General features: G+C 46.3%; 8 protein-coding genes across 10 annotated transcripts in view; 2 read left to right on the top strand and 6 right to left on the bottom strand.

Annotated features, from left to right (window-relative positions):
• The window catches only part of LOC122920760 (CD59 glycoprotein-like), a 17678-nt gene extending 11872 nt beyond the window's left edge, over positions 1-5806 (bottom strand). The window contains exon 1 of the mRNA XM_044270476.1: positions 5731-5806. The gene's annotated coding sequence lies outside the window, so the exon portion shown is untranslated. The remainder of the gene's footprint in view (positions 1-5730) is intronic.
• Positions 5807-10911: 5105 nt separating this feature from the next.
• On the bottom strand, positions 10912-22905 carry LOC122921056. Its single transcript, XM_044270949.1, has 8 exons — positions 22635-22905; positions 18509-18647; positions 18165-18301; positions 17045-17183; positions 15495-15604; positions 13795-13827; positions 13524-13602; positions 10912-11694 (listed from the first exon to the last, which is right to left on the bottom strand). The coding sequence occupies exons 1-8, from the start codon at positions 22708-22710 to the stop codon at positions 11457-11459; spliced, it is 951 nt and encodes a 316-aa protein (XP_044126884.1). The 5' UTR covers positions 22711-22905; the 3' UTR covers positions 10912-11456.
• A 4661-nt stretch (positions 22906-27566) lies between these two features.
• Positions 27567-44339, bottom strand: FBXO3 (F-box protein 3). Of its 3 annotated transcripts, none has more exons than XM_044269975.1 (11): positions 44193-44339; positions 41267-41356; positions 40353-40516; positions 39875-39989; positions 39293-39497; positions 38480-38525; positions 36886-36970; positions 34457-34579; positions 33847-33962; positions 32774-32968; positions 27567-29960 (listed from the first exon to the last, which is right to left on the bottom strand). In XM_044269975.1, the coding sequence occupies exons 1-11, from the start codon at positions 44327-44329 to the stop codon at positions 29944-29946; spliced, it is 1293 nt and encodes a 430-aa protein (XP_044125910.1). In that variant the 5' UTR covers positions 44330-44339; the 3' UTR covers positions 27567-29943. The 3 variants fall into 3 exon arrangements, with proteins under 3 accessions (XP_044125910.1, XP_044125908.1, XP_044125909.1); XM_044269973.1 differs by having other exon boundaries at positions 32778-32968; XM_044269974.1 differs by lacking the exon at positions 44193-44339 and adding an exon at positions 42044-42152 and having other exon boundaries at positions 32778-32968.
• A 17907-nt stretch (positions 44340-62246) lies between these two features.
• Positions 62247-68802, bottom strand: LMO2 (LIM domain only 2). Its single transcript, XM_044269889.1, has 3 exons — positions 68498-68802; positions 65076-65291; positions 62247-63048 (listed from the first exon to the last, which is right to left on the bottom strand). Exons 1-3 carry the CDS (start codon positions 68536-68538, stop codon positions 62829-62831), a joined length of 477 nt encoding a protein of 158 aa, XP_044125824.1. The 5' UTR covers positions 68539-68802; the 3' UTR covers positions 62247-62828.
• Positions 68803-114147: 45345 nt separating this feature from the next.
• CAPRIN1 (cell cycle associated protein 1) lies at positions 114148-143251 on the top strand. The gene is made up of 19 exons (XM_044270307.1): positions 114148-114302; positions 116297-116437; positions 126191-126253; positions 127386-127472; positions 129332-129570; positions 131021-131103; positions 133044-133181; positions 134156-134211; positions 135112-135195; positions 135740-135898; positions 135984-136092; positions 136238-136290; positions 137271-137381; positions 137462-137611; positions 137706-137853; positions 137987-138181; positions 138607-138710; positions 140577-140640; positions 142458-143251. The coding sequence occupies exons 2-19, from the start codon at positions 116297-116299 to the stop codon at positions 142520-142522; spliced, it is 2049 nt and encodes a 682-aa protein (XP_044126242.1). The 5' UTR covers positions 114148-114302; the 3' UTR covers positions 142523-143251.
• Positions 143252-146753: 3502 nt separating this feature from the next.
• NAT10 (N-acetyltransferase 10) lies at positions 146754-166304 on the top strand. The gene is given in 30 exon segments (XM_044269815.1): positions 146754-146823; positions 148338-148456; positions 149132-149223; positions 149306-149333; positions 149335-149478; positions 149570-149692; positions 150225-150286; positions 152172-152286; positions 152396-152503; positions 153374-153507; positions 153611-153704; positions 154235-154333; positions 156763-156899; positions 156984-157108; positions 157910-158060; positions 159153-159249; positions 159347-159463; positions 159773-159874; positions 159966-160040; positions 161163-161279; positions 161355-161488; positions 161568-161616; positions 162249-162345; positions 162646-162756; positions 162848-163020; positions 163764-163883; positions 164698-164796; positions 164881-164954; positions 165044-165127; positions 165973-166304. Coding segments are annotated over 29 exon segments (3069 nt in total). The 5' UTR covers positions 146754-146823; positions 148338-148348; the 3' UTR covers positions 166073-166304.
• A 1502-nt stretch (positions 166305-167806) lies between these two features.
• ABTB2 (ankyrin repeat and BTB domain containing 2) lies at positions 167807-253913 on the bottom strand. Its single transcript, XM_044270192.1, has 17 exons — positions 252721-253913; positions 184541-184687; positions 183201-183414; positions 180603-180755; positions 180112-180277; positions 179839-179928; positions 177805-177906; positions 177358-177454; positions 176302-176437; positions 175625-175851; positions 175093-175271; positions 172807-172912; positions 172552-172654; positions 172147-172237; positions 170739-170807; positions 169300-169413; positions 167807-168372 (listed from the first exon to the last, which is right to left on the bottom strand). Exons 1-17 carry the CDS (start codon positions 253583-253585, stop codon positions 168175-168177), a joined length of 3057 nt encoding a protein of 1018 aa, XP_044126127.1. The 5' UTR covers positions 253586-253913; the 3' UTR covers positions 167807-168174.
• Positions 253914-259749: 5836 nt separating this feature from the next.
• TFIP11 (tuftelin interacting protein 11) lies at positions 259750-276304 on the bottom strand. Its single transcript, XM_044269940.1, is given in 16 exon segments — positions 259750-260354; positions 261427-261592; positions 262945-263087; positions 263657-263900; positions 265342-265510; positions 266698-266801; positions 269066-269569; positions 270790-270942; positions 271078-271158; positions 271160-271206; positions 272067-272072; positions 272572-272722; positions 273511-273565; positions 273567-273650; positions 274668-274873; positions 276206-276304. Coding segments are annotated over 15 exon segments (2457 nt in total). The 5' UTR covers positions 274868-274873; positions 276206-276304; the 3' UTR covers positions 259750-260004.
• Between the last annotated feature and the right edge of the window lie 12054 nt (positions 276305-288358).

The raw sequence follows: 288358 nt of genomic DNA, 5'->3' as shown, positions 1-288358 counted from the left end.
TTTGCAGATATAAGTTCTAAAGAAAAGAGTGTATACCCAGAAGACAAAGTTCATACACACTCTAGAAGAAAGTATTCAGCAGAATCAACAAGGTAATCTTGAAATGCCCTTACCCTTTAGAGAGCGACCTCGTCTGCCAAATAACAGAAATCTTGCCCTAGCAAGATTGAAATGTTTGAAGAAAAGGTTGGGAAAAGATCCCAAACTCAAGAATGATTATTTGAAATTCATGGAAGGCATCCTTGAAGAAGGACATGCAGAGAAAGTTAATAATCAGCCTAAAGAAGGAGAAGTGTGGTACATCCCACATCAAGGTGTCTACCACTCAAAGAAACCAGATAAGATTAGAGTAGTATTTGATTGCTCAGCAAAGTACAATGGTGTTGCATTGAATGATCATCTACCAAAAGGACCAGATCTTACAAACATTCTGCCTGGAGTACTCTGTAGATTCAGAAACTATCCCGTAGCGGTCATGTGTGATGTTGAAAAGATGTTCCACCAGTTTCATGTGAAGAATGAAGATAGAGACTTCCTGAGGTTTGTGTGGTGGGAAGATGGAGATACAGATACAGAGCCAGCAGAATACAGAATGAAAGTACACTTGTTTAGAGTAGCATCGTCTCCAGGTTGCGCCAGTTATGGTATGAAGTACCTGGCCAATCAAAATGAAAAGGATTGCCCATCAGCAGCAAATTTTCTGAAGAAAAACTTTTAGGTAGATGATGGTCTCATAAGTCTAGAGTCCACAGAATCTGCAATCAAACTAAAGAAAGCCAAGAGTTATGCGCAAGAGGAAACCTGCGCCTTCACAAATTCATCTCAAACAACAGAGAGGTACTGGAATCCATCAGTGACTCTGAACGTGCAGCAACAATGAAGAATGTAGATGTCAATTATGATCATCTTCCAGTTCAAAATGTACTCGGATTGGGATGATGTAGAGAATGACAAGTTCTTCTTTGAAGTATCTATTAAAGAGAAAGTTGCAACTAGACATACCATTCTTTCCTCAGTGTCTTCTACATTTGATCCTTTGGGATTCTTGGCCCCAGTAATCCTCAAAGCAAGAGAAATACTACAAGAATTATGCAGACAGAAGTTAGGATGGGATGAACCCATACCTGAAAATTTGAGGCCAGGGTGGGAGAGTTGGATAAGATACCTGCAAAACTTGAGAGAGGTTCGGATACCCAGATGTTTTGTACCTCATGATTTCGGAAAGTACAAGAAAACAGAACTTCATCACTTTTCAGATGCCAGTAGTTATGGTTATGGTCAGTGCTCCTACATCAGAGTGATAGGAGAAGAAAAGATATACTGTGCCCTGGTTATGGGAAAGGCCAGAATTGCACCCACCAGTATTCAGACAATACCAAGACTTGAACTGACAGCAGCTATTGTTTCAGCATCAGTAAGCAAGTTTCTGAGAGAAGAATTGGAATTAAAAATAGATTAAGAATATTTTTGGACAGACTCACAAGTTGTCCTAGGATACATAAACAACGAAGCTCGAAGATTCCATATCTTTGTCGCCAACAGAGTTGAGAAAATTCAGGAAATAACAAATCCAGAACATTGGCATCACATTAACACAAAGCATAACCCAGCAGATCATGCTTCAAGAGGCCTGAATGTAACAGAATTTAAAAATTCAAATTGGTTTACAGGCCCAGAGTTCCTTTGGGAAAAGGAGATCACGCCCAGTAAAGGTTACACAGAATTGTCTATGGGTGATCCAGAAGTAAAAGTTGTACAAACATTGAGCACTGCTGCCAAGTGTCAAGATGACATACCTGAAAGACTAGCCAGATGTTCAAAATGGAATACGGTCATAAATGTAGAAGCTCGAATTCAACTTTTGGCAAAGGGAATCAGAAAGAAGGAATTACTGGATGTAGAGGAAATAATGAAAGCTGAAGAAACAATCATAAGACTCATTCAACAGAGATTCTACAGTGAAGAGTTAAAGAGACTTAGTCAAGAACCTAAAAGGCTTCCAAACAACCACCCATTGTACAAGCTTAATCTTGTTCTGCAGGATGGTATACTGAAAGTGGGAGGGAGACTGGAAAATGCATCGTTACCTAGCAGAGTGAAGCATCCAGCAATTCTACCCAAAAACTCTACCTTCGCAATATTGATTATTGATCACTACCACAACAAAATCCTTGCATCAAGGAAGAAGCTTTACCCAAAACTGTTTGACAGAAGGTGGTTACTGGATTGTCAAAGGAAGCAAAGTATATGTGTAGTATGCAGAAAGGCACGTAGACCTACCGATGAACAAAGCATTGCAGATTTCCCGACAGATTGTGTAAACCCATCACTACTATTTCTTTATAGTGGAATGGAATGTTTTGGCCCATTCATCACCAAACAGAACCGCAAGGAGTACAAAAGATATGGACTAATATTTATATGTCTAAGCTCCAGAGCAATTCACCTGGAAATGTTAGAGGATATGTCAACTGACGCATTCATCAACGCCTTGAGCTGTTTCATAGCCATTAGAGGTACTGTCAGAGAGCTTAGATCTGAATGGGTTTCTGTCAGGAATTGGCCCAGAAGTTGATTGAGAGCATGCCCAGTCGAATTGCAGAGGTCCTGAAAAAGAAGGGCCAACCCTGCAAATACTGACTCTTTGCATAAATGTCATGTAATTGTCGATAAAAGCCTTTGAAACGTATGAAGTGCGTGTAATTATATTTCACTACATCACAGAAACAACTGAAACAAAGATCTAAAAGCAGTTTAGCAGCAAACTTTGTGAAAACTAATATTTGTGTCATTCTCAAAACTTTTGGCCACGACTGTATATTGTGTTCACAGAAGCAGAAAAGATAATATGCCTTTAAGATTCATTATATAATGTAAGGTAAGCTCAATGACACAGCATAAACAACAGAAAGCAGAGAGTTAAACTGTTGTTGCTGGGCAGGAGTCTTTACCAATCCTAGCCAGCCTCACACAGCCCAGGAATTTTGATCAATTACAGCCAGCCTCACACAAAGCTTGTGTGGGAAATTCCCTAGCAGGAGCTGCTGGAATCATTATTCACCAGAGGAGAGAAGCTGAACAGACATTCACTCCACTAAGAGCTGTGTTTTATGGAAGCAGAGAGGCCAAAATAGGTATTTTAAACAGTTATATAATGTTCCTACTGTTAATATAGTGATTAGAACTGTATACTGAACCAGTTATATATGTGTTTACTTACAGAACCACCAATTGCAAACTACAAAGTTCAAAATCCAAATTCAAATTCCATATTGCAATCCAAATTGCATACAACCATACCAGATCATACTCAACCAATCTGCAAATAGTTACTGCTAACTGCATACTGCAAATTGCGACCAAATTCAGAGAGATCATAAAGTGCTTAAATAACTTAAAGTGACAGTACAGATACTCAAGAGAGAAATATATCCACCATTTTATGTTGAATGACAAGATTGAACAGTTGAACCACCATCTTATGCATACCGCCATTTTGTGATATCTTTTCAACACGTGTTTTGTACATGGACTATCTGCTGCGGAGGCGGCAGTGTTGTATATGAAGAAAAGTTGAAGTTAATAAAGAAGTTATTTCAAGCATTTGGTGTGCTCTTTAAACCTACTGTTTCCATATAACTGCGCTATAGGAATTACAGAGTAAGGCCTCATGCACACAACCTTCCCGTTTTTTGCAGTCCGCAAATCGCGGATCAGCAAAAAAATGGAAGCCGCCCGTGTGCCTTCCGCAATTTACAGAACGGAACGGGCGACCCATTGTAGAAATGCCTAGTCTTGTCTGCAAAACGTTATATGTTATATTTTTTTTGCGGGGCCACGGAACGGAGCAACGGATGCGGACAGGACATTGAAGTGAACGGGGCCGTATCCGAGCCGCAAAAACTGCGGCTCGGATGCGGACCAAAACAACGGTCGTGTGCATGAGCCCTAATAGACAGTCTAGTTAGGCTAAAAGTCAGAGATATCAAAATTCTTCTAATGCCACAGCGCAAAAGGCACTTCATAGTGCGGCACCTGCCACACATATCCTAGCGATATGCCCCCATTGTCTGTGATGAGACAACCCCTTTAAGAACAGTTTAACAGAGGCTGATCGCATGTGATGTCTAGTGACTTCAGTGCATAACACGTGAGATCACACTGTGATCGTACATCATTTGTCAACATGGAGCCACATTTACACCCGACACCCCCATAGAATTGCAGTTTTTTTTTGTTTAGTTTTTTGTTTTTTTACAGAGCACGGAAACTAAACTGTGGATGCGGCTGAAAGCAGACGGCGCCATCCATTGTGTAGTGGTCTTGACGATGTACTGCAACTCTGCTCCCATTCAGGTGAGTTGGACCCCCAACCTTCTGATATTGCTAAGAAAAATGATGTTTTACTATATATGCAAATGAGACTCTAGGAGCAAAGGGGGCGTTGCCGTTACACCTAGAGGCTCTGCTCTCTCTGCAACTGCCACGCCCACTCCAGTTTGATTGGCAGGGTCAGGCAGTGTAAACATGATCATACCTGGCCCTATTAATCAAAGTGGAGAGGGGGGAGGCAGTTGCACAAAAACCAGAGGCAATGCCTACGCTGCTCCTAGAGGCTCATCTGCAACTCAATTTTTCTCAGCAATGCGGGCACATATGAACATGGGACTAACGCAGATGCCTTCAGCTGCCAAGCGCACATGTAACAGGTCAGCCAGTGTCATAGGTACAAAACTGCTGACAGATGCCCTTTAAAGGAAACCTGTAACGGCATTGACTGCCCAAGATGTCGATCAAGCCTAAATGGGAGAGGGGGGGGGGGTATTGCTGGCAAGATTGCAGGACACGCCTCAGTCACTTGATACTTTGGGAGTAATTTGTTAAAGCTTAGCAGTGCTATGTGGAAACAGTCAACAAGCAGCCTGATCCATTTTTATTCTTAGTGCTGTCTGGACTACCCAGGACAGCCTAGCGCATTAGAAACTGAACATCCAACTAGCATAGCCTAAGAGTGGCGCAGTTTCTGGAAAACAACTAGGGATGAGCGAATTGACTTCGGATGAATCATCCGAAGTCGATTCACATAAAACTTCGTTCTAATACTGCATTACAGTATTAGAATGTATTGTCTCCGATGAGCCGAAGTTATTGCTTCGCGCAATAACTTCATAAATTAATTAGTACTGTAAAAAACAATTTCCCGAACTCGGGTTCACTTCGGGAAATGTTTTTCTACAGTACTAATTAATTTATGAAGTTATTTCGCGAAGCAATAACTTCGGCTCATCGGAGCCAATAGATCCTAATACTGAAGTGTCATCCGAAGTCGATTCGCTCATCCCTAAAAACAACTGACGCTTTTATAAATCTCACTCACAGTGCTAGCACAAGAATGCGTATCATTTATGGGAAGAAAATGTCACTTCTGCAACCAAGATAAGACGCCGATCACATGAGGCTCAACGTACAGTGCATCGCAGCGTCCTGACAAACCCCATTAAAGGGTGCAGAGCCTATATGCATTACAACACTGCCAAACCACTCTGCAATCACAGTATATCCCAAGGCACAAGTTCATGCTTATTCCTACACCCTCCCAGTATAATCCCAGACAAGTATAGCCCTGTAGCCCACCCATCCCCCAGTGTGAACCCACTATAGCACTGCGACTGATCACACCGAGCACATGCATGCTGCAGGACCAGTATGTAGAGGAGACCGTCGCCTTACCTGCTGGGTCTGTATACTGCGTGCATGCAGCTGGAGCAGCAGTTCTCTATTCTGGACTAGTCCAGCCCCCCCTCCACCTCCCTCCATACTGTAGGAGGGGCTTCGGGTTAACCCCTTCACTGATAGACAGCAGCTAATCCAATTATCAACCTGCAGCCCTCCATCTGTTGCAAAACTACAACTCCCAGCATGCCCGGACAGCCTACAGCTATCAGCCCACAGCAGGGCATGATGGGAGTTGTAGTTTTGCGACAGCTGGAGGGCCGCAGGTTGAGCATCCTTTCTGTAGGCCAGAGATGCCCAACCTGCGGCCCTCCAGCTGTTGCAAAACTACAACTCCCAGCATGCCTGGACAGCCTACAGCAGGGCATTGTGGGAGTTGTAGTTTTACAACAGCTGGAGGACCGCAGGTTGAACATCCCTGCTGTAGGCTGTTCGGGCATGCTGGGAGTTGTAGTTTTGCAACAGCCGGAGTGCCGCAGGTTGAGCATGCCTGCATTATACCAACAGGGAAGAAAAACATTGCTTGTGTCGGTAAAATCCAATATTCAGTGAATTTGATCCTCAAAAGAAAAAATCCCACTCACGTGGTGAGACGACGACAGCCCTCCATAGAAATGAATGAGAGTCGGTGCACTTGGCAGCATTTGGGATCCTTTGGCTCTGTGCACATGGTGCATATTACGTGCAGAAAATCGTCAGCGTCATACAGTTCCAGCAAAGTGAATGAGATTTGCAGAATCGCATGTACACGGTGCGTGTTTTGTAAACGCGGACACTGATCTGTGCTGCGGCTTTTAGAGCACGTCCATTGTGCCCGGTGACAAGTTCTCTTGGGTCAGATGTCCAGCAGCGGGAAGATGATCTGGTGGAAGCCTTCTAAGGCGCAAAACCTGCGGCCATGAGGACATACAGACATGGAATGCACACGGAGTCATTTCAGTTTTTTTGCGGCCCCATTCATGTGAATAATTTCGCCTACGGGCCACACAAAAAAAACGGAATGGACACGGAAAAAAAAATACATTTGTGTGCATGAGCCCTTAGGTTAAGGGCTCACGCACACGGCCGTAGCTGTTTTGGTGGTCCGCAAAACACATACGCCCATGTGAATGTAGCCTAACTGACCGTGATGTGATCTCCCCCTTAGGGCTCATGCACACGAACATATTTTCTTTCTGTGTCTGTTCCGTTTTTGTTTTTTTTGCGGACCGTATGCGGAACCATTCATTTCAATGGATCCGCAAACAAAATGGAAGTTACTCCGTCTGCATTCCGTTTCCGTATGTCCATTCTGCAAAAAACTAGAAAATGTATTATTATTTTCCGCATTACGGACAAGGATAGGACTGTTCTATTAGGGGCCGGCTGTTCCGTTCCGCAAAATATGGAATGCACACGGCCGTCATCTGTATTTTTTGCGGACAGAAAAAAATACATACGTCGTGTGCATGAGGCCTTACTCCGGAGGACCTGACGTATCAATGCATTACCTGCGGCGCCCAAATCCACTGATCAAAACCTGCAACGTATACGGTACATCATGAGTGACCGTACCAGGAAACAATATGAAGGGTTAAAAGTCCATAGTCTTCCTCTGGTGGAGAAGTCCTGAGAATGTAGGGAAGTTTATTATCTCAGGCGCCCCTCCCTACCTGTTGACTCACTGACAACCAAGTGTTGATCTAGAGGAAGCAAAAACCATACCCCCTATGACGTACTTACCGACTGTCCTGGTGAGATAAAGGGGGTCATTTATCAAACTGGTGTAAAGTAGAACTGGCTTAGTTGCCCATAGCAACCAATCAGATTCCACCTTTCATTTTTGACAGCTCCTATGGAAAATGAAAGGTGAAATCTGATTGGTTGCTATGGGCAACTAAGCCAGTTCTACTTTACACCAGTTTGATGACCCCATTTTAGTCCTTCATGATAATAAGGCTATACTCTGGGATCCTCTATAAGTGCCAATGCCAGTCCAGTGCAGGTAAAGCTACTTTCATACAGTGTCAGGCATCATGCACATGACCATATGTTCGGTCGGCATCCGATGCGGACCCATTCATTTCAATGGGGCAGCATAATTTGCGCTGTCCACATTCGCATGTCCAGTCCTCGGCCCCACAAATAAGATAGAACATGTCCTATTTTTGTCTGTTCTTTAGGATAAGACATTTCTTCTGAAGTTTAAAAAAAAAATAGATGTATGCACACACCCGGGATCCACGGTATGCAGACTGCAACACAGATACAGTCGTGTGTATGAGGCCCAAAGAACATGGGGTTTTATATGTATTTTCCATTCCTTTTGTTGGTAAATTTCAGAAATAAAAGTAAGTAAAAAAGGCATTCATTCGTACAGTTTTGGAATGGCCCACCACCACCACTAGGGTTGTCACCTTTCCCAACAAAAAATACCGGCCATGTTAAGCCGCACCCCAAAGGTGGTGTGGTTGTTGGGGCGTGGCTTTACATGGGCGTTAAGTCGCTATGTTATAATGTGGCTCCCATTATTATTAGTGCCCCCCAGTAATATCAATGCCTCCATTAGTGCCCCCCAGAATTAATAATGCCCACGTTAGCGCTCCCCTCCAGAATTAATAATACCTCCATTAGTGCCGTCCAGAATTAATAATGCCCCCATTAGTGCCCCCCAGTAATAATAATGCCTCCATTAGTGCCCCCAGAATTAATGCCCCCATTGTGTCCCCAGTAATACTAATGCCCTAATTAGTGCCCCCCAGAATTAATAGTGCCCCCAGTAATAATAATGCCCCCCAGAATAAAAAATGTCCCCATTAGTGCCCCCTAATAATATTAATACACCCATTAGTGCCCCCCAGGATTAATAATTCCTCCATTAGTGCCCCCCAGAATTAATACTGCCCCCATTAGTTCCCCCAGGAATAGCAATGCCTCCATTAGTGCCCCCTAGAATAAGTAATGCCCCATTAGTCCCGCCCAGTAATAATAATGCCTCCATTAGTGCCCCCCAGAATTAGTAATGCCCCAATTAGTGCCCCCCAGTAATAATGCCTCCATTAGTGCCCCCCAGAATTAATAATATCTCCATTAATGCCGTTCAGAATTAATAATGACCCTATTAGTGTCCCCCAGTAATAATAGTGCCTCCATTAGTGCCCACCAGAATTAATGCCCCCCATTGTGCCCCAGTAATACTAATGCCCCAATTAGTGCCACCCAGAATTAATAGTGCCCCCATTAGTGCCCCAGTAATAATAATGCCCCCAGTTAGCGCTCCCCTCCAGAATTAATAATACCTCCATTAGTGCCGTCCAGAACTTAATAATGCCCCCATTAGTGCCCCCCAGTAATAATAATGCCTCCATTAGTGCCCCCAGAATTAATGCCCCCATTGTGTCCCCAGTAATACTAATGCCCTAATTAGTGCCCCCCAGAATTATACATGGGATCTTTATCACACAGTTTTTCAGACCCTGTTTGGTGGCAGACAGTATATGGGCACTGTATGGCGGTATGCTGTGCACGGCCTTTCCTGGGCGTACAGAGATCATAGCAAAAGGTTTGTCTTTGCAGGGGTCTTTCAGATAATGTTATACCGTATTGCTATGGTGAATACAGGCCATATATCCCAGTTTATTTGCACGCATCTATGGCCTGATCCCGTCTACTGTATCACCGCCATCCTAGATGCTCGCCTTATTGACCTAGGTCATCCTATCTCTACAAAATCAATGCAATGCAAAAGAGATCCATGCATAATCAGGCAGATAATATGTAAAGAACAGAACCAATGAAATAACACGGGGTAAAAAACACAAAAAATGCACCAGATTGTATAAATCCTATAAAAATACATTTTATTAGCACATAAAAAAAAAAAGAAATTAGACCCAAACATTTGTCACATCCCAAATCAGTTTCAAAGTAAGGCCTCATGCACACGACCGTATGTATTTTGCGGTCCACAAAAAATACGGATGACGTCCATGTACATTCCATATTTTGCGAAACAGCTGGACACTGATAGAACAGTCCTATCCTTGTCCTAAGCGGACAATAAAAGGACATGTTCTAGTTTTTGTCAAGTATGATAGGAAAAAAACGGACACGGGTGACAATCTTGTGTGCCTCCGTGTTTTTTCACTGACCCATTGACTTGAATGGGTCTGCGAACCGTTGTCCGTGAAAAAAATAGGACAGGTCATATTTTTTTCACGGACTGGAAACACGGATCACGGACGCGGATGACAAATGGTGCATTAGCGAAGTTTTCCACGGACCTATTGAAAGTCAATGGGTCCGCAGAAAATCACGGAAAACGGAACAACGGACACGGGACACAACAACGGTCGTGTGCATGAGGCCTAATCCTGAGAAATGCTTTTTTTTTTTTCTTATATGCAAATAAAGTGCACTGTGGGCGGGGCTTCTTCATTTGGTGCACCTGGCATCATCACTACCAGGTCTGAAATTTCAGGAAATTACAAAAAAAAAAGAGAGGCTGCAGGTGACGTTATGGTATAGCAGTAGTGCACCAAATGCAACTGCCCCGCCCACAGTGCACCAAAAAAACGCATTTGTAAAAAAGCATTTCTCAGGGGTGGGCGAGAAAGCTGCCGACCCTGCATGGAGGTATGCCTTTTTTTGCAAGTTGTAAAAGATCCTAATAATTAAAGGGACGGTGATGTGCACCCAGTATTTACAGGTAGAGATTTCAAACTATAGGGAGAACAAGGACAATGGAATCCCTCCAATGATTACTACTGCCATTATTATTGATTGACATAGCGCCATCATCTTCCATGGTGCTGTACATATTAATGATGACTCCTAACCTTTCTACACCCTCCATGTAATACCAATTCCAAATCATCTATTCTCATGACTCTATGTTGTGCCATTCCTCTATTATTCCTGCTGGAAGTTTATGAATGAATTGCTAGCAGTTTGCAATGAAGGTCCAGCTGGGTGTTACCAGGTAGGGGGGGGGGTAGCGCTGGCAGCGCTGGGTGGATAGTGTCAGACTGTGCAGGGACACACCGCAAACTGCTTACACCCAGCTGGACCTTCACTGCAAACTGCTGGCAATTAATTTATAAGTTCTAGTAGGGATAATAGAAGAACGGCACAACACAGAGTCATGACAATAGATGCTCCAGAATTATTACATGGGGAAGGCCAGTAGTTACTAAAACAGAACATGTCAGGAGAGGGGACGTGTATCTCATTTATCATTTTCTACGCCTGTTTTAGGCTTCGGAAATTATCTAAATCTACCCCAGCAAGGTAGCTGGTGTAGAGTTAGGCCGGCGGCGGATGCGCCTACGTTATGTTGAGGCTGGCACCTCTACATAACTTAGGCGCAACATGCGCCAGTGCAAGGGGTATTAGGACCAAGTGACCCCAATAATGCAGATGATATGATTGTAAAGGCAATCGCTACTTTTTCCTCAATGAGTTTAATATTGCAGTGGAAACAGTGACACCTACAGGCCATCTTATATACAACACCTTCCAATCAATACAATAGTAATATAATCGTTTATTTATTAAATGGAGGAACGGTCCCTACTTTGTCGTCAGTCCTGGACCATATGTCTTTCGTGAGTGATCGATATATTTGCACCCGTAATGCACAGACCTACTGTGCGTTGGTCGCAGAGGTTTTTATCGAGAGGTCATGTTTGAAGGCAGGTTAAATACCCAACCCCAATTCTTCACCATCACCCCACACGTTGTCCTCAAACTTCCCCGGTGGTGTCGAAAGCCATGTTACTGTAGTGGGTCTTGAAGTGGCTCATTTCTGGTCGGATCACAGAGGGACGCTTCTCTCTGACAATGCCGTTGTCGTACATTGCACCCCTGTTCGAATGACTAACGCGCCGGTAAACGCTGGTGGTATTCCAGGTGGGTGAAGGAGCTTGCTCGGGGTCTGGTGCGTGAGTGCGCGTCTCTCCCATGCAGCATATGAATTTATTCCTAGAAAAGTAGAAAAAAAAAACAGAACTATCTGAATACTGTAACTTTTTTCTTTCCCCCGAAACAGCGCCACCTTTGAGCTGTGTCTGGTAATGCAGCTTATTTATAGGGAGTGTGTCAGCAGTGCCTGCTGAATGTACCGTAATAAGGCCTTTCACTTAGCGATCCTTTGCTTCATTCTGGAGAAAAAGTCATTTTAATCCATATGTTAAGTGCAACGAGGGCGGGTCCAGGTCAGTTTGTGCATCCTTGCTCCTCCTTCCCCCTGTATCAGCCCCTCCCTCTCCTTCTTGATTGACAGGGCCAGGTGAGATGACTATGCAGGAATTAAGAAGGATAGGGAGGGGCTGGCAGAGGAGCAAACGGAAATAAGGGCACCCCGAGTGGCTTGGGCCCGGCCTCTGTGCACTTAACTGCTCAAGAATGAAGCAACGGATCGCCAAGTGAAAGGAATAATTACAATCATATGAGTTACCCCCACAAGGCAAGGCAAGTTTCTGGCTGATGACTCCCTTTATAGAGGACCCGTCCCCGCTCCTGACATGTCTGTTTCAGTAACTACTTGCACTCCCCATGTAATAACAGTTCTGGAGCATCTATTCTTGTGACTATGTTGTGCCATTCCTCTATTATTCCTTCTAGAAGTTATGAATCAATTACTAGCAATTTGCAGTGAAGGTCCAGCAGGGTGTTACCAGTTTGGGTGCGTCCCTGCACAGTCTGACACTGGCAGTGCTGATTGGATAATGTCAGACTGTGCAAGGACACGCCTCCAACTGGTAACACCCAGCTGGACCTACACTGCAAACCGCTAGCAATTCATTCATAACCTATAGCAGGAATAATAAAGGAATGGCACAACATTGAGCCATAAGAACAGATGCTCCAGAACTGTTATTACATGGGGAATACAAGTAGTTACTAAAACAGACACGTCAGGAGAGGGGACGGGTCCTTTTTCAAGTAACCGCATTACGAAGCACAACTTAGGGGCGACCACTGGCATCATTGCATCCTCCGGAGTACACATGCTGTTTGTGATATATCTGCTTATAAAAAAATATTCTAAAATCTGAGTTCTATTTGCTGCGCAGGCGAAAACGACCTATTGTTCCCCGTTATCAGCCATTTCAGCCTAAATGCAATGGGAAGGCAAACAATGATTACAGATTCCGTGCTGCGCCATTAGCAATGCACACGACACCGTCAAGGCTTTCTGGATCTTATGGCTACTAAACACGCAGTGTCAGGGCAGCCATAGAAATGAATGGATTTTTTGTGATTCAGGAGTTACCCCTGTGACCCCATTCATTTCTATGGCTGCCGTGACCAGGGGGGCACCATCAATGAGGCCAGGTGAGGCGACAGGCAGCACCAGGTAGGGGCAAGAGGGGGCAGTGGAAGGGCCATGGGTAGTGAGTCCATTCATTGTGGCAAAGGGGTTAGGTTAAGAAATTAGCATAAGGGGGGGGGGGAGGGTGTCGTTTAAGTTTTTGCCCTTAGGCAGCAGAAAGGCTAGGTGCACCCCTGGCCGAGCAACACAGTGATACTTGGGTGCTTGACACAAAACGAGGCCAAAATCGCAGCATAATACCCTAAGGCCGAATGCACACTGCCGAGAGCGGTCCGTGGTATCCCGGCCTGGATCCCTGCTGACAGCAGGAGCCCACGGCGTCATTGGTTGCTATGACACCGTGCGCTTCATGCCGCCGCTGCGGTACAGTAATACACTCGTATAGATCATAGGCATAGGATGCCAGGCCGGGATACCCGGACGGGCATTCGGCCCAATACTGGAGGGTGCAGGGCGGAGATTTTCTGCTACTCACCCTCTCATGAATACAGCGGCTGTCAATAAAATCAAAAAAATAAAGGCAATGATGGAACCGATAGAGATTATCTTCCAGGCTGTAGAATAACAAGAAACAGGCAGCGAAGAGTTAATCTAGTCAAGGGGATATGTACTGTATATGGATGCAGAAGACACGGGAGAAAGCTCAAAATCAGTTTAAAAAATGCGGTCAAGCGAAGTACGTGTATGCAAAATCCAGGAGTAGTCACAAAGAAATGGTACCAAAAGGGTTAACAATTGGGACTTACTTTGGGTATCCTTTACTATCAGGACATCAGACACTACAAGAGAAAGAAATAAAATACAAAAGTTACGCTAAGTACAACGCGTGTTGTCAGTTAACGGACTCTTCTATCAGGACAGAGATACACTTAGGGTACATGCACACAGCCGTGTGGTTTATGCGCATCTTCCAGCATCCGATCCAAAGTTTGCCCTGGGGCCCATAGAACTTTAGTTACGCCACTGGGCAGGACCTTCTATTCCGCAAAATGCAGGACACACACGGCCGGTATCCGTATTTTGCAGATCTGCAATTGCGGACGGCAAAAATGGCAACGGCCACATGCATCATGCAAACGATCGTGGTGTGTTTTGCAGTCCGCAAATTGCGGATCCGCAAAACACGGATGGCGTACGTGTGCGTTCCGCAATTTGTGGAACGGCGCGGACAGCCATTGATGTAACTGCCTATTCTTGTCCGCAAAACGGACAAGAATAGGACAAGTTATATTTTTTTTGCAGGGACACAGAACGGAGTGCTGTCCGCATCTTTTGGGGCCCATTGAAGTGAATGGGTCCGCATCCAAGACGCAAAAACTGCGGCTCGGATGCGGACCAAGAAAACTGTCGTGTGCATGAGGCCTACGGGTCCATTCACACGTCCGTTGTTTCTTTCCGGATCCGTTCCGTTTTTTGCAGAACAGATCAGGACCAGTTCTGTACCCATTCATTTTCAATGGGTCCTGAAAAAAATCGGACAGCGTTTCCGTTGTTCCGTTCCGCATGTCCGATAAAATATAAAACTTGTCCTATTATTTTCCGTAAAAAAATCGGTTCCTGGTACAATACAAAGTCAATGGATCCGAAAAAAACTGATGACATACGGAAACATTTTCAGGAACAACAGATCTGAAAAAAACGGACCAAAATTTGGGATATAAAAAAATACTGACGTGTAAATGGACCCTAACTCTGAGGATTTTCCCCACTAAAATCCACATGTAATACACTTCACGTGTATATACCCTATAAGGCATTCTGCCCCTGACTGCAATCGTCTTGCAGTCCACAAATTGCGGATCCACAAAATACGTATGCAGACCATGTGCATCCCGTAATCTTCACGGGACCTGCTGTCAAGAAGCCTATTCTTGTCCGCAAAACACACTAGAATAGGACAGGTTCTATCATTTGAGGCCCAGCCACACGGATGCGGACAGCACATGGATGCGGACAGCACACGGATGCGGACAGCATACGGATGCGGACAGCACACGGATGCGGACAGCACACGGATGAATAGGTCCTTGTGGAAAGATGCAGATCGGACAGAGACCAAAAATACAGTCATGTATGAGGCTGCAGGCCTCTTTCACACGAACGGTACGCATTGGCTCCGGATGCGTTCATTGAAACTCGCACCATTTTGCAAGCAAGTTCAATCAGTTTTGTCTGCGATTGCGTTTAGTGTTTTTGTTTTTCCACGAGGGTGCAATCATTTTTTGATGCGTTTTTTACGTAACCATCATTGAAAAACGCATTGCACCCGGACTGAATCCGGATTACAGTTCCATTCACCTCAATGGAGCTTGCAGAAATCCGTGCGCTTGCTGCCTCATTCAAATGAATGGAACCGATTTTCAGTTGCAGAATTTTCTGCCACAAAGTCTGCTGCGTGTCAGGGCGTCCTAAGGCTGAATGATTTCCATGTCTGGAAGATACTTACAGGCCGGGTTATAACAGAAGGCAGAAGCGCGGCCTAACGTATCATTACAGGTATCCGGTTCAAAGCTGCCATTGTTCATCTGTCCAACTCCCCAGTGATACCATGCGAGACTGATGGGAGCAAAAACACGGGTGATAACATACATTGTACTATTTGATACATAATCACACATTGTATGAAGCACAGTGTTAGGCCTCATGCACACGACCGTTGTTCTGGTCCACATCCGAGCCGCAGTTTTTGCGGCTCGGGTGCGGACCCATTCACTTCAATGGGGCTGCAAAAGATGGGGATAGCACTCCGTCTGCTGTCCGCATCCATTGCGCCGTTCCGTTGCAGCGCAATAAATATATAACGTCCTATTTAGGCATTTCTACAATGGGCTGCCTGTTCCATTACGCAAATTGCGGAAGGCACACGGGCGGCTTCCGTGTTTTTCAGATCCGCAATTTGCAGACTGCAAAAAACAGAACGGTCGTGTGCATGAGGCCCTACTATAACTAAAATAACAAGACACATGTGGATTTATGGCATAGTAATATAGCGTTATAATTATAATAATATTGTAACATTATTCAGGGTGTTCCAAAAGTATAGAGACGGCTGAATATGGTTGGGAATGGCGTCCTGTGTGTGGCACGCTGCTTAGGCCTCATGCACACAAATGTTATTTTTTTCAGTTACCGTTCCGTTTTTGCGGGTTATACATCCAGGCCCCTCTAGGACTCTTTTAGTGAGTTCCCCATCACCCCCTCCTCAGGCAGAGAGCTCCATAGTCTCACTGCTCTTACCGTAAAGAATCCTCTTCTATGTCTGTGTAGAAACATTCTTCCCTCCAGCTGTCGCAAAACTACAACTCCCAGCATGCCCTAATTGCTGTAGGCTGTCCAAGCATGCTGGGAGTTGTAGTTTTGCAACAGCTGGAGGGCCGCAGGTTGGGCATCCCTGCCCTAGATGCTGAGGATGTCCCCTCGTCACAGTCCATGGGGAGACATCTCGGTACTGACATATTTATACATAGGGGGCATTCACACGACCGTATCTATTTTGTGTTTTGCATATCTCCGATTCGCAAACCCCAGATACCGGCTGCGTCCACCCCACATTTTCCCCGCACTGTGTAACAAATGCCTTTTCCTGCAAATCGGACAAGAATAGGACATGTTCTACTTTTCTTGTGGGGCCGCCGAATGGACATACGGATGCGGACAGCCACGGTGTGCTGTCCGCATCTTTTGCAGCCCCATTAAAATGAAAGGATCCTCATCCGGTCCGCAAAAAAGCGGAATCGGACGTGAACCGAAAATATGGTGGTGTGAATGCACCCTAAGGCCTTGAAAAAGTTTTCAAACCCCTTAAACTTTTCCAGATGTTTTGACGTTACACTCACACACTTACATAACAAGCGAGCAGGCGGTAACAGTCGGTTGGCAACCACTACCGGCAGCCATTTTTAGTGCCCATAGGGGAGTGTGATCCTCACTGGCAGTCATGAATCAGGAAGATCAGGATGAACTGATCTTAATAATGCAGAGATCTGTAGGGCTTACCTTTGGTCTGCTATGGTGCTTGCATTCATTTCTATTTGCTCCTTTGTGGCTATGGTCAATCCATTCCCTTCGCAGGTATTGCTGGCGTTTTCATACGAAGGGACAAGACGTAGCGGTATAAGAAGCTCGTGCACAGCCCCTGAGAGCACAGAATGGCAGTACTTCATCAGTACATCATACATGACCTGCTCTGCTATGTGTGACTAGCTCATTATCAGCTCCTGGTACACATATGTAAAGTCTTGTCTACTTTATAGACCAGGGGTCAGCAACCATCGGCGCTCCAGCTGTTGTGAAACTACAACTCCCAGCATGCACACTTGCTAGGTTGTCCTTGTACCTCCCAAAGAAGTGAATGGAGCATGCTGGGAGTTGTAGTTTCAGAACAGCTGGAGTGCCGGAGGTTGCTGATCCGTGATCTGGGCACACTGCACCACTATTACAGTCCCTAGTGGTCCTTGGGCAAGGGGCGCCAACCCTGCTGATCTCGCTCCTATCCATTGCAGGATGTTCTGCTCAAGGCCCCATTCTCAACTTGCTTTGGGGTCCTCCATGAACCAGGAACACCCCTGCATTGCTGGACAAAGTGGTCAGATATTAGGGGGGCCCTGGGTACGTGTATCACAGAAGCAGTCTGGGGGGCACCTGGAATAAGGGCCAAGCACCCAAATATTCCTCTCCATGGTTTTAGAGGGTCAAGTAGATAGCCACCGGACCCTCTCCGACTGTTCCCCATCGTAGTTTCATACCCTTCTTCTACAACTGACCATCATTTTCTCTGCTGCACCTGAGAGCCATGCGGTTCTCACCAGTGAAAACTGTCAACCCGCTAGGGGTGCACCAACCACGAGGCGAGGTGAGGCGATTGCCTCAGGCAGCACCAGGTAGGGGCAAAAGGGGGGCAGCCGAAGGGGGATTATCTGTTTCTGCAGTATAGTACTGGGAAGCACAGTGGGCACAGTATGTGGCGCTGTCTTACCCTGCATGTCATGTACAGTAGGGCTGGAGGGAAGGGGTTGGGTTAGGAAATTGGCATTGGGGGTTCGGACCCGGATAGGAGAGGTGACAGATCTCTGATGGGCAGGCCTGCCAATTGAGATGTCTGCAGGTGCGAACTCACCTGAGGAGCCATTCACACAGAATGTGGATCTGATATTTGGACAGTCTCTCATCAAGATCCCAAGGTTGTAGTCAGAACAAGCTTCAAATGGCGTCAGACGCAGCATGACCACGCGCTTCTCCTCGATCCAGCCCCATCTGGGTGAACAAAACAACGCATCGCTATAAGTGGCCCCACAAGACCTTCCCCGCTATTCTCATTATAGTTTATTTATACAATTCCAGGAGGAATAGCAAAGGAACGGTCAAAATTCTCCCAAAATTTTTATATATATATTTTTTTTTATGCCGCAAATTTGGGGTTCAATATTTTGCAGGCTATATCACAGCGTCTGCCATACTTACTTGCATAACTCATAGCCATTTCTAAACGCAAAGGTGACATTCTCCAGTGTCGCCAATCTGCTGGAGTGCATGGCGCAGGCAACTTTGGCTCCGTCATAATCCACGGTGAGATTATTTGGCATGAAGACCCCCGAAATAACTGGTAGAGAAAAAAGAAGACCCTAATAAATTAATCTGATACATAAACAGATATTACTTAAAGGGGATGTCCACTTTTTATAATCCCTGCTGTCACCTGCAAGCGTTTAATTTCCCTGCAGCGCCTCCGCAGGAGAAGTGAAATATTGGGCTGTATAAGTAAAGCGTGGATGAGACAGGTAAGTGAGAGAGAGCCTTTTAGTGGGCGATCAGCTCCATAAATCAAAATGGCTGACTATTTTGCAGCTTCTTTTCCCAGTTAAGGAACAACAGCTCCGGAGCACAAACAGCTGCTCTAACAATTAAAATATTCAGCATACTAAGGCCTCATGCACACGATCGTATCCATTTTGTGGTCTGCAAATCGCGGATCTGCAAAATACGGAAGCAGCCCTTATTTTACTTGCAGGTTTATTGTCTTCAATGGGTTCATGGTGCGGACATATTCTATCTTTTTGAGGAACGGACATATGGATGATCCATGTGCTTTCTACATCCGTATGTCCGTTCTGCACAAAGAGCATGTCCTATACTTGTCCGACACAGACCGCCAAATGGATATGGTTCTGTGCATCATGAGCACTTGTACGTTTTATTATTTTGATGAAGAGGCTCTTTAGCACCTGTAGGAAGGCGCAAGGGTACGTCATTGACGGAAGGTTTGTGTCACCGAGATTCCTGGCCTCGGTGAGGTAAGAGCCGGTAATTTTAAGGGTCATCGGCAGTTAGTGCTGACTGACACTATTTGTTAGTTAGTATGGCTGTAGAGCTGATCCGGGCCGGCTCTTACTGGGAGCAGCCAAAGTGCAGGGTGGGTGGCTGCTCCCCACACTCCAGGCCGGGTTTTGGCTGGGATATAAAATCCCAGCCAGCAGTCTCAGCTGTGTGGACTATCCTCCACTTCACAGTGAAGCTGTGGTTTTGGGAGATCTCTGCGCTGAGGTCTGAAGGCCGCCGTACAGCCTGCAAGTGGACTTTCTGAGGCTGAGCATTCAGCCGGGTGTGAACTGACACCCAGGATACCAGGTGAATGTTATTTTTTTTTTTTTTTGTGTGTGAACAAGCACCAGGCCTGAAAAGGGACTGTTCTGTTATATTCTGGGTGTGAATAAACACTGAAGATTGACTTAAAACCTGGTCCATTGCCTCCGCTTACCTGCCTACCAGAGCGAATCCCCACAAACCACATATGGTGTTATCTGGTCTTGTAGTCACTTGAATTGTATAATCATGGTAACAGACTGCAATACCTGACATAATCTGTGGTCAAGAGTGGCGCTGTTTCTGGGGGAAAAGATCTAAATCAGCACTGTGGCCCCTTCATTCTCAGAATAAGTGAGGGCCCCGTTTTGGTATTTGTCATGGAGTCGCCATTGCTTTACTACTGACGTGTTGTCATGTGTTGGAAGCAGGAAACGTGAGCAAATGTAAGCATCTGGCTGGACAGCTGGGTCAGAGCCAGGGGCGCACACAGACCTCATAGGGCCCCATAGTAAAACTTAGTATGGGCCCCCTGCACCCAGTTTCTCAGTGTACGTGCATCAGTTACTCCCACGCAATGCAGAACATGCGCAACGCCACAGATTTCTGATTAATTAATATTTTTTTCTTTTTTATGTTTAATCATATTTTATTATTTTGAAAGAATAAAAGTACAATACAATACAGCAAAAGAGACGCCTACACACTAGGCGCTCTATATGAGGTCATAATAATTCTGAGTCAAGAAAGTACAACATGAGTTCACAGAGAAAATATATGACAAATCAGTCTTTTTTTTTTATTTTTTTAAATCAAGTGGAAGAAATTTTAGTTAAATATAAATTGTAATAAAAAATTTGCCTTTGGCCTCACCCACTTTATCCGACTTTTGTGTGCTTCAAATATATGTCGCTCATTCTGAACACAATATTTCTCAACGTATTCACACCAGAAAACCGGCAAAATACATTGATAAATCTCCTGCTTCTGTTCTATCACAAAGCTAGCTGCCTGCAGCCACCACTAGAGGGAGCTCTACCATACAACTACCATGGAAGCTGTAATAGTCTTTTTTGCTTTGAGCTCCCCCTAGTGGCCGCTGTGTTTTCAAGTGGGGGAGAGAAGAACAAGTTCCTTCCAGGCCCCATAGCAGTCGCATGGGTTACTTCTATTGCATGTACGCCAAAGCAGCAGGTCTTGTCAGGGTTCCTAGTACGTAGTAGCTAACACCTACCAAAAGTGGTCCAAGAAAAGACAACCGGTGACAAGATCATGGCTCCCAAGGCTCATTGTTGAGTGCGGGGCGAGGGAAGTGCTGACTAGCCCGTCTGGTCCAATCTCAGAAAAGAGCTAATGCAGCAGAAATTGCTGACAACGTTACTAAGGGTCCATTCACACGTCAGTATTTTTACCTTTCCAGATAAACGTTCCTGTTTTTTGCGGATCCGAAAATCTGGATGACATGAGGATGCTTTTAGCATGTCTTCCAGATTTTCGACGGATCCATTGACTAGAATGGGATGACGGAATGCAAAATCGGACAAATAGTAGGACAGGGTATATTTTTTTCCAGGATCCGAATAACGGAACCCACGGAACGGAATCACGAAATCGGAGAGCACCATGAGTGCTGTCCGATTATTTGCTGAATCCATTGAAAATGAATGGATCCGCATAACGTTCCGTTTTTAATCGGAACGGATGCGGAACACCAAAACGGACGTGTGAATGGACCCTTATAGAAAGGTGTCGGGAAACACAGGGCATCACAGCTGGCTATGTAGGAGGGTATGTAGCTGAAGACCGGTCACCGTGCACGTACTGACCCCTGACCACCGCCAACAATGGCCGGGTGAGCAACAGAACTGGACCATGAAGCAATGGAAGAAGGCGGTCTGGTCTGAAGAATCAAGTTACATCATCTGGACGGCCAGGTGGGTGTGCGCCATTTACCGGGGCCCATAACACTCTAGTTACGCCACTGACTGACGCCATGATTAGTTTTATCCAGTTGTCCTATTTTACAGGACTAAAATTAGCCAAACTATTTTTTTTCTATAGGGAGAGGCTACTGTGTGGATATAATAAAGGTCTGCAAGCAAAATTTTAAATAATGTATATTTTTTAACATCCTATTCTGCAAATAAATAATTGTAATGATTAAAACCGGAGTACCCCTTTAAGTCAGTAACTCGTTGATTAATTGCACTTACTGGTAGTGGACCTAACCAGAGTTGCACTACAGTCAGTGGGGCGGTTATTTTTATTTTTAAATTATTTACTTTTTTATTTTTTTTTGGCAAGCTGTTCTAAGACATGGAGATCTGCTAACACTACTATAGACACAAGCCCCAACAACACCGCCATGGACGGGGCGTTATACACGGCGTACCCTGGAAACGGCACTGAAATATACAACCTGGGCTATACCATTAAGGCCTCATGCACACGACCGTTGTTGTGTTGCGTTCCGCAAAATGGGGTTCCGTGATCCGTTTTTGTTTCCGTGTGTCTTCCTTTATTTTTTAAGTCAAGTTTGCCATGCAAATGATAGGAAAAAAACGGGCGCGGACACGGATGACAATCTTGTGTGCCTCCGCGTTTTTTCACGGACCCATTGACTTGAATGGGTCCGCAAACCGTTTTCTGTGAAAAAAATAGGACAGGTTATATTTTTTTGACCGACTGGAACCACGGATCACGGACGACAAACGGTGCATTAGCCGAGTTTTCAACAGACCCATTAAAAGTCAATGGGTCCGCAGAAAATCACGAAAAACGGAACAACGGACACGGAATGAAACAACGGTCGTGTGCATGAGGCCTAAAGCAGAGGCGGACCAATTGCAAAATCTATAACAGCGCCCCCTGTGGGCCATCTTAATACTGGCGTCCGATGCACCTGCGACCTCTGTACTCCATATAGCTCAGGCCCTTTCTTAAAACGACAGGGGCCAAAATGGGGTGAAAATAGGACAGTAGACGATCGCACATAAATGACACTTACCTTGTATAGGATCGGTAGAACATGAGATGCCAACGATAGAGAGGAGCAGAGAGAGGCGTAAGGTTTGGGGCATCATGCTGACTGTCTCCACTCACGGTCGCAGAGGTCTGCTTTCTGGAGGGACTGTGCCGAGCTTCTTCTGACTCTGGAGGGAGGATCTGGAGCCAAACCTTGTGACACAGACCGGCCTCCACCCCTGGGGCTACATTCAGGGCTGTGACGCGAGAACGCACCTGCAGCTGTGTCATAAGCCACATTCTTGCCCGTCACTGTATTATACCACCAAAGGCCCTTTACTATCATAGAGCCAAGCGGCGGGAATCCCTGCCATCAGCTTAAAGGGAATTCTGTGCTAATAAAGGAGGATCCCGTATTCAGGATCCTGATCTCTTGCTCAAAGAGCGTCTCTCGCTCTGGAGGACCTGTCCTGTCCTCCATTACACAGACAACCCATTGATTTCAATGGGCATGGTGTAATACTCAGTTTTCCCTGCGGTGGCGCTGCAGGGAAATGAAACACCTAGGTCTCTTTCACACGTGCGTGACGGATTAGGTCCGGACGTGTTCAGTGAAACTCGCACCATTTTGCAAGCAAGTTCATTCAGTTTTGTCTGTGATTGCGTTCAGTGGTTCTCTTTTTTTCCGCGTGGGTGCAATGCGTTTTGATGCGTTTTTCACGCACGTGATAAAAAACTGAAGGTTTACCAACAACATCTCTCAGCAACCATCAGTGAAAAACACATTGCACCCGCACCTGTTTCCGGATACAATGCGTTTTTCACTAAAGCCCCATTCACTTCTATGGGATCAGGGCTGCGTGAAAAACGCAGAATATAGAACAATTTTCACCCAATGCAGAACTGATGCGTGAAAAAAATTAAACGCTCATGTGCACAGACCTATTGAAATGAATGGGTCCGGATTCAGTGCGGGTGCAATGCGTTCACGTCACGCATTGCACCCGAGCGGAAAACTCGCTCGTGTGAAAGAGGCCTTAGTAAGCATGTGTTCTCAATGGGGGGGGGGGGGTAATTCAACATGCCTGATCCTTCCTTTCCCTAACATCATCCTACAGCAGGAATCAGCAACCTCCGGCACTCCAGCTGTAATGAAACTACAACTCCCAGAATGCTCCATTCACTTCTATAGGAGCTGCAAGAGCAGATGGGCCTGTGTGAATGCTGGGAGTTGTAGTTTCACAGCAGCTGGAGCGCCGTTGGTTGCTGACCCCTGTCCTACAGCATAGACCCATGAGATAGAAAGCCGGTCCCACCAAAATCAGCCAACTTTTCTCATATGGCTAGGATTATATCATGCTTTTAGGAAGCTTAGATCCTTGACTCATAGGATTCATCAGCCGGCAGGTATTTTAAGGCGGCCCTTGAAGTTCGTCCTACTGTCCTCCGCTTATACGAAAAGCTGCCCTTGACGCACGCGGTGCTTAGAAATCTCGGTGCAGCTCACATGTAACGTGTCCCACCAACACCCAGATCGCACAGCGAAGAGGATTGTTTTCATAGGCCCAAAAGAAATCAAAGAGCAGGAATCCGGAGGAACGAGTTCTCTACAATTTCTACTGAATCTTCAGCCTTTGGCAGCAGCCAAGCAAGGTGAACATGGCTGCTGCGCCTCACTTAAAGAGTAGGGATGAGCGAATCGACTTCAGATGAAACATCCGATGTCGATTTGTGTAAAACTTTGTTTCAATACTGCACGGAGCTAGCGCTGCGTACAGTATTAGAATGTATTGGCTCCGATGAGCCAAAGTTAGTACTCTCACGAGACTTCGCAAAGTACTAACTTTGGCTCATCGGAGCCAATACATTCTAATACTGTACGGAGCGCTCGCTCCGTGCAGTATTGAAACAAAGTTTTACGCGAATCTACTTCGGATGTTTCATCCGAAGTAGATTCGCTCATCCCTATTAAAGAGCACCTGTCACCTCTCCAGACATGTCTGGTTTAGTAACTACTTGCATTAATGCCCCATGTAATAACAATTCTGCAGCATCTGTTCTTATGACTCGGTGATGTACCATTCCTTTATTATTCCTGCTAGAAGTTATGAGTGAATTGCCAGCAGCTTGCAGTAAAGGTTCAGATGGGTGTTACCAGTTTGGGGGGGTTGTCCCTGCACAGTCTGACACACCCACTACTGGTAACACTCCACAGTACCTTTTCTGCAGACTGTTTATTTGTAAACTTCTAGCAGGAATAATACCGGCACAGCATAGAGTCATAAGTAGTGATGAGCGAACTTGTGTTTTAAGTTCGGCGTCTAAAGTTCGGATTCGGGTTAGCAGAGAATCCCGTTATGGATTTCGCTACTAAGGACCATAACGGAACGTCTTGTCGCGCGTTCCCGTACATAGACTTCAGCGGGAACGCGTGACAAGACGCCCCAAAGAAGCTCATGTACTTCTTGGGGCGTCGGGCGTTTTACAGCGTGATCGTACGCGCTGTTAAATGCTCAGGTGTGAACCCAGCCTTAGAATCCATATCGGGATTCTCCGCTAACCGGAACCCGAACTTTAGACGCCGAACTTAAAACACAAGTTCGCTCATCACTAGTCATAAGTATAAATGCTCCAGAATAGTAATTACATGGGGAATGCAAGTAGTTACTAAAACCGACATGTCAGGAGGGGTGAGAGGTCCTCTTTAAAGGGGTTGTCCCACAAAAAAATATTCTATATTTTTCAAATCAGCACCTGGATCTGAATACTTTTGTAATTGCTTGTAAATAAAAAAGTTATATTCAATGACATCTATGTTTAACGCCACCTGCTGTTTGCTCCTTTTTCTAATTTCTCTGGCCTGCTCACCGAGATGGAAGCACATGCTGAGTTCCATCCTTCAGCTGCAGCAGAAAGGACACGTCCCCTGAGGTGCCAGCTTGAAATAAGTCTAGGAGAGCAATGAATGGGGAGAGATCTCTGGATCCAGGTGAGGTACAGGGCTGGTTCTAGCTTTGTTAGAAAGTGGTTGACATGCACTCTGTGATGTCTGATTTTCATTTATTACATTATAATGTAAAAAAATTTAAATTACACATCATACAGTACATGACAACCACTTTCTAACTCCAATTCTTCAGGTAAATGTATTATAATCTGGCAGTTTAGGGGTCCTGTATGTTGCGGCTGGTGGCTAGTGGAACTGAGCACGTGCGTCCATCTCAGTCAGCAGGATGGAGAAATTAGAAAAAGAGCAAACATTAGATGGCGCTATAGAGATGGATTTCATTAAAGTATTCAGATCCAGGTGCTGGTATGAAAAGTAGAATATTTTTTGCGGGACAAACCCTCTAACATTGCTGTACCGTACAGACTGCGGTAATATTGGCGCGTGTGAAGTTCGCCTTGAGGGTAATGTATATATTCTTTAAATACTTCACGACGGCACCTTCTGCCCCCAGATTGGACCTGACGTACCGGGTGTCAAGTGTATGTCTCAAGTCTGCTTGAGTGAATACCGAAAAGAGCCAAGTATAATTAGATAAAAATGGTAAATCCGCCCCTATAATGCTGTATGGGGGTGTCCTTATAGCGGCCTCAGGCCTAGTGACCACTACTGGGGGGGGGCACTATGTTTAAAGTAGCCATTACTGGGGGCATTATATGTGAAGCGGGCATAAAAGGAGGCATTAAAGAGGACCTTTCTGCACTCCTGACATGCCCGTTTTAATAGCTTCATGCATTCCCCACGTAGGGCTATTTTCACATTTGCGGCAGAGGATTTCGGCAGGCAGTTCCGTCAAAACGTATGCAAACTGATGGCATTTGTCAGACGGATCAGGATCCTGATCCGTTTGACAAATGCATTGAACTGCCGGATCCTTCTCTCCGGAAAAACTGATCTAGCATTTATTTATTTTTCGCTCTGAGCATGCGCAGTCCGCAATGCCAGATCTGTTTTGCCGGAACCGGCATTAAGGCATGTCAATGGGAAAAAATGCCGGATCCAGCAAGTGTTCTGGATGGAGATAAAACCGCAGCATGCTGCGGTATTATCTCCATCCTGAAAAGGCAAAAAGACTGAACTGATGCATCCCAATTGGATTGCTCTCCATTCAGAATGCATGGGGATAAAACTGATCAGTTCTTTTCCAGTATTGAGCCCCTAGGACGGAACTCTATGCCGGAAAAGAGTAACGCTAGTGTGACAGTACCCTAATAACAAATCTGGAGCATCTATTCTTACGGCTCTATGTTGTGCCGTTCCTTTATTATTACTACTAGAAGTTATGAATGTATTGCTAGCAGCCTGCAGTAAGGGTACAGAGGGGAGGTAACAAGTTGTCCCACCTTGACTACTTTGCTGAGTGAGGAACAAGGTGAACAATTCCACCAAGACATTAAAACGATGGAAAGGAGATACCAGGGAAAATGGCGCATTACGATGATGGCAGACTACTGTTGGATGCTTCAGAGGGACATTCCAGATGCTACTCACAAGCGTAAATGAGCCTCACAGGGAAGAAGAATCGAGTTTAGTGTGTGTGGGTGAGCTCATTTCAGTTCAAAAAAGGATTTTCATTAAAAAATTTGTAATAAAACTTTAATAATAAGTCTATTTCCATTTATTTTGAGGTATTGCCTTATTTAACATAGTTACCTAAATTGTCAGGAAATGTGATGTCCTATGACAAAATGGAGGTCATTTTCGGATTCAGGAGAGTGATGTCACATGGCCTAGGGGCAGCTCAGTCGCATTCAAGTGAATGGGCTTGAGCTGCAATACCAAGCACAGCCACTATTCAATGGAGGGCGCTGTGCTTGGTAAGCTGCAGGCCGGCCGCCTCAACCTCTTCAAACAACTGATCAGCGGTGGTGCCAGGTGTCGGACCCCCACCCATCCCGATGACCTATCCAGAATCAGTATTTAATACTATGGCTGACACTATAAAATAGGATACTACAGACGGACACAGCGTTTTTAACCCCAATTCGCTGTTTATTTCCTTTTACCAAAATTATTATATCATACGCATCATAAAATTATACCATATAAATTATGTAAAGACGGGGAAACAAAGCGAGCGGGTCTAACCCGAATGAAAACTGCATGAGCCGACCGGTGCTGCTACAAGACACAGATTCCATAGCTAAATACATATATTAGGGGGGGACACTGCAGCGATGCACTGCCATGTCCTACCAACAGCAGAGCGGCCATTTTGAGGGCTGGACCATTCATTCCTGAGAGTGACGCTGATTCCGTTCACACAGAGTGGCTTTTGCAGAAGATCTATGGTCACATTATATATATATATATATATATATATATATATATATATATATATATATATATATATAGCGCCTCACTAGTCTACAGGCCAACAGTGGTATTGCAGTTTAGCCACAGATGTGAAAGGGGCTGAGCAGCCATACCGCACACAGCCTGTGGGCAGGTGTGGCGCTGTTCTTGAAAGAAAGCAATCATGTTCTTCTAATCAAGGACAACCCCTTTAAGTGTATTTGCTGCTTGAGATTTGGCGAAAGCTCTACGGCAGCAATAATGGTTCTCCCCCAGCAGTGATGTATCCCATCCCTCCCCAGGTGGGTATTCTTGCCATTCAGGAGTCCAGGAAAGCTGGGTGAAGACTGCAAGGCCTGGTCTTGGCTGTGATCAGCGACCACGACTATCCGATTTTCAAGTTGCCGCGACTGTGACCCCAGAACTTCTGGATTATTTGGCGATTCTGGGGTCACGGTCTCAAAACCATTCAGATCAACGGCAATCTCTGGTCACGTGATGTGTTGCGGACACAGCCTTACACAGTGCGCAATGGGCGTGTGTCAAAACCCAAAAATTGGGGTCTAAAAGGAGAAAAAGGGAACATTTACAGTCTCCTTTTTTTAATCCCGTCACTATAAATTAGTGGTCACCCAGCTTTCCTGAAATTAGGGATAACAGAAGATAGAAGACAATTAAATTGGGGGAGATTTCCCATGGCAACCAATCACAGTGCAGCCTTCATTTCTTCTAGAGCTCTTGAAAATTGAAAGCTGCGCTGTTGCTATTGGCAACAAACAGGTTTCCCTTTAGACTGTTTTCATATATCTGCCCCTGTCCTTGCTGCCCCCAGCAACCAATCACAGCACAGCTTTCATTTCTTCTAGGGCTCTCAACAACTGTAATCTGTGCTCTGATTGGTTGCTGTGGGCAACAAGCAGATTTTTTTCCCTTTAGTCAGTTTACATATGTCTGCCTCAGTTACGGTCCTTGTTGCCCACAGCAACAAATCACAGCGCAGCTTTCATTTTTCAACAGCACTGACAGAGATGCAAGCTGTGCTGTGATTGGTTGCTATGAAGACAGTCTCAAAATCTGAGATATGCGTCACATAATGGACGCCAGCATTGCCTGATGGACCCCATTGACATGTCATGGGGTTAGATCAGGTTCTGCTAAGGTGTCTACCATTTTGACAGGAAAAATAGTGCGCATTTGTGAACAGTCCTGATTTTGTCACTATAATTTCATGTTAAGGGTAAAAAGGAAGGGGGGGGGGGCCTATAGAAACCACACCCAGAAGTGGTCGTTTTGGGGCGCATCACAATTTTCACTTTTTAACTGTTGGCGCTGCATGAAAGGCTATTTTGTTCAGTCAAATGTGACAGAATCAGCGACAGAGCCTCAGACGCAGGTGTAATTACTGCCTTACATGGTCTCCCAATATCAGACAGTGGCCTTGTTGGACATCCCCTTTAAGAATTATGGCCTAGTCCACAAAATGGCTGCCTCCACAAACCCAAATGGCCATGCCGATACATAGGTCTTATCAAAGTCTCAGACCCAGCGTCCTGCACGCAAGATAAACTCCCCTGAATAATGAAAATTCTTAAAAAAAAAAAAATGAAAAATGCCCAGATACTCAGTCTCTTTCCGCTGAAGATTGCACCAACGCTGCGGTCGTCGTAAGATTTCTATGTAAATTATAAAAATAAGGACCGCTGTGAAGCCATGACTAACAGCTCAGGACAAGCCAATGGGAGCGCTGACGGCTTGCAACAGGCGGCAACCTCTCCCTTCGTGGCGGCAAGTGACAGATACACAAACAGGATGTCGCAGCGCGGATACAGGCAGCTGGCGGCAGGCAAGAAGCCCGGGCCAGCGCCAAGAGCAGAAGAATGCAAATAAAAAAGGATCCTGGCAGGACGACCCCGCTGGTCTTCTGCAGATGCAGGCGGTGGGCACTCAGGTGAAGCGTGGGCAATGGACAGGAGGATTCGGCATGTCCAGCACTCTCCTCCTCTCTTCATATTCATCCGTGTCTGTGGAGTCGTCGTCGTGTAGAAAGCAATCATTGCAGCTCTCTTCCTGTACGATAGACAATGCAGAAACAAGCCGTCAGGTGCTGCCCCCCATTCTTACAGGGCCTGTCCGTAATGGGGGGGGCATCACAAGTGGGTAATAAGGGGGAAGAAAGGGCAGCAGCCTGAGCCACAGGTGAGGCAGGAAGTCGGTTTCCGTCTACTTTTGGATACGGCCACACAGGATAGGTATGATGCTATATCACTGCGGATTTGCATGTGTTGTACAGTACCAGCAGAAAAGTGAGATTGTAGGAAATCTTATCCTCACGCTCAAAAAATATATAAAAATTTGCAGCGAAAATTGACCTGTGGTGAGGGGTTTAAATCCGCACCATGTCAATTTATGCTGCGGCTCTCCAGTGTGGATTTCATTATTTAAAATGGCTGGGCTGAAATCTGCTGCAAAATCCGCATGTAAGGCTACATGCACACAACAGTTTTTTTTTGTGGATCCATTGTAACAATGCCTAAAACGGACAAGAATAGGACACGTTGCATTTTTTTTGCTACGGAACGGATATACTGATGGAGTGCTGTCCGCATTTTTTGCGGACCCATTGAAATGAATAGGTCCGCATCCTATCCGCAAAAAAAAAAAAAAAACAACAACCAAAAAACGGAACGGACACGGAAACAAACAACGTTCGTGTGCATGTAGCCTAACACGTGTGGATTTTGCCGCAGAAAAGTGACAAATTCTGCAGTAGAACTTTTGTCCCAAATGGTCATACCATTAAAGGGGATGTCTCACTTCAGCATTTATGATGTAGAGAAAGTTAATACAAGGCACTTACTAATGTATTGTGATTCTCCATATTTCCTCCTCTGCTGGCTTTATTCCTTTCTCCATCACTACTCGTTTCCATGGTTACGACCACCCTGCAATGCAGCAGCGGTGGTCGTGCTTGCACACTATAGGAAAGAACATCGGCCTATGCTCACTCCCACAGAGAGGTTGGCATTTCATTTTTTTATAATGTGCAAGCACGACCACCAATGCTAGATTAGAGGGTGGTCGTAACCATAAAAACGAGCAGTGTATAATGTGATGGAAAAATTAATCAAGCCAGAATCAATTGTTTTAACTACCTACATGATAAATGCCTGGCTAAAGTGGTCTTCATGTTTATGACTGGCTTCTTGAAATTAAAGGGGTTGGCCACTATATAAGTACTTTCCACTATATAGTGGGAGGTAGGGGGTGAAAAAGAGTTTCCTAATATACTTTGTTTTCAAAAATCCGAATGCTATTGTTTTTTATAATGAGCCCTGCCACCTGAGCCCCGCTCTGCGTGCAGCCAGTTCGTCCATGGCTGCACGCGACATGGAGGAGCTTTAGAGAAAGCTCGTTCATGGCGTAATTCTAACTGCACATGCGCCGCTGCGCATGTGCAGTTAGAATTATGCCCAGTCTGCCCCTGCCCGATTCCGCCACGTCCATCTTGTGAAACCCCCAATGAACAACTGTTGTTGGAGAGGAAGTTGCCGCTAGACATCTCTGCAGCAGTGGAAAATGCAGTATTAAATTATATAGAGCAGCGGTCAGCAACCTTCGGCACTCCAGATGTGGTGAAACTACAACTTCCAGCATGCTCCATTCACTTCTATGGGAGTTCTGAAAACAGCTAAGCAAGTGTGCTTTTTGGGAGTCGTAGTTTCACCACAGCTGAGGTGCCAAAGTTTGCCGATCCCTGATATACAGGCTATTCAAAGGAATGACCATGGGGGCCAGGTCCACCAGAGTAGGAGCCACTTATTCTTGAGGTCCTCTGCTCTGGCCCAATTAGGGGTATACTGAGTCCACTACACACAAAGGTCCAGCTCTGGAGCTACTGCAGACCACCTGATCGGCAGAGGTGTGTGGGCTGGACTCCCATCGATCAGATGTTGATGGCCTATACTGAGGATAGACTATCAATATAAAGGGACTGAAAAACCCCTTTAAAAGGGGTTTGTTGAGATTTTGATACTGATGACCTATCCTTTGGATAGGTCATCAGTATCTGATCAGTGGGGGCCTGACACCCGGGACCCCCACCGATCAGCTGTTTGAGAGCACCACAGCTTTTCTTACGCCAGTGACGACACTTTTATCGGTCACATGGCCTAGGAGCAGCTCAGCCCTATTAAGGTAAAGGGGGCTGAGCGTGATACCAAGCTCCGCCGCTATACGATGTACCGCTCTGTGCTTGGTTAGCTGCGAGAAGGCAGCTGTGCTCACAGGAGTGCAGCTGAGCGGCAGGGATCCCAGGAGTCGGACACCCACCGATCAGATACAGATGACTTATTCAGGAGGATAGAACAAAACGATTGTGACCAGCGTCTTCTCTTTTGCAAGTTTGTTCCAGTCTACACATAAGACAAGGCAATGCTTCAGCTTATACCAAGCTTGAGAAAGGCTTGGTATAAGCCGAAACGTTGCCTTGTCTTATGTATAGACTGGAACAAACTTGCAAAAGAGAAGACGCTGGTCACAATCGTTTTGTTCTCTGCAGTTTGGAGCGGGGAAGAGCCTGACCACTGGTGACCATAAATTGTGCAGCCAGGAAAAAGCCCAACGATAAGTGGTCTCCTCCGACTGACAGGTTTCTCCTTATGACAGTACTTAGGTAGACACCCATCAATCAGTGGGAGTTGGCAGATCACTGGACTCCTTGCTGCTCAAATGTACAACAGGATCCCTTCAAAAGAGGACTTTTTGACTCCAGTCTCATTACCCAAACACTGAGAAACCTCTAAACGTCATCTGTCAGAGAAATGTTAGGAACACAAGCCTGGTGTCCACTACTGGCAGATGAGCAGGAGCCACAATGTTACCTACTGTAGCAACGTCAGACACTCGAAACGTGGGGCATTTCATGTGAAAGCGAGGGATGGTGACATTGAAGACCTCGTTCTTGTTGTCAAGCCGGTGGAATGTATAACTCCCCTCCATGTATCCCGAAGTTGTGGAGAATGTAGTGCAGCTGGTGTATTCGTACACTCTACCCGCCCTCAGCTGGGGGTAATCTCCTAAAAGAATAAAAGGAAGACATGAAGTGGACTGCACCGATGAAGCAGAGCTTAAAAGGGGTTGTCCCATCTGGACATTTATGACCCATCGATAGGTGCGGGTCCCACCTGTGGAACCTGCTCCTAGATCAAGAACAGGGGCCCGCTGTGAAAAGAGCATGCACGGCTTTCTCCTTTATGGGACCTTGCTCGGCTATTATCAGAAGAGCCATAGAGACAAATGAAAGGGTGGCCACATGTGCCTCTTCCTCTCCATTCACTGTTATAGGACTTATAGTCAGCTATTTCTGGAAGCCCCATAGCAGTGAATGGAGAGGATGCTGCATATGTTCAGCATTCTCTCCATTCACAGCAGGGTCCTGTTCGTGAGACAGAAGCCACCTCTGGACACTCCCATCGGACATTTGCGATCTATCGAAATGCCACAAATGTCCAGAAAGGACAAACCCATTTAAAGGGATCTTCCAGGAGTGTTGACATGCCTTCCACTGACATACCTGGCAAACGATTATAAAGAGATGAGCGGTGCTACACAGACAATTCTCACCCCCACCGCAGAAGCCGGCTGTCCATATTACTTCTGGAGCAAGTTCTCCTGGGCCAACCACTGACCGATTGGGATAAAGAAGATGCAATGTGGACTACACCTTATTTATACATCCCAGGGTCTGTGCATATCTGTAGGGATCCTGAATGCCGGGGCATCCACGGATCTGAACAAGGGGCCCACAGCTCTACTTAGCATTATACATGCTTTACCTTGACTTCAGTGGTTCTCAAAAAGAGAAAACAACACGGCTCGGAGATCTAGAACTAATAACTGGGGCTCCCGTTAGGAAATGAACGCCTGATACGATATGTGCATTCTCGTGACTTACCCACCACTCCCGGGCCTTGTACCTCCTCCACGTTTCCCTTTGCATTTGTGATTTTCCAGTAGCGGCTATCGAGCTGGCATGCTTTTTCTGGCAAAGCGTTTTTGGCCATCTCCATCCTAGGAAATAGGAGCAAAAAACTAATGAACCCCAAATGTGCCAGCTTCTGAGACTCCTTACAACCAACTGGGTACAGATCCTCTAAAAACACGGCATCCACTCTACCTGTATGGCCATCAGCCTCTAATGTTAGGATCACCACTGTATGTCTGTTTTCCATGAAGGAAGACCACCGAAAATGGATCGCTGTGCAGCATTCTGTCCAAAGCAGCTGGCCATGGACAGCGCTCCACATATGCTCATTTTGCATTACGTGGGCATGGCTGATAATTGGTGCCATATATGCTTGACAGACGAAAGATACAGAGGTTCAAACAGGTTAATATCCAACATGTCTGAACCTTTGCTTCTCCGATTATAGATTTGGGGGGGGGGGGACAAGACTCAGTCACACAAGACAGAATCTCATATTTCTTAATTTTGATAAAAGCATTTTACGCCATATACCAGGCCTATGGCCGTATACGTTGAGATTGGGCTGTGGAGTACTCACCTGATTCTGTAGGTGAAGAAGTAATGTGGAGGGTGGATGGAGCTCAACTCGGGCAGAAAGGAAGTGGAGACTGATGTGGTGACCTCATCAGTAATGGCCACACAGTCCTTGTCATGCTCATACCTGGTACAGAGAAGAGCTATTAGATAAGACCTAAGACATAGATGTCCAGAAGATATGACTATTACTACATCACATACATACATAGGCATTCCGTTTGTGAGATCCGTTCAGGGCTCTCACAAGTGGTTCCAAAACGGATCAGTTTTGCCCTAATGCATTCTGAATGGAAAAGGATCCGCTCAGAATGCATCAGTTTGCCTCTGTTTTGTCTCCATTCCGCTTTGGAGGCGGACACCAAAACGCCGCTTGCAGCGTTTTGGTGTCTGTCTGACGAAACTGAGCCAAATGGATCCGTCCCCACTGACTTACATTGTGTGTCAGAGCGGATCAGTTTTCAATGGCACAATAGAAAACGGATCTGTCCTCCATTGACTTTTAATGGTGTTCAAGAGGGATCCGTCTTGGCTATGTTAAAGATAATACAAACGGCTCCGTTCTGAACGGATGCAGACGGTTGTATTATCTGAACGGATCCGTCTGTGCAGACCCATGACGGAGTGTGAAAGTAGCCTTAGTCGTGACGGTGCTTGGACAATGCTGCAATGCCAGGGTCAGCCACTACTAAACATATGGCGCTGTGCAGAGTGTTGTAGACCATGGAGAGGACGTGGAGCTCCTATGAGCGCTATGGTGCCATCCAACAGCGGATCACTGCGAGTGGCGAGAGCCAGACCCCCAATAATGAAGTATTGATGGCCTATATCCTAAGGGCAGGTCATCAATTTGAAAAATCCAGATAATCCCTTTATAATCTTTGAGGTTTCCATCCTCACAGGGGTCAAGGATCGGACATCTGCCATTAGAGCAGGGGTAGGCAAACTCCAGCTGTTGTGAAACTACAACTCCCAGCATGCACACTTGCTCTGCTCTTCTAAGAACTCTCATAGAAATGAATGGAGCGTGCTGGGAACTGTAGTTTCACAACAGCTGTAGTGCCGAAGGTTGATGATCCCCGTATTAAAGAAAAAACTGCAATTTTTTTTAGATGAACCAGAGTATAAAGGGTTCTCTCCCCACATAAGCCCTGGAGGTAGCTTTGAGACATGCATGTCAGAACAGGGTCTATTGACCTCTAAACTGCCAAGTGAGGTGGCTGCTGTGTCCAAGCTGAGAGTAAAGGCTTAGGCCCCATGCACACGACCGTATCCGTTTTGCAGTCAAGTCACAAAATACAGATGTGGCCCGTGTGCCGTCCTCCTTTTATTTGCAGTCCCATTGTTTTCAATGATTCAATGGCCTGCATTTTGCGGACATATTCTATCTTTTTGTGCAACGGACATATGGATGCTGAAAGAACACAGATGATCCGAGTGCTTTCTGCATCCTTATGTCCGTTCTGAAAATAGAAAATGTCTCATACCTGTCCGCAAAATTTGTATTTTGTGGATCCGCAATTTGCTGATCGCAAAAGGGATACAGTTGTGTGAATCGGGCCAATGCAAATAACCATACTCTCGGTCCAGGGAACACGGACCATGTGCCGGCCACATCTTACAGACCGACGGCGGCCCCCCTGACCCAAACTGCCTGCATCATAGTGATTTGTGATGCAGTTAGTTCGGGTCAGAAGAGTTGCCGTCAGTCCTAGCCGTGTTTCCCGGACAGAGCACGGTCGTGTGCATAAGCCCTAAATGGAGAGCTGGCCGCAACTATAAGTGGTAAAACTTCGCAATATATTTGGCATTTCAGTTCTTCATCATTTTCACAATCCTTTGCTTGTTGTCAATGAATGGAAACCTTTTTTTTTTTGCACATCTAGAGGCTGAAATCCTGTCTTGATTATGTCTAACTGCCACCGATGCACAGCTCATTTGCTGCCAGTCCACGCAGCAGCCGCACAGGCAAGAACCACAGCAAACTGCTCCGGTTTGGCCATACAGCTCGTATAGGAAACATGCATTAAAATCAGGTTCTTCACCTGCACAAGCCATGCAACTCAAAGACGCATCTGGAAGTAGCCAGGCGACATTGGCATGGACGCTAACAGTACTCTAGGCCAGTGTTTCCCAACCAGTGTGCCTCCAGCTGGTGCAAAAGTACAACTCCCAGCATGCCTGCACAGCCAAAGGCTGTCCAGGCATGCTGGGAGTTGTAGTTTTGCAACAGCTGGAGGCACACTGGTTGGGAAACACTGCTCTAGGCACCTGCAGGAAATGATCAGGATTTTCAGCCTCTGGATGTACACAAGAACACATCCATTGGCTGACAGCAAGCAGAGGAAAAACACTAGTTAAAACACACACAGGCATGCAAACACCTGCACACACTTACACCTCTACAGTAGTGATGTGTTCAGTCCACGCTACCTGAAAATCTGGTCCCTGATGATGGGATAGTCACCTGAGACAACATGCTGCACATACGACGTAAACCACTGGGAGAAAGAGGTACCTGAGACAGAGGAAACACAAGAAAGTAAATGTGAGGGTCGGCACTAGAGATTTATGACCTTCTCAGGCAGCTGCTTATCTTCTGTGGGTACAAACGATTGGGCATGTTAAAATCCAATATGGCTGATCCCTCTTCCCCAATATCAGAGAAAGTGCTCATAACCATAAGACTTCTTTAAGTTCATCTCATGTGTATGGTCGGGTCGTCACAGATTTCAGAGGGATCTTCCAATATTCTAATGTCTATAGGGACTCAACGTATATATGGAAATAAAGGTCCCTTTACATGGGACAACGGAGCAGCAGATTGTCGGGAAGAAACGCTTCTTTACGGACAATCTGCTGCTCGCTGGTGGAGGAGATCGCTGCATTTACATGCAGAGTATGGGGAGGGGCGATCACTAATGCCATCGCTCTTCCCCATAAGGACCCGTTGTTTGCTCGCAGCAGAGCGTGATTACACAGCGCAATCTGCCGCCGGCAAACAACGATTTTTGTGTACGCACAATCGATCGGATTTACAGATGAACGAGCGTTTTTCTCATTCATCGGGAAATCAGTAATACATCTACAATGCCAGATAATCGCGAACTAGCACTCCTATGAACGCTCATTACCGATTAACTTTAGAATTCTCGGTCCGTGTAAACGGCCTTGAGTCTCTAATGGGCTGAATTTTTACCAGTCCCATCCCAGAGCCCCCTACAGATATCACAACATGAAGTTACGCAGAGCCAAAGCTATAAAGGTAATGGGAGGGTCAAGGCTGAACAACCTAAAGCTGGCCACACACATTAGGCTACTTTCACACTCGCGTTTGGTGCGGATCCGTTCAGATTATACAACCGTCTGCATCCGTTCAAAACGGATCCATTTGTATTATCTTTAACATAGCCAAGACGGATCAGTCTTGAATACCACTGAAAGTCAATAAGGGACGGATCCGTTTTCTATTGTGCCAGATTGTGTCATAGAAAACGGATCCGTCCCCATTGACTTACATTCTGTGTCAGAACGAATCCATTTGGCTCAGTTTCATCAGACAGACACCAAAATGCTGCAAGCAGTGTTTTGTTGTCCGCCTCCAAAGCAGAATGGAGACTAGACGGAACGGAGGCAAACTGAGGGATTCCGAGCGGATCCTTTTCCATTAGGGCAAAACTGATCCATTTTGGACCGCTTGTGAGAGCCCTGAACGGATCTCACAAACGGATACCAAAACGCCAGTGTAAAAGTAGCCTTAGACAAAAGTTGTCCGAACCCACTCATTTCGGTGGGACCAGCAGACTGTCTAATGTGTACAGGGGCCTCCCAATCCTGACGGCTGCAGATGTCTTGGGAGATGAGGATCTGGTGGCTAGATCTCAATTGCCCAATCCTTCTGGTGTCAGGAAGATAAGGAGCCTGGCACCAGCTTTCTCCCCGCCCTCCCGTCACATGCATGCTTGGCCACGTATACAGCCGACAGCTATCTAACGTGTATAGCCGGTCCTCCACTCACGGGTCCTACCTGTAATAAACATGTCCAGTGCAGCAGGGTTATGTGTTGTCTGGTCCTAAAACACAAACGAAAGACCTCGTTATCTAGGAGAAGCATCTGACGACTTTCCTAACACACGTCCCAATAAATATCACTTCTCCGAAATATATCCCCTGAGCGCTGTTCACCTGGGAAGGATCATATAGGAAGGGGCTTAGGAGGCGAGGGCCACACTAGTTTAAGAGAACCTAATTCACACATCGTTACCGTTAAGTGGACTTAGGTCGCCCCCTGGGGCATCGGCCCACCAGGAAATTTCCCTGTAGGGTCTATGGCCAATCCGCCCCTGCTTAAGGGGTTGTGCACTAATTTCCAGACCTCTCTTGGGACCCACAGTGGTGATCATTCCCGGCCATGGCTCGTTCACTCTCCGGCCTCTGCTGCTCATTTCGGGTCCCTCCACGTAAACCTCCAGTTTGATGCCGCGGCGAGCTGCTCCTCTTGTGTCACGTGTCCATTTGACATGACACAAGGGGGACAGCGGCCAGTGATTGGCTGCAGCGGCATCAAACAGGAAGTTTATATGGAGTGACCCAAGACATGCAGCAGAGGCCGCGGAGTGAAAGAATCAGGACCTAGTGTGGGATCAGGTAAGTATGATCACCAATGCGGGTCCTGCCAGGCTGAGTGGTCTAAGGTCTCTGGCATCAGTGAACTGCAACCTGTGGCTGTTGTGAAACTACAAGACTCAGCATGCCATAGGAGCTGCAACGCTCATAGCATGCTGGAACTTGTAGTCTCTTCACCATCCTTGCTGTACGAGGAGACATGACCAACCCTTACCGGACACTGATAGAATATCTCATTGCGACACCTCCCTTCAACGTCAGCCAGAGCCAAGTACTGACTGAGACCAGTGTGGATGCAGAAGGTGACTGGAAGGCACCGATTGAGCCCAATCCTGCGCTGGAAGCCGCCGGCTGCTGTGTCTACGTCCAGCAGGTTCTCAGACCGGTAGTGGTTGGATAACGCCATGCTGCCCATCAGCCTAAGGAGCAAAGACAATGGATGGGGTAGGAGACTTACGACTGCTCACACAACTGATTTGCGGTCCGCAAAATCGCAAAACATGGATCCCGGCTGTGTGCATGCTGCCATTTATCTTTTTTTTTTTTCACCAAAACTGTAGAAATTTCCTATCCTTGTCTGCAAAACGAACAAGAATAGGAAATGTTCTATCTTTTTTGCTGGCAGATGGAACGGACATACAGATGTGGACAACACATGGCGTGCTGTCTGTATCTTTTGCGGCCCCATTGAAATGAATGAGTCCGTATCCGATCCGCAAAAAAATGCGGACCCATTCATGTAGTGCGCATGAGGCCTAAATGACACCAGCGGGTGCCATTAAGTGTCAGGTCTTACCCAGGTAGCACAAGCTTCTGTCCATTGTGAATACGCAAGGAACAACGATAATCGTCAGGCAGCTTGGCGCCGATTCTTTCTTCTATGGCGTTAAGATCTTCCTCCTGCACGCCGGCTGCGTAAACCACAAGAACATCAGAGGCCAGCTTAAAGGGATGGTTCCTCCCCTCTGAATAATAGCAGGGAGGTCTCCATCTGCTACCTGATCATCTTGGGTTACAGCCACTATTCACATCCAGAGCTGCGTTCAGCATTCTGCCAGTTATAGCCTACTAAAACTTTGCTGATCAGTCTGGAAGAAGCATTCGCCGCTGTGGTGCAGTGAGGACGGAGGGTGGACACCAGGCGCTATACAACAGTCATTGACTTCCGCTGCACAGACTGTGCAGATTGATTACAGCAGAAGTCTGAATGCAGCTCTGGATGTGACTATAAAGTAAGATAATTTAACACATTACTAATGCCAGAAACTCATTACCTTTAAGAGAGGTGATCATTCTGGGGCAGTGTTCACCCAGATAAGCCTTCAGGGCATCCCAGGCCGCCTTCAGCTTGGCATAGTGATGGATATACCTTCCCAGATCCACGTAATAGTCCGTAAATGTCGCTTTCCAGCTGCGGTTCTTCTGGGCCTTCTTGTCTCTGGAAGCAGAAATTGGATGTGGTTGTTCAGACACATTCAACTGGACCGCGTGTGGCAGTTTCCAACCCCATTAACATTTTGACAAAGCTGAGGGTCTAAAATAGCAGCAAGGAGGAATCCTCACTGTACCAAACCATCGCAGACGCTCCACACTTGATGGTTCCTCGGTTCAGGATAGGTCATCACTATCTGATTGGTGAGGGTCCGACACCAGGGACCCCTGCTGATCAGCTGTTTGAGAAGGCAACGGCGCTCGCTGCAGCACTGCAGCTTTCCATAGGCCAGTGGCGTCACGTTCATTGATCATAAAGCCTAGGAACAGCGCAGCCCCATAGAGGTGAATAGGGCTGAGCGTTATACCAAGCATAGCCACTATACAATGTACGGCGCTGCGCTTGGCGAGCGCCTTCTCAAACAACTGATTGGCAGGCGTCCCGGGTGTCGGACCCCCACCGATCAGATACTGATGTCCTATCCTAAAGATAGGTCATCAGTATAAAAATCTCAGAAAACCCCTTTAAATCTTTGGGAAAACCCCTTTAATTTTCAGGACGCTGGTCCTCCACCACGAACATCTCACCAGGCGTGCGTTCCGAGTGTGCCGCTATGGGGAGAGGAGAAGAAGCCGCTAACAGATCCAGCATGCACAATCCCCAAGATCTGCCAATGGAGGAAGCCTCGGGGCGGCAGATTTGGATCATCTATAAATTATGGATAATGTATATGGGCCCCTTATTACAATCACTTACTCTGACACCAGCCAATAATTCCGACATGGCCACTTCCATAGAGGATCGTGGTTGCAGAGCTGGTTAAATCTTCTGTTGAGGAGACTGCAGCTGAAAAAATAAAAATAAAAAAATAAAATAAAACAAAATTCATTATAATAACAGGGAGGGTAGGAAGTAAAGGAGCTGCAGTACCCCAGTACGGCCACTACTCTGAATGGCGCTGTGCTTCAGGCTCTGTTTAAAGTGCTAGTTCTGGCACCTGCTAATGGTGATGGTGCGAGATTTTTCCCCGATTTTCCATCATGCACGGAGAGGGAGTCATATTATAAGGGCTAGTTCACACAAATGTTTTTTTTGCGTTCCGTATACGGAACCATTCATTTCAATGGCTCCGCCAAAAAACTGGAATGTACTCCATATGCATTACATTTCCGTATTTCTGTTTTTCCATTCCGTTCAAAGATAGAACATGTCCTATTATTGCCCGCAAATCACGTTCCGTGGCTCCATTCGAGTCAATGGGTCCGCAAAAAAAACAGAACACATACGGAATGTACTCATGTCTTCCATGTCCGTTCCGTTTTTGCGGAACCATCTTTTGAAAATTTTATGCCCAGCCCAATTTTTTATATGTAATTTCTGTATATGCCATATACGGAACCACTACTGGAAAAAAAAAAAGAAAAGAAAAAGGAAAAACGGATCCGGGAAAAACAGCCCGCAAAACACTGAAAAAGACATACGGTCGTGTGAACGAGCCCTAAATCGACAAGCTGCAGATTTTGCGTGCGGCACCTGAATGAGAGTTTGTAAAATCTCGCCGACTCTGCAGGTTCTGTCGCACTCATGGACTTTCCACTTGCAGTTCCGCCGTGTGTGAACAGACCCCCTCAGCATTTCCAAGAGCACGCAAGGTTTTAAACACCGGGAGGGCTAGAGACGGGGAGGGGCGCTGCGATAGACGGGGCTGTTTACTGCTTCCAGGATCTGTCTCCATGAGATACCGATCCCTGCAGGGGCCGCTCCGTGATAACGCCGTGGGTCACATGTTTATCTCCCTGCTTCACGTGCAGGTCACAGACGAGAGAACATGACCGCAGCGGCATTACGCAGCTCACAGAGGTGACAGTGAGAACAGCGCCACCCTCATCTATAGGCTGTGCCTGGTATTGCAGCTCAGCCCCATTTACTTGGCATAGTCACTGGTTTGGGAAACATCTCATCTCAGACAATCCCGTAACCAGAGGGATAAATGGGGACCCTCCTACTAGCCGGAGCGGACGGCTGCCTCCTGCATCGGCTCCGGTGGACGTGGCGCATCCACACATCTCACAGGGTGCACAGTTCACATGCGTCATTTCACCTTCTGCAGCGGCCGAGGTGCGCAGTATTACGAGGTTCTGCAGCGGCCGAGGTGCGCAGTATTACGAGGTTCTGCAGCGGCCGAGGTGCGCAGTATTACGAGGTTCTGCAGCGGCCGAGGTGCGCAGTATTACGAGGTTCTGCAGCGGCCGAGGTGCGCAGTATTACGAGGTTCTGCAGCAGCCGAGGTGCGCAGTATTACGAGGTTCTGCAGCAGCCGAGGTGCGTATTATTAGGAGGTTCTGCAGCGGCCGAGGTGCGTATTAGGCCTCATGCACACGACCGTTGTGTGCATCCGTGTCCGTTGTTCCGTTTTCCGTGATTTTCTGCGGACCCATTGACTTTCAATGGGTCCATTGAAAACTCGGAAAATGCACCGTTTGTCATCCGCGTCCGTGATTCCTGTCCGTCCAAAAAATAGGACCTGTCCTATTTTTTTGACGGACAATGGTTCGCAGACCCATTCAAGTCAAGGGTCCGTGAAAAAACACGGAGGCACACAAGATTGTCATCCGCGTCCGTGATCCGTGTCCGTTTTTTTCCTATCATTTTCAAGGCAAACTTGACTTCGATTTTTTTTTCCCTTTTCTGGTCTGGTGATCCTCCAAAAATCAAGGAAGACACACGGAAGAAAAAACAGACACGGATCACGGAACCCTGTTTTGCGGACCGTGAAAAAATACTGTCGTGTGCATGAGGCCTTATTACGAGGTTCTGCAGCGGCCGAGGGGCGTAGTATCACGAGGTTCTGCAGCGGCCGAGGGGCGTAGTATCACGAGGTTCTGCAGCGGCCGAGGTGCGTAGTATCACGAGGTTCTGCAGCGGCCGAGGTGCGTAGTATCACGAGGTTCTGCAGCGGCCGAGGTGCGTAGTATCACGAGGTTCTGCAGCGGCCGAGGTGCGTATTAAGAGGTTCTGCAGCAGCTGTGTCGTTATGGAAAGCACGATTTCTACGTCAGAAGAGATGCGACTAAACAATTCACAATGTCTTTGTCACGGTGATAAAACTGCACCGAAACCCACGTCTCGCTCTCGGGCCGCGTTCACATCTGCGTCGCGGCTTCCATCGCTTTTGCATCGCTATTCTTGCTGTCACAACGCCACAAGCCCAATTATAAGTCAACGGCGTCCATCAGGCTACACCTGGCTGGCACCAACACTGCGTCATGGCTTCCGTTAAGCGGAAAAACGGATGCAAATGTGAACAGAGCCATACAATGGAGCGTAATAAACGCGCCCCGATAAACCGGAGGGGACCGGGGCCGCTCTTCACACCACCCAGATGTAACGCTCTCCGTCAGATCCAATCGCCGGGTCCGGTGACATCACGGCGACCTTTCGAAAATATCAAAAGGTCACGACTGACCGCCATTCGCTGTCGCCATGTACGGTGGGTGACACGCTGTCGCCATGTACGGTGGGTGACACGCTGTCGCCATGTCACCTGCTTTATGGGGCCACATCTGTGATTACAGACCCTGAATACCCACAGCAGGAAAGGAGGTGGTGGGTGCAGGGGAGGGGCACCGGGGGGGGGGGGGGGGGGGGGACACAACAGGCAGCACAGGGGGCACACTGATACCTGAGCAGGTCCCGGAAGTCCAGGTAAGACAGGATCAGGAGCAGCGGATCGGACGGCAGCTCCGCCAGACCCAGCTCGTTGGTCCCCGCCATCTTGGAGGCGACCAGCTGAACAGGCGCGGCTCCTCCCCTTCCCATTGACAGACAACGCCCCCTCAAACCATGGCCACGCCCAATCCGGAAATCTCACTATGGCAAGCGCAACGAAGCCCCGCCTCTCACGCTGACAGACAGGAGAAATAACCCCTCCTCCTCCATGTACTAGATAGAACGCGCTCAGGTAACCACGCCCCTTCTAGGTTTTACGTCAAGTGAAACTCCACCCTTTCCCTGACAGACGATGCCCCTCACGCACTAAGGTCACACCCCCTAATCTGGAATGTGAGCTGAATCCCCTCCCCTTTCCACGCCCCTCTGAGGTTCTGAAGCTGAAAGATGGGCGGAATAGTGAGGGGGAGGGGCTGACCCTGATCCTCCCAACTCCTCCCCCCGCCACTAGGTCTCCTGTTATGGCACCTGTGGTTAGTGAAACTACAGCTCCCGGCATGCTCCATTCACAAACAGCAGCCTCCCTCCGGCTCCATGCAAAGGAGCATGGGAACTGTGGTCTTAGAGGCATAGCTTTCTTTTTTTTTTCTAGAATGAGAGCTAGTTTGCATAGCTTTTTCCCAGAGGCGCATGTCCTATAAGACTCCTCACCCCTCCTAGGCACTCTCTATAAGGAGTAATAGTAACCCCCCCTCCAAAAAATATAAAATAATAGTATTGCAGGTGATCTGGTGCTGTAGTTCCTCAGTGCTGCCACTAGATGTCAGTGTAGGAGCACTTGGCAGCCCCTGTATATAACAGAGCAGTGACCCCTATAGAAAGGTGAAGGGGCAGATGAGGCCTCTGGTTAATATCCAGCAGTATAAGTTATGGCTGTACGGGTAAAAAAAATCATGTCATATCCATTTTGGTGTCAGTTCAGGGTTGCCACCTTTCCCAACAAATAATACCGGCCAAGTTAAGCCACACCCCAAAGAGGGTGGTGTGTGGGCGTGGCTTAACACAGGGCGTATACTGTGGCTTACAAAAATATTAATGCCCCCATTAGTGCCCCCTAGTAATAATGCCCCCGTTAGTGCCCCCTAGTAATAAAGCCCCCATTAGTGCCCCCTAGTAATAATGCCCCCATTAGTTCCCCCTAGTAATAATGCCCCCATTAGTTCCCCCTAGTAATAATGCCCCCGTTAGTGCCCCCTAGTAATAATGCCCCCATTAGTTCCCCCTAGTAATAATGCCCCCATTAGTGCCCCCTAGTAATAATGCCCCTATTAGTGCTGCCCAGAATTAATAATGCCCCATTAGTGCCCCCAGTAATAATAATGCCTCTCTTAGTGCCCCCAGTAATAGTAATTCACCCATTAGTGCCACCCAGAATTAATAATGCCCCAAGTAGTCCCGCCAGTTCCGTTTTTTGCGTTCCGTATGCAGGGACCAGGAGCGGCGCCGAGAGCGGGGTAACTATATTACCGGTGACGGGCCCAGCACATGTGTTTTTTTTTTTCTTGAAATTGGATAACCCATTTAATGCCCACATTAGTGCCACCCAGAATTAATAATATCCCATTAGTGCCCCTAGTAATATTAATGCCCTATTAGTGCCACCCAGAATTAATAATGTCCCCATTAGTTCCCCCAGTAATAGTAATGCCCACATTAGTGCCCCCAGTAATATTAATGCCCCCATTAGTGCCCCCAGTAATAGTAATGACCCATTAGTGCCGCCCAGAATTAATAATGTCCCCATTAGTGCCCCCAGTAATATTAATTCCCCCATTAGTGCCACCCAGAATTATTAATGTCCCCATTAGTTCCCGCAGTAATATTAATGCCCCCATTAGTGCCCCCAGTAATAGTAATGCCCCATTAGTGCCACCCAGAATTAATAATGTCCCCATTAGTGCCCCCAGTAATATTAATGCCCCCATTAGTGCCCCCAGTAATATAAATGCCCCTATTAGTGCCCCCAGTAATAGTTAATGGCTGTACTAATGAGCGCTCCACTTAGTAACAGACAGTCCGCACAGGAAAATACCGGCAATTATTATAACAGGTAGAAAAAAATTACCCGCAGCGGCAGGGCCACTAACATACAATGAGTAAGCACAGCTAACGGCTTCTCTCAGCAATCTGAGCGGCGGTGGCACTACGCATGGCAGAACCCCAAAGCAGCCACATTATGGTGCCCGATTACTGCCACGTACCAAGTGGATCAAGTGAACTGAACTACAGCTGCGGCTTTTGGCTGCTGGAAGGATGGGGGGGGGGAAGGGGGGTTGGTGGCACATGGCAGCCACGTTCCACCCCCTATGTGTAAACCCACCGATCCAGCCTTCCTGAAGAGTCTCAAAAAAAAAAAAATTGTCCTAGCAGTACCATGACAGCACCGCTCCCGTAACTGGAGGCCGGGGGGACATTACCTAGAACCTAGCATGCCAGTTTCGATAGGAATAATCATTTTGATTAATACAGTTTAGTTTAGAAAACCCGTTCTCAATATCCTTCTGAGTGACTATGAGAGATCCCCCCTTCAGAGCGATTCCTAAGAGCGCGTCTCACTCTGGAGGACCCCGTACAATTTCAATGGACGCAATGTAATTCCTCCTTTTTCCTGTGGTGGCGCTGCAGGGAAATTGACCACTTGTTTACCAAGTTCATCTAAGGCTACTTTCACACTAGCGGCACGGACCTTTAGCAGGCTGTTCTGTCGGGTGAACAGCCTGTCGGATCCGTCCTGCCGCTAGTGAACGTGTGCCCCTGGACTGCCGCTCTGTCACCATTGACTATAATGGGGGCGGGGGCAGAGTTCCGGCGGAGTCACGGCAGCGCATGGCGAGAGGCTGCCGGGATAAAACTACAACATGTCCGACATTTATTCCGGCAGCCTCTCGCCGTGCGCTGCCGTGCCTCGTCAGGAACTCATTGCTGCAATTGTGCTAGGTTTATTTCAAGCTGGCAGCTCAGGGGAGGGGCATGTCCTTTCTCTGGGGGGGTGCCCTTTCTCTGGTGGGTGCCCTTTCTCTGGGGGCGTGTCCTTTCTCTAGGGGCGTGTGCCGTATGCTGCAGTTATTGGCAGTTGAAGGACGGAGCTGAGGATGTGCTTCTGTCTCAGTGAGCAGGACGGAGAAGCTAGAAAAAGAGCAAACAGCAGGTGGCGCTAGACAGATAGATTTCAGTTTATAACTCAGTGGCTATACTACATTTTTAATTACATGCAATTACAAAAGAATTCACATCCAAGTGCTGGTTCGAAAACTTTAGAACAGGGATCAGCAACCTTTGGCTCTCCAGCTGCTGTGAAACTACAACTCCCATTTATGCACACTTACTCCACTGATCTTGTAACTCCCATAGAAATGAAAGGAAGATTCTGGGAGTTATAGTTTCCAAACACCTGGAGTGCCGGAGGTTGCTGACCCCTGCTGAAGAATATTATTTGTGGGACAACCCCTTCAAATGCTTTGGCCATACCCAACGCAGTGGATTGTGGAAAAGCTGGGTGCCAACTGATATGTAAGGGGGTGAACCGTATACTCTCTACCAGGGAGCAGCAACCTTTGGCACTCCAGGTGTTGTGAAACTACAACTCCCAGCATCCTCTATTCTCTTCTATTGGATTTCTGAGAAGGGCTGAGCAGGTGTGCATGCTGGGAGTTGTAGTTTCACAACACTGGAGTGTGGAAAGTTGCTGATCCCTATTCCATTATCTGCAGTTTTTAGCCCCGGCCTTTGCTTTAATTATACCTCTTGATGGGCCACACAGACTGCTGCCTGCCGTATCTGCCTGCCGTATCTATCTGCCTGCCGTATCTATCTGCCTGCCGTATCTGCATGCCATATCTGCCTGCCGTATCTGCCTGCCTTATCTACCTGCCGTATCTGCCTGCCGTATCTATCTGCCTGCCGTATCTATCTGCCTGCTGTATCTGACTGCCGTATCTGCCTGCCGTATCTGCCTGCCGTATCTATCTGCCTGCCGTATCTGCCTGCCGTATCTATCTGCCTGCTGTATCTGCCTGCCGTATCTGCCTGCCGTATCTATCTGCCTGCCGTATCTGCCTGCCGTATCTATCTGCCTGCTGTATCTGCCTGCCGTATCTGCCTGCCGTATCTATCTGCCTGCCGTATCTGCCTGCCGTATCTATCTCTCTGCTGTATCTGCCTGCCGTATCTGCCTGCCGTATCTATCTGCCTGCTGTATCTGCCTGCCGTATCTGCCTGCTGTATCTGCCTGCCGTATCTGCCTGCCGTATCTATCTGCCTGCCGTATCTGCCTGCCGTATCTGCCTGCCGTATCTATCTGCCTGCCGTATCTGCATGCCATATCTGCCTGCCGTATCTGCCTGCCTGCTGTATCTGCCTGCCGTATCTGCCTGCCGTATCTATCTGCCTGCTGTATCTGCCTGCCGTATCTGCCTGCCGTATCTGCCTGCCGTATCTGCCTGCCGTATCTATCTGCCTGCCGTATCTATCTGCCTGCCGTATCTATCTGCCTGCCGTATCTGCCTGCCGTATCTATCTGCCTGCTGTATCTGCCTGCCGTATCTGCCTGCCGTATCTGCCTGCCGTATCTGCCTGCCGTATCTATCTGCCTGCTGTATCTGCCTGCTGTATCTGCCTGCCGTATCTGCCTGCTGTATCTATCTGTCTGCTGTATCTGCCTGCCGTATCTGCCTGCTGTATCTATCTGCCTGCTGTATCTGCCTGCTGTATCTGCCTGCTGTATCTATCTGCTGCCGGCTATCTATGTAAATGGCTGGGATTTGATGACTTTATCTTAGCTAAGGCTTTGATTATAAAGGGGCGATTCAGCCCCAGCAGACACATGGAGGGTCTTTCTGGCTGATAGCAGAGAGCAGTAGCTGACATTAAAGGGGTTGTCTCATCACAGACAATGGGAGCATATTGCTAGAAGATGCCCCCATTGTCTGATAGGTGGGGGTCCCAGCACTGAGACCCACACCTATATCGGAAACAGAGCCCCGCAAAGTGGTGGCTGGAGGAGGAGATATTCTTAATAAAAACCTGACCCCAAGAGCTCTGGACCTCTGACTGGGCCGAAGGTTCAACTTCAGCAAGACAATCACCCTAAGAACATAGCCAAGACAACACAGGGGCGGCTCAGGGACAACTCTGTGAATGTCTTTGAGTGGCCCGGCCAGAGCCCTGACTGAACCCAATCAAAAATCTCTGGAGAGACCTGAAAATGGCTGACCACCCATGTGCCCATCCAACCTGACAGAGACTGAGAGGACCTGCAGAGGAGGTCGGCAGAAAATCCCCAAAACCAGATGTGTAAACCTTGTAGCATCATCAGTGAGAAGACTGGAGGCTGGAATCACTGCCAAAGACATACATTTGTGTTCAGAATAATAGCAGTCAGACATCACTAACCTGATCAATCACTGTTTTTGGTAGAAATTATATTTCTACATGGCAAATAATTTACTAGCAGGTGTAGTAGAGTCAGAAATCCAACAGACCCAACAGTCATGACATGCATGCTGCTGATTCTGTGTAATTGAATCTCTAATTGAAAGGGGCATATTCAAAATAATAGCAGTGTGGAGTTCAATTAGTGAGGTCATTCATTCTTTGAAAAACAAGTGGCAATTATTGCCCTTAGTTAAGGAAGGAAGGCAGCACATGTTGTGCATGCTGGTTACAGTGCATCTCTCTCTGAAATGCTGAGGAAAATGGGTTGTTCCAGACATTGTTCAGAAGAACAGCGTACCTTGATTAAAAAGTTAATTGGAGAGGGGAAAACATATAAAGAAGTGCAGAAAATGATAGGCTGCTCAGCTAAAATGATCGCAAATGCTTTAAAATGGCAACCAAAACCTGAAAGACGTGGAAGAAAGCGAAAAACTACCATTCGAATGGATAGAAGAAAAGCCAAAATGGCAAGGACTCAGCCAACAATCAGCTCCAGGAAGATCAAAGAAGGTCTAAAGTTCCCTGTGAGACTGTTACAATTAGAAGACGCCTCTGTGAAGACGAGCTATCTGCAAGAAGAGGTTACAATTTACCAAAGAGCACATTGACTGGACTAAAGAGACATTCTGTGGACTGATGAAAGTAAGATTGTTCTTTTTGGGTCTAGTGGCCGGAGACAGTTTGTCAGACGACCCCCAAACACTGAATTCAGCCCCAGTGCACTGTGAAGACAGTGAAGCATGGTGGGCAAGCATCATGATATGGGGAGGTCTCTCATACTACGGTGTTGGGCCTATTCATCGCAGACCAGGGATCATGGATCAGTTTGAATACATCAGAAGACTTGAAGAGGTCATGCTGCCTTATGCTGAAGAGCAGGCATCCTCAAACTGCGGCCCTCCAGCTGTTGTAAAACTACAACTCCCACAATGCCCTGCTGTAGGCTGATACCTGTAAGCTGTTCGGGGATGCTGGGAGTTGTAGTTTTTCAACAGCTGGAGGGCCGCAGTTTGAGGATGCCTGCTGAAGAGGAAATGCCCAACGAAATGGGTGTTCCAACAAGACAACGACCCTAAACACACCGGTAAACGGGCAACATCTCGGTTCCAGACCAACAAGATTGACGTTATGGAGCGGCCGGCCCAATCCCCGGGTCTTAATCCAATAGAAAACTTTTGGGGTGACATCAAAAATGTCGTATCTGAGGCAAAACCAAGAAATAGAGAAGAACTGTGGAATGTGGTCCAATCATCCTGGGATGGATACCTGTTCACAGGGGCAGAAGGTGGTGACTCCGAGCAGCACAGACGTCCAGCAGTTCTCAGAGACAGCGGTTATACAACTAAATATTAGTGAAGTGATTCAAAGGAAAGAAACATCTTCAAACATTTTTCAGTTTATATAGTGAATGTTTGAGTCTGTAAAGAAGAATACAAACACTGCTATTTTTTTGAACCGTCTATTATTCACTTTTCTTCAGTTTTTTTAGGAACAACACAAATTTGATATATTTTTCTTCATGGTTTGATTTGGAATAGAATGTGTAGTGTTCCCAATGCATCTGTGTGTGTATGGAAAAAAAACTATTAGAAGGATTTTGAGCTTTATTCACTTTTTTAAACACACTGCTATTATTTTGAACACAACTGTATGTCCTGAGTAAAGGGGCTGAAGACTTATGTCCTGAGTAAAGGGGCTGAAGACTTATGTCCTGAGTAAAGGGGCTGAAGACTTATGTCCTGAGTAAAGGGGCTGAAGACTTATGTCCGGAGTAAAGGGGCTGAAGACTTATGTCCTGAGTAAAGGGGCTGAAGACTTATGTCCTGAGTAAAGGGGCTGAAGACTTATGTCAATGTGAGATTTTAGTTTTTTCTTTTCAATAAATTAGCAAAGATTTCTAACATTCTGTTCTCACATGCTCATTATAGAGGATTGGGCGCAGAATGATGGGAAAAACTGTAATTTGTAAAAAATGATTATACTGTAAGGCCACAACATAAAATGTGACAAAACTGAAGGGGTCTGAAGACTTTCCGAATGCACTCCGTGTCAGGCTAATGTTCACAATATATGTGTGTGCATTTTGGGGACTCTCATTGGATGTGATTGCACCTAACATCATGACAAGGCCTGTATATCCTGTTGGGGCAAAACCTAATTGTCCCCTTACTTCATAAGGTGCCCATATACTTATTTAGGAACCCTCCTGTCCTAAAATACTCTGTGCTGCTGGCCCACACACTACCCCATACTATCCTGCACCTATTCCACTCCTCACATTATGGCCCTGTCCTCACTGACATAACCTCAGGTCTCAGTCCTCCATAAGATCGGCACACTCCTGTCCAGAAATTCTCTGTCCCATTTGCTGCTTCTACCCAGTCCCCTCCTCACATTATGCCGCTGCTACATACAGCCCTGTCCTCAGCATAGCCCCATGAGTGAACAGGTCACTGTCCGCCATATTGTCAGCACATTCCTGCATCCGCCATGACTCCCCTGATCGTGTATCAGCACCAGATGAAGGCGGTGTATGATAAGCTCTGGGGCAGACAGAAGTCTCCTTTTGATGTCACCTCGTCACTATCTCTGGATGTCTTTGATGGGGGGGATGATACTAGCCTCCAGGCCATGATGGTGTCCGTGCATTCCTGTCACCATCTGAAGACTCCTATAGATTTCTATAGGGGATTACACAGTAAAAAGCATCAGTCACAAAGCTGAAAGGGGTCTCCCCCCATCTCGGTGGCGTACTGTACAGGTATTTGACCGCTGCAGACCCGCGAGCGATAAAGCCCAGGGGGAATCAGAGCAGTGCTGCAGTTACCAGTTCTGACCACTACACTATGGGTGGAGCTGTCTAGTTCTGGCGCCAGCTGATCCGCGGGATGCGGACACCTGCCAGTCTCCTATTATTGATCGCTCGGGAGACACGTCACCACCGAAGCCAGTCATTGGCTGCAGCAATGCTCCGGTTCTCCCCTCGCCTAAAGCCATTGACTGCCTGCACCAGTTATTTATTGTCTATGATTGGAGGACGGTAAAATTTTGCCAATTAGACAGCTGTTGGCTGAACATGCATACTCATCTGCTTGGCAGAGAGTGCATGTATTCTGAACGGGCAGTTAGAGTGGTGGGGTGTCCATGACAGAGGGTGATGCTTCTTTTTACTTTCCTAACCCACTGTGAGCTGCTGGACATTGGAGGAAGAACTCTGTGCACCTGTGCCTTCATCTTACTCTGCCAATTACTGTGTACATACATTACTTATCCTGTACTGATCCTGAGTTACATCCTGTATTGTACTCCAGAGCTGCACTCACTATTCTGCTGGTGGAGTCACTGTGTACATACATTACATTACTTATCCTGTACCGATCCTGAGTTACATCCTGTATTATACTCCAGAGCTGCACTCACTATTCTGCTGGTGAAGTCACTGTGTACATACATTACTTCTCCTGTACTGATCCTGAGTTACATCCTGTATTTCTTTTATTAAAATTTTAAAACAAACAGATAAATAAATATATAAAACAGAGACCAAACCAACCATACAGGACATGATGCTCCTCAGCGCGGCGCAGACAGCACCGGTCCAGCCCACTCGCCACAGAACACCAGCTATGTACAATATTTACAATATCTATGTACATGTACTAACCTTCCTGATCCGGTTGCACCTACCTACACTTAACAAATACAGAAGTTAAACTTACAAAAAGCCCACCCACCACCACCCCAATGCAACACACAATTTTTTTTTTTTATATATTATATTTTTTTTTTTTTTTTTTTTTTTTTTTTTTTTTTGGTCCCTGAGCTGGTCCCGCATCCCATGCCCCCAGTACATGATAACAGACGTCCATGAACCAGCCCAGGATTTTCTTATATGTCCCAAAGTCCCCAATGTTCCATGGAACCCTCCCCCCATTTACCCACCACCCAACCTAACACTACACCCGACAACTCAACCTATACAAATATACAAATATATATATAGACATAAAGACATATAAACTACATTACATAGTACATTACATAGTAGACCTTACCCTCACCACCCACCGTGAGGCTTTTCAGCCACACACAACCCATTAAAGCCCAAGTTTGGCGCCTGCAAGCCCTATGTCCTCATACAGCCACCAAAACAAAACAAAAATCTACAGTGTCAGCTTCAGCCCACCACCGGGAGGGGAGACAACAGGCTAGGGTACCCTAAAGGCAAAACCCCTCCAGAGGAGAGAGGCTCTACCCGCCCCCAACCTCTCGTACTCCAGAGAGCGCACCTTCACCAGGTCTCCGAGAATGTTCCTAACCACCTCATCCTCGGGGAGGATTTTGCGTTGCGTCGAAACTAAACACCGTGCATGCCACGTGTAGTACCTGACCACTGAGCTGACTAGGAATAAAGTGCAAAGGTCCCTACCACCCAGGTGTCTGAATGCTCCATAGGCCCATTCCGCATAGGAGAGAGTGACCAGCCTAGGCCAGCCAATGGAGGTCCCCACCCTGGTGTAAACCTCTGTGTTAAAGGGACAATGAAGCAGGAAGTGGTCCATGCTTTCCAGCACACCACCGCACTCCTCACGGGGACACCCCCTGTCCTCAGAGCTCCTACACTTCAGATTGTCCCTCACACACAGTTTCCCATGGAAGCAGCGCCAAGTCAAGTCAAAGAACTTCAAGGGGATCCTATTGGAATTTAAAAGCCGTAACCCAACCCTCAGATCCCGACCTGGGCAGTCCCTGAGGGCCAGAGGTTTCTGGAAATGGGTCAACAGAACCCTCTGGTCAAGGAGTCTCCTTGACTGAGTCCTGATTTCCCACATCCCCAGACCCCACCGACGTAATACCTTCAGAACCAGGGCAGCATAAGCCGGGAGATGCCCATGTGGTGTGCGGAGATCCTTCACTTGCCCCCCTGTCTCCCATTCCTGGAAGAAAGGCCGAAACCATCCCCGACAGGAGGCTACCCACAGAGGAGCCCTCTCTTGCCAGAGGTTCGAGAGATTAATCTTAATAAAGGTGTTCACCAGGAACACCACAGGGTTGACCATACCCAACCCTCCTAGTCTCCTCGTACGGTAAGTAACCTCCCTCTTGACAAGGTTCAGTCTGTTTCCCCATAACATCTGGAAGAACAGACTGTAGACCCGAGTCCAGAAAGGTTCCGGCAAGACGCACACACTGCCCAGATATAACAGCAAAGGGATCAGGTAGGTTTTGATAATGTTCACCCTTTCCCTGAGGGTTAAAGACCAACCCTTCCACTGGTCCACCTTCTGAGCGGCAATCTTAAGCCTGCTATCCCAATTTTGATGGGGGTAATCCCCCTGGCCAAATTCAATGCCGAGGACTTTTGTAGATTCCTGGGGCTCTGGAAGGGTGTCCGGGAGATCAAAACCAGGATCTCCACCTCCCAGCCAGAGACTCTCACACTTATCTCGGTTGATCTTGGACCCAGATGACTCTGAGTAGCGCTCTACCTCAGACAGTACCCACTCTGCCTCCCCTCTCGAAGACACAAAGATAGTTACGTCATCAGCATACGCCACCACCCTCAGTGTAGTCTCCGGAGCCGCCCGGTCCATCCCGATGCCCGCCAACGGCCCACGATCAACCCCTCTAAGGAAGGGATCGATCGCGAACACGTACAAAAGCGGGCTCAGAGGACAACCCTGGCGAACCCCAGATCCCACCCCAAAAGGACGCCCAATCCAACCATTCACAAGCGGGAAACTCTCTGCCCCTGCATACAAGGTCTTAAGCCAATCAACAAACCCCCCGGGCAGGCCATATCTCAGAAGGACAGACCAGAGGTACTCGTGGTTAACACGATCAAATGCTTTTGCCTGATCCAAGGACAGCATGTACCCCTTCCAGTGACCTGCCCTGCCCTGCTCCACGGCCTCCCGGACACTGAGCACAGCACTAAAAGTACTGTGGCCGGGAACAGAGCAATGCTGGGCCCCAGAAAGGAGCTGGGGTGCAAACTTCACCAGCCGATTAAATAGCACCTTTGCCAAAATCTTTCTGTCCACACCGAGGAGCGCTATGGGACGCCAATTCTCAATGTGGAAAGGATCTTTACCCTTTGACAGGATGATCAGGGCCGACCTCCTCATTGACTTTGGTAGAGTACCCGAGGAGAGACACTCATTTAATACCTCAGTCAAGAGGGGAACTAAGGTGTCCTTAAAGGTCTTGTAAAACTCAGATGTTAAGCCATCCGGACCAGGTGATTTTTTGGGAGCAAGCCCCTCAATCACCAGACTGACTTCCTCTTCACTGATCATTTCCGTCAAACCGTCGAGAGAGGGGTCTACCCCTGGTTCAGGGACAGTTTCAGTCAGGAAAGCCGATATCTTATCACGATCAAGATCCCTCCTTGCCATGAGATGTGAGTAAAAGGATCTGACAACCTCCAGGATCCCTGATCTGGACCTTCTCAGAGAACCCGTACTATCAATCAGTCCTGACACAATCTTACTACTCACTGACATCCTGCAGTTTTTGTAAGGGTCGGGCGAGCGGTATTTCCCGTAATCCCTCTCAAAAACCAAAGATGCGTGCCTATCGTACTGACACCTCATAAGCAAAGACTTCACTCTGGAGATCTCCTCACGGCTACCCCCAGTCGAGACAAGACGTTCGAGTTTCCTCCTCAGGCCCTGATACAGGCGATACTTACTCAGACTCCTGAGGCTCGAGAGCTGGCGGAAGAATCTCCCCACCCTTTCCTTGAAGATCTCCCACCACTCAGACTTACTGCCGCAGAGATCCAGCAATGGTACCTGGCTCTGAACGAAATCCTCAAAGGACTGTCTTATCTCCGCTTCTTCCAAGAGAGACGAATTGAGCCTCCAGTAGCCCCTTCCCATTCGGGGGGTCTCTGCAACATTCAGAGAAAACAAAATCATACAGTGGTCGGAGAACTCCACCTCCACAGCGGACACGGCTGAAGAGACGGCTTCCTCCTTTAAATAAAACCTGTCTATTCTAGACCTACAACTAGCCCTATGATAGGTGAACCCCGGGTGGCCTGGGGTGTGCCGGATGTGGACATCCACCAGACGAGCCTCACTAGCTATTTTATTAAGCGCAACGCTGTCGTAAGTCAGCTTGTCCCTGGAACCTCCCCTATCCTGGGGCCTCGTGACAGTATTGAAGTCCCCTCCAAAGACCACCTGCCGACTTGTAAAAAGATAGGGCTTGATCCTCATGAAGAGACACTTACGGTCCCACTTGGACTGGGGACCATAGATGTTAATTAGACGAAGTTCTTGTCCCCTCATGAGGACATCCAGGATCAGGCACCTCCCCATTTCTAATTCAATAACCCGTCGGCATTCTACCGGTGCAGTAAAAAGGACTGCCACCCCGCTATACGGCTCGGCCGCAAGAGACCAGTAGGAGGATCCGCGTCGCCACTCCCTTTTAGCTTTAAATACAGATGCCAAATCTGGCAGCCTGGTCTCCTGCAAAAACAAAATGTCAGCTTCAACCCGGCTGAAAAAATCAAAGGCCGCAAATCTAGCCGTATCTGACTTAATGCTGGCGACATTAATGGACGCCAGCGTCAACGGAGTGAGTGCCGCCATCATGGGTGATTGAATTAGATGGCTTTCTTTTCCCACTGCCCCTGCCCCCACCAACTTTTTCATCAGATGATGGCTTACCCCTCTTCAAACAAACAGATGTGTCCATTTCACCTCTGCCCTTGTGCTCTGACTCCAAGCCAGCCCCCACCCCTGAGGACATGTTTTCCCCAGTAGAAGGAGGCTCGGCGTCCCCCGCAGGCCCAGGTGTCACCGCGACTCCCGAAACCTCCCCACCGGCTCCCTCCCCTGAGGAGGGGGAGGTGTCACCAATGGCTTGGAACCGGTTTGAGAGACTAATCAGAGGGGGGTTGGTTGTACCTTCCTTTGGCATCTGGCGGGTGGGAGAAGATCTTAAATCTCCCTTTTTCCCTGTACGTTTATTACCCTGCTTTTGCCATCCCCCACTTCCCCCGTCATGGGGGGATAATGAGGAGATGGCACCTTCCTCTTCCTGGATCCTCCTAATTTCCTCATCCAGCTCACTGTCCCTTTGGGCCTCAGCAGTAGCAGCAGTCTCAGGGGTGAGATCAGGGGTCATCCCAGCTTCCCCAGTTGCCTGAGGTTCCCGGGATTCACCCATCTCCCTCTCCCTTCGGCGATTTTCCTGACGCCTCAGTTGGGCAGGCGTCTTTTGCTTACTTTTCTTCCCTGGCCCCTCTGTTCCTTCACTTCTGCCAGCCCCTGCCCCAGTAGAATTGGCCTCACGGCTTCCTCCCGCCGGGGCATTGACCGCATTGGCAAAGGAATGAGGGCAGCGACTGAATGGGTGACCTAAGTCACCACACAGGTGACACCTAATCTCTGCACATGATGCAGCGAGGTGGCCAATCTCCCCACACAGCGCGCACTTCTGTACAGTGCAGTTAGCACTGAAGTGTGTGGGGCTGCCGCATCTGTGACAGAGCTTCAGCTGACCCTGGTAGAAAATCTGGATGCGATCCCTTCCAAGGAAGGTGGCAGATGGTATGTGAGTAACTGTGTTTCCTAAAAGCCTAAGTTTTACCATGAACGTCCAGGCCCCAGACCAGATGCCATGTTCATCCCTGTTCTTCTTGGGAACCTCCACCACCTCCCCATATCGGCCGAGCCACGTCATGATGTCAATACACGAGAGTGACTCGTTACGGGTTAGAACGGTCACCCTCTTCACATTGTTCTGACGAGACACTGCCTGGACGGCAAAATCTCGCCAGCTGGGCTCGTCCTTTGCCATCTCATAGTTCGACCAGAAGAGCTCAAGTCCCTCCGGCCGAACAAAGCTGACATCGAACTCAGGGGTCCCATAGGGATGTATCAAGGCGTAGATGTCTGTCGCCTTGAAGCCCATCTTTAGAAGGAGCTCAACAACTTCTGATCTTGAAGGACATGTATCACTGCCCCTCCACCTCAGACGGACCACATTCCTACGGAGAGCACCCTGCCCAGCTGTCGGGAGGGACCACGTGGTCTCCCCGCTCCTTTGCTCTCGGAAGGCTGAGAGGCCATGCCTATCTATCCAAAAGGATAGATCAACCTCCCTCCCCTCTACATTGATTGTGCTCTCCCCTCTCTTTAGAGCCTCCAGAAGACGCCGCTGCAAAACGCCGTCCCCAGAGCCAGAGGACAAGGAGGGTCCCCTACTCACCCCGGCTGTGACAGTAGCAAAACTGCGCACAGGGGCTGCCACAGCCGGGGGGGCAACCGGACCAGGTTCCACACCCTCCCCACTTACCAAAGACCCTCCACCACCCACTTCCATATCTTCCATCCCCAAACCAGCCTTACTTACAACAGATTCTGCGACCTCCCTTCCTTCCCTCCTAACACCATTCACTCCACCATCCAAACCCCCAGACATATTTTTATTAAAAATAATTTTCTGCCCCCCACCTGCTCCCTCACTCATACTGGCTGAACCGGTGTGTTTTGGTGTAATTATTGGTACCTCAGCATCACTGGGCCCTGGGGTCGGAGCTGCCCCCAAAAGATAGGCCACAGCCCCAACCCCACTTTTATCATTGCCCTCCGCTTCCTCAGTACTACCATTTACAACTTTTGGGCGCCGCTGATCCATTACCGGGCGCCGCTGATCCAAACGCTGCTGATCTGTTCTTTCATGGCGCCGCTCATCTGGACCAGCAGCGCCAATACAAAACAAAGGCTTTGGCCTCAGTTCTTGACCTTCATTGGGAGGCGTAACCGTCATAGCTCCGACAGCTCCTTCATGCCTCTGCTGGCCCGAGGGAACAGCGTCATCAGCGGTTGGAGCCATCGGAGCTCCTGCAGCCATCTGTGGCGTGGAGCCACCCCCTCCTTCCCATCAGGGAGCAAACTCCAGCGCCAGAGATTTTTCTCTCATCCTCCGCAGTAACCTTCCTGTCCGGCTTTTCAGCCGGTGTCGCACCAGCTCCATCCCCGTTACTGCAAACAGAGACGGAGCTCACCACCATATCGGATACCTCGCTCTCCCCTCTCTCCTGCACCGAGTCCACTGCAGGACACGGGCTGGGCTGAGAAGAGGGGCTAATACAGTGAGCCGGCCCTGCGGTCGACCCGGGGGTCCCAGGGAGGGGGGTGTATACATATCTTACCTGCTCCTGGAGCTTGGTCTTCTTAGCCTTTTTCTTTCCTTCCCCAGGCGTCTCCGGTGGCAACTCATCACCAAAGCATAAGTCCTGGAAACGCACTGGGGACTCCAGGAGCTGGATCTCCTCCACTAGGGCCCCTCCCGGGCCGCAGGTCTCATACTCATCCCCCGAGCCGCAGCTGGGTGACCTTGCTATTTGGCGTGCAGGGGGCCCACTGTACGGAATCTGCTCCTGCAGGCTGCCAGGTGGATCTTGCTGGTCATCATCATCATCCTCCTCCTGCACGACTGGTTCCTTCTCCACCTGGCTGTCAGGCTGCTGCCCCATCTGCCCCTTCTCCTCCGCCATCTTCCGAAAACGTTCCTCGTTTAGGAGTTTTTCCTTAAACGGGCCGCTTTTATCTCGGAGTACAGTCCGCCTTTGCTCAATCTCGCCAATGTCAGCTTGTAGCTGCTTTATTTGGCTCTCCAGCCCCTGCTTCTTCCTCTTTGGGGCCACTCCAACACAAGACCTCAAGCCGCGCAGCTCCTCCCGGAGCCTCCTCAGGGTCTTAGTCGCGTCTTCGTACTCACGGAGGTGGCTCATGACCCGGGATCCGTAGGTGGAAATGGACTCCCGGGCCCTCAGTACGCCCCAGCCTTCCTCCTCAAGATCTGCTTCACCTCCGTGAACACTCGGCTTTTGCTGGGCCCCGGAAGGGCCACTCTCACCCATGCTGGCATTCGGGTCCTCCTTAGCGGATCCAGCCTTGCGGCTCTTCCTACTACCCTCAGACTCAGGGGAGACAGAAGCCACATTACTGCGACTCCTGCCAGATCTTCTTACCCCTGAGTCCTCCATGCAGGCCAAACGCTGGCTTCTCCTGTCCCCTGAAGGCCTGCCGCTGGGAACAGGAGCCTGGGGCTTGCTTCCCTCGCTCATGCCTGAGAACCCACTCTCCCCCTGGGGAGGAGAGAGCCGGCCTCAGGTGGATAGATTTTCCTCCAAACGCTCAGGAGCAGCAGCAGCAGCAGCAGCTACACACAGCCACAGGCGACCACACCCACAGGTAATCGCAGCTCAGGAACAGCTGGTCCAGAGCTGCACTCACTATTCTGCTGGTGCAGTCACTGTGTACATACATTACATTACTTATCCTGCACTGATCCTGAGTTACATCCTGTATTATACTCCAGAGCTGCACTCACTATTCTGCTGGTGCAGTCACTGTGTACATACATTACTTATCCTGTACTGATCCTGAGTTACATCCTGTATTATACTCCACAGCTGCACTCACTATTCTGCTGATGGAGTCACTGTGTACATACATTACATTGCTTATCCTGTACTGATCCTGAGTTACATCCTGTATTATACTCCAGAGCTGCACTCACTATTCTGCTAGTGCAATCACTGTGTACATATATACATCACTGATCCTGAGTTACATCCTGTATTATACTCCAGAGCTGCACTCACTATTCTGCTGGTGCAGTCACTGTGTACATACATTACATTACTGATCCTGAGGTACATCCTGTATTATACTCCAGAGATGCACTCACTATTCTGCTAGTGCAATCACTGTGTACATACATTACATCACTGATCCTGAGTTACATCTTGTATTATACTCCAGAGCTGCACTCACTATTCTGCTGGTGGAGTCACTGTGTACATACATTACATTAGTTATCCTGTACTGATCATGAGTTACATCCTGTATTATACTCCAGAGCTGCACTCACTATTCTGCTGGTGCAGTCACTGTGTACATACATTACATTAGTTATCCTGTACTGATCCGGAGTTACATCCTGTATTATACTCCAGAGCTGCACTCACTATTCTGCTGGTGGAGTCACTGTGTACATACATTACATTACTTATCCTGTACTGATCCTGAGTTACCTCCTGTATTATACTCCAGAGCTGCACTCACTATTCTGCTGGTGCAGTCACTGTGTACATACATTACATTACTTATCCTGTACTGATCCTGAGTTACCTCCTGTATTATACTCCAGAGCTGCACTCCCTATTATGCTGGTGCAGTCACGGTGTACATACATTACATTAGTTATCCTGTACTGATCCTGAGTTACATCCTGTATTATACCCCAGAGCTGCACTCACTATTATGCTGGTGCAGTCACGGTGTACATACATTACATTAGTTATCCTGTACTGATCCTGAGTTACATCCTGCATTATACTCCAGAGCTGCACTCACTATTCTGCTGGTGGCTGCATCACAGGAGTTCAACTGAATTAATCTGTAAGAAGCGTGTCTGCCAACAAGCTTGTCGACTGTGTCCAATGACAGCTAGCAGAATTATGAGTGAAGCTCTGGAGTAATAAAATAATATTATATGAAGCAAAATAAAATATAATGATAATAATAATAATTGTGTCCCCAGAGAAATGAAAACATGAACCTAACTTTATTTAATGCAATATATATGAGGATAGAGGCTTCCTTATACCCCTGAGCTTCAGAGGGCTCTCTAGGAACCATTCTACACAGGAAGAAGTATGTCAGTTACATTGACATAGTCTTTAACCTTTCCACAGTGGAAAAAAAATTGGAAATTAAGAACAAGACGCTTGTATTGCATAGATTATCCAGCATAGGTCAGTGGTATTGATACTTCCATTCACTGCCAAAAACTGCAGCGTACGTTTGCATCATGGTCACCGAACACGTTGCAGTAGTTTGTAGTCTTTTTGATTGTTATGTGTCTTGCAAAATGTTTTTTTCATAATCCATAGGAGGTAACCACTCAAATATTGTCCTCTTCTTCTCAATATAGAAGCACAATGGTGAGGACAGAGAACTGAATTGGAACCACCTTATGGTTCTTCTAGCAGAGACCACCTTGGATGTCCAACACGACGTGATGGATTTCTAGGACTCAGTGTCATAGAGTGAGGTTTATCTGGTGACCTCATGGAGCATATAACATATGAGAGAGACGTCCACCTGAGTAGACCCACGTGAGGCTACATCATCCCATTAAGTTTGGTCCATTCGTAGATGTCCTGCTCGCAAACAATGTCTGAGTTGATGAGCAGGTAGCGGTCACCAACGCAGAAGTGCTTCTGACAAGCCGCGCACTTGAAGCACTCCAGGTGGTAGACTTTGTCCTTCACCCGCATGGTCATTTCATAAGCCCGGATCCTCTTGTCACATGATGCACATAGACCGTCCTGACCGAAAAGCCTTTGGAAGAGAATCACAAAAAGGCATTGTTAGGTGGTACACCTGAAATGATAGGAGTCATAGTAATTGCTGGGGTAAGTTGCTGCCAGCCATATATTTCCCCTGCAGGCCACCATTCAAATGAAAGGCCTTTTATTTAATTCATGGACGGAATGGGTCAATCAGAGAGGAGGTAGCTTAGACTTACTGGAGCTCCTCTCTGGCCCACAGAGCTGGCTCACGAGCAGGGGACTCTTCTCTATGATGTCCATATGCCTTAATAGAGTATATAGACTGGGGTTTTCCTAGCGAATTAGTACATTTATAATACATAATGACGGACTGTGCAATCAAGGATGATGGACTACGCAGTGTAGGATGATGCACTGTACAATATAGAACAATGAATTGTACAATGTAGGATAATGGACCATGAGATGTAAATTGATGGACTATGTAATGTAGAACGATGGACTGTACAAGGTTAAATGATGGACTATGCAAAGTAGGATGCACTGTACAGTGTAAGATGATGGACTGTACAAAGTAGAACAATGGACTGTACGGGGTAGCATAATGGGCTGTGCAATGTAGGATGATGGACTGTGCAGTGTAGGATAATAGACAATAGAATGATGGACTGTACAGTGTGGGATGTTGAACTGTACAGCATAGGATGGTAGACGATAAAATGTAGAGTAAAGGACTGTACAGTGTAGGATGATGGACTGTGCAGTGTAGGTTGATAGACAGTAGGATAATGGACTGTACAAAGTAGAATGATAGTACATTCCATCATCCTACATTGTACTATGTAGAAGGGTGGACTGTACTATGTAGTATGACGGACTGTACTATGTAAGATGACGGACTGTACTATGTAGAAGAGTGGACTGTACTATCTAGGATAATGGACTGTACAATGTAGGATGACGGACTGTACAATGTAGAGGGGTGGACTGTACTATCTAGGATAATAGACTGTACAATGTAGGGTGACGGACTGTACAATGTAGGATGACGGACTGTACTATGTAGGGTGATGGACTGTACTATGTAGGATGAAGGACTGTACAATGTAGGGTGACGGACTGTACAATGTAGGATGACGGACTGTACAATGTAGGATGATGGACTGTACAATGTAGGATGACGGACTGTACAATGTAGGATGACGGACTGTACAATGTAGGAAAATGGACTGTACAATGTAGGGTGACGGACTGTACAATGTAGGATGACGGACTGTACAATGTAGGATGACAGACTGTACTATGTAGGGTGATGGACTGTACAATGTAGGATGACGGACTGTACAATGTAGGGTGATGGACTGTACAATGTAGGATGACGGACTGTACAATGTAGGATGATGGACTGTACAATGTAGGATGACGGACTGTACTATGTAGGGTGATGGACTGTACTATGTAGGATGAAGGACTGTACAATGTAATGTGATGGACTGTACAATGTAGGATGATGGACTGTACAATGTAGGATGATGGACTGTACAATGTAGGATGACGGACTGTACTATGTAGGATGACGGACTGTACTATGTAGGGTGATGGACTGTACAATGTAAAATGAAGGACTGTACAATGTAGGATGACGGACTGTACTATGTAGGATGATGGACTGTACAATGTAAAATGAAGGACTGTACAATGTAGGATGACAGACTGTACAATGTAGGATGATGGACTGTACAATGTAGGATGATGGACTGTACTATGTAGGATGACGGACTGTACTATGTAGGATGACGGACTGTACTATGTAGGGTGATGGACTGTACAATGTAGGATGACGGACTGTACAATGTAAATTGAAGGACTGTACATTGTAGGATGACGGACTGTACAATGTAGGATGATGGACTGTACAATGTATAATGAAGGACTGTACAATGTAGGATGAAGGACTGTACAATGTAAGATGATTGACTTTATTTTGTAGGATAATGAACACTGTATTAGGATGGACATTGGACTGTACAACATTCTATAATGATGGACTATTGAATATAAAATGTCGTCCTGTACCTTAGGTAATCTCTCCGGCACAGCTTGCGTCCTAATTTGTAGTAAAGTCTCCTCCCGACTTCTCCTAACCGGCACCCACACAGGTCACAGCTCAGACAGTCCTCGTGCCAGTACAGGTCGATGGCCTTTAGGAAGTAGCGATCCCCGATATTTTGCTGGCAGCCCCCACATGTCAAAAGTGAGGGTGGGATCTGCAGGACTTCATCCACTGGTTCACTGTAGGGAACAGATGTTCATATTGGTCACTGTGTAGTTATATTGTATAGTTGTCCTCCCTCGTCCTTCACATGATACCCATTATGTCATGGTGAGACCTCCATAGGGAGCCCTATATGTATCCAGTCTATGGAGCAGCATGATGGCCATTTGCACGTTCCCCCCTCCCCCCGCGCCCCTGTGAATCGGGTTTGGGGTAGCAGTCATGCAGGACCAGACTGTCATGTAGGCCCTTTGGGTGACGGTCACATTGTGCTGCCAGTTGTCTATCCCATCCTCTGATACCCACAGTGGCACTATACGGCAAAGCTATTTTCGAACTTAAAGGGCTAGTATGAGTCCCAAGCATGTAAGAAAGAGATCAGCAAGCGACATACAAGCATGTGGCATGCCGGAGTAACGCATGGCCTGATATCCTGATCCCAACACACAATAGAGCCATATAATCACATTGGCTAGGCTCCTGTTGACCAGACATTAGTTGCCTATCCCCCACTGACTATGCTAAAGAACCGTGAGAAGACCTATGGTACTTACAAAATGCAACTATCATTCAGATGTGGACCATCACAAGTAACTGTGTCTCAGGTTGGCCCCCAAGTGCTAATCTCAAGGACATCAATACTGGGGGAGCAGATGGTTTTACATGTACCCATGGAAGTGCCATACATTGGTTGTCCAAGGAAGGACAATCATTTTTTATTAGAAAGGTCCCCCAATGATCACAGAATGTCCTGCTGCTGGGCCCCCAGCAATCAGTTGTAAGGCGTTCAATTTCCTGCAGCACCCCCACAGGAGAAGTAAGGCATTACATGGTGTCCATTAAAATAAATGGGCTTCCTGTGTAATGCAGGACAGGCCAGGTCCTTCAGAGCGAGAGACACTCTTTGTAACTGCTCTGTTCTCTAGCTAAAGATGAGGGTCATGAAAGTAGGACCCCCTCTATTAACTCACAATTCCCTAATAGGTTTTGGAATAGGTTTTCTGATCCACCCCAACAATGGTGCAGTGGAGCACTCGCCGTTAGACCGGCAACCCCAGCCAGTCCTCGAAACTAAACCCTAGACTAACATGCAGCCTAAAGACCATCTAAGCTCCTTCTGATCCAGACAACCCTTTGCATTGAAATTATCACTTGTCCATGCAAAAATAGAAGTGTCTACCTTGAGTCACAGTCCCCAAGATTAGGACTTGGAGTATATTAGACTTAGACATTACCTATGGACTGTATGTATCCCCCTGGAGGACCCTTCATTTTTAGGTCTCAGGATTTAAAGGGGTTGTCCACTTTTTGCTATTGATGATGTATACTCAGGATAGGTCGCCAATATGAGATCGGCGGGGGTCTGACCCCTGGCACCCCCGCCGATCAGCTGTGAAGAGAAGGCAGCACTCATACGAGCGCTGCCTTCTCTGCTCTGTTTACCTGCTCGCCACAGCAATTGCAGGTGTACAAGTATGGTGGCCGCTTTGTAGTATTCACTTGAACAGACAGAGCCATCCCATAGAAGTGAATGGGGACACCATACTTGTAATTACACCTGTTCACCACTGGAATTGCTGCGGCAAGCAAGTAAACAGAGCAGAGAAGGCAGCGCTTGTATGAGCGCTGTGCTCTCTTGAAACAGCTGATTGGAGTCGGACCCCGCCGATCTGATATTGATGACCTATCATCAATAATAAAAAGCGGACAACCCCTTTAAGAGCATGGGGGGGGGGGGAGCAATTTTAGGATGTGTAATGCCAGAAAATCTACTAGTGGTAATGTGACCCATGATAAATGCACAGATATAAATCTGCATAGACACCAGTGGGAAAAGCGTTTCTCTGCAGACATTTCTCAAGGTGCTCAGCTTGTTAATGACTGTGGATGATGGGAGTAGAAACCTAAGGAGAGTACTACACACTCATTGTATGCTTACTGCAGGGCTGGGCAGATCCCAGGAGACGGGCGGGAACAAGACACAAAAACTCTCAGTCTACATTACGACATGTGTAAAGGTGTATTACATTTCAGGATGTGCAGATCTGGTTCTGACTGCATGCATCCTCTTGTCCTGCCTCAGTTATTCACACAGGAAATAAAAGCCATGGAAGCAACTGTGTCATAAATATAAAGTCCTGTTCTCTTCTATAAGTTGTAGATTCAACCACTGCCAATATACAGATGAAACTCGAAAAATTTGAATATTGTGCAAAAGTCCATTTATTTCAGTAATGCAGCTTAAAATTAGAATTTTGTGAAAAGGTTCAATATTCGAGGCTCAAAGTGTCAGACTCTAGTCAGCTAATTAATCCATATCCCCTGAGCAAAGGGGACCTGAGATTGTGACTTTGGGGTTTCATAAGCTGTAAGCCATAATCATCCAAATTATAACAAATAAAGGCTTGAAATATCTCACGTTGCCTGTAATGAGTCTCATATGTTAGTTTCACCTTTTAAGTTGCATTACTAAAATAAATGAACTTTCCACAATATTCAAATTTTCACCTATATGTCATAATAAAGGATGATAGCATCTATCTATCTATCTATCTATCTATCTATCTATCTATCTATCTATCTATCTCTTATCTATCTATCTATCTATCTATCTTTTCAATGGGCTTATTCCACACTCACCAATCAGTACTATTCCGCCTGATACTTTCTACAGCAACTTTTCGAAACAATGCAGGGTAATTGTATACACGCGCAGCAGAGCCGAGTTTGTTGTTTAACGCACTTTGTGTTAACCTTGTTTACCTGCCATTTTACATAAAGCTGCAGAAGCAGATCATGAAATGACGCAAAGATTGTGCCAAATGTTGAATATCTAAAAGCCCCATCTGTATGACCGTGTGCACACCCGTCAGGAAGCTGCGATACCATGTGGAAATACACCCCACTGACCGGGTGACCAGGGGATGGGTGCTGCTGGCACAGAATACATCTTACGTTGGATATTAAGGGGTGCAACAGTTGTGCCAGTTTTTTTGGTGAGCAGTCCCTCACCTGTGCGACCCCACGCTCATGCTGCCCAGTTATCCCCAGTTAATGTTCTGCAGCCCTAGTGCAAACCACTGCCCACCATCTTTCATTGTAGCAGCCATCTCCCTACACCCAAAGCTGTCACCTGTCCCAACTCTGCCCCCCCCCCCCCTTGTTGGACTACGCCTCCCCGCTGCCCCCGCCATGCGCCAGGCACCCCCCCGTGTATGCTTACTCTGCAGGGTCCAGGGTCTTCCTTTCTATGGCTGATGACATTTGCCTTCTCCTGTGTATTGTCCGCACAATGATCCGTCGTCTTCTTTGCAGCGAGCCACAATCAGCGATTCCACCGTCACAAGTCCGTGCACCAGAGACCCCCAATGACGGAGCTGTCCCCCCAACTCCCAGTGTCACTCAGTGCACATACCCGCTGCCCCTTCTCCATCACTGAGCAGCCACATCTGTATCCCCAGCAGCTGAATGAGTCCTGTTGCAAGAAGGGAAGGTCTGAGAGGGACGCCTGTGTCACTGTCACTTATATAGCGGATTGGTGTCCCCTTTGCAGCATTGCTGCCTTTAGCTCAGCCCCTTTGCTTTCATTTCCTCTTTCCTGATCACCATTCAAATACAATAGAAGGAAATGGCATTTAAAGGCACAGCTGCTCGCTTCTCTCCCTGTGTCTCCCTAACCAGCCCTCCAGGGCGCAGGCTTTACAGTGCTGTTATATGGCAGCTGTCCTATTCATTAACCCCCTGCGGGAGAGCAGTTTTGCATTGCACATAGCAGCACTGTGGATGGCTGGAGGTTAATTCTTCGTTGCTGGTAAATGGATTTATGGCAGTGTTTTAATTACACAACAAGTACGGTGATTCTATATATTACACCTAATTAAATTGCATGGAGCGAACAAAAAAAAGTGGTCTCCTAAAGCGACCCATTCTGGGCATGCTGCATGCACAGGCGCCGGCGTAAAACATTTTTGCAAAATGCTAGCAGATGGCAGTATGCGAGGCCACACAACCAGGAGGACAACCTGGAACTGCCGCCTGAAGCGTCCCTGCAGCAGCGTTACCTGCTGATGGTGCTGAAGCAACAATGCTGCGGACAGGACCGCCGCCGACCGATGCGGCCTGCAGTTAGGGGACGCAGCGCGCAAGATCGTGCAACTTTATTTTAATCATTGCTTGATTTTAGTGATGAAAGTTTTTTTTTCTTCTTTTTTTAAGAAAGAAGAAAATGAATTTTTTAAGAAATGATTTATGATTTTTTTGTGCATTTTAGGCTACTCTTTGGGGGGAAAAGTGGCTGAAATGTTCTAGTTATTGTAAATTGTAATATTGAGGGATTTTAAAAAGAAAAATTGAAATGATCTTCTCATAAAAGGCCAAATAATACCTCCACATAGTGCTCAATAGAGCTATTCAGTGCCTAAATAATTAATACAGTATTAAACCCAATTAATACTGCCATATAGGGAGTAATTTACTAATCTGAAATACGCCTTAATTAGGTGTGTTTCAGGTGCCTCTATCTTGCGCCGCTATCTGCGGCTTTTCCCCGCTCATGCCAGGTCTAAAATTGTGGGCTTGGCGGGCCAGTCTTATTCATCATTTTCTACGCCTGTCTTATATTTAGAAATGGCGCTGGATGCGCCGAAGTTATGGAGAGGCCGGCGCCTCTTCATAACTTCGGCAGAACCACCACCAGCTTAGGGCTTTATTACGACCGGCGTCTAAAACTGTGGTCTTAATAAATGTGCCCCATAGTGCTCACAAAATACAGCTATTCCAAGCCAAAATAATACCGCCATATAGTTTCCAAATAATACTGCTATTTTATGGCGAACTAATACCACCATACAGTATCTAGTTAAAGGGGTTGTCTGGGTTCAGAGCTGAACTCGGACATACCCTTATTTTCACCCAGGCACCCCCCCTGAGGCTAGCATCGGAGTATCCTATGCTCCGATGCGCTGCCTTGCCCTGCGCTAAATTGCGCAGGGCACGGGCTCTTTTGTTTTCAATAACACACTGCCGGGCGGAAACTTCCGCCCGGCAGTGTGTTCAGTGACGTCACTGGCTCTGATGGGCGGGCTTTAGCGCTGCCCTAGCCATTTTGCTGGCTAGGGCAGCGCTAAATCCCGCCCATTAGTGCCGGTGACGTCACCGGGGTTCCGATCTCCAAAAAATGCCTTTGCCCTGCTCGATTTAGCGCAGGGCAAAGGAGAGCATCGGAGCAGTTCATGTCAGGGGGGCTGCCGGGGGGAAAATGGAGGTATATCCGGGTTCAGCGCTGAACCCGGACAACCCTATTTAATACTGCCATATAGTGCCCACAAAATGGAGCTATTCAATGCTTAAATAACACCATCATACAGAATTTAAATAATGCTGCCATATAGTGCCCATAAAATACAGCTATTCAGTGCCCAAATAATACCGTCATACAGTTTCCAAAGGATTCTGCCATATAATGTTCACAAAATGCAGGTATTCTATCCTCAAATTATACTGCCATATAGCGGCCACAAAATACAGCTATTCTACGCCTCAATATTACCACCGCACAGTACCTTAATAATTCTGCTATATACTATAGTGCCTACGTAACCCTGCCATGTATTGCTGCACAGTCCATAGTGGAATGCTTTACTGCTCCGCTCTCAGGTCCATCCTGGGGGTCTCACTCTTGGTGTGAGGAGCTATGATGAAGCTTCTCTGATGCCACTTTACAGGGCGCTCTAGGCATGGGCCATAATTTAGGGGACATCACTGCAGAACGTGGTGAATAGGAGCGCACGTTATGAGGAACATGGAGGACTGGGGGGGGGGGGGGCACAACTAATCCAGGTGAAACTCAGTTGGCCTAAAATGTTTCTGTATTCTATTCATCCAGATGGTGACGACCTAGTCAGCGCAGGTGTCACGCGACAACCGTAGCTGCAGCCCAAGGCTACAACGACGATAGCTTCTGTTCTGCGCCCGCTGTGTGCCATAGGACAACCTTGTGTCACACGATCTGTGCAACGCAAAACACCTGCCGCTTTCCACAACTTTTGTAATATGAAACACCAGTCTTTGGCCCCATGGTGTATTCATTTTTATACTGATGATGTGTGATTATTATTTTTTTGCTTCTTGATATTTATGGTGATTTTGGTTTGTTTTGGATACGGCAGTGCTGCCATATACATGGACCCAAGTATGAATCCACCAGTTGCCATTTCAGGGGAAGAACAACGCGAGGTTATGAAGAACATTGCAGCAGATCGGATCCTCCACGTCACCAGAGGTCTGCAATTGACAAAATGAGGCGCAGAATAAACCATCTCCTGATCTTCACCAGTGACCCCTGCAGGAAAACTTTGAGCCCCAGCACCAAAAAGGGTTTGACTCGGTCGTCTGACCCGGAGCACTCAAAAGACTTTGAATAAGGTAAGATCCTTGTTACAGGGGTCATAACATGTAATGTGATTTATCACAGGAGCTCATAATGATAACAGCTCTGATGCTTGGAGACACTGGAGTGATGACAATGAATAGTTTAGGGTTTACGATTCCCCAGGAAGATGAGCAGATTACTGACCATTAGTGAAAAATAATCCAAATCCCCAATGAACACAACTATTGTAAAATTATAGCTGCCTACTCTGTGGGGGAGCTCCCATTGAACAAAATTTGCAAATTACCATATTTTTTGCTCCATAGGATGCACTGGACCATAAGACGCATTTAGGATTTAGATGAATAAAATAAGAAAATATATATATTTTTAATCAGATCAATCCCCCAATCTTCATCAGACCCCTAATCCTCATCAGACCTCTAAATCAGACCCCTAATCCTCATCAGACCGCATATCAGACCCCCAATCTTCATCAGACCTCAGATCAGACCCCCATTCTCATCAGACCTCAGATCAGACCCCCATTCTTATCAGACCTCAGATCAGACCCCCATTCTCATCAGACCTCAGATCAGATCTCCATTCTCAGAACTCAGATCAAACCCCAATTCCTCATTAGACCCCCAAATAAAAACCCTGTTCCTCATTAAACCTCAGATTAGACCCCATTCCTCATTAGACCTCAGATCAGACCTCCCATTCCTCATTAGACCTCAGATCAGACCCCCATCAGACCTTATATCAGACACCCCCTTGATTATTAGATATCATATCAGAGCCCTATTGATTATTAGACCTTATATGAGACCCCCATAAAGTTTAGACCACCAAAAACACAGGTTCATCAAGTTTAAAGGGAACCTGTCACCATGATTTTGCGCATAGAGCTGGGGACATGGGCTGCTAGATGGCCACTAGCACATCTGCAATACCCGGTCCCCATAGCTCTGTGTGCTTTTATTGTGTTAAAAAACAGTTTTGATCGATATGCAAATTACCTGATATGTGTCCTGTATCCGGAGATGAGTCAAGCGGAAAGGAGCCCAGCACCGCCCCGCGTCCTCCGAATCTCCTCCTTGCTGGCTGACTTCACAGAGCTGGAGCGCCGAAATCTCACGATGCGGGAGCTAGCGCATGCGTAGTTCGTTCCCTGTGCTGATGCCAGCACAGGGAATGAACATGATGCCGACACTGTGCACGCGCTAGCTCGCGCATCGCGAGATTTCGGCGCTCCAGCTCTGTGACGTCAGCCAGCAAGGAGGAGATTCAGAGGACGCGGGGCGGTGCTGGGCTCTTTTCCGCTTGACTCATCTCCGGATACAGGACTCATATCAGGTCATTTGCATATCGATCAAAACTGTTTTTTAACACAATAAAAGCACACAGAGCTATGGGGACTGGGTATTGCAGATGTGCTAGTGGCCATCTAGCAGCCCATGTCCCCAGCTCTATGCGCAAAATCCTGGTGACAGGTTCCCTTTAACCTTTCGATCAATTTTATATCAGTAAGGCTCCATTCACACGTCCGCAATTTGGTTCCGCATTTTGCGGAACGGAATTGCGGACCCATTTATTCCTATGGGGCAGCACGATGTGGGGCAGCACCACTGGACTTGACATTCAGCGGACTTACTGCAGGCAGATGTACTCACCGATAAAGTGAGCTTCCTGTTACATTATAAGCATATTTCGGGCTTGGTCTCTGCACTAGTCAATGCACTTAGCATTTACCATCAGTTCACGGAAAAATCAATCATACTCTATCACGGGCCATCATTTTCCTCCATTGCCCTGCGAAAGGGCAGTCCTTCGGCCATGGTTCCCTAGAGATTTCCTCCAATGGGGGATTTTTCCTCTCCTGAGTGCTGGAGGATGGCTCTTCATGAGTCCAGGGCCCATCATCATCATCGGGGCCACATTTAAGACTTGACTTCCAATGAGAACACCTATATTTGACACTAAAGAAGTCAGTGTATATTATGTAACATTGTGTCTGAGTCTCCTTATGGATCTTCACAGGATAGAATAGAGGAAAGGTGGTGAACCCCAGGGGTGTAGCTATAGGTGATGCAATATTGTAATTGTTACAATTCTGTAATGTACCTATCATAATTTTCAGAACTGTTTTGTAATGCACAATAATGGAAATGTCTGTAATTGACATTTGTGTAAAGGCAATGTAAATGTCATCATGCTTGGTCCTGTCAATCAGAACGCAGAGGGTGCAGCAGTTGCAGAGAGAGCAGAGCATCTAGGTGTAATGGTAACGCCCCCGTTGCTCTTAGAGGCTCTTTTGCATATAGTAAAACACCATTTTTCTCAGCAATGCGGGCACATATGAACACGGGACCAACACAGATGCCTTCAGCTGCCAAGCGCACATGTAACCGGTCAGCCAGTGTCATAGGTACAAAACTGCTGACAGATGCCCTTTAACATGTTGCGGACACTCCGCTGCAGTGAATGCTGATTGCAGTATACAAAGGGAGAAATTGAAGGGAACCATTGACACGATCAAGGTCCATTCCTGGTTCTGCAATGAATGGATGACCATAGGTCCTGCTGTTAGAGCATATGTAGCATGCATAGCTACTCTATTATATGCATATTTTCTTTGTAATATGAATGCTAACTAAAATGGCATCTCCCATGGGCAGAGGAAGGAAGTTTGACCATGATAGTGACACCAGTGATGAGCAGATCTCTTCCTGATTGCCGGGTATAGATCTGTATCTAAAACAGTGAGGTTTTCCCACCCATCAAATATACATCTGTGTCCTGGTTTCTGACACTAATTGTTTTCTTAACACATGAAGACTCTCTGGACCTACTTTATGAGCCATTGCTACTACTATCTTCACTCTATCCAAGCCATCCATGAACTCACTATGTTACTACCATGTGCACATGGACGGCCAAGAATCCAGTTGTCCACCATATAATACATTTCCCCAGATGAGATAGATGAACTGTCTCGTTGGCCGAGGCTTGCCCCCGACTGCTGGTCCTCTACCAAAGGGGAGAAAGCTAATGACAAAGAGTTAATTCATAATGGGGCTACAAAGACGGATGGCAGAATACAGGACTGGACTGATGGAAGGTCAGGTCCTTCAAATGAAGATTTCTGGTGCTCATCTGTGGTTACTCTCATACTGAGAACCAGGCTCAGACTGGCCCACAGGGGAACAGGTGAATCCCCTGGTGGGCCCCTGACAAAGGTGGACCCCCAGTTCCCCCAGCACAGCATCTCAACCAGAATATATCCATAGAAAATGGGGTAGATTAATAAACAGGCTATTTAATTTATTATTATAGATACATCAGATGGCTAAGATGGTTTCTAGGTACCCCAGGGACCTACCTTCTCGAAGTTGCTGCATGGACCCCCTTAATCAGTCATCTTGAGAGTCTTATTGCGGCCTGCCACTATGTGAGCAGGCAGTATTTACATGTAGCTTTACAGTGGGCCCCTAGAATTAATTTTACTGGTGGGCCCTAGGCACCCCAGTCCGCCACAGCTGAGAATAATGAGTAGTCATAATCTCTTTACCGTTAAATGAAAGAGAACCTGTATAGCGGCTGAGATCATTAGTGGGGTACAGTTCCTAAATTCCAAAATGGGTCTTCCACAGAGAACTCAAAACCAACTATAGAAGGACATATTAAGATCTCAGATTTTGGATTTGCCCGCAATGATGTGATAGACTGTGATGATACCACTCGCTGCGCCAAAAATGAGTGTTGACGAGTTTTACGTAGCAGCAGTAGACTGATTTGCCTTTGATGTGGTTGTAATGTATCATGGACCTTGTCGAGACCCAGGACTTGCTCTTCTTTCATTAAGCCATTTTTATTAAAGGGGTTGTCCCACAAAAAGTATTCTGCAGTTTTCAAACCAGCACCTGAATCCGAATACTTTTTGTATAGCCACTGAGTTATGCAATTGAATGTGTCTGTATAGTGCCACCTTCTGTTAGATTTTTTTCTTATTTCTTTGTCTACTTCGCTGAGGTGGTCGCATGCACTCAGTTCCATCCTTCCACTGCCTCCTGAGTTGTGAAAGGGAGAGAGATGCAGCAGGAAGGACAACCCCTATGAAATAGGATATATGGATATATGAAACTTTGGGGACCCTGTAAACGATACCGTGCTTTAGGACTTAGTAAGGTGCCATAGACATCACATCCCCTTCTGGGCTGCCCTATCAATGGACACACAAACAATCCATTGTCACTTATGGAACACTGTAACAGTCAATGTGAACCACAACATGGGCCCTGCCCCTCGCCCAGTTCTTGCCACAGATTTAAATGACCACCTAGTGGAGAATTGCTGGCCACAAGGACCCCTCCCCCTCACCCTCTTTCCCTATCCATCCCTCCCTACCCTTACTTTCTTATCTTATTTATTATTTCTGTGTTTACATATGTTTTTGGCTAATCTTATGTTCTGCATAACTGAATTCAACGATAGCGATCTGACTCTCACTCTCTATGTCAGAGAGAATGATAACATCTCTCATAGTGGGTCGGATGCATTACCTTTATTAGTATTTTCAATTTTGAGATATTTGTGAATTATAATGTATGTTGTTAATCCAATTTTGCTGATTAGTAAAAAGAAATTTGAAAGAAAGAGATTGTCATGTACTATATGAAGTCTGATTTTCATTTTTTACATTATCCATGGGATAGCTGCATGGGACTGAAACACTGGAGATTTGCCGGTGCATGGCCACTATACTTTATAGAGCTGTACTTTCCGCTCTATTCAAAGTAGCTGTTCTGGCAGAAGAGTCTACAGGGAACAGCTGATGGGCGGTGGTATGGGGTGTGGAACCAACATCAAACTGAAATTGATGACCTATCCAGAGGGAAAGTCATCAGTACATGGAGCCTGGAAAACCCCTATACTGATAGAGTCATAGAATATTTAGTGTTTTAAACTACACTTAAAGAGATTCTCTTGTCAAAAGCGCATCCCTTGATAATTAGCTGATCACCAACCTCTGCTGAGACCCCAGTGATCAACTATGATCGGGGATGAAACCTGGCAGTAAGTGTTCAGTTTCCCTGCAGCACCTCCGCAGGGGAAATTAAGCATTACAGAATGACCCTATCAAATCTATGGTTTGTGGGTGATGCAGGACAGGACTGGTCCTCTAGATCAAGAGATGTTTTTTGTAACCGTTCTCCACTTTAGCCGAGGATCCTGACCAGTGGAACCCCCCCCCCTTCCCGTTATGAAACTGGACGACCCCTTTAAAGCTACGGGTAAAGCAGTATTTCAATAATATCCTTGCGCCATCTGCTTTTCAGTATGCCTTTGGAAAGCCCCTTTCTGGTTGGGAAGATGATGAATAGGTGATCTCAATAACATATCTGCGCTCACTGTCAAAGATTTAAGTCACAATCGGCGCTCTTCGCCGGCTATCGCAGTGTCCGAGCCGAGCGGTCCAGGCATGGTTTTGTTTGGCAAATACAGGAAGCAGTTTACATGACTACGTCAGGCTCTGGTTCCGCTGTCTCTCTGAAATGGTATTATTTTAAGGGGATAATACGGATTACAAACTCTCCCAGAGGATGCACTTGCCTTTTATGGCTGACTCATTTCCTTTGCCTGCACAACTTCATTCTGATATGGCTCTCGAGAGCCGGCACACCCTGGACATCCTCGGGGGAATCTGCACTGAGAAAAAGGCTGAAAGGCTTTCACCGCCAAACCCGAAATCTCCGGGATCTGTAGAAGGGTTAATGCTAATAAAGTACTGTTTCTCCAAAAAATACAGATTTTAAAGGGGCTTTCCAGGACTTAGATAAGGAAGGCCTATCCTCAGCACCCCCGCGATTAGCTGTTTGGGCAGCTGCCAGCGCTGGAAACTATACAGTGGATGGAAGGCTTCATGCACTGTGCAGTTTCTGGCACCAGCGACCCTACTGCAGCTCAGCATCCATGCACTTCAATAGGAGCTGAGCTGCAGTACCCCAGTATGACCACCACCCAGTGGACGGAGCTTTCTGCTTCCACTTCTGTCTACTGCATAGTTTCCGACACCACTGATCAGTGAGGGTACCCTCGCCCATCTGATACTGTACACATAGATCTGTGAAAGCAGATCTATGTGTGTTTGTTTGCTTTTTTAACACTAAACTTTATTAACAACATCACCTAGAGACAGGCAGCTATTTACATCACCTAGAGACAGGTGGTCATGTTAATACACACAGTAGTGTCGTTATTGTAATAACCACAATAAAATAATCATTCTACCATAAATGTAAATGAAGACATACATAGAGGAAAGCATAAGCCCATACATAAGCATGAAGTGGTGCTCCCTTCTGGTGCAGCTTGACACCATCACATATCTAACCATCTGGGACGGTAGGACTTGAAGCCTGTTTGATCCATCTTCTTCTTCCAAGATTCTTAGGTTGATTCCTTACATCCTTTTTTTTGCTGACAGTGTAAGTCCCTACGGTGAGATAGTCCCTACACTGGTTCTCACTGCCCCCCAAAAATTGAAACATGTTGTTACCCTGGGGTGGGTGCCCTCAGCGCAGGAGCCCCATAGCCATTGGCATAGCTATAGGGAATGCACATGTAGAAGTTGCCCCTGGGCCATGGTGTCAGAGAGGGGCCAAAAAAACTCTACCGCATAAGAAGACACCAATATCATAAATGGCATGGTATGGTCAGTGGGAGCCCTGGTAGAGATTTTGTGTTAGGACCCAGGCCGTGTCCAGTTTTCCTTTGCATAGCAGCCGCATTTGCTGCCTCTGTGGTACATACTCACTAGTATGCACCCAAAAATAGCACATATAGACAGAATGGAGCACCCCGAAACAAAAACAAGACCCAATATATGTGGGTTAAAAGGTACCTAAACCTTCTCAGAGCTTTCTGCATGTTCGGCATGCATCGGCTCTGCTCTGCTTTTCCAGCATGCGGAGTACGAATCCATATCATGAATAAGAACTGAGTACAGTCCGAAACGTGTTGGCTGGTTTGGGGTGATGTCCTGCTGTGTGCCATTTTTGGACTTTTTAAAAAATAAATGGTTTTATTCAAGACCCGAGTGCCGGACCCATTAATTTGTTTCTACAGCGGATTTGCTTCTCCTAAGGATCTGTGCACCGGGGACTGGCAAAGGCAGCAAGCTGATTGCATTGACTTCTTTGTACCAATCCATAGAAAGTATACAGGATCCGTACTGTGCATGCTGGAAAGGCAGAGCAGAGCTAAAGGTGCAGAGCGCTCTGAGAAGTGCTACTGCTGCACCTGTCGTGCTTTCCGTAAAGGTTTAGGTACACTTTAATGTAAAAAAAAAAGTACATTTCGGAATTCCAAGAAAAAAAAAATGCCTCCGCCCAGTCGCTCGATGATGTTTATTTGTGTTCTTGTGCTCTTTTAGCTGTGAGTTGAGCGATTCCAGGTTCACATCACTGCTGTACAGCTGGGAAAACACAACCCAGCGCAGGCGAGATTCGAAATCCCCCCGGTGAACCATAGCTTTTCACACAGACGTGCTCTTCATGAGAATTTCCATTAAGGGCCCCTTTAATTTCCAGTAACAACTGCAGCAAGATAGGAGAACCTTGTAATCTCTCAACAACTTCCCTCGTCACATTATCTCTCTTCTCTGTCCTACGTTGTGGTCATAAGAATGTGTCTTACTTTGGCTGCACTGTATGGGATAAGGCAGTGGTCCCCAATCTTTTTTGCACCAAGGACCAGTTTCATGCAAGACAATTTTCCCGGGTGGTGGTGTTGGGGTCTGGGCCGGGGCTTAGGGGGTGGGCGGGGCTTAGGGGGGTGCTGGTCGGCGCTGACTGATTCACACGCATAACAAAACACAACGAGCATAGTAAAATATATAACACTATATAACTATTACATTTATTATTTAAATGTGACTCAAAACTGACTAGGGTCTTTGCTGCACTGGTCTCTGCTGCACTGGTCTCTGCTGCACTGGTCTCTGCTGCACTGGTCTCAGCTGCACTGGTCTCTGCGGCACTGATCTCTGCTGCACTGCTGATATTTTCAAGGTGACATGGAAGAGGAACAGGTCATTCTCCCGCTCACTCCCTCAGATACCATCTGAAACTGGATGCCGACAACCCCTCTCGAGCGTTATTTTTATTTTCATTGGTGGGGCAGTGAGACCTAACCAATCCCTGCCTCACTAGCCCTTTTCAAGCATTTTCATTGGTGGCAGTGGCTGGCCGGCATCACAGTTTGAAGAAAGGAACGCTCTCCTTCCTTACCGCTGTATGGCCGCACGCTGTGTGTGATGTGCGCCTGGTGCAGTGGCGTAACTAGAATTCTATGGGCCCCAGGGCAAACTTTGAAGTTGCCCCCCCCCGTGTCAATATTAACCAGGAGCACCGCCGTGCCCCTCATGTTGCCGACTGGGCACGGCGGTGCTCATGGCTATTACTGCCAAAGTTTTGTCAGTGGCCCCCTTTCTCACTATATTTCATTTTGCCCCCACTCCTATATATTTAATTTTTTGCCCCTATCTGTATATATTTCATTTTCATTTTGCCCCCTCATTATTTGCTGCCCCTGCCCTCATAGTGCCACTGATCTGAATTCAGAAAGGGGGGCCCGCGCCGGCCATATGAGGGCAGGGGCAGAAAATAATGAGGGGGCAAAATGAAAATCAAATATATAGAGGGGCAAAAAATGAAATATATAGAGAGTATGGGCAAAATGAAATACAGTGAGAGAGGGGGCCACTGACAAAACTTTGGCAATAATAGCCCGGCTATTATTGCCAAAGTTTTGTCAGAGGCCCCCTCTCTACCTATATTATATTTTGCCCTCCACTCTCTATATATTTCATTTTTTGCCCCTCCATATATTTCATTCTTATTTTGCCCCCTCATTATTTGCCGCCCCTGCCCTGCCCTCATATGGCCGGTGCAGGCCCCCCCTTTCTGAATTCAGACATTAGTGCCACTGATCATCATCCAATTTGTGGCTCGCGGTGCGTCTGTAATGACCGGCGTCACACACAGGGAGGAAAACAGGGAAAGCCCTGCCCAAGGGAGAGGGAAAGGTGGTGACCCCTAACTCACCTTGCGGCTGGCACCTGACTGCCCTGACATCCCTAGACGGGTTCCTCACCCGTGCGGCGATCACGTGCCTAAGCCCTGGCTTTCCCTGAAATGAGCCCTAGATAGTGAACGGGCCGGTGGGATCACTAGTCCGCACCACTGCACTAAGAGGGAAACACCAGGGAGAGGACAGACAAATACAAACAAACACAAACACCCAGGTGGGCGACCACAGCAGTCCACAAAGGTCCAACAGGGATCCGGAGGGTAACGTTCTGAAACAACCATCCGAGAACGCAGCAACACAGCTCCAGTGGGTCAGAATAGATGTCCAGGCAGGAAGCTCTATCTCTGGCAACCAGAGAAGTGTGAGAGGGGAATATAAGGAGGTTTGGGAGTGCTGGACAAGGAACAGCTGAGGAGAAGGAGCTACGGATCCCTGAGTGAGCCAAAAGGGTTTGCAAAGCAAACCCAGAAAGCTACCATAAGGAAAACAGCCCTATCTTAAATAGAGCGTGCAGCCAACCGCTGCGACTTCCTGACCCCGGGTATAACGGAGTCAGGCGTGGTTCTCGATACCCTCGTGACAGCGTCATTCTAGCAGTGATCCCGCGAGACCCGTCACAGGAGGTCACGGGTCTTGCGGGATTATGACAGGTTATGAAGCGCAGCGGCACTTAAAATATAGAGAGGGCTCGGCGGCCGCACTAAAAAAAAGCACTTCTTCGGCCGCAGGCCCTACCCCCCGCCGGCCCCTGGCCTGGCGTCTCCGCTCCTCTGTATTGCCGTGGCCCAGCAAACAATCTTCCAGGGCTCGGTCCTGGGCCGCGGCCCGGCAGTTGGGGACCGCTGGGATAAGGTAACCGCTGCCGCACCATACTGGGCAGCCAAAATTACTTAATACAAAGATAGGGCCCCCCTATTGACTTATAATGGGTGTACAACTATTAACCAGGTCATTTTGGAGTTGTAGTTGGCGTGTTGCACGACAAATTGTGAAATGCTTCTGTATGAATGTATGGAACAGCAAAAACAAAAAAATTAAATAAAAATAATGCACAAATATAACCCTGCTCTATCTCCTCCTTTGCTTTGAGACCATTTTGCCTCATATTACAACTACAAATAATATATATATATATATATATATATATATATATATATATATATATATCTTCTCTATTTGTACTAGAAGCTAAAACATGTATTATCACTGTCCTCCTGTGTCTAGTTGTAAGACAACTGGCTGTAACAGGAGCCTCCTCCTAAGCCCCGCCTCCTTGGTTAAGCCACACCCCTCAAGGGTTCACCAGATCAAAACAGAGCAGATCAGAAAAAATATACATTTAAAGGGTTTGTGCAGGACTTTCATGCTGATGGCCTATCCACAGGTCTGACACCCCGCACTGATCAGCTGTTCTGCAGTATCTCCGGTGCTGTACGTCGGCAGCAGAACTACACAGCTCCCTCCATTGTGTAGTGTATGGAGCGGGTTAGTGCAGTGCTGCTCCCAAGGCACGGCTGTCTCTGTGCTTTTTTACATTTGCCTTGTATCTTCCTCTCTAACGACTTACAGCATCATTATAGGGGTTCTCCGTCCATTTAACTTAATTACTAGTTTGTAATAACCTCTTTTACATAGTACTTACCCATCCCTCGCTCCCCCGATGCTGCCATCTCTGCTGCTCTTATGTGCGCTGCGGGCCCGCGGCTAGCTCAGTCTCTTCTGCCGAGGTCCCGACCGGATGTCACTTCTTCTTTTCCTGTTCATCTGTATTGACTATAATGCAGCTGAACAGAATAAGAAACGGCCACATTCGGTAGGGACCTCAGCAGAAGAGACCGCAACCTGCGCAAGCGCCGCGGAGGCGGTGGCATTGGGGGAGCGAGGGACGGGTAAGTACTATGTAAAATACCTATGTAAAATACAGGTGATTATAAACTACTAAATTAAGTTAAATGGCCGGAGAACCCCTTTAAAGTGATTGCTATTGCTCAAAGGTGAGACAGAAAAAACGAAGTACTCCGTCCAATTAACAGAGCTGGAAGAGTGATGCAGGATGCTGCACGGCCAATTTTCTCTAATTGACTAAAAGCAGAGGAAGATACAATTCCCTTATAAACTCTTCCCTAGGTGATGACACAGTTTAAGCAAACACATTAATTAGGCCCATGCAGGAGCAGAATCACATGAGCCGGGGACGTGGACCTCTGTGCGCCGCCGTTTCCTTGGCTGATACTAATTTTGCTGCATAGAAAACCTTAACGATGTAATATAACAACAGAATATGTAATGAGAGCTGCGCTGTGATTGGTTGCTGGGGGCCACAATGTAGCTGGCCAGCTAAGACCTGTCCTAGGTTGATAACATAGCTTATATGTTAATACAGCTAGACCTGCCAATAACCTTAATACAGTTCCTATGTTTGTGTGTTAAAGACAAAAGCAGAGTTATTTACAGTGACTTCATGTTTAGATGTCATGTAACTGTTATATATATTGTGTTCACAGAAGCAGAAAAGATAATATGCCTTTAAGATTCATTATATGGATGTAAGGTAAGCTCAATGACAGCAGAAACAACAGAAAGTATAGAGTTAAACTGTTGTTGCTGGGCAGGAGTCTAGACCAATCACAGCCAGCCTCACACAGCCCAGGAGTCTTGGCCAATCACACACAGCTTGTGGTGGAAATTCCCTAGCAGGAGATGCTAGAAATTATTATTTACCAGAGAGAGAAGCTAAACAGACATTCACTCCACTAAGAGCTGTGTTTTATGGAAGCAGAGAGGCCAAAATAGGTATTTGAAACAGTTATATAATGTTCCTACTGTTAATATAGTGATTAGAACTGTATACTGAACCAGTTATATGTGTGTTTACTTACAGTTCCACCAATTGCAAACTACAAATACCATACAAACAATTGCAACCATTCAAATTCCATATTGCAATCCAAATTGCATACAACCATACCAGATCATACTCAACCAATCTGCAAATAGTTACTGCTAACTGCAAATTGTGACCAAATTGAGCAAGTGAACTATTAGTTAGACCTCAGATATACCTCTCAGAGAGATCATAAAGGGCTTAAATAACTTAAAAGGAGAGTACAGATACTGAAGAGAGAAATATATCCACCATTTTATGTTGAATGACTGAACAGTTGAACCACCATCTTATGCATACCGCCATCTTGTGATACCTTTTCCACACGTGTTATGTACATGGACTATCTGCTGCGGAGGCGGCAGTGTTATATATGAAGAAAAGTTGAAGTTAATAACGAAGTTATTTCAAGCATTTGGTGTGCTCTCTAAACCTACTGCTTCCATAGAACGGCGCTAGAGGAATTACAGAGTAACAGACAGTCTGGTTAGACTAAAAGTCAGAGATATGAAAATTCTTCTAATGCCACAGCGCAAAAGGCACTTCATAGTGCTGCACCTGCCACACACAAAGACAGTCTTTCTTTTAGACGGTTTTCATCAAATTGACCCTGCAGTAGGATCAACTCTATTAAATGAGGCATACTCCCTGGTAGGGTTGATCCTGCTGATTAAAATGATACCTGTCTTGAGAAAAAAAATGACTTTTATTATTTGTGCAAATGAGGGCTTCAGTGCACCAAGGAGAGTGGCCAGCATTGGAACATTGAGGATCTGAGGTGCACTGAGGAGACAGGCCACACGCCTGGTGCACTAAGCCTTTGTTTGCCTAAAGAATAATAGTATTTTTTCTTAGAAATGCTGCCGCCGCAGAACGCACATTGCCGGTGTCCGTGTTTTGCGGATCCGTGGATCCGCAAAACACACACTGATGTGTGAATTGAGCCTTAGTGGGTAAGGGCATATGAACCTGCGAAATGCATAAGTTACAAATATTCTAAAATTTTCAGAGATTGTTCCTAATTTTAGAGACAGTCCCTGGTCAAAAGTGGTTGGGGAATATGTAAGCCCAACCCATAAGTGGGCATTCCTGGGGTGGAGCTTACAATGGATTTGGATAGTCTTCAGAACCTTTCACTTTTTTCACATTTTTTTCATGTTTGCTTCCTGTACTAAAATAAAAAAATACAAGTTTTCACTTCATTTTTCTGCGCTCAATACCTCATAATGAGAACAGAATGTTAGGAATCTTTTCTAATTTATTGAAAAGGAAAAACTCTAATCTCACATTTACATAAGTCTTCAGACCCTTTACTCGGGACATAAGTCTTCATCCCCTTTACTCAGGACATAAGTCATTAGACCCTTTACTCAGGACATAAGTCTTTAGCCCCTTTACTCAGGACATAAGTCTTTAGCCCCTTTACTCAGGACATAAGTCTTTTGCCCCTTCCCTTTACTCAGGACTTAGTTGAAGCCCCTTTGGCAGTGATTCCAGACCCCAGTCTTCTCACTGATGATGCCACAAGGTTTACACATCTGGATTTGGGGATTTCCTGCCGTTCTTCTCTGCAGATCCTTTCAAGATCTGTCAGGTTGGATGAGGACGACAGTGGACAGCCATTTTCAGGTATCTCCATAGATGTTCCATTGGGTTCAGAGCTCTGGCTGGGCCACTCAAGGACATTCACAGAGGTGTCCCTAAGCTGCTCCTGTGTTGTCTTGGCTGTGTGATTAGGGTCATTGTCCTGTTGGAAGGTGAACCTTTGGCCAAGTCTGTGCAGTTCTCATTAAGAATATCTCTGTACCTTTCAGCTTTCTCTCCACCCTGACCAGTCTCACTGTCCTCCAGACATGATGCTGCCACCTCCATGCTTCACTGAATGGTATTGGGCAGTTGATGAGAAGTGCCTGGTTTCCTCCAGACATGACGCTTAGAATTGAGGGCAAAAAGTTAAATCTTGGTTTCATCAGAGCAGAGATGAACTCCAGGTGGCTTTCATGTGTCTTTTACTGATGAGAGGCTTCTTTCTGGCCACTCTGCCATAAAGAGCAGATTGGTGGAGTCCTGCAGTGATGGTCGATGTTCATGAAGTTTCTCCCATCTGCACACAGGATTTTTGGAGCTCAGCCAGAGTGACCATTTGGGTTCTCAGTCACCTCTCTTAGGTGGAGTTCACACTTCTGTTATTTGGTTAGTTATTTCTATCAGTTATTGTGAGTCAAAACCAGGTGTGGGTCAAAAACGCAGAACAGGTTCAGATCTTTCCATCATACCTTATATCTGAGTAGGCTTCACTACAGGTTTTGGATCACAATAACTGAAGTGTGAACTCAAGGCCCTTCTCCTCTGATTGGGTCAAAAACGCAGAACAGGTTCAGATCTTTCCATTATACCTTATATCTGAGTAGGCTTCACTACAGGTTTTGGATCACAATAACTGAAGTGTGAACTCAAGGCCCTTCTCCTCTAATTACTTAGTTTGGTGGCGTGGCCATCTCTAGGAAGAGTCTGTTTTTTCCAAACTTCTTCCATTTAAGAATTATGGAGGCCACTGTGCTTTTGGGAATGTTCGGTGCAGTAGAAATGTTTTGTCCCCTTCTCCAGATCTTTTCCGCCCACAATCATGTCTTTGAGCTCTACAGACAGTTCTTTCCTTCTCATGGCTTAGTTTTTGCTCTGATATGCATTGTCAGCTGTGAGACCTTATATAGAAAGGGCTGTGTCTTTCCAAATCATGTCCTATCAACTGATTTTACCAAAGGTGAGTCCAGTTAAGGTGTAGAAACATCTCAGAGATGATGAAAAGAAATGGGAGGTCTCAGTGCTAAATGTCAAGTGTCATAGCAAAGGGTCTGAATACCTATGTCCATGTAAAATTTTTGTTTTTCCTTTTAGTAAATTTGCTAATATTTCTAAAATTCTGTTTTCACTTTCTCATTATGGGGAAATGAGTACAGACTGATGGGGAAAATTAGATTTTCTTTTAATTTTAGCAGCATAACAAAATGTGAAAAAAAGTGAAAGGATCTGAAGACTCTCCGAGTGCATTGTACGTGCCACAAATTTACCTCTTATGTAAAGGGCCTTCAGGCTTACTTTGACCTGCATGGAGTTGCTACCCCTTTAAGGGACCTTATTCTTGAAGACGGTGGCCCAGACCAACCACTGGAGCATGAATTGGAAATTGTGATATTTTTTGTAGCATTGCTTTCCTGCAGAAAAGGAGATACTTCAATAGTGAATGTAATAAATAAGAAATTGCTCCTAATACAATTCTGTAAGCCAGTATTTAAAGTGCCAGATCCTCATTTTAACATCTCATAAAACTATGCCGCAGCATGAGCCACGAGCCCCTTTTGTCTTTCGACCTGGTGACCCTTATCCTGGAGGTACAGCCACTTCTCTGAGACAAAGCAGGAAGCTGTAGAGATATCAAAACTTGAAAAGGAGCCAGAGAGTTATCATTAAACAACAGGCCGGGGACAGTCCATGCAGGAAGAGGATGCTGGGTAATCTTTAGTGCCCGCCAATTGGCCATTTATGTGATTAGGGTGAGAATAATGGAGCCAGTGAACCATGGAAGGTGTTGAGGGTCCAGTCCCTAGGGAAGCAGGCGCTGGCCTGAGCATTGCTGGGGTGCTGCTTCCTGCATGGCACGCTGCACCCTGAGTACAGGACGGGGTCTCTTTCACTTCTTCTTTTTAACTGCAGGAAGAAAGGTCTCTGACGTACATTTCCTTGTATCTAACATGTTAACCCATTCACCTGAAAGATGTGCCAGGCCAAAACCTGCCATTGGAGTCCATACAAGGGAAACCTTTCGGTCCTGGAACTGGTGGGGTATGCAGTAATTTATCATGGGGGGTATAGTCATACATGCATGTACAGTAAATACGTTTAAATACACATTGTGGGGACTCGCTCTGGTAGTCAGGGCCAGCGGACACAGTATAGAGGCAAAGACCAGTTTATAACTCAAAACTTCAGTGTTTATTCACACTTGTTGCAAGTACACAGTACGACAGTTCATTTATAGTATTGGTGTTAGTTCACACTCAGATAGCTCAAAAAACAAGACAGTCTTCTTTTGTCCTGGGTGTTAATCCACACCCGACCGGTGTAGCTCAGAACAGAGCAGTCCTCCCGGATTCAGGCCTCCAGCCTGGCACAAGGTTCAGATCCCGGTACAGAGATTGCCAGAGCTCCAATGTCATAGAGAGATAAATCCCCCCACCTGACACTGCTGGCTGTTTTTTGATAGGCCTGACAAAACCCGACCTGGAACGTGGGGAGTAGTCACCCACCCAGCACTTTGACTACTCCCAATAAGAGCCGTCCAGGATCAGCTATTTACAGCCATACTAAATAGCAAAGTGTCAAACAGCAACTGCTGCTGACACATGAAAACTGGCTCTTACTCCACCGAGGCCAGGACCCTCGGCGACACATACCTATCATACACGATGATTCCTTGTACCTTCTTACAACATACACAGACATACTAGTGAAGACACATATGTGAACACAGCCTAATGTAAAGCTAACAGCTCTTGCACATGTCGTTTCTTTTCTGTCCTACAAATCCAACATATAGTTGACATATACATTGATTTCTCGTCACTCGGTCTGGGCACCAGGGGCACATACCCAGGGTCTTTCCAGGACCAATTGGTCAGCGATCGCTGTTTTCAATTGAATCCTCTGCTTTAGGATGGAGATACAATTGCACTAGCAAATCCACAGATGGGACTACTACTACTCTATTACTGATTTACAACCACAACTCCCAATGTTTACATCCCCATCCACAGAACACTTAGCCTTTGACACATGTTCTGACCAGTAATGTCCCCATACCTCCCAAGTTTTGAGAAACTCACATAGGGACAACACCAGCGGCAAATTTTTGACACCAAGTCATGCCACTAACACCGCTTAATGCCTATCTATGTACTATGTACACACGATCCCGCCCAGCCCCCTTTGGGACCTCCCTTCCAGGAGGGATACCCCTTTAGTGCCTCAACAGCATCAAAATGTCCCCTTAGTGCCCCTCAGACACTAATGATGCACACTTAGTGCCCCTGACACAATATGATGTCCCCTTAGTGCCCCTGGGGAGATCTCTGGATCCATGTGAGGTTTAGGGCTGGTTCTAACTTTGTTAGAAAGAGATTGTCATATTTGATATGATGTCCGATTTTCATTTTGTACATTAATCATTGGAAAACCCTTTTAAGTGCTCCAACAGAGTACTCCCCACACAATATAATGCCCCCTAAGTGCCCCTATGCAGTATAAGGCCCCTTAAATCCCCCCCCCCCCCCCTACAAAATGATGCCTCCACAAGTGTCCCACACACACAGTATGATGTCTTCTTGGGTACCCCTTAAGTGCTCTCCACACAGTATAATGCCCCATGGGTGCCCCCCATAAAGTATGATACCCCCTTAAGTTCTCTCGTACACAGTAATGGCCTCTTATTTCCTCCAAATTGAATACCCACCTACCCCACGTTCCTACGATAAAAGTTGCAGAGCAGGTCTGCTCTGGTCTCCGGTATGTGGCTCGGCTCAGTTGTGAACCACCAGTAGCAGGGAAATAGTAGAGTAGGAAGCTAATGTCCAGAAGACGGAGATACAGATGAAGTTGGGACACTTGGCAGCCGTCCTGGGACCAGAGTACAGAGGCCAAAATTTGTCCTGCCAGATCCAGGACAGTTGTGAGCTATGCCCAACTATTGTGGCTGCACCAGTATCCCTGGCAAGGGCATATGTTAGGCAGCAAAGCAATTTCTTGAAGTTGATTTATTAGATGCACGAAAAATGGGCAAGCGTAAGGATATGAGTGACTCTGACAAGAGCCAAATGGTGATGGCGAGACGACTGGGTCCGAGCACCTCCAAAATTCCAGGTCTTGTAGAGCTTTCAGTACCTACCAAAAGTAGTCCAAGGAAGGCCAACGAGTGAATTACCTGCTGATATGTGTGGGGAGTGGACGTGAGCCAGTCTAGTCCGATCCAGGACACACAAAGCACCGTGGCTTGAGGTGTATGGGGCGGTATAGCTGTGTGGCACACCACACAGTATTAGGCAGGTGTTTTTAATGCTGATCTGTGTGTAGTGCTATTCTCTTATGTAGCATGCAGATTGATTGGCGCTATGTGGTACTTAGTGTTGACGCCCCCACCTTGTGCCATATAGTGCCATAAGGTTGCCTTTCCAATAGTTTTAGGTAAAAAAAATCTTCTCCGGGCTAGCTCATACCACAATCCTTTTTCCAAGCTCCCGAAAGTGTGAGTTTTGTGAGGCCGCCAGGACATTTTTTAATAGGATGGTTTACCTCACAAAAGAATTTTCAGTAAAAACAGGAAACAAGGCATCTATTACCCCGGTGTCGACTCCTCAACAAGGCCACATTTCAACATCGCATTTGTAATTTCCTGTCTGTCACTGGTGGGGGGCACTTAAAACGCTCACTTGCTATCGCTGCCTAATTGGGTGGGGGGGGGACTGTATGCATGGAACATTATGTAATATCCCCCTTCCTGAGTGTGGGGCGAGCGGGGTGTGAAGCTTTTAGGTGCTGGTGACTGATGTTTTCACGCAGAGAATATTATTTCTATGATACTGGAATCAAACATTCCTACGTTACATGAAGTTCATGACTTTATTACTTTGGGTTTTATCCTAGAAATCTGATACCCCTCCTCCTTTATATATGCCCCTGTAGAAAAGAATAGGTAGGAGGATCATCATCACTGGCGGGCTGGGCCTGGGGGCCAGGGTGGCATATGCCAGATTTTTAGGGTTGCCTTGGGCCAGGTCTGCTTGCCCCCCAGGCTACAATTTGCCAACCAGCCCCTGATCACCGAATATAATTGCATTTTATTTTTTATCATCGCTTCGGTGTGCCCCCCTAAAGATGGCCACACAGTTTTGCTCATTCTGCTGACAGCTGTTCCTCCTGAATCCATATACATGCACACTCTCAGCCAAGCATGCATGTGTTCTGAATGGGGAAAGGGGAGACACTGCCGGGCTCCTCTACTGGCAGATAATTTTCCCTGGGAACAAAAGGAAAAGGACACGCCCGATCCTTTTTTTCCTCTAACATCTGCCATCGGGGTAAAGTTGGGAAGCCACCATAGATACACCTTAGATGGTCAGCCTCAGGGGTCAGTCAACATTAATCTACTGTGTATTGCTCTGTTACAGGGCCTCTGTCAGCAGTTTTGTACCTATGATACTGGCTGAGCTGTTACATGTGCGCTTGGCAGCTGAAGGCATCTGTGTTGGTACCATGTTCATATGTGCCCGCATTGCTGAGAAAAATTATGTTTTACTATATGCAAATGAGCCTCTAGGAGCAACAGGGGCGTTACCATTACACCTAGAGGCTCTGCTTTCTCTGCAAATGCCGTGCCCTCTACTCTTTGATTAACAGGGCCAAGTGTGATATTTTTAAAAGTGCAGGGTGCGTGGCAGTTGCAGAGAGAGCAGAGCCTCCCGTTGCTCCTAGAGGCTCATTTGCATATAATAAAACATAATTTGTCTCAGCAATGCGGGCACATATGAACATGGGACCAACACAGATGCCTTCAGCTGCCAAGCGCACATGTAACAGGTCAGCCAGTGTCATAGGGACAAATCTGCTGACAGAGGCCCTGTAACAGAGCAATACACAGTAGATTAATGTTGACTGACGCCTGAGGCTGATTATCTTAGGTGTATGTATGATGGCTTCCCAACTTTAGGTACAAATCTGCTGACAGATGCCCTTTGAGTTTTTTAGGGTCCATGTTCTGTCAAGAACCCTTCATGGGTGGAACACTGACCAGACGTCATCAGGGACATGGACGTGTGAATGAGGCCTAACGTGTAACTGACGGCCATCTATTCCTTTTGGTTGGAGAAGTCATATGTCATTGTGATTTGGGGGGCAGTTTTAAGTCTTCATCTGAGACACAGTAGACCCTGTCTTGGTCACACAAGCCTAAAGGACACGTTTTACGCTATGGACCCGAACCCTATGATGCCATGGTTGGGCAGCCACACTCTTCTGTCATGTTGGCACTCGTGTATGAAGCCTGTCTCAGGTTATGTTACACAGCTGAGGCTTTGTATACACGTCTTCCATATATGTTCAGGATGTACAGGTGAAACTCGAAAAATTAGAATATCGTGCAAAAGTCCATTTATTTCAGTAATGCAACTTAAAATAAGAATATTGTAAAATGGTTCAATATTCTAGGCTCAAAGTGTCACCCTCTAGTCAGCTAATTAATCCATATCCCCTGAGCAAAGGGGACATCAAAACTGAGACTTTGGGGTTTTCATAAGCTGTAAGCCATAATCATCCAAATTATAACAAATAAAGGCTTGAAATATCTCGCTTTGCCTGTAATGAGTCTCATATATTAGTTTCACCTTTTAAGTTGCATTACTGAAATAAATGAACTTTGCATGATATTCTAATTTTTTAAGTTTCACCTGTATATGTCTGAATGAAGCCTGTGACAGACGCCAAATCTTGGCAACCATCACCCATAGGGTCCATAGTAAAAAATAAAGCATACCGCACAGTGTAGTGGCTCATACTGTCCTGATCGAGGCCAAAACAAGGACACACGTCAGGTACAAGGAGCCCTGTGAAAACATATGGTGTAAAGTAGAACTGGCTTAGTTGCCCATAGCAACCAATCAGATTCCACCTTTCATTTTTGACTGCTCCTTTGGAAAATGAAAGGTAGAGTCTGATTGGTTGCTATGGGCAACTAAGTCATTTCTAATTTACACCAGTTTGATAAATGACCCCAGTAGTGCACAAATCCAGCCTACACGTGGCCTAATTCCATTTCTGTATTGCCCTCCAGTCAGTTTGTGATGAGGGGGGTGAACGCTGTGCCCTCCGGTGCCAGTCTCGTCACCATTTCCTTGGCACCGTAGGCGCAGATCGGCTTCATGTTATTTTAAATTGCTCCCTTTCGCATTAGGCAACGTAAGCGGTGGATGAGTCAATGTAAAATGTTTTCCACTGCCGAGGATCAGGGAAGCCTGGATGGGAATCTTCACTAATTGTCCTTGCTCAAGATGATGAAAAAACCAGCTCATTAAAATGTAAACAAGGTCTACTGTGCAGGCGATGGCGGTGATTAGCACTGGCTCTGGTCTCAGCCCCTGTCATTAGGCTCCAGAGTAAACAAACAGCACTAATTGCTGAAAGAAAGTCAGTAGCAATGCACCCTGTATTAACCCTTACTCTGCTGGCCGACACTGCAAGGGGGTTTACAGGGGTTGTGCCAACATTTAAAGTTATCACCTGCTCTGACAGAGTGGCAGGTCGGGCATGCGCTGTGCTGCTCCATTCATTCTCTATGGGACTGTCAGAAATTGCTGAGCGCGGTACTCGGCTATCTCCTGCGGTCTCATACAGAATGAATGGAGTGGCAAGGTGCTCTGTCAGATTGGGGGAACGAGACCCCCGTTCTTGGGATTTGAACCCCCATTAGCTGTCGCTTGTCCTGTGGGCAGCACGGTGGCTCAGGACCACCAAGGACAACATCTGCATGGAGTCTGTATGTTCTCCCCGTGTTTGCGTGGGTTTCCTTCAGGTTCTCCGGTTTCTTCCCAAACCCCAAAGACATACTGATAGGGAACGTAGATTGTGAGCTCCACTGGAGACAGCAAGCAATGATAATGTCTGTAAAGCGCTGAGGAGAATATCAGCGCTATATAAAAAAGTAAAATAAATTAAAAAATAGGGAATAATTAAGAAATTTGGCATAAGTCGCACATGTAAAGCTAAATAGTCACTTTGGTGGTCATTTATTAAGGCCTCATGCACATGACCGTTGTTTTGGTCCGCATCCGAGCCGCAGTTTTTGCGGCTCGGATGCGGACCCGTTCACTTCAATGGGGCCGCAAAAGATGCGGACAGCACTCTGTGTGCTGTCCGCATCCGTTGCTCCGTTCCGTGGCCCCGCAAAAAAATATAACTTGTCCTATTCTTGTCCGCTTTGCAGGCAAGAATAGGAATTTCTACAATGGGCCGCTCGTTCCGTTCCGCAAATTGCGGAAGGCACACGGTCGTCGTCTGTTTTTTGCGGATCTGCGATTTGCGGACTGCAAAAAACAGAACGGTCGTGTGCATGAGGGCTAAGACCGGAGTTTTAGAAACAACTCAAGATTGTAACTGTTAAGGTTTACCGGCACAAAAATAACAAGCTACAAAAATGAAACCTGAAGATCTCACTGTCTACAAAGGACGAGCACGTCGTCCATAGTGTCTGTATGTTTCATGCCGCAAGACTGTGGAACAGCAGACAGGAGTGAGATATAGCTGGACTATTTATGACAGCTCTAGGATCTGAGCGAGTTTGTAGGAGATATCACAGGAAGCCATCTGCTCCACGCTTGGCCTATCAATATGTTATGTATGGCTGTGGACCACAGAAAGCCGGCCATTCACGTAACATGGCAGACAGGTGCACTAAGGTTCTGTTCAGCTGTTGGGGAAGGAGGGAGTTGTAGTCTATATTATATCACTACGATGCTGTGCCTCAAGCCTAAGTACATCTAGAGAAAGGTGACCAAGCCAATTCTGAACGTACCGAAATAATGAAGCGAAGCATGAATGTCCACCTACCATGTGGCATTTATAATACTGGTGTCTTCTTATGTGGCAGAGAGGCCTTTGGACCCCCTTAGGGCCCGAGTGTGGCTGTTCTGTACCCCATTTTGCTATGCCTGAGGGAAACTCCATCTTCTGTCTTGTCGTAGAGACAGGCATGAGCTGGCACCTCCATTTTTTCCCATAATAAAACTCCCATGGCTGTTGGTAATGGTGCTTGCTGGATTTCCCTAATTTGAACTTGGAAGTGCTATTGATCCCCAATATTGATAATGATGGCTTGTCCAGCCAGAACCATAGCAGTTTTACCATTTGACTTTGAGGGAATTTCGGAAGCCCCCACACTACTGTACTAATTTAACTAATGGTTGAGAGAGAGCTGTTGGGACCTATCTGACATGGCCCACTTTAAATAATTTACTTCCCATTTTCTATGCAGTTTATAAAAGTTGTTGCTTGCCGTTCTGGACTTTTGTTGGCTTAGTTGGGAAAAAAACTGTGATGGGACTAAACCTATACCATGCCCATTTCTTCCATAAATTTGGGTTGACCATGTTCAAGTCTGCTCTACAATTCCAACACTTTTTGTACATCCCTCCATTGGTTATTTGTACACTACTTGTATTTCCATTGTGTGGAACATCATTGTGGCACATGGTTATGAACTCAGTGCTGATGTCGGCCATAGAAAAACTAATTTGCGAAATGTTACTCAAACTGACCTCAGGATGCAGAACTTTCTAATGTCAGAGGTTAATGGAAGTCAAAGATCAAATTCAATGTAACGCCACTGGTGATTAACTCAAAGGAAGATCCTACAAGGAAAGAAAAGCAACTTCCTGACGTCTTCTTCCATCAGTTTTCTCCCTTTTAATAAATGACCTAGTCCTTTCCTGTTTTCTTTTGTAAGATAACCAAATTGTGGTTTAGTGGTTGGAAAGCCATTTACTACAGAGGTAGTAGTCGCACCCAAGTCCTGGTGTCTGAGGAGGACTGAAGGCTCATCTGCCACAATAGAAGAAGACAGTCTTATAAGGTGCAGAGTTTAAGGAATACATTTAATACATGCAAGGAAGTATAGACTGACACAGGAGGATTTCCATGTTGCAGTCACTAAAATAGTCAAGGATTGCTGGTGCTAGAGTTGATGTAGCAGTAGCGTAGTTATTAAATACGTTGTGAGTCTTCACCAGGAGATCAGTCAGGGTACAACAAGCCAGAAAACAACATGGAAGCCTAGTCAGGAACAGACCCAAGGGTCAAAGCCAGGAGAAGAACCACGGGTACCTGTCCATATAAAAGGGCTTTAGTCCTGTCCTTTCAACCCAAGGTTCTGGAGTCAAAACAGTGGTCTGATCTGTAGAAGTGCTCATCCTTGAACAGAGTTAGTTGTATATCGTGTAGGCAATGTTCACACATGGTGGTAATGCTTTCCACACTACAAATTCCCGGCTATTTACAGTACAGAACATTTAGATCCAGTTTTTCCATTTATGCATTTACACTAAGGCCGAGATAACTTGGGCTCAAGAGAAAATATGATAACCATCCTTCTGCTTTCTCGGAACCGAATGTGCTATTATATTCTCAGAACCTGACCCCCATAGAAGATCACCGGACCCTTTTGGTTGGTAGCTCAACCATGACAAAAGGCACTGGTCGTAGTTCTAATTAGTTCATTTTTGCCAGGAGAGCAGGCCAAGGATGATAAATTGCAGCAGACAGCCATATCCAATGATTCTCAGGGGGACAACTGGGGTGTGAGGTTTGAATTCGCCTGAGGACGACATCTACATGGAGTCTGCATGTTCTCACCATGTTTGGTGGGATTCCTACATGTTCTCCTGTTTCTTTCCACGCTCAGTGTCTGTACAATGTTCTAGAATATATTGGTTCTATATAAGTAATAGGAAAAAAATAATTCAGTAGATCCAACGAAGATGTTAATCTTAGTTCTTAGAAGTCCACCTCGTTACTTGCGAGTTAAAGTAGTAATTGGTAAGTGCCACATACTTGAATCTTTCTTTCTGCAGATAATTAACAGCTATGGTTTCATGTATGCGCCAAGCAGTTTGACATCTTATGCCTTCAACCAATTAACGTGCAATGTTGCATCTAATGAGCCAACTAATTACTATGCCGCACTGAACCTAATTAGCCAACATATTATAGAATAGCTCTAGGGCATGCACTGTAGGATGGCTCCAGAGCTCAGAGAAGGATGCAAGATGTGGAAAGAAGTATAATCAGTGTAAACAGGAGGAGATACTAACTGACAAAGCCAAAAACATGAATATCCTAGGGGTACTTTTTCAGACACACAATTCACATATAGACTATAAGATCAAAAGCATGTGGACACCAGACTATTACGCCTATAGGAACTTGCTGCACATCCAGATCCAAAACTATAGTCATTCATGTTGAGATGGGTCTTCACTCTTCTGGGAAGCCCTTCCACAACATTTGGAGTGTGTCTGCAGGAATTTGCTCACATTCAGCTAAAAGAAAATATTTCAGGTCAAGCAATGATGTTGGATGTAATTGGACTTTCCAATTCATCTCAGAGGTGTTTGATGGGGTTGAGGTCCGGGCTGGCCACTTGAGGTCTTCTACACAAAACCATGTCTGTTACGGTCAAACCCACTGCCGCTTCTGCTTCCAGGGTTAGTTTGAAACTGAGAAACAGCCCTAAACCACTATTTTCCAAACATTATTACTGGCGCCATGCAGTGAGCAGGACGTACCGTCCAATGAGATTAGATTTTTTCCAGATTTCTGGGAAGAACGTATGCAAATAAGGTCTTAGCAAGCTCTGCCTTTGATGCCACCAGATGTAAGGCAGTGTCACGCTCTATTGTGGGAGGGAAACCCCAAAACCGAACATTGGAGGGAAAGGGAAAAGGAAATAAGGCCTGAAAACTAGGGAAGGAAGATCGACACCTCCTAGTGAAAACCCTAATCAAAGCCCTGACTGACTACCAGTATGAACAGACAGCCCCTAGAGGTAGGTGAGTTAGGAATACCTAAAGTCCTATCTAACCCTAAAGGACCCTGGTACTAATGAGAGGAATGAGACATCCTGTTCCTCCAAAAAGAAGGATGAACGGGGGTCTACCTAAGGCCTAATACAAAACAAAAAAGAAATGCAACACACAGAAAGGCCAAAATACAAAGGGAAGGGTAACACTTAACTTCCAAGAAGCTATGGCAGCACCAGGAACTCATCCGAGATCCAAACACCAGCTAGCCACAGGTACAACTGAAGCTACACAGCATTGTGGGAGGGACAACTATAAATACGGAAAGTTAAAAGACCACAATAGCAACACCTGGAGGTTAAGGGTCTGGCCAGTAGCAGAAAAAATACAGACACCTATTGATCAACAAGGTAAACATGTCAAACCAAACCAGGTGTTGCCAGTCTCAAAGATCTCCCGACACTCACTGTCGCAGGGACGTCCGTATGTCTCAGTACGTCCGTGACAGGCAGCTATCCTATAAGTCAATGTTCGACCATTTTATATAGGCCTTGAGACACAAATTGGATAATAATTAAAAATGTTGTATAGAGGTGGCTCACTTCCTGAACAATGATTGAATGGGTGCACCCACAAGGAAGATTACACCCAATCTTCAAATGGAAAAAGGAATAAAAGGTTGTGTAGTGGGGCACACCTACACTTGGATACACATAGGAGATATACTAGAAAATTCAACCATATAGTATATAAATTATACCTTTAATTAAACAAATATTAAACAATCAGTCGCATGCTATAAATTCACATATAAAATAAATAAAATAGATAAAATGCACATTATAAACGGAATTGGGTCTTTCAACTATATAACCGCAATAAATTGCTCACACTAAATATAGAGTAAAATTCATAGAAAAAGTTCCAATGTGGTCGGATAGAGGTAAAATGTTTCTCGCTTATATTCAATATAATTGGAGTTCCAAAGTTTTTTACTTTCTATGCATAAATTGGTTAGATGCTGGTTTCACTACTCACGGTTATGCTGGGTGTATTGCGGTTAGCGTGGCGTCCCACGTGTATTCCGCTTGCAAACAGTGATGTAGCTTCCAAGGTAAAGTCCGGGGGATCCTCGGTCATCAATTGCAGGGGTGCCGAACTTAAAAAAAAATTTTTGCGTAAAGATTGCTGCCAGATACTGAGATCAAGCAGAGCAGGCAGCAGGATAGCTTTTACTTCGCCGAAGTAAAAGCTATCCTGCTGCCTGCTCTGCTTGATCTCAGTATCTGGCAGCAATCTTTACGCAAAATTTTTTTTTTAAGTTCGGCACCCCTGCAATTGATGACCGAGGATCCCCCGGACTTTACCTTGGAAGCTACATCACTGTTTGCAAGCGGAATACACGTGGGACGCCACGCTAACCGCAATACACCCAGCATAACCGTGAGTAGTGAAACCAGCATCTAACCAATTTATGCATAGAAAGTAAAAAACTTTGGAACTCCAATTATATTGAATATAAGCGAGAAACATTTTACCTCTATCCGACCACATTGGAACTTTTTCTATGAATTTTACTCTATATTTATAAATTACGGACTGTGCAATAGAGTTCAACCTTTCAGATTTGCTGTGTGAGCAATTTATTGCGGTTATATAGTTGAAAGACCCAATTCCGTTTATAATGTGCATTTTATCTATTTTATTTATTTTATATGTGAATTTATAGCATGCGACTGATTGTTTAATATTTGTTTAATTAAAGGTATAATTTATATACTATATGGTTGAATTTTCCAGTATATCTCCTATGTGTATCCAAGTGTAGGTGTGCCCCACTACACAACCTTTTATTGGATAATAATTAAGCCAGCATCTCATCTGCAGACAGCTGTTTTGGGGTCATTGTCCCTGATCAATGCAGAGCAGAGTACTGACTTTACTGGGTGAGAGACCTAGGTCAGGATTTTGGGGGAGGGTACTATATTCACAAACACAAACCTTAAAGAAGTATTCCGGTAATTTCAAGTTATCCTCTGTCCGCAGTATGGGGGGATAACTATTATATCAGTGGGAGTCCTACCATTGGGACCTCCAATGATCATGAGAAAGGGAACGGAGAGGTAGGTCGAGCATGCTCACTGCTACTCCATTCATCTGTATGACAAATAGCTGAGCACTGCATCTCCGACAGTCCCATAGAGATGAATGGAGGGGCAGTGCGCATGCTCAAACTCCTGCTCCATTCATTTTTCCTGCAGGGTACAGGACACTCACTCTCACAATTGTGGGGGTCCCTATCCTATCTTGAAATTACAGGAATACCCCTTTAGGGCTGGAGCTACATGGTGATTTTGGCTGCAATCACCACCACATGACTAAAGATCGCTGTGTAGCAGTGCAACCATTGAACTCAATGGGGTTGCAGAACTGCACTGTGACCCCAGAATTGCCCAAAAATGAGACCCCATTCAGTTTAATGGCTGCCGCTCAGTGCTGCACACAGTAATCCTTGGTAGCAGAACGGGTGTCTCAGCCATATGCTGCACAATCAGCCTGCAATGAAGCCCCCGGAGATCTTGTGCCCACTGATTATGCCAGCTGCTGTCTATTGACCATGGGTTGTGCAGACGGTTTGGCTCTACATGCCATCGGCTCTGTAAAATTAGGGTTGAGTCCAGCCATGTGACCTTGACACTTCTGCTCCCTGAGGTGCCAGTAGGTCAGCAGACAAGATAATGATGAGCAGACAGTGACTGCTCTGGACAGTATGATAAGTCCTTACGTCAGGGGTCTTTCTGTCTGGGGAAGGGTCTCTGGTGTCTGAGTCTACAAGACGTCAGATCGGGGAGGAGAGGTAATGGATTTATCTAAAACAGTCAGCAGAAAACATAAAAGACAGATACAAGTAATGGAACCTGCTACTGAGGCCACCATGCAGCCACAGGCAGGGGCGCGGGTATAAGAGGTGCCGAGGAAGCCGCCATACACACAAGATAATGATCGTCCGCACTATGGTCGGTCATTCATAGGGTCATTGGTACGAATAAGTGACTAAATACAAGGAGTCCGTTTAAAAATATGATCCCCTGCCCTGTGTTTTGTGCAAAGTGATAAATGATCTGCGAATACGCCATCTGCTCAGAGTTTCAGATTAAATTTGCCAACCTGGGCGATCGCATTTCCAAAATCTCAATTACTAAAATCGTCCATCTCATCAATGGGCACCTGCAGCAGTTGAACTCGAACCCCGATGCTTAAAGGGGTTGTCCAGGATTAGAAAAACATGTCTGCTTTTTCACAAAAACAGCACCGACCCTGTCCAGTCCGGTATAGCAGCTCAGTTCTATTGAAGTCAATGGGGTCGTGCTGCAATACTGCACACAACCTCTGGACAGGGGTGGTGCTGTTTTTTGGAAGAAAGCAGTCATTTTTTTCCAGTCCTGGACAAACCCTTTGAAGTCCCTCTACCTTATAGGACAGCATCAATATTAGAAATGGCACATGGGAGCCCTTTTACAGATTTTGCATCAGGACCCCAGTTGTGCTACATCTGACAGTAATATTCCATACGGCAGGCATGGCCAACCTGTGGCTCTCCAGCTGTTGTAGAACTACAACTCCCACAATGCCCTGCTGTAGGCTGATAGCTATAGACTGTCTGGGCATGATGGGAGTTGTAGTTCTGCGCAATGGGGCAAGTGGTTATGCCTTCACGCCCCCAAAAGCACACATATTCAGCTCTTATGTCTATAGGGGGAGGAGGGGTGTGCGGCTGCAGGACACTTGTAATGTCATTTAACACCATGGATGTGCAGCTGGCGATTACATTGACCACTTACTTTCCATGTTTATCTGGAGGTAGCCATTATATATTTTCCAAGAGGTAATTGTGCGGTTTACACCTCGTCTGCTTTTTTGGCTCCTGAATTTTCCAGTGAGACATGACCGTCATACTGGAACAGCAGTACTGGGCCTGTTGCCTGTAGCAACCAATCAGATTGCTTCTGTCATGTTCAAACCAACCTCTACAAAATGAGAGCTGGAATCTGATAGGCTGCTATAGGTTGCTATGGGCAACTGCTACATTTTATCTTTATTTGTAGAAGTTTTGATAACTTTCCCCCTATGTCCCCCATGCCGGAAGTATTTTGTGGATGACTCCATGCCACACACATCAGTTCCCAAGGTTCATACCACGTCTGCTGGACGTATGATGTAATTACCAACCTGGCAGCTGGTAAATTATGGACAAATAGACTGTAAAAATTAGAAAGCAAATAGACCCCGCTCCCAGGAGTGCCCCATACCGCATGGGACTGCCCATTTATTTGGAGGGGCTTGTGTAAGCCTGGGACAGCCCGAATTTGTAGGGACTGTTTCTGAAAATTAGGGGCTGTTGGTGTATGCCCTGTTAATCTGAAATAGTTTCGGCCAATCATATGCCAAATAGCGCTCCTGGCATACATTAGGATAATGAAAGTCTATGGCCAGACTGCATGACATGCCCTGTCTTATACATCAGGGAAATACCACTCCTGGCATACAATAGGATAATGAAAGTCTATGGCCAGACAGTGCATGACATGCCCTGTCTTATACATCAGGGAAATGCCACTCCTGGCATACATTACGATAATGAAAGTCTATGGGCAGACTGCATCACATTCCATCCCATCCCCCCAAAACGTGTTGTTAACCTTAAGGCTCATGCACACTACCGAATGTATTTTGCGGTCCGCAAAAAATACAGATGACATCCATGTGCATTCCGTAGTTCTGAATAGAACAGTCCTATCCTTGTCCGTAATGCGGACAATAATAAGACATGTTCTATTTTTTTGCGGAACGGAAATACGGAAACGGAATGCACATGGATTAACTTTGGTCTGCCAAAAAACCCGGAACGGACACGGAAAGAAAATACGTTCGTGTGCATGAGCCCTTAATTTCACTTTATTTACCATCTTTGTGCAAAAAGCACCGGGATTCCTGCTGCCTGGACCAAGACAAGAACGTGTCTTATCTGAGCCTATCATGCTGAACCCATGTGAAAGCTGTCAGCTCCCCGCCCTGCCAGGTTATCAGTGCACGGCAGACATGGGGCACGCCGCCTCTCCCAGCCCTGAAAACCTCTTAGAACAGGTCACAGAGGCTCGTCCTGCATTGTCTGACTGGGGCGGCTAATAGGACCCGGGGGGGGGGGGGGATTTATTACTGGTTTTCACCTGGGCCACATTAATAAATAGGGCTGGATTTACACCGTTTTTGCACCTGAGATAACCGGCGTTCTTGGTGTTGGCTAGCTGCTATGCTGCTATCTGCTGACCCTTCATGCATGTTCAGATGAGCCGCACGTGAATGGGGACATAAGATTAATTAACAGTTTATTCATACTTAATCTCCATTTCTTTAGAAACCCGCCAAAAAAATATCCAATTCCGTTTTGTGGGGAAAAAAAATAAAAAAACATTGGAAGGGAACCTGGAGCTGAGATACACACAAAGGTCAATTATACAACAGTCACAAATTTGTCCCTAATTGTTAGAGGCTGACCATGCAGATGGAGTCCATCCCTCTGGGAGGAAATGGACAGGCCCCGCCTACAAGTGGACATTCCCGGACAATCCCTTTAAATAAACTTTGTTAGCAAAAAAAAAACCTGACATTTTAAACCTGCTATTAAAGGGCTATTCTGGTTACATTAGGTTATCCCCTATTAACAGGACAGCAGTAAGACTCCCACCGATCACGAGAACGGAGGCCCCGTACCCCCTGCAGCCTTCTGAAACGAACGGAGAGGCCGGTCGCCCGTGCGTGCAGCCGCTCCATTCATCTCTATGGGAATTCCGGAGAGAGGGGAGCGCTCTCATTGTTTTAAATGACTGAAACAGTATCGAGGCCACGGTGGGTGCCACACTCTGATCAGCCTGCGCGCGGACCCGCGGCGGAAATCCGAGGCTCAGCTTCCGATTTCCACCACAAGTTACCCGGGCAAATCTTGCTGGATTTTTCCTCCTAGTACTTTGTCCCTATAAACATAGCCTTAGGGACTGTTCACACAGTGTCTTTTGCAGGCTGAATCTAAAGCGGATTCCATGTGAAAAAGGGACCGAGAGAACGCGCGGAAAACTCCTCCCATTGTTTTTAATAGGAGGCCGCAGTTTATGGCCAAGAACGGACATGTTCTTTCTTGAAGCGGTCATGGCAATGAACTGCAACTGCGTGAATGGCCCTGCAGCTTTCCACGGAAAACAATGGACGGCAGTTTCTACGCGGTTGCTTGTGGCCTTTTTGATCCAGAATCTGCCCCAAATTCTGTCTGCAAAAAAACACTAAAGGTCCATTCACACGTTCTCAAAATGGGTCCGCAATTTCGCGGAACAGGTGCGGACCCATTCATTTTCAATACCTTGTGCTGTCCGCATCCGCACTTCCGTTTCGCGGCCCCGCAAAAAAAAAAACATGTCCTATTCTTGTCCGCATCCACGGACAAGCAAAGGCATTTCTATTATAGTGCTGGCCATGTGCTGTCCGCAAAATGCAGAACGCACATGGGCGGTGTTTGTGTTTTGCGGATCTGCAATTTGCGGACCGCAAAACAGTTGCAGACGTGTGAACGGATCCACATGTGAAATAATTTTACGCACATATTTTGTGGCGGATTTGTCTATTGGGGAAAAAATAAGAAAAAATATAACGCCACATGTGAATCCCCCCTATATATAATACCGGAAGAAGCAGCCACTGTGCACGCCCATGCAGATCGTGGCGGTATTCTATTCGCTCGGTGTTAGTTGTTGATGGCCGCATGGTTTTCTGGGTTATTGCAAGGGCATTCGCAACAAGCAAGCGATTTATAACCAATTTATTATTAAAAATCAAAAACAGCTCCGGCCTGCGTGCTGAGGTGGAAACATGGCGGCTGCATCTACACCACCTGTCATCCGCCAAACTGTGGAGTAATTTATAAGCATCAGCCGCACTGTACATGTGCTAAAACTTCTGTTTATACAAAGGTAGTTGAAAAGCGCCACCTGGTGGAGGAGAGACTCTACTACAGCGAAAAGGAAATGTGCTCTGCACCAGAGTCCTGCCTGTCTATGTAAAAGTAAAGAGATCCTGAAGAAGACAGTGTTTTGTTTTGTTTTTTGCATCTAAACACTTTTTATATGATATAATTTTTTTTTCTAAACCTCTATATAATCAATCTTTCTTACAGTAGCTTCCCCAGATATTGTTTGTAAAGCCGAGGCTCCATTGTGACTTTTTTGTCTGAATACATCTAAAATGAAAAATAAAGCAACTTCGCAATAGATCTTAATTTAAAAAAAATCTATTGATTTGTTTCTACAGCTCGACAGAACTGTGTGTCTCCATGGTAACAGACAACAAATTATGCTTAGTCTAATTCTGTAGTCAGACTTTATACCATTTGTCCTTTACTTTATGCTAAGCTCAGGGGCGCACCACCAATGAGGCCAGGTGAGGCGATCGCCTCAGGCAGCACCAGGTAGGGGCAAGAAGGGGGCAGCGGAAGGGCCATGGGGAATGAGCGCTTTCATTGTGGCAAAGGGGTTAGGTTAAGAAATGGGCATGGGGGGGCAACATTTCAGTTTTCGCCTCGGGCAGCAGAAAGGTTAGGTGCACCCCTGGGTAAGCTACATTTTCACATCTGCGGCACGGAGATCCGGTAAAAAATGGCGAGAATCGGCTGGACACAAACCACAGCATGCAGCGGTTTGTGTCCGGCCAGTTCTCTGCATTTTTGCCGAAATGCGGGCAGATCTTTATCTGGACACCATTATACTTAGTAGGGCCGGTGGGTTGCCGAAATGCGGGCAGATCTTTGTCTGGACACCATTATACTTAATGCTGGTGGGCATTCCGGTTGCATCCAGCAGTGCCGGATCCGGGGAATTCCGGCAGGTTGTTCTGTGCCGGAACAGCCTGCCAGAATCGCTGCCGCAGATGTGAAATTAGCTTTAGCAAGATGTAGAAGACAGATAGAAGCTAGGGAATATGACTACAAGGCCAGACTACACAGAGCTTGTTTGTTGTCTGTTACCAGATGCAGAAACAAACGGTTAGAAATGTTTTAATGAAGGCCTAGTGGAAAGTTACTTCTCAATTTAGATGCATAAAAAAAAAAAAAGTTGGTCTTATCAGCACATGGTCTTTAAAGGGGTTATGCTCGTCTGTTTTCAGAACCCACATAGAAATGAATGGGGAGAGCACACATGCACGGCCACCTCTTCATTCGCAGTGGCTGTAGGACAGGTCAGGGGACCCTTGTTCTGGAGAAAAAGCTGGGACCCCCATCTATCAGACATTTATTCCGTGGACATGTCATAAATGTCTAAGATGGGAAAACCCGTTTTAAAGGGGATTTCCGGGACTGATGGGCTGACGTCAGGATAAATCGTCAAATCAATGGGGGTCGGACACCCAGCACCCCCACAGATCAGATGTTTCAGAGCAGCTGAACTATAGAGTGGATGGAAGGGTTTGTCCACTGTGTATTTTCTGGAGCTGGCAAACTGCAGTTCAGATCCCAGCTGCAGTAACCCAGTGCGGCCACTACTCAGTGGATGGCGCTGTCTGCTCCCCTGCTTCCAGCTCATGCTTGCAGCCAATCACGGCGTGCCTGGCACATACCACCCTGATGGAGGACTGCAGTTGTCGTGCTTCTCCCTGCAGATGTTCTAGGCTTATATAAGAAGAATGGCTCCTCTTATTAATTGCCATGATTGGGAGTTGATAATCTGGTGACTTATCCGCGTCTTCGTGTTACAACGGTGGCCCATGGCCACTGCTGTTCTGCTCACCCGCCTCCCCCTTTCTCCTCGGCAGGCCTGGATGCTGGGCCTTTAGCTCTGTCCCTCTACGCAAAGGTGTGCTATCATTTGTTTGTCTGCCTGTGTACCGACTTTGGCCAGATTCCCAGAATTGACCCTTCTCTCCCTGCCCTGACCTTCATATTGATTATTTGCTGCCTGCCCTGACCTTGGGCTGTTTATTGGATTGCACGCACTGAGCCTGCCCTGACCTCAGCCGGTATATGGGATACATTAGACCCAGTTTCCCACTGCTGGAGGGCAGGTGTATTTTTTTTTTAGTTCTTTGGCATGCGAGTGCGAGAGTCAATGTGGGGGGCTACTGGTGCTAAGAGGAGAACCCCAAACCTCACAGGACAGTATGAAGAGGCGGCGGGTCATCACACTGTACCATGAAAATCTCAAGCTATCTCACAAGCACATAACCCATATTGCCTACTGTCTCCGGCCTGTATCTAACATGGAGGTGACACATATTGACTACTGTCTCCGGCCTGTATATAACATGGAGGTGACACATATTGCCTACTGTCTCCGGCCTGTATCTAACATGGAGGTGACACATATTGACTACTGTCTCCGGCCTGTATCTAACATGGAGGTGACACATATTGCCTACTGTCTCCGGCCTGTATCTAACATGGAGGTGACACATATTGCCTACTGTCTCCGGCCTGTATCTAACATGCAGGTGACGCATATTGCCTACGGTCTCCGGCCTGTATCTAACATGCAGGTGACGCATATTGACTACTGTCTCCGGCCTGTATCTAACATGGAGGTGACACATATTGCCTACTGTCTCTGGCCTGTATCTAACATGGAGGTGACACATATTGACTACTGTCTCCGGCCTGTATCTAACATGGAGGTGACACATATTGCCTACTGTCTCCTGCCTGTATCTAACATGGAGGTGACACATATTGCCTACTGTCTCCGGCCTGTATCTTACATGCAGGTGACACATATTGCATACTGTCTCCGGCCTGTATATAACATTGAGGTGACACATATTGCCTACTGTCTCCGGCCTGTATCTAACATGGAGGTGACACATATTGCCTACTGTCTCCGGCCTGTATATAACATTGAGGTGACACATATTGCCTACTGTCTCCGGCCTGTATATAACATGGAGGTGACACATATTGCCTACTGTCTCCGGCCTGTATATAACATTGAGGTGACACATATTGCCTACTGTCTCCGGCCTGTATCTAACATGGAGGTGACACATATTGCCTACTGTCTCCAGCCTGTATCTAACATGGAGGTGACACTATATATCCTACTGTCTCCGGCCTGTATATAACATGGAGGTGACACATATATCCTACTGTCTCCGGCCTGTATATAACATGGAGGTGACACATATATATCCTACTGTCTCCGGCCTGTATATAACATGGAGGTGACACATATTGCCTACTGTCTCCGGCATGTATCTAACATGGAGATGACACATATATATCCTACTGCCTCCGGCCTGTATCTAACATGGAGGTGACACATATTGCCTACTGTCTCCGGCCTGTATCTAACATGGAGGTGACACATATTGCCTACTGTCTCCGGCATGTATCTAACATGGAGATGACACATATATATCCTACTGCCTCCGGCCTGTATCTAACATGCAGGTGACACATATTGCCTACTGTCTCCGGCCTGTATCTAACATGGAGATGACACATATTGCCTACTGTCTCCGGCCTGTATCTAATATGGAGGTGACACATATTGCCTACTGTCTCCGGCCTGTATCTAATATGGAGGTGACACATATTGCCTACTGTGTCCGGCCTGTATCTAAGGGTACTTTCACACTAGCGTTTTTCTTTTCCGGCATAGAGTTCCGTCACAGGGGCTCAATACCGGAAAAGAACTGATCAGGCATATCCCCTATGCATTCTGAATGGAGAGTTATCCGTTCAGTTTGCATCAGGATGTCTTCAGTTCAGTCGTTTTGACTGATTAGGCAAAAGAGAAAACCGTAGCATGCTACGGTTTTCTCTCCGGCGAAAAAAACTGAAGACATGCCTGAACGCCGGATCCGGCATTTTTTCCCATAGGAATGTATTAGCGCCGGATCCGGCATTCAGAATACCGGAATGCCGGATCCGTCGTTCCGGCATGCGCATGCGCAGATCGGCAAAAATGAGAAAAATGTACAAGACGGATCCGTCGGTCCGCATGACAAGCGGAGAGACGGATCCGTCCTTGCAATGCATTTGTGAGACGGATCCGCATCCGGATCCGTCTCACAAATGCTTTCAGTCAGCAGCAGATCGGCGGATCCGGCGGCCAGTTCCGGCGACGGAACTGCCCGCCGGATCACACTGCCGCAAGTGTGAAAGTAGCCTAACATGGAGGTGACACATATTGCCTACTGTCTCCGGCCTGTATCTAACATGCAGGTATCACATATTGACTACTGTCTCCGGCCTGTATCTTACATGGAGGTGACACATATTGACTACTGTCTCCGGCCTGTATCTAACATGCAGGTATCACATATTGACTACTGTCTCCGGCCTGTATCTTACATGGAGGTGACACATATTGACTACTGTCTCCGGCCTGTATCTAACATGGAGGTGACACATATTGCCTACTGTCTCTGGCCTGTATCTAACATGGAGGTGACACATATTGACTACTGTCTCCGGCCTGTATCTAACATGGAGGCTACACATATTGCCTACTGTCTCCGGACTGTATCTAACATGCAGGTATCACATATTGAGACAAACAAGAGTAATACTAGCGCTCCCGCCTCAAGATAGCGACCAATCCTATTATTAACACTTGAAAATGCCGCTGCTGGGTTTATATGGTGGAGGGCCTTACGAGGGCCATTAAAATGGTGGATCTCACGCAGAGGAAGCTGGATGAGAAAAAGAAAGGCTGGGGAACAGGTCTTTCCCACTGTCTGCAGCAGCTCGGCTGGTAATGAAGGTAATTAGCAGCCAGGTGAGGAGCTCAGGTAAAGGGCTGGACTCCTCAGTCAGGGCTCCCTGTCTGGGGAAGGAGCAGGCCGTGCCAAGGCCTGTGTGGGGTAAGCACTGCAGTGGTAGACCCAGATCCTGATAGAGAGGGAACATGACTGTGTAGTCAGTGGCCAGACGGCCAAGGATTTATGTTTTGGTCTGATGTAAAAAGTGATAATAAAGCTGGCCGTGGCCAGTTTGCACCCAAATCTGCAGTGTTGGAGTGACTTCTTGAGTTGTGCCAACCGTCTAAGGCCTCATGCACACAACAGTGAAAAAAAGTCTGTTAAAAACGGACACACTGTCAGTTTTTAATGGCCATTTTGCATTAGTATGTGCATCCGTTTTCTGGCCGTGTGTCCGTTTTGCATCTGTTTTTTTATGTCCATGAAAAATGGATAAATTTGGCAGTTATTTATAGACCCACCCTTCTGAAAACACCCGCAGGATGGTAGGCCCCCAGCTAAAATAATGTCCCCCATAGTGTAGGTTTATTTTTATATATTTTTTATTTTATTTTTTTGTTGCTGCGCCCAGCTTTAATAATGCCCCTAATGTAGAGCCCCACCTTAAATAATGTCCCCATAGTATGTGTGTTTTTTTTATTTTGTTTAGGGCCGCCAGCTTTATGTCTCCCATGGTTTATATAAAGCCCCCATAGAGTCCCACAGCCAAAACAAAACCTCTCACCTTATCCACTTGCTCGTGCTGCAGCAGTCTCTTCTCTCTTCACAGAACGGGACCTGCCGGAGGTGCGCGATGACATCACTGCGCGCTCCCACGTGGTTGCGTCACCACGCGGATCGCAGGTCCTGCTCAATGAAGAGAGAAGAGACTGCCGCACCGCGAGCAAGTGGATGAGGTGAGGTGTGTGTGTGTGTTTTTTTTTTTTTTTCTTTTTTTACCTATACCCCTAAATGGCCTGTGTACCCGTTTTTAACGACCGCTAGACGGGTGCACTCCTGTCAATCGGCCGTTAAAAACTGTCCCATTGATTTCAATGGGGTCCATCTGGCTGTGAAAACGGACAAAAATAGGACATATCCTATTTTTGGACGGACGCTATTCACTGGCTGTTAAAAGAATGGCTATGTGAATAGCCCCATAGACTTTCACTGGTGCTAAAAATGGCTGTGTGCATGTAGCCTAAGCGGAGAAGACTGCGATCCTGGAGAGCTAAGTGACCCCGAGCTGTCACCATGGATTGATTGCAGACCCCTGAGATATTATATATAGATATATGAATAAATAAACGTTAAACCCGCGCTGACTGTGTCATGTGTCCAACGGTCCAAATTTAATGTATCTTATTGCTTTGTCACAGTCAAAATTATTACCTGCTTCAGGTGTGCTCAGGTAAGCCGGGTTCCATACAGACTGGTTGGTACTTCTCTCCGTGGTGTCTTTGCGATATCTTCAGGCTTCTAATACTCGGGTGTGCGCAGCTCCGGCCGGTAGCTCGTGCGTGTGGATAGAAGCCGCGTTGGTGTTGTGAGGGAGACGGCTTCGTCTGTGTGACGTCACACTGTGCTGGATACGGATGCCTCCTCGGTCCACACCTACTGCTGCCGCGTTTCAAAATTCTTTTTTTTTTTCTTTCCCTCTAACACTTACAGTCAGTGCGGGTTTAAAGTTTATTTATTCAGGTGACGCATATTGCCTACTGTCTCCAGCCTGTATATAACATGGAGGTGACACATATTGCCTACTGTCTCCAGCCTGTATATAACATGGAGGTGACACATATTGCCTACTGTCTCCAGCCTGTATATAACATGGAGGTGACGCATATTGCCTACTGTCTCCGGCCTGTATCTAACATGGAGGTGACACATATTGCCTACTGTCTCCAGCCTGTATATAACATGGAGGTGACACATATTGACTACTGTCTCCAGCCTGTATATAACATGGAGGTGACACATATTGCCTACTGTCTCTGGCCTGTATCTAACATGCAGGTGACGCATATTGCCTACTGTCTCCGGCCTGTATCTTACATGGAGGTGACATTGCCTACTGTCTCCGGCCTGTATCTTACATGGAGGTGACATTGCCTACTGTCTCCGGCCTGTATCTTACATGGAGGTGACATTGCCTACTGTCTCCGGCCTGTATCTAACATGCAGGTGACGCATATTGCCTACGGTCTCCGGCCTGTATATAACATGGAGGTGACACATATTGCCTACGGTCTGCGGCCTGTATCTAACATGGAGGTGACACATATGGCCTACTGTCTCCGGCCTGTATCTAACATGCAGGTGACACATATGGAGGACAGAGAATGGTAGGGCACACCAATATTCGGTACCACACAGATGATTATACAAATGTTTTATTAGTGATATACACTGTTAAGTAAACTTGCATAAAATATAAAATATAACACTCCTAAAAATATTAGACTAAAATACATTCATTTACTAAGATACTAAAATACTAAAAGACCATTGAATACATTCAAACCCAATTAAAATCAAGTAATATTGGATAGTTGCGTAATTTAATTGTATGGTAAAGATAGTGTCCTTCCAGATGGGTGCTTATCACCTAATCAATACCCCAAAGGTGGAATTGGGGCTACACCTGTTTCTAAAGTCCTTTTGATTGAGGGCTTTTTTAATAGTCACTGCAGCTGTAGCGACTCAGTGGTCGTTATATAATATCGATACACTCTTGCTGCTCAATAGTACAAAAAGAGCCGAAACAGTTATACTCACACTTGTAACGTAGTATTGTCGGCTTTAGTCAATCACAGGTGGCGTCCCACGTGTGGTAAATGCTACTTGTACGAATTGCAGCAAAATAGGAGTGATGCGGTTTTGGGATCCTTGATGTTATTCAATAGCTGTACTGTGTTGGGAGATCAGTCGGTGATGTATAACTTCTATCCTTGGATGCTTTACAAAAGTGGACTCTGCCACGAGGCCGACTCTCCAGACAGACAGATATCCGGCTTGCCTTGAATTTTTCAAGTTGAGAAATCAGCGATCCCTTTTTTTTTTTCTTTGTTTCCTTTTTCTTTTAGCGCTTTTAGGTCCTCCGGTGTAGTACTTTATTCCATGGGGAAGTTACCAAACATGTTTCGGAGTTAACTACGACTCCTTCATCAGTGGCTGAACTGCCCATGGAAATGACTGACTTTTATATACCTCGATCAGGTGTCGATTAAATTAATTAGTTTTAAATCGGAAGTGACGTACAATTTTCTTCTCAAATCAATGGTACAGATAGATCGCTTATATATACATTATAAAATTAGATTAAATATACAGCTAAGTATATCACCTTCATGCTACCAATTACATTAATGTATATTCAGATAATTCACCTGTATATACATACGTGCATATGCGCACGCATGTGTGTGTCACCGCAACATTTTCACAGTCTATTAATTTACATAGAAAGTACTTTATTTCGCACTATCTATTCCCACTAAGAAAAATAGTATAGTAGGTGAATAAATAGATAATGTGAAAATGCACACAATATTTGTGCAATTAAATGGAACAATTTTATATGTGTTGCGGTTTCATTGCGTTTTTGTTTCTGTTTCCTTTGACATTATTTCCACATCAGTCCTATATCGATAATTCCATTTGGTACTTAAATGCGGAATTAATGTACAAGGTAAATTCAGGAAATACATAGAAATATAAGAGGTTATATAAAAAATATATAAAAAATATAAAAAATATATGAAATTACGCAACTATCCAATATTACTTGATTTTATTGGGTTTGAATGTATTCAATGGTCTTTTAGTATTTTAGTATCTTAGTAAATGAATGTATTTTAGTCTAATATTTTTAGGAGTGTTATATTTTATATTTTATGCAAGTTTACTTAACAGTGTATATCACTAATAAAACATTTGTATAATCATCTGTGTGGTACCGAATATTGGTGTGCCCTACCATTCTCTGTCCTAATTTTATTACTGTTTTTGAGGATTGGGTGAATCCTTTTTGGTAGGTGCACCCATCTCCATTCTTGAACTTATAGGTGAGCCCTCTCTAATTACTTGTATAGGTGACACATATGGCCTACTGTCTCCGGCCTGTATCTAACATGCAGGTGACGCATATTGCCTACTGTCTCCGGCCTGTATATAACATGCAGGTGACGCATATTGCCTACGGTCTCCGGCCTGTATATAACATGCAGGTGACGCATATTGCCTACGGTCTCCGGCCTGTATATAACATGGAGGTGACACATATTGCCTACTGTCTCCGGCCTGTATCTAACATGGAGGTGACACATATTGCCTACTGTCTCCGGCCTGTATCTTACATGGAGGTAAGGGTACTTTCACACTAGCGTTATTCTTTTCTGGTATTGAAATGCGGTGAAGGGTCTCAATACCGGGAAAGCAATCGGTTCAGTATGCATCAGGATGTCTTCAGTTCCGTCCCTTGTACGGTATTTTTTCCGGCCAAAATCCTGGAACAATACCGCACTTGCCGGATCCGGTGTTAATTTCCATAGAGATGTATTAATGCCGGATCCGGTACCCAGGGTTCTGGAAGTTGCCGCGTCGCCGAATCTGGTTTTCCAGTCTGCGCCTGCACCGCGATATAGTTGGAGCTGGTTTCACTTTTGATCTTTAGAAAAAATGTAAGTACCGGATCCGTGTGAAAATAGCCTAATGCACACTGACTACTGTCTCTGGCCTGTAATAAACTTTAAATAATACGTTTGGTTAGAAGTCATTTTGGGAAGAGAAAGGAGCGCAGAACCAGGAAGAGGAAACGGAGGCAAAGTCCTGCATTCTGCTACAAACACAACAATGAACACTGCCCCTTTAACCAGAGGGCGTGGTTTATGTCCCTGTATTAGCCTAAGCCCGCCTCTTTTAAACTCCTCCCCTCCCCGTGGTCCTCGACCCTGCCCATTGCCCTCCATTGTCCGTTTAGGCTCACTGTGTGTCGCCTGATTCTTCTTTTGACTATCGCAGGCGAACACCGAATACCGTGAGGTAACGGAGCGCATCTCCAGAGCTCGTCGGAACGCAAGGAACTGCGGGAAAGAAGCGGCTTACGCTTCAGGCACCGTGGCGGGCAGCCTGCATCAGGCCCCCAGCTGTGTAAATTCCTCCGCTTCCTGTCTTTCGGCCTCATTAGCTCGGTGAGGCGGCAGTGGCGGCGGCGACTCCTCTCTCAACCTCACACCGCGACCAGCGCTCAGGCCCCGTGACCGACACACCGCGGAGACCCTGAAAGGTGGGGCGGGAGCGCGATGGCTGCACCATCGGGTCTCGGAAGCGGGCGTAATGATTATTGATAGTGGAGGGGTAATAGGGTCCGGGTCGGGATTGTTTTCTGTGCAGGCGGATGGATACAGCCTCCTCTCAACCCGGGGTGCTGGTCCGTTATTGGGGAGCACTGACCCCTGACCTTTCCATGGACATGGCTGACCCTCAGAGTAGCCCCTGTCTCCATGGTGGATGGCTGCTCCGTTGCCTTCTTATCCACCTTTTATAAGGGGGAGATAATAATATATATATATATATATTTTTTTTTTACAGTGGGGTAAAAGAAACTTTATTGTATAAAATCTTAGTGGTCTTTCATTTTTTTATTAACTTTACCATGAAGGTTGAAAAAAATATATATATTTTTTACTTTAACTTTTTTTATTTTTTTCTCTCTCTACGTTTTCAAGTGATTTAAAGGGTCTTTGAGTTTTGAAAAATATATTGAAGATCTATTGAGTCTTGATAGGTGGGTGTCTGATTGCGGAGGCCCCCAATAGAGAGTTGAAATGTGAGCTCTTCTCTCTCCTCGTTCTAACGATTGTGGGGGGGGGTCTCAGCACTCGGACCCCCACTGATCAAAGCTTTTGATACGTCTCTGACGTAAGGTCTTTTGAAAACTAAGTGACCCTTTAATGGGGTTCTCTGAGCTTTTAATATTGATGACCTATCCTCAGGATAGGTCATCGATATCAGAACGGTGGGGGTCCATCAGCCTTAGGCTATATGCACACGACCGTGACGTTTTGTTTTTTTTTGCGTCTGCCAACCGTGGATCTGCAAAAAATGGAAGCTGCCCATGTGCCTTCTGCAATTAACGGAACGGGCGGCCCATTGTAGAAATGCCTATTCTTGTCTACAAAACGGACAAGAATAGGACATGTTTTCTTTCTTTTTTTTTTTTTTTGCGAAGAAACGGATGCGGACAGCACACGGAGTGCTGTCTGCATCTTTTACGGCCCCTTTAAAGTGAATGGGTCCTCATCCGAGCCGCCAAAACTGCGGCTCGGATGCGGACCAGAACTATAGTCATGTTTATGAGGCCTTATGAGGAGCTCACTGCTGCTGACTATGGCAGGGCAGGAAGGGAGATGGCACCTCATACAGCTGATCAGTGGGGGTGCCAGTTGTCGGACCCCCCCCCCCCCCCCCCGCCGCCGATCTGATATTGGTGACCTATCTAGGTCATCATCATTAAAAGCTGGGACAGCCCCTTTAAAAAATGACTAAAAGTAAGGAAGTTGGGGGGAGAAACCTGTTAAATCCCCTGTCTGTGCCATGGTCCTGCTGGCATGGGATGACATGTTGCGTGTTGGCTGCAGCGGTCGTGTGTAGGTACGGCACGCCATCACTGCAGGGATGTAAAAGGAGACCTGGTGTGCTGGAGCGGTGGCGACTTACCGGGTTAAGGTTATTTTTAGCCACATTCTCTGCTTTTAGTAAATATATATTAATATTTGTATGTAGTCGGGTTATTGGTTTTAAAGGGGTCGTCCATCTTTGGATGCCTTTCTGCGCCCTCCCCCACACTTCACCAGGCCTGTGGACAGAAGTTTGCATCCTGCTGCTTGGTCCTTGTCCCTGCTTCTCTACTTTCAGAGTGAATTGGGATAAAGTGTGCCACTGCAGGGGGGAGGGAGCAGGTAAGTGCCCCCTTTGCAGGTTTAGTGAAGTGATGGTGGACAACCCCTTTAATTCAGATTATTCGGCATGTAGTGAGCATCAGACGGCAAGTAAAGCACCCGAAAGCGTACCAGCCGTCTCGGTCTCTGATGCCAGTGCAGATTATGAAGCAGGCTGGTTCCAGGGTTTTGTTCTGGGGTGAACGGTTATTGCTATAGGCGCACAGTGTCTACTACATCGGGTCAGCTCAGCTGTAAGGGTGTGGTGGCCTGGTTGGGAGATAAGTAGCGCTGCCTGGGTAAGGAGGGTGCTAATATGTTTTGTCTTCTCTTCTCTTAGATGCCCTCAGCCACAAGCAGCAAGGCTGTGCCGGGCTCCGGCGAGGCAGCGGCGACTGGTACTGGAAGCATACAGAGTGAGGCCATGAAACAGATCCTGGTGGTCCTTGACAAGAAAATCCGTAACCTTGAAAAGAAGAAGGTTTGTATATTTTGACGATATGAAGGCTGTAGACGTGCCTCCCACACAGCGCTGGGTGCTGAATCATGAGCTCTTGTTGGGTCGTGCCCCCTCTGCCTAGTACCAGCCAGGGTGATGGCTGGCTGTAGAAGTATTTTTTTTTTTTTTTTTGGTGTAGTAATGGCATCCCTGGCATGTGCTGCTGCGGCTCTAACCTCCCCCGGCCTTGGAAATGTGTCTTCCTGTCTGTGGTGTTGGCATGTGAACCTTGTTTGTGACTTGACGCATTTCCAGCCTCTGAAGTTTCTTTCATCAGTTTCAGATTTGAATTGGATCCACTGAGATTGTACAAGGAATCCCTGGTAAGGGTAAGTTCACACCTGCAGCAGCCAATCCGGGGTTCTCCTCCGGCAGGGGAGCGGAATACCAAAGTTTCCATATCTGGCAAAGCCAGGCGCCGGACCTCATTATAGTGAATGGGATCCGGCGGTGTCTGGCTATGCCGGATACAGCAATTCCAGTATACCGTTCCTCCGCCTGCTGCAGGTGCGGATTTGCCCATTAGGGGGTTGAATACTTGCACCATGGTACAAGGCTTTTGCTGCCCTCATGTACATTGTAGATGCGAGATATTTAGTCCTGGTTCTTGGCACATGCAAACACCTTACCAAATCTGCACTGGGCTTAGTTTCTTTAGGAGTCTTGGCTGAGATGAAACCAAGCTTTTTGCATATGCCGGCACAGTTGCCTTTAGCAGGGATGCCCAACCTGCGCCCTCCAGCTGTTGCAAAACTACAACCTCCAGCATGCCTGGACAGCCTACAGCTATTTAGGGCATGCTGGGAGTTGTAGTTTTGCAACAGCTGGAGGGCTGCAGGTTGAGCATCCCTGGCCTATAGTGAATACTCTTGAAAGACCTGTGAAGGGGAGCATGCTTCTACGCTCTGGCATCTTCGTTCCTCTACTCCCTGGATGTAAACTCAGTTTGCTGCAGCAGCCAATCAGCCGCACCGCCCGCCCCCCATGTGTGACGTGACCATTTGTCATGACACAAGGGGGGCTGGTCACCACTGCAGCCAGCGATTCGCTGCAGAGGGGTCAAACAGGAAACTTGCATCCAGGGGACCCAACAGAGCAATCGACATCCCCTTTACTCCACTTACTGCCACATTTAGGGTCTGTATTGGGCTCTGTTCACATGAGCCTCATGGCTTGTGTTTATCATGGAGCTGTCTATGGCTGATCCTTGAAAGGGCAGAATTTGCAGCCGCCGTTTCATGTGGCAAGTACAGGCGCAGCGCGGCAATTATGGGTAATCTGTGTGCGGCCTCTGTTGTGAACATGTAATGGCGCCCTTTGGTCTCGGACAGCCCCTCCCTATGCATTGCTCTGCTTCTTTCTACTCCGCAGAACAGTGGTCTTCATCCTGTGAAGCTCTCGGGGCACGCTGGGGGTTGTAGTCTTGCCACCGGTTGGAGATTACAGTAGGTCGGGGTACATGTGCCCTGCCCCCAGCCCAGTCGTGTTCTGCCAGTTTCGGTGTTCATGTGTTTGCACATACGACGTGCAGGAAAAACAAGCGCACCCGCCAGGCGTCTGTCCTCGCCCCGTTCACTGTTGGGGGTACGGCTGCGAGTGACGTGGAGCTGCCGGTTTGCATACAAAAATTCTCCAGCAGAGTAGAAGCCGAGCGGATGTGCTTTCAGAAAGCTCGTCCTACCGGCGCTGCTGTGGGTTTTATCCGTGGCTTTAAGTCTTTGAGATGTGGAGGCTGAAGGCCACGAACACCCACTGCAATCCCTGCTGCAATACTGGCGCATTTCATTATTATTTCTTATGCAGTGGACCAGTCACCTGTGGCTGTATCATTACTGGGCTTTCTGGTCTGCTGGCATCGACCCAGAACGGCTTGTGCGTTGGGAGGGGGGACCCCTGGACACACTGGGTGCAGCGTCTGCAGACCATGGCTACATTTATTTGGCTGTGAACTTGACTTCTCCGTGGTCTGTTATGGCTCCTCGTGGATAAAAGGCTCAACTCAGAGCCGTAGATGTCGTTCCTCTGCGGATGTGACATGCTAGACCCCCCTAGGGGGGGATTCTGCACTGCAGAGGTGGAACGACTGCTGCCCCTGACTCCTGCATTTTGGGTTCTTGTTGTGCCCAGACCCCTATTAGGGATGTACAACCCCCCCCCCCCCGCGAGACTGCCCCATCCATGCCGCTGCCTCCGGTCTAGATGAGCGTGTGAATACCCCTTTACATGGGCTCCGGGCTCGTGGAGGTGTACGCGTTCGGGCTGCACCTTTTTTATTGGGGTATATATATACACATCCAAATTACCAGCCCGCATGAAATATATAAATATAATAACACAATTCATACGTGAAACCAAGTGCGTATAAGAATCTCCTACATACAATGAACAGTCTATATGCCCCTTGTGTGTCCCCTCTGGGGTGGCGCGTGTTTCGGCGGGCCTTCGTCTGAATGTAGTGGACTTGAGATCCTCCAACTGCATACACAAAAACCTGATTATAAGAGGCGTCTGGTCACTGGCACTAACGCAGTTTGCGGTGGCAGTTAACCAGTTCCTGGCTGGATCCTGTATTTAGAGCCGAATTTATGGAGGGAGGGGGGGGGGGGGGAATGTTTACATGGCAGAACTTGACGGGTTCTGCCGTCTCCCCAGCTTTCGAAAGGAGGGCTGTGCCTGCGCCAAGCGAGAACGCATCCTTTCTCTGCGCCGCTCCCCTGCAAGCAATGGAGGTTGGATATACCAGGTGGATTTTTGGTGCATAATTCCAAATTAATAGGAACCCCATGGCGTTCGCAGTCCTAAATCCCACGCGGAAATAATCCGCAGCCGCGCGGACGGTCAGTTTCAGCACGTAATCCGCAGCTAAAATGCGCCTTGTGAGCAGAGCCCTATTAGGAGGAACCAGTCTTGTGAGGTTGTGGTGGGCTGCCTGTGGAACTACAACTACCAGCATGCCCGGTCAGACAGCGGCCATCGTCCTGGCTTGCTGAGACTTCTATTACACACCCGTGACGGCCGAGGTCACTAGGCCCCGGTATAATGCAGGCCGCACGTGTGTCGCATGCCGGCGGTGCGGAGCTGCGCTTTGTGTCGGGCAGGTCCCGGCTCGGCGCCGCACATGGACTAGGCCGCGGGCAAACATGGCGGCTCCCAGTGTGAGGCGCGGAGGGTGGGGGAGGGGAGGCGGCCTCCTCATTGTGTCCCGTCCGGAGAGGAGGTGACGTCTCCTCATCACGGGAGCCCTCTGCTGGCGGACTACAAGTCCCAGCATGCCCTGCGCCGACTGCCGCGGTGTGGGCTCTGGTACAGGAAGCCATAACGTTTCTGGTCCCCGCATTCTGCGGCCATTGTGTCCCTGAAGGAGATGAGAATCCTGCAGTCGCCTCACCTCCGTATATGCGATGATGCTTTCTTTTTTTTTTTTTTTTTTTTTTTTTAAATATTTTTTATAAGCTTTATTTTAGTTAGTAAAACGTGTAGGAATGCATGAACTTCATGGCTTTGTGTTTTTTGTATGCCCTAAATTCACCCACTCCTCTCCCCAATCGAAGGCAGCCAGGAGCCCCCGGTGCAGGCCGCCATATTGGTGCCCAGGAGGCCCCTAGCGACAGCCGCCATGTTGACTGGCGAACCAAGGCCACATGCACACGGTGCATGGTACGCGTGGAGTTTTGCACCTAATACAGCGCCAGCTCAGTATAAAAGATTTTAAAAAAATCTCGGAAATTAAACTGTGGCGCATATATTATTTCCAATGCACAGAACGATGTCTGGGGGCAAATCGGCGTCATAATCCGCAAGTAGCAGATGCAGCAACCGCCACATGAGCTTCACGGCCGCACGCAGGCGCCGTTGGGGAAGGTCCTCGTGTACCAGAAATATCCATTGCCGGGTTAGCTGCCCAATCTGCCTGCGTTAGGGCTCATTCACACGAACGTAAGGGCTCGTGCTGCGGACCGCAATATACAGGCTTCAGCTGTGTGCACTCCGTGCTGCAGGGGTTCTGATGGGTTTCTAGGAGGCCAGTTTTGATAAGGCGACCACTTTAAAGGGAACCAGTCACCTGGATTTTGGGTATAGAGCTGAGGACATGGGCTGCTAGATGGCCACTAGCACATCTGCAATACCCAGTCCCCATAGCTCTGTGTGCTTTTATTGTGTAAAAAAACAACAACGATTTAATACATATGCAAATTAACCTATGATGAGTCGGAGCTTGAAAATATGACTCTTCTCTGGTCACACAAGTAAGATATGACTTATGTTAATTTGCATATGTATCAAATCATTTTTTCTTACACAATGAAAGCACACAGAGCTATGGGGAATGGGTATTGCGGATGTGCTAGTGGCCATCTAGCAACCCATGTCCTCAGCTCTATACACAAAATCCCGGTGACAGGTTCCCTTTAACAGGTTAGGGGGGGGGGGGGCAGCATAACCTCAAACATAGCAGCATCCTGCATTATGGGTGAATGACGCGTTCTGCTAACTTTTAATTTGTGTATTTAGACTAGGCTATAAAATCTGTGTGTGCAGCGCAGTGACATGTTGGCCATTGGCTGCCATGTTGAAGATGCATAACTCGTGGCGTACATTACTTGGCCTGGTGCCTGCGTACTGAAGAGTAAAATGGGTGCACGCTAGGGCTGCAGTAAACTATTATTTCAGTAAGGGCTCATGCACTCGACCGTATGGCTTTTTCAGTGTTTTGCAGTCTGGTTCTCACGGATCCGTAATTTTTTTAAAAAAAATTGTTTGTTTCCGTTTTTCTGTATGGCATATACAGTATACTGTAATTACATAGAAAAAAATAGGCTGGGTATAACATTTTCAATAGATGGTTCCGCAAAAACGGCGCGGATACGGAAGACATACGGATGCATTTTTATTTATTTTTTTGTGGACCCATTGACTTGAATGGAGCCAAGCACAGTGATTTGCGGACATTTTCACGGTACAGAAATACGGAAAACGGAATGCACGCGGAAACGCCCTTTTTTTTTTTTTTTTTTTTTTTTTTTTTTTTTTGCTGAACCATTGAAATGAAGGGTTCAGTATATGTACCGCATACTGAACTACAAAAACGGTCAGTATACTGAACGCAAAATACTGTTGTGTGCCTGAGCCCTAAGCCAGTATTCTATATATTTTTATTTTTTACGATTAATCGAGTAATCTAATAAGAAAAAAATAATTAATAGACTGTTTTCGTTTATAAAAACTCAGACCCCCTACCATCAGTCCCCAACAAGCTTCGTTCCCCCCTGTGCGATCAGCCCAAGGGCATCAGTTTCCCCAGTGCCGTCAGCTCCGCTCTCCCCCTTCAGTGCAATAAAATACTTACCTTTCCTGTAGGGGGGGCCGCTCCACAGCTCCTCCATATTCTTCTCTGCGCGCTGCACTGGATCCTGACGTCACATAGCGTTGGGTCATAGTGCGTGCTTACGTGCACTATGACCTGACGATGTGTCCAGATCCAGTGCAGCGCGCTGGCCGGCGGGCGATTGGTATTGCAGCTCAGCCCTGTACACTTGAATGCTGCACCTTGGCCATGTGACCCATGAATGTGACGTCGCTGGTTTTTGAGAACACGATTGGTGGGGGTGCCGATCAATATGAAAATCCTGAAAACCCCTTCAAAGAGTTTGTTCAGGACACCTGGGCAGGGCTGTGGAGTCGGAGTCGAGGAGTCGGAGTCAATTTTGGGTACCTGGAGTCGGAGTCGGCAAAAAATGAACAGACTCCGACTCCGACTCCTACTAAATTTAAATTGGAATAAAAAAATAAAAAAGCAAGTTTAAATGTCCGAATTCATAAACAGTTATAATTAATGACTTCTCTACTGTAAGAATAAAGGCCAATGCATGCAGTGCCTCACGTAACCGCAAAACAAACGCGTTCAGTGATGTGAAGAAGCATGCTTTTCATATGCTTCACTATATGGCACGCAATGCACAATTAGGAGTGGCAATACATATACTTTGCATTGTGTTGTGTTCTGATGTTACAGGGAACACAATGCCCATGGTTAGCCTCGCCTCTCACTGATAAGGGATTAAGTAAATATGTGTTTTGCAGGACTAGAGACACTTGTATAAGTGGAGGGTCAATAGTTCAAGACTGAAGCTGTAAACCATGGATGTCAAACTCATGGCCCTCCAGATGTTGCAAAACTACAACTCCTATCATTCCCTGATAGCTGTAGTATGCCCAGGCATGATGGGAGTTGTAGTTTTGCAACAGCTGGAGGGCCACGAGTTTGACATCCCTGCTGTAAACCATTGGAAAAACTGCTGTCATTCAGCTAAGGCTATAAAACGTGTAAACTCAGAATGTTATCTTAAACTTTAAACATGACTATGGGATTCTTCTAGGGAAATCATGTTTTAAAATAAATGTCCCTTCTTGGATCCTCCCACTGCCCTGTCTTCAGCAGAAGATCAGCACACAAAGGAGAAGGCAGCAGCTTCTGCCCAACTACCTCTCTGTGCTAGAAGAGCTTAGAAGAACTTCTTTCTTTCTTTCCTTCAAGGAATGTATAAAATACATTTGCATATTAAATACAGAGGAGTCGGGGAGTCGGAGTCGGAAGTACAAAAAACGGAGGAGTCGGAGCATTTATCTACCGACTCCACAGCCCTGCACCTGGGAGAAAAATGGGTATAATAATTATTCGGAAAATTCGCTTCTGCTCCAGTGCAGACCCTATAACTTGCCTTATGCAATTTTCATTACTTGCTACCCCCTTGTGGGTTTCTAAACATGTCTTACCTGCTGCTCCAGTGCGGCACCTGACTTCTGTGGCTGCAGCGTTCACGTTGAGAAGTTGCGCTGGATCGGCAGGGAATGAAGAGTTCAGTAGGGTTGTGTGCTAGGGCGTGCCCTGCTCTGAAGAGCTGGAAGAACGATTACATTGAGGCTGATCTCAGACATTGGAGTGAATTGTTCACAACTTGTTCCATCGTAATTTGTCCTGAAGTCTGAAAATTAAATCTGAGTAGTTTTCGGTCTTTTGGTATTGCATAGATATTAGCATCGCGGATTGTGAGAATCTTTTTTTTTTTAATCGGGTCGTGACTTTTCATGACTCAGCGTCCGTAACCTCAAGGTGAGCCTTTGTATGTAGACTTATACATTTCATAACTGGCTTTAAACACAGTCTGTCACCTCCAAAATTAAGGAAGGCACCTTGTTTTATGCAAATAAGGTTTACGGTGCACCGTGGGCGGGGCTGCTCTGTTCAGTGCCAGCGGTTTCCCCTGTATCATTGTTGTAGCGCAGCGATCTTAGGAAATGTCAATCAAACTGGAGCACCCAATTTCCACAAGAAAGACATGGATGTATTTTGCGGCACCGACCCTACGGTATGCTTAAAGGGACTCTGTCACCAGTTTCTAACCCCCACTTTTAAAAATATTGTTCTGTCCATGGAGCCCTTGTGATTACTAAGGTGTTGTTATAAGCTAAATCTGCTGGCTCGTTTTGATAAAAAAACGTTTTATCTAACCTGTCAGTCATGTAGATAAGGTGCCCAGGGCGTTTCTCATGGCCTGAAGATGCCGCCGCCGCCGTTGGTGCCCAGCTCCTCCTCTGCTCTCGTCAGCACCGCCTGAAAATCATGAGATACGCCTCCGGCTCTCCCTCACTCCCCCCTCCTTCTTTTCTAAGATCCCGCGCGTGCGCACAGGCCTGTGCCTGATGCGCCCGTGCGGACTTTTCGGTTCAGCCTCATTGAGCGAAGTGCGCATGCGCGAGCACTTCGCTCAACCTCCCGATAACGCGAACACTGCCGCACGCGCGGGATCTTAGAAAAGAAGGAGGGGGGAGTGAGGGAGAGCCGGAGGCGTATCTCATGATTTTCAGGCGGTGCTGACGAGAGCAGAGGAGGAGCTGGGCACCAACGGCGGCGGGCGGCATCTTCAGGCCATGAGAAACGCTCTGGGCACCTTAACTATATGACTGACAGGTTAGATAAAACGTTTTTTTATCAAAACGAGCCAGCAGATTTAGCTTATAACAACACCTTAGTAATCACAAGGGCTCCATGGACAGAACAATATTTTTAAAAGTGGGGGTTAGAAACTGATGACAGAGTCCCTTTAATTTTAAACAGAGCAGATGGTGCCGTTCACTGTGTAGTGGCCAGACCGGGGTACTGCAGTGCAGCTCCCATTTCAATAGCTCATGTCGGCATTTCAAAGTCCGGTTTTATAAATTTTTCGTTTAAAAAGAAGGAAAATGAAATGCAAGCTTTGAAATAAACGCTGAAAATCTGTATCTAAATTTTGGGGATGTTCAAAATGTGTTGCGTCTTTATTTAAAGGCAACCTGTAACCTGGATTTTGTGTATAGAGCTGAGGACATGGGTTGCTAGATGGCCGCTAGCACATCCGCAATATCCAGTCCCCATAGCTCTGTGTGCTTTTATTGTGTAAAAAAAAACGATTTGATACGTATGCAAATTAACCAGAGATGAGTCCTGTACCTGAGATGATCCGAGCACCGCCCGGCATCCTCAGAATCTCCTCCTTGCTCCCCGACGTCAGAAAGCTAGCACAGGGAAGGAACACTATGAGGACACTGCACATGCGCTAGCCTGAGCATCGTGAGATTACGGCGCTCTAGCTTTCTGACGTCTGAGAGAAAGGAGAAGATTGTGAGGATGCGGGGCGGTACTGGGCTCCTTCATGCTGGACTCATCTCAGGTTAAGGCCTCTTTCACACTTGCGTTGTCCGGATCCGGCGTGTACTCCACTTGCCGGAGGTACACGCCGGATCCGGAAAAACGCAAGTGTACTGAAAGCATTTGAAGACGGATCCGTCTTCAAAATGCTTTCAGTGTTACTATGGCAGCCAGGACGCTATTAAAGTCCTGGTTGCCATAGTAGGAGCGGGGGAGCGGCATACTTACAGTCCGCGCGGCTCCCGGGGCGCTCCAGAATGACGTCAGAGCGCCCCATGCGCATGGATGACGTGCCATGCGATCACGTCATCCATGCGCCTGGGGCGCCCTGACGTCACTCTGGAGTGCCCCGGGAGCCGCACGGACGGTAAGCATGCTGCTCCCCCGCTCCCCACTACACTTTACCATGGCAAACAGGACTTTAGCGTCCCGGCAGCCATGGTAACCATTGAGAAAAAGCTAAACGTCGTATCCAGCAATGCGCCTAAACGATGTTTAGCTTAAGGCCGGATCCGGATCAATGCCTTTCAATGGGCATTAATTCCGTATCCGGCCTTGCGGCAAGTGTTCAGGATTTTTGGCCGGAGCAAAAAGCGCAGCATGCTGCGGTATTTTCTCCGGCCAAAAAACGTTCCGTTCCGGAACTGAAGACATCCTGATGCATCCTGAACGGATTTCACTCCATTCAGAATGCATTACGATAATCCTGATCAGGATTCTTCCGGCATAGAGCCCCGACGACGGAACTCTATGCCGGAAGACAAGAACGCAAGTGTGAAAGAGCCCTAATTTGCATATGTATTAAATGTTTTAAAAAAAAATAAAAAATTTTATACAATAAAAGCACACAGAGCTATGGCGACTGGGTATTGCGGATGTGCTAGCAGCCCATGTCCTCGGCTCTATACACAAAATCCTGGTAACAGGTTCCCTTTAAGTCCATATGTTACTCAGCTGGGGTTAAACCTGCCTGGACGGAACACTTATTAACTGCACTGATTAAAAGTCTCTACTGTGCAGCCGCCATAATTGTACATAATGTCTTGCAGGGCAAGTTGGATGACTACCAGGACCGAATGAGCAAAGGAGAGCGGCTGAATCAGGACCAACTGGTAAGGACAGAACTAGGCTATTTTTCATGTTAATGCTTGGTAATTTATTTTTTATTTGTTTTTTTTTTTAAATAATGCTAGCTGGTATTCACTTTGCATCAGCTTTGAGTTATGGCTGCAATTCTAAGATGTCTGTTAAGGCTGTGTTCACACAGACCGATGTGGCAGACGATTGTTGGGAAGGAAGCGTTCCCTCCCAGCAATTGCCTGCTCGCTAGCGGTGGAGACCACTGCTATTGCACGCAGCGATCTCTGCAGTGTGGGGAGGAGCGATCGCTATGCCAGTACGATTTTCTGAATGCAGCTTTATTCTGTATGTGGCTAACCTGGATCTAATCGACTGCTTAAAGGGGTTTTCTCACCTCTGACAATGGGGGCATATCGCTAGGTGGGACCCGCACCTATATCAAGAACAGAGCCCCAAAAGTGGAGAGTGCACTGCGCATGTGCAGCCGCCCTCCATTTATTTCTATGGGGCCACCAAAAAAATAGCCAGGCGCTGGCTCGACCATTGCCGTCTGCCCCATAGAAATGAATGGGAGCATGCGCGGCACGCTCCCATTCACTTCTATGGGAGAGGTGTGGATTAGCGCTTAGTGGTGGACGGACCCAGGGAAATCTGGGGTCCTCCAGCAACAGCGCTCCCCGCTCCGTTTTCAATATAGGTGCGGGTCCCAGCGGTGGGACCCGCACCTATAAGACAATGCGGGCATACCGCTAGGATATGCCCCCATTGTCTAAGATGAGAATACCCGCCGATCAGAAGCTGATGATCTATCCTCTGGATAGATAATCAGTTAAAACAAAGTGCATAACCCCTTTTAAGTGTCTCCATAGTCTGAGAGTTTTTTTTGTTTTACTGTGTTCACCTGAGAGGTTGAAAACTTTATTTTTAACCTTTTCACTTTATTTTTTTTGTCTCACTCTGGGACTTTAACTTTTGGGGGTCTGATCCCCTTTACAATGCATGACAATACTTCTGTATTGTGATGCATTGGCTGTAAGTGTATTAGACTGTAATACGCTTACAGCCTGCTTGCATAACACTCGCCTGTCTGCAGCTGAGCAACTGAATATTGTGAAATGTCATTTGAGCAGAGTTTGCCTTTAAATATTTTTATTTATTTTTTAGGATGCGGTGGCGAAATATCAAGAGGTTGTAACAAACATGGAATTTGCTCGTGAACTTCAAAGAAGTTTCATGTCTTTGGGACAAGATGTAAGTAATGACCGTTCACCACCCTTTTCCCCACCATCACTGTCTACCAGTCTTGACAGGGGTGTGGAAATATAAAAAAAACTACTTGTCGAAGGACTAAAGCAGGGGCTCGATCTACTTGTCCCTCATGACAATCTACTTGTCCTGATAAAATAATTTTTTGTAAATCAAAACCATATTTCCATGCACCGCCACGCTTCCTTATGCAGGGAGGTGGCTGGCTTGCGTTCCAGTCTTTGTGGTGTGAAATGACTCTAAGTTTAGTCCTCGTTCACACCAGATGATTCTGTCTAGAATGCACTACATTGCGGCCGGCTCACTATGTTGTGTGGCAGGAGGGGGCGTGACGATCCATTGGAGTGAATGGCACTGTAGCCACAGCCGCAGGCGATCGAATGCACGGGTTCGCAAGGCACAATTATGCCTGAGGTCCGGTCACAATGCTGCTTGCAGCATTTTGTTTGGACTGGACCACAGGCATAATAATGTGCCTTGCCATCCCGTGCAGCCGATCACATCGCAGCCGTTGGGCATGGTTATGGTGCCAATCGCTTCAACAGACCACTACGCCCCCTCCTGCCCCACAATATAGTTAGCCAGCTGCAATGCGGTGCAGTGCATTCTGGACAGAATCAGGCCGGAACGCACTGCCTGGTGTGAACAAGGCCTTAATTACAATTAGTTTAGTGCACACTTTCTCTTAGCACATTACTACCTATACCTCTAGTTTAGGCAAATTAGCTGCTGATGTGGCATGGAAAGGACCCCCCTCACCTTCCCAGTTTGACAACACCTGCAGAAAGGGTGTCCTCTGAGGGATGGCAGAGTTGAGTTCTATCAATGCCCCTGGCTCTAACGGCTCTGTCAGATCTGATGTTATATTCTAACAGAGGCGTTCCCATGGTGATGGGGATGCACCTCTAACAGGGCGCTGCCATCCACGGCACCTGAGGGGTTAATTGTGCGGACGGCAGCTCCATGTCAGAGGTCGGGTGACGGGAATGTTTCTACAATGTTTGCATTGGTGGGCAGTGCGCCGCCCCTTCCCAGTATTAAAATCATTGGAGGGTCAGTGCGCGCACCCCCCCCCCCCCCTTTCCCAGTGTTAAAATCATTGGTGGGCAGTGCACCTTTCCCCACCCTCCATCATTGGTGGTAGCGGCAGTTCCAATCGGAGTCCCAGCAGTGTAATAGCGGGGCTCCGATCGGTTACCATGGCAGCCAGGACGCTACTGAAGTCATGTCTGCCATGGTCAGTTACTCTGCAGCACCAATGATTTTAATACTGGGAAGGGGGGGAGGGTGCACTGCCCACCAATGCAAACATTGTAGAAACATTCCCGGCACCCGACCTCTGACAGGGAGCTGCCGTCCGTGCAATTGACCCCTCAGGTGCCACGGATGGCAGCGCCCTGTCAGAGGTGCGTCCCCATCACTGTGGGAACACCTTGGGTTTCGAATATACCATCGGATCGGAGTTTTCTCTAATCCGATGGTATATTTTAACTTTAAGTGTCCCCATCACCATGGGAATGCCTCTCCACACTCAGCTCGTTGCCGATCCACTGCTCCGGTAAACAAAGCCATCTCAGCCCAGCTACTTGCCCGCAGCAGGGCTAAGCTACTGAACAAAATACCTGCCCGGCGCCTCAAACTGCATGTGTCGGGCAATACGATTTCCACACCCCTGCTTGAACAGAATGACGCTGTGGTCACCTACTGAGCAATGAGAGGGACGTTGCACTTACTGGAGTGCAGCGCCCCCTACAGACAGAGCGGAGAGTTGGATCTATGACTTTAAAAAAAAAACCTTTCCATTATAAATCCCTCCTGACAAGTAAATCTGTTGCCCACTTCAGATCCAGAAAACGATCAGAAAGACGGCTCGTCGTGAACAGCTCATGCGTGAAGAAGCGGAACAGAAACGTTTAAGAACGGTGCTAGAGCTCAAGTACATATTGGATAAGCTCGGAGACGAGGAGGTCCGCAATGACCTGAAGCAAGGTTTAAATGGCGTTCCTGTGTTGTCTGAAGAAGAACTTACTGTCTTGGATGAGTTCTACAAACTGGTGGAACCGGATCGGGACCCAGCCATGAGGTACAATGGAAATCGAATGCTAATATTGAGGGAGCTCGTAGAGCTGGCAGCTAAGCCTGCGGGATGTGTCTATTTCTATACGACAAGCACCTGCCCCTGGTACCACTTCTCTTCCTGGAGATTTAAAGGGGACTAGTCTCCTCCTGATATATCTGATTTTAGTAAATTCTGACAACTGTGTGTTACCATTCCCTTTGACAGAAGGGTGTATCTCTACAGTGTGACACCGATGGAACAGTGTGTGAGCACGCCGCGATTGGTATTGCACAATTGTCAATATTTTTCATAGATTTTTAGGAGGAATAACAGAAATTGCACAACATTGCGTGTAAGAAAAGATGCTGCAGCATTGTCTATTGTGGTAAATGCTCTGCACAACCCTGGCATGTATTTTCATGAAGAATACAAGTACACGGTGCTGCGCTTTCTCCGGCTGTCCCATAGAGGTGAATGGAGCAGCTGTGAACATGTGCCATCCCCTTCCCCAGATCTTGTTGGATGGGGATGCAGTGTGGACAAGAAAGGCATTCTCTATGAGAGTGCCGGTGATGTGCGGATCCACAAAATGCATACGTTTGTGTGAATGGACCCTTAAAGGGGTTGTCTCACTTCAGCTAATGTATTAACTTGCTTGACATGATAAATACCAAGGCACTTACTAAGGTATTGTTAATATCCATAATGCCTCCTTTGCTGGCTGGATTCATTTTTCCATCACATTACACACTGCTCGTTTCCATGGTTTACGACCACAATGCAATCAATCAGCGGTGGCTGCGCTTGCACACTAGGAAAAAGCACCAACCTCTCTGGTGGCCCGGACTAGTGTGCAAGCGCGGCCACCGCTGTGGGATTGCAGGGTGGTCGTAGCTATGGAAACTAGCAGTGTAAAATGTGATTTGAAAAATGAATTCAGCCAGCAAAGGAGGCAATATAGATAATGACAAAACATTAGTAAGTGGCTTGTATTAACTTTCTCTACATAATAAATGCCATTTGCTGGAGTGAGACTACAACCCCTTTTAAACCCAATTCAGTGAGGGTTTTAAATCCCCAACGTGTCAGTTTTGGCCTCAACCTTTGCAATGCAGCGAATCTCCAGAGTTTATGCTCCAAAATAAGCAGAAGTCCTGCTGTATGTCAGAGAAGGAAGCTGGTAAAGAGCTCAGTGGCACACGAAACGCCTGCTTCTCCTGGCTGTACTTGTCTGAGCCCTTTTTGTACCAAAGTGGCATCTGCGGTCTACAATATATTGCATACAGTCGTCGGTGGACTGTTTTCAGCTTGTGCAGACTGTCAGGGTCTCACAACATTGTGTAACTGAAGGGACCCTGTAAATGTAGGGTTTTGTCCAGTACACAAGGGGGTTGTTAAATCTGCTCCTGTTGCTTTGGAGATTTTTGATGCCAGATGAGGAAAATCTAATATCTCTACTCTTCTTTTTCATCAGGTTGAGTGAGCAGTACGAACCGGCTTCCATTCACCTGTGGGATGCCCTCGAAGGGAAAGACAAGACTGTTTGTGGAACCACATGTAAGGCTTGTGTGAATGATGTAACTGGGAGTGGGTCCAGAAACGTTCATGAGCTGCTCCGTGCTCAGTGTGCCCTGCTGCTGTCGGGCTGCGTTGCCTTTTCTGGTTTTTCCTTAGTCAGCAGTGACCTGGGCTCCATGCCAGCTTCTGCCCTCTCAGCAGTATTGTTGCTGATGCACACAGTGTGCCCTCTTTCTAGAAATCAGATTAGGCTCTGAAAAGTAACGTGCATTCATGTTTAAATGTAATGTCTGAATTGCTTTGTATATTGGGTCAGCATCTCAGAAGCTGATGGGGACGGGGGCTTGTAATAAGTTGCTGCAGTCCATTAACTACAGGACCTTGCTTCCTTATAACCTGCTTTCTATTAGGTGAACTGCTTGATGGACGAGATGTCACATTTCAGAGCAATAAACATGCATATAAACTATGTGAACCCTTTGGTCATAAAATGTGATCTGATCTTCATCTAAGTCACAACAATAGACAATCAGTCTGCTTAAACTAATAACACACAATTCAATGTTGCCATGTTTTTATTGAACGCACCATGTAAACATTCACAGTGCAGGTGAAAAAAGTATGTGAACCCCTAGACTAATGACATCTCCAAGAGCTAATTGGAGTGAGCCAACTGGAGTCCAATCAATGAGATGAGATTGAAGGTGTTAATTACAGCTGCCCCGGCCTATAAAAAAAAAATAATTAAAAAAAACACACACCAGTTCTGGGTTTGCTTTTCACAAGAAGCTTTGCCTGATGTGAATGATGCCTCGCACAAAAGAGCTCTCAGAAAACCTACAATTAAGGCTCTATTCACACATCCGCAACGTGTTTTGCGGATCCACGGATCCCCAAAACACGGAAAGCGTCAATGTACCTTCCGCATTTTGCGGACCGCACATTGCCGGCACTAATAGAATATGCCTGTTCTGGTCCGCAATTGCGGACAAGAATAGGACATGTTCAATTTTTTTGCGGAACGGAAGTGTGGACCCGGAAGTGCGGGTCCGCAATTCCCATAGAAATGAATAGGTCCGCAATTCCGTTCCGCAAAATGCGGAACGAAATTGCGGACGTCTGAATGGAGTCTAAGAATTGTTGACTTGCATAAAGCTGGAAAGGATTAAAAAAGTATCTCCAAAAGCCTTGCTGTTCATCAGTCCACGGTAAGACAAATTGTCTATAAATGGAGAAAGTTCAGCACTGCTGCTACTCTCCCTAGGAGTGGCCGGCCTGTAAAGATGACTGCAAGAGCACAGCACAGACTGCTCAATGAGGTGAAGAAGAATCCTAGAGTGTCAGCTAAAGACTTACAAAAGTCTCTGGCATATGGTAACATCCCTGTTAGCGAATCTACGATACGTAAAACACTAAACAAGAATGGATTTCATGGGAGGATACCACAGAGGAAGCCACTGCTGTCCAAAAAAAAAACATTGCTGCAGGTTTACAGTTTGCACAAGAGCACCTGGATGTTCTACAGCAGTACTGGCAAAATATTCTGTGGACAGATGAAACCAAAGCTGAGTTGTTTGTAAGAAACACACAACACTATGTGTGGAGAAAGAGGCACAGCACACCAACATCAAAACCTCATCCCAACTGTGATTGTCTATTGTTGTGACTTAGATGAAGATCAGATCACATTTTATGACCAATTTGTGCAGAAATCCATATCATTCCAAAGGGTTCACATACTTTTTCTTGCAACTGTAGGTTATCCAAGTTTTGAAAATCTATGCTTGGGATAGGTCATCAATATTAGGCCACCAATTCGGTGGGGGGGCAGACTCTAGGCACTCCTGCCGATCAGCTTTTTGAAGGAGCAGCAGCGCTCTGAGCATTACAACCTATTCAGATCAACCTACACAAATCTTATATATGATGGCCTGGATAATGCCTTTCCCATTAGAACTGAAAAGAATTTCTCATTTTAGATAAAGCCCTGCATGAACTGCTGGATCGTATCCTTCAGAGCGGATATTTTGATACCCCCCATAATCACCAGAATGGGCTCTGTGAGGAGGAGGAAGCCCTTGCAGTGCCGCCTGCAGAAGAACAGGCACCCGAGCTCGGTATTTTCATAGCTGCCTTGTCTAGCCTACTTAAACTACTTTGTAATTCCTGGGTTGTATTTGGTCAAAATGATATTAAGTTTGACGCTTTCATCTTGTAGCACTTAAAAGAGAAAACCCACCCTCCGCTGGGACCCGCACCTATATCGAGAACGGAGCCCCGAAAGCGAAGGAGAGCGCACTGTGCATGCGCAGCCGCCCTCCATTCATTTCTATGGGGCCGCCGAAAATAGCAGAGCACTGGCTCGGCTATTGCCGTATGCCCCATATAAATGCATGGGCTGCGCATGCGCGGCATGCTCTCATTCACTTCTATGGGAGAGGCTTAGCACTTGGTGGTGGACGGATCCCGGGAAATCTGGGGTCCTCCAGCCACAGCGCTCCCTTCTTGATATAGGTGCGGCTCCCAGCGGTGGGACCCACACCTATCAGACAATGGGGGCATATCCTAGCGATATGCCCCCATTGTCTAAGATGGGAATACCCCTTTAAATAAGTTATCTGTAAATTACTGAAAGGTCATAAACACTTATCAGTAATATAAGGATTGAGCTTTGAGTGTTTAGAAGGTCTGAGAGCAGAGACAAGGAGACCATCAGCTCCCCAACTGACGGAGCAGAGAGAATTCAGATCCAGCTAACAGAGCATCTTGGCTCTGTACAGAGAAAAGGACTCCATATTTTTAATAAAGACCAATTGAAAACATTTTTACCTCATAAGTACAATGCAATAAAAATTCCCCCAATGGTGTACATAACCTTTTTAAGGGTGCCTCTCTTACAAAAAAAAAATTATGAAGGGACAGCGTACTGGTTTAGCGCTGTGTCCCTTCACTAGTTTTCCTCTGCTCAGGCTTATGACCCCTCATATCACAATGTTGCTGCACAAAAGCCAGCGACAGCAAGTGATGTGAAAAGAACAGCTTTGTATTAACCAGATTTTTCCTAATATATTTTTCCCTCTTCCCTTTTTAGAACCTGTAGAAGCTGTGGAGGAATATGCTGAGCCCACTGAAGTAGAGTCCACTGAGGTAAGACTGTAATGCATTTGTCTTGGCTGCCTTGTGCTGATGTGGTTAGCTCACTTAGGCTACTTTCACACTTGCGTTCGGAGCGGATACGTCTGGTGTCTGCACAGACTGATCCGCTCCTATAATGCAGACGATGTCTGCATTATATTTCCGAAAAAATTCTAAGTGTGAAAGTTAGTCAGACGGATCCGTCCAGACTTTCACATTGAAAGTCAATGGGGGATGGATCCGTTTGAAATTGAGCCCTATTGTGTCAACTTCAAACGGATCCGTCCAGACTTACAATGTAAGTCAAAGTCTGGACGGATCCGTTTGCCTCCACACGGCCAGACGGACACCCGGACGCTGCAAGCAGCGTTCGGGTGTCCGCCTGCTGAGCGGAGGCCAAACTGTGCCAGACAGATGCATTCTGAGCGGATCCGCATCCACTCAAAATGCATTGGGGCCGTACGGATGCGTTTGAAGGCTCGCACAAGTGGCCCTGAACGGAACTCGCAAGCGGAGCCCCGAACACTAGTGTAAAAGTAGCCTAAGCTGCACCCAGCACTGTCAGCGCCCTGGGCGAGGAGCGGTTTGGTGTTTTTGGGCTGGCTTCAGCAGCATCTTGTTTTAGTGTTAATCCAGTCTGCCTAAGCTGCGAGCATTGGGTAAAATGCACAGGTTTGTTATTTATGGTGCAGGTGCGTTTATGGTAATGTGCAACTGATAACATATTAGCTTAAAATGTATAAACTGTTAGTCATTTGTTGTTTTAGATGAACGGTCCCTATATCATGGGTACTGGCAGCAGAAGTTTATGGAAAAGCTGGCCGAGCTTGTGTTGTGCTTCTAGTTCTCATTGTGCGTGTACTCTTTATCTGCTTGTACGTGTGCAGACAATTGTGGTTTCATCTTCTACAGTTTGTGAACAGACAGTTCATGGCAGAAACCCAGTTCACCAGTGAGAAGGAACAAGTGGATGACTGGACAGTAGAAACTGTTGAAGTAAGTGTGACTTTGGAGCATCTTCTTTTATATCTCTTGTAATGCAGAAAGCATTTGCCACTGTTGGTAGAACCGAAGGACACCCCTAAAATTCCCATTATGCACAGTGGTTTCCTTTCTGAATGCTTGCTTAAAAGCAAACAAATGAACATTCCAGGGGCAGCTTAAAGGGGGTTATCCAACCCCTATAATGACCCTAGGCCCCTCGCGTACATTATACTTGCATGCTCCCCGCCACCCACGTCACTCCAGATCCCTGCATGGGCGCCGCTGCATCTCCCTGTTGTGCTGATCAAAGCATCCGGTGACGGTGGGGAGCGGCCAATAGCAGGCGGTGCTGAATATTTTGATCCACGCGATGGGGAGATGCGGGGCTGTCCTGTGCAGGGATACAGAGTGACACGGAAGCAGGTAAGTATAACGTATATGAGGGGCCTGGGCATTAGGAAGGAGGTGGTTATTATAGGGGTTGCAGGAGCCCTAACTCCCTTGATTTACTTTGTTGAAGCATCTGCCAGATGTACATTGTTCTTTGTTTTTACAGGTTGTGAACTCGCTCCAGCAACAGCAGGCGGCATCCCCTCCAAATCCTGAGCCCCTTCAGTTAAGTGCTATTCCTCAAATTCAGCCTGACCCCGTGGTCCGAAGGCAGAAGGTTCAGGATCTGATGGCTCAAATGCAAGGTCCATACAATTTCATGCAGGTTAGTACAATGCTTCCTCACGATATATATCGAAATGGATAGACCTCTTTTTTATGGGTTGCTTACATCAATCAAAAATTTCTAGGACTCTATGTTGGACTTTGACAACCAACCGATTGACCCAGCCATTGTGTCTGCACAACCCATGAATCCAGCTCAAAGCCTGGAGCTGCCACAGATGGTTTGTCAGCCAGGTAATTATATTTAAAAAATATATATAAAATAAATAACAAAAAGCATTTAAGAAATCGCTAAGGCAATTTTCTGACAAAGGTTAAGAAGTGTGCTAAAATAAGTGACCGGCTAGAGAGCAACTGATGTTTTTCTTTCTTACTCTAGTTCACTCTGAGCCCAGGCTATCTCAGCCCAGCCAAGGTCCTGATAGCACACAGGTGAGTTAGCCTTAGTATGGTTTTTAGGCCAGACACAGAAACGAGCGAGTTGGATGCAAGGAACTCGCAGTGTCTGTAAGAGATCCCGTTCTGGCCTCCCCTCCTCTGACCGGATTGCACAGCATTATACTGAAGTACAGTGCTTAAAGTCCTGAAATGTACTAAATTAATTACACTAAGATAATGCTGTCAGTATAATACAATACACTCCGGACCCTCGGGGTTGCACAGCCTTCTAAACTGGTATAATACTGTGCAATCCTGTCGGAGAAGGGGAGGCCAGAATGGGATCTCTCGCTGACACAGGCTGTGTGTCTCTAGCCACAGGGTGTCAAATTCTCACCAACTTCCCCCTTGGGCCAACCTGTAAAGGGAAGCCTGCTTACCTGCTTCCAGGTGCTGGCTCCCCACTCCTCCTCTCTCCAACCTCAGCTGCTCCACTGTGTTCCCAGCATGTCAATGTCCATGCTAAAGGTGGGGAGCCAGTGCCACGAAGCAGATAAGTAGGCTCCCCTGCCAAAAGGTGGACACCCCCTTTAAGTCTTAACGACCCACAATCCAGCACTGTCTATGGTCTGCCTGACTAGAAGTGCTCAGTGGTAGACATACATAAATAGGCATTTATCCCATCATTTGCCCTCAGATCAACTAGAATCAGGGATGGCCAACCTGCGGCTTTCCAGCTGTTGTAAAACTGCAATTCCCACCATGCCCTGATGAAGGCTGTAGGCAGTCTGGGTATGCTGGGAGTTGTATTTTCACAACAGCTGGAGAGCCGCAGATTGGCCATCCCTGCACTAGATCTACACAAAACCATACAGATAAGTGCTGTCCCTTTACTAAGAAATGATCCAATTGTATTGTTTGCTTTATTTTTCAGTTGCTGTGACTAATGGAGTTTGTAGACCTCTTGATTAACAAATACAATGATTTTTTTTTATTTATATGTATTTTTGAATGTATGCTTTACTACTTTGAAGGTTCCAATGGTATCTTCCACTAGTGAAGGCTATGCTGGCTCTGCACAGATGTACCAAACGTCTCATCCCTCAGAACAGAGGTCCCAAAAAGACGCCATGGAGCAAATTCAGGTAGCATGCCGCCTTTATAGATCATCTAGATGTCTCCATCTTTCGTGCTCATTTTCTAAAGCATCATGTCTGGTTTGCAGGCATCTCTAAACTTAAGTACAGATCCAACACAGACTTCCTCGTCGCTTCCTGCTGCTTCCCAACCTCAGGTGTTTCAGACTGGGTCCAACAAGCCGCTGCATAGCAGTGGCATCAATGTGAATGCTGCGCCATTCCAGTCCATGCAGACCTGTAAGTTTATGAATAATTTTTTCGATGGGATAGAGTGAGCTGGCCATGCTTTATGCTTCTCGGTGTCTCTGTAACAAACACATCTTCTGTTAGGTATTTAATATGAATGCACCTGTCCCTCCTGTGAACGAGGCAGAAACGCTTAAGCAGAACCAGTACCAAGCCAGCTACAATCCGTCTTTCCCTGGGCAGCCTCTTCAAGTGGAACAATCTGAACTTCAGCAAGAGCAGCTACAAACAGGTAACTCCTCAATCTCAAATGATGGACCTCAGCCACACGCTGCGAGGAAGTCCATCAGGTTTATGGATTTCATGCATGGACCGTTTCCTATAAAGAGGCACTTGTTTCATTGCTTTGCTTGTGCTCGTTTCAGTGGTAAACCCTTACCATGCAGCACCGGACCAGTCACACCAAGCTTCTGCCGGGCACCAGCAGACACAACAGCAGAATGCCGGATTTCCTCGCAACGGCCAACCTTTCTACAACAACCGAGGGATGCCCCGTGGTGGACAGCGTGGTGGCAGGGGCTTAATGAACGGCTACAGAGGACCATCCAATGGCTTCAGAGGTAGTTAGTGATCATGATTACTTTTGTTCCCAAAATGGGACTGTTTTGCATTAGTCTATGTGAAACATCATCAATCTAATTTCCCAATTAGTTGGCTATAAAACCATAATTTAAATTGCATGAAGAAATCGCTTCCGTTCCTGCTGGATCTGCTTCTCGCTTTGGCTCATGTGTGTGATTCCAGCCTGGAGACTGGCTCAGTGGTTAGCACTGATGCCAAACATCTGCATGGAGTTAGAATGTTCTCAGTGTTTGCCTGGGTGTCCTCCAGGTACTTGGGTCCCAGACTCCAGAGACATACTGATAGGGAACTTAGATTGTGAGCTCTATTGGGGAATTCATATTCCCTTGACACTAAATTGTCTTATTTACCATGCTTGGGTGTTGTAGACTTGCATATAATTTAGCTTCTTCCATGCTCGCAGGAGGTTATGATGGCTACCGCCCTGCCTTCTCAAACACTCCAAACAGCGGTTATTCACAGCCACAGTTCAGCGCTCCCCGGGATTATACCAACAACTACCAACGGGTAAGTGCTGCTAAGAAACTTGTGCACTTCTAACCTAAATGACTAGCCAGATCTTTCATCTGCGGATAGTTACAGGAATCCCCTTTACTCTCTTAAATGGGTTGTCCCATAAAATATTCTACAGTTGTAATAATTTAGCATAGCTACTGAGTTATTAAATAAAAGGTATTTGTATAGCGCCACCTGCTGTCTGTGTTTTTTTTTTTTTTTTCTCTTCTCTTATTTCTTTGTCCTGCTCACTGAGAAGGCCGCACATGCTCAGTTTCAACCTTCAACTGCCTCCTGAGCTGTGATAGGGACAGAGCTGCAGCAGAAAGGACACTCCCCCCATAGCTGCCAGCTTGATATCAATCTAGCAGAGCAATAAATGGGGAGATCTCTGGATCCATGTGAGGTACAGGGCTGGTTCTAGCCTTGTTAAGCCTCATTCACATGTCAGTGTTCCATGTACGTGTTCTCCACGGACTGCACACGTCCCCATTCATTTTAATAAGTGTATTCACACCAGTGATTTAGCACGGTCCATGGGTCAGTGTTTTTAGCACGGATGCTTGCTCTATTTTGTCCGTGTTCACGGTTCCATCACATCCATGGGTCCGTGTTTCACAGATCATTAAGAGATGCTTTGAAAATTATTTGTCAGTGAAACACAGATGGCACACGGACCCAACACTGATGCATCACTGGACCACCTGCTCATGGATTTGAGCACGGATGTGTGCATGAGGCTTTAGAAAGAGATGGTATTCTACTAATGTGTGTGTTTTTTATTTTTTTTTTTTTTTAACATTAGTTGTGGGATAACCCCTTTAAAGGGATTCTGTCACCAAGTTTTGGGCTATAGAGCTGCGGACATGCACGGCTAGATCGCCGCTAGCATGTCCGCAATATATCTGTCCTATAGGGCTGTGTTTTAATTTCTTTAAAAAAGGATTTTATAGATATGTAAATGAGTCTTGTATGTGTCCAAGGGGCTGTACTAACCTTCCTGGAGCCCAGCCATGCCCGCCTGTGAAGGAGCCCAGCACCGCCTATGTCCTCCGAATCTATAGATTGCCGTAATCCTGCGATGCGTGAGCTCGCGCATGCGCAGTGCCGGTATAGTGTTCCTTCCCTGTGCTGGCATCAGCCTCAGGGAAAGAACTGCGCATGCGAGCTCACGGCACTCTATAGTTGATGAAAGGAGGGGATTCAGAGGACATAGGCGGTGCTGGGCTCCTTCACAGGCGGGCATGGCTGGGCACGGCTGGGCTCCAGGAAGGTTAGTACAGCCCCTTGGACACATACAAGACTCATTTACATATCTATAAAATCCCTTTTTAAAGAAATTAAAACCACACAGCCCTATAGGACAGATATATTGCGGACATGCTTGCGGCGATCTAGCCGTGCATGTCCGCAGCTCTATAGCCCAAAACTTGGTGACAGAATCCCTTTAAGGGTATGTGTGGCTTTGGTTATCTGTTAATTATTTTGAGGGATAATTGTAAGGCTGAAATTTATTTGCTGCAATTTTAAGTCCAGGGCTACCAGCACTGATCTTTACCATGCGGCTCTCCTAGCATGCATTGGTGGCCTGAAGCCATTAGCTGCTGGCAAACCGCAGGTTGTAGATCACTGGTTTATAGGGTCAAACTCCAGGTAATGCTGCAATTATACCATTGCTCACAGGCGTCCAAAGATCATAGTGGAACCTAGGCTTATATTTGGGGGCAGGGCTGGAAGGCAGTGGAATGCCCCCGGAGGAACATGAAGTTTGCATAGTGGGGTATCTATAGTAAATCGGTGCAGGTGTACTCTTGGCTTCATGATGTATCCCTTTCATAACCAAGCAAAACTGACCTGCTGTAATCTCTCCCTTTTTAGGATGGCTACCAACAAAACTTTAAGCGTGGCGCTGGACAAGGAGGTCCTCGGGGTGCCCCTCGAGGTAATGCTCAAGTGATGCACTCCTAATACAGCTTCCAGGCGTCATGGTTTCAAGCCTGAGGAGCAGAAGGAATATTTTATCCCCCCTACAATAACATGCCTAGATAACGTCGGCCACAGCATCTAGTGTGAGGTGTAGCATTTCGCTCGGGTGTTGAGCGAGACGTTATGCGTTTTTGTATAGGATCCATTGAAATTTCGTTGAGCATCAAGTTAGCACTCGGTTAAAAACTTTGCCTTTTACTAGAGTGACTTGGCTTTTTTTTTTTTTCCTTGTTTTTAACAACAATCTCTCCTGAAAACTTGAAGTTTTAACTTAATTTTTTTTTACTTTTTTTTTTTTTTTTTCCTCTCCCCAACCAAGATGGGGCTGTGTACATTCATATATATTTTTTTTTTCACTTCAACTTTTGCAAGCAGAACTAAATTGTTTTTACCCCTGCTATTAAAATTTTGCCCCCCAAAAAACTCAAAACTTGTGACTTGTTGCTTGAGTTTCAAATAAAGTTGTGTTAACGTCAACCGCAGAGTTCCTTGTGGTCTGTTTTATTAAGCTCTGCTGTTGTGTGTCTGTTATAATCCTTTTAACTTGCACCTGCTTTTTCACATGGGCCTGTTGGGAACAAGCGTTCATAGAAACATTAATTTGGTCAGACATAAGCACCCCACCGATGCACTATACCGACCTGTATGGGGTGCATGAACAAGTCCGACTGATCTCTTGTCCCCGTGCGGTTTGCATTGGTCTGTATGGAGGCCATTTAAAGTGGTTGTCTGGTTTCCGATATTGATGACCTACCCTCCGGATGGGTCATCAGTATAAGGCTACTTTCACACCAGCGTTTTTGCTGGATCCGGCAGGGTTCAGCAAAAAAAAAAAAAACGCTTCCATTACTGATAATACAACCGTCTGCATCCGTTATGAACGGATCCAGTTGTATTAGGTCTTCTATAGCCAAGACGGATCCGTCATGAACTCCATTGAAAGTCAATGGGGAACGGATCCGTTTTCTATTGCGTCAGTTAAACAGATCAGTCCCCAACTGACTTGCATTAGGGGTCATGATGGTCTTGCTCTGCATCCCATGACGGAAAGTAAATCGCAGCATGCTGCAGTTTGCTCTCTGGTATGAGAACGCATTCCGTTCAGTTAGGTTTTGTCAATGAATTGGGGGGGGGGGGGGACGGAAGCGTTTTTCCTGTATTGAGACCCTATGACTGATCTCAATACTGAAAAATAGAAACGCTAGTGTAAAAGTAGCCCAAGATCGTCTGGAATCAGACTCTGTTTGAAGAGACCACAGCGCCAGTCTCTTGACGGTGAGAAGGCAAACCGTGAAGAGGCCGCAGCATTCGCGTGAGCGCTGTGGTCTCTTCAAACAGCTGATTGGTGGGGGTGCTGGGATAGGTCAACAATATCAGAAACGGGACAACCCCTTTTAAATAAATCCTCTATTGGTGCTATTTATGCTTCTGCCCATGTAAAAGGGGGCCCATATGGGTGGCACGGGTATTTGTCTACTTGCCTCATGTTGTGGTCTCTTTACTGCTGTGTGTGCGCTTTCCTCTTGACGTTTTATGTGAGTGATCTATTGGTTGACTATCATCACCGCTTTCTTTGCCGGGAGCAGGGAAGGGTTGAGGACATCCTAAAATACACACGCCATTACTTGTGCCAGTTACAACTGGCTCACGCCGCTCGTAATTGCAGCCCTGAGTGTCCTTTCCCACGGTCGCAAGGTTTCTCCTTAGTCTGTTAGAGCCCAAACCTGTCTATTACAAAGGAAATGAATAAGTTAAAGCTATTTCATTTTGCAGGTCGCGGAGGGCCCCCAAGACCTAGCGGAGGGATGCCACAAATGACCAGTCCACCAGTCAATTAACCCATTGGAAAGAAGCCTTGCACACCAGCTGGTGTCTGTAATAAGAAGTTAGCTTTTTTTTATTCCCCCTTCCATTCCCTAAATCCTTGCCAGGAAATCTCAGTGATAAGGGGACTGTCTTATTGTTGGATTGATACGAGACTACGTTTTGTCAGATTTCTATTAACTAGATATGCAAACACCTTTTTGAATCCATATGCTGCATGATCTTCCGGTACTTCGGTGAAGGGTCCAGCGGCTGCTTCTGGCTCTGAAGGACATGTTCCCTGCTGATCTACATCTTGGTAACACAACCACTCTGGGTCATGAGATGGGGGAGTCCAGTGTCCTCCTCCTGATGCCCTCAGATCTGTCCATTGCCGCAAGGTCTCATGTTTAGCTCCTGACTTGTATCATCCAGTCTGTTCGGGCAGGTTAGAGACCTTGTGTTCCATCTGTCAGTTCAACACATGAAAAGGTTTAGGTTCGAATTTTTCATTTTCCAGTTTGCAATTTTGGGCAGTACAAGAACGCCGGGGGCTTGTGATCTCGCTTCTGTTTTCTGTTGTCATTGTTAAGGCCAAGAAGCTTTTGCTGTAACCTCAGATGGGCATCGGCTCCTCATCCGAGATGCCACTCGAACCTGCCATCTGTGGTTCGTTCCTTCTCTGTGCAGGAGACTGGCTAGCCCGGCAAATGATGGAACGGTTGTTTTAAAAGGCAAATAAAGACACCTTTTATAAAAAAAATTGTTTACAAATTAGCATTTTGGTGAGAATCTGGATAAATGGGAGATGTCATTCAGTATTGCACTATGTCTTCAGGGTCCGCTTCAGACGGTCATTCGGGTGGCAGATCCATACAGCATCTGGGTGGCAGGCTTAAAGGGGTAATCGGTTAGGTGATCCCCCTTTCCATAGGATAGGAGATAACCGTTAGGCCTCTTGAACCGTTAGGCCTCTTGCGCGCGCGCACATACACACGTCGTACATCTGTCCTGTGCATTGGGGACCGCAATTTTTTCGGTCCCCAAAGCACGGGCAGCGGCCGGGATGGATCGAGAACTATGTAACTTGAATGGGTCCGTGATCCGTCCGCACTGCAAAGTTTTTTTTATATTTTATTTATTTTTTTGCGGTGCGGAGGCACGGACAGAAACTCCACGGCAGCACTCCATGGGGTTCCGATCCGTGCTTCCGTTCTGCATTTCCGTAATTGCGGACCCATTTTAAGTGTGCAACGTTAGTGTGCAAGAGGGCTTAGATTGGTAGGGTTCACCAATCACGAGAACTGATACCAGCTGAAGTCCACCAAAATGACTTGGGTGTCCCTGGAACTCCTGCCCAGCAATGCCAACCTCACTGCTGCCTGCTGTGTGCTAGGATCAGAACATGGGGCAGTCAACTGACTTTCAAATTGGAGTGGCCCAGACGGGTTACTTGCCTTTAAGGCAGCCCCTTTAAAGGGGTTGTCTCACTTCAGAAATTGCATTTATCATGTAGAGCTGGGGTAGGCACTCCAGCTGTTATGAAACTACAACTCCCAGCATGCATACTTGCGCTGCTCTTCTAAGAACCCTCATAGAAATGAATAGAGCATGTGGAAAATGGTAGTTTCACAGCAGCTGGAGTGCTGAAGGTTGCTGTTCCCCGATGCAGAGAAAGTGAATACAAGGCACTTATTAATGTATTGTGATTGTCCATATTGCCTCCACATTATACACTGCTCGCGGTGCTCAGCAGTGGCTGTGCTTGCATACTATGGGGGAAAATTGATGGCCTTTCCGGTGTCTGGGAGTGTGCATAAGACTTTTTCCTATAGTGTGCAAGCACGGCCACCGCTGCCGGACTGTAGAGTGGCCATAACCATGGAAATAAGCCGTGTATAGTGTGATAGAAAAAGGAATCCAGCCAGAAAAGGAAGCAATATGGACAATCACAATACATTAGTAAGTGCCTTATATTAACTTTCTCTACATGATAAATGCCATTTGCTGAAGTAAGAGGACCCCTAAAGTAATAGTTTGTAGATATTAAGGATAGGTCATCACTATCAGATTGGTGGGGATCCACAATCGGCACCCCCTACTGGCGCTGGAAGCTACACATTGGATGGAGCCTTCTACGCACAGTGTCTGACGGCTGCCCTAGCAATATGATTGGTGGGAGTATGGGGTGTCTGATCCCCCACCAACCACCACTCGCATATTGATGACCTATCCTGATCACAGGCCTTTAATATTTAAAGGGAATCTGTCATTGAATCCATCCTGTTAAAGCCAGCTTAGAGGTGCTATGAGCCCTTGCCAGCTGAGTCTAATGTTCTTGCGCCCAGGTCTTTCCGTAGCCTTTAATTCATAGAAAACTGCTTTTTAATGTAAATTAGTCACACAGTGGTGATCGTGCTGCCGCCAGACTTCACTGACAGGCGTGAATAAGTCTACGAGACTGGCCCTGTCAACCAAAGAGGTGGGAGTGCAGCATGTAGAGGTTGAGCAGTGCAATGGCAACACCCTCATTGCACCCAAGGACTAATTTACGTATGATTAAAAAACAAAACAAAAAAAACAGCTGTTCTCTCTGCAATAAGGCCACGGAACGATAGGTTAATGGTCTTGCTCCCATCAGTTGGGAAGGGCTCCATCAGACATGTAAGCAGGTTTTAATAGAAATGGTAGTGGTGACACATTCGCTTTAAATCTTGGGAAACGCCTTTTAAAGTATTTGCAGATCTAGACTATAAGTTGATGCACAGCGCCCATGATCTGCGTGCCCCCCCCCCCCCTTTAGACAAGAAATGCTACAGAAGTTGCTGACATCTTTTCAACCACACATATTCTACCACCGCCACGTGTCTAAGAAGACTACACAACAGTTGCTTTGCAGTCCGCAAAAAACAGATACCGGCGGTGTGCAACGGAACAGCCGGCCCCTAATAGAACAGCACTAGCCTTGTCTGTAATGCGGACAATAATAGGGCGTATAAGTTTTTGCGGAACGGCCATAGACACGTGTAAGGCTATTTTTACACTTGCGGCAGTGTGATCCGGCGGGCAGTTCCGTCGTCTGAACTATCTGCCGCTGACTGAAAGCATTTGTGAGACGGATCTGGATCCGTCTCACCAATGCATTGCAAGGACGGATCCGTCTCTCCGCTTGTCATGCGGACAGACGGATCCGTCTTGTATATTTTTTTAAATTTTTACCGGTCTGCCCATGCGCAGACTGGAAGGATGCATCCGGCACTAATACATTGCTATGGGAAAAATTGTCTTCAGTTTTTTTCGCCGGAGATAAAACCGTAGCATGCGGGGCTATGGATATGGAGCGGACATACAGATGTGGACAACACACAGACAAAAAACAATTACTGGTACGGCTACTTTCACACTTGCGCTTTCCCTTTCCGCTATTAAGTTCTGTCACAGGATCTCAAGGGGGCGGCGGCGGCGGCTTCAGTTTTGTCCCCATTCATTGTCAATAGGGACAAACCTGAACTGAAGGGAACGGAGTCACCAGAATGCCTTTCCCTTCCGTTGCGTTCCCATCGTGGACAGAATAACGCTGCAGCGCTTTTTTCTGTCTGCGATGTGGTGCAGAGCAAGACTGATCCGTCATGACTTAATTAACAATGTAAGTCAATGGTGCTGGATCCGTTTTCTCTAACACAAAAGAAAACGGATCCGTCCCCCATTGACTTACAGTGGTTTTAGAGACGGATCCGTCTTGGCTATGTTAGGGATAATACAACCGGATCCGTTCATAGCGGATACAGACGGTTGGATTACCACGACGGATTCAGCAAAAAACGCAGATGTGAAAGTAGCCTGTGAAAAGTGATGCAGCTTTCTCAGCAGGACAACATCAGAATGGCAAGAGTGCCTATGCACTGAAAGCAAGCAGAGATCTTGAAAACGGCAAGGAACTGAAACGCAAAGTCCATTAGAAAGCAGAACATGCATAAAACTGGAAAACATGCCATATCAACAAGACGTGCCCATGCAATGTGCCTCCCTAGGAAAGATGGAAGAGTTTACAAAAGCTAAGAAAACTACATCAAATAGCCTCAGTTCAAAAATACTAATTCACGACAGAAAGCTACACTTATCATAATTGGTCATATTAACCCTTTGTCTCCAAAACAAATAGTCTTCTATCGCGAAAGACTTGCCTCCACCAATATGGTTCCTGTTCCGCGGACGATGACGTCATGAGCGCGACTATGCAGTGAAGGCCCCCTGATCAGGCGCCGCGGGCAGCCCGGGGTCCTTTCTCGCTGTATTCGTGCGGCATGTGAGTGTGGCTCAGCTGCCTGACTACAAGGTAAGAGGAGAGACGCACCATGTGTCTGTGGCTGCATGCGGATGTGCAGACGGATTGGCGAGTGCTGCGTTATTTGGTGTTGGTTGCTGCGTTAGTTACTTCTTAAAGTGGACATTTACTTTTTAGGCTGTGTTGTCAGCATGGGGCGGGCGGCACTTACTCTATGTAAATCCTTCATTGACTGATCTGAAGCGTCTCCATCTGTCCCCAAAGAGGTTCAGCAGCAGCCTCTTTAGAAAGAGAATAATAATACCTGCCTATAAATAAAGCAAGGATTCCTTACATGGCCTCTGCTGCTGCAGAAACTCTTTGGGCCGAGTCAGGGGTGCCTTATGCCAGTCAGTCAGTAACAGAACCGGTGAATGTGTTATATAGTATAGTGCCTAAGCTGCTGCAGAAACTCTTTGAGGAGAGATTAGTGCCGCTATAACATGTGGTATACATACAGTACATTGCTCCAGCTGCTGCAGAACCTCTTTGGTTTGGAGTGTCCTCACAGTTTGTTGATGAGCTGGGCCGTGCATGATACAGTATATTGTCCCAGCTGCTGCAGAACATCTTTCAGTAGAGACAGCATCATCATTACATATGGCTGAGCTAGAACTACAAGGTATTGTGCCTGGTGACGGCTGCTCAGCCGTAGGTCAAGTTATGTCCATCTTACACTACAGATTTTCTGCTGCTGACAAGTCTCCGGAGCATCCTCCTGTGTTACTGGACCCTGAGGGGGAAAGGGGGAAATCTGCAGCGTGTCCATCCCGTGTGGGCGTACCATGAAACGGTGTGAAAATTACCAGCCATGGACTGAACTGCAGCATGTGAACAGGGTCTTCATAAACCCAGTTATACACACACTGCAGCTCCTGCAGAACCCTGATTGAAAAGAATATAGGGAGTTTCTTGTTAGTGTATGTACCCTTATCTTTAAAAAAGATACTGCAGTATGTACAGCTTCGGCCTCAATAAGGAGGTTCTGCAGCGGCTTCGGCCTCAATAAGGAGGTTCTGCAGCGGCTTCGGCCTCAATAAGGAGGTTCTGCAGCGGCTTCGGCCTCAATAAGGAGGTTCTGCAGCGGCTTCGGCCTCAATAAGGAGGTTCTGCAGCGGCTTCGGCCTCAATAAGGAGGTTCTGCAGCGGCTTCGGCCTCAATAAGGAGGTTCTGCAGCGGCTTCGGCCTCAATAAGGAGGTTCTGCAGCGGCTTCGGCCTCAATAAGGAGGTTCTGCAGCGGCTTCGGCCTCTGTAAGGAGGTTGTGCAGCGGCTTCGGCTCTCTGTAAGGAGGTTGTGCAGCGGCTTCGGCTCTCTATAAGGAGGTTGTGCAGCGGCTTTGGCTCTCTAAAAGGAGGTTGTGCAGCGGCTTCGGCCTCTGTAAGGAGGTTGTGCAGTAACTGGACTAATATACCCCCTACCTTGTATTATTGGGAGTGTTTGAAGTCACACTGTGTGCAGTATCCTGTGTGTAATGGAGATTTATAGTGACCCATTAGTGATGTATAATAATCTTCTCCCCGCAGATTCTATCACAATGCAGCGGAAGAAGATTGATAACCGTATCCGGGTGCTGATCGAGAATGGGGTGGCAGAGAAACAACGAAGCTTCTTTGTCATCGTGGGTGATCATGGAAAGGATCAGGTAATGGTATAACGCAGGCGTGAAAATGAAATCTGTATTCTAACAATCAGTTTACAGCATTCCATGCAGACTGCGCCCCCTAGTGTTTGTTGGCGTGTTAGCAGTCCATCGATTCATTAACACTTTTTGCAGGGACGTGTTCTGGCGCTGTGCAAAAACTTTATCAGGGACATAAGTTTTGCTCAAGTATTGGAAGGCTCATGAAAAATGTATCACTTTTTTTTTTAAAATGAAGCACCAGCTCTGACCTGCAAAATACTGTCATGAGATATTGTTAAAGGGGTCGTCCCATTAAGACAAATTATTCCCTATCCACATGATAAAGGGAAAAGCGTCTGATCGGCATGGTTCCAACCGCGGGGACGGGGGCATGGACTGGCAGTCACACATGCCGCGCGCTGCCGCTCCATTCAGATCTGTGGGGCTGCTGGAGTTACCCGAGCGCTAGTTCTGCAGTCCTATAAAGTTGAATGGAGCTGCGGACATGCATGTCAGACGGGGAGCATTGACTCCCCCCCCATTTAGAAACATCTCTTCAATGTTGCACGTGAATTTGCTCTACGTTTAAAGATGTTGAACAGTCTACAAGGGTTTAAAGGCGATTTCCGTTTTTATTTCACTAAAGCTTAATCGTTGCCTGGCGAATATTAACACGTACGGCCTGTGTCCCCGCAGGTGGTCATTCTCCATCACATGCTCTCCAAATCCGCAGTGAAAGCTCGGCCTTCCGTCCTCTGGTGTTACAAGAAAGAATTGGGTTTCAGCAGGTAAGTGGCTGTGTCCTGGGGTGAGTCGGCCCACGTGAGGCGAGGAGTGCTGGTTCTCAGGGCTGTTCTACTTTTCTTGCAGCAACCGCAAGAAAAAAATGAGGAAGCTAGCAGAAACGGATCCAGAGCGGCTCGCTGAACATCAAGGAGGACGACCCCTTCGAGCTCTTTATCGCCGCCACCAACATCCGCTATTGTTACTACAACGAGACCCATAAAATCCTGGGGAACACGTACGGCATGTGCGTCCTGCAGGTGAGCGATTGTCGGCCCTGCAGCCATTGGATTCTCTGCCTCGTGTGTCGGTGCGTCTGTAGTTAATGGCCGTGTCTTGCTTCCTCGCCAGGACTTTGAGGCGCTGACTCCCAACTTGCTGGCTCGTACCATCGAAACAGTGGAAGGAGGTGGAATCGTTGTCCTCCTGCTGCGCACCATGGCTTCCCTCAAGCAGTTGTACACCATGACTATGGTATGTGGAGCCCCCGGCTTAGAGGATAGGGCCTATACGTGTGGTTTGGTCACTTCCGTGTCGGCCATGTAAGCTTCCGACGTTCCTCTTGTAGCTCGGTTTTGGAAATGTCAATAGATCTGCGGTAAAGGCCTCATGCACAAGACCGCATGTATCTTGCGGTCTGCAAATTGCAGATCCGCAAAATACAGATACTGACCATGCTGCAGAAATAACCCCTTTTCAGAAGCATGGGATGGGTTTTTTCAGCTGCAGCTAATCTGCGTGTGAATCTCTCCCAATGCTTCATCGGTACATAGATGCGCGCTTACTTCTGATGCCGTATGACGGTTGTATTCCTATAGAAGTCTTCATATGGATCACAATCGTCCATGGTATTGCAGCTCTGCTCTGTTTAAAGTGAATAGGGTTGAGCTGCAATTCCACACACAACCTGTGGACAGGTGTGGCACTGCTTTTTGGAAGAAAGCCACCATGTTCTGCTAATACTGTACTACCCCTTTAAATACTGAGTGGTTCTTTGCTTTTTCAGGATGTTCACTCTCGGTACAGAACAGAGGCCCATCAAGATGTGGTCGGTCGCTTCAATGAAAGGTGCCCGTGTTTACGTTCTGAGTATATTCCCATTATATGTAGTATCTGTGATATCGCTAGATCCTTCAGTTTGTGCCCCCTGATAAGCTGGGGTGTCAGACATCAAGTGTTCAGTTTTCCTGCAGCGCCCCTACAGGTAGAATACAGCACTGTCTATGCATCATATATGGGCCTGGACGAGAGATGCTTTTTCTAGCTTAACCGTTGTGGGTGATTATTTTTTTTTATGTGTACGGAACTGTGTGAGAGCTAATTTTTTAGTTGATACCATTCTGGGGTGTGTGTGCCTTTTTTTGATTTCACAAGCTTTAATAGTTCCCATTAGGGTTGCATCGGGTATCGAATTATCGATACCCAATCGATACTTTTGTACCAGTATCGTTTCGGTACCGGAATTTGGCATTTACCGATACTAGGCTGCTTTACTGCGCATCCTAGTATCGGACAACATGGGGCGCGCTAGTCTCAGCGCGCTCCATGTTCCCTCAGCAGCAAGGGGTTAACTGCCGTGGATAGCAGCTCCCTGTCATAGAGGTTGGGTTCTGGCTATGTGTTTTTGCCACTGGCACCGCCTCCTGTATTTGTATTAATGGTTTAAAAACATTGGTGGAGCAGTGCACCCCCCCCCCCCCCCCCCCCCGCCCCTAACCCTCCCAGTATTAAATCATTGGTGGCAGTGGCCACAGGGTCCCCTCCCCTCCTCCTCATTGGTAGTGCAGTGGCAGCTTCTGATCGGAGCCCCAGCAGTGTAATCCTGGGGCTCCGATCGGTTACCATGGCAGCCAGGACGCTACTGAAGCCCTGGCTGCCACGGTAATCTCCCTGCTGCTGTGTGCACGATGCACAGGGCAGCAGGGACAGTGTGAGCTCTATCAGGGTGAATAGGACAAAGGACACCAAAATATAAGTATAAATCACCCCCTTTCCCAATTTTACATATAAAATATATAAACATATTACATATCGCCACGTCCAAAAAGTCCAAACTATTAAAAAATATCTCCTATGCGGTGAACGCCGTAATAGAAAAAAAAAAAGTGCAATTCGCCATTTTTTTGTTACCTTGTCCCCACAAAAAATAGGATCGTACTGTTCTATTATGGGCTGGACGTTCCATAAAATGCGTAACGCACGCAACTTTTTTGGCGTTTTATTTTTTCCGCGTGGTATCGAATGGTATTGAGTATCGCAATACTTTTTTATGGTATTGAAATCGAATCAAAATTTTGGTATTGTGACAGCCCTAGTTCCCATATGGATCTATAACTAGCAATCATTAGATGGCTTTTCTCATAGACTCCAATGCATTGGCATCTATGGGGATTACACAGTAATATGTACCACTCCTGAGTACAGAGGCCGCTGCACACTAGATCTGGCTTCCCCGATCCTCTCCAGGGGGGAGCCAGTACACGGCTGGAGCGCATGCCCCCTGGTCTTTAACGTCCCAGATGCCGTGGTCACATTTTTACCACGGCATCTGAAGGGTTTAAATGTATGTGATCAACGTTATCGTCGTTCGCATTCATTACTCCCAGGTGCCTGCTGTTTAAAACGGCTATGTTGTCGCTAACGTAAACTTACGTGGGGTGGTTAAGGCAAAATATGGGCAACTTTCTCATTTACTTGGTATTTCAATTTAAGACTTCTGCTTGCTGTCAGTGAATGGGATCATTCATTGATTACATATAGAGGCTGAAAATATGCTGCAGGGCTCATTGCTTTGCATCATCTGATATCATTCACTTACGGCAAACAGAGGAAAAAATCGCCACACTGAGTATGTTAGAAAGCCGTTTTTGTGGATTGTCAGATGGCAGATTAAAGGAAGTTCTTCACATTTATTTTGTATTCTAAAGCGATATCTTTCTGGCAATTCTCCCAGGTTCATCTTGTCTATGGCCTCCTGTAAGAACTGCATGATGATCGACGACCAGCTGAATATTCTGCCCATCTCCAGCCAAATTGCCAACCTCAAGCCCCTGCCGCCAAAGTCCCAGGTATTCTCCGCAGCCACCCGCCGCCTGCGTCCTATACACCGCCACTGCGCTAAGTCACTGCGTTGTGGCGGTTTTTCCACCTGCTCATCGCCATCTTCATTCTTTCCAGGACACAGAGCTGACACCTGAGGAGCAGGAACTGCAGGAGGTGAAGCTCAGTCTTCAGGACACACAACCCGTGGGCGTTCTGGTGGAGAACTGCAAAACACTGGATCAAGTAAATGGGACCATGGTTTTTTATTTTCCCCTTTTATGCCCTTTCCGAAAGGGGGTCTTACGGGCTGAGAACAGTTTAAAATAGAAGTCATACTCGGCTTACCATACCCTCCCTGCTCCCGTCCAATGCGTCCTGACCGCTCAGCCAATCTCTAGCTGCCGCTAGACTACCCCTTTAATTGACATCCATTAGTCTGGCCAAAGGCTGCCCCGATTTGCATTGATTAGGGTGCAGAAAAGGGTTAAACTACTGGGATCAGATTTCTCCTATCCCGGCCGTCAGCGCTTGACTTCCGCTTGCCAATCGGCAAAACGTCTGTTCCACGCACAATCACCATCACATGGGTGTAGAATGGGACCCACAGCATATGTGATGTGCAGAAAGGGATTAAGGGTTAACGGCTACATGTGTTGCAGAAAAGTGCGCAAAGCAAAAATATGTGCAACTTGGTGTCGCACGGCTGATTTGGTGGTGAAAACACAGGCGACTTCCGGCACAAAATCTGACATCGCGTTGCAGCGTGTCTCCCTGCAACGTCATTGACAAACATTACATGAAATGTCGCCATATGGCTGTACCCTAACCCTGCTGTTATCAAAAGGAATTCCTGACCTACCTCTCCCATGGAATAGGCATACATAGCATTCCTTACCCATAGTCTCCCATGTTTAAAAAAAAACATCCGTATACCATGCAGGATGCCTGTATATAGAAAAGGGTCACCTTCTATATGGCAAAATGGCATACTGGTGTAAACGGGCCCGACAAAAGGACACACTCTTGGCCTCTGTCCAGTGGTTGGAGCCCTATAGTCCGGTGTATATGACGGGAACGTTCCCAGTGTGTATATAAATCCTGTCTATTTTATAGGCTAAGGCAGTGCTGAAGTTTATTGAAGCCATATCCGAGAAGACTCTCCGAAGTACAGTTGCCCTGACTGCGGCTCGAGGCCGAGGAAAATCGGCTGCTCTTGGTCTGGCCATCGCAGGAGCTGTGGCATTTGGGTAGGCTCTATAGTGCCACCATTGCATCGCTTTGATTGCATCGGCTTGTCTTCTACACTGTTGCGCTCCCTGATTATAAGACGTTTTCTTCCTCCGCTTTCAGGTATTCCAACATCTTTGTGACGTCTCCAAGTCCAGATAACCTGCACACCCTGTTCGAGTTCATATTCAAAGGTTTCGACTCGCTGCAGTACCAGGTGAGAGTCCACATCAGAAACAAACAGCCGTTTCCTTTATGCCATTTTGATGGTGTATTGCATCGATATCTCAGGGGTTTATAGACCACTGGGTCCCAAGATGCGTTGCTGAAACACATTGACTGCTTTGGCCTGCGCAGCAGTGCACCCGTCTTGGCTTGTGGTAGGACCTGTAAGCTCCATTTGGTCTTCAGGGAATGCCCCAAGCCACTTCATTCTTGGGTTTGATGATCGGACCTGGATGTTGATGGCATAACCTAACACTGTGCAGTCAAAGACCATAGGCAAATCACAAATCCATGAAGGTGTGGGAATCTGCAGAGCCAGGAGGTCCCGTGTGCAGGCCAAGAGCTCCTGAATCAATGTGGGATGTTGCAGGATACTGTTTATGTGGTGAGGTGGTTGGACGACGCTGTCACGTCTTCTATAGGAGTGTTTAGACCTGTATAGTAGTATAGGCTCAGATCCCAGATGTATTCCCAGACGTCCTACTAAGTTCTTGCCTCGCAGTCATTGTCCCCTTGTTACAGGAGCACCTGGACTATGAGATCATCCAGTCCCTGAACCCAGAGTTTGAGAAAGCTGTTGTTCGTGTGAATGTCTTCAAGGAGCACCGACAGACCATACAGGTAACATCTGAAGCTACTCCAGGGTTATGAACCACTTCTAACCTGTTCGACCTCTCATATGCAGATTCTGCAGCTGGCTCTTCTAATCTTACCAGCCTTCTGTAAAAAGGTTTTCTGGGAGATCGATATTGATGGCCTGTCCTCAAAATAGGCCATCAATATCTGATTGGTGATGGACCAGTTCCCGGCACCCCCTGCTGATCAGCTATTTGAAGAGTCCTCGGGATTTCGGTGAGCGCTGCGGTCTCTTCCTAGGACATTGACATTATGTTCATTGGTCACAGGACTGGGCTGCGCCCCCTAGGCTGTATTTAAAGGAAACCCGTCATCAACTTTTTGCGGACCTCACGGAGGGCAGCATAAAATAGTGACCGACAAAGTAAGTGGTTTCTGAGAACCAGCATCATAACCATTGCAGACTGGGCCTTGAAAAGAGTCACATCTACCTGAGAAGAGTCCTGGTTATTCATAATCTCCTGCTCTCTCGCCCATCTGCTGATGATTGGCAGTTTTCTCCTAGAGAGAAAGGGAGAAAACTCGGTATTAGACGGTCAGTCATCAGCAGGTGGGGGGAGAGCAGGACTTCATGAATAACCAGGACTCTTCTCAGGTGGCCGTGACTCTTTTCCAGGCCCAGTCTGCAATGATTGTGATGTTGGTTCTCGGCAAACACTTACTTTTAACTTATAAATGACAGACCTCTGAAATCAACTCACTTATCTCTACTCTCTGCTGCTGTTAGTATGGGCAGCACAAAGTTGATGACAGGTTCCCTTTAAAGGGTTTCTACCACTTGCATATGACATATTTGGTGTTCAGACACTAGCGATCCGCTAGTGTCTGATGTACCATACAAGCTAATTATTACATTAATCCGTTCGGCCGTTTTGTGAAAAAAAAAGCACTTATATATTTATGCAAATGAGCCTCTAGGTGCTATGCGGGCGTTTTTCCAGCACCTAGAGGCTCCGTCTACCTTGCAGTTTGCCGCCCAGCGCCTCGCTCCAGCACGCCCATCTTCAACTCTATTCGATCCTCCCCCCTGCTTCAGCCTTCCGAAATCTCGCGCCTGCGCCGTTCGTCGCGGCATTCGGCGCAGGCGCAGTCAATGTCTGACCGCTCCGTGCTCAGACATTTCCACTGCGCCTGCGCCAATGACATCGGCGCAGGCGCAGTGGAAATGTCTGAGCAGGGAGCGGTCAGACATTGACTGCGCCTGCGCCGAATGCCTCCGAATGCCACGACCAACGGCGCAGGCGCGAGATTTCGGAAGGCTGAAGCAGGGGGGAGGATCGAATAGAGTTGAAGATGGGCGTGCTGGAGCGAGGCTCTGGGCGGCAAACTGCAAGGTAGACGGAGCCTCTAGGTGCTGGAAAAACGCCCGCATAGCACCTAGAGGCTCATTTGCATAAATATATAAGTGCTTTTTTTGACAAAACGGCCGAACGGATTAATGTAATAATTAGCTTGTATGGTACATCAGACACTAGCGGATCGCTAGTGTCTGAACACCAAATATGTCATATGCAAGTGGTAGAAACCCTTTAAGTGAATGAGCCTGGGCTGCAATACTAAGCACAGCCACTATACAGTGTACGGCGCTGTGCTCAGTAAGCTGTGTGGAGGCTGCAACCTTTTTAAACAGCCACTCGGTAGGGTGCTAGGAGTCCGACCCCGTCCCCACTGATTAAAATATTAATGACCTGTCCTGAGGATAGCCATCATCAATATTGAGCTCCCAGAAAACACCTTCAGGACTTAGGCCCCTTTCACATGATCGAGTTTTGGGTGCGGGTGAGATGCGCAAAATGAACGTGTAGCACCCACACTAAATCCTGACCCATTCATTTCAACACGAGTGTTGTTTTTCACGCATCAGTTCTGCGTTGCGTGAGAATCGCAGCACGTTCTATATTCTGTGTTTTTTCACGTAGCCCTGGCCCCATAGAAGTGAATGGGACTTCAGTGAAAACGCATTGCATCCGGATGTAATACGTTTTTCACTGATGGTTGCTAGGAGATGTTGTTTGTAAACCTTCAGCTTTTTTTTTTTTTCACCTGTGAAAAACAGCAAAATTGGTTGCACCCGTGTGAAAAAAACGGAAATGACAAACGCAATCGCAGTCAAAACTGACTGATACGCCAATCCGTATTGTTCGTGTGAAAGAGGCCTAAAGTGACTCCTCTTTTCAGAACAGTTTGGACTTGCACCTCTCTCTGGGATCTGGAGAGTCGGCCGCACCTGCCAGTCACTCCTTTGTAAATGTGGATTGTGTAGCAACATCTACATTAGTGGCCGAGTCTGCCCTCTGCCTATCTTCTGGGATTATTGGTGGTCTTACGGCCGGACCCCTCTGCTCGGGTTATATAACCTGTCAGACTGATTAAATGTGTTTATTTCACATTTCAATTATCTGCTTCACACGCAGTACATCCACCCGGCCGATGCCGTCAAGTTGGGGCAAGCGGAGCTGGTGGTCATTGATGAAGCCGCTGCAATTCCTTTGCCTCTGGTCAAGAGTCTCCTGGGGCCCTACTTGGTGTTTATGGCGTCCACCATCAATGGGTAAGTAAATCTATGGAAGTAGAATGGATTATTGAACTGAACGTCGGTCATGATATAGGCCTGTAATAATCTTTTGTGTTCTAGGTATGAGGGAACCGGCCGCTCTCTGTCCCTTAAACTGATACAGCAGCTCCGCCAGCAGAGTGCAGAGAGTCAGGTCTCCATTACTGCTGAGAACAAGTCCTCAAGCACCCAGCGACTGGCCTCAGGTGTGCAGAAGCCATATGTATTCCTCAGCTTTGTCTGCTTTTTGGTTTGGAGCTAGATAAATAACACCGCAATACGTGTGCCCGCTGTTTGCATACTGTTCCTGGTCCTCTGTATATACGGGCATGAGAAACAGGACCAAGTCTGAGGTCCCAGTGCCAACCAGTCACATTGCATTCTCCCAGTCTCCTATCCCACCAGCCATAATAGTGTCATGTCTATACCCTCCCCAGTGTCCATACATAATCAGTAGTACCAGGCAGGCTGCCCATATAATAAGGTCTCTCCATGACATTATTATATTTCCAGTCTAGCACCCTATTTCCAGTTCCACATCTGTTATATGGCTTCTATAATCTTGAATGTGGCTTGTAGCCATCTCTCCGCGCTGAATGTGACTCTCAAGGTAGAGGGCCACTGGCTTAATGAGAGGCTGGGGTAGTCCATAATCTATTTCCAGTATCATTTATCGGCTCAGGTTGTTGTTCTGTCATTCCCTATGCTTTACCCTGCAGCTTTTCTTGTTCAGAATGGCAAATTCGATATGACTAGAGAGCATTGGGTTACTACTGCAGATATCCTGAGGAAGCGAGTCCTGGAGAGACTCTTTTAAAACATAGACTATGACATTAAACTGCTGGACTGTGTGCGACGTCTTCCCATCAAGTCAGTCTTGGAAACGTGTGTTCTTGGCTCCGTCTCAGCGGCCTGCTTGACTTCCTTGGTCACCAATCATATGGAGGACAGACTCGACCCTGACACTTCTTGCAGATTCATTAACATGAATATTTTTGTCTTTCAAGCTCGGACTCTTCATGAAGTTTCCCTGCAGGAATCTATACGTTACGCTCCTGGAGACCCGGTGGAGAAATGGCTGAATGACCTCTTGTGTTTGGACTGTCTGAATATCAGCAGGATCATTTCCGGATGTCCCTTGCCCGAGACGTGTGAGCTGTATCCTATAGCAAATGCCAGTCTTCCAGGCCTTGAGAGACAGTCACAATATAGGCACTTACTTACCTGCAGTGCTGGCCTAAAAGGGGTTGTCCTGCCATATATATAACGTCAGGATAGGTCTTCAATATCAGATCGCGGGGGTCTGACACTCGGCACCCAGGTGTTTGGAGCTCCATGTGAGTGCTGCCTCCTGCTCCTTATACTACGCGTTGTCTCCTGTGGCGCGGCGGCGTGGTGTAATTACGAGCTCTTTTGCTATTCAAGTAAATGGAGTCAGAACTTTGTAATTACGCTGCACTTCCAGGACGACGTGCAGGAAGCGGTGCTCACGTGGAGCGCCACCTCCTCTTCAAATAGCGGATCGGGTATCAGACCCCCCACGGTCAGATATTGATGACCTATCCTGTGCCATTTGTCCAAACATTACCATAGCGGCACAAAGTGCAGCGCATTTAGTAAAGTTGTTTTCTCATAAAGTGATGGCGTATCAATCCTGAGAATGAAGGTGACGCAGCTCCGATTCAGCCCTGCGTTCCCTTCGCGGCCTTTCCTTGCACAACGGTGCCCCAACTACCCGCTGTGCCAGGGGAACTGTACAGCCGGGTGACTGCGAGCGCAGCTATGCAGGGAAAAACGGTGAAGGTGCCACAGGGCTTAATCGGCTCAGCGTTCACTTTGCTCTCTGGATGATGGGGGTCTAACAGGTCAGACCCCAACCAATCATAAAGTACAGCGTATCCTAGTGATATGCCATGACTTTTTGTAATGGGAGTAACTCTTTAACACTTGGTAGGGTCCTTCACCCGTGACCGCTGTTTGAGAGGGCACCGGCGTTCGCAGCTATGTGATGTCACGTTCATCGGTCACATGGCATCGGTGCAGCTCAGCCCATTGAAGCGATTGGGACTGAGTTGGGAGAAGCTGCGGCGCTTCTGTGAGTATCGGTACCTTCTCAAACAGCTGATCGGAAGGGTTCCTGGGTGTCAGACCCCCCACAATTGGATCCAGAGGTTAGGTCATCTGTATAAAAGTCTCAGAAAACCCCTTTAATAAATCTGCCCACTAGTTTTCCTTAATGTTCTGCATCAGATATTACGTAAACCGTGACACGCTCTTCTGCTACCACAAAGCATCAGAATCGTTCCTGCAAAGACTAATGGTGCTCTATGTCGCTTCTCATTACAAGGTATGCACTTATAGCTGACATACAAGATCATTGGCGCAGGATCTATCCGGAGTGGTCCGCCATCATCAGTGAATAATCCCATGTCTTTTTGTTGCAGAATTCACCGAATGACCTGCAGATGTTGTCCGACGCTCCGGCTCATCACCTGTTCTGCCTCCTTCCTCCGGTTCCTCCTACCCAGAATGCTTTACCTGAAGTCTTAGCTGTGATCCAGGTACTGCCGAGTAATTCATGGGTTTATATGATGGCTTTACCCTGTCGCTGCTTTGCACTAATGGCCCTGCAGGTTACGCATTTATTTATTTTTTCTTGCGCCTCGGCATGCAAAACGAAGCATTGCAAGGTGCCCGCTTATGGTGAAACCATAACTCCAACTTATGGCTTTGGCGAAGCTATGCTACGTAGTCGGGGCATGCTGAGAGTTGTAGTTTCACCATAGCTGGAGAGCAGCAGGTTGCAGATCTGTCTTTCCTTCGAATGTTACTATTCCCTATTGATGCTTTGCCGTCTTCCTCTTCTTCAGGTCTGTCTCGAAGGAGAGATTTCTCGTCAGTCAATCATGAGCAGTCTTTCCCGAGGGAAGAAAGCATCTGGAGACCTCATTCCCTGGACAGTGTCAGAACAGGTAAGTCGGCCGTGCTTTAGACACTCGTCAGGAATCCTCCAGACACAATCTCTTAATGGCTTATTTTATTTAATTTTTATTCACCCTCCAGTTTCAAGATCCTGACTTTGGCAGTTTATCTGGAGGAAGAGTAGTAAGAATTGCCGTCCACCCGGACTACCAAGGGGTAAGATTTTTAATACTATGCAGAATTTTACAGATCATACTACTGACTGTCTTAAAGGGGCTAGGATTGTCCGTGATAGCAGAGTATATACGCACTCTATTTCCAGCCGCCCCATAGAGCTGAATGACCACTGCTCCATTCAAAGGGCGGAGCAGAGGGAAGAGACCCCAGGTATCGGACCCCACCGATCACACACTGGATAGTGGATGAGCTGTCTTCGGGCTCATGCACACAAACCTATTTTCTTTCCTTGTCTGTTCCGTTTTTTTTTTTTTGTTATTTTTTTGCAGACCATATGCGGAACCATTAATTTCAATGGGTCCGCTAAAAAATTACGGAAACTACTTTGTGTGCATTCCGTTTCCGTATGTTCGCATGTCCGTTCCGGAAAAAAATAGAACATGTCCTATTAATGTCCCCATAACAAACAAGGATAGGACTGTTCTATTAGGGGCCAGCTGTTCCGTTCCGCAAACAAAATATGGAATGCACACGGCCGTCATCCGTACTTTTGGGGATTCGTGTTTTGCGAAATACATGCGGTTGTGTGCATGAGCCCTTGGGGGGGGGGGGGGGGGGGGTTTGACATTTTTTTTATACTAATGACCTATCCTCAGAGCTCCGCGCCTTCCTCGGACAGCTGATTGGCAGGGGTCCCGGGTGTCGGACCCCCACCGATCAGATACTGATGACCTATCCTGAGGATAGGCTATCGGTTTAAAAATAAAAAGTTGGAAACCTCCTTTAAAGGGGTTATCCAATTTCTCCAACGCTCCCCCCTCCATGTGCCGGGCCCCTCAGAAGTAATCTATTTACCCCGCTCCTGGTCCCCGCACCACCGCTGTTGCTTCTCTCTCCCTGTACACGGATGAAAACCTCCTGTGTCGGGGAAGGGGGGGGAGCCAATGGCAGACGGGGACAAGCCTCCCTAGCGTCACCCGCGATGCTAGGGAGGATCGTCCCCCCCCCCCCCCTGTTTTCATCCGTGTACAGGGAGAAGCAGGTTTTGAAGCTATATTAAGGAAATAAACCATACGGAATCTGCGGCTGAAGAATATTAAACACTTTTTAAATTGCATCCTTCAATGGAATATCATGATGTATAATATTGTGTGCCCGCAGATGGGTTACGGGAGCCGGGCCTTGCAGCTGCTGCAGATGTATTATGAGGGACAGTTTCCTTGCCTGGAAGAAAATGAGAAGAATAAACCTCAGGAGATCACCTCCATAAGCAGCGAGGTGAGGATCCGATTCTTATCTCTATATAGGTAGCTGCATTATCCCAGCACAGGTCTAACCTTCCCCTAATCTCAGGCTGTCAGCCTCCTGGAAGAGTCCGTGTCCCCTCGGAAGAACCTGCCTCCTTTACTGCTGCGGCTGAGTGAGAGACCTGCTGAAAAGCTGGATTACCTTGGGGTATCCTATGGGTTAACTCCCAAACTTTTAAAGTGAGTACTCTCGCCTATCGGCGCCTATAAACTGTGACCCATTTACTAGAGCGGGTATCTAAATGCTTTCTCTTGGCAGGTTCTGGAAGCGGGCCGGGTTCATTCCTGTGTACCTGCGACAAACGCCGGTAAGTTTCCAGGCTTGTGGTTATTGATGATTTGAACATCAATATTAAAATCCCGGACATCCCCCTTTAAGCGGACACACATGAGCAATGCATATAACGAGATATAGAACAAACAGCGGAATGCTAGTTATAGGGCATCTGTCAGCAGTTTTGTCCCTATGACACTGGCTGACCTGTTACATGTGCGCTTGGCAGCTGAAGACATCTGTGTTGGTCCCATGTCCATATGTGCCCGCATTGCTGAGAAAATGATGTTTTAATATATGCAAATGAGTCTCTAGGAGCAATGGGGGCGTTACCATTACACCTAGAGGCTCAGCTCCCTCTGTACTTTGATTGACAGGACCGGGCAGTGTAAACATCATTACACTGACAGATGCTCTTTAATGGGCTTTTAGATCTGCTGCATGTTCTGTTCTGTTGCCGAAAGCTGCCAGATTTCACCTTTTGTGTTTAAAAAGTGAAAAATCCACTCTTAAAACTGAATATTCTGCAGATTTTTATCATGGATTTGGAGTCATTGCTGAAATTGGGCTTTTCATTCACCAGTAACCTGGAGAACCTCTGGGCTGGGGTGCATCGATCGCTAGGGTTGTTCCTTGGTTTGATTTCCTCTTCCTGTCTTACCTCAGAATGACCTCACGGGGGAGCACTCCTGCATCATGCTGAAGAGTCTGCAGGAGGAAGAGGAGTCCGGGCAAGAGCCATGGCTGACGGCGTTTTGGAAAGGTGAAGGCGAATTCCCTCATACTTGGGAAGTGAGGGGTGGTGTATATTACAGGGATAGCTCACCCTAGGTGTGGCAGATAATCGTTGCACCCCTTCCTAAGGGATAAAATGTCACCTAGGATTTATTATACCGGATACCATTGCTGCAAAAGCTGGCTCTTTATAGATTTTCAACCTTTGGATAAAACAAGTGTGCTCCCCATTCACTGGCAGCAAGCAGATGTTGAAATGGGGAAGAATTGAGAGCCACAGCATGTTCGCTGTGATGAGATTCATGTCCAGTTCTTATTTCTCCTGCAGATTTTAGGAGACGCTTCCTGTCTCTCCTTTCCTATCAGTTCAGAAACTTCTCGCCGTCCGTGGCGCTGAATATGCTACAGAACAAAAACGTCAAGAAGGAATCTCCAATCTGTAAGTAGCGCTGCAGACGCCGCCCGTTTACTGAAGTGAGTGCCCGGCGTCCCCTGACCTCCCCGGTGTCCCCTGCTTTCCCCCCCCACAGTGCTCACCCGCCCGGAGCTGGAGTCCTCCTTTACCCCCTACGACCTGAAGCGCCTGGAGATGTACTCTCAGAACATGGTGGACTATCACCTCATCATGGATCTTATTCCCGCTATTTCCAAAATGTTCTTTTTACAGCGATATGGAGTCCTAAACCTGTCCGCGGCTCAGTCTGTAAGTCACCCCCGTGCCTTATTTCATGTAGCCCAGCGTCGGAAGTCGGGGTACGGTTCATAACACGACCCGGAAGCCCACCCCGTCAGTAGAGAGCTCGCTTCATTGGGTCCTTGGGAAAAGTTCTTAAAGGGAAACTATGGTTTCAGCAATAAAAACATTGAATAATGACTAGCAATACATTTTAAGATCTCTGCTTGCTGCCATTCAATAGGAACCTCCATTGTTTACATGGTTATTTCTGGTGATTTAACGCGCACGACTCGTTTCAGTTATAGGAGCTTTGGCAGAACAGATTTTTAACCCTTGAAGGAAACAATAACTATTTATTTTTATAGTTACGGATTCTGGCAATACTTTACCATTGTGGCGAATCCTTGATCCCTATGTCTGGAAGAGGAGAGACGCTTTCCTGGGGAGCCGGATGGTGTTTTCAATGTCCGATGAAAAGTAGCCCCTTGTGATTGACGAGGAGGTTCATATTGGTGTACAGCAGCGCGGTCTGTTTGACTTAACTGCTTTTAAAGCATGAGACTTGCCCACGTCACAGTTTGGACTGCAGCGCTGAAATATATGACGACGTATCGTAGTTGTTTTCTAATAAAGATTTATTGAATGACTGCAAGCAGAGATCTTGAAAACAGTGAGCATGTTGGGAAATTGTACAAAGAATAAGCTTGATTTGCCGACACCAGAAAACCTTTTTAAATATGTTTTTCTTCCTGCGCTGCCTTTATTTTTAGGCTCTGCTTCTGGGCCTTGGGCTGCAGCACAAGTCAGTGGACCAGCTGGAGAAGGAGATCGAGCTGCCCAGCGGTCAGCTCATGGGTCTTTTCAATCGTATCATCAGGAAAGTGGTCCAGGTAATGCTGCTAGGACGAAATGTAGCGCGGTCCCTGACACGCATCGCGATATATTGTAGTTAAAGACGACCTCTCACCGCTCCTGACATGTCGTCGGTTTTAGTAGCTTCATGCATTTCCCATGTAATAACAATTCTGGAGCATCTACTCTTGTGCCATTCCTGTATAATTTAAGCTAGAAGTCATGAAGGAATTGCTAGCAGTCTGCAGTAAGGGTACAGAGGGGTGTTACCAGTTGGGGGGGGAGGGAGTGTCCCTGCACTGTCTGAAAATGGCAGCACTGATTGGCTAGAGGGAGTCTGTGCAGGGACACACCCCCAACTGGTTACCGCCCCTCTGTACCCTTACTGCAGGCTGCTAGCAATTCATTCATAACTTCTTGTAGGAATAATAAAGGAACGGCAGAACATAGAGCCTCAACTTAACACTGCTCTGTACCCTTACTGCAGACTGCTAGCAAATCTTAGCCCACTACAGATATCGAGACGAGCTGTAGAGATCAAACGCCTTTGACACGACTCGAGATTTTTCTTTCAGGAGGGTTGACACAGTATTTTAGGCATTTGGACGGCCCTTTGCGTGTTTCAGATTTCCAGTAGCGATGTCTCTTGGTATCAAAGGCGTTTGATTTTACTGTAGGGAATTCACATCTCAAATGTTTCTATGATGTACGAAAACTGGGGGGATTCTCCTCTCAAGGGCAGTTCTATATTTGTCCTTTAGCAGAGGCCATTAACGTTTAAGGATCTGGAGGAGGATGATGGTCGTTAGCCCATCTTCCTTACATAACTTTCTTCTGGTCGTTCCTCCCTAGTTACTTAATAGAATACAGGAGAAGGCCGTGGAGGACGAGATGGTGACCACAAAGGAAGTCATCATGAAGCCCACCTTGAAGTCTCTGAATGAGGATTTGGTGAGTTTCCTATTTTTGGGTGGTCATCAGGACCCTCCGGTAATGCAGTGGTCTCTTTCTGAACACTTCTGCTTCTGTCAATAGGAAGAAGCAGCCAAGGAATTCCAGCAGAAGCACAATGAGGAAGTGCAGAAGTTAAAGGGCATAAATCTGTCCCAGTAAGTGGCCGCCGCCGTCACGATTTGTACAGACCGTTTAGTCCATTTGGCTCTTGTGTCATATGTGAAACCGTCTCCTTTCTATTCAGATACGTCATCCGAGGTGAAGATGATGAGTGGAACGAAGCCCTGAAGAACAATGGGCAGAACGCGTCTATCGTCAGTGTGAAGAGGTAAAAGCTGCATTGGCGATGAAAGGGGTTCTCCAGATTTGTAACGGCCTATGCTTAGGGCCGGTCTTCAATGTTAGATTTGTGGTGGTGGGGGGGGGTCATACTGTCATCGCCCGCAGCAATCAGTTCAGGGACTGCAGCTTCTTAACTGCTTACATTGAATTGGTTGTTCTCAGTTTTGCAGCTTTGTCTCATTAAGCTGCAATAATCAGAGAGACGGCTGCGAAAAGTATGGCGTACTGAGTACGAACAAGCCTGCAACCCAATGTAAACACTGAAAAGGCTTCAGCACCTAAACAAGCACCACCGCCCATTTAGAAAGCCGATTAGCTATCAGTTTTGTGCTTTAAAGCATATTGGTAAATTTGGTTCTAATTAATGGGGTTGCCTTTAGGCTTGACCCCACCACATCGCCAAACCCAGGGAAGCACAATTCTCACTGCTGGGTTTGAGCTCTTGCAGTCCCCAATGCTCCAGTCCGGCATGCCAAAATTTGGCCTGATGGGTACGGTGTGTGTCGTCGTCCCCCCATGCGTCATGTCAGTGGGTCATGTGGCTGCAGCAGCACACGTGACCCCCATCAAACCAGATGTTGAGATGTCAGCCTGAAGCTTTGGGGACAGAAGGAGCCCCTGTGGCCGTAAGCATGCTTCTCTCCGCCGGTTGTTTGTGCCGTCAAGGTGTCTCGCTTTTCAAGCTGCAACTGATCTGTACAGCAATACAGTTACAGGATAAGATTGTTTGCCTGCAGCCACCACTAGGGGGAGCCTGCTATATACTGCATATACAGCTTGTAAGCGCCCTCTAGTGGTGATCACCACTTTACCAATCTGTTTTCTTTCTAGTGACAAGAAACGCAAACTAGAGCAGCCGGAGAGAAACAGAGGAAAGCTGCAAAAGAAGTCAAATAAAAATAAAGACCGGAAGCAGAAATTTGGCAAATGAAAAGATGATTATGTGAACTGTGCACCTACCGAGACTGTATGGAGGAAAGTGGGCTGATAACACATCTGCATTCCTTGGTAATGCTGTGTATTGTAAGTGTAATCCTGCAGCAGCAGCAGCACAGCAGTGTATATTTGTGCAATGTATAGAGGTGCCCATGACGGGGGGGGGGGGGGGGAGAGGAATGTATAATACATGCAAAAAGTTGTCACTGTGTACATACATTTGACTACTTGTACTGATCCTGAGTTACATCCTGTATAATCCTCCAGAGCTGCGCTCACTGTGTACATACATTACTTATCCTGTACTGATTCAGAGTTACATCTTGTATTATACCCCAGAGTTGCAGTATAGGGAGTTCAGCTCTGGAGTATAATACAGGATAAGTAATGTATGTACACAGTGACTGCACCAGCAGAATAGTGAGTGCAGCTCTGGAGTATAATACAGGATAAGTAATTTACAAAGTTCCTCTACTTTCTCTATCGATTTTATCTTTAGTTAACCTGTAAATTTGTGATCACATGAACATCTGTCATTTACAGTCTTGGTTTGAAGCACAACGTTTTCCATTGTTTGCTCTGAATTATTTTAATTGCAAGAAGTATTTAAAAATGACAGATTCAGGACGGTCTGATCTCAATGCCAGATTATTGGGGTTCGTTTTCCATTTCTGCCTTTCAGGAAGTTGACAATGCAAGAAGAGTTTCTTGATTCATTTTATTTTGTAAAAGTGGGATTTTTAGTAAAGATGTCGCCTTTATGAATCTCATGTTTCTGTACTGTGATGTCCTCACTATTAAACTGACTCTATAGTAAATTATTATTTTGTGTTTCATGTCTTTTGGAATATTATAAATAATCGTTGCTGTTGAATTCTTATTCACGTCCTTATCTATTTTTACTTGGAACATTGCCTTTTTGTTCCTGGCCACGGCAGATCTCACGGCAGTGGGCCGACCAGTGATTGATCGCCGTCATCACATGTTTATAGGTGAAAGACTCCACTACCCGCATAGAAAGTGTCAAATTCATGTTGGATCCAAATATATCCCATTATAAGTCAATGGGGCCCATCTGGCAGTGGTGGCATCTGCTCCTGCAGAGAATGCAAACCTTTCTTGTATTACTCAGCACATCCTAGCAATATACCAGTGTCTGAGATATCAGTGCCACCTCTGGGACAGGCTGCTTTCTATTTCCAGATCCGGTCCTCTGCGCAAGCGCAGCCACCCTCTGTTCACTGCCATGGGGGTTCCGAAAATATCAGAGCGCCGGCTCAGCTATTTCTGGCGGTCCCGTAGCGGAGAATGCAGGGTGCGCTGTCCTTAATTTTGGGGAAGAAGCCTATTCTGGAGATAGGTGCGGGTCCCTATCTGACATCCTAGTAGTATGCCAGCAATGTCTCAGTTTGGCCAACCCCTTCAACCTGAACAGTATTAACAATATAGAATAATGATTTGAGGATCTGTCTTACCACCAAGGGCAGAGCAAGATAATTTTTATTTTTTATTTTTTTCGATTCTATGGCAAATCGTTCTGTACCAGGTCGCTTTAGATACAGGCCAAACTGATGGACTTTTTCAGACCGCAAATTCTGTACAGTTTCGCTGTAGGTTGTAAAATGAGATGCATTTAGGTTTTTCCACCAATGTTGCCATCTAGTGGCCAATTTGCAAACTGCAATATTAAAAGTAAAAGACGCGACAACCACCAGTATTGTATTTCCTTGTTAACCAATAATTGATTATTATTATTTTTTTATATTACTTTACAAAATGTAGTACAATTCAGAGATGAGATGGTATTCTACCTGTCTGGATTACAAGTGATATCACTCCATGAAAATAACTGTTAGGTAATCTATAAGGTGCGAATGACTGTGCCAGTAAAGGCTTACCAATGGTGAATACACTGGATCATCAAAAGGATCAGCTGTGGTTATCATCAGGGGGAAAGCTGCTGATTGAGGGCGGGTGCCTCCATAGTTAGTGTCTATCTACATATACTTACATACAGTCCTGTATTCTACATCGTCACGTTGCAAGAATAACTCGTCTGCCCTTATATACACACACCTCAGCCTACAGCCGGCTCACTCACACTCGGCAAGAGATATAAACGTCTTTAATGCGATTGGTCAATGTGTTTTTCAAGTCCGTCAGGGGCTCCAGCCCTTGCACTTTGCTGTTACGTCCGTATATCAGCTGCTTAAAGGATTCCAGCTCCAGGAGAGACCTCATGTTTTGTAGGAAGAAGCCCTCGCAGTATAGAGCCAGCTCTGGGGCGTTGTGAATCTGCAGGACAGAACAGAAGGGGTAACTTCCAAAATAAATTAAAAGGGTTTTCTCAGCTCAAACATTGGTGGCATTTCTCAGATAGGGGTGGGACCCGCCCGCCTTCCCCTATCTCTACAATGGCGCTACGAAAGTGAACAGAGGCGCACTGCGCATGCACGACCACCATTCATTTCTATGGGAGTGCCGAAAATAGCTAAGCGGCGTGCTCAGCTATTTTTGGAAGTCCCATAGAAATGAATGGAAAGCACACCGCGCAAGCGCAGCCACCGCTCCATTCACTTCTATTGAGCTGCTGGAAATAGCTGAGCCAGTGCTCAGCTATTTTTGGCACTTCCATAGAAATGAATAGAGGGCGGCCATGTATGAGCAGTGCAGTGCGCCCCTATTCACTGTGGGAGCTCCGTTCTAGAGATAGGGAGGTGGCATATCCTAGCGATATGCCGCCAATGTTGGAGTTGAGACAATCCCTTTTAAAATGAGTTCTCTGGGAATGCTATAGTGATGACCTATCCTCAGGATAGCTCCTCTGATCGGTGGGTGGGGGTCAGACTGCTTGCACCCCTGCTGATCAGCTGTTGAAAGGGTGATTGAGCAAGTGCTGCTTCCTTGGACAGTGACGTCACATCCATTGGTCACGTGGCCTATGTGCAGCTCAGTCTCCTTCAAGTGAATGTGACTGAGCTGCAATACCAAACACGGCCACTATCCAGTGGATGGCGCTGTGCTAGTATACAAGGAAGAGGCTGCAGTGCTCATTCTAGAGCCAGGGCCCCCTTTAAAAAGCTGATCAGAGGGGGAAGTTAGTCTCCCACTGATCTGATACTGATGACCCCTCCTGAGGATCGCTGCATTCAAAATACAGAACCCCGAATCAGTAGTGGCCATGGTTAGAGACGTAATGACGCCGGATGTAATCACACGTACCTTGGCGTATTTGTAGATGCTGACGCAGTTGTCTTGTTCAATGTTCTGGGAGCTGATGCTCTCGCAGTGTCGTTGCAGGGCCTCCAGCTGGAAATGGCTGGCTGCAGAGAGGAGCTGTAATAGAAACGCCAAATTTAATAACGACATTTACCGTAGCTGGCCGGAATCCGCCGCACGAATCGACGCAACGCTCAATTAAAATCTTCATATCCAGTTACGTGCGGAAAATTTTCAATGACATTTCTTAAAAATCTCATCCACTTTGCTGATGCAGCGGTCGCTGACCACGACCAAGGTGAAGCCTCTCCAGACCGTCTGCACCAGTTCTAACACCGCAGGTAAACGGGATTTACAGCAGCGGCCAAAGCGTCCTTATTAGGTTTGATTTCCTGCCGGGGACTTTTCTCTTCTCCATCAGCCACCTGGAAAAAGACTACAGGACATGCAGCCATAGTGGTCGTCGTCATTCACTGCGGCTCCCTATTATATATTTTTCGCTTTATCGACCTGTGAAACAGACCATTAAAGGGCGGGGAGTATGCCGTCATACCCCAGTGTGGGCATTTCTGTTGGGACAGGGCTCAAACGGTCTGTTCACCCCTGGGAAACTTTTCTACAGAATCCCTCCCCCCCTCTCCATACCCATCTGATCCCGGCCTCCATTGCTGCAGGTCCTGGATCTCCCAGAGCTGAAATCTGGTTTGATGCAGGTCACATGACCGCTGCAGCCAATGACTGGGCACGGTGGTGACATGTGACCTGTGGCAACCCAGATGTTGATGCGGGGAGACCTGTAACCTGCAGCAACGGAACTGGAACCCAACGGTAGGAATCAGGCAAGTATAATTCCCAATGTGGGTCCGACCATAACGGGAGGAGGGGATGCAGAGTCCCCAGAGGTGAACAACCCCTTTAAAAATGTCATGCGGACTGAAAGGTAGGGATCTACGCTTACACTATCACTTTGTAAGAAGTAGTGTTGAGCGAACTTGTTTTTTTTAAGTTTGGGGTCCAAATTTCGGGTTATCGAAGAATCCCGTTATGGATTCTGCTACCGCGGACCATAACGGAATTTGGAATCCATAACAGCCCGCTATGGATTCCAAATTCCGTTATGGTCCGCGGTAGGCACACAAGATTGTCGTCCGCATCCGTTTTTTTCCTATAATTTGCCTGGCAAACTTGACTTAGATTTTTTTTTTTTTACTTTCCTTCATGTCTGGAGAGCCTCCAAAAATAAAGGAAGAGACACGGAAACAAAAACTGACACGGATTACGGAACAACGGAACCCCTTTTTGCGGACCGCAAAAAAATACTGTCGTGTGCATGAGGCCTAACTTTCATCTATTTTTCTGTGACCATCCAATAATCCACAACCGATCAGTTCCCATCAATGCCAGAGTAAAGGAATTTTACGCTTCTCCGCACATCCACTTACCTCCAGAATAGATTCGATGGGGACTTTTATCGCCTCTGTGCCTCCATAGTACAAATACTGCATCATCATCTGCAGGCGAGAGAGCGTTTTATCAGGACAGGCCAGTAAAATACGACTTTCTAACCCTACTGGCGACCAATCGAGTTTAGTCTCCACGGTGAACGCACACTGCATGGGAGCTGTATACACAAAACGATTAGCGAGTGAAGAGCCACCAACTTCCAAATGTGACATTTCCCCTTTAAGAAAGCGCCTCATTATTGATTGCACAGATTGCGGAGTGCTGACGATCCCGGATCTCTCGTGTAGTTGTGGGGATGCAGGATGGTAATGATCGCGCCCCCCCCCCCTTGGGCTTCTGCATCTGGAAAAGTGTTTGTCGGAGGCAGAAGGGATGTTCCTGGGTCTGATAACTGCGAGAAACAGGAGACCTGCGATTCCCATCAGCCCTGGTTTATGGAAGAAGCAGCTTGCGCGGCCGCGGCTCCTTCCATCAGATTTTGCTGCTTTCTTGGAATTTGTGTTTACGGAGATTTGGCGAGGGCTGAGGATCCGCTGCCAGATCTACTCGCATTAACTCATCTGCCGCTCGCGGTTGTATTTCATCCCCGGTGACAGACACATGCCAGCAATATCACATCCTTCTCTGAGAATGCTATCTCCGTGGAGGGGTCGCCACGCGGCGGGACGTGATTTCTGCACCCGCTGCAGTACGCTTACAGTAACACTCTCCAACTTTTGTTGACAAAGAGTACTGGTATTAAGATATTGCGACCTTCTAATACACTATGTTCCAAGATCTCTGCTTGCGGTCAGTGAACAGGAACATTCCCGTTTAGCTCTCCATTTCGCTTTCCCTTCTTGTGATCTATCAGAAAGAAAACAAAAAACGGATCCTGTAGCATCAGTACTTATCCTGTACTGATCCTGAGTTACCTCCTGTATTATACTGATGCAGTACTTTTTTCCTTTAAAAAACGGAAATGGCTCAAACGGATTCCAACTGATGCAACAGGATCCATTTTTTTTTTTTTTACAGGATCCTGTGCATCAGGCCTCATGGACACAGCCGTACTGTGTTTTGCGTTTCCCAAACCGCGGATCTGCAAAACACAGATACCGGTCATGTGCTTTACGCATTTTGCGGAACGGAAGGTCTGGCCCTCAGTAGACCAGTCCTACCCTTGTCCGTTTGTGGCCCCACATCTGGAGCATAATATGTTTTATGCCTAGTGCAGGGCCTGAGAGAGCACCTTGTGGTCTGATACAATGTACAAATATTGCCTGATGTGTCCCCTCATGGTGGAGTTGGGGCTGATAACTGTCGCCTGTATGACGGTACATCTAACTACCGTATATCCCCCTCCGCCCACCATTACGTTTTTGGCATTAATGTGAAATATCGCACCTGGAATACACTGTATTTTATGTCTGTGATTTCAATGGTGGTGACACATGAATCGTCCTGGTCACTTGCATTGGTCATCAGGGATTTAAACCTGCAAAAAATAAAATAAAAAATACTTTAGGCTTCTCTTGCTTTTTGTGACTGTGCTAGTGGCTTCCTCCAGCCACCACTAGGGGGAGCTCCCTGCATGAAGATTTATACAGCTGTATAACCTATATGATGTTGTCTCCCCCTAGTGGTGGTTGTGTGCAGTCAGGATTATATCACTTATCAAGTCAGAAACACAGAGGTGTTAGTCTGCCTGTAGCGCCACCACAGGAGAGTTGAAGCATTACACAGCTCCGACATCAGATAACCACCTTTTATTACACCCAATTTTTCCAGCACGTACGCTGAAGGTTTTACCTGTTGGAGGCAGTGACCAGAAGAACCTTGTGGGCATAGAAAAGCTTCCCTTCTATGATGAATATCACATCCGACATCTCCTTGTTGTTCAGGAAATGAGGGTCTGCAGGAGAAGGTGTCAGAAGGTGTCTGGTCAGCACTGAATATAACAGGTGGTCGGCTACAATGGATAACACCGACCCCCCCGGACACACACAAAGGAGCGTGGTGCGTGGTCCTGGAGAACCGAATCTAGTGTTAAACACGCGCTCTCACCTAGACGTGCAGAAAGGGTCTTCTGTATCTCTGGGATTTTGGGCACTGGACTGTCTCCATAGCAGTGTGAAAAGATGGAGGCCACTTGCTGGGTGACTGCATCACTCTGCCAGATAAAAGACATTGTATAAATGAAGTTCATGAATATTCTCAATTCTGCTGGTTATACTCCAGAGCTGCACTCACTATTCTGCTGGTGCAGTCACTGTGTACATCATACATTACTTATCCTGTACTGATCCTGAGTTACATCCTGTATTATACTCCAGAGCTGCACTCACTATTCTGCTGGTGCAGTCACTGTGTACATACATTACTTATACTGTACTGACCCTGGGTTACATCCTGTATTATACTCCAGAGCTGCACTCACTATTCTGCTGGTGCAGTCACTGTGTATATACATTACTTATCCTGTACTGATGTAACCCTTACTCCAGAGCTGCACTCACTATTCTGCTGGTGCAGTCACTGTGTACATACATTACTTATCCTGTACTGATCCCGAGTTACATCCTGTATTATACTCCAGAGCTGCACTCACTATTCTGCTGGTGCAGTCACTGTATACATACATTAGTTATCCTGTACTGATCCCGAGTTACCTCCTGTATTATACTGCAGAGCTGCACTCACTATTCTGCTGGTGCAGTCACTGTGTACATACATTACTTATCCTGTACTGATCCTGAGTTACACCCTGTATTATACTCCAGAGCTGCACTCACTATTCTGCTGGTGGAGTCACTGTGTACATACATTACTTATCCTGTACTGATCCTGAGTTACATCCTGTATTATACTCCAGAGCTGCACTCACTATTCTGCTGGTGCAGTCACTGTGTACATACATTACTTATACTGTACTGACCCTGGTTTACATCCTGTATTATACTCCAGAGCTGCACTCACTATTCTGCTGGTGCAGTCACTGTGTATATACATTACTTATCCTGTACTGATGTAACCCTTAGGCCTCTTTCACACGGGCGTCATTTTTTTTGCCCGGATAAGAGCCGGGTGCGTTGCGGGAAAATGCGCGATTTTTTCTGCGCAAGTGCAAAACATTGTCATGCGTTGCACTCGCGTGAGAAAAATCGCGCATGTTTGGTACCCAAACCCGAACTTCTTCATAGAAGTTCGGGCTTGGGATTGATGTTCTGAAGACTGTATTATTTTCCCTTATAACATGGTTATAAGGGAAAATAATAGCATTCTGAATACAGAATGCATAGTAAACCAGCGCTAGAGGGGTTAAAAAAAAATAAAAAAAAATTTAACTCACCTTAGTCCACTTGCTCGCGAAGCCCGGCATCTCCTTGTGTCTCGGCTGCTGATGAACAGGACCTGGGGTGAGCTGCTCCATTAAATACAGGTTAAGGACCTTCGATGACATCACTCCGGTCATCACATGGTATGTCACATGATCTTTTACCATGGTGATTCACCATGGTAAAAGATCATGTGATGACCGGAGTGACGTCATCAAAGGTCCTTAAGCTCTATTTAATGGAGTAGCTCACCCCAGGTCCTGTTCATCAGCAGCGGAGACAGAAGGAGATGCCGGGCTTCGCGAGCAAGTGGACTAAGGTGAGTTAAATTTTTTTTAAAAAAATTTTTAACCCCTCTAGCGCTGGTTTACTATGCATTCTGTATTCAGAATGCTATTATTTTCCCTTATAACCATGTTATAAGGGAAAATAATAATGATCGGGTCTCCATCCCGATGGTCTCCTAGCAACCATGCGTGCAAATCGCACGGCATCCGTACTTGCTTGCGGATGCCATCCGATTTTCACACACCCCATTCACTTCTATGGGGCCTGCGTCACGTCAAAATCGGAAAATATAGAGCATGCTGCGATTTCAACTGAACGCACAAGTGATGCGTTAAAAACATCGCTCATGTGCACAGCCCCATAGAAATGAATGGGTCAGGATTTAGTGCGGGTGCCATACGTTCGCCGCACGGATCGCACCCGCACGGAAAACTCGCCCGTGTGAAAGGGGCCTTACTCCAGAGCTGCACTCACTATTCTGCTGGTGCAGTCACTGTGTACATACATTACTTATCCTGTACTGATCCCGAGTTACATCCTGTATTATACTCCAGAGCTGCACTCACTATTCTGCTGGTGCAGTCACTGTATACATACATTAGTTATCCTGTACTGATCCCGAGTTACCTCCTGTATTATACTGCAGAGCTGCACTCACTATTCTGCTATATAACACAAGATCAGCACGGTAATGTACTGTAGGAACATCAGCATCAATGAGCCTTACTTTAGTGGTCTTGAAGATGTTAAAGAGAAGCGTCAGCCCCTCTGTAATCAGCTCCTCGTTATAATCCTCCTCTCTTATGGTGCAGAATTCACGTAGTAGATTCTCCATTACAGAGTGGTGTGAATGATTGAAGGCCGTCTGCAGAGATTCGATCCATACGTGCAGCTTCCAGGGCACCCCTATGACGTACAGAAATAGTGGTTTATTCCCTACACTCCAGAACATTGTATCCAGGCTTATTGAGCAGAAACTAGGCAATTCAGTTTGCCTGCAGCTGCCACTAGGGGGAGCTCACTGCCTACAACCCACATTCAATGCAGTGATAAAATAGTATATGGTGAGCTCCCCCTAGTGGCAGCTGCAGACAGACAGAATTCCTGAGGTGGATTTGGTGTTGAATGGTGTACAAATAGTTAGAAATACCCAGTTGAAAGTTTTAACAAGCACACTGGATTTTTACATCTGACTCCAGCCCTCCCCCCAATTTCTTGAGATTTCAGGGACTACTGAAGATACTATAGGACTGACTTACCGAGGCCATGGAGCTCTACGGTGATGTCTAGGTAGCCATGTTCTGCGCTGTAGTATGTTGCCTCCTGCAAGGCTTTCATCCTGGTCTTGCACAACCGGACGGGACCCTGATCGAAGCTTCCAGTGCTGGAGGTATCACTCTCAACCCCCTCTGCCAGTATCTCTTCGAGAGAAAGGACATCTCCAGGGCAGAGCTGAGGCTGAGTCAGCAGCTTTCTCAAGACATTCCTAGAAAAGGAGGCAATGGATGTGACTTCAACCCAGAGGCGTAACTTGAAGCTCCTGGTCCCTGACGCAAAATCTGTAACCCAGGGCCCCAGAACTATCAGGTGCCGTTTATAATACTGGTGGCTTACTATGTGACAGAGAATCCTTTGGCACCCCTCAACTCCCAAAATTATTCTGCAACTTCTACCTTTACACCCATGGATTTAGTGCTGGTTATCAGTTCCCACTAGATTCAGTAGATTAGCTGCAGTACCACTACCGTGCGCTAGATGGTGCCACACCACAGAGACATATATAATATTTTCATTATTTAATTGGTTTACAATCTCATAGCCCCCGGGTCCGGTATAATGTACAGGATCCGTCTACAGACAGGCTGTGGACTTTCTGAACATGTCAGGCATTTCCGTAACTTACAGAGAAACTCAAATTATTATTTTTTTATTTTACCTGTGCCCATGGGCAGCTGAATGGCTGAAGCAGTTCATGTCTTCATGAAGTGATGAGGACACTCGACCGGCTTCCATCATATTCAATAGAGGGTCAGCTCCTCGGTCTAAAAGCAAACTGACCAGTTCGTAGTTACCTGGAGGAGAAGGGGTCACAAGAAAGTAATAGGTGGTAAAGTAAGTCTACATTGTAAAATGTCTATGGGACCCCATGATGTGGAAACAAATGGTGCTGGGCGATTCCAATCAAGAAAGAAGGGCAGGTGGTTCTTTGGTGTCTTTATCCCATCTCCATTACCCTTATGTCATTTAACCCCTTTTCCTAACAATTTGATAATATTGCAGTACCCATGCCAGTAGCATTGGGAGTAACCAGGGTAATATATATAATCCATCTATGTATCTCATCTACCCTATCCCACCCAGCTCTCCGACCCTATCCCACCCAGCTCTCCGACCCTAACCCACCCAGCTCTCCGACCCTAACCCACCCAGCTCTCCGACCCTAACCCACCCAGCTCTCCGACCCTAACCCACCCAGCTCTCCGACCCTAACCCACCCAGCTCTCCGACCCTAACCCATCCAGCTCTCCTACCCTAACCCATCCAGCTCTCCTACCCTAACCCATCCAGCTCTCCTACCCTAACCCATCCAGCTCTCCTACCCTAACCCATCCAGCTCTCCTACCCTAACCCATCCAGCTCTCCTACCCTAACCCATCCAGCTCTCCTAACCTATCCCATCCAGCTCTCCTACCCTAACCCATCCAGCTCTCCTACCCTAACCCATCCAGCTCTCCTACCCTATCCCATCCAGCTCTCCTAACCTATCCCATCCAGCTCTCCTACCCTATCCCATCCCATCCCATCCAGCTCTCCTACCCTATCCCATCCAGCTCTCCTACCCTATCCCATCCAGCTCTCCTACCCTATCCCATCCAGCTCTCCTACCCTATCCCATCCAGCTCTCCTACCCTATCCCATCCAGCTCTCCTACCCTATCCCCCCCTCTCATATCACATTCAGCTGTCCATCCTATCCATCCATGTTATTGTACCTGCAGCGGACGCCAGCTGTAGGGGGGTTTCTGCATAGTTGTCTTCGCTGCTGTTGACGGCTGAACCCTCCACGTGGGCGCCAGCATCTAGAAGCAACTGCAAGAAAGCAGACATACATATTGTAGGACAGACCCAGTGTGGACTATAGCCTGTGATTTGTATTTATTAAATTATTTATATTTAGAAAACACCACTTTTGGATACAAAGAATCTTTTTGTGACACAGAATGCCATTTTGTAGCAAATTCAACTTTTCTTATACAAATTAAAGAATAACCCTGTGCCTCCTCACACAGAACTGCATTTTGTGCCGGGAGGGCTTATCCATTTAAGTATTCTGTATATACAAGAGGCATGTATTCTGTGTTTTGCTGCCATCTACTATTTTCCTGCTAATTGCTGCAGATATTTATCATCTATTCTTATGAGTAAATTGCGCCACTTACCTGCACAACGGAGATGTGACCATGGAGGACGGCGAAGGTTAATGCGGTCCAGTGGCGGGTGTCCGGGTGCACAGATGGGTGTCGAGGGGAAATGTTTGGAACCTGGAAGACCGTTACATTGATGGTTATCTGTAATGCTCAGGGATCTGCTGCATCGGGGAAGCAATTTCATCTTCTCTAACCACAATGTCTGAAAATCATTAGTACAGTGAACTTCACATCCTCGCAGGTGAACATGGTGGTCGCCATAGTGGTTGTTGCTACTTCTGGGTGCAAACGTTGAATGCTTTGCTGAACCAGTAGTTATATATATGATTTCAGCTCCTATGAGGTCTCATTTAGAATATTGGTGCCTTGGTAGAAAGGCCTTATGTGTCTGCTACCTCTGCACCCCTATAGCTATGCCTGGTGTAAAATGTGTGCCTGGGCCCCCGAAACATTGCACACCATGACTGTATTGCATTATACATTATAATATTTCATTATCTTATATTAATACAGCAAATTCCTTTAATCAGGCATCTAATAATCCAGATTGATCTTATAGTACTTTGTTTTTCCCCAAAAGAGAAATGCCTAATGATTATGGAGAAGAGTATTATTTCTTACATGAACAGTTTAGTCCACACAATTCTATGGGCCGGAAGCACGTGGGCTCACACCAGGCCAATCTGAATGATGTCACTGAAGTGTTGGGAAACTCAGGCTTTGTTAATGGGAGAAGCCACAAATAGCTTGTCGTCCTGGGGCAGGGACTGTTCACATGTCCTGGCTGCAGTCACAGGAACACGAAGAGAAGGCGTCAGGACCAGACTGTCTACACTGACGAGTTTGGCTCCAAAGATGCGGCTGAACTTTAATTGGGTTGCAAGTAATTGCATGAAATGTGAAGCAACGTGTGTAATAATCTAGAGCGTGAAAGGCTGAGTATGATGTCCTCACTGCAAGAAGTATAGCGTTTATAATAATTATCAATGTGTCTGTCTATCAACTTACTTATCAATCTAACAACCTACCGACCTATCAACCTACCTAATTACCTGTCTACCTATTAACCTATCAACCAACCTATCAACCAACCAACCTATCAACCAATGAACCAACCTATGAACCAACCTATGAACCAACCAACTAACCAACCAACCTATGAACCAACCAACGAACCAACCAACCTATGAACCAACCAACCTATGAACCAACCAACCTATGAACCAACCAACCTATGAACCAACCAACCTACCTATGAACCAACCTATGAACCAACCAACCTATGAACCAACCTATGAACCAACCAGCCAACCTATGAACCAACGAACCAACCAACCTATGAACCAACCAACCTATCAACCAACATATGAACCAACCTATGAACAAACCTATGAACAAACCAATCTATCAATCAACCTATCAATCAACCAAGCAATCTATCGACCTACCTATCTCTCCAGACATTTTGTTAGACCACATCCAATCACTGGCCTCGGCAGTGCACTGACAATATGTCCAATTAGATAGATCTCTAGACAGATGTCTCTGTAGTTCTACCAGGGTAAACTTAGAGTTGGCCGGTTTCCTCTTGAACCTGGACAACCCCTTTAAATACTGATGACACTTCTTCAGGATAGGTCATGAATATCTGATCCGACTCCCCTCACCCCCACTGATCAGCTGTTTCGGGCAGCCACCGATGGTGTAGTCCAGGGATGCCCAACCTGCGGCCCTCCAGCTTTTGCACGACTACAATTCCCAGCATGCTCGGACAGTCTATAGCCATCAGCCTACAACAGGGGAAGATGGGAGTTGTCGTTTTACAACAGCTGGAGGGCCGCAGGTTGGGCAACGTAATCTATGCAGTGGACAGGAGGCTCGGTTTGTGTACATGGATGCACGGGCTGGATGAGATGCTGTCTACCCGTTTCTAGTGCACTGCGCCACGTGCCACGTGCCACCCCTAATCTGGCTCTGAGCCAGTTACCGTGTTGGTGTGAATGTACAGTCACTCCCACCCCACAGTTACAGGGGTCATTCTCTTACAGCGACATCCAGATCTGCTCCAGCTTCGATCAGCATTTGCACCATGGCCTCATCTCCGGCAGCGCAGGCGTACATCAGTGGGGTCGAACCCTGGAAAACAACAGGCAAGGTCAATGCCAACTTACCACTGGGATGTTATCAAAATTTGTCAATTTGTTTGTGCATTTCCAAGAGGAATAACAGAGGAAGTGCACAGTGCTGGTTCTAAGATAGGATGTAGAGGTGACAGGTCCCTCTTTCAGCTGCAGAGGGAATATAGAAGACCATCTGTACCTGATCATCCATAGTGTTAATGCCTTCAGGCCCCAATGCTCGCACGGCCTGGGGGATAAGGTCTGTGCGCCCACAGTTCAGCATTCGGAAGCCCAAGTCCTGCTGGAAACGTTCTGTGGCGGCTGCGGCATCGAGACGTCTGAGGGAGCTGACACAACATTCTGGCCTGGAATAGAAGACAGGAGGAATGCAAAATAAGTCAGGGGCCGGGGGGGGGGGGGGGGGGGGAATCGATCACCCCCCCCCCCCCCCCCCCGGTATTGGCCGCAGGGGCTGAGCTTTAATGTATCTACACTTCTTAGTAAGCTGTTGTTCCAATGAGCCGTAAACCAGTGGTCTCCAACTTCTGGGTCTCTAGCAGTTGCAAAACTACTACCCCCAGCATGCTGTGAGACCAATGTCACAGACAGGTCGTGCTCAGTGCTACAATAGCCATGTAAGTGGCATCCCAGACCTAAAGTAATGGTTGTGTCGCCTGTCCTGGGACTTACTTCAGCTGCCGCGGCTCACAGTCCAGTCCCGGGAGAAGTAACCGCGCCGTCTGTCTGATGTCATCAGCATCTACGGTCAGGCTGCGGCGGTGTTCTGCATATGTGATGGCCACACGCATCCACTCCATCAACGGGGGCAGCAAGATGAACGGCCTGCAAAACAAACCCCAAGAATAGCCGTCTGCTCTCCGAATAGACGGGGGTCTCCTCCCCTCAATACGATGTTTTTAGGCTAGGTGTTCTTGTAGAGACTGGAAATGATTGTAGCAAACCCTCAGCTGCCAGAAGTTTTAGAACTGCAGAATGTAACAATAACTAACAATCTATTACGTTTTCATCTGCCACGTTGCATTGCTTCGCCCAAGACTAAAGGTGCAAATTGCCAAATAACATGTAGATGTAAAGGCTTTAAAAAAAATAAATCCTACTGCAACTAGAACCCAATATGTATATATAATAGTTATCCAGCGATACTTCCCCTTTTTCCGCTGCATTTGACAAGGGGGCGTGGCTTAACAGATCCTGCAAAACCTTCTGACATTTAGTATGGCACCACCTGGTGGTCAAAGTGTATAGCAATGTGCACCTCCACTCTACGACCTGAGTGCTAGTGGTCACACATGCTCAGTCCCTCTCCATGGTCTGTGCATAGCCATCCCCCTGATTACTGCAGGACAGCCAATAGAAAGAGCCTGTGCACTACATGGCAGTATATCTGAGTCTAAGAAGGCTCCTTCTGCAGCGGAAGTAAGCAGGGCCTATATTATGAGCTGCCAGAAGGTGAAGGAGACTAATTCTGTCCAGAGCTCACCCCTTGCAACACAGATTAGTAGCAGTAGCACCAGCACCATATTTTAGGCTAGAAATACTGTAATTTCCATCGATATGGTCATTAACAACCTCTCAGCACTTGGGGTATGAAGGCACGAACAAGATTCATGGGATAACCCCTTAAAATCTTTCCTTGCCAGAAAGAAAGGAGGCAGTTTTATTGTATATGTTTGTATTGCGGCTGTGGATTGTGAAGAATGATACATTGTTACACGTTGTGACTACATAACCTGAACACTCGGGTCCATAGCATGAGTCGGCCCCCCATCAGACCCCCGGGCAGTATGTGGCGTCTACTCTTAGGGGCTCGGTAGAGAATGTCAGGCATTCTTTATGCCAGATCATAAACTTACTGACAAGACCCCATTATGTAACAAATCTCCCCCCTGCACCGCTGACAGAAGGCTCACATAACGAGAGGACATATTTTTTAGATTTGTAGGGCCGGCTCCGGTGGGTTCGGGTAGGGCTACTGCCCGCTCCCCATAAGCAAATGTCTCAGTTACTGCGGAGGTTTAATTGCTCTGTGGTCGTGTCATTTATCCAGCGGCCGCCCCCCCCCCCCCCCCCCCCGTCTCCCTCTCTGGGCAGGAATCCCATGGACACTTTCAAGTGAAAATTTATGGCTGAAATTTATGTGAAAAAATTCCAAACGAAAAGTTATCAGAGGGATTCTAGAATGTAGATACATACAAGAGAAAGGAGATGAAAAAGATATGAAAAAAAAAAATCTGCAGAAAATTGTCTTTTCTAAAAATTCTATTCAACTGGCAACGTAGGGTAGAAACTAAAGTGAGTGAAGTTGGCACTAGGGCACCGTGACTGGAAGCAGTGAAGTAGGCAATGGGGCACTGTGACTGGAGTCAGTCAAATTGGCACTAAGGGCACTGTGATTGCAGTCAGTGGAGTTGGCACTGAAGCAGTGTGACTGGAGACAGGGGAATTAGCACTGGGGCACTGCGACTGCAGTCAGTGTAGTTGGCAGTAGGGCACAGTGACTGGAGTCAGTGGAGTTGTACTGGGGCACCTTAGCCTACTCTGGTAGCACAATGAATAGCACAGGTGGCATTGCAGCTGTGGGGGCGCTAATCTGGTAACAGTGGATGGCGCTGGGTGCTCTGTGGCTGACTCTGGTAGCACAGTGAATGGCACAGTAGTAGGCATTGTGACTGGCACTGGGGGTGAATCTGGGGGCACTGGTGCTTGCACTGGCTTGAGAAGGCAGTGTAGCTTACTCTGGTGATACTGCAGGTGGCACTATGGCTTCTTTGGCGGGCTCTTGGGGCACTGTGGCTGAATCTACTATCATTGGAACTGGTCACTATAGTCTGCACTGTGGGAACTCTGGCTGACTCTGAGGCACAGCGGATGGCACTAGGGGCATTGGGGCTCACTGGGCACTGCTGTCAGCTCTAGTCGCACTGCGATTGACACTGGGGCACTATAGGTGACTTGAAAGGGCAATGTAGATGACTCCATAGGCACTGTAGATGCATTGTAGCTACACTGGCTGGCTCCCGGGGCACCGTGGTTCATGGCTGGCATGGTTTTGGATGCTGTGCTGCCCCCAAATTTCTCCATGGTTTAAAAAAAAATTCTGTGAGGAATGCAAAACATTTTAGAAAATCTGTCCTGCAAGGACTGTGTCTTCTCATGTGCCCTCCTAGGCACCAACCTGAGGTTTGCAAACTCTGCACCCCCTATATTTATGGCACTGCTTAGCAGACATTAGTGCACAGCGACCTCGTGCCCACAGGGGCTACTTACCTCTCATTGTGCAGTGACATTCTAGGTGGGTCCAAGTTGGGATTTTCCATGGATTCCATCTGAGAGCAGCGCAGGAAATAGTACAACGTGTGCAGCGAGTCCGGAGACCAGGTGATGTGCTGCTGCGGGTGGCGAGTTTGCCGTGCAGGGCTCATGCCAGGCCTGGGGGTGTTCAGACACTGCATATGATGCATGGCACGGGAAACCAGGTCACCTGAGGAAGCAATGCACAGATCAGACACGTGAAGCCTTCATAGAGGTAGGCAGAGTTTTAGTCTGGATTTAGCGCCAACCTCACGACTGTGCCAGTCGTAAACGCAGAGTCTTGCTAGAGGTTATGCACTTTTCCTTGCACCAGCTCAATGGGCGTTCACTTTACACCATAATTTTGCACAAAAAACTGGTGCAGGAAAGTAATAAATCAGGCGCATCGTACAAACCTCCGCTTCCCCTTTTTAGGGACAGTTTTTAGTGAGTCACAAAAAGTGGGCAAAATCCAGGCACGAGCAGCAGAAGCCTGGCGCCTAGGAACTGCTTAACATTTTCAAGATCTCAGCTTGCTGTCAGTGAATGGGGGCATTTTTGTTTATATCCAAGGCCTGAAACCCTCCCCTGATTATGTCCAATAACTACACATTCATGGTTCACTCTAAGGGCACAGTCAAACGAAACTGGGTGGCCAGAACACAGCTTTGATGCGGACGAAAAAACGTGTTTTACTGCAAATTGTTGTAGTTTTTAAAACCACCTGCCCATTAAAGAGGATCGATCACCTTTCCTGACGTGTGTCTTAGGATCTACTTGCATTTCCCTCGTAATCATTCTGGAACATCTATTGTTATGGCTATCTTGCACCATTCCTCTATTATTCCTGCTAGAAGTTCTAATAAATGGGTTCCTAGCAGTTTGCAATGAAGGTTCAACCAGTTTGGGGGTCTCCTGCACAGTCCTGAACCCCCCCCCCCCCCAACTGGATCTTCGCTGCAAACTGCTGGCAATTCATTGATAACTTCTAGTAGGAGTAATAGAGGAATGTCACAACAAAGGGTCAGAAATGGACATGTCAGGAGGGGTGACAGCTCCTCTTTATCAATTTGATAAGTAAAATAAGTTTCAACGTGGTTTTCAGCTCCCCGACATGGCCGTTCCCTTAGAGAGCGCTGTAATACACTCTAACAGGGTCTCCACCTATGAGAGCTAGACATGACCAGGACAGATTTTTAGTTTCTGATTGGAAACAATTCCTCGTCACTGCCAGTAAGCAGAAATCTTGACTTTTCATTACATGACGGAGGCACAGTGTGCAGGTTCCTCGCGTGGCGGATGGTACTTGTACTCACTCAGCTCCGAGATGCTCCCGACACAGGTGGCGAGCAGCGACTGCTCCAAAGTGCGTAGTTCAAGGTGCGTGTAGGCATCGGTGGCGTCATCTCGCTGGAGAGAATTGTCTTTGTATGGACTGAAGTATGGAGGCAGCGAGAGGACCCCTGAAAACGACAACGACATGAACTGGTGATTGCAGTCACAAATGACAAAATCATAAGCGGTTTATTAAAAATTCATTGTAATCCTAAATTCACTTTCCAGGGTGAAAATCGCCCGAATATTCTGTGCCGATTACCTTCATATTCTATCTTTACTGGGAACAGAACTGCCTCTAGCAGTTCATAGCTCCCTCTAGTGGTGGCTGCAGACAGTACAGCTCCAAATCCCCTCTAGCAGTTCATAGCTCCCTCTAGTGGTGGCTGCAGGCAGTACAGCTCCAAATCCCCTCTAGCAGTTCATAGCTCCCTCTAGTGGTGGCTGCAGGCAGTACAGCTCCAAATCCCCTCTAGCAGTTCATAGCTCCCTCTAGTGGTGGCTGCAGGCAGTCAGAATGTTATCATTTAAAGGCCTGTTACAGTTACAACAAGTATCTGGATAGGGGTTAACAGAGTGGGGGTCTGACTGCTGATCATATGAGGCTCCTGTCCCCCCCCCCCTTTGAATGGAGCAGTGAATGAACATGCACACTCTATTCAAACTCTATGGACCCGCAGAGGTCCTGTACCCCGCCATCTACAGTCCCAAGGAGATGAATGGAGTGGAAAGGTGCACTGCTGCTCAATTCAAACGTGGGGGACTAAGGACCCCTGGTCTGGGACTATTCACGACTCTTATTGGACTACCCCTTGAACTCTATGGCTCTGGAGAGGATTTGGATCTGTGTATCAGTAGAACAGATTCTTCGGTACAGGAGGCTGGACCTGAATCTGTTCCGTCATCTCGCAGAACGTGTCTGGAGATTTTGCTCCTCTCGTGCCTAGTGATCATGTCTGTTCCCAAGAAAGCTGTGCGTCAACCAACAGCAGCTGCCATCCAGGTGGGGCATGTGCCCACCAGGGTACCAGAGGAGCCTCCAGTGGCCCCACACTAATGGGCCCCAAGGATCAAACAGAAGACCATGGCATTTGGAGCATATCGCTTCTTTTGGGCCCTTTAAATCATATCCTCTCTAGGGCCCAATCAACCCCATTCTGAGGATGGTGACCACCCAGCTTTCTAAGACTCCTGAATGCAGAATCCACATCTTCTACAATTTCTAGAAAGCTGGGTGACAAGCCTCCTGGAAGCCATATTGGTTGTCACCCAGCTTTCCGAGAGACAAATTATAAGTCATAGGCTTTGTTCACACAGCGTATAGGCTGAAAACGTCAACTTGTCATCCATGGCATTTTTTACTTGAATGCATAACGGAGCGCGACGTCACCTATTTAAAAAAAATTATATATATATATATATATATATATATATATATATATATATATATATATATATATATATAATAGCAGCCTACAGATATGCACCGTATTTCCATTGTGTGGTGGTCAGTGAAGTGTAAATGTGTATGTTATCTCCTCTCTCTTCCAGAATTCAAGAGGTTTTGCTGTCAGTGAATGAGAACCCTCTTGGTTTCCATTCAGAGACAGTAAACCTATCCATAGCCAGCCCTGCTCTCAGCAGTGGATACAATTGTATCCAGTGTAGACCAGCTCTGTAAACACCCAGGACTCCAGACTGATACATTGTAGCAAACTACCAGAGAGATTTGTGCAGCTTCTGCTGATGCTTTGTTTGCTCTGGATACAATTGTATCACTTCTCAGCCAATAGCAGGACTGGGTACGGTATCTACAGTTTTACTGGCTCTGAATGGAAACAACAGTTCTCATTCACTGACAGCAAGGAGTGAAAAAGGAGTGGAATCGAAACCCAAAGAGCATTAGAAAGTTGCAGAACTTCCCATTTACATAATGCTTTAGGTTTATATGCATAGAATTGGGAAACCCCCTTGTTGTAAATCAGAGCCCCCCGCTACCCCAATCTGTAGCTCTCCTGCTGTTGCAAAACTACAACTCTCAGCATGCCTTGAGCACTCAGGGAGTCGTAGCTGCACAACAGCGAGCACTTCTAGGACAATTACATGGTATATCTTCTATATCTAAACACCTACAACGTGTACCTAGCGGCTCCAGACTACAGCGCGAGGCACCATGGTTATAAAATTATATAATATGTCCATTTCCTTAGGAGACGTGAATAACCTGCTGGCCCCGGGCCGAGCCTTTTATTATGTTCCGCTCAGCTGTACAGAAGAGAACAAAACCAGGGAAGGCTTTTCAGCTCCAAAAGTCAAGGATAAGAACGTGCGTTCCAAATATCTCCTCGAGGCAGGAGCGCTAATAACTTCAGCAGAAGAGGAAAGTATTCCGCGTCTATGTGGCTGACTGCGTATGATGGGGGTGATGGGAGAAATGCAACACGATGAGGGTTTATCACAGGCAAGGGTGTACCAGATGGCGGAAAAACTGGACGTAAACCACTGTGAAATACACAAAAAACACCGTCCTTGTCAAATTAGAGTACTTTCACACTTGCGTTATTCTTTTCCGGTATTGAGTTCCGTCCTAGGGGCTCAATACCGGAAAATAACTGATCAGTTTTATCCTAATGCATTCTGAATGGAGAGCAATCCGTTCAGGACGCATCAGGATGTCTTCAGTTCAGTCACTGTACGGTTCTTGGATGGAGAAAATACCGCAGCATGCTGCAGTATTTTCTCCGTACAAAATTCCGGAACACTTGCCGGAATGCCGGATCTGGCATTATTTTCCATTGAAATGCAATAATGCCGGATCCGGCCCCAAGTGTTCCGGAAAATGGATACGGCTTTGCGGTGTGCGCATGCGCAGACCTTTAAAAATGTGAACGAGATAAATACTGGATCCATTTTTCCGGATGACAACTGGAGAAACGGATCCAGTATTGCAATGCATTTGTGAGACGGATCCGCATCTGGACAGGGGGGCGAGCGCCTCCACACCATCGACAGGGGGCGAGCGCCTCCACACCATCGACAGGGGGCGAGCGCCTCCACACCATCGACAGGGGGCGAGCGCCTCCACACCATCGACAGGGGGCGAGCGCCTCCACACCATCGACAGGGGGCGAGCGCCTCCAGATGACATGGCAAATGCCTAACCTGCCTATAGATTATATGGTGAGTGCCTATAGAAAACACTTGAGTGCAGGTAATGCACCCTCCGCTCTGAACAAACCTATGCCCCATGTTGCTCCGCCATTCAGGGTGGCACTATTCACAGGGCAGCACAGATTTTTACATTGGCATCTCAGTCGGGCTCTTTGTGCTGGAGATTCTGGGGCCCCATCTGAAGGCTGATCTCTGGGGGGGCACATTCTGCCCGATGCTCCCATGCGATGTGTGCCCCACAGGGAGATCACGCAGGTCTCAGTGGGACCTTACAGCCATCTGCAGGCAGAGACGCAGACAAAATATCAAGCAACAATACAACATATTAGCATTTCATATCTGCCAAGCCTCTGTGAAGCCTCCAGAGATACGTGTCCCCAGCTGGAAGCTTCCTGAGATCCTTCTTCTCAGGTTTACACTAAGCAAAAATAAGGTTCAAGTTTACAGAACTCAGAAAAAAACAACAACTCAGGAGCCAAAATGTAGCATCCTACTGGAACGGACATGAATACAGTCATTGCAAACAGTCAGCAAGCCTGTGGTCAGACACATACCTGACTATTGGGAGTCCGTATACTGTACAGTGCCTGGAGTAAAGAAGGCAAATCATCAAGATTTCAGCTCTGAGGCCTGTAGAATAGTGAATGCACCTCTGGGCTATAATAGCAGCCGTCAGCGCTCATGGACATGAATGTATTTTTTGTCCGTGTCCATTCCGTTTTTTTTTGTGGCCTGCATGCGGAGCCCTTCATTTCAATGGGGCCGCAAAAAAACGAAAATGACTCCATGTGCATTACGTGTCCGTATGTCCATTCCGCAAAAAAAATTTAACGTGTCCCATGTTTTGAGGACAAGGACAGGCATTTTTACAATGGATCTGGAAAAAAAAAAAAAAAACGGATGCAAGAGGTCATCCGTTTTTTTTTGCAAATGCGTGCTATGCGGACCGCAAAATACATACGGTCGTGTGCATGAGCCCTAATGCAGAGAAAGCGACATTTGCACGTTGAAGTATAAAGACAGCAATGCCCTGCATCATGAATCTCTCTGGCTGTTGTGGAACTACAACTCCCAGCATGAGCTGGCAGCCACTGATTAACATAGCAAGGTTGATCTGGGTGTAATTATGTACATTTCCTGTAACATAAGGGCCGCACTGTGATCAGGTAGAACCAGTGATAGGCAAACTGCGGCTCTCCAGCTGTTGCAGAACTACAACTCCCAGCATGCAAAGACTGCCTACAGCTTTCAGCCTACAGCAGGGGATGGTGAGAGTTGTAGTTTTACAAATGCTGGAGAGCCGCAGTTTGCCTATCACTGAGGTAGACGGATAATCTGAGACATTCCCACCACCTGTCCCCATGTCCAAGCCAAGGAGATGAGTTGTGATTCTCCTGGAGCCGGAGGTCTAATCAGAGCCAGATCATCTGACGGATCAGCAAGAGTTTAACCATCTCCTGAAGTCAGAGACATGGCCGAAATACAGCTGGAAGACTGCGGGTACATAAAGCATCCTACTGGAACGGACACGACTACATTTTATATCTTGTTTCTACATCCAAAATTCGGTGCTGACTAATTTCCCAGTTTATTTTCTGACGCAGAGATTCCAATTGCCTGTAGAGATAGAAATGTTACAATTCTGTTTGCCCGTAGCCACCACTAGGGGGAGCATACAGCATGCATTGATCTCCATAGTAAAACAGTTTGCAGTAAGCCATCGTGCTCCCCCTAGTGGTGGCAGCAGGAAGACTATTGTTTTCTGCAGGCTTTATTATATTGTCAGGGTCATTTTCTTTAAATACAGTTTTATCCTATTTTTTATTACATTTTTCGGTTCAAAATTTTGTTCCAATTATTTTTGTCATTTACCTCAGAAGAACTTCCAACTCCTTGCACAGACCTAGAAAAGATACAATTCTGCCTGCAGCCACCACTAGGGGGAGCTTATGTGCTTACTGCATACATTGATCTCCATAGTAAAACCGTAATCAGAAAGCTCTCTGGCTCCCCCTAGTGGTGGCTGCAGACAGATTTTTCTCTCCAGTTCCATGGTTTTGCCCATATCAGAAAAATGGTTATACCAACAGGTCTTTCATTTTCCTGGCGTCATGCAAACGTATTGTTCCTATTAAATCTTTGATGAACAATTCCTTTCAAGATCTCTGCTTGTAGTCTTTGAATGGAGAGCTTATAGGAGGAGGAAACTCTGTGTGTTGCCCACAGAAGACTTGCATGTACCTGCATGAACATCACATGTTGGGTCGGATGGGCCCGCCAGAGGCTCCTCTGTTTTGCTCAGTCACTGACACAATAATGGGCCCCAAAGGTCCAGCAGAAGACAACCCGATTTGGAGATAATCAGTTATCCCTAGGGTCCATTTCCAATGGGATGATATCAAATATCCCATAAGATCCTGATGGCGTGTTCTCCCTCCCGTGTAATAACAAAGATCACAATGCAGTGTCCGTGTTCTGTATAGATGGCGAGTGGCCCTCAGAATGCTTACCTCTGGTGGGGCCCAGGAACCCCAGACAGATGCCGGGGGAAGGGGGGGGGGGTAGCGATTATTTTTTAGGAGACCAGCTGGCCTGGCATATAAAGACTTACTTATAGGCAAAACTCGTCCACTCTTCCTTTTGGAGGGGTCTCTGGTTGGTCTGATATGAGATAGAGGTCTTTTTTCTTTTGACAGTTTCCATTCACTGACAGCAAGCAATGTTCTTGAAAACAGCAAGGAAACTGAAGCGCAAAGTATATTACAAAACTGCGTATCCTGAAACCCATTTACTGAAATTCCCCCCCAAAAATTTAGAGAATGAGATCAGGCCGGAGTACTGTGCCGCCACACGTGTCCCGATATACAGTATAGCGGTACTGTTCTACGTCTTCCAGGGCACACAGAGCTGCTCTGCCACTGTGCCAACATGAATAAAGGTTATTGTGCCAAGGGGCATTTCTATGCAGCCCAGTAGATACAGGGTTACTGTGCCTGGGTGCCAGGCTATTGGGTCTGGCACACACAGGGTTATTGTGCCAGGGCTGTGTGCCGCCTTTGCTCTCTGGGGTTTGGCGTCCTCTCTCTCCCCGGCATCTGGATACAATTAACGCGGCCAGTGATCGGCACCTTACACACTGCGCCGTTTGTGCTCCCGATGCCAGAGCTGTTAAAAGGTTATTAATATGGAAGTACATCTGCCGCGTGAGATGCCGCTCTCCCGGAATTAACCCCTTTCGTCACGCCAGTGATGCCTCCCCTCCGCCGAGGTGAACGAAGACCTTGGAGAAGATGTTTGTGGCGGTGACACAGATACAATGATCCCTTCTCTTTAGGCAAAAGCTGTAAAATCATGTAACTATTCCATTCATTTCCTGGAAAACAGGCAACAAAATGTCTCTCCCTGGAAAGTAACATAAAACCAAGGTCTCTGCTCACACTGAGGGGACACACAGCTTTATAGACGTGCGATTCAGGGCCCCGAGCATTAGGGAGTCAGCCAGGGGCCCCCAGCAAGCACTCCTCTATGGCAGAGATGCTCAACCTGCGGCCCTCCAGCTGTTGTAAATCTACAACTCCCACCATTCCCTGCTGTAGGCTGTCTGGGCATGCTGGGAGTTGTAGTTTTGCAACGGCTGGAGGGCCGCAGGTCGGGCATCCCTGCTTTATTGCCTCGCTTAGAACTAAATTGGTTCTGTCAATGGTTGCAGTCAATGGTGAGGACAGTGGTTAAAGGGGCCCCTGTCCGTGCCTCCTATTAAATAGGGCAGGAGTCAGCAACCTTCGGCACTCCAGCTGTTGTGAAACTACAATTCCCAGCATGCTCCATTCATTTCTGCGAGAGTTCTGAGAAGAGCAGAGGAAGTATGCATGATGGGAGTTGTAGTTTCACAACAGCTCGAGCAGTGTTTCCCAACCAGTGTGCCTCCAGCTGTTGCAAAACTACAACTCCCAGCATGCCTGGACAGCCTTTGGCTGTGCGGGCATGCTGGGAGTTGTAGTTTTGCAACAGCTGGAGGCACACTGGTTGGGAAACACTGAGCTAGAGTGCCGGAGGTTGACTACCCCTGAAATAGGGGTTAGCTTGCTGAGGCAACGTCTTAAAGAAACAGCACTTTTCTCATCTGTCCCCTTTTTATTAAGATTTAAAGTGGATCTGTCAGAACTACAAGCTGAGGGCAGCAAAGGATAGAGGGGAATACGCTGAGCTTGGGTTTATATATAGTTTCCTAGGATTTGATTCAGTGTTTTCTTAAATGATGCCAGGATTCATGGAAAGAGCCTGTGAGTCCTCCTAACCCCACCCATACACAGGAAAACCTGCCAATCACTGTGTGTGGGTGGGGTTAGGAGGACTCACAGGCTGTCTCTGAATCCTAGCAGCAGATTACATAAAAATGCTTAACCACTTCCCAACCGCCCACAGACTGCCTGCAGCCACCACTAGGGGGCACATAAAGCTTGCATCGACCTCCATATTAAAACTGTACGCAGTAGGCTATTGTGCTCCCCCTAGTGGTGACTGCAGGCAGACATTTTTTCATCTTATAATGTGGTTTCGCAGGTGCTTAGAGGGCTGTTACACTGTCAGTTTCATTTTAATTCATCTTGTGCTGATTATTAAAGAAGAGCGAATCGACTTCGGATGAAACATCCAAAGTCGGTTCGCATAAAACTTTGTTCTAATACTGTATGGAGCGAGCGCTCTGTACATTATTAGAATGTATTGGCTCCGGTGAGCCGAAGTTATTGCTTCGCGGAGTCTCGCAAGACTACGTGTAATAACTTAATAAATTAATTTGTACTGTAAAAAGATATTTCCCGAACTCTGGTTCGGTTCCAAATGGTACCGTGGAACCGAACCCGAGTCCGGGAAATGTTTTTTTACAGTACAAATTAATTTCTGAAGTTATTGCCTGCAATCTTGCGAGACTCATCGGAGCCAATACATTCTAATACTGTACGGAGCTCCAGATCCGTACAGTATTAGAACTAAGTTTTATGCGAATCGACTTTGGATGTTTCATCGCTCATCCCTACTGATTATCTTTGTTATTTACCTTGGAGCGGCATTTTCTGATGCAGAGCTTCTAATTCCCTGCACACACCTAGAAAAGATACAATCCTGTCTGCCTGCAGCCACCACTAGGGGGAGCTTATGTGCTTACTGCATACATTATCTCCATAGGTATACAGTAATCAGTGAGCTCTTGAGCTCCCCCTAGTGGTGGCTGCAGACAGAGTTTTCTCTCCAGTTCCATCGTATTAAATCCTTGATCACAGCCTGTCTCTATGAATCCTAGCAGCTTATTACATAAAAATGCTTAACCACTTCCCGACTGCTCATAGACTACATACGTCCTGAGTAGTCGGCCTATATTACTGCAAGGATTTTACGGATTTCAAAGATGCCTATAAACAAACAAAAAACACGGAAAATGAGCATAGACAGGGACTGGTTAAGCAAAGCATAGAAAATAACATAACACAGGTCAGCATCACCCCCTCTATCCTATGCGCCCCCTCGTTTGGTGGCCTGATAGACTTTAGGCTCATGCTCACGACTGTGTGCTGGCCATTCCGTGCATTGGAGACCGCAATTTGCAGTCCCCAATGCACGGCAACATCCGTGTGGCTGCCGCAGACAGATCCAGACCCATTCAACTTGAATGGGTCCATGATCTGTCCGCACTGCAAAAAAGTAGTGCATGCACTACTTTTTTGCGGTGCGGAGGCACGTACAGTAAACCCACGGAAGCATTCTGTGCCTCCGTTCCTCTTCTCCCAGATCGCAGACCCATTCATAGGCGGGCCGCAATACGGCAACAGCCGGCAGGCGTTCGTGGGCATGAGCCCTTAGGCCTCTTGCACACAAACTTTTTTGTTTCCCCGTTTCCGTTTTTTGTGTTCCATATACGGACCCATTCATTTCAATGGATCTTCAAAAAAAACGGAAGGTACTCCGTATGTCTACCATTTCTGTTTTTCTGTTCCGTTCAAAGATAGAACATGTCCTATTATTGTCTGCATAACGGACAAGGATAGGACTGTTCTATCAGGGGCCAGCTGTTCCGTTACACAAAAAACGGAATGCACACGAAAGTCATCTGTATTTTTTGCGGATCCGTTTTTTGCAAACCGCATAATACTTAAAAAGGCATACGGTCGTGTGCAAGAGGCCTTAGGCTACAGTCACACGACAGTAGCAAAACACGGATACCGGCCTGTGTGCGTTCCGCAATTTGCGGACCGCACATGCCGCCGCCATCATAGAAAATGCCTATTCTTGTCCGCAATTTTGGACAAGAATAGGACATGCTCTAAATTGAGGAACAGATGCGGACTCGTTCATACGGCGGTGCGACTGTAGCCTTACATTAGGAGTATTTGGATTATGAATCATATTGGATTTTAGCCGTCAATAGTTTTCATCATGGAGACAAACGGCCCCTCATCTAAGGTCACATAATAACATGTACTGGGAACCAGTGGCTATTTTTCTTTCAGGACCAGTAGTATATATAGCATCAAATGAATGGGTGATGACTTTTCCAGAACCTGCAGAATTACAGACAAATATTAAACAGCAAATTACAGAAATATCCACAGTGAATTCCTGTTCAATATATAATTATGTGTTGTAAATATTGATTTTTATTTATTTATTTTTTGCTATTCCATAATTTATTAGTCACACGGTTAGAAACAGTGGCCCCCAGTCTGCCACCCCCTGCACAAGTGGCACATAACACAGTAGACCTACCAGTCACTGGTAATGGGCCCTATGGATTCACTGTAAAAGGCAATGGTCTGCATATCCCAGGCATGTTCAACCTGCGGCAGTCCAGCTGTTTCAAAACTACAACTCCCATCATTCCCGGACAACCTACAGCTATCCGCCTACAGAAGGGCATGGTGGGAGTTGTAGTTTTACAACAGCTGGAGGGCCGTAGATTGAGCATGCCTGGCATATCCCTTTAAACTGTCTATCTGCAGAATCGGTCACCGCTGCCCCCCTGTAGGGTCCAGCATCACAAGATCCCAGTTAAACTTCTAGGGATGTTTCTATATTCCAATCTGTAGGGTTGGATAAGTGTTTGCAATGTTTCTCATTAGGATATATGCAACTGTAAAAGGATTGTCTGCTGAGAGTTGTAGTCCCTGCATTCCATTACTTCCTATAACTGGGAATCCTCCTTGGTCCCTGCAGAATGAAAGGAGCTCACGTGCGGAGGTCCGGGAGCTGCAGAAAACAGGGTCTTATGAATTGCGGATTTCTAGGGAATATACACAGAGGCCATAGGAGAATTTACCCTTTATACTGGGAACACACGGAATTCTGTTCTCCTGGCTGACAGGACGCGACTGTATTCGGAGGCGGGCAGAAGGAAGGCCGTATGTAATGGTTTCCTGCAGAGCTGAAAGCGGGAGCTGTGTGTATAGACCGCAAGTGAGCCCGGGAGGAGGCAGCGGGAATACAAGCCGGTGTATGAACACATGTAACGTGTACACAGGACCATTCATCTTCCAATTACACAGCGCTGACATGTTCCGCAGCATTGCTGGCTCTCCTCAATGGAGCTCACAATCTACTGTAAGCGTGGGGGGGAGGAAACCCAGGCAAACACGGGGAGAACAAACTCCATGCAGATGTTGTCCTTGGTCGGATTCAAACTCAGGACCCCAGTGCTGCTAACCACTGAGCCGGTCTGCAGGCTGGAAACATATGCATGAAGCCCTATCCATGAGACTGGAGCCCATCACTTCTCATTATGATCACGAGGCACAAGAAACATTAGGCCCAAGCTAGATGGCGACTTATAGAATCAAAGAGCCATCCAAATTCCTTTAGTCCGGCACCATCGGGACTATTTAGAATTATTGAATAGTCATAGAAAAGCATATAACATAAGGCTACTTTCATACTTGGAATCAGCTGGAGGAGGGTGTGCGCGGCGCTGCGCCAGCGCACATCCAGTGGATTAGCAAAAAATCATTGCAGCGAGCGCCGCGGGAGAAATACAGATTTTACGCACGCAATCCTGATCGTGTGCATTTAGCCTAAGGCCCCTTTCACACGGGCGAGTTTTCCGCGCGCGGGTGCAATGCGTGAGGTGAACGCATTGCACCCGCACTGAATCCGGACCCACTCACTTCTATGGGGCTGTGCACACGGGCGGTGATTTTACATTTGCACAGCTGTAGTATATGGTCTAGACTGGATACAAATGTATCTACTTCTCAGCTGGGAGCAGGATTTAAGAGTTACTGGCCCTGAATAGAAACAGGAGTGTTTTCATTCACTGATGGCAAGCACCTATCTGGAAAATGGAGAAGAACTGAAAACACAAAGTAAATTAGAAAGTTGTACAACTTTTCAATTATATAATGAAATTTGGAAAAAAATAACTTTTAAAAGGGCTGACCAGAGTAGCAAAACCAATGTAATCTACCCTAACAGGTCATTCTGAGTAAATATATGGGAGGTCTGTTGTTCGGGATCTTCATCTCTTTGCCAGAGCGGTTATAAAGAGCGTCTCTCATGCTGGAGGACCTGACCTGTCCTGCATGACACAGACTCATTGATGCGAGCAGGCACTGTGTAATACTTGTTTTCACCTGTGGTGGTGCTGCAGTATCATTTAACAAACGGTTTTACCATTGAAGTCAATAGAAACGATTTGCAAGTAATTTCCATACAATTTTTCACTGCGTCAGAATGAATGTTAAAAAACGAAACAAAAAAAAAAAAAACAGTGTGTACATACCCTTAAGCCCCAGGCGTCACTGTTTTTGTCCAGATGCGTTGCGGCAAACCCACGCGAGTAGGCAGTCAATTTCAGTCAGTTTTGTCTGCGATTGCATTCTGTTGTTCAGTTTTTTCTGCGCGAGTGCAATGCGTTTTGCACGTGCGTGATAAACTGAATGTGGTACCCAGACCCGAACCCGGACCTCAACAGGTGTTCTGTGGATTTTATTATTTTCCCTTCTAACATGGGTGAGCGCGATGACGTCAGCACAGGTCCTTTTGCAGCTCCTGCAGGAAGAAGAAAGGAGACGATGCCGGCTGCGCGATCAAGTGGATGAGGCGAGTTTATTTTTTTTATTTTTTAACCCCTCAATAGGGCCTCATGCACACAACAGTTGTTGTGGTCCACAAACAGGCCGCAGTTTTTTTTAACCCCTCAATAGGGCCTCATGCACACGACCGTTCCGTGGCCCCGCAAAAAAAAATAACATGTCCTATTCTTGTCCGTTTTGCGGACAAGAATAGGCATTTCTACAATGGGCCGCCCGTTCCGTTCCGCAAATTGCTGAAGGCACACGGGCGGCTTCCGTGTTTTGGGAATCTGCAATTTGCGGACCGCAAAAAACGGCACAGTCGTGTGCATGAGGCCTAAGGCTCACAATCTAAGGTCCCTATCAGTTTATCCTTGGAGTGTGGGAGGAAACCAACGCAAACACAGGGAGGACCTACAAACTCCATGCAGATGCCGTCCATGGTTGGATTTGAACCCAGGACCCCAGCGCTGCCCACTGAGCCAGCGTGCGGCCAAAGAGCCCACATAATACTGACGTTTAGGGAAATGGACATGACCACCATAGAAGATATCACTCAGGATGGAACCTGAAGACCCAAACAGAAGACTGGACATCCTGGAGAACCGGGTTACGTGGGGCCAGGTGCGAATACGGACTTGATGACAAATTAAATTCTAAGGAATATTGTATTCTGCAATCTGCTCTTCCGCAGCGAGGAGGGGGAGCCGGCCCCTGGCATTCCTCCGCCGCCTGGAAGAACTGAGCCTTGGGATGTAGAAGCATTTCCGATATAGGACAGAGTCTTAATTCAAAGAGCAGCCAAGGTGTAATGATGTGTCCAGGACGGGGATGAGTTTACCAGCAGCGTTCCTAAGAGCGGCCTTCACAAGGAGCATTCCCCTTTAAGAAGAGTGACCCCCTTCAGACATCATCTTCTATTGAGCTGTTAACCATTATACTAAATTATATTATAATATATATATAAAATATATCTCTGGGCAGGGCAATTGTTTACACGGGGGACCTCCGAGGATCAAGAAGGAAACAAAAATTGCCCAGTATTTTCCAGCAGGATGAGAAAAGAATTGTAGTATTTTTGGAAACTATATGGCAGTATTATTTGGGCTTTGCAAAGGATTGAAAAAAATATATATGGCTGCTTTCTTCCAAAAACAGCACCACCCCTGTCCACAGGTTGTGTGCAGTACTGCAGCTCAGGTCTATTCACTTCCCTGGTGCAGAGCTGCAATACCGGACACAACCCAAGGTGTAGCGGAGTTTCCAGAAGAAAGCAGCCATTGTAATTCTATGCCTACACAACCACTTGGTATTATGCAGGCTTTATATTGCCATGTTGTCTTCACACTATACAGTATAACGGTACTATGTGAGCTTAATATTGCTGTATTATCTTTGGCATTATATGGCGGTATTATGTGAGCTTAATACTGCTACATTATCTTGGCACTATATTGCCTTATTATGTGGGCTTATATTGCTGTCATAGATTGGGATTATATGACGGTATTACGTAGATATAATATTGCTGCATTCTCTTGGTGCTATATGGCGGTATTATGTACATGTAATATTGCTGCATTCTCTTGGTGCTATATGGCGGTATTATGTACATGTAATATTGCTGCATTCTCTTGGTGCTATATGGCGGTATTATGTGGGTGTAATATTGCTGGACTCTTGGTGCTGTCCATCACTTATGTGGGCTTAATATTGCTGTATTATCTTGGTATTATTTGGCGGTATTATGTGGGCAGAAACTACAGGCAATATTATCTATAAATAATAAGTAGAGGGGAGGCATAATGGCACGCCATTTTCTAGAAAACACACCATCTCTATGGATACTGATCCGTCTCTGGTTTGCAGGAGGCCATTTTGTAGTGGACCAACCGTTTGATCTGTATTCAAGTAGTGAATTACCATGAATAACACTCAGCGAGGGTCATCGTGTGAACTTCCCAGGACGCCGGCCACCGAGATAAACATAACATTACAAGCTGTTTGCTTATCCGAGCGGCGGCCAATGGACGCCTGCGGCTCTTTTTTATCAATCCAATCTGCTTGTAGTAACTTCCACCCCCCACCATCGCCTTCTCATCTTACTTCTACATTATACAGATAAACCATTACTTCATTACAGTCCCTAGACAGTCCGCCAAGATGTAGGCCGCTGGGCACCGTATAAACGGAATAAAGCTGGATACAAACCAGCTGCCCTGGGAAGTCGCCTCCTGCTCTGACTCCCATTATCCACGGCGGCACTGGAGGATAGCCTTATCTGCCCCCCCCCCCCCAATCTGCCAAAATTTCTATCAATACATGATGATGACGATTCATGATTTTTCATCAATGTTAATCCAAAACGAATAAACACGGAAGAAAAACGCACCAAATGTGCTGCGAAAACGTAAAAAAAAAAATCTGGTTAAAAATGTAAAAAATTAATTAAAAAAAGTTAAAAAGGGGCTGTCCCTTGAATATTGTAAAAAAGGAAAAATCAGACATAATCTAGTACTTGACAATCTCTTTCTAAGAAAGCTAGAACCAGCCCTGGACCTCCCATAGATTCATTGTTCTGCTAGATTTAGGGGGCGTGTCCCTTTTCAGGGGCGTGTCCATCCAGCTGCAATCGGTGACAGTTGAAGGATGGAACTGAGCATGTGCGTCCGTCTCAGTGAGCAGGACAGAGAAATTAGAAAAACAACAAACAGCAGGTGGCGCTATACAGATAGATTTTATTGGATAACTCAGTAGCTATAAGACATTTTTATTTAAATGCAATTACAAAAATATTCAGATCCAGGTGCTGGTTTGAAAACTGCAGAATATTTTTTGTTTGACAACCCTTTTTAATACGCAAATGCAATATTTTACATTACACACGGTTGTCAAATTATCAACACTTGTCGGTAAAAAGTATTTACTGCCAGCCGCCTCCCAGTGCGAATACTGGTGGTTTATTGGCCTATTGACCCCATTCATTTCATAGATTTCCCCCATGTCCTTCTGACTTCTGGGGAGCACTGGTTGGCAGCGCTGGTATAAAGAACAGCCGCAGTGTAGAGCACAGCTACTCCTGGGAGGGTATAAAATAAGAGCGTAGGCAATAAGCAAGCAGTCACTTCTCCCCTTGCTTGCTTTGTAATATGGATACGTACTTGGTTGCGCTGGATATTTTGCATTTTGACACTTTTTAAGACATTTGCCAGCGTGATCTCACTGCGAGTTGTTGTCTTCTATAAACTATTTTAAACTCAGATCAGCATATGCAATCTGTCTGCTCCGCAAGCCAGCGGGATGAGCAATAGAAAGCGCCTGCCAGACGCCGACGCCCACATTTCTACTCCTTGCAAGCAATCTTACACTTTTACAAAGTATTTTATTGCTCCAGGACAATTCTAAATAAAGTAGCCTTGGATAAAAAATATTGTACTATGTTGTGTCTCCATGGTAACAGACTACAAACAAAGCTGGTGTAGTCAGATCCCGCAGTCATTTTACTCCACTCCTCTTCTTGCTGATAGTGTATTGTTATGGGTGAGAATTACTTCAAGGTAAGAAAATCTACCACTAGAACAGCTGAACTATTAGGCGCAATTGCACTTTTTGGACGTCCCTCTAAGGGGAAAAATCACTTGCTTCAGATTTGTTGCAGAAATTTCATCCATCTTAGGCCTCATGCACACGACCGTAGTTCTGGTCTGCATCCGAGCCGCAGTTTTTGCGGCTCGGGTGTGGACCCATTAACTTCAATGAGGCCGCAAAAGATGCGGACAGCACTCCGTGTGCTGTCCGCATCCGTTGCTCCGTTCTGTGGCCCCGCAAAAAAAATATAACATGTCCTATTCTTGTCCGTTTTGCGGACAAGAATAGGCATTTCTACAATGCGCCGCACGTTCGGTTCCGCAAACTGCGGAAGGCACATGGGCGGCTTCCGTTTTTTGCGGATCCGCGGTTTGCGGTTGTGTGCATGAGGCCTTAATGGGCTCATTTAGTCAGCTGCACCAAAAGGCATCGTATTATACGTTGTGGGATCACAGAATGGAGACAAGCCGCCTTATATGCTCGTCTAGTGGGCAATTTCCCGTTAGAATGACTTCCAATAATTTCACTGTATTATGACATTTAAAAAAAAAATGTAATAAAAAAAAAAATGCAAATCGAATCTACGGATTTTGGTGGCTCGAATCAAAACTGCAGCAGCAGCAGTCTACGGGTGAGGTGACGCGCAGATATCCGGAGCGGTATGGAGGCCTGGAGGTGTCACCCACACTCTCTGTGGCTTGCATATTGGTCGTGTTGTACAAATCCCAATTTAGACAAAAATGTTCTACTTGCAGTTCCCTCCCCTCCCCCGCTACGGCACACAGCTTCTAAGTAAATGACCCCCTGGGGACCTACCTGTAGCTTCCACTCTGCAGAGATGAAAAGCCACATTAGACATGATACAACGCGCGCCCCTCCTGATGACTTTACCAGATGCATACGATACTTTACATACTAGGCCAGATGGCAAAAATATTCAGCATTTTGGGGGTTAAAGGTTACTTGTCGCCATTCGTGGCAAGCGAGTCAGTCCGGCAGGTAAAGGGTAAAGCGAAGAGGGGGAAAAAAAAAAAAAAAAAAAAAAAAAAAAAAAAAAAAAGTCACCCAAATGATGTTATGTAAACAAAAGTATCATTCTGAAAGAAAGGAAACTTTGTATCTTTATCACTCTGCCAAAGAAAACATTGTGAATAATGAGCGTGCGAGCCGCGGCGGTGCTATTACATTACTAGCGGGGCATGCCCACACCCATGCCATGTGTAGTCACATGCAGGCCTGCCACAATAAGGCACACAAGGCCAAGATCATCCCTATCTGATTCCATTGTACAAAGGGTTATTATCTGCTTTTCCTTAAAGGGACACGTCCATAAAAAAAAAAAATTATCACATATTTCAACCTATATGGAAGTATTCTATGTTTTGTTTTGTTTTTGTCAAAAAATGGTGATTAGTCACTTCCTGTGCTGGCTCTCTAACTCCCTCTTTGTCTGGACTTTTAGCACGGCAGACAGACAGTCTAAACTCTCTCAGTCAGGCCATCACTGCGGCCAGAGAGAACCCCTCGTAGTGGCTCCATTAGAGCATCACACATTACACGACGCAATGCAATGCTCAGCTGTGGACATATTTATTTAGGCCGACGAGGAGAACAACAGAGCGGTCATACTGTTATCCAAATTCTACACCTACCATTATAAGGAGGATTACCCTTCAGATAACACCTTCCCCTGACAGCAGCAGTAAACTGACAATAGGTTACCTATCTATATAAGGGCAAAATGTTTATTTGGTTTGCAGTAACACAGTACTATCGAAATGAAAAACCAAAAATTCTAAAAAATAAAAAAATTCATTAATAATAATAATTATTATAATAATAGTTTTCTATGAACTTTGAGGGGCATTTATCAATGTGTTTATGCCACTATTGTGACAAGTCTTAGGCCTCATGCACACGGCCGTTGTTTGGGGTCCGCATTCGAGCCGCCATTTTGGCGGCTCGGATGCGGACCCATTTATTTCAATGGAGCCGCAAAAGATGAGGACAGCACTCCGTATGCTGTCCGCATCCGTGGCTCCGTTCCGCGGCCCCGCAAAAAAAATATAACATGTCCTATTCTTGCCAACGATTTGCAGACAAGAATAGGCATTTATATTGCCGGCGCCCGTTCCGCAAATTGCGGAAGGCAACACGGGCGCCTTCCGTTTTTGCGGATCCGCGGTTTGCGGACCCCAGAAAACGGCACGGTCGTGTGCATGAGGCCTTAGAAGATGGAGGCGATCTTCTAAGGAATCATAGGGTGGAGAGGGGGGCGCACATTGACTGTAAATGGATCATGTTCGTATGCTCAAATTTATCCTTGGACTGGACGTCACTTTAAAGGTTGGTTGAAGTTACCCCCTATCCATAGGATAAGAGAGAACTATCAGATCGGTGGGGGTCCTACCGCCGGGACCCCTAATAATCACGAGAACGCGGACCTCGTACCCCCTGCAGCCTCCCTGGAAAGAAAGGAGTGAGTGACCGGTCACACATGGGCGCAGCTGCTCCATTCATTCCTATGGGAGTGGGTACTCATCTATGAGATAGGCGAGTACAGCGCTTGGCCATCTCCATAATTCCCATAAAAATGGCCGGTCGGGCATGCATGTGGCTGCTCCCTTCTTTTCAGGGGGTACAGGGCCCTTGTTCTCATGACCGGTGGGAGTCCCGGCACTAGGACTACTTCAACCAACCCCTTCAATGCTGAAGTTTGTCCTAATAAAGCATTTCTTATCATGGCCCTAAGCATGCTGCGAGATCCAGAAATTAAAATTTGTGGATTTATTGTGGTGGTGGTGGTGGGGGTGGGGGTGCAGGGGCAGCAGTTGCACCGGGCCGTCATCCCTCAGGGCATCCAACACCAGTATTACAAATGGTAGGTGTCCTCTGAATGCTTTCTCTACAAATCCTAAAGGCTTGGTTTAGGATGGTTTTACCATCGCAGCGGCCAGTAGCGGTTACCTTTATGACGCCATAAAATAAGCCCATCACCATTTAGGTAAATGGCAGCTCACAACTGGACCAAAAATTACATAGAGGCAGTGCATGACGTTGCCATAGGGCCCCCTAAGGGGGGCTCAGTTCAGCCTACGTCCCTTCCCACGGTTTGGTAAGAGAGGTACAGATGCCACAGGTTGGAGAGCGCTGGTTTAACGTGACATTTTCTATTCTCTCTCCTGTTAGTGGCACCTATGGCTGCCGCCCCCTCCTTTTAGGCACTGCTCCACCCGCGGCCCCCTCCTTCGGGCCCAGTCATCGCAGAGAAGAAACAGAGCAGTGTTTTCGCCGAGTGATGTCACCAAACCAAACAAACAGGAGAGGAGAGAAATGGTTCCAGGAAACAGCTCCTTGGGCTTAGCCGAGTTTCCCATGTCCCCGTGCGGCAGGATTTTTAGTGCTGCAGAATAAAATCGTATATTTTCCGTCATCGGCATCCACCGCACTGAAATATTCTGCAGCCAGCTTTCAGGTCACCTATATTTTGGGATATTGGCCACATGCATGCAGCTTTGGAGAGGTGACAGCGGCGGTGTACATAGAATATAGGGGGCCCCACAGCAAACATGAAAATAGCACCCCCTACTTGTGACCCATCCAGGATTGCCCCTCCATCTACCTGTTATGTGCAGGCTATACAGGCAGTGCTCACCATCTGACCATTTGCCCCTTTACTTTTTTTGCTACACGAAATAGAAAGTGCCCTACCCCACCACCCCGCACCCCCGGCGATCAGCGGTTTCAGAGCAGCTCCACAACAGCGCCATCCATTGTGTGGTGGTCGGAGCGGGTTACTGCAGGGCCGAATCCATTGAATTGAACGTGAGCAGCGCTGCAGTTACAAGTTTTGCCCACTACTCAGTGGACGGAGCTGTAGTTCCAGTGCTGGAGCTATTGTAGAATTGCCGATCGGCGTGAATGAGGAGTGTCGGACCCCACCTATCAGATATTGATGGCCTATCCCGAGCATAGTCCATCAGTAGTAAAATGGACAACCCCTTTGGGGCTCATGCACACAACCGTATGCATGTTGCAGTCCGCAAAAAATACGGATGACGTCCGTATGCATTCCGTATTTTACAGAACGGAACAGCCGGCCCCTAATAGAACAGTCCTATCCTTGTCCGTAATGCAGACAATAATAGGACATATTCTATTCTTTTGCGGAACGGACATACGGAAATGGAATGCACACAAAGTAACTTCAGTTTTTTTTTTTTTTTGCTTACCCATTGAAACGAATGGTTCCACATATGGTCCGAAAAAAAAATTAAAAAGGAATGGACATGGAAAGAAATTGTCTGGACTACCATCGGGCATGCGGAATCCAACATGGCGGATCAAAATGAACGTAAGCAATAGTAAAAAAATCGGCCAACCCTGTCAACATGCCCATGGCCTAGTCAAGGCGAGTCAGCATCCCGAGTCAAGCAGCCGTGTGGCCCCTAGACTAAGGGGGCGATCTGACGGCGTGGTGCCCGCGTCTCTGGATCCAGTCTTCTCCTTGGCTTCATAGGCCAATTCTTGAAGATATCAGACATGATCCTTCAGAACTCTCCGGAGACCCCTGCATGAGCCCCCCACATATAATCGTCAAGGTTTGGGTTAACGCTTGAGCTGTTGAATGAAGCGAGGAGTCAGCAAGGAAAACGGACGGAGTGGAGCACAATCCCTCCATTCAGAAGCTGTTGTTATCTCCAGGGGGTCTCCGTCTGCCGTCACCCCCTCTGAGCATCAGCCTCTGCACTGTAAATAAACAGCGGCCCCCGCCGTTAATGAGGGGGGTCCCAGGGCCCTTACACGTGTACAGGGCAACGCACATGGTCTCAATGACATTTTGTCTTGATGCAAAAAAAAATATAATCTATAAGTGAGATTCCTAAATCTCCACCAGTTATATCTGTTTCTGGGAAAGCTGGGTGAAAACTAATATAGCCAGAGGTGAAACTCCTTGAATCTTCTGGGCTCCAATGCAAAATCTGAGCCTGGCAAAGTAAGGTGGTATACCCTTTAGGACGGGGGTCAGCACCCTCCGGTGCTCCAGCTGCGATGAAACTACAACTCCCCAAATCCTCCTTTCTCTCCTTCGGCTGGGCAAGTGTGCATGCTAGGAGTTGTAGTTTCAAAGCAGCTGGAGTTGGACGAAGGTTGCTGGCCCCTGCTCTAGGTGTCACCCAGCTTTCCAGGTGAGAGAATGACTTAAAGGGGTTGTCACACGTCATGGAGGTTTGGCAGATGCCAGCAGATCTGGCATCTGTAATTAAAGGGGTTTTCCATATGGACATTTATAGCCTAGCCACAGGAAATGCCATATTGTCCAGTGGGTGCAGGATATTCTCCTAGAGAGCGGGACCCCGGCGTGCATGCGTGGCTGTTCCATTCACTTCTATGGCATGACTAGCACTTTGGGGATAGGCGTCCCTGCTACCACTGCACCCCTTCTAGCTACATCAGTACACAATATGGCCAGCGGGGGCAGCAGCAGCCCTCCTGGACGGGCTGTGGATGGGGACAGCGTGACCAATGGATTTAGGGTCCAGCATATGGTGAAGTGCCTTGTCTCCTGTCACGCTTATCAAGCCGCCGCTCATAATGGGCATCGCCCCTCAGCTGCCTAATTCATGGCGACATCCGCATCCATATCTTGTACAGAACTCTCCGTGGCCCCAGATAAAGCGAAATGATCCAGTTACATGGCCTGGATTTGGCAGAGGCGATCGCCCCTGCCCTAATCACGCTGCTCTCCATCTGTGACCTCGGAGCGTGCTGATTTATTTTTATTTTTTTGGCGTTCAGGTCTCATCTGGCTCTTATAACAGGCACGTACCGCTGATTTCTTCCCCCTCGGGACACTGAAAATAATCGGAGAACAAATTTTTGATTCAATGCAGGACAGGGATTTAAAGGGGGCGTGCAACGATTGAGGGCAATCTATGCGTTCATTGGGCCTCATGGATGGAAGTATGGCGCCGCTGCTCTAATAGTCAAATGAATTTGTAACAGCTGGACGCCATCTTTATTGGTATCAATAGGAGTCCATCCGTAAAACTGCGCTTTATTTCAACCTGGGTTTCCCGACCGCCTCAAGAATGGAAAGGTCTCCTCTTGGCGTGGTTTTTGCACAGACACGACTTGCACGGGTGGCGGACCCCTTCACTTGAATGGGACTGAGCTGCACACGAGCCACATGAATGTGACGCCGCGGCGCGGACTCTTCAAACAGCTGGGTCCGACTTCCGGCACCCCCGCCAATCTGATATTGATGACTTATGCTGAGGAAGGGCCATTAATATTGAATTCTCAGGAAAACTCCTTTAAAAACTGTGCTTCTCTGCAGAGACGATCCTGTGAGTTCCTCGGGGGCGGGACTATATACTGCCTGTAAATCTCAACAGTGGTGCAGCACTCAAACTGCAACATTATCAATTAATGCAAAGGGATCTGCAGCTGAAACCCCTATTAGACTGGGGTCCGGCCTGCGTTACACTATATACAGTGGAAGCTCAAGGTAGTCACCAGCTCATGGCGGCAGGCGGTGGGGGGGGGGGGGGGGGCATACACTTATAACTGTCCCACCAAACTACTGATTCTTCCCATGGACCAATGAACTTCAGTGTTATTAATGCTACAATTATTGAGCCCTTGGGGTCCGAGCGATGTGACCCCACACTGCCACCCATGGGACAATCGTCGGGGGTCCCGATAGTCAGGTCCCCGCCAATCACACACTGGTGGAATATACTAGGGGGGACGTCTGTGATGAGACAAGCCCTTTAAGGATAAGGTGAGGACACTGAAGTAAAGATTTTGGGCGTCAAATTAAATTTTTTAGGATTCAAGTTTCCAAAATTTGGAAAGAGCAACGCTCCATGTGACAGCAGAGCTGGATCAACAGCTGGGGGTGACGGCGTCTATCATCGGTTTAAAGGGGAAGGGGCACTGCCCGACCCCATGACGAATCCAATCCCTGTAAAGGAATGTTACAAGGCCGAGTGCGGAGAGATCAGGTCGTGTCCCACTTCACAGCCTTCAGCACAGACGCAGAGTTCACACAGGTTTACACTGCACCTGTCACGTACCCACAGCGGGGGACTCCCATAATCTGTCTTCACAGGGTGCGAGCCAAAAAACTCCAAGGCTATGAGACGACGACACCAATAGTAAAGGTAATCAATAATGATGCTATAGCGCCTACGATGACCAGAAAATGAGAACCTATTAGGAGCTGCTTCACCAGGTCACTTTTGGGACGACCCCCTTTTCAATAACTCCACTCCTTTCCAGCCTTCACGATGAGGGTTACATGTTGTGAATAAAAGGCTTCAAAATTTCTATCCCCAATAATTCCAGTTCTAGCTACTTGCTGATGGTTTCCACTTCAATACCAGCATTTTTTTTTTTTTCCTGTTAGATTCAAAATTAACTGGACCAACAGTTGGACATGAAGATAACATCGAAATCTGGAATTCTTGGGTCATAATTGGTCACAATGTGGTCTACAGAGGAGATTCAAGTTAGTCACCAGCTCACCTGAGGTTTTGGGATGTTGCCCAGTGGCAAGCAATGCAGGGAGCAGGTGACTACTTTGAATCTCCTCTGTTTGCCACGACAGCCATCAATAATGACCCAAAAATTCCAGATGCCCATTGATACTGGTGAACGGCTTTGCCAGCAGCAAAGTAGAGACCATCAGAGTGATGGACCAGTAGGGTCTCCGCGTGCTTCCCACCAGGGTCCGTGAATGGACCCTAACCCTGGGGGTTCTCAAGTGGGCCAAAATAAAGAGTGCACCTGGATCTGAATATTTTTATAATTGGATGTCATCAGGGGTGCACCTAGCCTTTCTGCTGCCTGAGGGAAAAACTGAAACGGCGCCCACCCAATGCCAATTTCTTAACCTAACCCCTTTGCCACAATGAGATCACTCAGTGCCCATGACCCTTCTGCTGCCCCCTCTTGCCCCTACCTGGTGTTGCCTGAGGCGATCTCCTCGTCTGGCCTTATTGGTGGTGCACCCCTGGATGTCATTAAAAATGCAGTATTTAGTAAAAATGTATCTGTATAGCGCCACCTGCTGTTTCTGGTTGGAGGATGGGCTGCTCTAGTAGTGCTACCCTATGGCCTAAATCAGGGATGCTCAACCTGCGGGCCTCCAGCTGTTGTAAAACTACAACTCCCACCATGCCCTGCTGTAGGCCGGTAGCTGTATGCTGTCCGGACACGCTGGGAGTTGTAGTTTTGCAACAGCAGGAGGGCCGCAGGTTGGGGATCCCTGGCCTAACTTGTCTTCTGGGGAAAAAAAAAAAAGACCCTATAGAAGACGACCAGACCGCATGAAGTCAATAGTACATTTTATTTGCTAAATTCATAAGAAAATTCAATATTAAAAATAAGGGAAATGGCGGCAATAACCAAAAGGGGGGCACAATGGTAATAATTCATTCTAATCCAACGAAATCCAAGTTAAAGATCCCGGAGGAGGCACACTATGGGGAACGGATTCTGTACTTTACATATTTGTATTATTACGGTAATTCTCACACTTTAACTTTGATTTCGTTGGATTAGTATGTGCCCCCCTTTTGGTTGATGCCGCCATTTTCCTGCACTTCCTTTTAATATTGTTTTTTTTTTATTAATTTAGCAAATAAAGTGTACCATTGACTTCATGCGGTCTGGTCGTCGTCTTCTATAGGTATTTATATTGTTGTCTTTTGCCATAGGCATGTGCTTACATAGCTATATATGGTAGTTATTTAATGTCAGATATTTCTCAAATTGTAATATTAAGGGCTGACCCCCCTTTTTTTGGGGGGTTTGTTGTCTAACTTGTCTTCTGTGTATGGCTGATGGACCATGACTGAGGTTTGGCGGTGCTGGTCCAGGTTGAAGGCCACACACGCACCCAGGGTTTGGGCTACGGGTTCTGCTCCGGTTGACACCGAAGCTGCAGCGGGCAGTCGTGTCACTTAGAAGACCCATTCATTCAGCCTGTTGGATAAAAGGGGCCATTCAAGCGACCAGAAAGCTATTTATTGAGCCTGGAACATTTCTTCCTTCTCAGGCGAATGCTGGGAGACCTGGCCCGTGCGGGCTGAGCCGGGGGTCTCATTGTGCAGAGCTGTGAGAAAACGGCCATTTATTCTGCAGAGCAGAAAGGCTGCTGGGCGCTGAGCTGATTCACACCATTCACAACGGCCGCATTCAGCCCCGGGAATGAGGAATTAGGCATTCACACGTCTTCAAAGGGCAAGAAGAATCTGTGCAAAAGATGGTTCCTCCTGCGAGAGAATAGACCCAGCGAGCGTCAGTTCTTAAGCCTAGCGACGGAGGTGGCGAGCCTTCAGAGCATTGTACCATCTGCGCCCAAGAAGGGAATATCAAAGAGGACCCGTCCCCTCTCCTGACATGTCTGATTTAGTAACCACTTGTATTTCCCATGTAATAACAATTCTGGAACATCTATTCCTAGGACTATTTGGCAGTTCCTCTATTGTTCCTACTAGAAAATAATGAATAAAGGTTGAACTGGGTGACAGTCTGACACTATCCAATCAGTGCTGCATGTGTCAGACCCCCCCCCCCCCCAACTGGTAACACTGAAATGGACCTTTATAAATTTCTTGTAGGAATATTTGGGGAATAGCACAACAGAGTTGTAAGCAAAGATGCTCCGGAATTAATATTTCATAGACGAAGCCTGTGCAAGAGATGGTGTCGCCACTCAAAGGGGTATTCCGGTTGTTAAAAGTAATCCCCTACCCGTACGATAGCTGGAACCCCCATGATCACGAGAATAGATACCCCTGGAGCCCCCAAAATGAACAGTGCAGCATTTATCTCTACAGGAGTTTCGGGGATAGCCAAGTAGATTGCTTGGCTACTAACAACCGGAATACCCCTTTAAGCCGAACGACGGAAGGCAGCAAACCTTCAGAATATTGTGCACCAAAGTACAAAGTATTTAGATAGGAGTGTTGCCTTAGGGTACTTGCACACGAACATTGTTTGTTTCTGTGTCCGTTCCGTTTGTTTTTGTTTTTTTTCGGATAGGATGCGGACCCATTCATTTCAACGGGTCCGCAAAAACCACGGACAGCACACCATGTGCTATCCGCATCCGTATGTCTGTTCTGTTGCCCCGCAAAAAAAAATAAAAAATTGTGCATGTCCTATTTTTTTCTAGTTTGCGGACAAGGATAGGCATTATTACAATAGATCCGCAAAAAAAAAAACGGATGCCATACAGAACATCATCCGTTTTTTGCGGACCGCAAAACACATACAGTCATGTGCATGTAGCCTTAGGGGCACCATTATGTACGAAAAGTACGGCGACAAATGATCTGTGTACATTTCTGGCTCTGGAATGGAGTAGTCGCTTTTGATAGTCCATTTAACTCACCGACTTAAAAGCCCCTTTACTCTGACAACACTATAATGCCGCCCCCTATGGACATGAACAAGTAGGCGAGGCTTCATGTGCGGCTGGAGTTTCCCTTTAAATTCCACCCCATTAATGCACCACCCATTCATCTACTATTTACAGCTTGAACCCTATTAAATATGAGCGGGTAAGTGACCGTCAGACATACGACCTATCTTCTGTGCTGCTTTCACCAGAACTCCCACAATGCACTGGTCCTCAGCGACAGTAAGCCAGCAGAATTCAGAATTTTGCTTTAGCAGTGAACGGAGAAGAAAACATCAGTGAGCTTAAAACCAGTACAAGAGAAGTAAAGGAAAGGATTTACAAGATTTGCGTAAAATTTTTTAACCCCTTGTACGCTGCAGTGTTGGCCAGCTGCCCAATATGTCTCCAATTGTATGTGTGTGTGTGGCCAAACAGTAGTGAATAGAATGCGAGAACTTGTCTGCACGGTCAACTGACACAGTAACGTATCGCATCACGATTCAGTAGTACTACAACCCCTATCATCAATAACATTCAATCAGGCAGTGTCATGGTGATGCCACAGGTGGAGACTACGCAGGACGCGCACCATTCCTGGGACCTGTGCACTGAGGCCCCCCACCTGGGGCATGTCTAATGTGATGACACAGGGCTGGGGGGCAGACAGGGGGTCACATGGTGCTGGGGCAGTAGTCGCTGTCAGGATCAGGGGCTTCAAAAGAGGCAGGAATCAAAAGGGCAAGACCTTTCCAGGAGGTCACGAGGCACCAGGCATCTCCGTGCCTCATACAAGGACCTTGGGAAAAGTCTTCGAAGGATTTTTACAAGAAGTTCAGGATTTTTAACAAGCAGCAGATATTTGAGCTGGCCCTTTAAATTCTGCCGCGGTAAAGAGGTAATGATTACAGCAGAATATTACATAGATCCAACGTCAGATCCATCCGCGTATCTGCAGCGGGGCGAAATCCCAACGAGAAAAAAGCAACAGATATCGGACGTGCTGCAAATTTCAAAATCCGCACGGCGGGTCAATTTCCGCTCACAAAGCAAAGTGTCCAATGAGAGCTGTCTGATCTCATACACTTTGCTGGTATTACACTGCATTATTTTTTTTACGGACAAACCGCGCATGATTTGCACTGTGTGCAGGCACCCTAAGGCCTCTTTCACACGAGCGTTACGGATTCTCTCAGGATCTGTTCAGGAAAAAAAACGGATGGTTTTGCACACAAGTTCAGCCAGTTTTATCTGCAATTGCGTTCAGCGTTTCAGTTTTTGATGAGTTTTTCATGTGCGTGAAAAAATAAATAAACATGAAGAACAATCTCCTGGCAACCATCAGTAAAAACGCATTATATCCGGATTCCGTTTTTCACACAAGCTCCATTCACTGGAGAATATCGAACATGCTGCGATTTTCACGCAACGCACAAGTGATGCGTGAAAACCAACGCACATGTACACAGCCACCATTGAAATGAATGGGTCCGGATTATGTGCGGGCGCAATGCGTTTGTATGACGCATTGCACCCGCGTGGAATACTCGCTTGTGTGAAAGGGGCCTTAGGCCTCCTGCACACAAACTTTTTTTTTCTTTTACAGGTTCCGTTTTTTGCGTTCTGTATACGGAACCTTCATTTCAATGGATCCGCAAAAAAAAAAAACGGAAAGGTACTCCGTATGCATTCCATTTCCATATTTCCGTTCAAAGATAGAACATGTCCCACCATTGCCCGTAAATCACATTCCGTGGCTTCATTCAAGTCAATGGTTCTGCCAAAAAAACGGAAGGCATCCGTATGTCATCAATATCCGTTTTTTTGCAGAACCATCTATTTAAAAAGTTATGCCCAGCGCAATTTTTTTATGTACTTACATTTTTTTCTTTCTTCTTCTTGGTGGTGGTGGGTGTACTTGTTTAAACATTATTGTACGCTTCCATTTCTGATCCGCAAAAAAATGGATCACAAACGAAAAAACCGAACGGCGGAACGGAAACACTACTAAAACAAAAAAACGGATCCTTTTAAAACAGACCGCAAAACCATACAGTCGTGTGCAGGAGGCCTTAAAAAGTACTGCAAACACGCATCGAACTCTCCAGCTACGGAGGCCACGTCAGGTCAAACCTCCTCAAAATGCAAAACACCGGCAATCAGTCAGTATTGGAGGAAGCTGCATCAGCACCCCCCTCCAACGGTTGTGTGCATGATGCCTAACTGATCAAATAACTGAAGTGTGAACTAGGCCTATCATCCACATTAATTCCTGCAAAACTTAAAGGGGTTCTCCAGGATTAGAAAAGCATTGCTGCTTAATTTCAAAAACAGCACGACCCCTGTCCATGTGTTGTGTCGGATATTGCAGCTCGGCTCCATTGGAATCGATGGGGCAGAGCTGCAATGCCGCACACAACCTGTGGACAGGGGTGGTGCTGTTTTTAGAAGAAAGCAGCCAGGTTTTTATAATCCCGGACAACCCCTTTAAAGGGGTATTCCGGTTGTGTAAAGGTATCCCCTATCTCCAGGATAGGGGATAACTATTAGATCTGTGGGGGTCCTACCACTGGTCTTTGTTGGCAAAGAAAGTGTGATTTATGATGAGACACAGGCTCCTGACTGGAGTAGTCATTATTCCTCTTTTACGCCTGTTTTCAGGCGTAAAAACGCCTGTGTGAAAAAATTTCATAGAATAGGTGTTCTAAAAAAGGGGTCTTGCTTACATTTTCTTTCACACCAAAAACTAGCGTGACAAGGTTAGTAAATGACCCCCTGGGTCACATGTACTAAAGGACTAAGGCGTAAATGTTAGTGAAATACGACGCCTACCAGAGTCGGGCATAGTTTTTATGCCCGGCACAAGGACTGCCCTATATATGTTTAATAAATTACCTGAATCTTACACCAAAGCAAGGGGGAAACTAAGATTGTTTGTGTGAAAGACGGATACCGTTCATGTGCATTCCGTATTTTGCGCAACGAAGCAGCCGGCCCCCAATAAAATATTATGCGGACAATAATAAGACATGCTCTATTTTTTTGCGGAACGGACATACAGAAACGAAATGCACACAGAGTCATTTCCGTTTATTTATTTTTTTCGTGGCCCCACTGAAGTGAATGATTCTGCATATGGACCGCAAAAAAAAACCAAAAAACGGAACGGACATGGAAAAAAACGGAAAATACGTTTATGTGCATGAAATATAGCTTTCAGTCAGTTCATTACTCCTTCTCGGGAGGGGACGGGATTCTGATTTTCAAAAAAACAGGTATGGCCTTTATTTCATACAAAAGGGGGTCTGTCTGGAGGCAGCGTCTATTTGCCCCCTATGGTCTCTGATGCCCATCAGTCCTGACCCCTCTTAATTCGGCAAATAAACAAGGTACTGTTCAAAAACTCTGAAGTGTTTAATGGCGGGGGAGGGGATCTGCAGCCCCCGGCCCCTGAGTGCTTTATAATTACCTTTCATTAGAAATAAAAGAAAAACTCGCCTTGTCTCCCTGGAAAGTGCCTCCTCCTCAGCACCCCAGGCCGACGGCGATGCCTCCTGCCCCAGCTATAAATCACAGGCGACATCTTGTCAAGAAAAACGTCCTGCAGCAATAGGGCCGCCAGTGTGTCCCAGCCAAATATTACTGAGGGTCTCGTATCACCGCTGGACGTCCAAGCGCTGAATAGGTTAACCGTTGTTCTCAGCACCGCACTTGTAGGGGCTCATTTACTAATCTTATAGACGGCGGTCTAGAGACGCGGCAAATACATCACAGTGGATGATAAATCTGGGGCGATTTTTGTCCAAAGCTACACCGCCCATTAGTTGCACCAAAATTGCACCACATTGTCACTTCTCAAACCATGTCCCTTTCCGCTAGGCCACAGCAACGTTACAGTTAAGCCACGCCCTTTAATCAGAAACGCCCCCCCAAATGCTTGGGAACTCCCACTTTGGGGAGAGGCTTACATAAGCACGGCCCCTTTTGCATCCTGGCAGAATCATCGATTGACATGAGGGTCTTACACCCCCCCAGCTCTCCTAGTGTCAGGACCCAGACTGTCGGGAGGGAAAGTTTCCATCTCCTCTCTTTAATAAGTCTCATTTTACTAAACATCTAATTAAACCCATCAGATACGAGACAATCAGGGGTAACCACAGTGTAAAATCTGGGACCCCAGTGTGATACCCCAGAACAGGGCCACTGCAAAGGGTAATCTGATTTTATGTCATGTTGCTAAGTAAGGTGCTCTGTTTACTGCATTTGTATACCTAATAGTACTGTATGGACAAGCAAGGGTTAACACCTTGGCTCATCCCCTATCCCCATAGGTTGCCAGGAGATTGACCTGAGTCTGCTTACCCCCTCCCCCCGAAGTTAGTTAGTGTTTAGGGAGATTTTAGCTGTGCTACAATAGCTTCATGCATTCCCCGTATAATAACAATTTTGGAGCATCTATTCTTACGGCTCTATGTTGTGCCGTTCCTTTATTATTCCTGCTAGAAGTTATGAATGAATTGCTAGCAGTCTGCAGTAAGGGTACAGAGGGGCGGTCACAAGTTGGGGGCGTGTCCCTGCACCGTCTGAAAATGGCAGCACTGATTGGATAGAGTGAGTCTGTGCAGTGACACACCCCCAACTGGTCACCTCCCCTCTGTACCCTTACTGCAGGCTGCTAGCAATTCATTCATAACTTCTAGAAGGAATAATAAAGGAATGGCAGAACATAGAGACATAAGAATAGAGGCTCCAGAATCGCTATTACATGGGGAATGCGCAAAGCTATTAAAACAGGAATGTCAGGAAAGGGGACGGGTCCTCTTTAAGGCTCATGCACGCGACCATTGGCTGTTTTGCGGATCCGCAAAACATGGATACTGGCCGTGTGCGTTACGCATTTATGGCCGACCCCTACTAGATCTATCCTTGTCGGTAATGCGGACAATAATAAGACATGTTCTATTTTTTTTGCGGAACGGACACGCAGACACGGAATGCACGAGGAGTAATTTCCGTCATTTTTGCGGCCCCATTGAAGTGAATGGTTCCGCATACGCGCTAAAAAAAAAATGGAACGGACGAGGGAAAAAAAATACGTTCGTGTGCATGAGCCCTTACTTTCAGCTGATAACACGTATATAGAAATGAGTAGAGTAGATTGCAGTTATACCCACTATTGTCATCTTGGAAACCTCTCGTTCTGACAGAGCCGCACTTTGGAAAGATCATTGTCCTTGCATCGTCTTTTTCACTGCTGAAAACCGTTTTGAGCGACAGACACCAAGGATCGGGAGGAGGACGCCGGCACAGTACACAATACCCACTGCTCATTCATCTTGTCCTGCTACATTGTATCACGCCGGCCAAGAACGCTAAAGATTTGTATAATCACCAGTTCTGCAGGCAGGAGGATGAAAAATCCCAAGGCTCGCTGGCAGTGGGAAGCGCTCGGAGGATGCAACTAATTATCTCAATATTAACAGACCAGTTAAATGTTATTACAGCAGCTGAAATGATGTGCGGCCATTTCATTATCTGGAATGATGTATGCGTCAGCTCAAAGAAAATCAAAGGAGTTATGCAAGATTAGAAAAACATGGCTGCTATCTTTCAAAACCAGCGCCACCCTTGTCATTGGGTTGTGTCTGGTATTGCAGTTCAACTCCATTGACGTGAATAGATCTGGACTGCAAAAGCACAGACAGCCAGATGTGGCACTCTTTATGAAAAAGCCCTGTTTTCCTAAATCCGTAGAATCCCCTTTAAGCACATTATTTTGCCTCCCTAACAGGCAGTGCTCCCACTATAGAAATGTGTAGGGAGCAGGCAGAACGGGATCAAGAGTAATGATTATATTAATTCTTGGACCTATATCTTATCGAGCAACTTGATTACTGGTGTAGGTCAGTGGGCAAAAATTCCTAAAAACTGCATCAAAGTGGGATAAAAAAATAAATAAGAGAGAGTCCCCACTGCAGTCTGCTCCCTGGTCTGGAAACACAGGCAATGCTGGAGATGCCCGCCCAGCCAATCCCAGTCTCAGGTGGGCCACCTGTTACTCCATATATATGAATATAGCATTATGGGGAGAGAAAAAGAACTCTTTCTGAGCTGCACTCACTATTCTGCTGGTGGAGTCACTGTGTATATACATTACTTATCCTGTACTGATCCTGAGTTACATCCTGTCTTATACTCCAGAGCTGCACTCACTATTCTGCTGGTGCTGTCATTGTGTACATACATTACTTATCCTGTACTGATCCAGAGTTACATCCTGTATTATACTCCAGAGCTGTACTCACTATTCTGCTGGTGCAGTCACTGTGCACATACATTACTTATCCTGTACTGATCCTGAGTTACATCCTGTATTATACTCCAGAGCTGTACTCACTATTCTGCTGGTGCAGTCACTGTGCACATACATTACTTATCCTGTACTGATCCTGAGTTACATCCTGTATTATACTCCAGAGCTGCACTCACTATTCTGCTGGTGCAGTCACTCTGTACATACATTACTTATCCTGTACTGATCCTGAGTTACATCCTGTATTATACTCCAGAGCTGTACTCACTATTCTGCTGGTGCAGTCACTGTGCACATACATTACTTATCCTGTACTGATCCTGAGTTACATCCTGTATTATACTCCAGAGCTGCAATCACTATTCTGCTGGTGGAGTCACTGTGCACATACATTACTTATCCTGTACTGATCCTGAGTTACAGCCTGTATTATACTCCAGAGCTGCACTCACTATTCTGCTGGTGCAGTCACTGTATACATTACTTATCCTGTACTGATCCTGAGTTACATCCTGTATTATACTCCAGAGCTGCACTCACTATTCTTCTGGTAGAGTTACTGTGTACATACATTACATTACTGATCCTGAGTTATATCCTGTATTTTACTCCAGAGCTGCACTCACTATTCTGCTGGTGCATAGGAAAAAATGCGCATAGCAGCACAACGAAAAATAAAAGTCTTATCTTGTGGTGGTGCCAGCCGTGTTGGGAGCCAGTCAGAAGTTCCCCCTTGGATGCGTCATATAGAAGAAACCGCAGCACTCTCCTGTCTTCAATTCAGTGGAATTCATTTCACCAGCAAAAAAAAAAAAATGCCACCAGCAAAAAAAATGTGACGTTTCGACCGTAAAGGTCTTTCTCAAGCCTTGAGAAAGACCTTTACGGTCGAAACATCGCATGTTTTTTGCTGGTGGCATTTTTTTTTTTGCTGGTGAAATGAATTCCACTGAATTGAAGACAGGAGAGTGCTGCGGTTTCTTCTATATGACGTATTCTGCTGGTGCAGTCACTGTGTACATACATTACTTATCCTGTACTGATCCTGAGTTACATCCTGTATTATACTGCAGAGCTGCACTCACTATTCTGCTGGTGAAGTCACTGTGTACATACATTACATTACTTATCCTGTACTGATCCTGAGTTACATCCTGTATTATACTGCAGAGCTGCACTCACTATTCTGCTGGTGCAGTCACTGTGTACATACATTACTTATCCTGTACTGATCCTGAGTTACATCCTGTATTATCCTCCAGAGCTGCACTCACTATTCTGCTGGTGAAGTCACTGTGTACATACATTACATTACTTATCCTGTACTGATCCTGAGTTACATCCTGTATTATACTGCAGAGCTGCACTCACTATTCTGCTGGTGCAGTCACTGTGTACATACATTACTTATCCTGTACTGATCCTGAGTTACATCCTGTATTATACTCCAGAGCTGCACTCACTATTCTGCTGGTGCAGTCACTGTGTACATACATTACTTATCCTGTACTGATCCCGAGTTATATCCTGTATTATACTCCAGAGCTGCACTCACTATTCTGCTGGTGGAGTCATTGTGTAGATATATTACTTATCCTGTACTGATCCTGAGTTACATCCTGTATTATACTCCAGAGCTGCACTCACTATTCTGCTGGTGCAGTCACTGTGTACATACATTACTTATCCTGTACTGATCCTGAGTTACATCCTGTATTATACTCCAGAGCCGCACTCACTATTCTGCTGGTGGAGTCAACTGTGTACATACATTACTGATAGTGTACTTATCCTGAGTTACATTACTTGTTTTGTAGTGATCCTAAGTTACAACCTGTATTATACTCCAGAGATCCATTTACAATTCTGCAGGTTGTAGAGCTGAAATCTCCCAGCATTCCTTAGTTAATTTACCAAAGAGTCTGCTTTAGTGACTTGTATTCTGGAAACCTCAAATTTAGTCAAAGGACCATCCGGTAATCAGATGTAGGAAAAATGACTGTCCTCTTGCATTATTTGGGCTCTGCCCCTCTGTAAGCAGGCATATCAGACCTAGCTTATTTGCCAGTCATGACCAGCAGTATTGTGAATGCAGCTCTGGAGCAATGAAAACATAATTCAATGTGTTGATCAAATTACTCTATTCTTATGTAGATTATATTCATATATAAACTGTAAAATAGTATTCAAAAATAGACATATCCTTTAAGCTAACAATTAGGCTGGGTTCACACGGGCGTTGCGGGAAAAGGTGTGGGTGCGTTGCGGGAACATGCGCGATTTTTCCCCACAAGTGCAAAACATTGTAATGCGTTTTGCACGCGCGTGAGAAAAATCAACATGTTTGGTACCCAAACCCGAACTTCTTTACAGAAGTTCAGGTTTGGGATCGGGGTTGTGTAGATTGTATTATTTTCCCTTATAACATGGTTATAAGGGAAAATAATAGCATTCTTAATACAGAATTCATAGTACAATAGCGCTGGAGGGGTTAAAAAAATAATAATAATAATTTAACTCCCCTTAATCCACTTGATCGCGCAGTCGGCATCTCTTCTGTCTTCTTCTTTGCTGTGCACAGGAAAAGGACCTGTGGTGACGTCACTCTGGTCATCACATGGTCCATCACCATGGTAAAAGATCATGTGATGGACCATGTGATGACCGGAGTGACGTCACCACAGGTCCTTTTCCTGTACACAGCAAAGAAGAAGACAGAAGAGATGCCGGTGTTCTGCCACTTTTCTATACCCGGACAAAAGTCTATACCCGGAAGTGATGTAGCTGCACCAGAAGTCATGTGGACTCGTTGGAATCATCTGGAGGAGGGGGTGTGCACGCTGCGCAAGCGCATTCAGCTAAAGTATGTTAATCTGGCAGAACGCCCCTGCATTTTCCCAGCCCTCCATTTCGTTACTATCCATCTCTTACTTTACCATCCATTTCTTTCTTTACTATCAATGGCGGAATAGAGTCAGTTTTAGCAAATGCCGAGCGCAGCGAGGCCGAGTCCGATGCGTGGCGAGTGAAGCGAGCACGCGAGGGTACAAATTAATGTAGATTACGGGCTCGCGGCGTTCTGCCAGATTACTATACTTTAGCCGAATGCGCTTGCGCAGCGCACACCCCCCCTCCTCCAGCTGATTCCAACGCGTCCACGTGACTTCCGGTGCAGCTACATCACTTCTGGGTATAGACTTTTGTCCGGGCATAGAAAAGTGGCAGAACACCGGCTGCGCAAGCAAGTGGATTAAGGTGAGTTAAATTATTATTATATATTATTTTTTAACCCCTCCAGCGCTATTGTACTATGCATTCTGTATTCAGAATGCTATTATTTTCCCTTATAACCATGTTAGCAGGGAAAATAATAATGATCGGGTCTCCATCCCGATCGTCTCCTAGCAACCCTGCGTGAAAATCGCACCGCATCCGCCCTTGCTTGCGATTTTCACTCAGCCCCATTCACTTCTATGGGGCCTGCGTCGCGTGAAAAACACACAATATAGAGCATGCTGCGATTTTCACGCAACGCATAAGTGATGCGTGAAAATCACAGCTCATGTGCACAGCCCCATAGAGGTGAATGGGTCCAGATTCAGTGCGGGTGCAATGCGTTCACCTCCCGCATTGCACCCGCGTGGAAATCTCGCCCGTGTGAACTCAGCCTTAGAGATGAGCGAATTTCATATTTTGAAATTCGTTCACACTTCGTTTACTGGTAAAAGCAGTATTGCCTTATGGATTCCGTTACCAGACGGACCATAATGCAATTCTATAACGGAATGCCTTTAGAGGCATTCCGTCATAATGGAAGTCTATGGACTGCATAACTGATCCGCTATGCAGGCCATAGACTTCTATTATGACGGAATGAATAACGGAATGCCTCTAAAAACATCCCGTTATGCATTCCGTCATAGAATTGCATTATGGTCCGTGGTAACGGAATCCATAACGCAATTCTGCTTTTACCACCAAACAAAGCGTGAATGAATTTCATAACCGGAAATCTCTACTACCAATGTATTAAAAGTTTCAACATTCGGTAAAGTCAGTGTATCTTCAGAGGAGCAGATACAATTAGTGAGTACAGATCTGGCTAGCTGCCATTTGTTCCCTGTTTGCAGCAGTAACAGGGTTAATGTGTTGCGCTCCTGAACATATGGCAGAGATTCCCCTGCAGGGTAGATGTTTGCAGGAAGCTGTCTGCTCCAATGAAGCTTATGGAATCAGATGGCAGCTCCTAGTTTATATTACACCTCCCGAACTTGACTGTGAGGCAACAAGACCCACGGAGTGGACATCTGGCCCTGCGCCGCCTGACCATCACGCATAGAGGGCAAGGGTCAACATTTGGATTTTTTCTAAAAAAATTCTAAGATTTCTGGGAGAATTACCAAAAAAGACCAAAAGATCCCAAGGACAAAAAGCAGAGAAAACGTGGCACTATCTGTCTGCATAGTGAGGACTGGACACCAGGTGATTCTCCCGTGGAGGTTCTGATACCACAAAGAGACCCCCGTCCAACTTCACCCATGAGGTTCCTCAGAGGACAATGTCAGTTGCTGTACACTTAGGCCTCTTGCACACGACCGTGTCCCCTTCCCCGTGGCCGTATTGCGGCCTGCATACGGTGGATTCGCAATACACGGGACACCAGCCGTGTGCATGCCGCATCACGGATGCAGACCTATTCACTTGAATAGGTCCATAAATCCAGAGATGCGGTGCAGAACGGAACGGAAGCACTACAGAGTGCTTTTGTGGGGTTCCCTTCCGCAAAAAGATAGAACTTGCCCTATCTTTTTGCGGAACGGACGGATCGCGGTCCGCATTCGGCAGCCCCACGGTTTGTGCCCGTGCAAGAGGCCTTAGGGTAGGTTCATATGACATTTTTTTGGTGCTGAAAACGGCGTCAGAGCTTTGTTGGAACCACCTCCCATGGGTTTCAATGGGAGACTGCTCCGCAGTTCATGTGGCCAAGGATTTTTCCACATATGATTTTCCAGACAAAAATTGTACATGTCCATTTTTGGTGCGGACACCTCGAGAAGCCTCAAAGCTGCAGCGGGGGCCTGCTTGCGGTTTAGCTCTGTTCAGTGAAACTAAACCAAGAGCAGGATCGCTCCATTCAAAATGAAAACCGACGGCAGAAACTGCAGCGGTTCCTGATGTGGGTACGCTGTACGGGATGTTTTTTTCAATAATTAACAAATCTCACCATTACCAATATAAAATGAAATTTTAATTTAAAATAAAAATAGTTAAAGGGGTTATCCCAAGATTAATGTAAATCATCATATAGAACATGACAAACTCTTACTAAGGCCTCATGCACACGACCGTTGTGTGCATCCATGTCCGTTGTTCCGTTTTCCGTGATTTTCTGCGGACCTATTGACTTTCAATGGTCCGTTGAAAACTTGGAAAATGCACCGTTGTTCATCCGTGTCCGTGATCCGTGTTTCCTGTCCGTCCCAAAAATATGACCTGTCCTATTTTTTTGACGGACAACAGTTCGCGGACCCATTCAAGTCAATGGGTCTGTGAAAAAACACGGATGCACACAAGATTGTCATCCGTGTCCGTAGGCTACTTTCACACAGACGGATCGCAGATCCGACAGTATATTCACTTCGTGAAAACTCAGATCCGACAGTATATTCTAACACAGAGGCGTTTCCATAGTGATGGGGACGCTTCAAGTTAGAATATACTAAGAACTGTGTACATGACTGCCCCCTGCTGCCTGGCAGCACCCGATCTCTTACAGGGGGCTGTGATCCGCACAATTAACCCCTCAGGTGCCGCACCTGAGGGGTTAATTGTGTGTATCATAGCCCTCTGTAAGAGATCAGGTGCTGCCAGGCAGAATGGGGCAGACCCCCTCCCTCCACTGTATTCAACTCATTGGTGGCCAGTGCGGCCCCCCTCCCTCCCTCCCCTGTATTACATTCATTGGTGGCCAGTGTGTCCCCCCTCCCTCCCTCCTAATGAAAATATCCCCCCCCCATATACTATGGCCCCAGTTGTGCCCCCATCTTTATATTATGGCCCCAGTTGTGCCCCCATACATATATTACGGTCCCAGTTGTGCCCTCATACATATACTATGACCCCAGATGTGTCCCTATACATATATTATGGCCCCAGATGTGTCCCCATACATATATTATGGCCCCAGTTGTGCCCCCATACATATATTATGGCCCCAGTTGTGCCCCCATACATATATTATGGCCCCAGTTGTGCCCCCATACATATATTATGGCCCCAGTTGTGCCCCCATACATATATTATGGCCCCAGTTGTGCCCCCATACATATATTATGGCCCCAGTTGTGCCCCCATACATATATTATGGCCCCAGTTGTGCCCCCATGCATATACTATGACCCCAGATGTGTCCCTATACATATATTATGGCCCCAGATGTGTCCCCATCTTTATATTATGGCCCCAGTTGTGCCCCCATACATATATTATGGCCCCAGTTGTGCCCCCATACATATATTATGGCCCCAGTTGTGCCCCCATACATATATTATGGCCCCAGTTGTGCCCCCATGCATATACTATGACCCCAGATGTGTCCCTATACATATATTATGGCCCCAGATGTGTCCCCATACATATATTATGGCCCCAGTTGTGCCCCCATACATATATTATGGCCCCAGTTGTGCCCCCATACATATATTATGGCCCCAGTTGTGCCCCCATACATATATTACGGTCCCAGTTGTGCCCCCATACATATACGATAGCCCCAGTTGTGCCGCCATAGATATATTATGGCCCCAGTTGGTGGCAGCGGAGAGTTCCGATCAGAGTCCCAGTTTAATCGCTGGGGCTCCGATCAGTAACCTTTGCAACCAGGACGCTACTGCAGTCCTGGCTGCCATGGTTACTTAGCAATTTTAGAAGCATTATACTTACCTGCGCTGTCTGTGACCGACCGGCGCTCCTCCTACTGGTAAGTAAAAAGGTCTGTGCTATAAGCAATGCCCACAGACGGCCGATGGGGGGGGGGGATTTTAATTAGAAGGGGGGGAGAGGGGAGGCCGCACTGGCCACCAATTAATTTAATACTGGGGAGGGAGGGGGGTCTGCCCCCTCCTGCCTGGCAGCACCTGATCTCTTACAGGGGGCTATGATACACACAATTAACCCCTCAGGTGCTGAGGGGTTAATTGTGCGGATCACAGCCCCCTGTAAGAGATCGGGTGCTGCCAGGCAGCAGGGGGCAGTCATGTACACAGTTCTTAGTATATTCTAACTTGAAGCATCCCCATCACTATGGGAACGCCTCTGTGTTAGAATATACTGTTGGATCTGAGTTTTCACGATCTAACTCAAATCGGATGGTATATTTTAACATGGTGATGGGGACGCCTCAAGTTAAAATATACCATCGGATTGGAGAAAACTCTGATCCGATGGTATAATAGGGACTCCTGACTTTACATTGAAAGTCAATCGGGGACGGATCCGTTTGCAATTGCACCATATTGTGTCAACGTCAAACGGATCCGTCCCCATTGACTTGCATTGTAAGTCAGGACGGATCCGTTTGGCTCCGCCACGGCCAGGCGGACACCAAAATGACTTTTTTTAAACTTTCCTTCATGTCTGGTGATCCTCCAAAAATCACGGAAGACACACGGGAAAAAAAACAGACACGGATCACGGAACAACGGAACCCCGTTTTGCGGACCGTGAAAAAATACTGTCGTGTGCATGAGGCCTAATAAAGCTGGAACCAGCCCTGTACCACACATGGACCCAGAGATCTCCCTGTTCATTGCTCCAATGGCTCTACTAGATTTATTTCAAGCTGACAGCTTAGGGGACGTGTCCTTTCTTAGTGGGCGTGTCCTCTCGTGGGGTGTGCCATTTCTACTGCAGCTGGTGGCAGTTGAAGGATGGAACTGAGCATGTGCTTCCATCTCAGTGAGCAGGACAGAGAAATTAGAAAAAGAGCAAACAGCAGGTGGCGCTAGACAGATAGATTTCAGTGAATAGCTCAGTGGCCATACTACATTTTTACTAACATGTAATTACAAAAGGATTCAGATCCAGGTGCTGGTTTGAAAAATGTAGAATATTTTTCATGGGACAACTCCTTTAAGTTAAATTTCCTCCATGAGGCTGCTGTACACATGGGACACATGATCACATCCATCAAGATCTGAGTACCTTGTCCATGGGGCACACTTAAACTGGGTTTCTACCAGGTGGCTGCAGCTCCGTACCTTGAAGCAGTAGGCACTCTGTATGCCACTTTATATTATTGGCTATTATTACCTAGAAGCAATGCTTGAAGGCCATTCGAGTGCAGCAGAAAAAACATCTGTAGGAAGTCAGAATTATACGTAGGTACAGGGCCCCATACAAAATTTAGGGTGACATATGATGACTTCATAGGACTTTGAGGTTATATGGCGCCATAGTACACCTGTGCATGAGTCTATGTATACCTTCACTGCAGTGTGGCCTTCAGGATCTGCATTCAGGGTCCTAGGTTTGTCAGAATGTATATTAGGAATTGTGGGCCCATCTAGTGCTCCATTACTTTCAGCCTATCCCCAGAAGACCCCTTGAAACATCCTGCAGTTACACACCACAAGTTAACCGCTCCACCAAATTTGCTATGTAATTGAACAGAAGGGAGACAGTAAGAAAATCGTCCCTAATAAAGCATGAAATAATACCGTCTATTCTTTATAGTGCCATTTTATTAGGCAGGAACCTAGAACGTAATATAACCACCAATAGAAGAACTGAGGACATAAACCCTCATCTGTTTAGTCTGAGGTGCAGCAGCTGGTACCTCCAGGGCAAACTGAATTCAGGTTTTACAGAGGTAATTAGGAAGTTATTAAAGAAGAGGCTTCTTCCTTCCATCGGCACCGTACAAAATTAAACAAGGAGGAAAAAAAAACCTTGTCTATGTTCATGGCCTGAGGAAAGATCAGATAGAGGAGTAGAGGTACAGATCAGGGGGCATGCAGAACATCAGCCCTGAGAACGTTTGCTCATTTTAACATTACAATTCATTAAGGGAAATCCCGTTCAAAACAAAAAACATTAACCTAAAATGCATTTGTAAAGACTAGAAACCCATTTTGGCCCTTGTTGTAAGGGGGCAGGCAGGGAACAGCATTTAAATACCTTCAAGCAGGGGTTGGACTTCTCATCAGTCTTGGAGGACCATGGTCTCCTACATTGCAAGGACAGGAAAGAAAGTGACAGCTGCTTTGAAAACATGGCTCAGAGCATTAGTTGTCACTCTCGTTGTCTACCTTGACCTTTATCTGCAATGGGGCAGGGAAGAAAGTATAGTTTCTAATTAGATAGGGGCCAAGAGTGAAGGCTACTTATACCATGTCTGATATACTCTAGACATAGCATTTTCTGTGTAGGAGCATTTTTAAACACAAGTCTAGTGACACAGACTCAGACAGTGAATTTTACTCTTGTAGAATTCCTACACAAGCCACACCCAGAAAGAAATCCGAAATAAGCCCCACCCTTGAGGAGCTCTTCTATAAGCCACATCCTTATACATAAGCCATACACAAGGGAATCCTACATAAAACATATGCTTGAGGAAAGTCTATATAAGTCACGTCATATAAGAAATCATACAAAAGCCATAACCTTGAGGAAATCCCATATATACCATTGGCCACACCCTTGAGGAGATCATAAATAGGCCCCACCCTTGAGGAGATCTTATATAAGCCACATCCTTATACATAAGCCATACACAAGGGAATCCTACATAAAACGTGTTTAAAGAAAGTCTATATAAGCCACGTCATATAAGAAATCATACAAAAGCAATAACTTTGAGGAAATCCCATATACACCATTGGCCATGCCCTTGAGGAAATCATAAATAGGCCCCACCCTTGAGGAGATCTTATATAAGCCACATCCTTATACATAAGCCATACACAAGGGAATCCTACATAAAACATGTTTAAAGAAAGTCTATATAAGCCACGTCATATAAGAAATCATACAAAAGCAATAACCTTGAGGAAATCCCATATATACCATTGGCCATGCCCTTGAGGAAATCCTGAATAGGCCCCACCCTTGAGGAGATCTTATATAAGCCAAATCCTTATACATAAGCCATAAACAAGGGAATCCTACATAAAACATGTTTAAAGAAAGTCTATATAAGCCACGTCATAAGAAATCATACAAAAGCAATAACCTTGAGGAAATCCCATATACACCATTGGCCATGCCCTTGAGGAAATCCTAAATAAGCCCCACCCTTGAGGAGATCTTATATTAGCCCAAACCTTATACATAAGCCATAAATTTGAGGAACTCCTACATAAGCTATATGCTTGAGGAATTCTTTATAAGCTACTTATAAATCCCACATATACCAATATCCACACCCTGGAAGAAACCCTAAACAAGCCACTCCCATAAGGAAATCTCACATTGTTTGTATAAAGTTTCTAATGGGTTTAGAATCATCTAAAGTGTCAATATGGTGGAAGAAATACATTTATAATGAAAGGATTGTCTAGGAATGTATTAGAAAACGGATAAGGTGCCACTCTTGCCCTGGGGCGGTGGTATTGTAGCACAGACCCATTCACTTGAATACTGCAAAACCAGGCACACCTCATAAACAACAGTGGCGCTCTTTTTGGAGAAAAAAAGTTGACCTTTTTATTAATCAACCCATTTAGGCAGTGGGGCAGGAACAAGGATAGATAAACGCGTTCTCTGTAGCGTGCTCCAGAATATGTATCTGTAGTTAAAGGTTTCCCCTATGGGGCCACCTCGTGCACACCAATAGGAATCCTATGCATGCTTTGCACCCATAAATTAAACACCTATCAGGACGGAGCAGTATTACTGCCTCTCAAGACTGCATGTAATTCCTTTTACTTTCTAGGGAGATAATTTACATTTAACGTTACATGACGTACTTAGACTTACAGCTGGATTCTACTATAACATTAACAAGATCCATGTTGTGGTGACAGACCAACTGACAAGTAAATGGGGAGATGGCCACGATCCAGAGACTCTAGAACATGTGGCTAAAGGAAATCTGCAAACCTAGAACATGTTATTAAATGAAAACAGACTGGGGGGAGAAGGACTGATCATCACGCTGGGGGAGACGTGTATTACATACAGAACTGCTTTAAGTGCAGGATGTCTCGGTGAGGGGCGTTGGGCCCATGTCAAAAAATGTACTGATGTCTCCCATGGTGGATGAGTGCTGCTGTAATTTATAGCTTCCCTCTTAGATTCTCTTATTTTGATACTGAGGAACTATACAGCAGTATGTCTCTGCATCTCATTCATATGTATGATACTAAAGCCCCCATCTATGGCTGTCAGATCCTAAAATATTAGATATTACAGTAAAAAGTAAAAAGAGACTACTAGACACCCTCTACAGCTGACTATAATACTATAAAGCTACTATAGAGTAAAAACAAAAAAATATATACTCCCTGTATAAATAATATATAATATATTTACTATAAAGCTACATAGTAAAACATAAAAAACAAGAAACTATACCCCCTTTACAACTGTATATAATACAGTAACTATAACGCTACACTGCATACAGTAGTAAAAACATTTAAAAAAAACAAGAAACTATACACCCTTTACGGTCGCATATAAAACCTACAGATATTATAAAGCTAGATAGTAAAAACATAGAGACCTCCCTGCAACAGTTTATAAAACTTACATATACTATAGAGATACTACATTGTAAAACATAGAAAATAAAAAAAAACTATACTCTCTACATCTGTATATAATACTTAAAGATACTATAATGCTACTACATAGTAAAAAACAACAACAAATAAAACAAGAAACTATATTCTCTCTACATCTGTATATAGCACTTACAGATACTACATAGTGAAAACATAAGAAACAAGAATCTCTACCTACTCTACAGCTGCAAACAATAAGGGCATCTGTCAGCAGTTTTGTACCTATGACACTGGCTGAGCTGTTACATGTGCACTTGGCAGCTGAAGGCATCTGTGTTGGTCCCGTGTTCATATGTGCCCACATTGCTGAGAAAAATGATGTTTTAGTATATGCAAATGAGACGCTAGGAGCAAAGGGGGCGTTACCATTACACCTAGAGGCTCTGCTCTCTTTGCAACTATCGCGCCAGGTATTGACAGGGCCAGGTACTGTAATTGTAAAAAAACATTTCCCGAACTCGGGTTCAGTTCCAAGTGGTACCTTGGAACCGAACCAGAGTTCGGGAAATGCTTTTTTACAGTACAAATTAATTGATGTTAATATATAATACATATTAATTTATATTTAATACATATAAATTTATTAAGACTTCGCAAAGCAATAACTTTGGCTCATCAGAGCCAATACATTCTAATACTGTACGGAGCTCCTGCTCCGTACAGTATTAGAACGAAGTTTTATTCGAATCGACTTCAGATGTTTCATCCGAAGTCGATTCGCTCATCCCTAATGGGACCAACACCGCTGCCTTCAGCTGCCAAGCGCCCATGTTACAGGTCAGCCAGTGTCATAGGTACAAAACTGCTGACAGATGCCCTTTAAACATACTATAATACTATATAACAAAAAACATAAAAAACAAGAAACTATACTCTCTCTATATCTGAATATAGTAAAGGTATTACCGGTATAAAACTACCACATAGTAAATGTTACAAAGAGTAGTATGCTACACCACCCTGTCTACATCTATAAATATAGCATAGATATGATAATATTACTGTATAAATGAACGAGGGGGCACACTCAAGAGGGAAACACTGACTGGATGTATCAAGTTATTTAATGTATTAAAAATATATTAAAAACAAACCCTTAAAATACACATAAAACATACATCAAATGATAAAATATATGATATGCAGCAATAGCAAATATAAACAATATCTCCTTTGTGGTCAGTATAGCAGCCGACACACTGCTGTATGGGTAGACACAATGGTATCAGCAGTGTCCAAATTCCAATTGAGATGAATGTAGCAATTTTATAATAGATGGTATGGTATGGACGTCAGAATCGACAACTCTATATATAGATAGTGCTCCAATTAAAGAATATGGTGTGAATGTCAGGGTCGACAGCTCAAGTGTCCCGTACCTTTCCACAGATGAGGCACTATACCACTTAGGGTAATAATTCCGCGGCTTGTTTTGTGCCAATGTCCGGTACTCAAATTATGTAGAGATGCGTGTAACAACCTCCAAGTTACTCACAGTTTCTAGCCGCTGTAGTGTTCCAGTCTCCCCCTTCCTTGCTGCGTGACTGCAGCGTTGATCTCCCAGATGGCCGTGGCGTCCCACGTGACCTGGTCTCTTGGGTTCCGGGTTGGCGCTTGTATGACGTCACTACTATGCGGCAATAGCTTTGCGGCGGTAACTTTGATTGTGGAGGTAAATCGTTGAATCGCTGAACTTTGAAAGTATGCTAGTATATAGCTTTTGTTCTTCGCTTGGAATCCACGCACTCTGAATTGCCAGACGCGTTTCAGGGTCTTGCACCCCTTCCTCAGTGGCCACCGAGTGAGTGGATTCTCACTCCTTATGTATGGTGTTGACCCACCCATCATTAAGCTCTCTAGTGCTTATTTGAATATGTGGGATGGATTTCATTGCTGCTTTTCTTATTATGTTTAAAAAGAGAACATTAAAATAACACTAAAATTCATAAATATTATACCCAAATTTTCAATATATAGTACTACTTGTAAAAACAGCTTTGTGGATAAACTGCAAGGTCAATTTTAGGAAAACCGCATAAAAACGCATCAGTGTGAATTGCGTCTTGTATGCGGTTTTTATCCAACATTATAAAAACAGCTTTGTGGATAAACTGCAAGGTCAATTTTAGGAAAACCGCATAACAACCGCATCAGTGTAAATTGTGTTCTATATGCGGTTTTTTGATGTAATTTTTGTGTTTTTATACTCTGCTCATTGTATTTTTTTATAAAAAACTTTATATGGTGGGGTTATGATAATATTACTACATACTGTAAAACAACTAAAACGTTAAAAATAGGACTCCACCCCCACATAAGTGAATTGGACTGAGCCGCAATACCAGATACAGCCTATAGGTTACAGCGGCGCTGCTTCTAAAGAAAAAGTAGCAGACCCTGTTATCGCCATTGCCACATATGGGCATTTAGTTTTGAGATTCATTTTGCCAATGATGCCGAGCTTCAAACAGCTGAGCCGCATCAAGATTTCAAAAAACCTTTTATATATTAACCCTTTTACTCTCCTAGACCACCAGGGATGTTTATATTAACCCATTTATCACCTAGACCACCAAGGATGGGTTACTAGCCTCTAACTAACCACCCCTGTCCTTCTGAAATGTCAACATAAACCTGTACTAGTCTGGACAACCAAGGAAGTGACATTTCAACATCTTAAAGGGGTTGTCTGGGTTCAGAGCTGTACCCAGACTTACCCCCGTTTTCACCCCTCCGGCCCATCTGATATTAGCATCAGAGAATTTTATGCTCCGATGCTCTCCCTTGCCCTGTGCTGGATTGCTGTTTGTTTATTATTTTACACTGCTAGGCGGAGGCTTCTGCCTAGCAGAGTTGCCGGAGACATCACCGACACTGATGGGCGGGCTTTAGCGATGTCCTAGCCGTTTTACATGCTAAAGCCCGCCCATTAGTGGCGGTAACTTGACTGGGCTCACTGCTGGGCAGAAGCCTCCTCCTAGCAGTCCATACGCAGAGCCCGGTACATCACTGGATATCCTAAAAATGCCTTTTCCCTGCGAGATTCAGCGCAGGGCAAAGGAGAGCATCAGAGCATGAAATGCTCCAATGCTCATATCAGGGGGGCTGGTGGGGTGAAGATGGGGATATGTCAGGGTTCAGCTCTGAACCTGGACAACCCCTTTAACTAATCTAAGTGTGCTGAATCCGTAATACTATTGATAAACCTCCTCCGTTGCGTTACTCATCAAAATACAAAGGACGCCAGGTTTTGCCGCCCACGTGAGACCTATTCTACAGAGAGAAGCCAGTTCGTAACTCAATGTCAGCAATGACGGCTGACGCGTTTCAAGGCTCTACTGACAAGGTGTCTTCTATTTCAGGAAATGATGACGCTCAGATATAGTCAGCGCCCAACTAGAATCGAATGCGCTGTAGGTCTGTAAACTTCTCCCACAATAGTAAGTGGATTATTATCTCCGGCAGTGGGATAATTACATTACTCAGGCTTTTGTCAAATCAAAGAGGATGAGGCCGGGATAGAACTCGCAGCATTTGTGCCGAGGTCAGGAGCACTGATTCAGCAGCTGTCCATGAGACAGGGGCATTGTAGCAGTAATTAGGCCTCCTGATAGGACAGCATTGTCATTCATTATATTCCCATTCTGGTCGATATAATAGACTGCGGCTTAGGTCATCGCCTGATCAGCACTGTGGGGGAGCTGAGGGAACAGGCCACATGGATCGCAGCTACAGATACAGCATAATCGTCACATGGTGGAAAAAGTGGTGCTGACGCGTCATAGATATCTCTATACTGACAACCTGTCCGGACCTAGTCTTGCTCACAGCTGAGGGGTTGGTACAGGGAGCAGATGTCTTTCTAACTGCACTTATCTATACTGATAAGGTATATATCTATACTGTTACGGCACCTATAACCAGGGGTGCACCACCAATGAGGCCAGGGGCAAAAGGGGGGCAGCCGAAGGGCCATGGGCTGAAGGGAAGGGGTTAGGTTAAGAAATTTGCACTGGGAAGGAGGGGGGGGGGGGGGCGTTTCAGTTTTGACCTCAGCAGAAAGGCTAGGTGCACCCCTGCCTATAACCCTGCGGTATGTCTTTGGGCCGGATTCACATCTGCATTGTGAAATCTGGCACTGTAACCCGGGCAACATTTTTTTGTCCGGCCAAAAGTCGGCACATATGCCGGAAAGGAGACGTCGGATCCCATTACTAGGGCCGTCTTTAATATTGATTGGACCCTAGGCAAGAATTTACTTGGGCCCCCTGGATCCCGCCTTCCCACACCCTAGCATGTACTCACGTCCTCCACTACAACAGACACAAAAAAAATAATCCACACGCCTCGTAGAGTAGTAAACGTTAATAATGATGAGCGCCCACTAGAGGTGTTCCTTGGCAGAGACATGCTATAGACACCAGAACTACTACGTTTAGATGTTGTGGTTCTGGTGACTATAGTGTCCCTTAATATAGAGAAAAATTAGAATCAGTACAAAAGTATCAAATAAAATGGCTGTTTCATTATTCTAAAAATTAAAAAAGCACAACTTCTGACACAAATATATAGTATTTAGTATATAACAAACTTTTTTTTTTTTTTTACAATGTGCAGTTAGTACTGTACTACTAACCCCTCCATCCAGGGTGATACAGCGCCCCATACCTCTTATATCCAGTGACCTCTCCTTTGATGTAGATTTTCTCTTTCCTCATCTTCTCCATTCTGATCTTCAGACCAGACACAATTTTTCAGCCATTTCTCATCTTGCCCCAGTAGATGCCCTCTGTGTCCCCCATAATTTGCAAGCATAAAATACCCCTTAGTGCTCCCCATAGATAAGCCCATAGTACTCCTCTCTCCCCTTCCCAATAGTACCCACCATAATGTGCCCCAGTATAAAATGCCCCTATACAGAGCCCCCATATAAAATACCCCTTCTTTGTGGCCTCAGTAGAAGCCCCCATAGTGCCCCCAATAATGTGCCAGTAAGATGTGCTCCCATAGATGCCCCCCAATAATGTTTCAGTAACAAGTGCCCACATAGATGCCCCTAATCATGTGCCAGTAACAAGTACCCCCATAGATGCGCCAGTAACAAGTACCCCCATAGATCCCCAGCAATCATGTGCCAGTAACAAGTGCCCCCAATCATGTGCCAGTAACAAGTACCCCCGTAGATGCCCTCCAATCATGTGCCAGTAACAAGTACCCCCATAGATGCCCCCAATCATATGCCAATAACAAGTCCCCCATAGATGCCCCCCAATCATGTGCCAATAACAAGTGCCCCCATAGAGGTCCCCCAATCATGTGTCAGTAACAAGTGCCCCCATAGTTGTCCCCCAATCATGTGCCAGTAACAAGTGCCCCATAGATGCCCCCCAATCATTTGCCAGTAACAGGTGCCCCATAGATGCCCCCCAATCATGTGCCAGTAACAAATGCCCCATAGATGCCACCTAATCATGTGCCCCCATAGATGCCCCCCAATCATGTGCCAGTAAGTAGTACCATATAAAAAATAAACACTTATACTTACCTCTATCAGGCTGGCAGCGATGCAATGCAGGCCTCTTCCGGCCTGTGTCCCGCGCTGTACAGCTCAGGCAGCGCGATGACGTCATCGCGCCGCCTGCATCGGCCTCTGATAGGCTGCAGGCCCATAAACCACTATGGTCAATTCAGAACACATGCACGCTGGGACAAGCCGAGAGTGCATGTCTATGGGGCGGTCAGCAGGTAAAGCTATCAGTCAGGCCTCATGCACACGACAGTATTTTTTCACGGTCCGCAAAACGGGGTTCCGTTATTCCGTGATCCGTGTCCGTTTTTTCTTCCGTGATTTTTGGAGGATCACCAGACATGAAGGAAAGTTGAAAAAAAAGTCGTTTTGGTGTCCGCCTGGCCGTGCGGAGCCAAACGGATCCGTCCTGACTTACAATGCAAGTCAATGGAGACGGATCCGTTTGACGTTGACACAATATGGTGCAATTGCAAACGGATCCGTCCCCCATTGACTTTCAATGTAAAGTCAGGAGTCCGTATCGGAGTGAAAACTCAGCTCTGAAAAATCTGTATGCAGACGGATCTGCGGATCTGTCTGTGCTATAGTAGCCTACAGACTTTGATCACGGATGCGGATGTCAATCTTGTGTGCCTCCGTGTTTTTTCACAGACCCATTGACTTGAATGGGTCCGTGAACCGTTTTTCGTAAAAAAAAATAGGACAGGTCATATTTTTTTGACGGACAGGAAACACGAATCACGGACGCGGATGACAAACGGTGCATTTTCCGAGTTTTCAACGGACCCATTGAAAGTCAATGGGTCCGCAGAAAATCACGGAAAACGGAACAACGGACACGGATGCACACAACGGTCATTAGAGATAGAGATGAGCGAATTTCATGTTATGAAATTCTTTCACGCTTCGTTTGGTGGTAAAAGCAGAATTGCGTTCTAGATTCCGTTACCATGGACCATAACGCAATTCTATGACGGAATGCATAACGGAAACAGGACGGATTCGTTTTGCAGCCCATAGACTTCTATTATGACGGAATGAATAACAGAATGCCTCTAAAGGCATCCCATTATGCATTCCATCATAGAATTGCATTATGGTCCGTGGTAACGGAATCCATAACGCAATTCTGATTTTACCAGTAAACGAAGCGTGAAAGAATTTAAAAATATGAAATTTACTCATCTCTAACAGCGATCTAAGGTGTACGATCAGCTTAAGGCCGAGTTCACACGAACGTGTGTGACCCGTGCTCGTGCTGCGGCCCGCAAACAGCGGGCCGCAATGCACGATCGCCGGCCGTAGGTCAGCCGCATCGGATCGCGGACCCATTCACTTTAATGGGTCCGCGATCCCCCTGTTCCGCTAAAAGATAGGACATGTTCTATCTTTTTGCGGAACGGAGGTACGGGACGAAACCCCACGGAAGCACTCCGTAGTGCTTCCGAGGGGTCCCGTCCCGTGCGGCCGTTCCGCTATTCCGGATTTGCGGACCCATTGAAGTGAATGGGTCCGCATCCGTGAATCGGAATGCACACGGAACTGTGGCCGTGTATTGCGACCCGCGATTTGCGGGCCGCAATACGGCCACAGATCACACACGTTCGTGTGAACTAAGCCTAAAGGGGTTGCCCATTAAGACAACTTATCATCCCCTATCCATAATAAGTGTCTGATTAGTAGGGATCTAACCGCTGATCACGAAAACGGGGGCACATTCGCCCCAGTTTGAATGACGCAGCGGTCAAGCATGCTCACTGACGCTCCAGTCAGCTGTATGGGGCTGCCAGAGATAGCCGAGTACAAGTTTAATAGGCAATGGACGAGCATGCATGTCTGCCACACTATTCCTGTGATCGTGGGGGCCCTAGTGGTTGTATCCCCGCGGATCAGAGACTTAAGAAGTGGTCTTAATGGCCAGTAAGCTGACCATACACCTTAGATGGCTTTTGACTGAACACGTGTTTGGCTGACAGCTTTTCATAGACATGCACTCTCGGCTCGTCCAAGCATGCACCGTTCTTATGATTGGCAGGGGTCCCAGTGGTCCCATCAGAAACTTTAGTTGTCTTAACTGGCAATAAGCTAACCATACACCTTAAGGCCTCTTTCACACGACCGTTTTTTTTTTCCGTTTTGCGGGCCGTTTTTTGCGGTCCGTATACGGTCCGTATACGGAACCATTCATTTCAATGGTTCCGCAAAAAAAACGGAATGTACTCCGTGTGCATTCCGTTTCCGTATTTCCGTTTTTCCGTTCCGTTTAAAGATAGAACATGTCCTATATTTGGCCGCAAATCACGTTCCGTGGCTCCATTAAAGTCTATTGGTCCGCAAAAAAACGGAATGCATACGGAAATGCATCCGTATGTCTTCCGTATCCGTTCCGTTTTTTGCGGAACCATCTATTGAAAAAGTTATGCCCAGCCCAATTTTTTATATGAAATTACTGTATACTGTATTTGCCATACGGAAAAACGGAACGGAACAACGGAACGGAAACGGAACCACAACGGAAGCAAAAAACGGAACAACGGATCCGTGAAAAACGGACCGCAAAACACTGAAATGGACATACTGTCGTGTGAAAGAGGCCTAAGCCTCATGCAGACGTCCGTGGAACATAGCAACCAATGACACTGTGCGCTCCTGCAATGCCAGTCCGGTATCTCACGGACTATGTTACACGGACGTCTGCATGAGGCTTTAGATAGCTGTCAACTGAACCTCAATTTGTCTCACAGCTATTCACAGACATGCACTCTCGGCTTGTCCAAGCATGCGTGTGTTCTTCTGAATTGACCATCATGTTTCATGGATATGAGCCCAGTACAGTACAGACCTAATGCAGAGTTATATAGGTGCCATCCAGGTTCATTAGAAATGCAGCGACATCCCGTACTGCAGATGTCGCCAACCTGTGGCAAAACTACAACTCCCAACATACATCCGCCGTGTTGCAGTCTGCATGTGTGCACATTTATACCTAGCAGTGGGACTTGCTTACATGGTTACTTCATGAACAGCCGAGCACAGCAGGGGCACAGATCAGGGTATAGTTCAGGAACAGAGGCTCCTTTTTTCTCTCGCTGAGAATTTTTTTCCCCAAACCTTAAATGTGAGCAGTTTTGCGTGGTGTGTGTGTTGGACCTTGTCCCGTCCTGCCATGATTTCCTGTCTGGGTCTCGATCCCATGGCAACGGCAGGGTTCTGGCAGGGGATGCACAGTGAGGATATGACTGCGAGGGTTTATAAGGTATCTGCTATACTACGGTGAGACGTCTCAGGTGTGCACACCAAGGCTCCCCGGTGTAAGGGGCATCGGGGAAAAAGGGGTAATGCAGCGTCACTGCATGCCTCCCAAGTGTCCCTCTTTGATCCTTAAATGACCCTCTTTTTGTCCTGGGGAATAAATGCATAAATGTGCATCAATAAATGTACTAAATTGCTCCTTACTAAAGTGTCTGTATGGTTTCTACCTGTATATTAGACTAGAACTTCATTATTTTGTGCAATTTGGACCCTAAAATATCTATAATCTGATGATTTATGAGCTAATATTTAAATGGATATTGAAGCGGAAGAAAAAAATTGTCCCAGGGGCTCCACATTCTGTAAAAAATAAATAAATAAAGGAACTTACACTCACCGGACCGATCCCCAGCTGCTGCAGTTCTGATGGAGTCAGTAATTGAGCCTTGGGCGGAGTTAGAGGCGTGGCTTAGTATGAAGAAAACTACCGTGATGCGCGTCGCACATATTGTCCCTCTAACGCTGGGTTCACACCTGAGCGTTTCTCAAACGCGCGTTTTACGCGCGTTTTTGTCGCGCGTTTTTATGCGCGTTTTTTGTAATAGTAAACGCGCGTTTGACGCGCGTTTGTGTCATTGACTGCAGTGTCCTATGGCCACAAACGCGCGTCAAAACGCCCCAAAGAAGCTCAAGTACTTGTTTGAGCGTCGGGCGTTTTACAGCGCGTTCGTACGCGCTGTAAAACGCCCAGGTGTGAACCATTCCCATAGGGAAGCATTGGTTTTCATGTCTTAAGCGTTTTACAGCGCGTTTGAACGCGCTGTAAAACGCTCAGGTGTGAACCCAGCGTTAGCGATTTTCAAAAGTTAGGAGGTATGATCACTGGTACAGTGCACCTATAAAATACTGGGAAAATATGCCCTCAGGTGCCGACGCTGGTTGTATTAGGGGCCAATTCTGCTGTGACATCTTTACTACTCTGTAGAGTCTTAAAGGGGTTGTCCAGGATTAGAAAAACATGGCTGCTATCCTCCAAAAACACTGCCACACCTGTGCACCGGTTGTGTGGGGTATTGCAGCCACAGCTTCATTCAGATGAGCTGCAATACCATGCACAGCCCGTGGACAGGTGAGGCGCTGTTTCTGGAACAAAGCAGCCGTGTTTATCTCCCTTTTAAAGAAACTTTCCAGGCCAAACTGACGCCGCCCTATGTTATATCTAGGCCTGGGATGCGGGCCACAGGGATTCATAAAACAGCAAAGAAATGTGTTGTATTCTCACCCTTGCCAATTTTTGAAGCCACTGATGCAGGAGGGGAAAGGTTGTGGCACGCTCAGCCAGCACTTTTCAGCTCACAGTGATGCCCCCTTTACCAATGTGACCTGCCCGTCACGCCCCCTTTTCCTGTAGTCCCTTTTACTGCTTTTGTCCCACCCCCTCAGTGTGTATTTGGGGGCTAGGGCTGCATCTGATGACCCAAGTCCCAGCGCCACACACAATTAGGGCAGCTTTCCTGGCATCCAGAAGATTTGCTGACAGTTCCGGGGGATCCAGGAGGTCTCCCTTTTGCCAACTGTGTCATGGACCACCCCTCCAGCCCTGGGGGCTTCATTTATCAAAATGGTCTAAGATACAAACAGGCCTTGTTGCCCCTAACAACCGATCGCATTGAGGGCCACTAGTATCATTTTTTTCCCTTGAATGTTCCTTTAAGGTCTCTTTCGTGCCCCCTCCCCTTTTTTTTAATTTGTGAAACATACCTGTCTTTACTCAGAAACCATAGAAAAACGGATGCATTATATATATATATATATATATATAATGAAGAGAATCCGCAGCACTCCTTGAAGAAAAAAATGTGGTCTTTATTCACACATTAAAAATCGACTTTTGATATGTGTGAATAAAGACCACATTTTTTTCTTCAAGGAGTGCTGCGGATTCTCTTCATTGTTTCTTGTCCTGAGTCGAGGGACCACCGCGGGCACCCTGCTTTACTATTGAAGGGAGTGCTGCCAGATTTTCTTTATGTATATATATATATATATATATATATATATAGTCATTTATCAAACTTGTGTAAAGTAGAACTAGCTAAGTTATCCATAGCAACCAATCAGATTCCTCCTTTCATTTTCCAAAGGAGCAGTAAAAAATGAAAGGTGCAATCTGATTGGTTGCTATGGGCAACTCAGCCAGTTCTAATTTACACCTGTGTGTAATGACCCCAATAGACTTCTATAAAAAACAATGTATTTTTTTTTTTTTCTATTTTGCGTTCCTGTCCATCTTTTTAACTTGGTGGGAAAAGGGAGATGTCTGCGTCATTCCGTCCATCGCATTGGATGCATCGCAAGCTGGGGAAAAAAAAAAAATCAGTGGAGAGTAATAGGAGATTGCATGAATAGAATCCAGTAAATAAATAAATAAACAGATAAAATAAAATATTAAATAAATAATACCTCCCACTGACACACCCCTTGTCCAAAAAAAAGGCCAAAAATCCAACCAATCACAAGTCCCACAATCTAAACTTCACCTTTTTTGACTCTGGCTTTGTGAAAAAAAAAAAGGATCTAATATAAAACTTCAAACCAGTTTCATATTTTGGAATGGATCCACTTTCTAAAAAAAAAAAAAGAAAATGTGGTGTGGCAGCACCCCTAGACAATATTCGGCTCATTGGGTGAAGGTGGCCATAACTAGGTCGTGTGGCCCTTGATTTAAAGGGGTTCTCCAGGATTTTACTACTGATGACCTCAGGATAGATCATCAGTATGTGGTCGGTGGGTACCAATGACCGGCACCCACCACCGACCAGCTGTTTGAAGAGGCTGCTGTGCTCCGGTGACACAGTGCCATCCATTGCATAGTGGCAGTGTTTGGTATTGCAGCTCAGTCATCATTCTCTTGAATGGAACTGAGCTGCGCCTAGGCCACATGACCGATGAACTGGCCTAGGAAGAGGCTACTGCTGCTTCCTAGGCTGATGAAAGGACCCACGTGTGGAGAATATTTATATCTATAGGTCCAAACATTGAGAACCCAAAGGCACATGGTACAGATTTTGCATTGAGCCCAGGAACTTACGCCCAAGTGAATATGCCTTAGATGGTTTTCATCTATCGAATTCCACTAAGTGTGGAGGAAACTTTCCATATGTTAGAACCTTTGTGACATTTCCAGAGATAGACCCGCCGCGTCTGGCCGATGTCTGTAGCAGTCCTTGAAGCTTGACTTGTCTCGAGTCATTTGTCAAAACAAAACCTCTTTAATTCAGGGCAGACTAGTACGCTTCTGATAGACAAGGCCACATTTACAGTCTACAAAGGACTGGTGTCGACCATGATTCACAGCTGTCCACAACAGGAGAGACCTCAGCACTGCACAATATAAATCTACAGTATGTCCTCAGTCACAGTGCACATCTCATAAGCATGTTAGAAGTTGTAGTTGGAAAGCCACAGGCTGGAGGCCACTGACTACCTGAGACAACTGCCATGCAACGTATGGCTTGGGCACAGAAAAAGATCCTAAACTAAGACATTTTATTGACTCCAGGACAAGTTGTCACCTCCAAAATTGGTATGTAGAGTAGGTGCCCTGAAACACAACCATGCCTTTCTTGTGAAAATCCGATCATCTGAGAAATTCTTCATTTTATTTTTTCTTCTCCGTGCACTGTGGTCGGGGCCAATCCGATGCACCTTTGCTCCACCAGTAACTCTGCCCAACTGCCCCCTTCCTGCTTGATTGACAGTCCCTGAAATTTCAAAGTTGGTATTGATACCAGGAAAGCCAGGTTCAACGAATGGAGCGACCCCACCCAAGGTGTGCCGAAAACCTTATTTGCATAAAAATATGGAGATCCATGGCCATTTTTGGTCTCATATTGGTTGTGGTGAAATACATTGGGGGCCATGTTGGAATTCTTGTAACTATCATGCAATGTTTACTCCAGGTAAGTGAAGTAATCTAGCTCTCGCTTCAAGACGCAAAAGATACTGGGACCCTGGGCTCCCAACAGATCATGGACAACTTTCTTATGGAGTTTGTATGATCTTGTATTGAGGTGGGTTTCATACTACTACTCAGGTCAATAGACTTTCTGTGCAATTACCCTTAGAGGGTTATGTTTTTTTCCTGGTAATAGACATTAGATAAAAGTTTGTCAAGTCGGTTGGATTATCTGATGATCGTATGGGTATGGAGGCCTTCTGACTGTCCCAGTATGGGAGATGACAGTGGAAAGAGGCATTGTTTTTTGGGGGTTCCGGCTTCCTCGATCCTTTATTCCTGCTTTGGTCATTACTTGGAAAAGGCTCTTCTACATTCAAGGCTAGAGTCACTCAACTTCAGTGATTAGCTCCAGATAAATCAGTTCAACCTGAATCTACAAAGTCTAGGAAGGATCTTTTTACACTTTCTTACACCAACATCTGATGGAACAGCTGATAAGAGCAGATGCATTGGTGAGTAGCATGATAAGCCCACCAGCATGAGCCACCTCTACTTCCAACATCAAAGTAAACGAGAGGCCATTGACCTTTTCGGCTTCACTGGTGAGCACTGCCTCATTTCTCCCCCCATTTCACTAAGGTGCTAGAGGCTTGAACAGTCTTTTTTTAGAAGCCCAGCTATTGTAAGCCACCGCAATACATCATAGCTGTCAGCGCTGCTCCCAGGCCCCCTTATAGAGAATTAAAGAGCTCGCAGAGGATGGACCATCGAGGGTCGGAAAGAAGAAGTCTATTAGTTCAGGAGATACAATACTAAATCTTTTATTTGACACACAGTCATTTAGATTTTTTATTGTAATGTGAGCTTAAAAAAAATATGTCTGGGGTGATGGTCTAGCCCATACCTCAACTGTTCCATGTCTCCTTTTTCGCAAACCTACCACAAAAAAAAAGTCACAATGGCATTGGAAAAGTCACCAAACTGCAGTTTTGCTACTTTTTTTAAGCCAAAAAGAGTTATAGGGGAAATAATGCATTTCCCCCTTAGTTTTCCAAGTTTGTGGTAACAAATAACAGGCTTCTTCGTGAATTGTTCTTAACAGGGTTGTCCACTTTGTGCAATCTGTTTTTGTTAGAAACTTTCCATGACGGTAAATTTATCACAGAGTGTCCTGTAGATGGAACCGGCAACAATCAGCAATGAAAGAGCCAGCTACCAGGTGTTCAATTTCCCAGCAGCGCCACCCCAGTTTAAATGAAGCATTACATGGTGCTCATTGAAATCAATTGGCTGCTCAAGCAATGCATGGATAGGTAAGGTCCTCCAAAGCTTTTTGTGGCCATAATGGTTACACAGGTTTTATATGTACGCAGAGTGCGCTGGGTACGTTGTACCAAATTTATCCTTGCGCCAGAAAAGCAAATCTACGCCAGCTGTGGGTATAGTTTCTGACAGTATCTGATGTAAATTATAAACATATATAAAATGAAATGGAAGTAATATATTTTTGCCCCTCATGTCTCGTCCATGGGGTTCCTAGGAAGCTATGGTATGGCGCTACAGCACTGTAAACAGTGACATGGCAGAATGACCGTAGTAAAGAAGGACAAGGAGTAGCATCTTGGAAATCCTTAAAGGACACAATACATGTCACAGACAGGCCCAGCGGCACCTACATCAGTTATACGATATGAAGGTCCCATCAACCAGCTCCTTATAGCTCAGCTTCAAGAATATAAGGGTATGTTCGTACTCGTCAGATTTAATATATGCATTTCTGCAACCAAAAATCTGTTCCATGCATCTGAATGTTTCTCTAGAAGGTTGCAGAAATTTCTGCCAAAAATCTGTCGCATATAAACTCACCCTAAGGCCTCTTGCACACGACCATATGGCTTTTTTAGTATTTTGCGGTCCACAAAAAATGGATCCACATATGGATGACGTTTGTGTGCATTCCGTTATTTTCAGAACAAAACAGCTGGCCCCTGATAGAACAGTACTATCCCTGTCCGTTATGCGGACAATAATAGGACATGTTCTATCCTTGAACGGAACAGAAATACGGAAACGGAAGGCATACGGAGTACCTTCCGGTTTTTTGCGGATCGATTGAAATGAATGGTTACGTATACGGTACGCAAAAAACGGAACATAAAGTGAAAAAAAAAAAACTTTTGTGTGCAAGAGGCCTAAGGGGGACATTAGAAACAAGTACAGTAACACCTGATTTTTTTTAAGCTTTGAGTTAATTTTTAAGCTTTTCATGGTGCCTCTATTTGCATAATCGTAAATCATCTGCGGCATCGTAAATCATCTGCGGCAAAAATGTCTTCATATTGCAAGGTGTTTCTGATTATTTTTAATGATTTTTATTTTTTTTGCTGGACCCTCTGAATCAGTTAACTATCGTTATGTATGAGAGTTTAGAAAGGTCAGCAAACATATCAAGGAATTTGAAATTCAGATCAAGCAATTCAATGCATCGATTTTCTTAAAATTACCTTTTCAAAAACTGGAATCCCCAAAAATAAAATTTGTGATACAAAAAAGGTTAAATCGACATGAAAAAAACAACAACCTCATGATGAATATAATTGGTGAGCGCACTTGGTTGCGGCATCTACTCCTGATATACGTCCCTGGGACCTGCAGTCTTGGCTGAAGGATAATGAGGTCATCTCCGCCTGACTCAGTATTTTCTGTGGCCTCGGGCAGCAAACTTTGCTGGGAACCAGATGTAGAAAATAAAAATCACACACACAAAGATCCAGATGATTTCATCACTGAAAAGGGAAAGGGGACGAAACCACAGCCAGTGCCTTGTGGCAAAATCTCATAAACATGTGGCCCAAAAAATGAAAAACATTGAGAAAGGACTAATTATGTCCTACAGTCATCATAGACTGAAAGGAACATTGTCACCATGTCAAAAATCAATTGGGGCTCCCGGATAGTGAAGAAGCCGAGGTAGGATTTTCTTATTGCTCGTTGAAATTTTGTAGTTTATTTTGGTCCATACCATGGCTGAAGAATATGACTCTAGGAGGACAGGTCCATCCATCTAAATTTCTCTATGTGGTTGGGAAGGGACAGCAGGGCCAAATAGTTGTCTCTTCCTTCCCCCTGTAGAGTTCTCTCAGCCTTGGAGAAGACCTAGCCAGGCAAGGAGAAGTTTGAATAGGGTTCATGTTGGACTTTATTATGGTCCCATATATTCTCAAATTTCCATTGGTTTCATAGTCCCCTTTATATCCCTTCACTGGGCCAATCCTATTTAAAGGGGTTTTCCAGGCTCCTGATATTGATGGCCAATCCCCCAATAGGTTATTAAAGGAGTATTCCCATCTGAGACAATGGGTGCATATGGCTAGGATATGCCTCCATTGTCTGATAGAGACAATGGGGAGGTGGGACCCGCATCTACACCGGGAAAGGAGCAGGGAAGGTGACAGCCGGAGGCCCCCGGGTTAGGACCGCCATTCATAGTAGTGAAATGGAGCGTACCGCACTTGCGCGGCCACCGCTCTCATTTATTTCTATGGGGCCGACGGAAATAGCCGAGCTCGGCTATTTTTGGGGCCCCCATAGAAATTATTGGATGGTGGCTGTGCATGCGGAGTGCGCCCTTCACAACTTTCAGGGCTCCGTTCTCGGTGTAGGTGCGGGTCTCAGAGGTGGGACCTGCACCTATCAGACAACGAGGGCATATCCTAGTGATACAATGGAGTGTGGCGGAGCTCACCTGAATTACCACCAATGGAAGCCCGGAAAAAACGCTAGGAACCAGGCGTGGACGAAAGCAACAGAAGAAAAGTGATCCAGCTTCCAAGATGGCAGTAGTAATACGTGATAATCTTTATTTCATGGGTGTAGAATAAAATCCAACATGTACATCCATCATGACAGGATCAGAACCTGACGATCCGAAACGCGTAGATGTACATGTTGGATTTTATTCTGCACCCATGAAATAAAGATTATCACGTATTACTACTGCCATCTTGGAAGCTGGATCACTTTCTTCTATATCCTAGTGATATGCCCCCATTGTCTGAGATGGGAAAACCCCTTTAATATCCGATTGGTGGGGGTCCGATCAGCTGTTCTTGGAGCGGGAACTAGCACTGTGAATTGAACAGGAAGCACAGCGCCGTTTAATGTGTAGTGGCCGAACTGGGTACTGAAGCTCTGCTCCAATTCATTTCAATGGGAGCAAAGCTGCAGTAACCCGGCACAGCCACTACACTTTGAACGGCGCTGTGCTTCGTGTTCTATTCACAGCGCTAGTTCCAGCGGCGGAGGCTATAGGGAACAACTAATCGTTAGGGGTGCGGGGTGTCAGACTCTCACCGATGACATATTAATGATCTATTCTGAGAATAGCTTATCAATATTGGGAGCCTGGAAAATCCCATTGAAACTATGAGATACTCTACGTGTTTGTTGGCGCCATGACACTTGGTGAAGAGCCCCTGAACTCCCATCCAAGGTCATACAAAGGTGCATGCTATATGCTAAGCAGTCCAGCTTGACTGGTTGACAGGCTACTTGAGTACCCCTGAAGTACTGAGGGGGATGGGGAGATGTTCTGTGGATGCAGTAGCACCATAGGCCATTACCTAAGCCAAGCACCCAAGAGGTCAATCAGCACAGAATTTGGATCCAATTTAGGTCCATTATGAACATTTACTTTAAGAGCGAGGAGGCGCTGTCTGAAACCCCGAAGGAGGAATGGTAACATTAGAAAGTATTTTTTCATTTAAAAACTAGCTCCTTGGAACAAGCCTCCTGCTGATGTAGTGGAAAGTTGAGTGGTAGACTAAACTAATGTAAAACACGACAGACGCAAATCCGTCCTAGGACAAAGATGATCCAAAACACTACAAAAAATCTACTAAAATAAAATAAATGATAAAAATAATGTGTCCTCTCTCCTGACCTGTCTGATCCAGTAAATAATTACATTCATAATTATGAAATAACAATTCTGCATCAAATCCCATATTGTAATATTCCTCTGTTATTCCTTCTTAATAATGTCAAATACACTGACGACTGGGCGTCACTATTTTCCTTGTCCATGGGGTGCGTCCCTGGACTGTCAGTGTGCTACGAAAACGCCTCCAACTGGTAATGCTCAGTTGCAATTTACAGGAGGAGTAACAGAGAAACAGCACAGCACAGAGCTCTAAGAAAAGATGCTCCAGGGTTGTCCTCTGCATAGAACACAATTTATTACTACAATAGGCATGTTGGGTGACAGGTCTCCTTGTCTTAAAGGGGTTGTCCAGGGGTTTGATATTGATGGCCTATCCGCAGGATACATGACTAATATCAGATCAGTCCTGACACTCTGTCAATCAGCTGTACTGTTGTAGCTTCTGTGCTGGAACTACACAGCTCCATCCATAGTGTAGTGGACGGAACCGGTAAGTGCAGCGTTGTTCCCATTCACTTCAATTAGAGCAACGCTGCAGGAAAATCCTAAACAGCCCCTTTAGGGCTCATTCACACGACCGTTGGTGTCCCGTTCCCGTATTGCGGACTGCATTTGCAGATCCGCAATACACGGGCACCGTACCGTTGTCATTCCGCATCACGGATGCAGAAGTATTCATTTCAATGGGTCCACAAATCTGGAGATGCAGAACGGAAGCACAGAACGGAACACTAGTGAATGGGTCTGCGATCCCCATGTGCCTGCCCCACGGAAGGTGCCTGTGCATTGCGGACCGCAATTTGCGGTTCACAGCACGGGCATGGGACACCAAGAGCACCTGTCCCCTTTCCAGACATGTCGGTTTTAGTAACTACTTGCATTCCCCATGTAATAACAGTTCTGGAGCATCTGTTCTTATGACTCTATGGGGTGCCGTTACTTTATTATTCCTGCTAGAATTTACGAACTACCAGCAGTTTGCAGTGAAGGTCCGAATGGATGTTACCAGCTGAGGTTCTGTCCCTGCATAGTTTGACACTGGCAGCACTGATTGGACAGTGGCAGACTGTGCAGGGACAAACCCCAATGGGTAACGCCCAGGTGGACCCTTGTTGCAGACTGCTGACAATTCATTTATAAACTTCAAGTAGGAATAATAGAGGAATGGCACAAGATAGAGTCTTAAGAATAGGTGCGCCAGAGATGTTATAACGTGGGAAATAGTCCCTAAACCAGGAAAGGGGACAGGTCCTCTTTAAGGGTTAATTGTAACCGAATTTTGGACCAGTGTGAGGATTTCCCACAGATCTTTTATTGCTCTCTGGCTACTGGATCCTGATGACCAAAGCGCGGTTTTGCGTTTCAGGCTCCGAAATTCATCTGCATCCAAAAAAACTACTAATTGCTTCTATACAGTTCTCGTATGGTTTTGGATATAGTTCAGCCAACGCCCAGCCGGGGTTTTAAACATCTGGATTGAAGACCCGGCGTAACCAGCAGTCGGAGCAGCACGGAGTGATGTAAACAATTAACGAGCTGGGGGCGGCTCCAGGATAAAAGCACCAGGAGGGAAAGTGTTAAAATGTGTCTGAGCTGTGAACCTTCCCTAAGGAGCCGAGCACCAATATAAATCCAATATAATGGGAAATGGCTTCCAGGGGTCGTCCGGTTTAGAAAACCCATCTTAAAAACCCTATTGGGGAAATACAGGTTCATAGAGGGGGTGTCCCGTTCAGGACCTTCATCAGGTGCAGCGAAAAGCTGATAAAGCTGCTAAAAAGAGTGTCCTGCTCTGTAGGACTAAAGCATACCCAGAACAAATCAACCGGTAATGTACTTTCTTTAACCGTTTGAAATGAAAAACTCAATAAAAACTATTGAAACAGAAAAGGAAGAGGGACACTGAGTTCGGCAACTTTTTTCCACATTAGGCCACGCCTCTAACTCCGCCCAAAATATAACTAAACACCTAATCCCACCCAGTCCCCTAAATGCCCCCATATAATAATTATTCCCCCTTTATGCCACCACACAGCAGTTATGTCAACATTGTGCCCCCTCACAGTAGTTATGCCCAGATATGTGCCTCCTTCACGGTAGTTATGGCCAGATATGTGCCTCCTTCACGGTAGTTATGGCCAGATATGTGCCCCCTCACAGTAGCGATGTTGAGATATGTCCCTTTTTTACAGTAGTTATGGCCAGATATATGCAACCTCACAGTAATTATGCCCAGATATGTGCCCCCTCTTAGTAGTTATGGCCAGATAGGTGCGCAGTCACAATAGTTATGGCCAGATATGTGCCCCCTCACAGTAATATGCCCAGATATATGCCCCCTCACAGGAGTTATGCCCAGATATATGCCCCCTCACAGGAGTTATGCTCAGATATGTGCCCCATCACAGTAGTTATGGCCAGATATGTGCCCCCTTACAGTAATATACCCAGTAAAGTGCCCTCTGACGGCAATATGCCCAGCTGTGCTCCCTGACAGTAATATGCCCAGTAAAGTGCCCCTTGACAGTAATATGCCCAGTAAAGTGCCCCTTGACAGTAATATGCCCAGTAAAGTGCCCCTTGACAGTAATATGCCCAGTAAAGTGCCCTCTGACGGCAATATGCCCAGCTGTGCTCCCTAATATGCCCAGTAAAGTGCCCCTTGACAGTAATATGCCCAGTAAAGTGCTCCCTTCACGGGCAGTAAAAAATAAATATAAATAAACTCCACATACTCACCTCGTTCCCCAGCAGCAGGAGGATACACGCAGCTCGCAGCTGATTGCGGACAAGAATAGGGCATGCTCTATATTTTTTTGCGGGCCCGTGGAACTGAACTATGGATGCGGACAGCATCTTTTGCGGCCCCATTGAAATGAATGGGTCCGTGCCCATTCTGCAAAATTGCGGAACACATGCAGAGACAGAATTACGGACATGTGAATGGACCCTAAATATAGTAGTATCGCCTTAGAGGGGTATTACTGGAATGCTACAAAGGAAACCGATAACTGGGCAGATTGATTAAAACCGTGCAAAAATTCAATAAAGATTTATCTGAAACATCTAAAAGAAAAATTGTCTTTGTTGCCCATAGCAACCAATCACAGTGCAGCTTTCATTTTACCACAGCAGTTTAAGAAATGACAGCTGAGCCCTGATTGGTTTCTATGGGCAACAAAGACAGTTTGATCGGCGTGGCCCATTATTTGTTGCCAGGCCTTGTCCGGGCCTCATGTCATACGTACCCCTCCCCCCATGATACAGTTTGCCTAGAGTATCCCTTTAATTAAAGCCAGCTTTGTACGCCACCTGTGTTTACTCACAACCATATAGATGAAATCCAATCCGTAGGCCTGTCCTTTTTGGATCTTGTCTTTGTAAAACACATCACAGGACTACGTAAAAACCATTGTTTTTCTGGGTCCAAATAAGAGGCGAGGCGTGAGGAACATAGTGCCTCATGCCTCTGTACTGTAGGCCGCATCCTGAGAATTTCACTTCAGGTTTATAAATAAGCTGCAACTGAACACACACAGGGCACAGACGCCGAGTCCGGTCTGTTTATACAGGTGTATGACGGCCATTCACATCCATCCTCCATGCAGTCTTCATAGGGGCGTCCTACAGAAGAAGGGAATGCTGCCTTAACTTGTCTTCTCCATTCTCATCGCCCTAAAGACTCGCTACCCGGAGAACCGGCACCTTCCAAGCACTGCGACAGGTCTCGAGGGGCCATACGATATTCACTTAGATGATTAGGGAATTGCTATTTATGCAATTTCCTCATATAAGACTTAAAATGGCTCCAGTGGGGGAGAACCTGCAGCCTGCAGAGCTAGTAATACTGGCTCAATGGTCAGTGGTAACACCCCTACATACCAGTGGCTGTATGACTACAACTCTCAGCGAGGGTGCAAGCTGAGAGTTGTAGTTACACTACAGCTGGCCTTGCCAGAGGTGATTCCTAAACTACTTACCAGTGGATTTCCAGCTGTTGCAAAATTACAACTCCCAGCATGTTCCATTCACTTCTATGAGAGTTCATAGAACAGCACAGCAAGAGTGCATCCTGGGAGTTGTAGTTACACTACAGCTAGAGTGATGGAGGTTGTTAATCCCTGAACTACACACCAGTGGCTCTCCAGCTGTTGCAAAACTATAACTCCCAGCATGCTCCATTCACTTCTATAGGAGTTTCTAGAACAGCCAAGCAAGTATGCATGCTGGGAGTTGTAGTTACACTACAGCTAGAGTGATGGAGGCTGTTGATCCCTGAACTACACACCAGTGGCTCTCCAGCTGTTGCAAAACTATAACTCCCAGCATGCTCCATTCACTTCTATAGGAGTTTCTAGAACAGCCAAGCAAGTATGCATGCTGGGAGTTATAGTTTGACCACAGCTGAGGTGTCGGAGGTTGGTGATCCATAATTTTCACACCACTGACTCGCCAACTACAACTCCCAGCATCCTGGGATGGATAGTTTTGCAACATCTGGAGAGCTATAGGTTTGAAATCATAGGAACAGAGAAAACTCGAAAAATAAGGCCTCTTGCACACGGCAGTATGTATTTTGCGATCCGCAAAAAACGGATCGGCAAAAAATACGGATGACATCCGTGTGCATTCCGTATTTTGCGGAACAGAACAGCTGGCTCCTAATAGAACAGTACTATCCTTGTCCATAATGCGGACAATAATAGGACATGTTCTATTTTTTTGCGGAACGGAAATATGGAAACGGAATGCATATTTGCGGACCCACTGAAATTAATGGTTCCGTATACGGTCCGGAAAAAATAAAAACGAAACGGAAACGGAATGAAAATACGTCCGTGTGCAAGAGGCCTAAGGCAGAAAATCTGAACCAAGCTGGCCTGCTCAGTAGTAGTGCCAGGGGCTTCCTTACTCCAGTCTACAGGTAACATATGCAGTCCGCTGGGCATACAAAGGGATGGGGCACAGCGAGGTTGGCAGGGTGAGAGGAGATGCCGCAGTCCCCATATGTCACGCACACAATGCACCCGTCTGCTTATGAAATGTCTCATGTCACCTCTGTCCCAATCGGGTCTCGCTATTTGCATACATCAATATTCAAACACATTCAATGCATCTGGGGATGGAGATAATAACATTTATTGGAGCCGGGGAGTCTATAATAAGATGCAAGGCTGATAATTAATTCCAGTCTATTATAATCCTCATTTGTGTACACAGCAAGTGCCAGACACTCCATTCATTAGATATGATTGGCAGTCTGGAGGTGACTTTTTTAAGAGCTACCTTGAGATAATCTACAGAAGAGGGAGGCTAGAGCCACCCTACGACTTGTATCAGAATACGTCATTGGTAAGAGGGTCTTCCAACATAAAACTTTTCAGTAACTTTTTTTTCTGAAGTTGCAGTCCATTAGAAGTCAAAGATAATGTTGCAAGATTGTTCAAAACGTATGATATTTACATAAGTATTGTGTGAAAGTTGCAGGCGGACGCATTTGGTAACGGCTCATCTGAGGAGACCTATTTTCCCCCCATACACATGCATGCTCATTTTTGCATCTACACTCAATCTGGAGAGGTGAGCGAGCCACTGCCAGATCCTCTGGTGCTGGCCCTTCTCCTATAACAGCCAAAGGATCAGACACTGAAATTCAACATTGACATCGTTAGTTGGAGAGAGGGTTGGCACACCTTGTACACATCAGATAGTCAGCCAGTCCTGCCAAAATCGACAGGTTCGGCAGGGTATGGCCATCATGTAGACTTGACCTATATGCTCCCCCTCTAGTGAAGTTAACCAACATTGGACTTCTAATACAAGGAACTTCTGTTCTCAGGGGAAGAGCTGAAAAAGCCACTGGTGTGTAGCATGTACTATGAGTGACATCTCCACCCCACCGTGTTCACATGCCCCACTGCTATCCAAACATCTCACGCCAGCAGCCGCAGCTTGTAGAAGGGTCTGCCCAAAAGAACAAAAACTTGTAGTTGTCAATCACCTGCCCGACAAATGCAAAGGTGCTCCTCTCAATCTAAACACCCCAGGGTATAAATATCTCCCATGTCTCAGATATGGAAATCTCAAATACAATTTTGCCACCATATAAATATTGAAAAGATATGATTTTCTTGCATCTTACCATTGGCGTTCTTCCCACAGATTAAGTGCTCATAGGGCTGAAGGACTCCCCATAGTTCAGCGTCATTGTTGATTGCCATTTCCAGGGCATCAAGAGATATCTCTTCCCCAACCGTCCCTTGACTCGCTAGAACACGGGCTCTTATTTCTTCCAATAAGTTCTCCATGCAAGCTGTCAAGCAAATAGCTGCATACTCGTGAATCCGCACCGATATTCTAGTGTCCACCATCCACCTGAAGAATCTACCAACAGACATGGAGAGTCCGCAACGAGCAGACTTCCCTTGGCGCAGTCCATCGCCGGCGCTCATGCTGTAAAGAGACAGAGCCCGAACCGTGGCCAGTGTGCAGCTCTGGGACAGAGCCCAGCTTAGAATAAGTTTCATGGCGCTCTGGATCTCATAGCGTGTGCACTTTGCGTGAAGAACGCTCAAACGTTGCGCTTCCCTTGATATCCTTATGAGAGGTCGCCTCAGCAAAACCGACATTCTCCTCACCGCATCTTGGGAAAATTCCCACTTAATTCCGCCATCTCCTTTACCTGTTCTGAGCAGCTTTCCAATATCCTCCTCTGTCCATGGAAAATCTTCTAGATCAGGTAGCCGGTGGCACCTGGAGAACATATCCACCACGTCAGGGTCCTCTGTAAGTGCGGTGTTCATGGTGTCCCAGCTGCTGTTTCGGCTATTCATGGACCCCGAATAATACCACCAGTTCCCACGGTGTTGAGAAGATGATGCCAGAGGCTGGGAGTTGGATTTGGAGGACGAGAGGCTGAGAGACCTGCAGGAGTCCTCTGCCCCATATCCCGAGTCCAACGTAAGGTCCTCCAAGGTCTTCAGGGTAGAGCTATATATTCCAGCCATAGGTACGGATGATAGGAACCGTCAAAAAAGAGAAAGGCGCTAGCAGCAATCCTTGTGTTTAGTGAAGGCTTTCCAGGCTGCAACACCTCACGTGATGAATATCACTCTCCTGAAGGGCTTGTGCTTTGTGAGCCATGTTCCTGAGAAATTAAAAAATCCAAGGAAAAAATATCCAAGGCTTCTGGAAGTTCTTCGAAATGCAAATGCGGTGCAAGTAGTGTCTCCTTTTAGGAGAACCGATTGTGGAGAATTTTTCTGGAGACAATTCTGCACGTCCCTCGTGAATGGAGCGGAGACCCCCAAAACCAGGACAGAGCTGGTCCCTTTCTTCCAGATGGAGAAGCTTTCTGCAAACTTATTTCGGCTAACTGCCTGACACACAGTGATCAGTCTGTATGCTAATTTCTCCAGGGCTGCAGCCAATCAAGAAGCTTCAGGGGAGGAGCGACACTGAAATTAAATCCATGCAGCTCAAGCCCCAGATATTGCCCAGACCTGAGGCTGATCAGATACCTTTGTTTCAAGCCTGTAATGTTCTGGCCGACGACTTTAGAAAATTTACTGAAAGCTTCACGATTTTCCTTATCAGATGCTCCCTGGTTATAGCAGACAGCGCGACCGCACAGAAGTGGCATATTCACATTTTGCTAGGGATGAACTCAGCTTTCAATCAGTCTCTGAAGTAGTATGAGAATCCATTTACCTCCCAGTGCATGTACATTCCAGTCCTGGGCGATGGAGGCTAGCCCCCACCCCTCCACATTGAAAACCAGATATGCACCCAGGTTTGTGGCTTGGCATGAACAGCCAGAAATAAAAAAATATAAAAAATGCCGCTCAGGCACTTTAGAAATTCTTGTTCGGAAATTTTAGATCTTTACAAATGTACATGAATGCTGAAAGAATAAAGCGTTAGCTCCTGACGGCGCCAGGCGTATGGCATCATGCGTACAGCAGAGCGGCGTGCAACCGGTTTCTGCAGGTGGAAAAATGTGCAGCAAAGTGAATGAGATTGAAATAAATCTCATCCATGCACTGTATTAAAAAAAAATTCCAGGTGCAAGCCTATGGAAATTGACCCCTTGTGCGGTTTTTTAAGTTTGTAGCACATCAGTTTTTGCCATGGTTTTCACTCTTTGCAACGCATCCGAAATCCGAGGAAAAACTGCAGCAAAATCCGCATGTAATTTGTAGATTTTGATGCAGATTTTGCCTCAAATCTGCACCAAAAAGTCTAAAAAATAAGAAAACGGAAATCTGAAAAATTGCAGTTACATTTGGTTTCTGAGGCGGCAATGGCCATGGAGGTGAAATCTGCGTTGGAGATCCTGCAGCATAAATTTACAAGTTACACTGCAGATTTTTTACGCAGCGTTTAGATGACATTTCTTAAAATTTCATCCGGTTTGCTGGTACTGCACAACATTGCAGATTTGCCACATGTGAACCCAACCCTAGAGGGGTTTTTAGGCAAGTGAATTTATTACAGCTTAGACCTCGTTCACACGACCAGATGCATTTTGGTGTCTGCGAATTGCAGATCCGCAGAATAAGGACAGCATCATTGGTGCATTTGCATTTTCTTGCGGACCCATTGATTTCAACGGGTCCGCAGTTTTGTGGACAAGCATAGGACGTTCTTTTTATGGAATGGACATACCGATGCGGAAAGCACATGGATCATCCGTATGTCAGTTCCGCAAAAAGATAAAATATGTCCGCAAAATGCGGACCACAGACCCATTAAAGTGAATAAGGTCTGCAAAAAAAGATGAGACATACGAATACAGATGAAACTCGAAAAATTTAAATATCGTGCAAAAGTCCATTTATTTCAGTAATGCAAATTAGAAGGAATTGCATTAATGCAACTTAAAATTTGAATTTTGTGAAAAGGTTCAATATTCTAGGCTCAAAGTGTCAGACTCTAGTCAGCTAATTAATCCATACCCCCTGAGCAAAGGGCACCTCAAAATTAAGACTTTGGGGTTTCATAAGCTGTAAGCCATAATCATACAAATTATAACAAATAAAGGCTTGAAATATCTCGCTTTGCCTGTAATGAGTCTCATATATTAGTTTCACCTTTTAAGTTGCATTAATGAAATAAATGAACCTGTAAGTGTATGCAGAATACAATTTTGGTGCATTTTATGCCATCAAATTTTTTTTCTAAAACACTAGATACAACATTTTCCGCTGTAAACTGTAGAAAAAGTCCATAGTGAATCTGGGCCAACCTATCGTTCTTAGAAATCTCACGTACTAGAGGATATTTACATTAGGATTAGCAGAGGGCTTTTATATTACATCAGAGGCAAATCTAATGATTGTGTTACGATGCCCCCTAGCAGGTATCATGTTATGTGTTCTCCATCTCTAAAAAGAAGCCTGTGACCAGAATCCGGAGTTACAAGAGCGACACCTGCAGGTCAGACTGTAGAAAACATCGATTTATTTTTTTTCAGGCATAGTCATCTATAGGCTAACCCTCCCCCTCCATTCAGTTATACTCTCTAGTGCAGGCATCCTCAAACTGCGGCCCTCCAGCTGTTGCAAAACTACAACTCCCAGCATGCCTGAACAGCCTACAGGTATCAGCCTACAGCAAGGCATTGTGGGAGTTGTAGTTTTACAACAGCTGGAGGGCTGCAGTTTGAGGATGCCTGCTCTAGTGTATTACCCTCTATTCCCTACACTTCTTCCCCATCACCTCTGTATAAAGCTGTGAGGGCAAAGCTCAGTATGGCTCTGTATGAAATAGGAGACACGTGGAGATACACCCTTGCAGTAAAATAATTACAGTTCTGAAATTGCATGAATCAGGAACCCGGTCAAGTGACACTCCTGAAAATCAAGGTTCTGCCATTGTCATGTCCTTTACCAGATTTCCGGCCTCTGCTATGGACGGGACGTCGCTTCTACTGTGTGGATGGTCCAGAACTGTTCCTCTCCCCGGCACATGGGCAGATGTGTGGGTTACACATGTGCAAGGGAGAGATTACGTTCTGGCCGCGTCCACAGTGGAAGTGACGTCTCCTCCATAGCTCAGGCTGGAAATCTAGTAATGGATGCGACATCGGGAGAAGCAGAATTTTCATAAGAAAAGCGTCATGTGACTGGGTGCTGCTTTAAAACTATATAAGTATAACTTTCTCCTACAGGCGCATTATGTGCAATTAAGGTGAATTTGCACAACCCGCTTGGTCCAGGAAAACATCCACCATAGCAAGTGATATCATGTCACTAGAATATGCTTCCTGATTGGTGGGGGTGTTACAAATCTCATCCGCTTTGTTGGTACTGTTAAATGCTGCAAATTTGCTTCCTGCAAAAAAAAATAATACGCTGAATATCCACCACTTGTACCCTAAATATTTATGACACCAGCGGGTACTGTTCATCAGATCGGCGCTGGTCCGGCTGTGGGGGATGAGCAGCTGCCCAGGAAGTAGACTGTGATGGTCAACGGCTGCTGCCACCTTGTCTGAACCAAGAAGGGTCCATCAATCCCTGGTGGAGGTAAACGGCATCTTACCAGGTGGCTATAAGACTCCACGATCTTAGTCACGAGACGTCAAGACACCTTTAGGCCTCTTTCACACGAGCAGTTTTCTGTCTGGATGTGATGTGTGTAGTGAACACACAGCATCCGGACCATTCACTTCAATGGGTCTGTGCACACGAGCGTCGTATTTCACTCATCATTTCTGCGTTCAGGAAAAATGACAGCTTGTTCTATATTGGGCGTTTTTCACACAGTCCTGTCTCCATAGAAGGGAATGGGACCGGCGTGAAAAACAGAAGGCATCCGGATACAGTGCATTTTTCACTGATGGTTGTTAGGAGAAGTAGATTATTTTTCAGTTCTTCTTCACGCATTCAATCCGGATACAATCTGTACGGAAAAACTGAACACAATCGCAGATTGCAGATTTAAGTTACGTGCAAAACCATCAGTTTTTTTCCTGAACTGACACAATCCGATCGCTCATGTGAAGGACCTTAGCGTAAGTCTATAAGCTGCAGATTTCTTGAAACAATTCATCTGAATGGGACTTGCAGAAATCCATGTACAGCAGAAATAACAATCCAGTTCAGATGAGCAGAACAGAAAATGAGTCACCCAGATTACTGCATGCGAATACCCCCGACTGTGTGATGGTTGCTGCATTACCTGGGCAGCACGGTGGCTCAGTGGTTAGCAGTGGTGCCTTGCAGCGCTGGGGTCCTGAATCTGACCAAAGCCACCATCTGCATGGAGTTTGTATGTTCTCCCTGTGTTTGTGTGGGTTTCCTCCAGGTTCTCCGGTTTCCTCCCACACTCCAAAGACAGACTGATAGGGACCTTAGATTGTCAGCCCCATCGGGGACAGTGTGATGCTAATGTCTGTAAAGCTCTGCGGAATATAGTAGCGCTATATAAGTGCATAACTTAAATAAATTACCTCCTAAATTTAGGACAGTACTAAAAAATCGGACCCATTGTCTAACTTTCCCCTCACTTTTCTGAAGCTCGCACAGTACCCTGAAGCGGCTGTCTACTATGGACAATCCTTCTTTGTTCCAAAAAGCCCTTGATGTTCAGCAGATCAAAAGGTTATCCAACCGCTAGTGATCAGCCTGGAAGCAAGTGTTCAACTTTCCTGCAGCACCCCTACAGGGGAAATTAAGTATGACCCAGAGACGGCTGAAATCATGTAATGCACTGAGGTGCTGGGTCTTCCAATTTTTTTTTTTAACTCTAAGGCTCCATTCAGACGTCCGTAACGTGTTTTGCGGATCGGCAAAACACGGACAGCGGCAATGTGCGTTCTGCATTTTGCGGCCCGCACATTGCCGGCACTAATAGAATATGCCTATTCTTGTCCGCAATTGCGGACAAGAATAGGACATGTTCTATTTTTTTTTTCGGGAACGGAATTGCAGACCCGGAAGTGCGGGTCTGCAATTCCGTATCCCCATAGAAATACATGGGTCAGCAATTCCGTTCCGCAAAATGCGGAACGGAATTGCGGATGTGTGAATGGGGCCAAATAGAGGAGGGACATGAATTGGGGCCCCTATCTATTATGGTACAATCACACAACAGTGTGTAATCCTTTCTGTTTTGCGGTCCGCAAATAAAGGAACCGTGTGTCCGCATTTTACTTCTGTTTGTGTCCCATATGTCTTCCATTTTTTACGGTCCGGAGGGGGGAAAAAATAAATACATTTTTTTACTTTTTTTTAAAAAAAAATTATAATTTGCGGATCCATTGACTTGAATGGGCCTGCGGACTGATCTGTGCGGACAATAGTAGTACAAGCTTTATATTTTTGCGGACTAGAAATGCGGAAACACGGATGCAGAGACCATGCTGAACGTTGTCCGCACATTATTCATCCATCGGAATGAATGGATCCGCATCTATTCCGCAAAATGCGGATCAAATGATACGGTCGTGTGAATGTACCCTGAAAGGGCTTGTGTCACCCCACTAAACCTTTTTTTTTTGCTTACTTATAATCCCTACACTGCGATTTATGGCTACATGATCTAATTAATCATTTTGGTGCTGTAGATTTTGATAAAAACATGCTTTTAAAATATGTAAATTACCTTGCTACCAGCAAGTAGGGCGGCTGGGCCAGGGAACAGAATTGTTCTCTGCTGGCCCTGCCTGTTTGCATTCAAAATCTGGCGCCTGCGCCATCCTCAATGCGCCTGCACCGGGGGTAGATGTGACATCATCGGCGCAGGCGCATTGAGGATGGAGCGGCCGCCTCTCAGTGCACCTGCGCCGATTGAAGACAGGTACGGCCGCGGCGCAGGCACCAGATTTTGAATGCAAACAGGCAGGGCCAGCAGAGAACGATTCTGTTCCCTGGCCCTGTCAATCACAATGCCGAGGGGGCGTCATTAGGATCGGAGGATGCGGCTGCTACCAGCAAGTAGCCGCCCTACTTGCTGGTAGCAAGGTAATTTACATATTTTAAAAGCATGTTTGTATCAAAATCTACAGGACCAAAATGATTAATTAGATCATGTAGCCATAAGTTGCAGTGTAGGGATTATAAGTAAGCAAAAAAAAAAGGTTTAGTGGGGTGACAGAAGCCCTTTAACTGACTGAAAAACAACCAATCGCATACGATTGTTTTGCGCACAAATAAAGACAGTTTCCTGAAATGGCAATGGTCATATTTAATTTATACAAACGGAGGAGGTCTCTTTCGGTAGAGCGGTCTGCCATCTGTATGCAGGACACATCATAATGGATGTAATTAAACAGTGTGATAAACGCCACATAAAGAAGAGTTCATGGCAGTACAAAGTGATGCATCCATTCACGGTCGCTCATCCAGTGTGCTGGATTGTGTAGAAAACCATTCGACATGTATATACAACGTCTCAATGAGCTGCCCACTCACAATGTCCCCTACTTGGCCATGTCTATCAGGCTCTGCAGAGAGGTGGGCACCCAGGTCTTCTCTCCCTGCACGTACACAACCCCTCTGTCTATGTAGATGACGATGCGGTTGAAGTTGTAGAGCTGCTTTCCTTCATGCCGTTTGCCGATAAGAGGCATAAAGACGATGTTATGTTCCTCGGCTTTAGTCTGGATCAAGTCCTTGAAGTTCATGGGTACGGAAGCAACTCCAATGCCTCTCTGTGCAATGCTTTCTGCTTCACGCCGCTCCTGCATGGCTTCGTACTGGAAGTCTTTCCTTCTCTCTGTCTGGGTTAGGTAGGCTATGCTCTCCCGGGCACCAGGCTGCATGTAGGCACCTGGGGTAAGTACAGAGAACGAGGGTTATTTATGTGTGAATACATCTTTCGTTACAGCATGCCTATCTATTCAATACAGCAGAAAAAAGCCCAAATATAAAGCACAAGTCCAGCTCAGCAGAAACACGAACAACACCTGCATCAGGTGTACCAAAAATATGGAGAAATACAGCTTTTATATAAACCAGTGGTTTATTTATGCAAAAAAATAAAAAGCCATACACACAGACAACAGCATCTACACATTACATCCTGAGTAAGGGTCTGTATGTAATGACCCGGAACATGTAGATGCTGTTGTCTGTGGGGATGGACTTTTATCTTTTTGCATAAATAAGCTGGAGATTTTTATGGAAGCTGGATTTCTCCATATTTTTGTGACCAGAAAAAATAAATAAATGTATACTGATGTATACCACAGCCTGACAGAGGCCAAAAGGACACCCGGAGTCATGTGAATGGGTTCCTAGGGATACATTTGATTGTGCTTTCCTGGCACATACAGAATACAGACACTGCAAAAGACAGCGTGCAAGTAGCCTTAGTGTGGGTCTGTCTGATGTGAGTGCAGTCCACCACTTCCCTTTAATATGGTCAGCTGAGAGGAGAAGATGCTTGGAGACAATTAAATGGGCTGTCCAGATGGTTTATATTGATAACCTATCCTCAGGGATAGCTCATCAATATCGGAGTGGCAGCGGTCTGATTCTGACTCCCAGCACCTCCCCTCCCAATCAGCTGTTTGAAGAGGAGGCAGCACTCGTGCAAGAACGGTCTTCTTATTACCCGTGAGTCGTCTCATTTGCAGCAGCAGCAATGCATTTGTAATTAGAAGTGTTCGCTCCATTCAAGTGAATGAGAAGAGCACTTGCAATTACACTCCGCCACTAAGATGACGCATAGGTAATCTTGACGATTTGGGACTAAACAGCTGATTTGTGGGGGTGATGGGAGTCAAACCCCCGCCGATCTGATATTGACCTACCCTGAGGATAGGTCATCAATATAAACCCACTGCACAACCCCTTTAATATTGCTAAATAAATGTTTATTTGGACACGTGTGTACTTACCAACATTAGAGGATACGGCTCTATTCATTATGTCCAAGGCTTCATTAAATCTGTCCTTGATTCCCGGATGGGCTAAAATCTGGTCTGAGAACATGGACTTCCAGCCAAGATACCACTTTGTTATCTCCTCATAGTTTGGATTATTACTGAGCCAGGAGCATAAAACCTGCAAAAATCAATGATCATAAAGGAGCCGGAAAAAAAAAACCCCTGCATATACTTCTGTAAAGATGGATGTAAACAATCCACTCCAGGAAAAGACTGGAGTGAAAAATGATCACGGGAAAATCTACAGAATGTGACAGTGTATGCGTTGTTTGTAATCTGTTTTTAACCCCACTTTTTATATATTTTGACCTTCGATTTTAAAGGGGTTGTCCGAGTTCAGAGCTGAACCCAGACATACCCATAATTTCACCCCGGCAGCCCCCCTGACTTGAGCATCGGAGCAGTTCAAGGGCTCTTTTGTTCACAATCACACACTGCCGGGCGGAAGCTTCCGCCCAACAGTGTGTTCATTGATGTCACTGGCTGTGATGGGCGCGCTTTGCCGTTTTACTGGCTAGGGCAGCGCTAAAGCCTGCCGATCAGTGCCGGTGACATCACCGGGCAGCCCCATGGAGAGCCCGGTACATCACCGGATCTCCAAAAAAATGCCTTTGCCCTGCGCGATTTAGCTCAGGGCAAAGGAGAGCATCGGAGCATAAACTGCTCCGATGTTCAAGTCAGGGATGCTGCCGGGGTGAAAATGGAGGTATGTCCGGGTTCCCTTTAGGTGAAGAGGTACACATACCGGAGGTCTATTTTTCAACATCATGATGATTATGTGAACAAAATGAAGATGATAAAAGGGGCACATTTATTAAGACCAGCGTTTTAGACGCCCGTCTTAATAAACCCCCAAGCGGGTGGTGGATCCGCGGGAGTTATGAAGAGGGGCAGGCCTGTCTATAACTTCGGTGGATCCTCTGCCAGTTCTAAATGTAAGACAGCTTCCGTCTTCCATTTAGACCTTTTTCTACGCAAGAAACAGGCGAAAAAAATGGCAAATGAGATGGGCCTGCCGGCCGTCCCCTTCCGCTCCCATGCCACACCCACTATTTTAGACCTGGCGTGAGCAGGGAAGAGTCGCAATCCGCCCCCGAATTACGCCTAATATAGTTGTATTTCAACTTAATCACCCGTGTGATGACCTATGACGTTTGGGGGTCTGGTATATAAACTTGCAATTATTGTAATATAAATATGCTTGAAAACTGCAGTTTACGAGGCGAAATGTTGCAATCCTTTGTTAAGGAGGTATCTGTCTGTATGAACAGCTTGGAGCTATAATCAGATCCTGCAATGCTGTGTTTTTCCGTTAGTCTGGATTGGCAGTCTAGTGGTCACGAGCACAGCGGGTTGAAGTCCTTCGTGCTGATTCTCATTTTCTATATTGAACTATTTACTTCATGCGTCTTTGAAGCGCAGCCAGCCTGAGTTTATGTGAAGTATGAGCCCAGTTTATAATCCACTTACCTGCAGCCACTTTGGAAAGAAATGCTTCTCCAAGAGTCCTACAAGGCTTGATAAAGAGACCATTCCTTCCCAATCCAACAGCCAGTGGAACACGTCCATGTGCTGCTGGTGCGGATTAATGATAAACTCTCCAACACACATACCTGCGAGAGACAGCGACACGTTTTTCAGCTACAGCAATCTAGTTTATCAAAGCGCTAAGACATCAGGGGACATTTATTAAGTATTTTAAGCGCCATAAATCTGCAACATAATTTTTGACTTTAAAGTTCTCACCACTAGCGACATGCTAGTTCATCAGGTAAATAGGATCATTCGTGCAGACACCTAAAATGCTGTCTGCCAGCAGCAGATTGCGCCGTCTAAACAGCACTCTGCCGCCGGCAATTAATGATTCTGAATAGGGGCAAGCGATGGCATTAGTGATTGCTCTTTCCCATACTGTAAAGGAGATCGCTACATGTAAATCCAGCAGGTGACTGTCTGGAAGGAACGCTTCCTTCCCGGCAATCACTTGCTACATTGGACCATGTAAAGTGGCCTTTAGTATATCTACCCCATTATTTTCACAGTATAGTTTTTCAAAGAAGGTATATTACTTGTATTGAGTCCTGACTCCTCAGCACGTTACTAATCTCACAGCACTCTCCAGCAGGACAACTGTATCCAATATCTAGTAAGTATTCTCGCAGACTCTTGCGTATCATCTTACCCAACTTGGGCACAATGTTTTTCACCATAAAGGCTTCCCAGGATCCAGGAGTGAAAACCTCTTTCCAGGGCTGCAGGATCAGCTTGGCTGAAGAGTCACTGGGGTGCCACTTCTGGAGGGCATTGGCTAGCTTGTTTCTGACTGGAGAGAAGAGCGGCTCTAGACGACATTGCATTAACGGAAGCCACGGGTGGATCCATGAATGTATTGGTACAGTGTCCGTCAGCGGGTTCCAATTCTCCACCTGGACACATAAATGCCATAAGCTGAACATCATATCACCTTGTACAAATTTCTATATAACATTCTATGTCAATCTGACAAATTCTACTTCATAGGAACATGTTCTGCAGAAATATCACCATGAAGGCTAAGGCTTACACAGTGAGCTGCAGTCAAGCCACATAAGACTGCAACGTCACTCTACATTGCACCTAATGATAAAGAACAACATCACCTTACAGCTCGCAAGTTGCCACAACTGCGGCACGACAGTCGCTGGATTACTGCATGACAGCATTCATTACCATTAGGTGCAACTGACAGCATAAAGTGCAATCTTAAATGGGTTTTCCAGTAATAATTACATTTTATCTAATGCCCACAGCCTACCTCCTGAAACAAAAGATTCATACTTACCTGCTCCAGTAGTCCACACTGCCTCCATCTTCCGGCTCCTATACTGTTTACATCCGACGGTGCATGGCTATGGTCCCATGCTCCACTGCAGCCAATAACTGGATTCAGCAGTGATGTGGCCACAAGCATCAGGTCACCGCTATAACTATAATGGGACCATAGCCATGCACCGTCGGATGTAAATACTGTGGAGGGCCAGAGCGGCAGGGACCCAAAAGTTTGAATGTTTTGTTTCAGGAGGCAGGCATTTAGTGTAATTAATACCGGAAAAGACCTTTAATGTGGGGTGCTCACAACTCGTGTAAGAATAGGGCCATACTACAATCACTTTGCATCCCCTCCAATGTGGAAGACTTAAAGGGGTTCTGCAGTTTATTTAAACTGATGATCTATCCTCTGGATAGATCATCGGCATCTGACCGGTGGGGGTCCAACACCTGGGACCCCCGCCGATCAGCTGTTTGAGAAGGCAGCGGCGCTCCAGTAGCGCTGCGGCCTTCTCACTGCTTACCGCTGGCCCAGTGACGTCACGACTAGTATCAACTGGCCTGGGAGCGGCTAAGCTCCATTCACGTGAACAGAGCTTAGTCCCGCCCAGGCCAGTTGATACTAGTCGTGACGTCACTGGGCCTGCGGTAAACAGTGAGAAGGCCGTGGTGCTACTGGAGTGCCGCTGCCTTCTCAAACAGCTGATCGGCGGGGGTTCCAGGTGTCGGACCCCTGCCGGTCAGATGCTGATGATCTATCCAGAGGATAGATCATCAGTTTAAACCAGGCATCCTCAAACTGCGGCCCTCCAGCTGTTGTAAAACTACAACTCCCACAATGCCCTGCTGTAGGCTGATACCTGTAGGCTGTTCGGGCTTGCTGGGAGTTGTAGTTTTGCAACAGCTGGAGGGCCGCAGTTTGAGGATGCCTGGTTTAAACAAACTGCAAAACCCCTTTAAAATAAAAGTAAAAGCAATAATAACTAAGCCATGAAACTGTATTCGCTATTTATCCTCATAACATTCTCAATCTAATATATCTATTGGCTGCCAACTCACCTCCTTCTGTAATTTGGGAAAAATGAGTTGGTCCAGTATGTTATCCAGAATCCAGACTGGCAACAAGTGGACCCAGCTATCCAAGAAGTCCACCATGGGCGCACAATTTCGAGGTTGCCACTGTGAGATGATATTTCTCAAGAATGGAACAAACATGTCCCAAAGCAGTCTGCAAAAGGAACAAAATAAGATATTTCCAGTTAGAAATCTTACTATGGACACAGATATCGCCCGCTAAAAATCGAGAGAGGGGAATGATTGTGGGAGATGTTCTAGCTCCTGGGAAGCCCATTAATCACTAGACCAGTGTTTCCCAACCAGTGTGCCTCCAGCTGTTACAAAACTACAACTCCCAGCATGCCCGCACAGCCAAATGCTGTCCGGGCATGCTGGGAGTTGTAGTTTCGCAACAGCTGGAGGCACACTGGTTGGGAAACACTGCACTAGACACATCATAAAATAATTTGTAGCTAATCCTTATAAGTGAACAGACACTGACTAGTGGGTTATGGTTAAGTTGAAGGGGAAGTCCACTTCGCACAATCGCTGGGTCCTGTGACAACAAGCAGATCATAAAGTGTCCCCGTCGATTAGCTGTATTCTGTGGGAAACCTGACAGTAATTGTTCTATTCACCTGCAGCGCCACCAGAGGGAAAATGAGGAATTACACTGTGTCCAGTCACATAAATGGGTTGGCTGAGTAAGGCTACTTTCACACTTGCGTTCGGGGCTCTGCTTGTGAGTTCCGTTTAAAGGCTCTCACAAGCGTCCCCGAACGGATCCGTCCAGCCCTAATGCATTCTGAGTGGATGCGGATCCTCTCAGAATGCATCAGTCTGGCACCGTTTGTCCTCCGCTCAGCAGGCGGACACTTGAACGCTGCTTGCAGCGTTCGGATGTCCGCCTGGCCGTGCGGAGGCAAACGGATCCGTCCAGACTTACAATGTAAGTCAATGGGGACGGATCCGTTTCAAGTTGACACAGTATGGCTCAATTTTCAAACGGATCCATCCCCCACTGCCTTTCAATGTAAAGTCAAAACGGATCCGTTTGCACTATCATGGTTCATGGTAATGCAAACGGATCCGTTCTGAACGGATCTAAGCGTTTGCATTATAGGTGCGGATCCGTCTGTGCAGACACCAGACAGATCCGCTCCGAACGCAAGTGTGAAAGTAGCCTTATGCAGGATAGGGCAGGTCCTCCAGAGTGAGAGACAATTTTATCTGTTTTAGGAGCAAGAAATTAAGATCCTGAGCAGAAGACCCCCTGTGTTATCTCAGAATTCCCTAATAGGGTGTATTAAACAGTCAAACCCTTCAGAAGTCTGGTCAGAAAGAAAAGCTAGAACATACCTGTGATATGTGTCCATTGCTGCATCCTGTGCGCTGTGGGACAAATGTCCTTCTTCCAGGAGATTCTTCCACTTGGTCATGATATCAATACCGTACCCGGGGTCCTAAACCAGGAATCAAACAGCATTAGTCATTTATATGAATATAGAAAGTGTCCGCGTAAAAATCTAAAATTTACTGAACAAAGCAGTAATCAGAAAACAGTCAGTGATGAGTATAAGGCTCGTGTGTCTTGAATGTCCATTTATCGTATGCGCCGGGACAGCTCCGATCACATCCATTAAACGGACCTGAAACATTGACACTCTGTGCCATCCAGCCCGTGTTAAACAACTAACCAGCAGTGCATGAAAGAATCTTATTGCAAAATGAGCAATCATGGCCCCAATTCCTGGGAGCCTACAACCACCCAGCGGACACTTCATAGGGATGGCAAATCAAACACTCGCTGAAGGGGGGATAAGATACTGGTTTTACCTGCCACTGTTCAGGTGGCTCCTCCTGGCGTACTGTATGCCAGGTTAAAATGCTGAAACTTAGGGGGTCATTTACTATGCTGAAATACGCTTAAATCAGGCGTATTTCAGGCGCAGATAGCGGTGCAACGGTTCTACAAAAAAGGTCTAAATGTTGGATTCCTCAGAAGCTGTCTTACATTTAGAACTGGCTCTAGATGCGCCGAAGTTATGGAGAGGCCTGCGCCTCTTCATAACTTTGGTGGATCCACCACCAGTTTAGGGCTTTCCTAAAGTTCTGTTTTTATTTGTGTAATGTATAGGGGCAGTGATACTGACCATTTTTGTAATATACTTTATTTACTGAAATCATACAATTTTGTTAGGAAAAATAGCTCTAAAGTGGCCCATTTTGAGCCTTAGCGATGCTCCTCTGTCTTCTGTGTACATAACAGTCAGTATTAGCAAGTCTCCACTATTATGTAAACAGGAGACAGAGGAGCATTGCTAAGGCTCAAAATGGGCCACTTTAGAGCTATTTTTCTAACAGAATTGTAGGATTTCAGTAAAGTATATTACAAAAATGTGGGGGGTTCAGTCCGCACAACCCTATGCAGGTGCACATTGCTATGGCGAAATACAGATACAAACGCAAAAACACAAATGCAATCGCACTCTGCAACCAGCACTCTGCCCTGCCTTTATGCTGGATGTTGAATAAGGCATTGGTGTACATTTTGGCCAAAGCGTAATAAGCCACTCACCACGTCAAGGTCGCCTTCATGAGTGGTCCCTAACACTAGTTCCTACCTGTTATGGGCCACGACAGCCACACAAAGTCCAGGGAGCGCAGGTACAGCATGCACGCCAAGCACACTCTGCTTTTAACCCCGTCCGGTGCCATTACAGCTTTCATCGGATCCAGGGATGCAAGTACCATCATGCATGCTGAGCCCACTATATACTTCTCCTGGAGCCAAATGGCTACTGGTAGGTGCTATATAAGCAGACTCAGTTTTATACTGACTTTAAAACCAGCCTCCAGGGCAGACCTACTGGTCAGGTGTGCATGACTGCTTGGAGATCGCCACGCCTCCAATATATACTACAAAGAAAAAAAATGGTCGGCATCACTGCCCCTATACATTACACAAATAAAAATAGAACGGCAGTTACACTTTAAGACCGGCATCTAAAACGCCAGTCTTAATAAATGTGCCCCTTAGTCCAGATCATAGTGCATGACTTCATAACCCTGGAGCTTTATACTGCATAGTATACAGCACCAGGACAGTATTGAAATGCCCAGTGAGTGGTGGCTGAGCCACCTAGCAGTCCACATAAGGTTTGGAGGAGCACTTGAGGTAGATTAAGGGTCCCATTCACACGTCCGCAAAATGGGTCCGCATCCGTTCCGCAATTTTGCGGAACGGGTGCAGACCCATTTATTTTCAATGGGGCTGGAATGTGCAATCCGCATCCGCGGATCCGCACTTCCGCATTTGCGGATCCGCATCCGTGCTTCCGCAAAAAAATAGAACATGTCCTATTCTTGTCTGCACTTGCGGACAAGATTAGGCATTTTCTAATATAGTGTCGGCGATGTGCGGTCCGCAAATTGCGGAATGCACATTGCCAGTGTCCGTGTTTTGTGGATGCGCAGAACACTTACGGACGTGTGAATGGACCCTTACAGTGTGTTCACTTCTCCCATTCAGTCCTCATGTGTAAGGATCAAGTCAGGTGGAGTGGTTTCTTGGGACATGTTAGTAATATTGCGATATAGGTAATTTCCAATAGTACCCTATGGTGTACTCCAATATCACCATATTTCTAACTTACCGGTATACTGTGCATCATGTTAAAATGTTCATCAATAAAGTTTCACTTATATGATATTTTAGTTTACTCACCCTTAAGGGGTTCCAGTCTTTGAAGTATTCTTTCATCAGGGGGTAGACGATAGCCACTGCCAGGTCTGTCTTCTCTGACATTTTGTATTCTTCGTAATACTTGTCCTGAAGCATCTGGAATATGCGTGCGCACTCCTCCAGCGTCAGGGGATTGTCACAGCCCGGCTGCATCCTCTCCTCACATTCCTCCACCGTCTTCAGGACCTGGCTCAGGTTATAAATGGCTTTGTCCTCCCTGGATAACACTTCAGAGAGTTTTTCCAGCTCGTGGGTGAGATTCACAACCATGTCCCTCTCGTACTGCAGCTGTCGGTCATTTTGGATGATCTCCTGCTCCGTCATCTCGATCAGGAGCTGCAGATTGTGCTCTAGTTCGGGCAGGACAAACCCCTGAGGCTTCTCCTCTTTCTCTACTGTGGGTGTCTCTCCGGGGATGTTGTGTTTGTGGGCGATCTGGCTGTAGCTGTAATAGACTTTCTGCTCTCGTCCGGTCATATCAATTACCTGAACAGAAGAAAAATGCAGATATTAAACGGTGATGTCCATATGTACTAACAGAACACATGTCGACTTCATGAGAAACCCCCTTTAAATTGTCTACTTTAGTAGCACATCCACTTCTCATCGGGCCTGCGTACCTAATAACTGGCTACCATTGAAAGGACTCCAAAATATCTTAATGTTTTTTTTTCCAGGACATAACACTGACAGTCTATTCTTAGAATAGGTCATCAATGTGTGATCATTCCGGCTCTGACCACAGGGACCCCCACAAATTAGCAGAAGAAATGGTGATTGTTGGACCACCACTGCTCTTTCACTGTATGCAAACTGATTAAATTTATGCAGTAAAAATCCTAATTAAATCTAATCCTAAAAATTTTTATTTTTTAAAAGGAGTATTCCCATTGCGTTAAATGATGGCATATCACTACAATATGTCATTCTTTCGTGACTGAATGGGGTAAAACCTCTGGAAACCCCACCGATATGGAGAATATAGTGTCCCATTCACAAAGGCATAAATGCCTCCCACTGCGCAGGGCAACTGCAGAACAGCTTTATTTAAGTGAAGGGGCCACAGCACTGAATCAACACTGCGGCCCTTTTATTCTCAGGATCAGTGGAGAAGGAGGGGGGTCCCAATGAAAACACCCCATTAAAAAGAGCAATATCTGGCTTAAATGTGGTTACTGGCTATCTATAATACATATAATAGTATCAACGAGAACCAATCATATAATATACATGAAGTATTATACTTTACTGGACAACAGGGGAGCCCTGAAGTCAGAAAGGGAAACCCGCAAAACACTTTCAAGGTAACCCGTCAGTAAATCAGCATAAGACAGGTCCGATGATCATAATTAGCTAAGTCTAACTTTAGAACAGCTAGCTTTAAAGGGTTGTCCAGAATTAGAAAAACATGTCTCCCTTCTTTCAGAAACAGCACCACCCCTGTCCATTGGTTGTGTGAGGTATTGCAGCTCAGCTTCATTCTCTTCAATGGAGCTGGGCTGCAAATACCAGGCACAACCCATGTTCAGTTGTGGCACTGTTTCTGGAAGAAAGCAGCCATGTTTTTCTGGACAGCCCCTTCAAAATTGCGTCACATGTGAGGGTTAGGTACTGATCTTGGGCAGAAGTGTGCATAGTGGCAGCCATCAGTCAATAACAGTGAGCCCGGTAGGGGAAGGTATTAGTCTTAGACTGGCAGAACGAACCTTGACTTGTGATATTTCCTTCTGGGGAGCAGTCATTGCTTTCCCGCCAATCCCCTTGGCCTTGAGCTCCTCCACCGTCTTATAGGCATACTTGGGCTTCTTCTTGCCTCCACCGGGGTCCTTTCTCCATTGACTCAATTCTTTCCGAAATTCCTGGGTGCAGGCATAGAAAAAGGAAGCAAACAGCTTATTACTATGTAGATTTATAATATAAAAAAAAAAACAAAAAAAAAAAACAGAGATGCTCTGACCGTGTATTTGCTATGATCAGAGGATCTCGTTACTGACCTTTTCCTCCTCTTCTTCCGAATCCACCGTAGGGAAATCCTGCAATGACTGCTTGGTTCTTTCTGAGCCGTAGGCACCCACCTGCTCCTTTGCCTTTCCTTTGCTTGGCCTCAATAGGAGCAATGATACCTGAATAAAGACATTTCTCTTTTTAGTCTCTTCACGATACATAATCGGGACAGATTTACTTGAAAGTGCTGCAAAAGCTGGAGACCAAATTGAGCCATACATCTGGCGCACAAGCCATGTGCCACATTTCTTACATGTCTTAGACACTTTTTACACCTCTCTTGACAAGGACATAGATTAACGGGAAAAGGCAGGTGGCTTAAGATGCATCAATGCATGTAAGGATTAGTAAGCCAACCAATAAGAAAATGTCAAGTTAGACAAAAGTGTCTAAATGCACCAAATTTATAGTCCAGCATGAGGCGTCGTGATTAGGGATGAGCGAACCTGAACTGCAATGTTCGGGTTCGTACCGAACTTTGCGAGTTCGGGTACCTGGACCCGAACCAGACTTTTTCCCTTAAGTTCGGGTTTGGGATATTTATGAATTACTTTATTATTTTCTGTTATAACATGGTCATATCGGAGAATAACATAACACTTAAGACGGAATGCAAAAGGAACACCTTTAGAGGCATTCCATCATAATAGAAGTCTATGGGCAGCATAACGGATCCATCCATCCATTCTGTCCTGCATAATGGAAATCAGGATGGATTGGTTATGCTGCCTATAGACTTCTATTATGACGGAGGGCAAAATGGAAGCCTTTAAGAGGAATTCCGTCATAATAGAAGTCTATGGGCGGCCTAACGGATCCATTATGCTCCCACAGACTTCTATTATGATGGAATGCCTCAAAAGGTGTCCCTTTTGCATTCTAAGTATTATGGTATTTTCCGATATAACCATGTTATAATGGACAATAATAAAGTGAAGTTCGGGTCCCCATTGCCTTAAATGGCGTTTGGGTCCCGAACCCTGACCTGAAGTTCAGCCGAACCCGGCGAAACTGAACTTCCATGACTTTGCTCATCACTAGTCGAAATAAATTTGGAACTTCCTTAAAGAGGACCTTTCATGGTTTTTTTTTTGTGTGTAGATAAATACCTTTACTTATGGGGTACCCCGCTGATGCTGCCACCCTGCCTGTTTTTTTCAAATATCGCTCCTACGCCCCCGCTGTGCCACCCTGCAGTTTTCCCGCTCAGTATGTAAATACTGAGCATTGGTACAGGGAGGAGTAGACTCCAGGGATTTCTCAATGGGCGTCTCCTTCTCCCTGGTGGTGCCGTGATCCAATCACAGCGGAGAACGTCACAGCCAGGGAAAAGGAGACGCCCATTGAGAAACCCTTTCACTTGACAGTAGTAATTGTGCAATTCTTAATATATCAGAACTCCAGTACAATCATCTCAAATGGTTAGTGAATAGTAAGGATGACTTGTTGATGAATCAGATTATTAATTTCCAGTTACCTTGAGCAGTTCTTTCCCAAACCTTTCCCAGGGACGTAACCCATCTTCTGCAGGAGCTTCTGACCAATTCCCTTGGTGTGTCTCTCCCAGGAGCCTAAATCTGCATTGGACTTGATTCCTCCAGCAAACGTTTTCTGTGCCGGCTTAAAATTCCCACCCTGCAAAATGAAGATATAATACAACTCTTATATTACAGGCTGACGCTGATCTAGTAAATGCAGCTTCATGACGGATATGTGAGGGCCTGTATTCCAGCCCAGTCGCAGATGCAGCACTGGCTGACAAATATTCATTAACTTACACCAGGCATGCTCAACCTTTGGCCCTCCAGCTGTTGCAAAACTACAACTCCCAGCATGCCCGAACAGCTTACCGCTATCAGCCTACAGCAGGGCATGCTGGGAGTTGTCTTACAACAGCTGGAGGGCCGCAGGTTGAGCATCCCTGACTTACACCATATATCTACCATTTTTTTCTGGCGGGACACACTGCAATGTGCATCCTGATCTTCCTGATTCATAAATATAATTCAGGAATGACATATAGCAGCAAGATGTAATTCCACCTAGCAATGCAGAGCCATACACCAGAGAGGGTCCGTGGGAAGCTGGGAGACAACCCCCTATTGGCAATGAGTTAACACAGAGGAGTTGGGATTTTACATTTTCAGATGTTTTTTTTGAGTTTAATTAAAAAGTTTCACTAGTCAGACTTTTATGCTAAGATTTTGTAGGGGTTGTTTGAGACCTAGAAAAAAAAATTACAATAAAAAGGATTCACTTAGTCAGAGCATCCTGGTTCTACCGGAGACTGGAAGTAACAGGAGGCTCTGACCAGATGGAAACGCGTGGGTGTAATAGTATCATTATCATATGATTTAACCTTGAAAAGTACAATAAATTATAAAAGTAATTCTAAAACAATTGTAAGAACTCTATCAGCGCACCGTTCTCAGCTTCTTTGGCTGGAATTCCTCCACTTTTGGTGCCGTTTCATTCTCAGGAGTCGCTATCGGATTTCTCTTCTCCTGCGGGCTTGCGAATCCCAGCACTAATGAAATTTACTGGTGCAGAGTAGTCACGGGACCTTCGAGAGAGAACAAAAAAAGTTGTATGAGGCTTTAAGAGGGTCGTACCATAAACTACTTTTCACTCTAACAATTTTTTCATCAAGTACTCCAGCTCCCGTTCCCCCTTGCATTGTTTTTTTAATTTTGTTTTTACCTAATTTGCGGTTTTCTCTTATCCCCCCCATGCTTGAATCCCACTTCCTAGTTTGTCATGTGACTGCAGTCCCATCATGCCTTAGGGCAGTGAGATGTGTCCTGACGTCAACAGGAGATGTGACGTTAACCAGTTCATTTCCTGCCTCCACGCGCCTGGTTCTAGCAGAATAACCCTTTCGGCACAGGATTCCTTAACTTGTATCCACCTTTCTTGGAAGAAAATAAATACAAATTGTGGCAGCAAACATGAAGCCTTTTCTTCAGTCCAGAGCACAGACAGACGTACCATTAAAGGGGTATTCCGGTTGTTTGAAGTTATGCCCTACCCTGTGGTCGTACCCCCTGCAGCCCCAATTATAACAACGGACCGGAGTGGGTGGGACATGTGCGTGGCTGCTCCATTCATATCTATGGGAGTTATGGAGATAGCCGAGTACTCACCTATTCCCGGAATTCCCATAGAAATAAATGGAGCAGCCACACGCATGCCCAAGCGGCCGCTCCGTTCATTTAGAGGGGCTGAAGGGGGTACGGGCCCCGGTTCTTCTGATCAGTGGTAGGACCCCCAAAATCTAATAGTCATCCCCTATCCTGTGGATAGGGGATAACTTCAAACAACCGGAATACACCTTTAACTCCACAATATCATCTGCACACTGCTGCTAGGAGGTCCATTGACTGCACATCTTATACTTAGTGCCCCCTAGTGGCAACAGACAACAGATTTTTGGCAGGTGAATCTCACTGTTTGTTACTAAAGAGAACAAGCATTAAACCCTGATGAAGTAAATAACACTGCATAATGGTGCAGTCCTGTGCCGCAGGGTTTGTGGGCCAACCAATGGCTGGTGCCGGGCAAAGCTTTGTTATACACCTACTTCTTGCCACCAAAGCTTGGCCTCTCTTCGTCAGAGTCTCGCTCGGCCCACATGCCGTAAATGGCTTCATCCTTGGTCTGAAAATGCTTCCGGCGGTTCGGATTGAACTCGTTCTGCAGGTCCCAGTCGGTGATCTGGAAGCTCTCCATCTCCACGCCATCGCTGTCTTCATCTTTCCCGTACAGGTGTGACATAGACATGACGACCTGTGGGTCAGAGAAAGATAAATGTGAGAAATGCAAAACCAAAATATAAAGATGGCGACGGCTGTGCTTCACTACGTCTGCGGAAGTACTAGTCTCACTCTGCACGGACCTGGTGGGAGTTATAGTACCAGAGCGGCGAGAGATACACGGACAGCTTTTAATGAGCTGCATAAAGTGCACGGCTTATAGCAGTGGATACCACACTGGGGCTCTTCAGCTGCTGCAAAAGCACAACTCTCAGTCCATGGCTTCCAGGACATGCTAGGAGTTGTAGTTTCACAACAGCAGGAGAGCTACAGGTTGCAGGCCAATGGTTTATGGAATCAGGCAAGGATTGACTGAGATAGATAGATAGATAGATAGATCCTATGTGCGCTCCCATGGTTTCGTCCACCAGAGAGACCGACGTTTTTTCCTAGAGTGTGCAAGCACGGCCACCGCTGCTAAATTGCAGGGTGGCCGTAACCATGGAAACGAGCGGTGTATAATGTGATGGAAAAAATGAATCCAGCCAGCAAAGGAGGCAATATGGACAATCACAATACATTAGTAAGTGCCTTGTATTAACTTTCGCTACATGATAAATGCCATTTGCCTTTAGAGGGGTTGTCCGCTTTCTGCGTACATGTCCTTATTCTGACATGTGGCGGCATAAGAGACCACTCTATTCATTTAGGGCTTACTTCAGCCCCAATGCTCACAGTACCTTTGTAACCAAGCTGCGGCATCCTGAGCTTCCCAAGATGGCGGCACAGCCACTAAAGGCATACAGTGCAGGCGCAAAGGCAGGAGCTATGGGGTAGCAATGGACGTCTGTGCATAACGCTTTCAGCGCCACGATCACCATCTTGGGTTAGTAGTGAAAGCCGATAACGGGTGGGCTGCGGTACGCCCTGTGACGGTGTGGCGGCTTTCTTGGGCCATTGCACATCACTGTACAAGCATTGTATGCAGAGCGGACTGCCCCTTTAATTGCTGGTGCTTCCGTTCATTGTCAGCAAGCAGAGATCTTAAAAATGGAGAGGAATTCAAACACAAAAGTGTATGAGATTGCTGAGAGCTTTTCATTACACAGATTGTCAGCATGAATCTCGCGACAAGACCGTGGTCATGACTAAGTCCACATCAGGTGATTGATGGAGGAGCCGACACCTCGCCCATGGGCACAGACACATTAGACTGCCCAAAACTTCACAGTCTAGGTGTGAATGACTGGCCAGAGAGGGGCAGTGACAGGCTGACACTACGAGGCTGCGTCTGACCAGCAGTGAACGGAGACGATAAAACCCCCCGATACTAAAGCACCGGGAACCGGGCAGTTGTCATAGTTACCTTAAATCAGGCGCCGGGGCCTTGTTCTCTGAAGTATGGAACCCTACGGAAAGCAGCGAGGGACACAGCACTAGCCCCGCTTCCGTCAGTGACGCGCGGGGAAGCCGTCGAGCTAGGCATTCTGGGAAATGTAGTCTTTTGGGCGCGCTGTACTGCGGGTACCATAGAGATGATAAGAGCACGTTTTCTAGCTCAATGCAGTGAGCACTAATGATTTTTTGAGTTTAGTGAAGTTTTTAATGGCAAGTTGTGTGATATTTAAAGGGATATTTTATGGAAAATATGTACCACAAGCCTTATAAATAAACTAATGAATAATCTCCTATCTATCTCTCTCATTCTATCTTATATATAACTATCTCCTCCTATCTATCTAAAAATAAAGAAACTCAGCGGCACTTCCGTGAATGTACGTTTATTCACCCGGTATCATGCGACATTTCAGCATAATACCAGGTGAATAAACCCACATTCACAGAAGTGCCGCAGAGTTTCTTTATTTTTTAGTATTTTTGGTCTATCTATCTCATATCTATATCTCATATCTATCCATCTATCTAATATCTATCTATCCATCTATCTATCTAATATCTATCTATCTATCTATCTAATATCTATCTCATATCTATCTTATATCTATCTATCTATCTATCTATCTAATATCTATCTATCTATCTATCTAATATCTATCTATCTATCTATCTAATATCTATCTATCTATCTATCTAATATCTATATCTCATATCTATCTATCTATCTAATATCTATCTCATATCTATCTTATATCTATCTATCTATCTATCTAATATCTATCTATCTATCTATCTATCTATCTATCTAATATCTATATCTAATATCTATCTATCTATCTATCTATCTATCTATCTATCTATCTATCTAATATCTATCTATCTATCTATCATCTATCTATCTAATATCTATCTATCTATCTGTCTATCTCATATCTATCTATCTATCTATCTAATATCTATCTATCTTATATCTATCTATCCATCTATCTATCTATATCTATCTATCTAATGGTACGGTCAGGTTTCCGGATGCAGTTTTGAAAGGTAAAACCAGGAGTGACTAAACCCCTTCAGGACCCGGCAATATTCCATTTTGCCTTTTTGTTATTTTACTCCCGGCCTTCCCAGAGCCATCATTTTTTAAAATTTTTCCATTCACATAGCCGAATGAGGGCTTGTTTTTTGCCGGACAAGTTGTTCTTTCTAATGGCGCCATTTAATATTGTATAGAATGTAGCAGGAAGCTGGAAAAAAAAAAAATCGTGTGCAACTGGAAAAGAAAACTTCAATTCTTAGGCTACTTTCACACTCACGTTTGGTGCGGATCCGTCTTGTATCTGCACAGACGGATCCGCACCGAAAATGCAAACGCTTGTATCCGTTAATAACAGATCTGTTTGCATTATTTATAAAAAAAAAAAAGTCTAAGTCAAAACGGATCCGTCTTGACTTACATTGAAAGTCAATGGGAGACTGATCCGTTTTCAATCGCACCATATTGTGTCGATCCGTTTTGGCTCTGCATCGTCAGGCGGACATCAGAACGCTGCAAGCTGTGTTTTAGTGACCGTCTAAAAAACGCAAACGCAGCCAAATTAATGCATTATGAACGGATCCTTATCTATTCAGAATGCACTGGGGCTGAACTGATCCGTTTTGTGCCTCGTGTGAGAGCCCTGAAACGGATCTCACAGGCGGAGCCAGAAACGCTGGTGTGAGAGTAGCCTGACACCGTTTTATGGGTTTTGTATTTACGGCGTTCCCTATGTGGTAAAACTGACCTACTACTTTCATTCTCTGGGTCAGATCGGATTATTTGTATATTTTTTTCTTTTTTTTTTCTTTTTAATACTGAAAAAAATAAAAATCTTGAAAACATTTTTTTATTTTCATCACGATATTCTGACCTCCTATAACTTTTTTGTAGTTATGTGTTCAAAGCTGTATGAAAGCTCATTTTTTGCGGGGCGATCTGTACTTTTCATTGATACTGTTTTGGGGTGTGTATACCTTTTTGATCACTTTTTATAAAAAAGAATTGTGGGAGGTGAAGCGACCAAAAATGGGATAAATATTTTAATAGTACAGGCGCTTTCACAAATGGCGATGCGCATGATGTTTATTTTTTATCTATTTTGATTTCGATTTTAGGGAAAGGGGGGTGATTTGGTTTTATATATTTTATTACATTTTTTAAATATTTTTGAAAAATCTATTTAATTAAATTTTTTTATTTTTTTTTATAGTTCCTATGTCAAACTTGAACATGCAATCATCAGATTGCTTCTCTCATAGACAGTGATGGCCAGTTCGCCGTGTTCGCCCGCGAACACATGCGAGCTGCCATCTTAACTCACAAGTCCGGCGAGGCACAGGTAAGCCCTTACCTGTGCCGCGAGCCGGTCTGAAATCAAATGCGGTCACCGGGAGCAGGCAGTTCCGAGAACAGCCCGATGAAGGCCCCCTGGTGGCTGTTCTCGGAACTGCCTGCTCCTGGTGACTGCATTTGATTTCAGACCGGCTCGCGGCACAGGTAAGGGCTTACCTGTGCCTCGCCAAACTTGTGAGTTAAGATGGCAGCCCGCATGTGTTCGCTGGCGACCATGGCGAACTGGCCATCACTGCTCATAGACCCCAATACATTAGCACTGGTGTCCATGTGTACTTACAATATGTTTCTATGGAGCCCGGCCACAGACAGAGTCTCGATAGGAAACCATGTGCAGCACGCCGATGCACGGAAGGGAGCGTGCGCTTCTTGATTTTGGCGCTCCCAGATGCCGTGGTCACATTAGATGGGTTAAATGTGGGGGAATAAAGTTATCATCGAATGCATACATTAGCCCCGGGTGTCTGCTGTGTAAAACAGGCACCCAGTGGCTATGGCGCCCCCTGTGCTCACAAGTGAGTGCCATCTTTAAAGACCCGCTCTGTGCTGTATATATACAATGCTGGGCTGGAAGAGGTTAAAAAAGAGAAGTCATATCTGTCCACTTTCTCTCCTTTTACGATCCACTTCTGATTTTCCCCTTCCAAAACCGCATGCAGAAACCTGACCGTGTCAAAATAGTGGCCATGACGTAATGCCCGTAATTACGGATTAGCCTTTAAGCAGCAGTGGGAAAAAAATCAAGGAGAATTTCAATTTTCCATTCTGAGACTGAACGAAGAAACTTCTCATGACATAATGCTGTAATTACGTCCTTAAACGCCACAATTAGTGAGGTAATAAGGTGCATTATGGATTAATACACCTAATGAACCAGTGATATTGTGACTAGTTGTACTGGGAGATTCGTTTTTGTCCAGTTTGTCTTTAGGGCGCAGATGCCGGAAGTGGCACATAGGCAGGGGTGCACCTAGCCTTCGCCACAATGGAAGCACTCATTGGCCATGGCCCTTCCGCTGCCCCCCTCTTGCCCCTACCTGGTGCTGCCTCACCTGGCCTCATTGGTGGTGCGCCCCTGCACATAGGAGAACTTTCCTGGCGCGCAGAGAACATTGGGAGACAGGAACTTCAGAAGGGGGTGACGATGGGAGGTTGCGCAGCTCTTGCGCTGTATTTGTGGGTCCTCTTGAGGTTACTGTTATGTTGGTCCTGCAACCAGGGCCGTTTCTAGGGGCGGGCGGGCCGGGCGGCCGCCCAGGGCGCTGTCAGAAGGGGGGCACCGGCAGGGGCGCCCTCTTGTCGTTTCTCTGCCTGTTATTACTCTCGTGCCGTGGCTCCCTCCCTCTGAGATCTCGCCTGCCCTGCGACCTGCGCCCGAGTGCCGAGTCCTCTGTCCGTACGTACCGAGTCCAGTCACTCAGCTCCATTACGTGCGGTGCGGGCGGCACTTACTGACGTCATGTGCCTGCTCCTCCCACTAGGCGGCACAAGCGTGTGACGTACAGTGAGTGAGTGAGCGCCGCACTGCCTGCCTGTTACCGCCCGCCCTGAGCAGTGCTGATTGCTGAAAAGAAGCCTGCTGTGAAGATCCGGGACACTGGGTCGACTCGGGTGCAATGTGGGTAAATTAAACGAATTTTTTTTTTACAATGGGCACAGTGACACTGTGGATGGTCTGTGGTGGTCTGGGGGGGGGGGGTATTAATTACAATGGGGGGGGGCGGGGGCCACTGTGGGAGACATACAAATGGGGGCCACTGTCACTGTGGGGGACATTAAGTTTAATAAGGATCACTATGGACATTATTTAGAATGGAGGCTGCTGTGGGATGTCATTATAACTATAATGTCTGATAGGCCTAGTCCTGAGTTATATTACCCTGCCCTGTATAATAATGTATAACTAAGGGGTATCAGGGTACATTATTATACAGGGCAGGGTAATATAACTCAGGACTAGGCCTATCAGACATTATAGTTATAATGACACCCACAGCAGCCTCCATTCTAAATAATGTCCATAGTGATCCTTATTAAACTTAATGTCCCCCACAGGCAGGCTCTGCGGGCGGCGGCGCTCGCTCACTGTACGTCACTCACCGCGGGGAAGGGGGAGTTTTTTTTGACACTCGCCCTGAGAGAAAATTTTACCTAGAAACTGCACTGCCTGCAACCAATCAGATTCCACCTTTCATTTTGACAGCTCCTTTGCCATGGGCAACTAAGCCCGTTCTACTTTACACCAGTTTGGTAAATGGCCCCATAAAAGTTGTATGCGGGTCCAAACTGGCAGAAGGGAGGGCAACATAATTGGACGGGGCCGGCAATACCATATTGTAGCACAAAATACCGCCCAGCAGAAGCAAATACCACAGTGCAGCACAAAATACCTCCCTAGAAGAGGCCCCTCTGTGGTGGCACCTTCTGCCACCTTCTGTCCTCCTGCTCCAGTTGGCTCAGGATGGCAAGACAGTTGAATCCAGGAGTCAGGAGGGCACCTGCGGGCGCCGGCCAGGTACATGAGTTTATTGACACTCCCAGCATTAAAGGCGTTGTCCCATCTTGGATGTTGAGGACATATCGCTAGGAGATGATAGGGCGGGTCCCACCTCTGCACATGGTCCGGTATCCGTGTTTTGTGGATCCACATTTTGCAAATCTGCAAAACACTACGGTCATGTGCCTCATCTGAGACAATGGGGGCATATCGCTAGGATTAGCCGAGCGGTGCACTTGACTATTTTCTGAAGTCCCATTGAAAGGAATGGCAAGCACACTGCCCAAGCGCGGCCACACCGCTTAGTTCACTTCTATGAGGCTCACGGAAATAGTCAAGCCAGCGCTCAGCTATTTTCGACAGTCCTATAGAAATGAATGGAGGGTAGCCACGCATTCACATTGCGCTCTTTGTCACTTTGCCGGCTCTGTTCTAAGGATAGGTTCGGGTCCTAGAGATGGGGACCCACACCTATCAGACATGTATGCCGCCAATGTCCAAGATGGGACAACCCCTGTAATTAACTCAGGGCGTCAGATCATTACCTACCTGGCTGGTGGCTGTGAATGGGGTCCAGGCGACCCACTGGGCATTGGCCCTTGGGTAGCTTCCCTGTAGGGTCCATGGCCAGTCCGCCGCCGGTATATATATATATTACGATCATGGACACTCCGTGTGCCTCCGTACGGTGCCCCTGTGAGGCCCTGCATTCGCCCCTATAACCATTGCTGCTCGGGTAAAATACCTGTGTAATACGGCAATTGAGCAACACAAATCGGTAACGTGTGTGAGAATCGGGCCTCTAGGTGTTCCCTACGCTGGGGTTTATCACGCAGTTAGTATAATTCACAAACCATCACCCAGTGAAATATGTTAATTATAGGTTTGAATGATTTTATTTAGAAGGCCATGAAGTTCTGAACCAAAGGAATGCTGCTCTCCGGATTTTACAGGCCTCTTTACAAGCTCGTATTCTCCTAACCCTTCATAGATCTGCGAGCTTGATGGATGTGTCCACTCCCTGATGGACCCTCCTGAACCTTTATAGAGCTCCACTGACTTCAGACGTCTCACCCAACCAGTAAACAGCTGCACAATCCTTAGGCTAGGTTCACACTGGCGTCTTTGCTGGATCCAACAGGGCTCAGCAAAAACGCTTCCGTTACTGATAACACAACCGTCTGCATCTGTTATGAACGGATCCAAATGTATTATCTTTAACATAGCAAGGACGGATCCGTCATGAACTCCATTGTAATTCAATGAAGGACGAATCCGTTTTCTATTGTGGCATCATTGTGGCAGAGAAAACGGATCAGTCATGAACTCCATTGAAAGTCAATGGAGGATGGATTCGTTTTCGATTGTGGCAGAGAAAACGGATCAGTCCCTCATTGACTTGCATTGGGGGCCATGCCGGATCCGTCTTGCTCCGCGTCCCAAGACGGAAAGCAAACTACAACATCTTGCGGTTTGCTCTCCGATCTGGGAACGAAACTAAACGGAACGGAATGCATTTTGGAGCTCTCCGTTCTGTTCAGTTCAGTTTTGTCCCGATTGACAATGAATGGGTCAAAACGGAAGCGTTTTTTTTTTCCCCGGTATTAAGCCCCCTATGACGGAACTCAATACCGGAAAACTAAGACGCTAGTGTGAAAGTAGCCTCAGACAACCTCTGCAAACCAGCAGTGAATAGTACAGAACCGAAAAACTCTCCAAAATCTCACCAGAAAACAGACAGTACACCTTATGGGCCTTATTATCTCATTTCTATGCCAGACCATGCCCCGTGGGGGTCGCCCGAGCCCTCCTCCATGCCGCCGGCCGGGTACATAATAAGCTCTTGGCTGTAATTCATTCTGCAAGAATCAGGTACTCATGTACGTCCATATTTCCGTGTCATTGAAACATCTGTGAAAAAAGGCGTACGCGTTTCATCCGTGAAGATGTCCGTGAAGGATCCGTGGTTGGTCCGTGGGTCCGTTTTTGCCATCCGTGTGTCATCTGTAATTCACTGACGTTGCTCAGCTGAAAATGTATTTGTCCTGTGTTTAGAGCCGCAGCTGGTTTTGGCTCAAAATCACTGATGGAAATCTCTGACCGAACACTGACGTGTGAATGAGGCATTATGGTGACGATATCCCTTTGGTATCTGAGGTATAGGAACCTGTTCTTTGGAAGATATATCAGCATTGCGTGACATACCAGACCACACTCCACCTGGTTGCTGTGGTCCGCTTGCCGTCTATATCATTTCCTGTTACCTGCCTTGCTGCTCTGTCTCTAATAAACGTAAGAATCTTCCCAAGAATTTCGTAGTTCTGCGGACGGTTTCCAACAAGGCAGTCCCTCAAAAACTAGGATTTTTGGCAACTGTGCAAATACAATGCTCAACCACCGCCCCATTCATAAGGAGGACCCTCCATTGATCAGACACACATAGGATGCCAAAATATTGGGACAACCACTTTTTAGCATCCCCTATCCCTAAATCTTGAGACAATCTCTTTACAGCATCCCCTATCCTTGAATCTTGGAGCTCCCTTGTGAAATACCTTAGGGTTCCCAGATAAGGACTCAAGGTGAGAATACCAGGCACAACACTAGGAAATGGCGTGGTCTCTCCTGTAGGATTGGTCAGGCTGCTGCGCTTGTTCGCCGGGATCCCCCAGATGGAGTCCGGAATACATATAGGAACATGTTTGCTCAACAAGAAGCAGAAAAACAAAAGGGCGCTGCTCTGCTAGCTATGAAATGATTTATTAAAAACATACATTAAACACTATAAACAAAAGGCTAGCTACGCGTTTCAGTGGCGGATGTGGCGTCTTTAAAGATGGCGCCTGCCGAGCCATAGCAACTGGGTGGCTGCTGTTTCACGCAGCAGGCACCTGGAGCTAAAGTCTGCGATCGGCGTTAATACCGATCGTGGACATTTAACCCCTCAGGCCATCTCAGAGGCCAAAAAAAACTGAAAGCGTCCGCTTGCTGGGCAGGAACGCCTCCCCCAGGGCTGAGAATGGGGAAGGCATTCCAATGCAGTAATAAGTCTGTACGAGGCTTCTAGGCCTATTTCTTGTATATTCCAATTCAGGCCAGCAGGGGGCAGCACTGAATTGTAACATACTGATCTTTGTATATGGTAATGGTTAAAATTCCATTACGTTATACAGATTGCAATCTGGAGTCTACTTGGGGGACTTAAAAAAAAAGTAAAAAAAAAAAGAGGTCTTACACAGCTCTGTAGTTGTAATTATAAAAATGTTATAGGGGCATATGAAATGGGAATGAAAAGAAAAAAAAAATTTTCCAATGTTTTTATTTTTTTCAGTATTAAAACACAAGAAAAACGATACAAATGTGGTGTCGCCTTAATCGTACTGACCCGGAGAATGAAGAACACAAGTCAGTTTTACCGCATGGTGAATGCTGTAAAAACAAAACCCATAAAACGGTGTTTTTTCCAATTCCACTACATTTAGAATTTATTTCCCAGCTTACCACTACATCATATGTAATATTAAATTGTTCCATTAGAAAGTACAACTTGTCTCGCAAAACACAAGTCCTCCTACGGCTTTGTGAATGGAAAAATTACGGCTTCAAGAAGGCAGGGAGTAAAAAACAAAAATGCATAGCACATCGTGCTGCCCCATAGAAATGAATGGGTCCGCAATTCCGTTCCGCAAAATGCGGAATTAAATTGCGGACATGTGAATGGACCCTAAAGCATTCCTAAATCTTGGGACATACCTTCTGTAGCATCCCCTGCCACACGGATGTCATCCGTATTTTGCGGATTCGCTTTTTGCAGACTGTAAAATACATATGGCTGTGTGACTGTATACCAAATCTTAGGACAATCCCTTTAAGGCAAAACATTTACAAACTTATACATTTTCTGAAGATTCTAATGGTAACAAGTTGTAAGTTGCAATTCAAAAGTGGAGTTCTCCTTTAAGTGGAGATCTGAATTTAAAAGCATGCATTTATTAATGGTTTCCAGCTCTCTAAATATGTAGCCAAGCAAAAATACAGATTACAGAAGTGGATAAACCGGACGAGCGGGAGGGAGCTGGAGGCTAATAGCGATATAATTATTTTTATCCTGTAATCAGACAATTAAATAAAAAGTGTGACTCCTTCTGCAGGTATTTGTGCCCATTTCTGACGCCAGTAAACATATAGGAATTGAGCTGCTGGTATGGAAACATAAAGGGTACACTATTGTGATAGTTCAAGAAAGACATTAAAGGGGTTTTCCGAGACTTTTATACTGGATAGGTCATCAGTATCTGACTGGTGGGGTCCGACACCTGGGATGTAGCTGGCCAGCTAAGACCTGTCCTAGGTTGCTAACATAGCTTATATGTTCATACAGCTAGACCTGCCAATAACCTTAATACAGTTCCTATGTTTGTGTGTTAAAGACAAAAGCAGAGTTATTTACAGTGACTTCATGTTTAGATGTCATATAACTGTTATATATATTGTGTTTACAGAAGCAGAAAAAGATAATATGCCTTTAAGATTACCTTGCATTATATAATGAATCTTAAAGGCATATTATCTTTTTCTGCTTCACAGCAGAAATGACAGAAAGCATAGAGTTAAACTGTTGTTGCTGGGCAGGAGTCTAGACCAATCACAGCCAGCATCACACACAGCTTGTGTGGGAAATTCCCCTAGCAGGAGCTGTTGGAATCATTATTCACCAGAGAGAAGAGCTGAACAGACATTAATTCCACTAAGAGCTGTGTTTTATGGAAGCTGAGAGGCCAAAATAGGTATTTAAAACAGTTATATAATGTTCCTACTGTTAATATAGTGATTAGAACTGTATACTGAACCAGTTATATGTGTGTTTACTTACAGTGCCACCAATTGCAAACTACAAAGTTCACAATTCAAACTCCAGATTGCAATCCAAATTGTATACATCCATACCATGTCTCTGTAGGGTCACCTAGTGGTGGTAGCTATCCGATAGGTAATGTCCGATCCTTTAACAGTCCTGGCAAACCAAGAGTCTTCCCCATAACGAAAAGGAGACCCATCTCTGGATACTTGTTTAGGAGTATTTGCCCCTCGTCAGTACAGGGAAGGAGGAATTTTGAGTTAATAGAGGAAGGTCCCTGTTGCAGGAGCCCCATTGAAGCATCACAGCCAAGAGCATCTCTTCCACTGGAAGACCTTTCCCTTGTGTGTGTTATATAACCAGCCCATTGATTTCAATGAGAACAGTGTAATGCTTCATTTTCCCTGTGGTGGTGCTGTAGGGGAATGTCACGCCCTGCCCTGTGGGTGTTCTGAGGAGATCTGTCAGAATTGCTGCATGTGACTCGATCTGACAGTTTGTTTTGTTGTGGGTTTGAGCAGAATCCCACCTCCTCCCAGGTGTTGTTCTTTAGGTAATTGGTGAGGCTATTTATTCCTCCCTCTTCCTATAGCCTTTGCGGGTTATAGTTCTGCCTTGTGTGAGCTCTGGAAGTTTGGTGGATCGTCTTCTCCAACACATCTCTAGATAAGTCCTTTTACCTTTTTCCTTCTGTGTCTGTTTTGATTAGGCCTCTAGGGAGACGCTAGCTCCTTCGGTTGTGGAAGGAGCTGGGTGTCTCTTTCCCTTTTCCCTACAGCTGAGGGTTTGGTTCAGTGTGTTTTAGTCTTAGGTACATGGGCATGTGCATATCTACCATCCAGATATGCACATGGGCATAGCAGCATAGGGAAACTGTTTTAGGGATTGCTAGGAAGTGACCCCTTTGTTCCCTAGCATTTGGGGCCTAGTCAGTTGTTTTGTTTGCTTTGCCGTGTTCTGTTTCCCTCCCTTATCTTACCTACCGTGACTGGGAAATGAACACATGCTTTTTGGTTTCCCAACAGACCGCTGGGGCTCCCAGTAGAAGGAAAACCTATGGTCCAGTCTCTTTAAAACAATTTGGGTAAGTCTTCGTCTGGGTTCCGATGCCGGAGCTGGTTCCAAAGTTTTATATGGGATTGCTCATGGTAGTAAGACATGCATGAAAGCAGATATTATTTGTTGCATTAAAAGATCTTAAAGGGGTTGTCTCATGAAAAATGTTCTATATTCTTCAAACCAACACCTGGATCTGAATATTAAAAAATGAATATAGCCACTAAATTATTCAATAAAATGTATCTTTATGGCGCTGCCTGCTGCTTGTTCTTTTCTTTATTTCTGTGTCCACCTTGCTGAGGTGGTCGCACATGCTTAGTTGCTTCCTTCAGCTGCTATTAGCCCTATCTACTGTTAGAAGCTGTGACAGTTACAGGGAGAGTGCTTCGGCAGCAAGGACATGCCCTCTGAGCTGTGATAGGGAGAGAGCTGCAGCAGAAAGGTCACCTCTCTTGAGTTGTGATTCTGAAAGAGCTGCAGGAGCAAGGACGTGCCCCCTGAACTGTGTTAGGGAGGGAGCTGCAAAAGAAAGGTTGTGCCCCCTAATAGAAAGAGACCAGCAGAAGAAAGGACCTGCCTCCTGAGCTGTGACAGAGAGAGAGAGCTGGAACAAAGGACCCCCCCCCCCCCCCCCGGAGCAGTGATAGGGGAAAAGACGTGCCCCCTGAGCTGTCATAGGGAGAGAGCTACAGCAGAAAGGACACACCCCCTGAACTGTGATAAAGCTACAGCAAAGAGGACACCCTCCCATCCTTTTAAAGTGAGAGATCTGCAGCAGAAAGGACACACCACAGAGCAAGTGAATGGGGAGATCTCTGGATCCATGTGAGGTACAGGGCTGGTTCTGGCTTTGTTAGAGAGAGCTTGCCATGTACTAATAATAATATTAATGGCTTATAATTCTAAGTACGTGTCCAGAGGTGTGAAATGAGCATAGCCCATTGTGAGACATTACTAATCGTGTCTACAATCATAGCCATTACAGTCAGAGCTGATGGCACCATGAGAAGTGACTGCTGCAGCCCAGAAGATAACAAGGTCTTAGTCTGGTCTGATGACATGAAATCATTTATGCTTAATGACATTCAGTCACATTAGGCTGGCCATATACAAAGAGAGGTGTCACCCACACCACCCGTATCTGCCGTCACTCACTCCATGGAAGCCCTATCCACCCACACACACAAATATTGGAAATGATAGTATAACCCAGGACATGTCCCAGTTTTTAACCTGACTTATACCCTTTCCTTACCTATCATCCCAGCCCCATTATGAGGCCCTGTCATGCAGGTTATACACGTCGGGTGGAGTGTGA

Source organism: Bufo gargarizans, chromosome 10, assembly GCF_014858855.1.
Source record: "Bufo gargarizans isolate SCDJY-AF-19 chromosome 10, ASM1485885v1, whole genome shotgun sequence".
Lineage (NCBI taxonomy): Eukaryota > Metazoa > Chordata > Amphibia > Anura > Bufonidae > Bufo > Bufo gargarizans.
The sequence above is the reverse complement of the archived record's forward strand: the minus strand, read 5'-3'. Positions and strand labels throughout refer to the sequence as shown.

Bases quoted from the DNA above. Each gene is read 5' to 3' on its own strand.
- LOC122921056 (XM_044270949.1), bottom strand. From the start codon at position 22,710: ATGATGCCCCAAACCTTACGCCTCTCTCTGCTCCTCTCTATCGTTGGC. The intron at 13,828-15,494 runs GTAAGTATCTTC...TTTCTCTTGTAG, and splicing joins CTTCTGTTATAACCCGGCCT to TGTCTGATGTCCTGATAGTA. The intron at 11,695-13,523 runs GTGAGTAGCAGA...CTACTTTTCTAG, and splicing joins GCCGCTGTATTCATGAGAGG to GAATAAATTCATATGCTGCA.
- FBXO3 (XM_044269973.1), bottom strand. From the start codon at position 44,329: ATGGGAAGGGGAGGAGCCGCGCCTGTTCAGCTGGTCGCCTCCAAGATG. The intron at 39,990-40,352 runs GTAATGAGTTTC...TGGTTTACGCAG, and splicing joins AATGATCACCTCTCTTAAAG to CCGGCGTGCAGGAGGAAGAT. The intron at 36,971-38,479 runs GTAGGACCCGTG...CCTCTGTCTCAG, and splicing joins ACTGGACATGTTTATTACAG to GTACCTCTTTCTCCCAGTGG.
- LMO2 (XM_044269889.1), bottom strand. From the start codon at position 68,538: ATGTCATCAGCCATAGAAAGGAAGACCCTGGACCCTGCAGA. The intron at 65,292-68,497 runs GTAAGCATACAC...TGTTCCCTACAG, and splicing joins AAGACCCTGGACCCTGCAGA to TGAACCAGTGGATGAAGTCC. The intron at 63,049-65,075 runs GTACAGGACGAC...TCTCTTCCAAAG, and splicing joins TGCCGGAGAGATTACCTAAG to GCTTTTCGGTCAGGACGGTC.
- CAPRIN1 (XM_044270307.1), top strand. From the start codon at position 116,297: ATGCCCTCAGCCACAAGCAGCAAGGCTGTGCCGGGCTCCGGCGAGGCA. The intron at 127,473-129,331 runs GTAAGTAATGAC...TGCCCACTTCAG, and splicing joins TCATGTCTTTGGGACAAGAT to ATCCAGAAAACGATCAGAAA. The intron at 131,104-133,043 runs GTAAGGCTTGTG...TTCTCATTTTAG, and splicing joins GACTGTTTGTGGAACCACAT to ATAAAGCCCTGCATGAACTG.
- ABTB2 (XM_044270192.1), bottom strand. From the start codon at position 253,585: ATGGCTGGAATATATAGCTCTACCCTGAAGACCTTGGAGGACCTTACG. The intron at 184,688-252,720 runs GTAAGATGCAAG...TGTCGTTTTCAG, and splicing joins CTGTGGGAAGAACGCCAATG to GGGTCCTCTCGCTGCCTCCA. The intron at 179,929-180,111 runs GTACAGATGGTC...GTTGTTTTCCAG, and splicing joins TTAACACTATGGATGATCAG to GGTTCGACCCCACTGATGTA.